Consider the following 202149-nt stretch of genomic DNA (forward strand, 5'->3'; position numbering starts at 1 on the left):
GCTAATATCTGTATGTTATATTTTAGAAATAAAGTACAAACTGATGCTCATGGGAATGTCATTAGTGTTGCAGGCATTTGGTCATAAACCAAACTATTGGACAAGTTTTGACCTAGATGGAAAGTGAAGGGACTACTTCACTTTTCAGTAACATTTTACAGTGGAGGAAAAGGTCAGATAAAAGACCTGCACACTGCGCTGATAGCTTATAACATTACACACTAACACTATAACATTTTAATCTAACAGAGATCTTCATCAGGCATTGTCAAATGTTTCTATGATGATTGTTTCCTGTGTGGATGATTGTGATTCATGCTTTATATGTGAATAGTTGATGTATTACATTTATTATGTTCTTGTATAACGTTTTTTCTATTTCTCTGTTAGATCAACACGTTGCTCTGTTAAATTGAATTTGCTGGGAGCCATCAGTGCAGTGTGCAGTTCTTTTATCTGTTTGTTTTTTGATCCAGGACCTGTGGTAGTTTTTTTTTTTGGTTGCCCTACATTCAGTTGGCACTGGAGGAAAAACCAGAGGATCATCAAACATAGTAGGATTCATCACCTGAAAACCATGAATGTCTGTATAAAATTTCATGGCAATCCATCCAATAGTTGTGAGACATATTTCAGACTGACTGACTAACATTGCCATCCCTAGATTTCAAAAAGTTACATGTGTGTCCATGACAGCGGGAAAAAGCAAAACACAATATGTTCCAGTCAAATCTGTACAACGTAAAGGGTCTCGTTTCTCAAACCTCGGAGCTTTTCCGTGGCTCGTGATGCAAATTGTTTGGTTGCTTATAATTAGCATACACACGTGTACTCCGTGGTTTTGCTTTGAAATGATTTGTCAGAGTCTTGCAACATCATAATAATCAAAAGGCATCCTCGTATTTGTTTTATTTGGTGGGATTTTTGTGATTTGTCTCTGTCTCTGGGATTTAATTCCTTGTGGTGTTGCTGCTGAACAATCCAGCCACTGTTTCCCTTCTTAGTTTATGGCTGATTGGGTGTCTAATTATGATCTCGCAAACTAAAAGGGGGATGGAAGCCCTGTGATCTCTTTGGTTTACGTTGATTAGGCGTCATGATGTTTCATTTCTGTGTAATAGAGTCAGAGTACATGTGTCAAATGTTTTGAACCTTACAGTAATGTTGCAAAGTTTACAATATCCCCTGAGGGTGGTGTGACAGAGCGAGAAGTTTATATGTTTTTACGACAGAACTTTTAAGGTCCCGACGCCCAGAGCTGACACACCGATTACACACCACACAGTCAGAATAAAGGAGCACAATCATACAGAAGAAGCACAAAGTCACTCTAAGAAAGAGCCAAAAAGCAAATCATTAGTCATAAAATTAAAGCCTTTTTGCTATTTGAGTTGAGTGATGGATATTTCCTTGCAGATGCCCAAATGTGTATGTAACTGTATATTCCTTGTTTATACTTCTGTATACATATCAAATTGATTGTTTTATTCTATTCTAATTTAAAATATTTTATATATTTTATATTGCATTGTCTATGTGTGAAGCATGGAGGGGGCTTTAACTACCACCTTAACCATAGCAGCTACTGTACTGTGTGTGGCCTCAATAGAGAGAAGTCTCAAAACAACAACAGTACCTTGCAAAATAACTCATATGAGCCGTTCTTATCGGTTTAAAGGTCTGATTAAAAGTGTTTCTCACCAAAACACATTGTGTTTATCCTTGAGGTCTAACAGTGTGTTGAGTGCATTCATTTACTCATATAACATTTGAAAGTTGGATTTTTTTCATTTAAATTGTGCATTGTTTACATCCAAGTTTGCTTGGTAGCAGTCTTCTTCTTCTTCACTGCTTTGTTTGTTGGTGCCACCTCTCGAGCAGAGGAAACGTGTAAAACAGACAGCAGGATGTGAAGTGCGTCGCCCGCATTGTCCCACATGAGCATGATAGAAACATAATGGGGACCCATTCAAAACATCGCTCTACAGCGCTACTAGGGGTCTAAAATTCCATAAGGTACCTTTAAGTTTGGTTAACTATAAAACTATCCGGCTGAAGTGGATCATCATAGTTCAAAGAAACCAATGTTAACCAGGTCTACTGGTCAAAAGCAAAGCCACATACACAACCAACCATCCACCATCATGACACTTGATGTTTAGATTTGGCAGTTAAGGTCAGAGATTTTGCATCAGTTATTCACCACAATAATTCTATCGGGTCATTTTAAGTGTTTCAAAACTTTTATGCCATTTTATTTGGGTGTATCAACAACCTACAGTAACTTATGTCAAAACATTAAACAGTAAAATGCCTCGCTGCTAACACGTCTACCTCTGCTGCTATTTTAAGGCTTTTATACGTTTTTGTACTTGTGTGCAGTTATATAATCCCTTTACTTTTTGTTTCTGAAGCTTCCTGAATAAATTTGGTAAGTATGTTTTTAATAATCTTATATTTTTAATAGTTAAGTTTGTTTAAATCATTTATTCTGCAAGTGCACTCTTTGGTCTTGGAAAACACTGGAATTTCATTTCAATGTATGCAAGTACTGAGAAATGATAATAAAGAAATCTGGACTCTTTATATACATTATATACATTTGAATTATTATTACTTTTGTCAGTTTGCTTCACTGGTAGTTTATACACAGAAATATCTAATCCAACTATGATCTGGCACAGATGTTATGATTGAGAGAAATCCAGAGGGAAGCCACTTAGAGAGCCCTATTTATCAGTCCCATTAGCAGAACCCACAGATGAAAACACAGACGCGTCCCGAGCACAATGGCGCAGTTGTTTTTTTGGGGGGGTAGGGGAGGATAATATAAAGTGCATTTAATATTCACATATATCTGTTACCAGTTTGGATTGCACGCTTCTCTTACTTTCCCGGAGAGCTCGTTTAGCGTCGAGCCCTGGGGGGAACAGGTGGATTTTAGGTGTGTTGTCTTGCTGCGTCTGCACAAACCCACACGCACCGGGAGACAACATTGCAGAATAGATGGCATAGTTCAAATGTTTTTAATTTGCTTGTAATAGTGCCTTTGTGTCCCAGATCTTTGTCATTTGCATACCTCATGAGTCGGAAAAGGGCGATTATGTTCCATCATGCCACCCATCAATGTTTTCTTTGGGCCTGCGATGCTATGTGTGCTTGGCAGGGGTGCCAGTCTCTGCATTTCAACAGAAAGCATTTTGTTTTAGTGCTAATTACATGGCAGGCAAAGGCAGATGGGCCCTGTTTCTTCCTCCCCTCTGTGGGTGACAGTTATTGACAATCGGCCCTGTCTAGCCATAATACGCCAGAGGCAGAGGAATCAACCACTTCCAACGTAAACATTGCAGGGAGAGGTGCTTCAAATGGGGCAGATTTTACCTTGACAACTGTAACTATGTTCAACAAATTAGTCTCAGAATCCCCAGGTGTTTACACTCATTGAAATAAAAGAGATTGCCTTTCTTCTGACTGACAGTAGGGATCCTTCAGATTTGGTGTTTTGTTTTCATTGCTGTGGATGACACCCACTCAAAGATGCCAGTCTGATTCTCCAGATCTCACGTGTGTGTGTGTGTGTGTGTGTCTGTAGGTGCACAAATGTGTGTGATTGCCAGAGGGTCAACATGTATTTGCAAATGATTCCTGGCATTTGTCTTAGCCTGTATCGCGTTCCAGACTCACTGCAGAACAAATCTGAACAATTGTTCAGACTGAGTGTGTCAGTCTGACTGTCAGTTACAGAAAATTACGTTAAAGTTTATCTTTCAGATAATTCACCTGTGAACATTTTAATCTCCTGACACTTTCTGGTGTGTGTGCGTCTTTAAGCCAGGATCAAAGATCAGCAGCACAGGAAGATTCACTCCATGTCTTCTCCCTCGTTGAGTGACTCTCTATCTTGTGTGAAAATGGTTGGAGGGGTCAGCGCCTGTGAGTGACCCTTAGCTATTTCCCTGCTGCCTTGATTGTCCCAAGTTTGCATCCAACACTTAGTCACACCAGCTTCAAAGGAGGCAACTCGTCACACCCCCGACATCAATAACACACCGTCAGCATCCACGCCAATCAAACTGTAGATGTTAGAGCTCGTTGTCCCAAATGGACCAGATGTGACATCACAATGTTTGTTGGTCTACTTGGGAATAGAACCAGCAGCCTTCCTGCTATAAACCAGCTATGTTCACATTGCTTTGATCTGTATTTACTCTCAGTCTGATTGACATGAAGAACAGTTCACAAGTTATTTAGATGAGAGACACAAAACACTTAAAATAATTCAGCTTTCACCTACTAGCTTATTTTGCTGCTAGCTTTCAACCACATCTAACAGATAGTGTTTGGTTTTAGGTTTTTACACACTTTCATTAAAAAAATACTTTGATTTTTTTTTTTTTATAGGAGCAGCTCAGTTTAAACTGATTTTGCATCCTTACGCACCCAAAAGTTGATATGTTTACTGGTGTAAGGGGACACTAATCACCACAGTTTACTGTAAACACGGTCCTCTCTATTGCCAGCTCAGAAAATGCTTCTGGTAATAGAAAGTGAAAAGTAAAACTGCAAATGAGTTGCTGATTATGCACCAGAGTAACACTGCAAATGCTATTTTAAAAATTCTGATATTCATTGTATTTTTGTAGATTTGTTTTAGCTTGAAAAGGAAAAGCAAAATCCCACACACTGTCCATCACTTGTACGAACTTTATTAACAATATTTCGGACATTTCAGGCATCAGGTCTTTATAAATTTTGCCTGACCAATGTTTGAGGACCAAAACGTCATTAATAAAGTTAATATGATATAATGGTCAGTATGCAGGATTCTTTGTTTCCTTTGCAAGTCAACAATTGTTGATCCTTTGCACCTGTTATTCAGACTTAATGGTGTGCAAGAACTTTGATAATATTGCAATCTGTAGCTTTTTTTTTTTTTTAGAAATCAAGGAAACTAAAACCGAATGTTAAAGCCAGTGTGGACCTACTGTCAGATGCAGCTACATTTTATATTATATTATGTTGCAGTGACACTGGAAAACCCCAAACTTCTCCCTGGAAATGTTCGTGTCTAAAAATGAGGGTCTGAATATTTAACTTCTCTTGTTCTACCGTCTGTGTTGTTGATGATAAAAGTATTGCAGAGGAGGAGAGGATTGATATTAAGGAGATGTTGATGCTTGGTTTGCATTCAATGAATATTCACTCCGTTTCCCATTCACTACTATTGAAGACTGTCTGACAGCATATGCTCATTTAGTCAATAGAAACACTGCTGCTGTGTATCATCACCATCTTTAGTAAATATCACACTACCAGACTGCAAACTGTAGCGTCACTCTCATATGCTGTTTATAGTTTGTGATCACTCTGATTTATTTATTACCTGCATCACAAATGTGACATCTCATCTCTTTTCGGGGCCGAGTGCAGGGGAAATTTCGGTGAACATGTGACAATTGGTGCCGGTTTAATCCACCACAGCTCCGCCTGGGCCTCTTCCCTGAACAACTTTGGATTTTCTGGCTCAGTCCATTTTGCCAGCCTGGTATCACTGAATGGTTTATGAATAACATGTGAATTTCTTAAGTCATTTAGTGTGACTACAATGACTATGAATTTTCTGCTTTTCTTGTGTCATTTCATGCCATTTAGGTCATAAATTAAGTAAGTACCAAAAACAACCTATAGTTACATTTTGAACGACAGCGGACGTGATGCATTTCAGGTGACATCAATATAATGTGACTTTCTTTTCTTTTATAAGGTGATTTGGCTTATTAGGGGGGAGGCTGGTTGGGTGGATGCCTAGATATTAAGTTGGCAAAAAGTTGCAAGAGCAGCAGGAGAGCGCTGTTTGAAACTGCTAACTGGACATTTTTTACCATCACGTTGGGCAGGCTCCCTCATGGGGTGGCATATAAATAGCATAGCACTTTTAAGGACATTTCGTGTTTCATGTCTACATATTTTAAGCTTTTTGTGTCATTTAATGCTGCATCTTTTTGCATGTTGGTTAGGATTAGGGAAAGATCATCGTTTGGGTTAAAATGATCATTCACCATTAAACCGGACATTTTTACTGTCATGTTGGGACATTTTTACCACATTTTACTGATCATTTTAACCCAAACCATGATCTTTCCCTAATCCTAACCAACACGTAAAAAGAGGCAGCGTTAAATGACACAAAAAGCTTAAAATACGTCAGACATGAAACACAAAATGTCCTTAAAAGTGCTATGCTATTTATACACCACCCCATGAGGGAGCCTGTCCTCCCAAGAAAAACTACCCTATAGGTCGTAAATTCAGTTGCCAAAAATGACCTATAGTGACGTTTGAGTGACAGACATCAACTAGCGACCGTAGTAATTTTGACCCGGAGTGACGCAGTTCAGATGACGTCTACATAAATTGACTTCCGTATTAGGAGGAGGCAGATTAGGTGGATAGCTAGAGAGTTAGTAAGATGGCAAAAAGTGGCAAAAAGTGGAATAAGGAGTAGGACACCGCTGTTCACTTCCCGTTTCCAACTGTCAGCCATAACGTGGTGTTTACTGTTGCCATGACGACAAATGTTGCCAAACTTTAAGGAAGCAGTGACCACGTTTCAAGTGAACATTTTAACACAAATCGTGATCTTTCACTAACCCTAACCAAGTGGTTCTTGTGCCTAAACATAACCAGACCTTAACCACAGCGTTGTCACATCACAAAACATCTTTACAAAACATCATAATGATTTGTAACAATTTTGGAAATCGGCATATTACGCTCTTATGGGTTGTTCTGGAGTGCAGGTACAAACGACCTATGTGGTCGTTTAATTTGGAGGACTTGTTGCTAGGGAGACCACATTGATTCTGCAATACAAGTGCTCCATTTACAACTACAGACTTGTTCTTCTACAGGTTATGGAAACAGATTTTTTTTTTCTTTAATTAAATATTGTGTTTTCTGAAGAAAAAAAAATCTGTTCCGTAAATTTGTTGTGTTTTGCCCCTCGGAGCCATTAAACATAAAACACATTGCTCAGCTCCTCTCCAGTGCACCGTGCTTTAGGGATTATATTTGTTCTTAAGGAAAAGGAATTTTTTTTTGAGAACTGGGAAATTATTCGACGTTAGCTCAAACCGCTGACTGACTTTGAAATGAGTTCATCCATGAATATAAAGAGATGGAAGAATTGTGCTGTGTAATGATGTGCTTTAATTCTTGCTGTGTGTTGGTCTCATAACACCTTATAAACAGTATCTTTTATTGTAAGGTAACACCGACATTATATAATGTGTATTCATATCAGTAAAGAATTTGGCAGAGATTCATGCCATAAATCATTCTGTGTTACAAATCCACATGAGGACTTTCAGCTTTCTCTTTAAACCCTTTATCTCTTATGTAATATGTCCCTTAAAGCCAAAAATACCCCCTTTTTAAAAAAAAGTGAGACAAAGATATAAGTAGGCAGAGATACTGAGAGGGAGACAGAGAGAGAGAGAAGAAACAGTGGCTCGATCCACAACCAGCTGCCTCAATTAAAGCATTGACAGCTTCCAATATAGATTCATCTTCCTTAGCACTGACAGCTGCTTTAAACCCTCTGAATACCCCCGGGCAAAGACACACACATGTACACCCAAACATACTGGAGGTGTCAGACTGTCAGAGGTGCACCGTGAGCTGTTATTGGCCTCAGATCTCACGCTTTAGTAGGCTAAAACACCGGTTTTCTGTCTTCGCTCTCAGGAGTTTGGAAGTCGCTCACATGAGCCGAAATGCAGGTGGTCCGATATTCTGCCAAAGTGATCTGAATCTGAATCTGTGTAAATTACAGCGTCTGAAAACCTCACTTTCACGACATGTTCAGACGAGGCTCGCGGTCCCAGATCAGTCTCTCTCTCTCTCTCTCTCTCTCTCTCTCTCTCTCTCTCTGCCTGTGTGTCTCATGCTCTCTTTGTTTCCCTCCTTTTTTTTTTGTCCCCTCTTCTTGTCTTTGTCTTCCTACTTTTGCAGTGTCCCACTGTGGCTGCTCTTTTAACCCCTACAATTCATACTGTTCATGTGTTTTGAATTTTTCTGTCTTTAGTACATTATTATCTCAAGATTTTTCCAAGTAACAGTGCCAGTTTTGTTTTTTTTTTTGCAAACATTTTGACCTGTTGCAAAACAAAAGCTTCAGGTTAATTGCTGCCAAACCTAATTTCCAGTGTATTTGACTGCATACTGTACAATAAAGCCAAATGCTTCATCAGACGTCAGACTGTTGAGTCACATCATTATTAGTTATAAAAACATTCTTTCCACACAAAAGAAATGTTGTCATAAAACCTTCTTTCCTCCTTGGAAAAAAAATTCCCATTTCTATTCACTTTTCCTCAAACTGATACACCAAAACCTCATTAAAATATATAAAAGTAATCTCACTTTATCCCACTATCTTTCTCATTTGATTTTCAATTTTTCAAAATCTGAGAGAAAATCAGAACTGCTTCATTTTGATTAAAAATATTAAGTTATTGACAATAAATAAAAAAATGTATACACAGCAGATACACTTAAACTGAAGAAAATCTATCTATCAACTTGTTTATTTTTCTGTCTGACTTGAAATGCTCGTTTTTGTCAGAATAGACACTAAAAGGAAGATTAATGTCTTTCCAGCCTTAAGTTTTTTTATTTCTCAGCATGTTATTTTCTTTTTCTCAAGTCATGTGTCCAACTTTGGCCCTTGAGATGTTTGGCAGTAACTTCTTTCCACAGATTTTTTTTTTTTTTTTAAAGTTCAGTTGTTTATTTAGGGATTAATTTTGATTCCTTCCAGGTAATTACAGACACATCCGGTTTTATTTATTTTATGAATGTGCTGTGAGACACGTTCTCTTTCTTTGTGGGAATGTGAGCAGCCAGTTCCAGTCTTGTGGGACTGTCGCACATTCTCACCCTGTTCTCTGGATGTACAAACAAACTGAGCGTTGTGCGCAGATGGGGACAAAAGGCAGGCTTATGGGCGAGGCGAGGAGGAGTCAGGTGGATCAAGGAGTGATGTGGGAAAGGTGGAATCTCCCGGCGATCCTCCTGGGACCACCAAAAGGAAGAGAAATGTCAGATTTACAGGATTCAGCGTTCTCCTGGGAAACATGGAGGCTTTGACGCACTCACATACAGTTAAAAACTCTCACACACATTAACTGGGAAAAATGGACTAGCTGACAGAAAGCAGATGCTTTTACACTTCTTACCATTCCTGAGAAAACAAACTGATGGATTTCACACACGTATAAACACACACACACTCAGGCATATTCAAACTTGTACAGTGACACATCTCATCAAAAATATGGCTGTAATACCTGACATACTGCACACACACGATTATGCAAATGCACAATCGCACACATTCACACCAGATTCACAAACAATGCCAGATTACAGGATTCACCCTTTGATGGGAAAATAGTCATAAACACACTGACGCACATATGCAGGTCATATTTAACATCATATATGCACATATATGGTTGAATTTTGTTAAATGCATGAACCGTATCAGATTGCTGCATTTGAAATTTTGACATTTTTGGACACAATTTTCTCATTTTTATTTTTATTTTAAAGATGTTTGTATTTCACAAACTGTTTTCAACTGCCGTACATGTGACAGAAAGAAGGAAATACAATAATTTTCATTATAAAAATGGCAAATATTACGTGTTCGCATATGAAACCTTGCACGTTTTCTCCTTTTTTAAAAACATAATTTAATTTTTTTCCATTTCTATTGTTTAAAAAGCCATATCCAAATAAAAGGGAACTTAGTGAGACAGTTTTTTATAAGGTCTTTACCTGAATATGTATCATCCTTCAGCTAAATATATATTACATAAATTAAAAGCACTATAATTATTTTTATGGGTTCCTACAGGGGGGAAAAAATCATACACACCTTTAAAAAGTGCCTGTATTTTCCAAACTGAAAATACAGACTGTCATGTGTTGCATATGACTTTGTAAGAAATATGAATGAGAACTGCAGGGTTGTGAAGATGGCAGGTCTGTGGGACCCTGGCCTGCAGTAAGAAGAGAGATTAGAGAGATTACAGTTAAAGAGTATCTCGTCCTGTGGAGCCCCTTCTAAACACCAGCTCCCATCAGATGGGCCTGGACTGATGGAGGAAACAGCAGAGATTATACCCGTTTAACAGTAATCCCCCTCTTCTGGAGCAACGCCAGAACACAGTAGAAGACCACCACTCGACTGGAGAGACAGACAAAGGTGGAAAATAGAGGAGTGTGCACGATTTTGACTTAATTTTTACACAAGGATTTCTATTTTTCCTGTCTGCATTACAGCATTTAAAAAGCAAAGCTGCACCAGGCAACATTACTGTCAGCTCCAACTGATACAAACATGAACTCCAACACATAAATATCCTGCAAAATGATGGATTTTATTCCTGAAATTTATCATTTCTGTCAACCTTTTACATGACACTGATAAAGGCTTGTTTTGTGGAGTTTTTCCATATCTTAATCAAGGGTCTGAGGATAGAGGAACCTGTATGTACCTGTACAGATTCATGGATGGATTACTGATTGGCCCTACTTAGCACTGGACCAGGGTCCCAGTGGGGCCCAAGCTTCTGTTTGAAGTGTCTGTTAACATGAAGTGAAAGTCACAGAGCTCATTTAAAAGTAGGGATGTCCTGATAAATATTGAGTAATTGCCAACCAAAGTCAATGTTTGTTTGTGTTTACTTTTTCCTTCATATTAAAGTAGCGCATCACACTGACGCTACAGTAACATTTCATTAAAATACAGTAAAATTAGCAGAACAGGAGAATAGTTCTGCTTTAGGAAGGTAAAAACCTGCATCTCAGACTTTCTGTGGTTGTTTCCTGTAATAATCTGTACGGTGTGCTGTAGGATTTCGTATAACATCTGTGAAGAGGAGTGTCAGAGTGGATCTGCTGTGGCAGGAAGCTTTGGACGGGTGTCAGACAGCCTCTCTTCTTGTGCCGTGAGAACAAATAACTGCAGTGCAGGTGGAGTTTTGAGCCAACAGCACCTGAGGAACATAAAATATCATTATTTTTTAAGAGTGATGTGTCACGGTTTTGGAAAGCGGTATATTATGCTCTTGAGGGCTATTGTCTTATAATCATCGCTGTACTGATTGTCCAAAAAGCCCTCTGGGAGAAACTTGTGATTTTGAGCTGTATAAATAAACCTAACATGGCCATACAAGCTCAGAGTTTCGTTTGGGCCAATCCGAGTCTAATGAGGTTGAGTTGGGTGTGATGAGAAGCTCTTTAATTCAATTGTTAATCCTTCATATTATCACTCACATGAAGAAATTGTTTCTTACTTCATGCATTGCTTCAAACCGAAGGTCAATTCAAGGGTAAAGTTTGTAGTTTTATATAAAACCTTTCATTGCGTTTCTGTTGGTGTTAATTACTACCACTGTTTTTGCAAATGCAGTTTTTTGTGTGTGTGTTGGCAGCTGTCATAATGATCGCTGAGCTAAGAGGTGATTTGTGATTTGTGAAGAGTGAAAAGTGATTTTTTTTTTTCACCTCAACACATCACATGAATGTTTGTGTATGACTAATGTGCCAGGTTTCTGTAAAACCACATTGACACATGAGGCTACACGTGAGTCATATTAAGTTGAATATGTTAAAATGTGTCTGCTTTAAAGGCCCGATCTGTGTATTTTTTGAACATTTAAATCAGAGGTATATTCACTATTGCAACCTTTGACTTGTAGATGAAAAATCGCCACGATGTACCTTTCACAGATGATAAATAATTGAAATTCTGTAATTACAAATATTACTGATCTAAATAAGCATTTAACAACATCGCTTTTAGATGTAGTAGTTGTTTAGCTTAAGTCCTTGTATGAAAAGGCCTGTTAACCAGTTTGGAAATGATAGCAGGTTCAAATCCTTTTTTTTGAATGTTGGTGTTGCGCAACCCTTATGTGTGCATTTGGATTACGGATAGACCTTTATAGAGATCTGACTGTGCTTTTAAAGTGTTTTTCAGCACAAGAGAGACCATAGTGAACTGTATATTTGTATTTATAATCTTCTTGGTTGTCTGTATGCTTTAAAATATGGTAAGTCAATAGTTAAAAAAAGCAAAGCTATAGGCTGAGAGCAATGAGCAAAAGAACAGATGGACAAACTGACTGAATAATGAAAAGACAGACCAACAGAGAGACTGAATGATTGATTGATGGATAGAAAGCCTCCCAGACAGAATGACAGGCTCGCTGACTCAGTGTCTGAGAATGAGAAGCAGGGGTTGGAATGAGCGAGTGAGGGACGAGAGACACACATAGAGACACACACACACACACAGAGAGAGAGAGAGAGAAAGAGAAAGAGAGTGTAATGAAACATTTAGAAAACATAAAGTGGAAAATGACTCTGTTAATTCACCTCTGATAACTGGTTCAGTGCCAGACCACACACATGGATGAACAGATATGGATGTCTACACACACACACACACACACACACACACATACACACACATGAACACATGCAACAGACACACATACGCACACACACACCGCATACCTGGCTGGGTGGGCTTGGTTGCTCAAGGCTACAGATGTAGCTGTAACTCCTCTCCATGGCAACAACAAAAACGCTCAGGTGACAATTGAAAGTCTGATGCAGCGCTATAGAGCAATCATGAGGGATTTTTAATAGATATAATATTAAAAATATCCCCAAAAAAATGCATAGTCAGAGTTTAAAATCTATGAAATGTCAAATATTCAAGTGAAGAAGTGAAGAAATGGCTTTGAAGGATGTTTTATGAATGACTCAGAGATGTTGATTTATGAATGACTCAGGGGTATTGTGTACTCTGTTTTACAGAAAATGTTTTTGTAGCTAAATTAACTCATCATCATCTAGGTGGATACAGATGTCTTTGTCAGTTTTAACCTGTAATTTCTAGTTATTATGTTCTTCCTGACGTGTAATTGTGAGTAGCTGAGTCACGAGTTAATTGTCGAGGAGCAGGAAAATCTTCAGGAAAAATCCTGCACACGTATTATTTCCCCACTTTTACAGTAATGATCATCGGCAGGTCAAATCCCTAAAGACATTAAGAAAGGAAACTCTTACCAAGCTTTCTTTTGTAATCTTAATTATCATAATGTGTCTATTTCTGGGAAATATTCATAATGACAAACAATTGGTATCCATGTCAATATAATAGACCTCAGTTCATTCACGTTTCAACATGACGGGACATTTGTTCATTTATGTTACTCTTTAACATATATTCAGTTTATATATTTTATTCATTCACATTCACAGTTTAGGTTACATTCAATTTCAAGGCAGCAAGTCATTTTTACAGGATGAAATGTTCCTATTGTCTTGTACTACATTGTTGGTACCTGCAGAGGGCAGTGCAGGTCTAAAATTATAGTGACTCAATTTCTTCAGAAAGGAGTCAAACCTGTACAGTCAAAGGCAAAACTCAAGACAGAAGACTTTAAGCTGATGTAGAAAAGAACATATAACTCACACAGTAATACAGTATATGTTGTCTGTGATCTGGAGTATGTGTACAACACAAAGATGATGTTGGTAAAGCTTTATTTTACTATAGTAAGTTTATATAGTAATTCCCTGTTAATTTCCTAGGAAGCTTCCTGTGTGATTTCCTATTAATGAATCCCAATTATAGTGTAACATAGAGAGCCAGACTTTAATATTAAGGTTTTCAATAATAAATGAAGAATGAAGGAGTATTTACTTGGGTTTAAATGGAGCAGTTCTCATATACAAACTGAAATCCTACCAGACCGAGGGTGATATTTCTCAACAGGATTATTCTGTCCAAACACCAGAGAATGTGAGTTTCCTCTGAACAAACATTTATCAGATCTGCTGCTGGAGGCAGAAATAAATTTATGGGTTGAGTTCTGTGCAACAAGTTCAAGCAGTTTGTCTGGACAAGTAACACCACGCCGATGCCAAGTTAAAAGACAAAAGGTAAATACAGGCGGAAATAAGGGTGTCGTTTTTATTTCAAGACATCTACTGGGAGCCGTTCATGACACTACAATTATGGTCTTCACCAACAAGAGTGCTTATTCATTTTCATTATACACTGCATAAAGACATATTAGCTGTTGTCTAATGTAAATTTGCTCAGAGGAAAATATTTTAGAAGAGGGAAATTATATATTTAAAGACTAAACTATCTTCTGAACCAGCTGAGCTAACAGGCTAACAGGATTTTTCCGAGTGGTATCAGCTCTCACACGGAGAACAAAGAGAGTCGAGTTCAGATAAACTGGATCATCTGAACATGGATTAAAATGCTGGCATGCTAACAATTTTAACTTTACTTAAGTTTTATCATTTGTCAGCGTGAAAATGACTTTTTACAGTTTTTTACACAACAAAGTGAATTTTCTGCAGATTCCTGCTTTAGCCTGATCATTTTTCTCTCACTGGCTTTACTCGTTCATTAGTGCTGAAGATGTAGATAATGTGGTAGCATCGCTCAGGAGAACACTGAGAAAGAACATGGTAAAGTGGGATTGAAATACTGAAGGGAAAAAAGGAGACACGTGGCAAAAAACAATTAACAAACACAGGTAGACGATGGAAAAACGTGTTTTTAATGCAAACAACAACTGGTCAAAACAGCAAACAAGACTAAAAATGAAATAAAATGAACTTAAAAAAAAGAAGAAAACACTGCAAACTGCACAATTACACATACCCTAATCTGCAACACTCTTCTTGTCACATTTTATTTATTCTCATCAGTGAGTCTGCTGAAGATACCTTCATATTTTAGCCTACAAAAAACAATTTGTCAGTGATGACTGATTAAAGTTTACGGAGGATGAAATGACGATACACAAATTAATAACTAAAGCTCAATTAATTACATGAATAAACCATTTCATTGAGACAGATCAACAAATTAACGAATAAATAATCCTGAGCAATGTGCATAAGTATTACTTAAATGCTGAAATAATAAATGCATATAAATAAATGGTGTGGTGCTGAAAGAAATCTGTTAAAAATGTCACTTGGAAGTTTCTTGGTTCTTGGTTGGATTATAAAAAAAAAAGCCATTTAGATTGATGTTAGTAATATATTTGTGTATATTAGGGATTTATGACAGATGGGCTGTGCGAGAGATGGATCATCTCCCACACAGAGAATACTTAGATATTATTGCGAAACAGGCTAATTTACATGTCAGTATCATGTTTGAAAAATTATCTAATCTGAATCTGTGTGTTCCTCGGTGCTTCAGGAGGAAAGATGTTCCAGGGGTCTTCAGTGTAATATGTTATCAATCTTTTGTCACCTTTCTAATGAAGTCTGGAGGTGGGGGGTGGGGAGGTGGGGAGGTCTGCTATGTGGTTCTGTTCATGTCTGGGCTTTCTTCTCTTTGTCAGACAGTGTTGAAGAACAAGACAGTGAGGAATTCCTTTACATACCCTCTTGCTCAGTATCTGTGCTCAGGTTCCTCTGCACTGGCTGACAGTGGAGGAGACTAGACAGACTGACATTTTAACTCCAACTTGTTCAAGTCACAGTCAGAATCAAATTTTTGATTGTGAGCCATGTAAGGCAGCACCTTAATACACACTATAGGATTTAGGATTAAGATTTTGAAAATCAAGTGTTCATATCGATGGCCAAAGCGTAAAACCTTCTATCTGCAGAATTTTCTGATTGGCAGATTTCACTTTGGATGATGAGAACAAGGAAGGTTTTGCTCATATTCAGTCTGTCTGCAAGATAATCCCGCCCTTCGTTGCGACAGAAAAGTCACACAAGGAAACAAAAACACAACGCAGAGTCCCTGGGTGTGTAGAGAGGCAACAGCACGAGTGTGTTACACAATCACTGAACATTCATTTCCAGCGGACAAGGAAGCGAATACACTGAATTTAAGGAATTTCACACTTAAGGAATTCTGACTGTAGTATACTACAATGTAGTAACTATTACATTTACTACATCTTATTACCTGAAAACAAACTTAATTTTATTTTTGATTTAATTTTAATTATTAACTTAATTTAGAGCATCGTTTTGTAGAACCTCTTCCAACTTGCACCAAGTGCAAAAGCTCCTATCTGCACTTTGCGAGGCATTAATATCTAGTCAGTATTGTTAACACATAATATGATAATATAGTCCAAAAACAGTGTATTATGTGTTGGGTATCCTTAACAAATAGCATTCTGCAAGAAAACAAGTTTTTTTTAGTTTTCTCAAAAAAGTGCATTTTTCAGATAGGAGGTTTTGCTCTTCAGCCATCGATATTGTCCTTTGCACAACTCCCTAACTGTTTTTCTACAAGTTACTCAGATGTTTGATCCGTTATTGATGATTTACATCTGCGTTTAACACTTATGTATTCCTTCTTTGAGATTCAAATTGTATTGTATTTACTGTAGATTGTATTCTTGCGATAAATTTCTGCAAAAAACATACTAATAAGAATAGTCTCAATCTGCATCAGCCTATATTTTGACATCACATTAAAGATTTCCAGTGTTATTCTATATTTTTCACTTTTGTGAAAGACATGCTGGATAATCTGACAGATTTTTAAGCCAACATTAAATTTACATCTTACGTCAAGTTAACTTGATAGTTTTCCCTGCTCTGGATTGGCTGTGTTTTATGTTTTCCTGCTGGAGTTACGGGAAAAAAAGAAGAAGACAGTGTCCTCTTCCTCCGTGTGTTGTGTTAAAGTGCATGAAGTCAGGAGGGGTTCATCCAAATCTCAGTATTATGTAACTTGAAATGTCTTACATGTGTGCGATAAATGTAAGCAATGTTGAAGCAATCAAGTACATATGTCCGTGGACGCTTTCCTTCTGTTTTTATGTAAAGACATGATTGCATTTGTTTGCTTCTGATCTAAACTTTGCTGCAAAAAACATACTAAATAACACAATTAAATGACAAGAAATATTTTGACATTAGAGTATTTTAAGGTAAAAAATAATACAAAAATACAAAACAAAATAAAAGATGTCAAAGTACATGTTATATGTTTTCCTGTTTTTCATTCTTGGAAACAAAGACAGGAGGATTGATGAACTCCCACCCGTGTCTTGCAACATATCTACTTGATTTATGTTTCCTGTCTTTAAAGTGGAAGCCTTTAAAAACACCAGAGATGCTGGTTTTGCTCAAGTTAAACCGACATCATGGTGTCAGAGAAAGAAGCGTTTGTGGCTGCTGCGGTTGTTGTTTTTGCCCTCATTTCACAGAGTGAGTTTGTTTATTTTCTAATATTTTATCTATTTTATCTACTATCCATTGGCATAGATTTTTTATTTTGTTTTATTATCAAATGCTCATGATTGTATTTTTTAACACTTAGCTGATTGCACTTACTGATTTTATGCTAAAATGCTCCATTATTATGAAACTACTTTGTTCCTTTTGGCATGTAATACTCTGTATATACTTTGCATGGTGTTATCATGTCGTCCATCCAGAAATGTTGAAAATAGCTCTTTGGATTTTTCAACATTTTCTCTCTGGTTGTGTGTTTTGATCGTTCAGCTGAGGGCATAATCGGTGGCAGAGAAGTAGTGCCACACTCTCGGCCCTACATGGCCTCCATTCAGATACCAGGAGAGACCATGAAACATGAATGTGGAGGGTTTGTGATCGCTGATCAGTGGGTGATGACTGCAGTTCACTGTATGCCAACAGGGTGAGGCTGCTGCCTTTTTCGAAGAATGATGAATGTAGTTTGTAACCTTGGGAAAAGAAAAAACAAGATGAAGAAAAATCTTGTATATTTCACTCCAGAGGACATGTTGTTGTTTGTGGGGTTTTGTGTAAATACTGTATAATCTTATGTATTTGTACTGTTTGTGAATGAATTTTTAAATTAACTTCAGTCAATCATTTTGTAGGAGAACGTGTAATTTTTTTTGTCAAGTGTATGCCCACATGTTGTGATTCTGATTAATATTTATGTAATAGAAAATGAGTATTGTGTTATTATGTATTTGTATGTTTTGAGGATTATTCAATAATGCAATAATGTAATGCTCTTTTTACAGGCCAAATGGAAGGAAAGTAGTGTTGGGTGTCCATTCTCTGAGTGAACCTGAGGACACAAAGCAAACCTTTGACATTTCGGAGCTTCATAATCACCCAGATTTTAACCCATCAAATTATGATAATGACATTGCTTTAATTAAAGTAAGTGTGTATTTTATGTCAGTTGTCAATGGCACAGTATTCTTGATGACTGAGCTGTTATGTTTTTGAAAAAGTGATGTGAAACAGTCATTTTTTGAACAATTTTCTTTGTTATTTTTGCAGTTGGATCGTCCATTTAACATCTCTGAAGCTGTTAAAACTGTGGAATACCTGCGAGCGGGCGGAACAAACCCTGATAAAGGTGCAGAGGTCGAAACAGCCGGCTGGGGATCCATCGACAACCTGGGGTTCAGACCTGACAAACTCAAAGAGGTGGTCATCGGGGTAGTCAGCTCTCTTCGGTGCAAACGCAGCGACTACTTTGGAAGAAAGTTCACCGTTAACATGATATGTGCACAAAAAGTATGCAATAACCCTTGTGATCAACCGTATAATGTCGAAGACAGTTGTGATGTAAGTTTTACTTCTTTCTCTTTTAGTAAATGTAAATATTGAAATTGTTCAGTTGTCAACAGTTGTGCCATGTAATCTTGAACTGTCTGTATTAGAAGTGGTACAAGCTCAGTTATGTTTTCAGTCTCCAAAAAGTATACAAATGGGTTTTTCTTATTTTCTGGCAAAACCAATTAATGTTGCTGTCAGCTATAAGCTTCAATAAATCAAGTATTTTTTGGAAATTCAAATGCTATTAAATAGCTCTGAATAAGATCTGAACCATTCCAGCTCACAGCGACACTGATAAAGGTTCAGTATAGAAATTAAACTTTATGGAAGTGTTATCATAATGTTAAGCTATCATAATGTTGTTATAATATTGGTCTGGTCCAGACTGGATTCTCTCAACAAGTCTTAGATGGAGTGTTATGACTTTTCATCTAGCACCTTAGCATGCTAACTTGCTAACATAAGACGGTGAACATGGTAAATGCTATCCCTGTTTAAAAGCATTGAAGCCTGGAAGCGTTGTCATGGTGATCCTGGTAGCATGCTGACGTTAAATACAGCCAGCTCACTCACTGACTCTTACATTCTTTGTATTGTTACCTGATATCTAGGTGTGTAAAGTTGTTTTCAGTAATCTCAATTACCTTTCACTTTCAGACACCTCTTGTTGACAACTGGAGTCAACATTGTACTTGTTGTCAGTTTTAAGTCATTTCCTGTTTAAGCCCCTTCTGCATGTCTTCTTATTCTCTTTCAGGGTGACTCTGGAGGTCCTCTTCTTTACAACGGCATTGCAGTGGGCATCACCTCCAATGGAGGAAAGAAATGTGGCCAAATTAAAAAGCCTGGGATTTACACTGTTATCTCGCACTACACTGAGTGGATTGATAACACCATGGGCCTGCAGACCGCTGAGTCAGACGAGAGCACCTAAACAGAAGTTACAGTTTTCATAAGCAGTCAAGTTTCCAACACAGTCCTGCTTACTAACTGCAGCTGAGTCACTCATAATTCAAGGATATGAGACTTTATATGTTGGAAATCTTACTATTATGCTATTATGGACAAAAGTATATCACATTTACAGCTAATGTTTGGCTTTAGAGACGGATCTCCTGTATGATGAATGTACAACAACCACCTGCACAAATAATCATAATAATGTATTTCACATGATTTTTTCATACCACTTTTTAGAAGAATCAATAAAAAAACTCATTATCACATCAAGTCAACATGTCTATCTTGATTTGTTTAGTATATTTCAACAGAAAACAAGTGTCAGATTCAGCATAACCAAAGAGAAAGAGAAAGACTGTAATGATCACAAAGATGAGCAGTCATATAGAGCAGAGTATCTGCAAATAACAGAGACTGTGATTTACGTGTTACATAACAAAACAGTGACGTATAGTGAGTCACAGACTGAACAGAAATAATGTAAGAATCACTGATTACAACAAGTAAAGCTCATAAAGTTGTCAGACAAGTCCTCGTGCCAAATGGGGAAGTCCAAAAGTAAATAAAATCTGCAGCTGTACTTTATCTTTTTCACCCTCCCTGCTCTGCTCTGATAAACACAGTCATGAATGATTTCTGCTGTGATCTCTTCTGTTTAGTTTGGGAAATCTTTACAGCACCACCATTATTTTACACTACGCAAAATCAAATAATAATTTGCTAATCGATGCTGACTGGCTGTGTTGAACATAAAGCTTAATTTTTAAAGGACCAGTGTGCAGGAATTAGTAGCATCTAGAGGACTGGACTTGGCAGAAATTTAATACAACATAAGTATGTTTTTTGCAAGTTTTGCAGCCACTGCAGGTTCTCCAACACACTTGGAAGGGGAAGTGGATGAGTTGCAAGTTGGTTGCAATCTGCAACCTCCCCACTAGATGTCACTGAATCTTACAGACTGGTCCTTAATGTTATTTGAATTTAATGAATCTATATACACTCTTTATATTATTTAAAATATATATAGAAAAATAGTTTCATTAAATTGCAAGGGTTTGAGATTTTGTGAAATGATAAATCTTTAAATCTCTGCTATTTAGCATCATAAGCAGATGGGATATAAACATTTAATAAATGGTTTAAAACACACTGTATTGTAGTTGTAAGCAGATATAAGTGTTTATAACCAGAGGATGGCATGTGAACAGATAAAGAATGACAATATTAAGTAGTAAAACAAAGCTGTAATAATATATAATAATATATAATAATAATATATATGTCTGACAAATGCTGTATATTAATAAACACTTAAAAATGTCCTTATATATGATTTAAACTATATTTATGGTATGTTATAAACAATTTATTAATGTTTATACACTGCTTAAAAATGCTCAATAGATATGACAGCATCTAAAAGCAATACATTTGCAGTGTTATATAATCCAGTACAAAATCCCTGCAGTTAAAGCTCATTCCAAATAGTTGTATCAACATTTCTCTAACACAGTCTCAACAAAATTAAACTTTGGAGAGGTTTTAGAGAAATAAAATGAATTGTAGGCTTATTATATTACAGGCCTGTTGGATTAGATTAGCAAAAGACCTGCAATTAAACATAATAAATGCAACCTGCATGAGAGTAAAGAAATCAAGCATCTCTCAGCAAGTAGTTTACTTCCCCCTCATTCCCCTCTTCAATCACTTTCTTCCTCTCCTGCAGCTCCTGCACAGTAAATCTCATTGAGTAGGAGCGTCCTCCATGTGAGGCAGCCAGTTTGTTGATTCCTGAGAGCAGGTCTTTCACCTGAGGATAGCTTAGGGCATTCTGGGACTTTGCAACATTCAGCTCATAATAACGGCTTCCACACTTGCGGATGAGATCCTGCAGGGTTGCATGGGCTCCCGCCACATAGTCATTGATCCTCTGAGACCTGTGCTGGTTGTCGTCAAAGCGAACGAACAGGACGATGGTGTGCTCTGCTAACTCTTGTCCGAAGATTTTCTGCAGGTGCCACAACATCTCACACTCGCCCTGGGTGAAGCGCCCCACCTGGAGCACCAGCAGGAAGACGTGGGGTCCTGGGAGAGACAGAGCCAGGCAGTCCTTCACCAGCTCCAGGTTCTCCACCTCGTCTTCGTCCCACAGCTCGGGGGTGTCCACCAGGATGAGTCGCCTCCCTGCTGCAAACACTTCTTTTCTCTCACAAGCCAAGGTTGGCTGAGGGGGTTCATGGCTGGACACATTAACTGGGTATTGATTACCTGCTCTCTCCAGAATGAGATTTAGAGCAGAAGATTTCCCGCTGCCAGACAGACCCAACAGGACGACTGACATCTTCTTCGTTTCATCGTCTAAAAGCCAAAAAAAGGGAAGGATTCTATCTGTTAGAGAGAATCCTGAAAAAATCTTAAAAAATAAAAGAATAAAATAAGAATACCCACTGACTTTAAAACCCATACCTGGCTCAAAAACATTTGTACTTTATTTATAACCTTTAATTTAACCATTGGTGATTTGCACTGTTGTGGGTTACAGCATGAATATTTTATGACCACAAACCAAACATTAGATTGTGCACACTGTACATTATGACCAGTGATGTCATTGTGTAACTGTATCACCCCCTAGTGGGAGAAGATGCTGCACCAGAATGTCTGAAAATGCTAAACTTCTCTCAAAAAGGACACTTTTCCAAACAAAGTTGAGGATCTTTTTCTAAAGCTTGATCTAAAAAAAATCATATGGTTCTGTTGTAGAAACCATTCTACTACACTATATGTTTGTATAGGTGTAAATGTGTGGAGTACAGGAAAAACAGGATCTGCTTTTTCCTTTATCTTGACCATTTCTGACTTGAAACTCTATGGGCAATTAAAAAAACTAATCTTCGGAAAATTAATTCCCAAAACATTTCAGTCTTACCATCATGAACATTCATCTGGTGCTGCAACATGGCTTTGTGGCTTATCACAGCCTCCTCCAGGCTCTCTCTTTTTGTCTCATATTTCTTTCTCTCAGCTGCCTCCTTCTGTCTTTCCTCAGCATGCTTCGCCTTCAGCTCCTCCATCTCTTTGGCTCTTCTCTCCTCTCGCTGATGGACCAGCTGCTTGAAGGCCTGCACCTTCTCTTCGGCCTCCTGCACCTTCTGTTTCAACATCTTCATGGCTGTGTCTTCTGTGTTCCTTTTCTTAGCTTCAGCCAGCATGGTTTCAGTGTAGCCAGTCACACTGTTTTCAGTCAGCGTGTAGTCGACCATCTCGAATAGTGCACCTAGCTTGTCACTTGCAGCAGATGATGTGACTCGGCAGTATCTTCCATTGCATGTGGTTATCAACTCCAGGAGTGCGTCGTCCAACATTTCAACAACGTTTCCATCTTCCAGAGAGAGAATTACCAGGTATTTTAAAGCTTCAGCTCCAAAGTGTGCCTGCAGTATCTCTATCATTCTCTTATCCTGTTTTGTATAATCTCCACCTTGGATCAACAGTAGAAATGTAATTATTCCATCTCTGCAGGACTTAAAGCTACCATCTATGGCCTGTCTGATTCCCTCTTCTGTCATGTCTTGTTTGAATTCTGCATAGTGCAAGCTAATCGAGCGGCCATCCACCGTCAAGTCACAGACTTGATTTGATCCCAGAGAACTAAAGGTAAACTGGTGACGTTTGTCCTCACGGCTACCCTGCAGCAGAGATTTCAAAGAGGACCATTCGTCCACCGTGGATATGACTACCATCATCTGCCTCGTGTTAGTTACACCGTCTGCCAAACAACAGAATAGTGACTTGTCAATGACTTGTAATCATTTTAATGCACAAACCAAGTAATCATGTGTACTGACTAAAATCCAATTGCATTCACTTCACAGGCCTTGCAGTTGTTAACATAAAATTGAAATGAACAATTAACTGCAAATGAAATTAATAGTGATTCAAAGAATTAAAATGTGGGAAAACTCAGATTTTCATATATAGAAAAGAAATACTTACTGTGCGACATTTTGCAGGTGCTCTGGCGAGTCTGTGCTCAGATCCTTGTCAGCTCAAGATAACACATGAAACTGGATTCTCTGGCTCTGAAACAAGCATTATGAGGGTAAAAAAAAAAGAAAATGCTTCCTGATTACAGCATTTCACGTGTCACTCGCTGTTTTGTTGACAAGGAAGTGCATTCCACAACACAACCTGGAATGTACAAGCTACTGGTCTAATGCATCTTCGTCATGCAGATTTTAAAATATCCTTGCTAGCCATAGCACACTCTCTTTTTTCTTTGTCATACAAACACACACAGATTCACTCACACAATGTTTTTGCTACTACAGTAGGAGGACAATGCATTGAATTAGATAAATCCCCAATGCACCCTTACTTTAACCATAGTCACTACAGGCCAAAACCTGAACCAAAAATCATAACCTTAAGCAAGAGCAAAGTCTTAACCCTAAACTTTAATTGTTTACCTCATGGAGACCAGCTTTGTCCTCCAATATAAAGTGAATCCCCATAATGTGACTGTGTGGGCAGATTTCAGTGCCCGATGTGATTACATTTTAAATATGCCAGAGTATTAAAAGTAATATTTGAGGTAAACATTTTTAATAAACCGATTTATGGGAATTTACAATCCCCTAATTAGTTGGCCTTTTTCACTTGTTCCGTTTCCCACCTGAATCTATGAAGTTAATGCCCACTGCATAACGAAGCCTGTCAGTGAGACATCTTATGATTTTCTTCTTTGCATTACTGATGAATCAGCCTTCACTTAGGCTACTTACTCAAAAGAGATGTAGTGCCTGATATGCAAGATAAAATGTGAGCCAAAGTCCCTGTGGGCATGCACATTAATGAGAACCAAAATGGAAATCACTTAGTCTGGTTGTTGACTTCAGCAGAATTGGCCCTAATTCAATTCTCACTTATGATGAAGAGGGAGGGACAGTAGAAACCATGGAATTAACATTGGATAGCCCATACATGTATTTTAATCTGGACATAGATATAGCTACAGTAGGCTATGAGCAGGAGTTCCCTCACATACAAGACACAATTACTGAGATTACTAAGGGATTGCACCATCGCCCTCAATGCTGCTGCTGTCAAACCTCCCAAAACAAGACAGTACTACAGCGTAAAATGGGGGACATCGCTTGGTGAATTCGGATACATCCATTTCTGTTAAACGCTTGATTTGACCGATACGAAATAAATTGCGATAGGTTACGAAAATAGTCGGCAATAATAATATCAATGGGGATATATTGTCAGGATTGCCCAAAAGTATGATTAAGATTAACCCTTGACATCCCTAGATGTCGAATGGTTCGCCCCGTTGCTACGCTAGTGTAGACATTCTCCAGGGTGATGGAGAAGATGTAGCTATTCGGCCTGAAAATACGAGACGTTGATCGATTTTAAACGTGAATTGTGTACACCGTGACAACAATTACAATGGCCGGTTTAAGGAGAGTTAACGGAAAATACTCGGGAGTCAACCCAGCTGTCAGGTAATGTTTATATCGAGTTGTGTTTACAGATAACGCTTCAGTGAAGCTGTCAAGCTAACCCCGGCTAACGTTAGCGCGAACAGCTGTCCGTTATTTGTCGACGTTCCGACGCCAGTTATCGCTGGATAATGTGATTAGCTGGCTTGATACCTCGATAAATTAACGATGGTTTAGCCTCATTTCCAATATTAGCATAATTAACCTAGTAAACAAGTGAACGTTACACATTTATTTTACTGTGCCATAACACCCATTCCTATTGGAATACCTGCTTCTTTGCTAACGCCAATGAATAGCTTAACAAAATAGTTATGTAGGATGTGTAACGTAAAAAGTAGTTTGACGTTTGTATTTGCATGAAAAAAAAGAAAATGAATTTACTGGTCAGGCTAATATGATTGATATATGAGTTATATAGGATAATTCATGATCATAAAGTCATCAAAGAGGTCATTTTACTGTATAGTTCTGGAGAAAATTAAAAAGGAAAAAAAATTGCAAAACAGAATATTTGTTCATGTGTAAACCCTTGCTGAAAATGTGAACTAAATCTTGTTAACAACGATCATTTTACAGTACAGTCAAGGAGAAAATTAAAGGGAAAAGTCACCTCAAAAGTTCCTAAAAATCTATACAAAATATAGTTTCCTAAGTGGTTTTCTGAAAATTTCAATGGAAGCCAATGGAAAGAAGAGTGACTCCCAACTAAGACCATATGAAGTTTTAGGTCATTTTACTGTACAGTTTTTTATTATTATAAAAGTTATATTGTAAGTATAATAACATTGATGATTATTAGATGTTTAATATCTCATAATCATGTCAGTGATTTTGGAGTAAATAGTATGAAGATGTACAGCTGAAACAATTAACTAGCTAGTCCATCAAACAACAATTTCTAATTGATTAGGGTAATTATCAGTCACTTTGTCATTGCTTCTCAAATATGGTTTTCTGAGTTTCAGTGTTAGTGATGGGTTTTGTTAATCGAACAAAACAACGAAACAATGATCCTTTTTCACAATTTTCTGACATTTTATAGGCTAAATGATTAATTGATTAATTAAGAAAATAATCAGATTAACCAGTAATGATAATAATTGTTTGTTGCAGGCTTGCATACTTATCAGACATTTCTTATAATTGAGGAGCTGCTAAGTCATTATGAGATGTGGAGATCATAATTTTGAGATAATTTTCTGTTCATAATTTACTCCCTTACTGCCATTATTATATATATTTATTTATTTTTGTTTTTTTTTCTATTCAGTTGCTGTCGCCTGCGTCAGGTTCAGTCTCTGCTCTCTGATGGCGGCGCTGCCACTCCGGATGGCATCCTGTGCTCTCTTGGTATGTGATGCTGCAAATTTTTTATCTTGATCCTTTACTTCTTTTGGCATTTGTACCCGAACTGATATGTTTATAGTAAATACTTGGCTTCAGAGCACATGGAATATAAGACATTTTATATGATCATTCCAAAGCATATAATAAACATTAATGGTTGTTTATGTGTGTTGTATTTCAGGAATTGACAGCAGATATAATGAAGGCTGCACTGAGCTTGCCAAATACCTGTTCTATGGATTATATGGAAGAAATCAGCTGAATCTGGAACATTTGCTTGAGGAATTTTCTGAGGAAATGCTGGATGGTGAGTTTCTCGAGTGCTGTTCACTATATTTTAATCATGTTTTAGTTTTTACCTACTCTGAACTCTTGCTCATCTCCTCGCCAGATGTAATCCTTCTGATCAAGGCGGAGTGTGTTCATCTGTACTGCAACCCAATGAACTACAGTTACCTGTTGCCCTACGTGTCTCACTGGAGAAACCTGCATCTCTACTGCATGACAGAGGCAGAGGTGAAAACGCCTTCTTCCTCCCCTAAAGGCCTATTAGTCCTGTTAATTATATACTTCCTGTATGCACTGGCTATTTGTAGGAGTAATATATTGAGCGTTAACCTTATTACGAGTGTTAAGCCATGTTAATGTGTCCACTTTGCAGCAGTTTAAACCCTTGCAGCATACCTGTAATGCACTTCCCTTTTAGATTAGTGATCTTAAATGTTACACCTCGTCTACAGTGGCTGTGCAGCAAAAGCAGCATATCTGTTTTCATCTATGACGCAGTGTATTCTAGGTTTACCTGCACTTTCTGCACAGTTGACTTGTCCTCTTTGGAGCTGTTAGTTGCTTCTAAAAAACTAAATGAACCACCTTTGTTTTGATTTTTTTACTGTGATTGATATTACAGAGATCCTAAGTTCTTTTCCTTTTTTGTCTTCTCATGTATTTTTCATCCTCCACACACAGTATGAAGATGAAGAAGCAGCAGAAGAGTTCAAAATCTCCAGTTTTGTCACAATGGTGCAGGACTGCCATCGTATCGGAGTACCTTACAGTTCACAGGGTACAAATCAACACAATTTAACCTCCACATTAATTTACTACATATGTGTTGAAGACAAATTGTATTGCATGACACTGTGAGCCAGTAAATAGATGAATACAATGTAGTTTCACAGCTTGTATTTACTGTGTAATTACAACAACGCAGGTATTTATACTTGCTCTACTGTTATTTTTAGGACACATCCAGAAGTTTGATATGTTTATGGTGGAAAAATGGCCCCTCATTCAAGCATTTGCACTGGAAGGCATCGGCAGAGGAAGCTTTTTCACCATGAAGTACAAGGTACCTTCAAATTTACAAACTAAAGACATTTGTTCGGCTCTTAAGTGCAGCAAATCGAACAACATTTGTAGCACTACTGTACATTGTGCTCGTGCTCCTTTACTTCTTGTTTCAGCTTGTTTTTGTTTATGAATTCTCATTTTTCTTTTCCAGCTAATGGACATGAGTGAGAGGCTGTGGCAGGTGTACAACAGACTCGACCCAGTGTCCCTGGATAATCTACTAAGCGAGGTAACACTGAGGTTCTTTATTCACTGACCTTTCTAACCTTATTCTGTCACAAATAACCCCCAGGCCTTCGTCTAATATATTCATGGCCACACATCTAATGTGTTTTTTTTAGAATGATCAATAATTTGTTGGTTTTGATCACCAAGAAGTTAGGTTAGTTAAAAGTTACACCATAGTATCTGATAAATTAAGGTGCATGAGTCCATATTTGGTAATAATTTATGTCTTATGTCTTATTTTATGTCTAACTTATGTCATTAATACTTTTTTAGCTGTTGGTCAAGTATACAGTAGGGATTGTAAGGCATCTATTTAGGATCTGGTAGTTTTTCATAAATATTTTACGTTTTATAGATGAAATTATGAATTAAACTGATTCAAAAAACAACTAAATCTACTGTAAAAACTGAGTATTTGCTACACCTAGTGGTAAAATGATGATAGTTGTTTATTCATATTTGGTATATGAAGGTTTGAACATGAGCGGTCAATACGATGCTGTACTCTAACCTGGCTATTGTTTGGTTTAGGACTTGGTTAACTTTGAGAAGCAGTGGACCAGCTTTTTCTCCAGCATGGACCTGGAGAGCCATCTGTCCATCTTGGAGCTGTCTGAAGCTCAGGCAGGAGAAGTAAGTGAATAGTCCTAAAAGAACAGAATCCTCTGGACGTTAATTTAATGTTACTGTTTACTACCTTTAGTAATTTTGTTTTTGTTTTTGGTTTTATATCTGGTCTCAGTTTTCAGGTTAGTGCATTAAGCGTATTCTCATTAATCTACAGGCATTCCGCACGTATTACTCCCATGGACTGATCTCAAGCAACATCACTGATAAAAGGTTTACATCATATTCAATGTCAAAATACTAAAATTACATTCAGTTGTGGTGTAGTAGTTTGTAGAATAAAAAAAAACACTCAGGTGATTATTTCTTTGATTTCAGTAAAAGTCAGCAGCCCTTTGTGTTGTTTGGGAGGCATTCCTCCTCAGAGGATCTGGAGAGCTACTCCTTCAACTTTCCCTCTGAGAGTCATCAGGTTCGCAACACAGGACCTCGAGCCTCCACAGCCAGACACATGGTAAGAAGCAGCAGCTGAGTACAAGCAGACATTCTCTGCTGATGCTCCAATATAAAACACTATAATATGGAAAAATCATATAGCGAACACTGTAAACTATGATCCGCCACTGTAAAAACCTGCACATTCTTCTGCTGTCATCATTTTATTATGTTAATTAAATGTGTGCAATCAACATTTAATACATTAATTAAGCTAAAGAGAAACACTGGCATGCAGCACCACCTGGTGAAGGAATTTAGAATAACAAGTGGTCAGTGAGTGTTATTTAAATGTTTAAATGTTTAAAAGTGATGACTCATCAAGTTGATTTAGGTCATTTTACACCATTTTTGTCTGTCATTTGTGAAATGGGGATATTTGCCATTATCGTATGTTTCAAAACAAACACTTTTTTGTCCTTTAGATCTTGCAGTGTGTGGCTCCCAAAGGACCGTTAGCCTGCACTCGAACCTATTTCTTTGGGACCACCCACACCCCATACCTTGGTGAGGTTATATTGTATGACTTTGCTATCTTTTATTTTCCAATGCAGCTATACACTGTACATATAGACTACCTGAGATGTAGCCAACAGCTCTGTATGACTGTTACACAATGTCTATGCAGGATCTGTCATAGACTCTATGTAATATAGGCTGTAAGTATATAATACATATTATACAGTCAATAAGAATATAATAATATATATAATACAGTCTATGGGATGTGTAGTGAAAGCAGCTTCATCAGTGTCTATACAGGATACATACAGGCATTTTGGCATCACACACAGCCCAACACATGATCACTGTGTCACACGATCACGCGAAAAACAGACTTGAAGTATAAAAATATGCTTTGGGTCACAGTTACACACATATAGCATGAGCCATTACACAGCCTGTGTAGACAGCTGTATGGATTAAAATAAGATCATATCTGTTCCATCATGTGTGACACGGATGACTGAAAAATGCAGCTGAAACGCCTCCTGTGTGGTTAAGCCATCAGTATTAACAGTTGAAGAAAAAAATATATCAATTGCCTGTATGTGAAGTTTTAAGAAATCTTTTTTTTCACATTTTACATTATTGTCTGTAGGATTACATTTTGGGTAAATGCTTTGAGTTAAATGCAGAGTCCTGAAGGGGCTCAGCTGGCCCGGGGTTAGCTGTAATATGAGAAGCCCTTATTTGTATCGTTAGTCTATAATTTGTTTACACTCGCTGTATTTCACCCACAGGAAATCAAAATACACAGCAAAAGAAAACAGAAGTCTTGTAAGTAATTGTACTTTTCATAATCAGTATTTTCCTACTAAGTTACTGTATGATCGTTGTTAAATGTTTCAGAATATTTGACGGATTTGTTTTCTTGTTTATTTTTTTCAGACTTTTGTCACAGATTTATTCAGCTGCTGTTCAAGCAGTTCTTTCAGGAATCAAATGCTACTCCTGTTCCTCCAGTCCCACCAAGGTAAAAAAAACAACAACAACAATCTGTCTGTTTTAACATTTATCTTACATGCAGCATGCACAGTTGCTCATAAAGAAATACTTTTTTTAGGCAAAAGATGTAGCAGAGCAAACCTTTCTGATGACTTTGGACTCGTTGAATTTAAGTCAGTACCGCAGCGCTCTCAGGTAAAAACTGGTTGTTATTCATTTTTTATCTCTTGTCCACTGTTAGTGCAATAGGCTGTTTTTTTAGTGTCCAGGTGTTTACTTAAGTTGTTCAGTAATTAAATGATATCCATCATTGCCATCGAAACTTTCAGCCAAGCATGAAATGAAATGTATTGTTTGAATCTCTGTTTGATTCGGTGTTTTCCCTCTTAAGGTCCAAATGTGACTTCAACATTCAAGCAGTGAACAAGCAAGGAAGGTGAGAGTTATCTCGTCCTCATGAGTCATTTATTTGTCTTAAAAGTTGTTTTTCATAAATATTCTTCTGCAAACATTTCCATAATGTTAACTGCATACAGCATTGCATCTACAATACATTAATTTGACAGAAGCTTTTGTCCAAAGCGACTTACAATTAGTGCATTCAGTGTTTTCAGTGCTACAGTACAATACTTATAGATTTCTATATTAATTAATGCTTTCTTATGAACGTTTCTATTAATATGTGATTTCACTTCTAAAGAGCCTTTCTTGTTTTGTCTAATCTACAGGATCATTCCCTTGTCTGAAGACGAAAGCCGTTACATGATAAAAACAGTAAGTAAGAGTATCAGTATTCTTTTTTTCTCAACAATAAACAGTTAACAGTTTTCCACAGAAAATGTTTATTATTCCACTTCTTGTCTCCCAAAGGCCTCCATGACCGTCCATGACATCCCAGACCTGCAGTGGGATGGGGGGGATCTGGGCTCTGTGGTCTTCTCTGAATCTTTCTTGGAGTCCAGCATCAACATTCAACAGAAAGGTAGAATATTGATTACATCAAGTCTAATTAGTACGGACTGCTGATTGATTTCACACAGGAAATTAGATTTACATAAACAGGACAAATCCACAGGTCAGCATCAACAGAAAAAGGAGATTTCATTTGAAGACTAGTCTAAAAATGGACAGTTTTCTGCACCGAGGATCATATTTGTGATTCATCTTCCATGTTTGTCATTCTTTGGTTTTGTTATTTATCCTCCATGTCAGACAAGTCTGTTTCCTCTCCTGCAGATGGCACTGTGTCCTCAGATAGCTGCTACACCATCCTCACTACAACGGTGCCTCGCTACGCCTGCTGGCTGGTATGTGTGGGGCTGAAATTCACATTTCACATTTCACATTTCACATGAATGTTAACCAAACATTGAGTTACTTAGTCTTGGTTTTGTTACAATTAAAGTTTACTAATGCAGACATTTTCAGTCTTTATCTAGAAGTAGTAGAGAGTAGTTGAATATTTGTTTTTAGCATCCTTGTTTGTCATGATGGTCATGTTGTTTTCAGATGGAATCTGATGTGAAGCAATCTGAGCAAGCTCAAAATCTTACAAAGGTAAGTTCAGAGGCTTCATGTACCCACTGCACTACATGTTTACAGGCTTATATACAGTATGTATGTTTATATGACCTCATATGTGTTTTAAACCGAAGGAGGAAGGTACATGTTTGGGAACTGCTCTGACTGTAGCAGATGCTGCTTACGTCTTCTCCAGCAGCCAGCTCTCCACACCTGAAGAAGGTAACACTCTCACTAAAGATGTGGGTCATCTTGTAACCTGTGTTGTATTATATTTGGGCCGATATTGTACCTTATGTGACAAAGAGTTGTGATTTGGTATCATTTTTTTTACTATTTATGCAAATATTATCAGGGAAAATCATCTTCTTCTCTGGGGGACTCCTGTTTATCCATTCTCAATATGGAAGCATCACCGTCTCCAAGGATCACATCAGCAACATCAAGTTCTATGATCCGGTATGCATATTAATGACATGACTGGAAAAATATGAAATATTTACAATTTTATCATGTGATTTGAAGTTCAATCGTTGCATTGCATCACGCATATATTTTTGTAAACAAGATTTGTTTTGTTATTGATTTCTAAAACATAGTAATGCGTATGCTGTTTAATTCCTGCTATCAGCTTGTGTGATTCAGCATGCATCCTCTTATCAACAGGACTCCGGTGCTGTAGCTTCTCTCATTTTGGAGTATGAGAGCACCCTGCTCCCCCACCTCCCGTTCCCTCTCCAAAGCTCTGACCAGTGTCTGGTCTTTGCTCTTCAGCCCAGGTCTAAGAGCCACAGGGCCTTCTATTCCAAGGTAAGACCTTGAGACAGTGACTTCTGACTTGACTCGAGATGGAAGATACACGGCGCTATCTGAGTACGGCTGACTCAGAATATCAGTCTCTCATCATGCCTGTGGGCAATTCAACAAGGATGTCTTTAACTCACACTAGGACTGAAAATATTTAGTTTGAGAGATCTATGAGTCATAGATTAAAGGCAGGAAAGGATTTGGGTTTGTGTTGGTTCCAGGATAATCCATCACTGAAAAATATGTTTTTTTAATCCCACTTCCTCTTCATTTTATGCTCATCAAAGATACAAAATGAACCTTTTCACTCTTGGTTTCAGGTTTTGTCAGTGTGGAAAAACTCTGAATCTGGACTCTCTCTACAAATGGTGGAACAAGAACACCTGACCTGGAGCCAGAGAAACATGTAAGATAACTGCATGTGTTTTACTGATATTCGTTTTTTTGTATCCTAGATTCTGGAGGATGGAGTATTGATATAGACACTTGTATCACTTGTATTTGATCAAATAAGATAAATTAGGACACAGTCATTTGAATTTTCCCAGTGCTCAGTTATCAGTATGTCAATTTGAATTATTTTAGTCCCTTTCTCACCATATCATCAGATTTTGATAGTTCTTAAAACTGTTTGATACTTACTGTCATGCTGAATAAATTGTAATAACTCTTTTCTCTCAGGCACACCAGACTGCAGAAGCTGCACGACAGTCAGGAGCCACCAGTCGCCAAACGCAGAGGCAGCCTGAAGACTTCATACTCCCAGCTGCCAGAGCAGGACATGTTAGTATAAACACCCGGATCAATGAACGCCTGCGCACCTGACTCCAAACCACAAATTTATTTTAATAGACAACGTTTCGATCCCAGTTGGATCTTTATCCGGTCACGCTCCAATTACTCAGTAAAGTGCTTCAGAGTTGGACCAAACAAATAATAAAACCTGATGCTAGGTACTGTTTAATCAGGACTATGTCCTCCTAAAATAGAATTTAAGGCCGTCTTTCTCGGTGCAGAGTATTCAGTGGTGGGCATCCACGCTGGAAAGGTCTTTTCTGCTGCAAGAAAATCTATAAAATAATGTAGATTCATGATCTGGCACAAAAACACACATTTTATTCCTGCCATTATTGCTAAAACAAAGAGCACCCGCGTTTCCTGTCTCTCTGTCTCTCTCTCTGTCTCTCTCTTATGACTATAAAATAAAAGCAAAAAATGATAAATACATTTTTGCACGATTTGTCCAAATAAGTCAGTTCATATTAGGTGTATTCAACATTATCAGTCAGAAAATTGACTTTATATAGACTTTTGTCTATTTTATCCTTAGAAATACATGGTTTTAGTCACAAGATATGTTGTTTTTACATCTAGACATGCCGATCAGTTGTGAACCCATTACTATCTACTGATTGCTGTATTCTGGTCTATGCCAGGTTTCTGCAGCACTTTTCTCTGAGTAGTATTGGTCAGGAGCCCATTCTGTATGACCACCTGGGGACGCTCTTTCCCTCCTCAGACTTGAGGAACCCGGTCAGCAGCCAGGGAGACAAGGTGAGCACATAGACTAGGATTCAGTGCATCTCCCTCATTTCAAAAATGTAGACAAGGTAAATATTTTTTCTAGTTCCTTTAAAGGAATGTTATGGATATGGTAAAGCTGATACTATGCAAATCTGATGTGGACCTTTTAATGTGTGAAAAGGTTGTCATAACCATCATCACTGGGCTGCCAGGAAGCCATAAGAAGAGACTCTGCAACTTCCTGGTCCAGCTGAACAAGGAATGCGGAAGGTGAGAGAGATTTAATCTAATAAGGTTTCTTTGGTTTGCTTTTTGTTCTATTTTTTCTGTTATTCCTTTTTAATCTGACATATGTTGTAGTTATTTCATTATGATAATAATAATTAGAAGAGCACAAACGAAAATAATACAAATTGATTTGCATTCCACCTGCAGGTGGGTGGTGTACGAGCCTGCTCCTGACAGCCGTGACAGCTTCTCAGCCTCTCACCTCCAGCAGTATTTGTCCAGCTTCCTGGAGAGCCAGAGAGGCCCAGGAGGCAAACCCCGTCTGTTGGTTCTCTCACCTGGGTAAGAAAGGCTGCTGATCAGCTTGATATAGCAAAGAACTGAGAAGTCAAGAATAATACAGAAGAGCAGAACTCAGGTTCATGGATGCGTTTCATTACAACAAAAAAACAACAACAATGTGAAAATATTAACTGATGTTCATCATTTAATCATTTAAAACCCAGATAATCTCATCATGATTCATAAAATAGATCTTAGTATCTAAACCTTTTCAGCATTCAGAGTGTCTGTTGTTAAAAGAAGATTGTATATGAAGTTGTATATGTATTCAAATCCAGCGTTCACCAGAGTGGATTAATTTACCTTTCTCTATCAGCTTGTGGGGACTTTAACATTTGTAAATGTTCCTTCCAACATATACAGATACACTGATGTCCTGGATATAGTCCAGGCCGTGCTTTTCCACCCTGACCCAGTTGTCCAAGCCTGTTTCACCATCGGCGCTGTCACCGCCTGTGTGGATCCACTCGCCTCCTGCATGGAGCACAGGTGAACCTTCTGTCTGCTGTTGTTAAAAAGAAACACAAAAAAAACAGTCTTTCACTGCCATAAAGAGATATGTATATTTCAGATGAATTCATATCCACTGACATTAAACCGCACACAAAGTTGCTGAGTGAGTGAATTTCATACAGACCAGAAACTAGGGGACGTGTGTTGGATGACAGTGAGTTGAGACCAAATATAGACGTCAGTGTACAATTTCATGTTGTCTCCCTTTGTGCATGCTGAAGAAAAAATTCTAAAATTGTTTTGTGTTTACTGAGTAACCTAAAATAAAATAAAATCACTTCCAGCTTACTAATCATCAACCTCAGTGCTGGATAATAATATATTATATGACCCTATTTGATAGTAACTCTGTTCTGATTTGAAGACACGTAAGTTAGTGACATAGTCAGTAACACCCAGCACCTGCTTCATGCTAATGCTTTTATCAGATTCCCAGGGGCTGGAAGGCTTTTACTTTGAAGCAGCTGCATGGGTTCAAGTATGTATCATCATCATCATCATCTTAAAGGAATCCTACACTGAAGATCTAATGTGTCAGAAATACTCTCTCTATCTCTGGGCTTGAGTGTTGGCTCTAAAAAGAGGATAGTTTGCTCCTTTGCAGAGGACTGCAGGTGTAGTTTAATGCAGTTTCACTACAAAAACACTCCTGAAGCACCACCCGTCCCTATTATTAATATGTTATAAAAACTTTTCATTTGTTGCGAGTACAGTTAGCTGTTTAAGACAACATAAGCAAACGTAGTTGGATGCAACAAACCAGAGAGATAACTTGAAATTCAAGTTGAGGATTCTACTCATTTCTGTTTTCAAGTAACATACGGACAGACCAGGCGATGACAGACAGGGCTGGATGTTGATAAATGGTTGAAGTACCGGAGGTTTCCAGGACGAGGTTACATGACACTTTTAGCTATTAAAACTCAAGGCTAGGTCTTTTACAGAGAGGATCAGTCCTACATTTAATCTCACTCTCCTTTTGTTACAGGCTTTAGATGTAGCTTACAGAGCTTCTCACTGTCATAGATTGACTGAGCTGATCCACACAATATGACATACCACTCCGGTTAATAGGCTGTTTTCCACTGCACAGCCATGCTGGGCCTGCCAGTGATACTGGCATACAGATGAGATCAGTGTAGAGGGTCTAGTTTTTACAACATGCGTGGAGAATTACTGCTGCCATTTTTCATTATCCCCAAGAAATTTCATTAAAAGCCAGGAGGTGTTATGTAATAAAAAATAATAATAATACATACATACATTCAATTTGCACCACACTTTTCATTCATAGTGAAACTCAAAGTGCTACAGTATTAAAAACATATGTTCAGTTTGGTTCTGCACAATAAGATTCTTATATGATATATATTTGCATACATGCTCTATAAATACGTTGAGATGACCCTCCAGTCCGACTCAGACCTACTTGCCTGAGTAGTGGAAAGATGTGCAGCAATGTGGTTAGCGCTGACTTTTCCATTTGAGGCATCTTCAGAAAGCCCCTGTCACTGTCTGTTGCCATAGATTGTATGGAGGTCTATGGACCCCCACTATGGTGCTAATTGGGTGTGGTTAGCCCAGCTTAGACCTGACCTCCCCGTCACCTCCCTCAGCATAGCCCTCTAATCCCCCAGATCCACATGTGCGACCAGCACCCCCTCCTCAGCGAAGCTCATCAGTCAGTCATGATCCATTCTTTGTGATGGATGTAGACAGTTCATTACATCAGGACAGAAAAGATAAATGCCTTTCAAATTGCTGATTCCCCCCCCCCCTTCAGCCTGTAGGCTCTTCAAGAGCTTCAGGCTGTGGGGGAGCGAATGGTTATTCAGAGAGGGATGTATAACGCTGATCGATTTGACAACACAGGATAAATTATGTTAAGATTAAATGAAATTACAGAAAGCTTTTACATTGGTCAGTTGCCAGTCACAGTCATGATATCATCCTATGAAAAATGCTTTGCAGGATGGATAACCTGATTGCAAACCAAGGACCATAACATGGAATTAGCCTGTTTGTTGCTACACAACTTTGGCAAACACCCGTTGTGGAACACAGCATGGGTTAAAATAAAGAAGACTCTTAAGCTAAATACATTCAGACTCAGTTCTTGTATGTGTGTGACTCAAATACATGAAGCTTATTTTCAATATGTTTAAAGTACTGGTCGCAGTAGCTGTTGATCCCAAACGGAATAAGTAATGAATACGTTTACATTGTCACAGATGAAGAAAAGTTCATCTTCAAAACGATGATTACAATTTATTTCCGGCATAATCTCTATACAGTAGTTGGTTTAGCAATTAATCAGCACCCATAACACCAAACAGTCATCTGGTTGTCTTTGAAACGCTGCTGAGGGTGTTCTCAAACATGCTTGATACATGTCTGAAAAGGCTAAGAAACAGAATCTATCCTCAACACTAAATTTGCATCGCTTTCCTTTGTCTTTCATTCTAGGTTTGCTTTTCCTAAGCTGTTGGAGCAGTGTAGTCAAGGTAAGTCCTGTCTGATACAATCTACTACCCTTCTGTCCCCCAACAACAAAATCAAGATAAACATTTTTTTCATGGCATACTGAGGAAACATCAAATTGATATTAATTGATATTGACGTGAAGCTCTTTTGGAAGCTGTGTAAAGAAGCCATTTTATACATCATGCTGCTTGGTTGTAGAGAATAAACATTCCCAAACAGTCGTAAAAGGTCAAGAGTGTATTATTTTTCAAACTGTCAAACTAGATTTAGTAGCAATGAGAAAAAAGAACCAACAAAAACACCTAGTGAAGAAATAAATCTGCAGAAGCCTTTGTTTTTAGCATTTATGACTTGTGAAATGTTCCCTGCCATCTCCCCTCCTCCCCTGACCATTTGAAAATGTGACACTGGCACTTATTATCAACATATTACACAAACATATGACAATTATTATGTTGTATTGAACAGTAAAGCTCTTAGTAATCATTTAAATGCCATTCATTTCATGTAAATTAACATCCCACATCCTGCAGCTATACTGGCTACATGTATACAGTGCATGTTTCATGTTTTATGTGGGTTTACACCATCATTGCCATCTTTGTTACTGGAACCAGATCCAGTTTGGGTAGCGTGGGGGAAGTCTAGCTGGGTGCAGCTGTCATCGCATGAGCGAGGGGCAACCACCGTAGTTGAATGTGGCATCTAATAACTTGTTATTCCTTTTGTATCTTACTGGAGGATTTGAAGGAATCAAACTGTTAATTTCCATATAAATCCAGCTCACAGGTAGAAAAACGCTGCAGCTGCAGTAGTAATGCCAGTAAATCAAACCGAGTGTATATGTATTTCTGCAGTGGCTTGAATGGTTTTGTATTTTCAGCAAAGTGAGTCAGTTTCTCCTGGAATTCATATTCCCTTTTTTGTGCCTCATTGTATGTCAGGTATTGTGAGTACAGTGGTGTTCACCGGGCTGACAGCAGAGCAGAAGCACCCTCTCATGCAGCATGTTCAGCAGTTGGTACGCTCTGCCAACCCCACCGCAGCCTTCATACTGGGAGAGAGAGGAGCTGTCACCAGGTAGGCGCCCACAGAATCATGATCAATGCCGCAAACAGTCATTTAACTGCTTTTATCTTTACTTAAAATATTCTCTTTAGGCTACATTTTATTCTGCTTTTTTTAAAATCAGTTGGGTCAGAGCACTGCTCATTTACCACAGGAATGTCTCCCCAGTGCATTCTGTACTGAAAGAATGTTTCATTGTTGTGATTAGAAGCCCATTATGCATTAAAGATGTTTTCAAGTACTTACATGGTATGCATATGTTGTATTTTCATATGGATTTAAACATTTATGTAGACCATTGCAAGGTTTAGTGTTACCATAAGTTTTTTTTTCTCCTTCAACAGGAATGAAGATGTGAATCTGATATTGTCTGAAAGCAGCTTCAATGAGCCACAGATGCTGAGAGCACGTTATGTCCTCTACCCCGGCTGGTAAGACCCTTGTCCTATGTCCCACTCTACTAGTTGTGACCCCCCGTATGTCCTCCTGTGTCCACACTTAACCTTTCGGGCGCTGAGCAAAACATCGGCGTTGATTCCTGCCTCGGCGTTCCGCAGTCCTGCCTCGTCTTGCCTCCCCGCGGTTTAATTGCCACTCGGATGCAGTGGTGGGGGTATCGGCTGCTGATTGCTGTAAAGCCCCTCAGGGCATCTTGTGTTCTATCACCAGCTGCCTTCTGGCAGCCCAGTAACAAGCTGTTGGCCATACAGTTGCCATGTACACAAAGGGGGTCTCCTTCCCTTTGGACCTGGTCCATCTAGCCCTCATGCCTCAGTGGTCAGTCTAATATGAACCTCTACTAAATCCTCAGATTATACACTGGATATCTAGCAAGTCTGTCCCTTTTGATTTACTCATCTCCGAGCTTTTCATTTGTGCGTGTGTGTGTGTGGGATGATTCTTACACTTCCTCAGCTCTTTACCAGGACAGGAAACTGGTGAGAGTATCTGCATTTACAGATTTATTATCCGCTTCCACAGTTATACCAATAAATCACATGCACTGGCCTCTTTCCTGTGGGCAGCTGGTAGAGTAAACAACTTTCCAGCCAAAGACAAAATGTAGCACAAACATTTGGCTTGCTCGACACTTAACTTTCTCACCATTTGTGCAATGTGCACGTGTTCTGTGTTTCAGGTGCAAAGGGCGCTTCTTCTCTGGTTCCGGGTCTCTGGTTCTCACCCAGCAGCGCATGGCTTTCAACCGGCCCCTAGAGAGGCCTCTATTTGTCGCCCGCTGTAAAGGTGAGATGGAAAGAAAGCCCATCCTACCCCCCTTTTTTCTACTCTTACACGTGACAGAAGCTTCAGATATGAGCTGGCAGGGTTTGATGATGATTACATAAGCTGCCTTTCCCTCCAAATATGGAAACAACTGATGTCTCAAAGTAATTATCAGTGGTTGCTGTGAAATAATCTGTTTTCCAAAAGGATTCATCCTACAACTACATTATGGCTTTGTGATAGTAAATGCACTTGTTACACCTTGCAGCGAATTGTGCAAATGTGTGTGTGTATGTATATATATTTATATATAACAGTTTGTTTCACAGTGCTGTCATAATTCTCTACTTTCTTCTGTAGCATTGAAGTCATCACTAAGGCCAAGCCCCTTCCAAGGAAATGTGTACAATGTTGCGGGAAAAGTCAGATTTTCTGGTAGGATTTATGTTTTTTCCATTTTATAACTCATGTAAAATACATACTAATTCTGTTTTGACTAATATTTCTCATTTTCAGACCAGGTTTAGAAGTAAAAGAGAGTTTGCCTTTTGTGAAGCGATACTAAACAAATGTCATTTCTTTCTTTGGTAAATATTTGACCTGCATTTGTATTTCCCAGTTTTGGGAATTGTTAGAGAAATGGCAGGCAAAAGAAGCCCCTGACGGTAGGAATACTGCTCGGTTGTTGCTCTGGTGTCTGGTGTTCTGAATTCAGCCCATAGTTCACTGGTTTGGTTTCCTCCACATAGTTTTTTCTCACTCTTTGTTAAGACCTGTGTAGAGTTGTTGCATGAGGAGAGAGTGCAGGTGGCTGTGAGGAGATGTGCAAAGAGTGTTCATACATTTGTAGAGAGTTGGGAGGATACAGTGGTATGGAACGAGTGTGGAGACCGTGTGATCCTTATATTATTATTCACATTCCCTTAGTGTCAAGTGTCTCTCTCAGTCACTGTCTGTAGGCTAGTGTATCATTTACATCACTTTCTATTTAGTCATTTATTTTATTTTTTATATTTAGCTGTTTTACATTCAATACATATTTTACATTCAGTTGGGACATATTTGACATGTTTAAATTTGTTTTGTACTACACATGTGAGTTCTGTGAGCCATTTTGGGAACAGAGAGATTGTATGGATGTTAAAACATTAGCGCCCCAGCGACAGCATTGCTGCTGTAGCAGGTGCTACGCTAGGTGTGAACTGTATGTGTGTGTTGGATGTGAGTGCCTTCAACTCTGGAACCTCCAGACTCAGACCAAATGATGGAGGTGAGCTACAACACAGCGAGCGGGAACCTGAGCGTCGTCCCAGACCGGAGCGACCCACTGACCCCGGGCCTCCAAAAGAACAACGCCTCCTGCTTCCTGATCTTTGACGGTGTTGGTCTCACTGAGGACGGACTGAAAGACTGGCTCAGACTGTGTGCCAAGCAGGTAGACATTTGAATATCCCCACTTTTTTACTGGTAATATACACTGAAAAAAATAATGATAAAGGATGACAATAACAAATTAATTGCTTGTCGTTTGCCCCTCAAAAATCTGTAGTAGCAATATTTAGATGCATATAAAAGCACCCACTCAGTGCAATATCAATTAATCTTTGAAATGATTGTCCTGCATCTGCCTGCATCCTATATTACAACCAAACTGGTATCTGAAAAGAGTGTAAAATGGACATGGAACTAAAAAAAACTTGACAATGGTGACCATGAAAAAAGTCTGGCTGAATCTTCAACCTATTCATCTATCATCATCATAAGACAATATACTGTAACCACAAGGTTGTTTTTGTTTACAGAGGCAGACAAAGAAGCCTAAGAAGACTAAAAATACCCTTTCACCACAGGAAATCAAGAACATACATGTGAGTGTTTTTTAGTTTTATATTTGAACGTTGGTGGAATTTGTGTGCACACGACAGCATTAAAGGAACCCTGTGATGTTTTGACCTCTAGTGGTGTAATGGAGTCTCTGCTTTGTTTGTATCTGTATTGAAGTAACAGCACTAATGCAACACACATATGTGCTCATGAGTACAATGGTGACACCAAGCACATGCCCGCCAATAGTTTCATGCTAGTTCACTGACTGACAGGTGGTGACTGCAACATGCCAAGAGATTTAGTGATGTGCTAGCCAAAAGATGTTGGAGGAATGCATTGAGCATCTTTGTTAGGCTTTAAGGATACATGGATATATGTTGGATGCAAACAAAGCAACTTTTTCAGGTTTTTCATATCTTCTAAGAGGGAATGGGATGGGTGGGGAAACCTTTACTCATGTGGGCATGTGTGTATTTTTCTGTTTAGCTGCGGAGGCACTTGGACCCACTACCACCAGGCTACTTCTACAATGGTTATCAATATGTTGACATCTTTGGAGAAAAAAGAAACTGCCATCCCAGTATCCTTTTCAGTGTTCATGGAAGTTACTGTCTATTTTTTTAAATATATCGTCTCAACTTCATCTAATCTGTTATTCAGCCTTGGAGAAAGAACTGGAGATGTTCCATATTTCAAAAGCTAAAACGAAAACAGGCACACATAAATCAGCTGTTTAAAGGGAAGTATTTCAGTATTTTTCAACCTGGACCCTATTTTCCCATCTTTTTATGTCTAAGTGACTAATGAGTCAGTATTGAGCAAGAGCACTTCAGCCTCTAGCAGTGAAACGGGCTGCAGTGTAATCCTTTGGGGCAATAGCGTCCTGTCAGTGAACGTCCAGTAAAAGTGCTGGTTTTTGCCACTAACAGGCTCAGATTATTATAAGTTCCTGACAACATTATGGAAAGGATGATGTTGGAGTACAGAACGTGTAGCTTAGTTTTATTTAAAAGATTTTCAAAGTCATGGCTGAATATTTAGCTGAGTTCAACAACAACTCAGCTCTTCAGAATGAGACTTATGACTACACAAGACTTGGTTAGACACAATAACAAACAGATGGGATCAAGCGAAAGGTAAAGAAAAACGTTTTATTTCCCTGTAGGGATTATTTCCATAATGTTGTCAGACACTTAAAATTACAATCTGAGCCTGTCAGTGACAAAAACAAGAACTTTTAGTGGATGTACATTGACGGGGCCCCAAAGCATCACATTGTGGCCTGTTTCACGGCTGCAGGCTGAAGCGCTCTCGCTCAATACTGGACTAATTTCAAAAATTGTCGTCCCCATTTGTCACTTTAGACACAAAACGATCGAAAAATAGGATCCAGGTTGAAAAATACCAAAGTTTCCCTTTAACTGACAGGTAAGATACAGTAGATCTGAGTCAGTTAATGTAATGAAAATCAAGCCCTGTGTTTGAAAAGTCATGGAAAATTACTACTATTTAAGAGTTTTTATTGAAGTGTGCGTATTTTACTGCTGTTTCCCTTACATCGCTGTTACTGCAGACATGGATGAGTTTATTAAGGAGTACATCGCTGAGGCCAACAAAGAGATCGAGCTGTTCAACCGCCAGCTGGAGCTGCAGGGTCAGCCTGACCTGTTTGATCCATGATAGAATCTGTGTGTACGTCCACTGCCTCCATCTGTATCATTTCACTCTAAGGGAACCACTATGGGAGGGACAGGGAGGGCACGGGGGGTTATGTACTGAACACTCCACTCAAATGGTCAATGTGTGATCACATCACATGCAACTGCAGAAGCTGCTGCTGCCAGACGTCCATTCATTATCTTTAAACTATGTCACTTTGTTTTCTTTTTGGTGGCATGGAAAAGTTGAGTGCAGGTGAGGTTTTGATGGGTGACGTCACCCATCAAAAGCCAGTTATGTCATGGCATTGGTGTAGGCTTTACTTCCTCTGCAACACAACTGACTGTACAGTTAGCACTTGGCTCGGTTACGTATCACATTCATCAACTGAAAGTGGCAAATTGATGTGGTCGCTTGTGTGAACGCAAATTAAAACAGTTCCTCACAACTGCAGACAAATCTGAAACATAACGCAACACAAGACTCCATCTTTAAACCAATGTGATTACGCCACTAAGCCTGCAAGCTATGAGACTTGCACAATTGAAGGGAATTTCCATCTGCACACTCCTACGCCTTGTGCGTTTCTGTTTATCACAGTTGGCAAATTAATGCCTCTATTTCTGGACAGGCATGGATAGCCGTGTGATTCTGGTGGGCTCCCTGGTGGGGTTTCTCAAGAATCGCTCCTCCTCTGTTGTCACCCAATCCATAGCCCACCTGTTAGCTTGTCTGCGTGCCACGCTGCAGCAGAGGGAACGCTTGGCCGTAGAGCTGTAAACATTGGACAGCCTGTTGGCTGCAGCCAACTGATGAATGATGCCATTAATCACACAGCTATACGCCATCCCAGTGCTTTATTTTAAGACTCCTAAAGTGAATCTAATGAAAGTGCAATAAAGCAGACTTCACTCCCTGCAGCAACGTCTTGTAGTTACAAAACAGCTGAGGCCATCAAGAAACTCATTGAATAACTGAGGTTGCATGTCACCAGAAACTTTTCTACACAGAACTGCATTCTGTTTATTACAATGCTGCTAGTTAACCGTAAGGGCGTTTTCACACCTATAGTTCATTTGCTTTGGTCCCTATCAGTGGATGAGTTGCTACTTTGTTACATTTTCCCTTCGGTTCAGTTCGGTTTGGTTCGGTTTGGTTGTAGGAGCTGGCACTCCATTCATTGGTCAGAAATCTTGTGGGGTTGGCGAGCGGAGAAATGAGTTTGTTTTTCAGAAACGGCAGATAGACTACTACAACATTTATAAAGAACTTGATTTTCCTTCTCGCATTTGTAAAACAGAATAAAACCAATGTGTGAACCGTAATACTCAGGGAAACAAAGGTGTACTTGTTCCACACAGAAAGGTGGATTAGTAAAATTGTCTGTGAAAATATTTTCTATCAGCAATAAAGTGTACTATGATTATTACTGAGATAAACTGCGTCTCTCTCTCTCTCTCTCTCTCTCTCTCTCTCTCTCTCTCTCTCTCTCTCTCTCTCTCTCTCTCTCTCTCTACGCCTCCGTGGTGCTGAAACTACTTTTCAACTGGTTTCTTAATCTTATTCTTATTAATAAGAATAATGATAATTAAAATCTAAATTAAAGTGCTTTATAAATGGTGTATCTGCCGTTTCTGAACACAAAAACTATTTACGTCTTTCATATTTTTCACGTTGGTGCTGCCCAGTACGGCAAGTTGACTGGTGCTCCCAGGCACTCGCCTGATCCGTTATATGAATAATCCGGTCCAGTCATTTGGGCCATATACCGAGCCAAAATATGCAAGCAGAATGTTAGAACGCACTTCAATGCAACATCTAGAGAACAATGTGTTGCACGAAGAAGACATGCTGCCTTCAGTCAGCTGCAGAGAAGGCAGCCTTAATGCACAGTGCAGCTACAGGAGCTGGTTTAATCCAAAAAATGCTTCCTACAGTTGGGTCTGATCACGTTCATTCCACAAACAAACTGTACCAGCATACGTACTGTAAGCAGACTAAGACCTCCTTTTCAACAAGGTCTTGGTCCAGTTGTTTTGGTCTGCAGCCGAGTGTGATTGCTGTATTCACAAACGCCCAAACGAATTGCACCAAGGGGGGAAAACGAACCAGAGTTCAATTCAACCGAACTAAACAAGGCAGGTGTGAAAGCACCCTAAGAAACCAGGTAGACACAGATGATAAGCTAAGCCTCACTGCAGCCAGCTGTGGATCACTCAATTCACCATTTTGGTCAAAATGTTCATTTGTTCTTGCATTTGTGAAACATGAACATTCCCGTGCTTTTTTTGTTAATCTTTTGGGTCACTTAGGTTTGGTTAGAACAAGGGTTAAATGTCATAATGTGGGGAAAAGCCAGTTAATTGTCTGGTTAGGTTTGGATAACAGGGGTAGAGCCTTTAGAGTACGGTATAAAGACTTTGTATCAGTCGTGATGTTGCAGAGAATCAGACTATATGTGCTGTCGAAATGAGTAGTTACGCTACTGTTTGCTCTGCGATCGTGTGCGTCACACTAATGTTCTATGCATGTCTTCCTCTTACAAGGGTTCCTACACAGGATTTGAAATACTCTACCTTGAAGGTAAAATGTATTTCATAATTCCTCAGCTGCGGAAAACACATCTTGTCATGTGTACAACTACATATTATAAATTGTGACATCTAACCAAAACAAAATTTCCAAGCAGAAGCATGGAAAAGACATGCAATTCACAAGCTGAAAATGTGAAGGAACCCTGCTACAGTCTCTGGAGATTTAATGGCTTTCATTCATTATGGGGTCAGCAGTGTAACATGCAGACTAATTAACAATCTTTAGTGAACTGATACTGAGTTGTTGATACTGCTGCTGCTACAACACAACAATTGGCCTTTACATACTGTGCCCAAACATTGCCGGTATGCCATGATGAATATGATTTTCACCATGTCAGATAAGAGATGATGGGTGTTTCTGGTAAGAGCATATTCGAACTCCATAATCTAATTCCTCAGTTGAGGGGGGGAAATGCCTGCTAGTGAGGTGAACACTTATTCACTGTTGTTTGATTCTTATCCAAACAGATATTTTTAGATCATGGGTTACCTCAGTGTATTTTGGGGTCGCCATTCACATCGCTGACTATGTCATGTCTTACATGTCTGTCTGTCAACGCTGTTAACAGCCAGTAAAACCGAAAGAATCAATAATTTTAGTTTTCAATTGGCAGACAATCAGAGAGTGATAGAATTGTTAGCAAGTTCTCCCCCCCCCCTCCAGATGATCGATGTGTCTCTGCACAGGTTCAAATAATCCTGAACCTGATCTCACCCCGACACTGCTGGCCCCATCCGTCCTCTCAGTAGAATCTACTTAGATCTAAACAAGCCATATCATCCTATGCTAGATGTGCCACTGTCTTTTTAGAAGAATAACAAAATGCATAGATTAGCACGTAACATAGCAACAAAGTATGCCTCTAACATGTATTACCCTGGCATGTTCCAGATAGCCAGCAAAAAGAGGGGTCAACGCGGAGAGGAGCAGACCCCAAGTTACTCATTCCATTAACTCCTCTCGTACAGTCCTTCTCCTTTACTCTATAAAAGAAGTGCAATTGTACCTTGTGTTTTTATATATTCTACTTACAGTACTCTCAAATATCTCTTTAAGGACGAAACAAAGCAAACAAATGAGCTGCTAAATTCTCAGTCTCTCACAGCTTGTGTTCTGTGGTCTGCTGGATTCTGGCTTTGAGTGCTTGTAGCTCACATAACACCATAAAGGGTCTTAAAAAGAAGTCAAGGGTTTTGTTACAAAATGAGACACCACTCGAAAAGAGCAATAACGTCCACTCACAAACTCAACCATAAGTGCAGCCAAATGACTGATAAATGTAATGCAAACAGATTACACTGCTTTTTTTAAAAAGTGGAGCAGGATAATATGTAACTTAAATCCTTTGTTGACAAAATGATGACCCCCCCCCCTCCGTATAAGCCGGATCCTCCGTTTAACGTTTAAGAGATGCACTCTATCAAAGCCGTCTGTTTTCAAGCAACTGTTGCTGTCGTTCTGTAGTTATGTAATACTGCAGAGAGTTACCTTGACGGACAGTGAAATAGTTGCGAGGCTGATGTATGGGAGACTGAAGGCGCCACAACTTTGAAACCAGCTACACATGTCAAAGCAGTGGAACTGAAACCTTAATTGGCCAAGAGATCAAATAGTAGTCCTTAAAGAGTTGAGGGTTATGTAAGATGTTTGTGATATTGAAATCAAATTACCACTAACACACACACACATACACACACATATATACACGATTATTACTACAAGTATGTCTACACTATTTTGCATGTGTTGAGATGTCATGTGAATATGATACCGCATATATGCTGACAAAATTGCCTTTCACCAAACTGGTACAACAAAAGAGAAAATAATCACATTTATTTTACATATCTGCTAAGAATTTGAATTACCTCGAAACGACAAAAAAATTATTTTTGTAAGACTGTGAATTGAACGATTCTAGATGCAAACAAAACGTCTCCTCTCGCACAAGCTACACAAAGCAAAAGCAGATGCAACTTTTTTCTTTTTTTTTAAATTCAAAAAAAAAAAAAAAAGAAAAAACTCGAAGAGAATCTGATCAGTTGTGAGACGTCAGGTTTCTCTGATCCAGCAGTGCCTTGGCTACGGCTAAGAAAAGCAGAGATTAAAGCTGCATTCAGAGCTCCATCTCTCTCCCTGTCAGAGGGGGGGGGGGAGGAGGAGGAGGAGGTGTTGTCAGGCGAAGATCCGTCCTTCAACAGTATTGGTGAAAGGAATCCATGGAGTTGTTCTTTTAAAGCAATGTGTTTTTACTAAAGCCAGAGGGTAAAGTAGGCGAGGTCACACATGGGGAGGCCACTGGAGGGCTCAGGACGATTCAGGTATTCTTGCAAACTAACCAAATAAATGTTGGAATACGGGCTGGATACATTTTATTTACATTTATAGTGGTATAACTCTTGGTAGCTTAGGATTTCTTTAAAATGTAAATACACTAGAAGTTGTATTTTTTTTACTGAAGCTAACAATTTATGTTCAGGTTCCGTTAAAATCCATAACCGCATCAAAATAATAGGAAATGCTTGTCTTCTGTCGATGCCCAGCCCTAGTTGGGATTCAAAACCTTGACGTTTTGAATCAGTAAGTAGAGATGTAAAATGAGGATTTAAGTTTGTGACTAAAGTTGGGTGACCCCTACTTATTGCACATTGGGGGGCCCAAAGAGCCCTCCACAAGCCTCTCAGTGTGACAGCTACGCAGCTCTCTGGCAGACTGAGCACCCTGGTGTCTTCATGCTGTTTGTGGAGGCTAGCCATTTTGTAGCTGAAGTTATAGGACAAAAACAAAGTTTGGTGTTAATTGGTTTTATAAAGGTGGGGGGGCGGGAGGACTGTGATATTCTTGTACTGCAATGTGATAACACGATGTGAGAGGTTTTTGTTCTTTTCTAGTTTTGAAGATTGGCTCCAATGTTGAAAAGGGCCAACGATGTGGACTTGTATGCACTTCCTGAAGAAGTGGATATTTTTATGTAATCTGTGCTTATTGGAGAAAGGCGGCTTGGAAATGGATTTTTAACTGACCAAATATTTCATAGGCCTCAGGGGATTGTTGATACTAATTGTTCGGGCTGTTCTGTCTTATCAAGGTTAAAAGGGAATCACAGGCTCTTCACCTCACAGTCTTCACAGACAGCGAGAGGAATCTGCTCAGGTATTATTTCCATACCTGAGATTACATATTTGCCCTATCACACTAAAGTGTTATAGAAGAAGATGGGGGTGAAATTGTGGTTAATATCTTCTGTCTGTAGAAACATACTGGCTGTACGGAACAGCCATGTACGAACTAGGGCGTCGTTATTCATGTCAAGGAACAGTAACGATTCAAGTTGGGAGGTGTTTGATGTCATGATGGCAAAATTAGATCTGGGAAAAAGTAAAGGGCTCATTTCTTCTCCCCTGTCTGCAAGCCGTCTAAAATAAAAGGAAAAAAAAAAAAACTTCATATGGTCTCTATTGTGACAAGTAGAGGAGAAAAAAAAACTACTTCAAAAGTGCCAAACTGACTTCCACATTTTGTTTTGAGGGTGTTCACAGAAAGTGAGCAAAACTGAATTGCATTTGCACAAAACTACTGTAACTTTTGTTTTTTTCCTGTGACTGATGCTTTTATAATCTAACTGTTGTATTTATTGCACCGCGTAATCCATTAAATATTTATATGGTTGATCGGTGTTTGCTCATTTCTCACTAAACCCGATATTTACAGGCCTACATTCTGTTGCTGCACTTTGTATTAACTGTTATACTGTCTCAGATGTCAGGAGCCACACAAGCAGCCAGTTCAGCATAGTAGTGGATTTGTCACTTGCTGATACAACATGTGCATCCAAACCCTGTAACAGCAACAACTAAGGCGAGGAGCTCTCTGTTGCGAGGCCCGGTAGGGGCAGACTAAATAAAAGTGTCTAAGGAGTGTGTGTGTAAATTCTCATGTGAGTGTGTTGCGGCTCAGACATTAACACACTTCATTAAAGAGAAATGGCAGCTGAAATAGTGCTGAGAGAATGTGAGGAATCCTGCCCCACATAGCACAGTTTTAGCCCTCCATTTCCTTATGTTGTGTGTGTGTGTGTGTGTGTGTTTGTGTTTAAAAGAAAGGAAGAGTCTGTGTGTGTGTGTGTGTGTCCTTGTATTGTTGCCAGGCAGATACAGTCCTCCACATGGCTAACCTCTGACATCAGCGTTTCCTCGCCTCTCTCCTGCCACCATTGCGCCGCCAGTTTCTCCCCAGCGACTCAAGGCAAGATCCCCCCCGCCCAGATACACTTAGCACACTTAAAACACACTTGTGCCATATCGCTTCAACCATTAACCACCCTTTTTCTCCTCCCCGCCCCTCTATTGTTGTATTTTTACTGAGGCTATTTGTGGGCTATTATGACAGCCACATGTAAACACTCATCACTCTCGCTGGCGTCTGCCAAAGCCTGCTGAGTGGACCCAGGTCAGTGCAACAATGCTGCACTGTACTCTGTTGTATTTGTTCAAATTTAACAAGCAAGGCTATGGGGCAAGTAGTTTTTCCTTAAAACTGAGGCCGATAAGGAGATATGTTGCGTGTTTTGGTGGGTTGGAAAGGAAGGTGTCATCGGCCTTGACCCCCAACTTTTAAGTGTCCCCTGGGTGCAAATGTTTCCGGCTGCATGGGACAACAAGTTTGAGAATTTGTGTTGTTTCTCTATGATGTGTTACTGTTCAGTCAGGTATTTTCCAAAGTAGTGATAAAGTATTCATTTGAAGTTTTAAGTTGTGTCCCAATACCATACAAGATACTAATTCCAAGCACTAGAAAAGTGACAAAATTAAAGGGACAGCCCACCAATTTTACACATTAAAATCAGTTTACTACCTGACCTAGCAGTAGATTTTTTTCCTGGTATTTTTGTTAACTTTTTAAAAAATTATCCCACTTTTTACATCCCATAACATCTCTAAGTTACACTAAAAGAAATGTTTTAGAAGTCCCAGATAATTGAGAGTAAAATCGCAGTGTTGTTGCACAGCAGTGACTGTTTGGAGGGGAAACAAAGTCGTCCATCTGTTGTTTTCACAGTTTATTTTTATTTCACATCTTTTTTTTACAAACATCATTTCATAATGCAGATTTACATTTTCTCAACACAGTATTTATGCACAAATGCACTCATGAAAGTATGATGACATGGCTGAGCACCACAGCTGAGCACCGTTGTGAATCTTGAAAAAAAAAAAAAAATTGTACTGAATCACTACCTGGATCAAAAAATAGCTTTCAAATAATACAAAGAAACTGCCAGGTGAGTTTTGTATTGTATACATATTGCAACAGTTTATTCACAGAAACATTATTTAAAATTAAATTCTCATACTCTATTACTGGCACTAAACTGGCTTCATCTGTATTACATTGATGCAGTTAAACCTGAAAGGTTATGGCTCACAGTTTGAATTATTTGTACAGTCTGATTTGCATCAGACCAAATTAATCCCTTCGTTAGCAGTTATTAGTTGTTTTCAGAAAACTATCCATCTGGTTTTTGCCAGCCTTTTGATTTCATACTTCTCTCTCCGACTGCTTGATGTCAAAGGTCATCAAAACAGCCATGTCACTGGATTCCCCAAATGAGGCGGCCAATTTAAGTTGTTGGAGACCGTTCCCGCTGAAAACCTCCCCCTCCCAGACTCTGCTCTTATTCATTTTCATATCAGTTCGCGTTTCTCCCACCACGCTCACCTTCTGGGCCCCAGGGATCCTCACCCTGAAGCGGACCCAGGAGAGGGGCTCCAGCAGGCCCACGCGGGGCTCAAAGAGCACACAGCCTTTCCTCCAAGCTGAGTAGACGCAGGGGAACGGAGGTCCCGGCTGATTGCTGCTGTTCCTCAGAACAAAGTCACACATGGGGTTGAAATCGCCACCAGGGGTGATCTTGGCGTACAGGCCCAGCCGATACACCCCAGCATCAGGTAGGCTGACGCTCACTGTCACCTTGCTGTCTGTGTACGTGCAGAAGAGGTGGCGTGAAAGCGGGATAGCTTCTGTTTTGTTCTCCTCTCTGCTGATCACAGTGTGAAGCTCAAGGTCCTGCTGGTTGTGGAAGGTGATGTTACACTTGCCTTGCTGCGTACTCACCAGTGCCGCCGTATGGCTGAATTTGGACAGCCCGGCCTCCAATGTTCGGGTCCCCGGCCCACATGCTGAGCCCAGGTTAGGAGGGAACAGCTCATCTGGACCGATCACCTTCCCTTTGCAGTGCAGCAAGAAGTTTGCAGCATTGTTGAATTTAACTTCTGTTTTCTCATAGTCCCGCACAAACACTGACAGGCGGTAGAAACCTCGTAATGGGCAGAGGACGTGGCAGGTCAGGAGGTTTGGTTGAATCTGAGTAGCCAGGCAGCGCTTGGCTACAGTAGCTTCCAGTTCTGGGTGGACAAGTTCACAAAGCACCATAAGGGGCCTGGATGTCTTCAATGACAACTCAAAGATGCCTTCTTCCACCTCGGCAACCTCACTGCCCTGACTGCTGCCTGCGACGCCCAGAGATCCTGCACTAGGCTGCAGGCCCCAGGACAGGAAGGGGTTCTCTGGGATCTCCTCCATGGCTCTTGGTGTCGGACACTCCACTGTGAAGGAGCAGACCCAAATCAGAGCAGTGGTGGCCGTTTCAGGTCTGGCAAACACCTTCACGTCGTACGTGCCAGTTGCAGGTGGCAGCAGCTGCAGGTTCATGCTCCTGTGGTTGACTGTTAGGAGTCCGAATGAGGAGTTGTTGGACTCTTTCTGCTCTGAGGCTCCACAGTGGAGGAGATCTTGATGCTGTGTGATCTCATAGGTAAAAGTTACAGGCCTGGAGAAGCCAAGGGACATGTTTGCCTCACCATCATCTAAGGAGGAAATCAAAAGTGGATTTTTTAAAATAGTTTGTAGACCAGTTGAAGGCAAAATTCAAATTTAATAACCTGAGTTCACAAAATCTTTCTAAGTCTCAGACAAAAACTAAATTATATATACAGTAAATATAATATAATAAAAACTCAAAAGATTTTGAAGGGTCAAAAGTTGTGAAAAATGTAAAAACAGGAGCATTAATACATCTGCACTCCTTTGTAAAATCAATAGAACTAACTGGTCGACCTGTGACAATGTGGAAGTGATGAGGCTGAATCAGTCTGAGCCCTATGGCGAAGAAGGCCGAGGTCTTGAAGACCCTCCTCTCGAACTCCTCCAGGGGGATGGGCGTGTCCAGGAGCTGCCATTTCTCCTCATCAGGGAAGTGTGAATCGATGAACTCCTCCGGGTCCGTGAGGAAATAGAAATCATCGAACCTTGGAGGCAACAGATGGGAGACAGCAGACTGGTTTGAGACTCAACTCGCTGCTGGTTTTTGGGTTTATGAAAATAAAGGAGCAAACTGGCAAACATGTCACCATTGCATTGCTGTGGTGCTTTTATGCAATGGTTGGCAGAAAGACAAAACAGCTAATCGCTTGGATTGGCTTAAAATTCCCCGTTTGGACTTTTTTTGCAGAAAAAACTCCTCCTAAAACTACATCACCACTGAATGATGAATGTGGTGGAATCATCCTTTAATCCCTCTTCCCTCCACAAACCTTTTGACGAAGCTTTCGTGTTCCATGTCTACTCGTCCTGCTCCCCAACAGGCATCCAATAGGAACCACTGTCCTCCCAGAAGCACAGCGTTCCACAGGTGATCAGATTTCACATTCTTGAGGCTCTGGCCCTGACGGTACCCGATGCCCTTACTGTGGCCTGGCACTTCTTGACACTCGATGCCAACCTCTCTGTAAATACAAACCAAACAGTGCACGCTCAATGCCCTTTGTTTTATATCGTGTGTCCTTAATCTGTAGTTCAAGGTTGTTTCTGCTGTCGGCCTTAAATCAGTCGATTCAGAGCGTGTTATTTATATATCCAAAGTGGCTAGCTTGAATTCAGAAGGGATCAAGGATGCAATATGCAGCACAATACTGAATGAATGGATGTAAGAATGGGAACAGAAAGCGTACTCACTGTGTTTGAGTGCAAACTGACATCTAGATGAATGACACACTTTTAAAAAATCTATTATAATATTTAATAAGTGAATTATTTTGTACACTATGTCCTTCATTTTGTGAATGTATTCATATTTTTCCAGCAGACCTCTCCTGAACAAAATTATGAAAATTTCAATGAGGCATAAAAGGCATAACAGCGCAGCAAATATCAATATTTTCCGAAGGATTTTCAATGTGTTATTTTCCAGGCTTCGCTTTTGAATACATTTTTATATCATCAGTGGTCACAGCACAACTATGTGTGCTGTGAATGAGGTTGCTTGTAGTGATGAACCCAAAATTATCACCAAACTACAGAGCATTTTCAGCCCTTTTTAGCTCATTGTTTTGGTTTTCTGGTCCACAAACTGTTCTTATTAATCCTGTTTCCACTGCGACAGGCAGCTGTTTACAGCAAAAAAAGAAGTCTGATAAACCAACTGTGCATTACCTATCCAGCATCAATCAGCTGACACAAAAAGTTAGCGGCTAGAACATAGTGGAGCATTTAAGAGGTTGATCGGAGACCAAAACAGAGCTAAAAAGAAAGTGATTATCATATCTATATTTGCAACTATATATTTATGGCAAGAAACATGACTCCAAAGTAAAAGTAATGTAGCTCCATGTCTGCTGGATGTATAAATAAGCGTTCACCATAAAAACTTAATATGATGACAGTTAATAATGATAGGTGATAATCTGTCAATGTTGTGTTTACAACTTGCTCCACTGTTAAAGTGCAGCTTTAACTTGAAGAGATTATGGATATTCTTCTTCAGTTTCCAACAACTGTAACTGTTCATGCAGTAGTACAATGGGAGGTACTAATAGCACAATTCACTTATATGGTTTGGAAACAGTTAGCAGGAATTATACTTTATTTGTAAGACAGATAAAAAATGCAAAAATACTGATCCTGGTCTTTTATAGACATTACAAATTAACAAGTGGTGTACTCATGTATGAGTCTACAGCTTTTCCTCAGTGTCTCAGAGGATTTTAAGTTTTGCTGTGTTCACCTGCACATTTCAGTACACAGGCTGGAGTAGCCACAGCAAACTCCCCGACCAGCCGCTATCACCTCCTCCGGGGAGCTCAGCTTCTCCGAGTGGCCCAGGTACCCGCTTACATCATACTCTGTGAAGAATGACAGTGGTGCTCATTCATTTTAGTCTAAAACAATATGACATTTTGATGATTACCAATCCTACAATCCAAAATGTATATAAAGATATGGATTGCAAGGAACATGTGCACTTAAGACAGAGACACACCTTGACAAATCTTAATTTTAAACAAAATCTATGATGTAAATTGTTATAACCATATGTGCTATATTACATGATGCTATAAAGTATGTGCAGTTCAGTAAAATACCCACCAATGTTGTGACAGAGCCAGACCCAGATGGCACGAAGTCTCTCCAGCTCATTTCTGGCTCCCTGTGTGATACTCTGCACTATTGTCTTCACATCATACACACACTTTTCCTTCAGCTGCAACACACACACACACACACACACACATATCCACTGTTAGATTTTAAAGTATTCAAACATTATTACATGTAGTCAAACTCACGCTTCAAAACATGCATTCAAACCAATGCCGCTGTTTTATTTTTTTCCTCACTCTTACAACATCATCCTATTTTCTAGCTTCTTTCAGTGTCATCCAGTGTATTGAACAAGCCAGTTTACCATCCACGCTCAGGGGTGTGAGTGCTGCCTGAGAGCTGCTGTTCTCGTTATGCTTTTATTGCAGTAGATATTATCGTCCCTCAATGCTTTTCCTGCAGAGCTCAGGAACACAAAGACTCATCTCTGCTGTGCTTTTGTTTTTGGGGGTGGGGGTGGGGTTTGGCCATCACTGCTCTTATTTGGCTGTGGTTTTGTTTTATCCTGCTGTGTGATCTTTGCTATGGATGGAAGTGAAGGAGTTACTGACTATAAAAGAGTAGTTTTAGGTAATGAAGCATGGACCACGATTAGTCACGATTTTTCTAAATGAGAAGTGAATGGCAGATAAATTTGCACTCTGGCCAGCAATTTTAAAAATGTTTGCGCTATGCATCTCATGTTGTAATAAACTAGAATGTGCAGGTGCTCCCACCTCTGCTCCAGCCATGATGACATGTGAATCAACCCTGTGGAAAACCTCTGAGTTGGTGAAGAGGTCTTTTCGACGCCTCCTCTTCCCTGCTGCCGCAGTGCGCAGCGCCACCCTCTGTCCCAGGTGTGCTTTCGGTTTCAGGTGCCTCAGTTCCTCGGCCTCCTTCCTCACCGCGCTCTTTTTCACCACAGTGATGGTCCTTGCCGCGCTCTCGGAGGACAGCTGCCTCTTCGTCGCAGGACGCTGATCTTCGCTTTCCACCATCAGGTTCTCAAACACGCTCCTCCTGGAGAGCACAGCACTCTGGGAGGCCTCACTGCAAACCAGGACCTGGGGAGATGCCATGTCTCCCCCAGGTGGAGGCTTTAGATTCTCCTGAGCCTGATTCTCATTATGGACTAAAGCTCCTATAACTGTAACAGCACTCGGTTTGCTTAAGATAGTGTTCTCCTGAAGATCATGAAGCTCCAGGGTCTTCACTTGTATGCATTTCTTCGGGGTCACCTCATCTTGCTGAGGATGGAGTGCAGTGCAGGAGAAGGGGAAGGAGAATTTCTGAATCGCAACCTCAGCTGACATTATGCTGGAAGCATGGCGTCCTAACCAGAGAGAAGGTAGATATTTTCAAAAGACAGTAGCCATTATCTTTGAGCTATTTTTAGCTTAATCTGATTCATATCTTCTTCATCTTGCACTATGTTTATTGTTAGGCATTATCAGACCAAAGCAAATTCCTTGTATGTGAAAACCTACTTGGTAATAAACCTGTTTCTGACTCAGGACCTTGCTCAATAGCTTAATATCAGACACATGGGTCTTCACAAAAGAGTCCATAACACTACCGCACATGCTGTACTGGCTGAGACAGAAAGTACTTTATATTCTATATGGTATATTCCGTGTAAGACAGTGATGAATTGGCAATTATATCATGTCTATTCATGACCATAAATGATCGCAAAGGTTGGAATCATTAGTCACTGTCCCAGCTAAAAGCCCAAAGAGAGTCAAATCTTTCACCAGATTAGCATGAACTTATATCCTCCAGTATCTGAAAAACCTGCAGATTCATGACTGTGCTTAACATCTTAAAAATAAGCAAGCTGAGATTTTAGTTGAAACTTAGTAATATGTCGGAGAAAAAAAAAAGTATTCCTTTACAGGGGCAGCAGGCTCGCATAGTTGTTAGAAAGACCAGCTGTCCTTCAACCTGATGACCCAGGCTCAGGACCTGTGTTGGCAAGTGCCCTCCCAGCTTAAGTGTCCTTCAGGCAGCATGTCACTTTCAGCTCTGCGGGCACAGTGCTGTGGCTGTCCCTGACCTCTGACCTTCCTTGAGAGCAACTGAAGTGAAGGTCCCAAAGAGTATCGTAAGGTATCATCCTGTATGCAAACTCCTTAAGATAATTCATGCTACATTTTTTCAGAATACTATTAACTTACTAAAAACAAGATCATACAACATTTTTTATATTACTTCCTTAACTGTTCATGATAACTCTTAAAAATGCGGATTTACCTCAGATTTAAACTCACAAAAGAGAAGGTCCCCAGTCTCAGAAACCTAGTCCTGGTCAGTTAAACTGTCGCTACATCCCTAAAAGTCACTGAGGCTCTTACTTACCCTGAGAGGATTTAAAATGCCTGCTGGATGTTTGGTGTGTCGGGCAGAGATGTTTCCACTGTGTGTTCTCAGTGGTCCCCAGTTGCAGGGGGAGGCTTATATACTCTCCCGGTGGCCTGCCAGGACAGGCCCCAGAATAACAGGCCTAAAAATACTACAAAGCAGTTAAGACCAGCCAATAGAGTAAGCCCCAACTGAGGACTGTGACGTCTGTGTCTGTATGTGTGTGTGTATGTGTGTGTGCGGCTTACAGATGTATGCTCTGATGTGCTGGTGTGTGTTCAGTACATGCATTCACCAATCAGTACATACACACTACAACGTATCTGGACACACAAGTGAGTGTGAATTTGTGAATGTGTGGTCGTGCATGTCAGCGTTTGTCCATATATGTATTGTGAATGCGTGCATTTGTGTGGCGTTGATGGGCGGGTGGAGGGGTTGAGCGGGCAGGTGGGGAGGTTGGCGGGTGAACACGTGTCGGGTCCGACGGAGGGTTTGGATTCGACGAAGAGTTGGCCGTTCAAAGAAAGAGATAGAAGGGTTTATGGAGGGCTTGGCATACAGTGACACCTACATCAGCATCAAACACACACACACATCTCAGCTGCACTTTGCAAGACACCTTCACTGGTGACATACAGATTAGTTTTATTAGATCAGAGATATACAAGGCAGATCTTGTGAGGTTAGTGGCTGCACATTCAGATAGAAGGTCAAATCAAAAAGGCTTTTTGTTGAGCAGGCTGGTGTATGTCTCGGTGTGTTTTACAGGCTCACATTTACGGTTCCTAAAACAGTCAATGTTCACTAAATAGGCAAGGAAAAAGTAAGAAGAAAACAATCAAAAGAGCAAAACATTTTATACAAATGATAGACAAAAACTTTGAGAGAGGCTTTTCAAAGAAAGATCCTCCTCCTCAGACAGCTGGCTGTTAAACAGGAGCTGTGAATGAGGTAAAAAGAAACAAAAAATGTACATAAAGGTGTAACAGTTTCTAAAGACAAAGGGTTTTTAATCTGACAAGAAACATAAAAAAATCTATAGAAGTACAAATTTTTGGGTATTATAGGGATTTAAATCCTGGATCTACTTTTCTTCTGAATGCAGTGAAGTGGAGGTAAAGGTATTGTATGTAACTCCCTATAGAACCACAAATTATTATTTTTACATTTCAGTTTTTATATGAATTTAATAAAAGAGAAATATATTAATTTGTGAGCTTTAGAGTCGCTGGTGCTGATGCTGGAATTTTTTTTTTTACCTTTTAACGCAGCCAGGCTAGCTGTTTCCCCCTGTTTCTAGCAAAGCTAAGCTAATCACCTGTGGCTCTTACTTCACATTTAGTGCACGCCAAGCCACCAAGAATAGCACCGGGCTTTGAAGCCAATTCGACAGAGTGGCCAAACTTTGTAATTACAATTTATTGTGTCTTGTCATGTGATGCACACTGGCCCAAAAAGACTTTTTCCCATAGATTTACACATCGTGAAAGAGGCGGCTGTAAATCAGCGGATACATTTTTTTGAGTGTCACAACCCCCACGAAATGACTCCTTTCACTATCAGAATTTGATCTATTCAGTCCGATCAGATTCCCCCCCCCCCACCCCCGCCATCTTTAAGCCCGATGAGAGACAGAGACAGATGAAGATTAAAATGTAAAATTTAAGAAGATGTAAACAGAGGTAGGTAGCAAGGCACCCCATATAAACACGCAATAACAAAATGTAGACACAGGTAGTAAGACACATAATATAAACACAATATAAATGTAATATAAACATACATATGCAACATATAAAAATATGAATATAATATAAACAACCTATACTAAATTTACCTTAGGCAAAAAAAAAATGTCTGTGCCTTCCAAGTAGTCTATTTCCTCAGGCTATTTCATGCAGAGGGAGCTGAGAGCATCAAGGTTTTATCACCTTTACCTTCAACTTAACGCTGAATTTTCATCTCTTTAACGCATGTCTATATGTTATAAATACTGTAGGATCATTGAAGGAAAGCAAGTCCTAGAAAACTGCTTTTGAACCTCCATAAAAAACGAGAGAGAAGAGAGATATGAGGAGAACTTGTTGGGTGATCGCCATAACATATCATCCAACAGATACAGTATTACATAACACTGCCATATGTTGGTGTTGATGTTGAAATGTGGGCACTGCGGAAGGACTGCCACCTCCGCCGGTGGTGGATCCTCAGCCAGCTGACTGTGAAACCGCGTGGAGTAATAATGCCATCTGGAACAACTGTCAGCCAAGGAATCTCACTCTGGCTTATTAGGGAAAGCAGAGGAGCAGGGGGGGATTCTCTCCAACTTAAGGAGAGGTGAAACACACAGAGGGGAGATGTGAAGTACTGACATGGCAGAGAAATGAAAAGGAAATCACTGCAGGCTAAAAATGAGTGGCGTTAATCTGCTTCCAGGCACTAGTGAATTTCTTATAGTGAGAAAATATGGATCCCATTTCCCTTTCATGAGCTTTAGATGTCAGATTTTTTTCTTCTTCTCCTGATTTATCTCTTAATCCACCAACCACTAACACTATTTAACCTGCCAAGGTGGTGTCGAAATTTTGGCCAAGAAATTTGAAGGTGTCTTGCCTCTAAAGTGGTTATTAAATACACATATAGAGTGTTATATATAGCAGTAGTAATGTTATTTATGCTTATTGTTTTGAGTCTGCACCTCAGAACAACCTAAATCTTGGTAAAATGGTTTGACAAAAGAAAAAATCTTAACTGAAGGTCTACTTATTAGCCTAACCCTAACCCCCTAACCCTAACCCCCTAACCCTAACCCCCTAACCCTAACCCCCTAATCCTAACCCTAACCCTAACCCTCTAACCTTAACCCCCTAATCCTAACCCTAACCCTAACCCTAACCCTAACCCTTTTTTAAGAACTTTCAACCACATCTCATGATCCTCCTTAGCTGTTATCATTTGACCAAAGTTCAATACTTAGCTCAGTTATCATGATGTGACCTACTGTATCTTCATGACAACGGAGCAAACTCCATCGTTTGAGGAAGACCTTGAGATGCAGTTGAAAGCACCAGCAAGTGGATCTTGAGTTTAAAAAAAATGTCAAACTGCTGTTTTCAAGGTTGAGAATGAGCTTTCACACTGAACTCACACACTTAAAATGCTGTACATAAACCTTACAGCATTAATTAGAAATTATTTTACATTTTTAAGCAAATGAAATAAAAGTGCAGCGGATAAAATTAACATGCACTGTGGACTTGGCAAAAGTTGGGCCATGTTAAGCTCGCCAGGTGGTTCCAGCTGTGTGTGGTACTGTGGCTAAATGCAGCTTCACTATATTTACTTCTTACTGGAGGCATCACAAGCTGTTTCCTTAAGATCTGAGGGAGCTACTGGGTGTGTATTCGTCAAACATATCAGAAACATATTTTGGCTCTAGGCTGTTATGTGATTTATAAACTAGCCAGGGTACCTTAAAATCTATTCACTAACTAACCAACTAACTCACTGGGAGTCAGTGTGGAGATTTAGGAATCAGAGCAATGTGTTCACTTGTCTTAGATCTTTTTTTATTGTAGCAGCAGCAGCAGTCTGAATGCGTTGCGGTTGTCTTTTTAGTCAGATCAGACACGACACCATTGCACTCTGCTGGAGATGAAGGCATGAATGAGTTTCTCTAAATCCCACGTGAGCATGAGACCTCTGATTCTTGCTATTTTTAGATGATCAAAAGTCATTACTGTGGCTGTGCTGTGCAGCTGGAACTACAATCTGAGTCCATTAAAACAAAAGATTTTCTAACTTGGACGCTGTGAGGAAAAACCTTGAGAGCGTGACAGAGTAACTGCTATGATCAGAGGTTTGACTTCCTCCCACAGATCTCTGGGACCAAACCTTTAAAGTCTGCTAATAAGTATGTGCCGTACAATATAGAGCACACCTACCTAATGAAATAATTAAGTAACTCCAGTGAGTATACAAGCATACCTGCCACAGTCTCAGAAGTATCAGTACTAAGCTTATTGCAGTTCTCCCCCCTACTTTTTAACAGCTGGTGTATGTGGCTTAAAAAAGCATAATCTGGACAGCTGGCCTCTAAAAATAAAAATTCAATAATGGATGGGTTGTTTATGCACTGCAATTTTTGACTGTTAACTCTAAAAAACACCCAGTGACAAAGCCCAACATGTCCTGGAATGAAAACACTACTGAAGCTACAGTAGGCCAGCATACTTACAGTATCCAAAGTAAACTCACAGCCTGGTTCCAGACCTCTGAATCACCACCCAGGTCTCCGATATCTTTAGTGATCCAAATATGAATAAATAGAATATTTTATAAGGTATATGTTCCACAGTAACCCACAACTTTATCAGAAGCTTATGGCCAAAAATTTCCACCATTATTCTTGTAGACTGTAGTATCAGTTTCCCACACTGTGGATAACACATGAAAAGGAGCTGAAAGAAGGCGTCATCTTTATGACGGTAGTTTAGCAATATGTTTCAGCAAAGTCATATAAAACCTTATTTTACCATTTCAAGGCAGCAGACTAAAGGAGACAGTTTTTTCTGTCAGGGCACCATTATTATGGAATGACCTGCCTGAGAATCTCTGACTTATCTTCTCTTAACTCACTTCTAAAAACTCACTTTTATCATGAGACTTTCTTATAGTGTTTATTTATTGATTGATTTATATTTATCTTTTATTATGTATCTGTGGGAATGTTCTTTTATGTCTGCCTTGTAAAGCACTTTGTGATTGCTGGTTTTGATAAGTGCAATATAAATAAACTTTATAATAATAATAATAATAATAATAATAATTATTATTATTATTATTATTATTATTAGTAGTAGTAGTAGTAGTAATAGTAGTAGTCGTAGTAGTAGTATCTCAAATAATTCATATTTATGTAGCCTAACTGTTAAGTCACATTGCTGCAATAACCTCATGGAATATATAAAGCACTTTTACTACTTTTAACAGATATAAGCTACTAATGATGTTGCATTAGCTTTTTGGAATATTTGCCTGAAATGAATTCAAAATGCCTCATCAGTAAATGTTTTACCATGTAAATTAGAGGTACGGTATATGCATAATTACAGACTATGACTTGATCTTGTTTCTTATTTGTTTTCTGAGTGGTTAGGTCAGTGGATCCCGGCCAGTGGTCGGACAAATGTAAGGTCATGAGATGATTGACAGGATAGGAAAGTAGAAAAAAAAACACCTCTGTTACATCAAAGTATCTATTTCAGACCTTTCTCTAGGTAGCTTTGCATCTGAAATTATTCAAATACCATAAAGGGGAAAAAAGACTGTGTTTGATCTGGTCATAAGTGGTGGACATACTTTACACAACCGATAATGAGGGTTTGCAAGTAAGTTGGGAAACACTGGGATAAGCCACAGAAAACTTTCCATAAAGTTTTATTTCTGATAATGCATCTATGTAAATAACACTTAGTTTCTTATCTAATTTCTAAACTAACTTTAAAAATGAACCAACTAATTTTGTGTGTTTCTCAGCTTGAAGGAGAGTAATTATATGCACATCTTGTAGGTTCAAGGCTATCAGAAAACAGCATAGATGAAAAAAGGTAACGCCTGCACATCTACTCCAACAGTTTAGTTTAATAATTACAACATTTTGATAATAATTGGATCTTTGTCAGGTTAGAATGTTTAAAAAATGGAAACCACATCTTTATGCTTATCATGCACACCAATAGACTGACAAGCTCTATGATGGCAGGTGTGGTTAACCTCAGGGTGATAAACATCCCAAAATAATTAATAATTCAATAAAGTACATAGAAAAAAACAGCAATACAAAAGCCACAGAACAATACATTACATTCATAATGCCATACATCAGAATCAACATCAACTACGTTCACAAATATATTGTAATAAGTAAGAATTTATAAAATGTGTGTGTGTCAGAGTCTAGAAATATACAACATATGCAGTATATATATTTATATATAGAGAGAGAGAGTTTACAAGCTTTACCTTTAAGATAAAGTTAGTCGTTTTTTTAACTATTTTCTAATTAGTCTGTATATTAAAAGACTTGCCAATAAGGTTTCAATCATATGTTTTGAATTTGGTGAATTTGGCTGTATGTTTATCTACAGTAGACCTATATGTACTGTACTTTTATATATGACTGCTGCAGTATATTACTGCATCTGAGCAGGTGTTACACTGCATTTGGTGACCCATCAGATTCTGTGACCTGCAGTGTTGGAAGTAGTAGTACTCAGATCCTTTACTTAAGTAAAAGTATCAATACCAAAATGTAAAAACAAGAAAAATCCTACATTTAAAATCCTACTTAAGTAAAAGTATAGAGGTTTTATCAGCTAAATTTACTTAAGTGATTAATACTTTTACTTCAATACTGTAAGTAGGATTTTAAATGCAGTACAGTGAGTACTTCCTACACTGCAGGTCACATAATCTGATTGGTGACCAAACACGGTGTAACACCTGCTCAGATGCAGCGTTTCTCTCTCTCTCGGACATGAAACTAATAACTACTAGCTGAGCTTCTCTTGTCGTTGTCATGTCGGATCATCTGTGACAGTCCCAACAAATGAACCGAGCTGTCTCGCGCCTGCAGCGGTGGGCGGGGTCGTTGCTGGTTCAGGCGCTCGGCGGGCGCGTGCTGTCATCCACACCTGGTGATGACCGTTGATTACTTCATGACACCGTCGTTACTTTTTTTTTTTTTTTTTTTTTTTTAAATGTAGCCACTGAAAAAAACTAAGTCGACACACGTCTTTTTGTACTTTTGGACCAAAAAAAAGAAAACGGAAAACCCGGTGAGAGAAGATATTTCGACGTTATTTGGAAACCGGGAACAGTATGAAAACCGTTAAGGACGATGGAGAGGTGACCGGCTTGTCGGTGAATCGATTTACTGGAGGTAAGATGCATTTTATAACTGCCTGCTAACGGTTTTTCTTGCACAGGTATACAGCCGTGACAGGTATGCATTTTTTTTTAGGTTTTCTCAACTCCGTCTAAAATAATTTAGTAATGCAAACTACTCTTAAGTTACTGACTAGCTACTTGTCATCTACAACAAGAGGTGTGTTAGCTAAGAGTTGACAGTTGCTAACTTACAGTGTTAGCTTGTTAAACTGCAGCCTGTGTGTGATGGAGAGAAATGGAGAGAAAAGAGACAGACTCCTTAATTAAATGGGACACACAAACTGCACCACAGGAGGGCTAATTTACTTAAAAGGAAAATTAGACAGTGTGGGAACAAGACTTCATCCCTGAGTAACAGCCTCCATCATGTAGTTTTGACTGGTTACTATTTGTCAGCTGTTACAGTAATTTAGTATTTAAAGTGGGCATAGGACACCAGCTGCACAATACAAACCTGAGAATTCAGAGTTTACTATGAGAGAAAAGTAACTGGCGACTGTTTTGATAATTGATTAATCGTTTTGAGTGATTTTTAAAGTCCCCCTCCACTTAAAAATGTGTTTTTTCTATCTTGTTACTTGACTTAGACGTTATAGCTTCACTGTGCAGGATGATGTATGTGCAGGTTTTGACACTAGAAGGCTGTTTTCACATTGATCTGCTGAAGGGGGGAAAGTTTCTCTGTGCTCTGACCTTAAGGTGCGTACCTACCTGCATGATCTGTGGCATCACAGGTAGTTTGGAGCCAATCGTGGTCCAGACCAGTATGATGTGGAAACTTCTCAGTGAAGTAGGAGGCATCTTGTGTCCAGCAGTTAAACTGTATCCTATAAACTATACTAAAATATATTTGCACAGTCATAGATTGTATATTTTTTAAATAAGGGAGAAGGAGAAGATGCAATTTTCAGAATTTTTAACTAGTTAACTGAACTTTTTTGTGGAAAAACAATATCAGACACAAATTATTCATCAAAACAGAGTATTTTTATAAATCATTTTATCATTGTTTATAAAACATGTCTGGAGGGGATCTTCAAGAACAAAACCTAGAAATCTTGGTTTGAGCCTCTTAAATGTGGGGTTTTTTTCTGGTTTCTTTTGTCCTCTGTGATAATAAACTGCATATTTTTGGGTTGTGAATCGTTTGGCGGAGCAAAACAAGACAATTTAGGTTGCATTTTGGGCGTTTGGAAACTGTGTAGGTTTGCAATGATTAGTCAGTTATGAGAATAGTCTATTGACAGAAATGTAATTGTTAATTATTTTGATCATCGTTGAAGAAGAAATGTCCAAATGTCCAAATTCTCTGGGTTCAGTTTCTCTTTTCTGGTTTCTTCAGGCTTCTGTGACAGTAAACTGAATACCTTTGGGTTGTAGACTGTTGGTCGGGACAAAACAAGACATTTGAGAACGTCACCTTGGGTGTGATTGATATTTTTCCACAATATTTTGACATTTTATCAACCAAACAACTAATCAAATAATCAAGAAAATGATCAGATTAATCGATAATGAAAACAACTGTAGTTGCAGCCCTAGCACTGTATCAGATATTAGATTAGAGAGACAAAATACAAAATAAAATGCTCTTTCTTGCATACCCTGTAGTGGATTCACATATAAGTCTTAAAATATTGCATCCCAAGACATGCCATGGTATTTGGCAGATATGCGAGGAATACATCAGAACTAATTATATATGGATAGAAGAAAAATGTTGAGCATACAAGCAGAATAAACAGTGTCATCAGTGCCAACACACATGTAAACAAGCAGCTTTAAATTGAACAAACAGTGAAATGTGGCATCTTGAAAGCTTCATGCTTTCCAACATTGTTCTGGGTCTTACAGTGTATTTACAGAGAACATGCAACTAGGGCTGCAACTATTTTCATCATAGATTAATCTGGTAAGATTCTTTTGTGATGAATCAATTACAGTAGTCGTTTTGTCTATGAAATGTCAGAGAACAGTGAAAAATGCTCTTCATATTTTCCCACAGCCCAAGTTGATGCATTCACATGTCTTGTTTTGTCCGACCATAAGTCCAAAACCCAAAGAGATACAGTTTATCTTCACAGAAGACAAAAAAATCCTCATTTGGAGAAGCTAGCAAATATTTGGCATTTTTGCTGCAGCGCTACATGCAACTGGAGAAAATGCTTTACCTCCTAGATTTCACTGCAATGGCCAAAGCTACAGATACAGTGACAAAAATACTGTATTTATGACAGTTTAGTTAAATTAGTAGAGAGATGTTGGAAGAGAAGATACAATTCAGGGATCAAACGGGTCAAAGAGGTAGGTACAGAAAATCAGAAAAAACAAAGTAAAAAGTAAAAGTACCAAACGATAATCTTTAGGTCAAATTGATAAGTCCATTGACAAAAAATGAATATACTGTTCTGATAATCAGTTTTCAAGTGAAAAATGTAAAACATTTGCTGGTTGCAGCTTCTCAAATGTGAGGATTTGCTGCTTTTCTTTGTCTTACATGATGAATTTAATATCCTTGGATTTATTGACTGTTGGTCAGACAAAACAAGCAGTTTAAATATGTAACTTTGGGCTCTAGGAAACTGTGATCAGGATTTTTCACAATGTACTCACATTTTATTGACCGAACAAATATTTGATCAATCAAATTTACAGCTTAATCAATCCTATAATCCTTAGTTGTTGTTGCCCTACCACAGAAAAAATAGTGTAAATATGTTCAAAAGCATTAGTGCAGTTCCAAATATCCCTAAGCAGAAGGACATTGTGACTTGTGATGTAGCGCTGATGCAACATTTATGATGTAATAGATGTACAGTGTAGTAGTAATCTAATAAGCATGAAAGTGAAGAAATGTAAAAATGTAAATGATCAGAAACAGGATTTGGGAGGGGGGGGGGGGGGGGGAATCACAGAATACTTTTCCTTCATACTTAAGTCTTTTTTGTCTTTTTCTACTCATTTCGTACATCATACTTGTATAAAAACAGTTCATAGAAAGACACAGTATTAACCTTTTGAACCTTCCTTTGCCTTATCTTGTAATTTTAATTGGTCTTTTGTAGAACTGAGTCTTAAGCTTTATAGTGCTGAATACTTGCAAAGTTCACAGCCTTGTTTAAAAGAATTCTGTTTACCTGTGACCTTGAATTTTCTCCAACAAGCACTTTTTTCCCTCACATCATCCAGTGTGTATTGTGTAACTGCCTGTCTGAACTAGGATTAGCTCTTTTTTTTTATGTGCCATTTGGCTGGCACTTTCATCCTGAGCTCCTCGTGGACTTGAGAGTGCATACATGTTGTTTTGTTCCAGTGAGAGTCAAGCCTCTATCTCTGACGCTGTTAACGCCATGTTGACCTACTCGGGGAATACACCCTGTTAGTACTGTACTTTACACGTTAAGAAAAACCATGTAGTGTCAGACTATATAGGTGTTTTATGGTTGATTTATATTTTTAAATTGAATTCGGTGACAGCTGATATTCTGTACAGGATGCACAACTGTACAGTATTTTAAAATCTAACAATTATTACAGTGTATACTGTATATCAATACTTTTTATCAGTTCCCCTGGTACAAAGACCTGACTTGTGTGCAGATACTCTGACTTCTGAATATGTGAAAAAAAGGGCAAATAGTCAGTGTTTCAACTATAGAAGAAAAACCTCTGTGATAGGATTTTTCTCTGGAATTTTGAGAAACTATTATGGATAAAATTACCAAATGGGAATCATCAATTTATGGCTAATTCAGTGAGTTTGTCAATGAAAAATAAAGGTACTTCATCACATTGATGCAATAATCCTGCAAATCCAGTATCGCCATAAAGAAGTTCATTAACTTGCAACAATGCCTGCAGAGACCTAACAGAGCGAGAGATATTATTAAAGTTATAGCGTCCTCTGTATTAAGGGTAGGACTTAATACATGGTTGAATACACATATTTACACTACACAGTTGTTTGGAATCTGCCAACATTAGAGGTAAGGTACTAGTAATTTTGATCAATTACACAATCGATCAGACAGCCTTTACCATTATTTTTAATGATACATTGTTAGTTGAACTTTTTAAGCCAATATTAGCAGTCTGCACAATCCACTGAGTTAAAGACGACCTTCTATTCCAAACTAAGATAATAAAGATTCACAAAATCTACTTTAAAAATAAAATAATGTATCTGTCCAAAAGTATTTTTCTATCCAGAAATCACAATTGGATATTAGTCAGTAGCTAACCCTAGGTCTTCCAATATATTCAGCTTTTAATAATTTGTTTGTTTTTTGTTTGTTTTTTTGGAGCAAATATTATGTAAAAATGTTCAGAGTACATCTACAGTGTTTTGCTGTACTGTCTACCAGGGACATGTTTCACCAAATTTGCAATTCGCGAGCAGCGACTTGCAACTTGAGATCATCTCGGGTCATGTTCATTTCAACACTAATCAGAAGAAGCACCATACTTGCATGTGCATGCGAGAGGACTCTAGGAATTGCAAATTTACTTATTTGTGAGTGACAAATCATTTGTGAAACAGGCCCCAGGACCTCCCCTTCTCTCCCTCCTCTGTCAGCCTTAAACAGCAGTGTCAGTGGTGTGTTCATGGACGCATGGGAATTTGGTTCACAGTGTTAATTGTTTGTTAAGTGTCATTCATTAACTGCTGTCTGGCAGGACTGCAGTGAAATCAAGTAGCTACTGGTAAAGCCATTAATCAATCAGCTCCGATACAGCGACTGTGGACAGTTACTTCACTTCCAGCTCCTTCAGTCACCTTTTTGAAGCACTTTACTTGCCAAGTTGAATAAGTACAACCGTTTGTTTGTGTTAAACTGGTATTGGCTTAATAGAAAAACATGGTACAGTATAAGGACAACAGGATTTTTTTTTACGTAAAATGTAAAACATCTGGATACTTTTTCATTCTTGTTTCATCTTTATTATTTCTCAGCTCATTAATCTACTTCAGTCTATAAATTGTCCAAAATAATGATAAATCCTCATTACAAGTTATCAAAGCTCTAAGTCATGTCAATTAATTGTTTTGCTGTCTGAGTCCAGAAATGAAAATGTAATCAGTTTACAATGAAATGAAAACAAAGAAGAGCCAGCATCAGCTCACATTTAAAGCTGTTATGAGCAAATATTTGGCATTTATACTTGATAAAGGACCTAAACAATGAATCACCTTAATGAAATGAATCACTTTCTTCTAGCTACAGCAACCGCTAACATCAGACTAAAATACAATAGGATTTACTTCACTCATACTTTTTGCAACATTTGTAACCTGTTATTTTATCAGCGTAATGGCTATCCAATTTCTGGCTTATAAATTACTGCAGAGTTAGACGAACAAAAGATAACCAAACAAACAGAATTTATATGAAACCTAGACACCTAAACCTGTTGTTTTCATATTAATATTGTTTTAAACTTTTTTAAATTTTAAGCCAAAACAAACTTATCGTAAAGCTACATTAAGTCATTTTTGACCTCAAGGGATTAAAACAAATTCACAGAAACACAGATATAATATAATATTAGATTATTCATTTTTCATGGATAATGTGTTCACAAATAATTGCCCACCTAGACATCCAGCAGAAAAAGAGCAACGGTATCCTATTGGAGTCTTGTGTTAAATCCAGTATTCTGTCTGCTGGTATCCACCGACTCCTGAGAACAATATCTGGCTCTTTATTTATGTCACGCACACCAGCGTGCACCCTCGCAGCCATGCAGACGCGGAAAGCATGAATTGGCCTTTGGTTTGCAAGATGCTCCTCTTTCATACCAGCCAGGTAGCATACACTCATTTCGTCTGAGCTTTCTTTCTGGAAACTACAACAATTGTTTTATGTTGGAGGATTATCAAGAGTGGTGTGACTTAACCATAAAGTCTGTGTGTAACAGTGAGCTAAAAGAGGCTAACAGCTGCACAAAGCTGTGGAATTAGGTGTTAATTTTCACTGGGTTCACAGCTGAATTTTCACATTGCAGTCATTTGATAATGTAGGAATATCACTTCATGCATGTTTGTTTTGACACATTTGTCTGTATATGTACTGCCATTTTCTCTATATTATAACTGCATATTCAGTTAAATTATTATGAAATTATTTGGCAGTATCATACAAACCTATTGTTCTGTTCATCCAAGTGTGACTAATTCAGTACAAGTATTTTGTCTTGGTTGATGTGCTGCAGTACATAAGACATAGACATAAATGATCTGAAGAGCAAGTATCATGAGGTGTCAACTCAGGTCACCTTGGCCTTAAAAGGGATTGTCAACTTTTTCATAAAGAAAATCAGGCACCAGTCTATTGCAACAGGAGAAATTACCCTTAAATTTATGATGTCACCAGGATAAAAGAAAATCAGCCGCTTAATGAACAGTGAGCTTGTTGATAGAAAAATATTTTTGTGCAAACCTGTGTACAAAAATGTAATTTAAATTATCTCTACCTCTTGCTCCACAAAGACAGACGTCCATTGATTCTTCAAGGAAAAGTTGAAAATTTTACATCCCAGTGACAATACACTTCACTATGATTACTTGCTAGTTTACACACACTGATTAAACTGTCATGAGACTCAGGGTTAAAACATGTGGATTCTCTCTGAAAATGCATTTCATATTGTAAGATTGACTTATTTTACTCTTGATTTGGATATTTGCAGGCCAACATCTAGCGTAGGTTAAATCTGAGCTTTATTTAGGAACCTGACAGAAGCTAGGACCTACTGTCAATCTTTACATTGAGATTTAGTCAATTTAATTAATTTAGCCCTGTTAAACCTAGTCTATTGATCAGCAAATCTCTATCCTTCCTGGGGGGTCCTGTAACAATAATTTGGGAGAATATTGCAGGAACTTGGATTTATTTTTAATATTTATTGGTGCTTACTGTAAGGCAGCATTGTCAGACAATTTTCCAGACACATACATTCAACCTTTTTTTTTTTTTTGGAATGTTTTTTTCCACAGACTTGAGTGAGTCATAAGTGTAAAAATAGTAAGAATGAATGTATAAATAATCACGAGGGAAACATAAGTTAATGATACCGGTGCAGTGCTAAATCATTTGGGACCATATCCAGAGTGTGTGCGTGAGTGGGACTGCATGCATTTTGTTTGAATATGTCTGTGCGTGCGTGTTTGTTTGTGTGCGGTTTCATGACAGACGCATTTTGTTATTCTCCTTGGCAAGCTGCACTTGGCCAGCATCTGAAAACGGACAATGTAAGGCAGGAGTCAGTCAGGAGGAGAGGAAATCCCACCCTGTGTTTGTCCACTAACTGTGTCTTTGCTGTCTTCCTGCTTGGAGCACAATACAACAAGGTGCCCTTCGCAGTTTATTGCAGTGGTTTAATGTGTTCTGTAGGTGCACAGAATTTTAAAGCATTCAGCAGAGAGACTTTTTTTTTTTTCTCTCAAAAGCAGGTCTACACAAGCAAAGAGAGAGGCTTCTTTTCAAAATGAGATGGCTTAATCTATTTTGATAATAGTGACATGCACTCATGCAGAAATATTAATAGCACAAAGTAGCAGCCTTTAGTCTTGGCTGATAAAATGAAACACTTCTGTAGACTGGATTCTGAATGACGAACATCAGGAAATTATAATTTTCCACAAAAGAGATGGGTAGTGATTTCAAAATTAATTATTTAAGCACACATCAGATAAAGTAAGTACCACATACAGTATTATTGGATTTACCATGACTATTAATCTACAATAATTTTGACATTTTATTATGGATAAAGTGAAATATGAACCAACCCAACAATTGCTGCTGTCCACAAGGCTGTTACACAGTTTTTGTTCAAATTAATATTGTCATGACTCAAGTAGTGCACTGTTTGACTAGAAAAAAAGAAAAACACCAATAAATATGAAAAATAAAGTTTTAGAGCACTTAACAACCGCATTTATCATCAGATAGCAACATCTTGAAAATTTGTAAAATGACATAAATAAATAAACAATGTTAGTGCACACAGTAGCACCCGGCAGCATTTCTTTATGTTTCGTCCCAATGAACATTTATTTAACACAACATCTGCCCGTGGAGTGGCGAACTTGACGCAAGGGGTCAACAATGTTGTTCCACAGCAGCCACACCAACAAGGCTGCCTGCAGATGTGTCAGGAGGGCCAGCCCTATAAACGCCAACGTCCCTGACTGACCGACTGATGAAGGTGCGCCATTGGTCAGCCAATTGCCATGTGACTGAGTGAAGGTACACCATTGGTTGGCCGAAAGTCGCCGCTTCTGTGTCCGTTTCAAATTAAATTCCTCACATTCCAGCCATATACAAGGTTTTGACCTGCCGATTATCTCAAAATGCCAGATACTGGCCTGATTAATCAGCCAACTGATTAATGTTAAATTAATTAAATGTGAATTCAAACACAAACTCAGCAGACAGAAGCAGACACCACCATCATGAATGTTAAATTAGTATTTTATCCAGGTGCTCTTGTAAGAGATTGTGATTTACAGTGAGGGCAGGGGGGGGCACGATGATCCACGTTGCTGATTTGACCATTTCACTCACTCACTTGAAAGTTAAAAGTGTCTGTGTCAGCATTGCTTCCCCATAAGGGCTTTTGGAAATGTAAAGACAACAAACATTTCCTGTAGAGGGTGTGCATGTGTGTGTAGAGGCCATCAGACCTGCGTGCCACACTGCAGGAGGAAAATATGTAAGGGAAGCTGGATGTCAAAGGACATGGCCACTATCTTCAATTTAATGCCACTTCTATGCTCTGCAAATTTTTGTATCTGACCGATCCAAGATTAGTCAAAGCTCCATTGAGATTGAAGTCACCTGTCTGTGTTTCTTTATGCTGTACACTATACTTAATATTTGAAAAGATGAAAAGATGTAGAACAAAATCTTACTACTCTGCTGAAGGCATTTTTCTAAAAATGGAACCACAGAACAAACAGAATAGAAAAGATAAACCTACAGTAGTGTTCCTGTTTTTAGCATCTGTAGTTTCCAGCAGAGGGCAGTGTGTATGTGTCTCTGTGTCAATGGACAACATAATTTGTCCTGTTGAGTGGTCTTATGTTATTCAAGATCTTTTGCTCAGAAATCCCTTGTCACTGGGATGATTTAGTCTTCATTTGCATAAATAGAATTATGTTATATAACTGGTAGCCATATATTAATCTGTCTGTAGTTATCAACACATACGGTTACTGTGCATTTTGTCTGCACAAGCCTGAGAATTATTGATCACGTCTGTAAATCTGTAGGCTTTATATCACTCACTGGTCTACAATCTGTAAATTCTACTTTATCAATTATGGAGAAACCTTGCATTTGCATCAAAGAGACATTCATCCTGTAATGTCAGATTTTATTTGTCATTTATTACCTTTTTCTCTGCTGCTGACTTTATCTCCCCTCGGGCAATGATAAAGATCATCCTTATCACATTTTTATTTGGACATTATGAGGAATATTTATTGGGGCAGTCGTAGCCTCGAGGTTGAGGAGGTGTGTTTGTGACCAGAGGGTTGCTGGTTCAAATCTGAGAGGCTCCGCCAAGAATTAGACAGGGGAAGTCAATAGACAACAGTCACATGCCTTTGAGCGAGCAAGTGTTGCACTTTGCAGGGGCACATGGCTGTTATTGGACACATGCGAGGATTGATTCTGTCAAACTCTAGGCAACCTTGGCATCCATTATTTGGCTGCCAAACAAAACACACATGTAGTTTGTGATGAGATGTAACCACTCTGGTGCTAGTAAAGCAACTGTGCTGGGACTGTTGGAGTGAGTGGTAGTCTGCAGCGGGTAGGTGTTGGAGTGATGACTGAAATGTGTTTGTAGGACAGACAGAGTTAAATAATACCTTTTTTTTTCTTCTCTGTTTTCTTGTGGATTTGTGGTGGATAATTTATGTTTAACATTACAAAAATGACATGTTTACAGTAAATAAAGGGGACAAAAGAATGGACCCATGTTTGGTTAGGTTATGTAATAATAATAATAATACCTTAACCTTAAACATTACTTAACAAGTTACAGTAAAAACAAAGAATAAGAAGTAAATAATATCCAAAACATAAGAGATGAAACAAGATAAAGTAATTAAAAACAATAACAGATTCCATCAGTTAAGAAAAAGCCGTGAGATAAAAAACATTTTAAGAAGGAAGGATGTTAATTAATAGACTGTAACAGCTTGAGAGGCTGAAAGATTTGTACTGAATATACTTTTATGCTACGTTCTGCTTGCCAGTCAGTATGGACTGTGTGCTGGTTCTGGTTTGTAAAGGATTGCCAATAGATTAATCAGGCTGAATGATAATCAAAAGACATTAGAAAGCATTGTTTCTCTTTGAGGCAGCCAGGTCAAGACTACAATTAAAGTTAGGTTAAAGCTATCAGTAAAGTTCATTTGTGTTCAGCAGCAACAAAAACAGGATGATAGGAAGTTGCCAATAATGATTCTGTCTTTGACCAAATTGTTTGTGAAAGTGAGCTTCAGTCTGAGCATGCTTCCTGTTTTCTGAGTGTGTGTGTGTGTTGCTGCACTGAACCAGCCGACTTCAGGACAATAGAAGGTCAAAGAGCACATCTGTCAGCAGGAACGCTGTCACCAAACTTCCAAAAACATAAAATACAAAACTGTTTGGGGGGGGGGGGTTAAACTGTTTTCTGGATGCACTGAACAAAACTCAGGAGACTCAGCGGCCACACATTTCTCTGTTCTCTTTTTAGCATCATCAGGTTTGGCTAACCCATTGTTGCTAACTTTGGAGCTTCCCCCTTCACTTTTCCAGCAGTTGGGGAAACAATATACGTGACTTTCTTTGTCCTGAGAAGCTGCAGCATTTATTAACTGACACACTGTAGCCTGTACTCTATATTTACTACCAGATTGACAACTTACTGCTAATCTTTACCTCTGCTCCGCTCGCATTCACTGTCACTTTTCTGCTGCTCGCTCTCTTGCTTAAATGCTATTGATTTCTGAATGAATGGATATTTGGCGTTATTTTTGGCATCAAAAAAATCTTTTTTTGACCTGGTGGGGGTCTTCGTTGGCCTGGCAGCCCGCCAGACCTGTACAATTATAAGGGAAACACTGCACCACGGTTTTATAGTTGCAACAGTAGCAACGCAGTAGGCTACGGCTGAGCCTATGACATAAGCACGTGTCGACAGTGTTTTTGTAATTACTCTCACTGCCAGAAGGGGGAGACAAAAGTCCTGCACTCCAGCTTTAAATCATGAAATTCACAGTTTGGTATTTTCTTTAAAGGTTGGAGCATCTTATGAAGTAATTATTATTTATGATGTTTCAAATAGACTGGCAATCAATCAGCCGATCAACTGAAAATTAATCACCAATCGTTTTGAGTCATTTTTCAAGAAATTAATTCCAAATTCTTTGACTGCAGGTTCTCAATTTTTAAAAAAAAATAGTCTTCTATGATTGTAAACTAAATATCTTTTGGTTATGGACTGTTGTTCAGGACAAAAGAAGACATTTGAGGACGTCACCTTTGGCTTTTATAGACCAAAAAATTAATCGAGATTCGACAGATTAATCAATAATGAAAATAACTGTAGTTGGTTTCAAATAAAATGAAATATCAACTATCAAAGAAAATGACATTTTACTCTTATAAAAATTCCGGTAATACTGGATTTGTTTGTTTGAGTCTGGACCACAGTTGAGTTGTTTGCCCTCCCACTCACCCTGCTAGTTTTCTTTCATATGAATTACAAGAACACAACAAATTATACAACACAACCACAGAGAGCACAACCACCCTTATGCACCTTTAATGAGGTGAAAAACAAGCACTTCTCTTTCACAACCCTAAAAGGAAAAAAATGTTATCAAGTCAGCCTTGAATTTTATTCTCTGCTCATTTGTCAGTGAAACATTTCAAGCTTTAATTTTCTTGCCAAGTGTCACTAATGATGATATCGTGACACGAGCAGGAGAATTTTCTTCCTGTACCAGTGAAGTTTTGGTCCGCACCCAGGTTCAGAAATAGAGTCCATATTACCACAGTTTTTAAGTAAACTGCTCTCAGATTCATACTAAACCGCCGGTGTGAAAGTATACGTGGATAAAAGGTCTACCAAACATGCACACAGCGCTGGATGTTGAATTGCGTGTGTAATTACATCCCTGCGCTGATATGTGTGTTCACCTGTGTGTCATCCCAGTTACATTTCCCTGAGACGTTTTTGCCTGAGAGAACATAATCAAGTTGTTCTTCTCCAAATTAAATCTGTAGCTAGTTTGTGACCTGAAATATGCCCTCATCCCCTTGGCAATACTTACAGCTTGGTACTGAACGCTGTTACACACACACACACACACACACACACATACACACCCCCACCCATACAGAGGGAATTGCGGGAGGCTACATTCTGATAGCTCCTGCAGTGATGTGTGTGGGCACCAGAGTAACAAAACCAGCTGCTCCCCTCATCCTCCTTCTCTACCCCCTTCTCCTCCTCTTCATCATCTTCCTCATCTCCTCCTCCTCCTGTTTCCTTCATCTCTCTTCCCTCCTTTTATTCCCGAGTGTTATTATGATTATCACTGTGCCGCTCTCTTCCTGTGCCAGCGTACAGCATAAACAACAACAACAACAACAAAGACGACGCTGACGGGGAAAAAAAAAAAAAAAAACAGACCTCCCCCATTGCGTGCACGCATACACACATGCACATGCACACACATGCACATGTTAAAAAAAAAAACTGACAGGCACACAGGCTTACAGACACACACATAAAACAGAAAGACAAAATAGACGCCTACACATCGACAGAAAGACAAGATAGATGCCTACACATGCAGACACTGAGGTGTAGTTAAAATACATGCACGCACATATACAGTAGACACACACACTTGGCTGCTAATGAAGGTTGTTCCCAGTCAAAAGGTGGGAGCAGGATTCCCTCACTGATTGATGACTCATTGAGGCAATAGCTGTCGCTGTTTGTGCACCATTACTTGCTATGCTGTATTACCCTTATTCCTACACTGCTGCAGACACAGCTACCTTAGGAGTCCCGTGGCTTATCAAAACAGGGTCGTCAGGCTTTAAAATCACCAAGTGAAAAATCTTAACGCTGGTGCAGAGACGCGTTGGCATCCTAATGAGTTGTACACCACATCCTGGCATCTGGCACAAGGACAAAAGGACACCACATACACAGCAGCAGCACAGTCCTGTACAATACTAGACTACAAATCAGTTAAATCACATCATTTCTGCAAGCATATATTCATAATGGCTGTATATCGTGTTTTTTAGAATAGGTAGCTGATGTTACATTCTTGTTTACTAGTGTATATTTACAGAAAGGACTATGCTCTCCTAACTGATAACTTACTGTTGAGGATTTTTGTTTTTTTTATTTTGACATAGACTGTAGAGGGAAATTGTTTCACCCTGTAGGTCTAGTGTGAAAACAAATCTGAGTCTACAGCCATGCCAGCAGGTGTGCGAGTCTGTATTTAGTCACAGTGGTGTTTTGAGATAAACGCTTACATCAGCATGCTAACATGGTTCATAATGACAATGCAAACTTGCCTGATGTTAAGAAGGAATAATGTTTAGCATGGTCACCATTTTAGTTTAGCTTGTTAGCATTAGCTTATCAGCAATGAAGTACAGCTACAGCTGATGGTAATGTCATTTCTTTTCCAGATATTTGATCATAATCCAAACTATTGGATAATAATAATTATGTACTGTACAGGATTTATCTTTCAGTCCTCTGCTCTTCAGGCTGTCCAGCTCACATGACAGGTTTCTGCTTAGAGCACTCAGTATGTTGACCCACTCTACAGTTTTATTTGCACTGTGGGACTGTCAGTGTTAAGCTCCGGCTCTGTTGCTTAGAAAAGGTACACACTGCAGCTTGTTGGATCATCTCAATGATTGTTGAGTGTTGACTTTGAGGTGAGATCTCATCAAGATGTCTTAAAAAGGCATTTTGTATCTATCCATTCCTGTAGGGTTGGTCTGAATGATTCAAGTAAAATCCTGGGAAAATGGTCACATTATTTGTACCTTTTTATCATGCTGTTCTGTTTCCTCTGCTGCATTGTATATCTCCTCTGATTAATTTTGTTTGCTTATAGTATTGCCAATGTTTTGTGATTGATGGTTGATTAGTAAGGTCTAAGATGTTCTGTGTTTCTTCTCTAGTGATGAAGGAACGCAGAAATGACTTGACGTAACTGAGTCTCCTGAGTGCAGGTCAAACTTTTAAATGCCCCATGGGCCTTGTGAGTGTTACACCCTATCACATATAAACCCTCACTTTATTTTTTGTGGCTTTCTTGCTTTCTTGCTTTTTCTTATTAAAACAGCAGGAGGTCTGAGGGAGAGAGAGAGAGAGACACTCACACCATATAGAAGATTCTGGCAGGATTCAATCCCAGGCCAGCGGGGCGGTACATGTGGTTCCAGAGGCGGGGGTCCTAACTGCTAAACTCTCTCGGTGCACCTTATTGCTTTTTAGTGGTTAAGGCAGTTCACAAGTGGTGATTCATCACTCACTAACACACACACACGAAGCTGTAAGCTTCCTGGAGGCCATTCCCACCTCCAGCCTCATAGCAGCCGCTGATGCCTAGCCACAGAGTAACTGCAGGGTCATTCCAGATGCCTCCCTTTGCACACAGTATCATCTGAAACTGGAATTTTATCTTTGTTTTTTTACACACAGAGACCTCCCACTCCAGGCATGTGATGGAACTACCTTTTGATGCCAATTAGCTGGCAAGAGCGAGCTACAGTTTTTACTAGATGTGTCGCTCTGAGCAGAAACAAGAAGCAGACTTGGCTTCAAGCCTTCAGCTGGAGTCTGAGGCACACTGGGATTTTCTTTTAGAGAGAGAGGGAGGCTGACAGCAGCCTCTGTCAGACTATAAGAGTACATATATACTATATATACTGTGTCTGTCTGGACAAAATAATATAAACTCATCCAATAAAATTACAAATAATACATGCCAAACATCATTATATTAATATTTATAATAAATAAAAACGAACCCAGCTGAGTCAAAAGAAATAAATGCAAACTCATGCTGCTCTGCACTGCGTACTGTACACCTACCTACGCAACATTACAATTTTAGCATTTAATCAATTCTGTGTTTACGTGGCTATTTGAACTTTATATCGGTCAAAAGAAGGAAAACACTTACTTTTGTTGTGTTGTGTGGCATGCACTTCCTCTGAAGCTTGGCATGGTGCTGCTATTTTAGGAATGTAGTAAACTATTGGAAATTGGCACTTTATTAACATAGACTCACGAAGCTTTAAGCTATCACCTTAACCCAAACAAGGCAGACATCAGTCCAAATCGCTGCTGAACTGCATAACAACAGGGCACTGTGGCATTCCTGAACCCTACAAATTATATAAACTATTTGCCAAGAGCACCTGCCCCATGTATATTTGTGGACAGCATAGCTCTGAGGTAGGACATGTTTTACACATTTTACAAAATAATAAGCACCCAGAGCCCAAGGTGATGTGTAACTGTGTGAGGGCAAAGTTCTTCATGAGAATCTCGTTCCTGTTATCAAACAATAAGGCAACAGTATTTTTTTGTATCTTTTGTGTGCACCAAAAGAAAACTGGCAGTTGATCAAATAAGACGCTGCATGTTGCAGTTGCACAAATGGGGCCTGCCAGGTGGAACTTTGTTGTTATGCATGGCAGGGAAGCAGCCTAAAAAGCACTTACTGTACATTCCCTAAGCACAAAACATTGTTAAAAGCATTGGAAAAGAAGAAACAGGGCAAAACAAACAACACATATACTGTAGTGAATAAATGAAAATTAGGATTTAAACCTTCAGTGTTGGCTCTAAGTCCACAGTGACTTAAAGTAAGTAGACAGTAAACGTCCAGTGTGAGGGACAGTTGAACACAGCATATGGCTGTGGCAGGTTATGTGATGCCACTTGTGCCCTCCAGTTCTGCCTGTTGCCAACTGATTGCATAGACAACAGTCAAAAATAAGCCTAAAAGGTCTAACTCCAGTATCTAGAGCCACAACTTGTATATGCTCTCTATGACCCAGTAGGCTGTATCTCCCTTAAGTTTGGGTGTAATTGAAATGAAGAGTACTAGATAAGGTAATGGAAGCCTAATGTTGTACAAACATGGAAGCTGTTTTGTTTTTAACAGCAGCTCTGTACTGGACTCTTCTTTCTGGCCACAAGGTCAGCTACAACTAGTGTACAAAATTAGTTAAATATTTCTGTTTACATGACTCTGTCTCCCTGCTTGTGATATTATGATAGTGAGTGCCAACACTCCTCCATGATGAATCATTTAAGTATATTTTAAGCAAATATGCTTAAAAAGCTTCACAAATGTAAATATTTGATGTTGTTTTTCGTCTTCTATTATGTTAAACTAAATATGTTAGGGATTTGTTAGGACATAACAAGAGATTTATAGAAGCCAGGTCACTCAGTGTCAAGTCAAAAATCTTGCTAAGCACCATGCTATCAGCTAGTCATCTTAACAGACACTTGAGGCTGACACAGTTGGCTTGTCCTTTTTAGTAGTGTCATCTACATAGTTTTATTTTCTTCAGTGGCAGAAGTTCTGCATAATTAGTGATATAAAACATACCTGCACGTGTAATGTTGTCAGTGACCTCGCTGATGAAGGCAAAGAAAAGCTACCGGACAGTTAACAGCTGTGGAGAATCTGCAGCCTGCAAACCAGTTACACAAGTTGCTTCACATCTTAAATTCCGTGTAAAGCAATAATAAATATGTTCTTAGTTTGTCACACTACCCAGCCAAATTTGAATGATTAAAAAAAATGCCAAGTATTTAAAATTAGGCTTCAAAATTGTGGAAAAATAAGCAGTCTTCTCTGCTCTGAAACGCTGGGGGTGTGTATGCTGAATGCACTGAAAGCATGGACCAACTGAACAGCCTCTGAGTTAGCAATGCTTGTACCAAACTCCTGTACAAAAATACACAATTAAAAATAGGCATTGTTTGTAGGTGTAAGACAAGCAACATGGATGATATTTTAAAAATAAAGTATTGTTAGGAGCCACGGTTTAATTTTGCACCTATTTTGTGGGTAAATGTGGACTTATTTCAGTAAAAATGTAACTTAAATGACTAGTTAACAAGCGATCCATCACAAATCATCGTTATGTTAAATTGTCGGTTTTTTCAATGGAGTTCAGTTCACTTAACGTTACTCACTTCTCTGCCAAAAAGTCCTTGGTAGCTTCAATGTGGCTATCATCCTTGGAGCAACTACCTCTCGTGCCGTGCTTTTTGGTGAAGTGCTGCCCGTCAAATACTCCTCCTCTGCCCGGAGATCTCCCAGACAAACAGCTGGTGCTGAAGCTGAAGCTGTGGGCTGCAGCTGGTGTCGGTCGCTGCTGGCGCCGCTTCCATTGACCCTACCCGTCCTTGCGGCCGAACACCTGGTGCTGAAGCTGAAGCCGCTGGTGGCTCCACCCTTCAACAGACACTTCAGCCGGGTTTGAAATAACTCCTTGAGAGCTCACGTTAACTGAAAATGGCGCTGTTCACCAGTAACAGTGGAATATCCAACATGAATCCCAATTGTCTGATGAATGTTTGTAAAACTACTCGGTGTAAAAATAGTAGTAACTATGAGTATGTGCGCTCTAGTGTTTATATAGTAGGGGAGCGGTCATGCTAGTAACCCCTCTACGTCATTAAGCCATCGTTTCAGGCCTGCCCAAAAAATCCTGAACACAGAAATGGTGAAAAACAGTTAAATGCTCAAATTCCACAGTTTAGTACTACATAGTTCAGTCTTTTCATGTTTCCAGCAATTATTTTCTAACATGTATAATGTGTTGGAATTACATGGACATTAAGAAAAAACAAATAACAAGAATTAACAAGAAACAAGAAAATGTAAGTTCTTGTATAGTCAGTTATTCAGGTCCTCTGAGTAGAACCGTACAAGCTGACAAGTGAACATTTTGGGAGTAGGGGTTTCAGTTCAGTTTACGTTATTTACTCATCTTCTTAACACATATATGCTTTCCTAAATTTACTAGCCAATAGCAGTTCTTCAACTACAAGCAGCAACCATTGTGAAAACAGGAGTACTGGTAGGGCAGGTCTGACATGACACCAAGCAAGTAACCTCTGTCAGTCACTTGCTAGGTGGCCTGTAGGCACCAAGTGGATCCTCCACTTTAACCTGTCAAGACCGAAAGCAAAAACATTCGATGTGAGAACAGAAATTTAAGAACAGAGAATGTCGTTTTAAGGGAAATGAAAAAGGAAGCAAATAAAATCAAGGATTACTGATTACATGAATGCGCCCCACAGCTTTGTTCTTAACAGACTGTTTTTTATTCATGGCATTTTTTCGCATACAGATGGTTATGGGGGTTTTTCTGTTGTTGTTGTTTGTTTTGTTTTGTTTTTTAACATTGTGCTTAACTTGACACCACCTTAGGTGCACTGATGATCCACCATATTGATGAGATTTGAATTATTTGGCATCAGTAAATGAGAAAAATGGAAGAAAGTGTAAATCCAACCTCAAGGCTTCATTGATAATGTCACAGACAACTTGTTTTTCCAGTCCGTCAACTACTACACTCTCCTTACTCACTGCTCTTTATTGACATATACCAAGACATGGTATTGTAACGTAACCATGCCGCTTGGTGTTAACTAGAGTATGCCCATCGTGACACCTAGGTTGCAGGTTGATGGTGGGTGAGAACACTTGAATTATCCTCCGGGGAGAATGCACCCTGGCTCACTCAGTGACGCATTTGCCCTCAAAGCGTGTAACAGTTCTTATGCAAAACAGACCCACTGGCCATACCACACACAGTGATGTTATATTTGCAGGCTTATGCAAATGACTGACCTTTCACAGAGCATTTACATCAGGGTGGGAAATTAACTTTTTGATCCTGTAGCCTCTGTGTCTGCTGGATTTATATTATATTATCATTAATCAACCAAAACTGCTCATTACAAATCTAACTATATACAAGCATTTTTGCCAAATAAAGATATTAGACATTTTAAATAACTGGAAAGAGTTTAAATTAACAGTGTCAACAATGACACATTAATGATCAATAAAATGTTAATGTTAAATGGTAGTAAATAACGTGCATGATTTCCCTCATGAAAGCTTTATTTAAGCTAAGAATTTGTTTGGTAGTACTAGTAAATACTGTGTAGCACTTAATATAAACATTCATATTATTTGATATTAATACTAAGCACAGATACATAAATATACATACATTTTTTTCTGCCCATTAAAAAATTCAGCTCTGGCTCCCTTTCTGCTTTTCATTATTTAACAAATGGCGCCCCTAGAAAATTCCAACTTTAAATCATTCAGTGGAGCTTAGCAGCTTCAGCAAAACACGCAGAGTGTTGGAAACAAAGCTCGACTCCCTTTTTCAGTAGATCATTGATAAGAGCTGCATCCTACGACAGCAAACGCCTCTGTTGTAGAGAGAAGTAGAGGAATTAATATGCAATTTCAATCTACTTACAGTAGTCATTTTTATTTTGAGTTAGTTTATCAGGATCATGGGCCTAACTATAGTACATGGTCAGGTGCGGCAACTTTTAGATATTGCAAAGGAGGAGTGATAGAAGAATCAGCAACACTAGTGAGTTGCTAAGATGAAGAGCAACAAGTGACAAGCACTAATTGTTTTAGTGGCAGTAGGGTTGACACCTTCTGGTCGGTTGCTTGATTAGTTGGTAGATATACTCTTGTCTGACCAAATTCTCATTAGTAGTACCATTGCTGGTTGCTGGGTTAGGTTTCAGTCCTATATATTTTGTATATTATATCAGGATGAAACAGATCTATGTCTGTGCTGACTTTAACTAAGAGCTAGCTCAGGCCTGCAGGCTAACAGTTTGTTAGTGTGCTAATAAATTGCTTAACAGACTTCCAGAGCTGCAGGTTGCTTTCAGGCATCTCAGCAGAGAGTCACTGCTCTGCTGCCCGTTGACAAGCAGTTTTTTCCCAGAGAAACGGAACATCCCGGTGTTTATGTTGATCTGCGCTGTTAGCCGGTTAGCTTCTTGGGTGGATCTTCGCTCTCTTGTGATCTAGGCATCACATGAGGGTATGATAAGTAGGTGTAACGGTACTCGCAAGAAGAAAAACTAGGCTCACTTAGTAGTAAGAGCAAAAATACTATAGATGTATAGTGCTTTACTATGTTGCACTTCATGATTGTGTTTGAATAAAACACCAAATAGTACCTACACTGTTGTTGTAACAGTAGGTAGGGATAATAGTAGTTTTTTTTTATTATTGTTTATATGTTGGAACAGTTCAGAGGAAAGGGTAGAGCTGTTATCATACCTCTGATTGTATTACCTCTGAGTTACTCATCTGTGTTCTCCTTTTGTGTGATGCAACATTTATTAAATCCAACATGAAATTTCCAAATTATGCTTGTGTCATGACAATCCTAACAAGCCTCGGGGTCAACATGTAGAACATCACGATGTCGAGGTTTGTGATGATGCCTCTTTGGTAACAGCATATATGATCAGAGGGCTTTATTTCAGTGCCTGTGGGTCATCCTAGGGAGCCCTGTTAAATGTTTTCCAGGGATGTAACCTTTCACGTCAAATCACTTTGCTCTGAAGTTACAGTAAATTGCTAGTACAATGCCTGATAGGGGTCATAGGAAGGATAACTGCATACCAGATGCAAATATCAGACAGTGCAAAACATCTTTGTGTGAGCTCATTTGATAAATGGTCATCCAGCATGTGATGATTATTACCATGTTTGGGCAAACTGCTCATTCACTTAATTTATATTTATTACTGAGAAAGGATCATTTCTAATAACAGTAGATTTTCTAAAATGTCTTTTTAAAATATGGAAATGACCAGAGGGAGGTGTGTTTGTGTATTTGAATTTCAACCTAATAATGGGATCACCCTTGCAGTTTGTGGTCCTTAGTACAAATCACAATTAATTGATTGGATTTGTGTATTTGGCTGATATGAGCTCACAATGAATGCACTCAATCAGGACTTGAAAGCTGAAACCACACGCTCTCAGCAGTGGTTTGTGTTCTGGACCTGCCATTATGCGAGGCTGGAGATTTTGGCAAGTTAATGCGGAAGTGTCAGCACAAATCTGATCTCAGTCACTGTCACTTCAGTTAGGTATGATGGATTCGTCTGTGCTCTTTGCCATATTTTACCCTCTATAATGCCAGTTGGAAACATGGAAATGAATAGCTGAAATTAGCAACAGTTCTGAATGTAGTTTACCCTTGATTTATGTTGTTCTGCTTTACTTTATTTGACTGTAATGCAATGAACAGCAATAAATGTTTGTCATCCTCTTCTTGCATCAGTGCAGGGTTGTTAGTTTTGATCAGGGCTGAAACTAACAGCTGTTTTAATTATCCATTAATCTGATTATTTTTGCTGTTAATCAACTAATGATATCTGTATATAACTTCTTTTGTCCAATCATCAGTTCAAAATCAAACATACCATGACAAGAAAATAATAAAATAATAATATTTTGATTTTGTAAGCTTTATTTTTTGCTAGTTTGTCCATGTGAGTGTTTTATAATTTGTCTTTTCAGAGGTTACAGATTTATAGCTTTTGTTTGTGTGTGTGTGTGTGTGATTGTTTGATGACTAGAAGAGAGCTACAGTCTGTCTTTTACGTATTAATATTTATAGCCGTTCAATAGTTCTCTCATCATGATGTTGAATTATTGAAAACTTTTAGCAGCAGACTAGACCTAAGACTATGAACAGCACACCAGAGTCTGTCTGTAGCTACGTGTGTGAGTGAAAGGGAGATGTAAAAAAAAAAAAAAAAGAGAGTGAGTCATTTCAATCTTTTAATCTTTTGAGCAGTTTGTGAACCGAAACTTTTTGTCAGCTGTCGGGCTTGGTTTGGGGCTCGGTTGTGTTTCTGTTTTTTTTTTTTTTGTAAACTGACACAAGCTAGTATAAGTGCACAAGTATAAATGTATACGAATGAGATCATGGAGAGAGATTAGTTCACACTCATGGTCAAACTAGTTTAGTCAGTTTAAGCCTTGTAACAAAGCATAATGGCGACCAGGTGAGTAGATATGGCTGACAAGAGGATGACATGTTGCATGTAGGGTTTGCTGTGTTTAGAGAAGTGTGTTGGGGAGGTGTGTCTTGACATGAGGTTTGCCTTGTTGCATGCTGGCCAGCCATAGGCTGCTGAGTGGTGGGCTGGGATAAAGGAGCAGAGGAAGAAAAGTGAAGGCACTAGGACCCAGCGGCAAAACCGTGAGTAGGCAGGCAGAGTGGGGCTGAGTCACTGCATGTGTCTGAGAGGCAGTCAGAAACAGAGCAGAGCAAGGGAGCAGAGGTGATCTCACACTCATCAGCACAGGATAACACAACCATGATGGGTTGACTTGGGGGGGAGGTGGTTGGAGAGAGGAAGTGTGCATTCGCCACCACTTGCTCAGCTATGGAGACCAACAAAGTTCTTCATTTCGTGCCTTCGGGTAAGTGGATCAAAGCTCTCAGAGCTGCTCCTGAGCTGTGCACGACACGGCGTTCACTGGGAGAACCTTGGGGTTCCCTACCTAGTGAAACCTGAGAACCCCCCGTGCAAAATGTGCAACCCACCTCTACTTCCACGCTCAGACACGGCAGATGTTTGGGTGTGCATGTGTTCTACTGTAAATACTTGGTGGTTTTTTTTTTTGTGCTTGATCTTTCTTTGTACTTGGAACTGTGGTAATGTTCAGTTTGTGATAGAAAATCCTGTTTTTAAATTTTTTTTTCAGGGGAGGTGGGGTTTTAGAAGCCTTGTTGTGCTTAGAAATGCAGATGTTTTTGTGCATTTTTGTGTGAGTATGCGCTTGCCGTTTTTCTTTATTTTTTTCTTGTTTATGTCTGGTATGCGACAGGAGAGGTTCCTGCGTCGTAATTCTTCAGTTCAGGAACTGAACCTTGAGAAACGATTGCATTGCAAACCCTCTTAGAGAAAGGCAGTATACCTGTCGAGCAGGGACAGCTGGAATGCAGAGGAAGCCTGGGCTTATAATGCACTTTCTCATGTGTTGCACTGACAGGGCTCATGCATGTGCGCATGCATGAGAAATCTACACAGCGCAACACGGAGAGAAATCTACACAGCACAAGAAACAATTTGTGTGAACGTGCACATGTATTTGTGTGTACTGTATGTGTGTGTCTGTAGATGTTTCTGTGCATAGGAAACGGGGAGAAAAAAAAAGATGTGTACATTCATACATTGGTGTGTGTTTGTACTGGCTAGAGATGTGTGTGTGTGTGTGTGTGTGTGAGAAATAGAGATAGAGAAAGACAGACAGATTAGTGTTGGTGACAGCCACAGGAGAGCAGCGAGTTCTCCCCTCGCTGAAAGTCCTCTGAGAACCCAGAGCCCATTTGGAGGTGTGATGCGGCTGCCTCCTCACTTTCATTTTGTCTGGGAAGGCAGAGCGGGATACTGCGTCTGAGTGTGTATGTGTGTTTGTGTGTGTATGTGTGTGTGTGTGTGTGTGTGTGTGTGTGATGAGGACGTTTTGTGGGATAATGCGAGTGCGAGAATATTATTTGAGCGTGTGTGTGTCTGTGTGCGTGTGAGTGCACAACTGTAGCGTGTGGGATAACGTGCGGGAATATCTTTGTGTTTGTGTGCATTTTTGTGTGTATGTGTTTTTCAGAGTTCAGTCGTGCTCTGGTGTGTTGTGTGAGAATGTGTATGTGTGTGTGTCTGTGCGTGAGCGTCATGCACTGTGCACACTAACTACATCTCTGAGTGTGTGTCGGGGCGTGATGGACACTGCTGTGGCTCGTCCTCTGAAGAGTAATTTGCATTCATTTGCTTAGGAGCTGATTAGAAGCGAAGAGGGCATGTTTGATCCTTGCAGCAGAACAATTTGGTTGTGCGAGCAGGAAGGTATTCAAAAGATTTGTTACCACTTACAGAAAAGGTTGAGGCAGAGGTTTAAAACAGGGTTGGTAGTGATAGGAGAAATGTCTGATCCAGTAATGTCTAATCCATTTAATTACAGTCGTTCTCAATTTTTTGTGTCATGTAATTAGACCTGGGATTTAGATATGCATATTAAGATTTTACTGCCCAATAGAAGAAAATGACCAAAATATTATATGCAGGATGGTGTTATTGATCAACACCAGCGACTCAACAAATACTTTGCCAGAGGATTAGATTCCCCCTCGCTTTCCAAACTCACTTTACTGCTGTCTGGATTATCAAATAAGGCAGAGCGAGCTTTTCTGCGTAGCACCTCTCATCACATATAACAAGAACATGTTGTCCGTCAGAAGGCTCAAATGAAGCTGCCCATACAGATTACAGGAAATGTTTTTTATTGGTGTTGTCATCAGGAACATTACCGACCCCTCATTGCAGCATATTGCGAGTAATCTTCCAGATCGTGTCATTATCAGTGGGAACCTGTCGACAGGTGAAGGAGCAGCTGGGAGCCGTGGGAGGAGGTCAGGAGATGTGGGATTCACTTTATGGAGTTGTAAATTACCAGAGAACTTACACATGTAATTACACAAGGTGATAATATTGCAGTGAATTGCTGATTTAATGCTGTGGTGTAGAGTGATTTACCTTTTTGTTACGTTTGTTATAGTAAAGAGGTTTTGTTCTCAAAATGCCCAGAATCAACAAAACACTGCTCCTGAGAATAGTTGTTTTTTTTATTATTGATTAATCTGTCAAATATTTTTTAGAGTAATTGTCATTAATCACAAGTTCTCTGAGCCCAAGATGACAGCTTGTTTTGTCAGTCCAAAACACAAAGATGTTCAATCTACAATTACATAAATCAGACAAAAGCAGCACAACCTAACATTTGAGGAGCTGAAACCAGCAATTGTTTGGCATTTTTGCTTGATAAACGAGTTCAATGAATAAGTATTTATCAAGCTTATCTTTCTGTCAGTTGACAAATCAATTAATCTATTAATTGTTGTAGCACTATTAACAATGCTTTATGAGAACGTACTTACAGAATGGCTAAATTATAACAGCTGTGATGTTGAGGATGAACTTTTATATTTTTTCCCTTTGGCTGATATCTTGATTCATCACATTACATAAAAGTAATATTCGAATTAGGGATTGACACTAATTGAGTAGTTTTGTTGTTTATGACGTTCAGTGAACTGCAATATTATAGTTATCATTTTATAAAGTTCTGTTGTCCAAATTAATGATTCAAAGTAACTTTCAACTGAAAGCTAACAAAATATGTTACAGAATTTTTGTTCTACATGTGTGATAACTGCTACTATTACTACTCTCTGATGTTATGTAAAACAATGAAAAACAAGTTTTTTGCGCTGGTCATCAAGCGGATTATTTTGTGTAAATTTGCCATATCATGATGTTTTTGTAAATTTCAGAAAAATTCATAATGTCAATGTATATTATTTAGAGCTGCAACAATTAGTTGATTAATCGAGTATCAAATCGATTGTCAGAAAATTATGCAGCAACTACTCTGATAATTATCGAATCGTTTGTCATTTTTCAAGCAAAAATACCAAAAATTCACCGGTTTCTGCTTCTCAGATGTGAAGATTTGCTGCTTTTCTTTGTCATATATGAAAGGAAAGTGAATATCTTTGGGTTTTGGACAAGATATTTGAATAAATAACCTTGAGCTTTGGGAAATTATAATAAGGATTTTCTCTTTTTTCTGAAAATTCATAGACTAAATGATTAATCGATTAATTGAGAAAATAGAGATTAATCGATGATGAAAACAATGATTAGTTGCACCCCTAATTATTAACATTAATGTTATTGTTATTAATAGTAATATTCATTTTAACCATATCATCCAGGCCAAACTACTTAACTAAAATGACATAACTGAAATACAGTATCTGTCTTTGATCTTGTTTTATAATTAGCGTCTTTCAGTATAATTCCAACTCCAAAGTGTCGACTGAAGATACAAAGATCTGGTTCTGCAAAATCTGAAAAAACTGTAAATCCAGCCACTCAAGACAGATTTCAACCGTCTTTTTTTAAACAGGTCTGATTAAATATCATAATCACAACATAAAACTGAAATCTCACAGTGTCGTCGTGCTTCGTACTAGCAGGGGTGTCAATCTTCAGGTGTGACAGACAGCCTGATAATCAGTGTTGCAGCCGTGACCTGCAGAGCCAGAAAATATCAGCATGTAGGACACATAGTGGCTGTGTGAATTAGTAGTTCGGCCATGTGGAAGTGGAGGTGTGTGTGACTGAAGACGGATGACGTGTGCGTGTGTGCATGCGTGTGTGTGTTTGTGTGCTGTAGATGTGACAGTGATCTCTGATCAGTATTCACCGCTGGCAACAGATCTCAGAAGCTCCAGCCTCTGAGCACAGCCATCTGGGCAGAGGAGAAACACACATCGACACACACATACAAATTATTATACAGTACCACACACACACACACACACACATACACACACACACATACGCAAATACACGCCAGCACTGAAATATCACAAAAACACATCCATGCAAGACACGACAAGACAGCCACACATGCACAAGTGTATTTGCATGTAAGCATTTGTTTGAGAATTCACACGCACACCTATATGCGCACACACAAAAATACACACTCGCACCGCCGGTGTGACAGATATTGTCCATACACACCTCTCATAATTATATACACAATTCATTCTATCTACATAATTTGTTGGTTTACACACACAAAACAATTATGTAGATGTGTCAACACAGACACTCATCCTGCACAGTTCAAAGAACACAGAATGAAGACCACACATTCATTACAGTTACAACACACACACACACACACACACACATATATGCACACACTCCTGATTGTCCTTATATCTCTGTCTTACTATATCTTTATTTTTCTCCCACTCACACATTTACATAAATGCACACTCTTATCTGGATCCACAAAATACACACACGCGCGCGCACACACACAGTGCCGTACCATGGACCAGTGCATATTTTTGGAAAAAGGTAGAACAGGCGAAAGATAGTGCTTTAGAAGTGTGGGGTTTTTTTTTTAACATCTAGGCCTGCAGTAGTGAAACTGTGATGAAAACATTTCCTGTCATCAGTAAGGGGTCTTGTAGCCACTGTGAGACTGGTGTTTTTGTTATGACGTATTAGGCTTTATCATAATCAGAAGCTATTTAATCACCGAGGTTAGCAAATGTACAGCGATTCGTCAAGGTGACAAATTCCTGACAGATATTGTGTGGCATTAGTGAGCCCTGACTTTTATTTACTGTTTAGTCAGGTTCTGAATGTCATGCACTCTTATGTGAACAGTGTCTAATTTGCGCTGTAGCTTCTGACACTTTCAGTGATATACGATTTTCTCACTACGGCATCAATGAGGGGCAAGTACCACAACAACTACTGTTGCTACTATAAAAAAAATATAAAAGGATTTAATCTATATATATTCAATATGCTCTATACAGTGTTCAGTATTGGAATACCACATTCATGTCATTGTAAATGTTTTTGAAGTGAGAGACTCAGGATGGCAAATGACAAAGGCAGGAAAATTGCAAAAACATTTAGATTTTTGTACGGAGGCACACAATGGAAAGCGCTGCTGTGCCTATTTTGTATTTTTGCGGCTACAAAGGCTGGGTTTTTTGCACAGTCTGCCACCTGCCTGTTCAGACCAGGGCAGCAGCACAATATGCATAGTCAGTAGCGAACTGTGACTCTTAAACCTTGGCCCTCAGACCCCACTTCCCTCATCTGGGGAAAAAATTATTATAGTACTGCAAAAAGTTACCTATAACAATTCCAGCTCTGAAACAAAAATTTAGACACTAGTCCAGCCTTAGCAATGCAACGAGCAAACAGCACGGAGAGAGTGAGAGTTATCACCAAAGCAAAAAACAGATAATTTCTTAAGCAAAATCCTCCTTACAAATAATGGCATCATAACACAAGCTGACAGCCGACCCCTCCTACCACACAAAACCAACAAAATTACATGTAAACCTACACATCATGCCAGTGCACACACAGCCAAGCAACCATTAGCGACAGACACCTCAGAGCCGTGAACAGTGAACAGCGATCATGGTATTTTAGAACCCACCACCACAAAAAAGCAATATTATTAAATAATATCAATATTATTAGATTGGTACAGCGGCCCATTAAACATATATATGTACGGTTTATTTGGGAAAACTGTCATTGTGCATAATGACCACTGAGCTGGTAAATTTACAGATTGACCGCTAATTCTGCATAATGACCTTAACATATTCAAAACTGTGGCAGTAGCGGCTGGCAGAATAAAATCAGTTGGCACAGCAGCCTATTAGATTTTAAATAACTTACCCTTTGATGATTGCATTAACTCCAACTTTTTATTAAAAGTTAATCTTGAAAAGAGCGAGGATAATAAATTTGCAACGATGTCCTCCTCACTAGCGGTAACATTACTTGCGGCTTCCATTGTGAACCAACAGGCTAGCTAGCTAGTTTATCTGTGTTTTTTTTCCTGCTAGCTTGTGATTTGTGTCCAACACAGCGGGCAGAACTTGTCATAAAGTTAGTGATAACAAAGCCCACCCATTTAGAGGGAAGATATGATTGGTCGACTTGAAATTAGTCTCTCATTTCATTACTATTGTTCAGCCCTTTGTAAATTTACAATTGGACCACCAATCACAGAGCTGAAAGCATAGCATTTTCTTCCCAGCAACTGCAGAGGCAGCAAAATTCTGATAGGGAGACAAAGGGGCTCCTTTCATTTAACCCTTCACATTCCAACAAAAACTGAATAGGCGGGTTTGAAAGTTTTATTTCCTCAGAAACATTTTGTTTAGATTTATGCATTGATAAAATAAAATGAAAACTGATGACTTTTTAAAATATTGTTTTTTAGATTATCTTGGTTCCTCAGAGAGCTCCCGTCTATACAGTGCATCCATGTTCTGTGCAGTTTAATGCCTCCGCGCCGGTGACAGCCCTGGCCAGAGGCATTATGTTTTTGGGTTGGCTGTCCATCCCATTCTCGTGAGAATGGCTTGAGGGAATTTCTTCAAATTTGGCACAAATGTCCACTTGGACTCAAGGATGAACTGATTAGGATTTGGTCGTTAAAGGTCAAGGTCACTCTGACCTCACAAAACACGTTTTTGGCCATAACTCAAGAATTCACACGCTAATAATGACAAAGTTTTGCAAAAATATCTAATAGGATAAAATGATGAAGTGATGACATTTTATATACAGAAGTTCGAAGGTCAACTTCACTGTGACATCATAATTTTCTGCAAAGACACTTTTCTGGCCATTATTCAACACCATAACTCAGGAACAGAAGGAGAGATTGTGACCATATTTCACACTAAAATTGGGTGCCCACCTTGAAACTGCGGTGATTGTATAGATCTTCTGTGCTGCCAGGTTGAAGATGTATGTGAAGCATCCATGCTTTATAATTTGTAGCTTCTTTGCAGCAACATCCATATCTGAAACATTGTCTACTGTCATGGCTACAACTTTGTGTGAACACATACAAGAAAAATACATTTAATACCTTTTTTAATGAAATTCCTTCAGAGTCTTCACAACAATATTATATGAATCTGGACAGACATGGGTGTAAAATACAACTTGACTGCTTGGTGGAGGCACACAACTGTGAGGTATTTCTAGTTTAGCCTTATGTTGATGATGGGACACCCAAATAGACCCCTGTTGTGTATTCACACTTGCATCTCTGCATGTTCTAGATTAATTTCCTCTTTGGAAAATCTGATCTGGCCTCCATGTCATTACCAGCTGTCAGCACATTGAAAGAAAGAAGCTGATGTACTGTAATTGGCCAGAATTGTCACCAGCCCCTAAAGGACCAGATATACTTTGGACACCAGACGTGCACGTGATAATCTGTACGCCACCATGGGTGTCTGCAAACACACGTGCTCACACATGTGTGTTGGCATGTACAATCCGTGTAATCATACATTTTGGGCTGCACATGAACAGTCTATGTGGATCCTCACAAACATGGGCATATTTACACCATGCACAATGTTGTTGCTATGTGGATGTGGGAAGTATAAATTGGTCCATATTCCATTGAGTTTCTAAGTACGCTCCAGGTGCACTTTGCACCTCGGCACACTGGTCACAGCACACCGGAATGCACCTAAAACCATAATTTAATAACTAATTTAATAATGTCTTCTTCTGTATGTTGACTAAAGATCAGGCTTTTAGTTTTTTTACCAGTTTTTCACAACAAATACTCATATTTTTTAAAAAGAAGCAGAAAGATTTATATTGAATTTCATTTCAATTTTATGTCCCCACTCATCTAAAAGATGTTTTTGTTGCAAGAAGACACTTTTTACTACAGTGTGCATTAAACATGGTGCTGTTGGTGCAGGGAATACCTTTTCAAGGACAAGACTAAATTGCCAATGCCTGAGTAGTTCTTTAAGCAGAAGCAAGATGTTGAAGTATTAACACAAGCTCTGCAGTGTTCCCTTCAACCAGGGCCTTGGCCAGGACATATTTTAAATTAACTGAATAACTAACAAGTAACAGCCAAACGCTGCAATCATAGCTGTCTGACAGACAACCAGAGGCAACATAAAAAATGAAAAAAAGTCTTAAAACCGTGGCATTCACAGGAGGCTCAGTTTGCAAACACTGCCATACTGGTTGCTATGGTAACTGAGTGCTCAGTGCCCCAGTCCGTTCAGTTCAGACAACTGAATGAAAAGTTTTCAGATTGTCTTTAACAATAGATGCTGTTTTTATCCGTGAAATAACATTAGCTAACACTTACAGATACATTAGCTAACACTGCAGCAGATTTCAGTGGTTTTGTTCTGCATGTTGATAAGTTAAATGGACTGCATTCATATAGCGCCTTTTGAGTCTTATCAAGCACTCAAAGCTCTTTACAATACATGCCAACATTCACCCATTCACACACACATTCATACACTGATGGCAGAGGCTGCCAGGCAAGGTGCTAACCCGCCCATCAGGAACGATACAGCGCTTCCTATTCAAAGCACCCCACAATGTTCTGTGCTCAGTGTGTCTGTGAATGGGTGCCCAAGGACACTTCGACATGCAGACTGGAGGAGCCGGGGCTCAAACCACCGACCTTGTGATTAGTGGGCAACCCGCTCCACCTCCCCACAAGTTTAATTGTGGTTTAAATATGGCTGGTGATTGCTAGTTAATGTGAGCCTAAATAACTGTTGGAGAAAATACTGTTGTCCTAAATATTTATGTACATTATGAAGGCCTCTAAGAAATTACACAAATACCTAAAGTTACTCACTCATATTGATTTTATGTCTTCCAACCTTCCCATGTCACTGACAGCATCCCAGGGAGGTGTGCATCTTAACTGGAAGACTTGATAGACTATTCATAGGGGTACTGAAATTGATGTTGCTTAAACAACAAATATTTTTTCACCTTTATTCACAAAAACAACCAAACAAAGTGTAGCCTGGGGTAAAAGTTACAGAGATCCAGACATCGGGGACGTACTTACAGTGGTGCCTTCAAGTCAAGTCATTTTTATTATATACCACCAAATCACAACAGAAGTTATATCAGGGCACTTTTAAAATAGAGCAGGTCTAGACCATACTCTTTAATTTACAGAGACCCAACATTCCCTCATGAGCAAGCACTTGGTGATAGGGGCGAGGAAAAACTCCCTTTTAATGAGAGAGAGAGAGACACAGAGAAGCACAGCAACAGCGATAATCACAATAACACCAATAATAATAATCAAAATATTACTAATAATAATAGCAATAGCAGCGGGTAAAAATGACTACTACTACTACTACTACTAATAATAATAATAGCAGCAGCAGCAGCGATGAGGTGTCAAGCTGGACAGCAGTTGGTCTCCTGCGAGACGAGAAAGCACAAAACTATGAGGTGGATACCAAGTTAGTAACATGCATTAATAGTACATAAATGCATACAGAGGGAGAAGGGGAGGAGGAGAGAGGAGCTCAGTGCATCATGGGAAGTCCCCCAGCAGTCTAGGCTTATAACAGCATAACTAGGGGCTGGTCCGAGGCAAACCTGGGCCGCCCCTACCTATAAGCTTTATCAATAAGGGAAGTTTAAGCCTTAAATGTAGAAAGAGGGTGTCTGCTGCCTGGAACCAAACTGGTATTCAACATCCAAATTACTTCCATCACAAACTATACTGCTGTGTATTTGGTATATATTTTTACATAGACAGGAAAAAGCCAAGTAATAAATTAAGGACCCATGCCCAGAGCTAAATTGCGGTGAACAGAGTTGATTGTCAACAAAATGCTCCATTTAGATCGCTCCATAACATTTTCATTGTATTTTAGTCCTCTGAGTTGGCCAAATATGCATCATGAATGTTTTTCGAAAATTACTAAATTCTATTCTGAATTCCACCCTAATGTGGAATTTACAAGCTATTTAAACAGCCTATCCCCATTAACATCATGTGTAAAAATAGCCCTGTAGTCCCAACATGGTATTTAATGTGTTACTCTGGCAAACCATTTAATTCCACACGTCCCCATTGCTTTATAGCCCCTCCAGATGTGACTGTATAAAAAGCATCTATTGTTGGGAGGATGCTAGCAAAACTTTTGTCCTCTTTTTCATCTTCCAGATAAAATTGGGTTTAACTACTAGTGTGCTGCATCATTTGAAGAACAACCAGTAGTCATAAATCAAGAGTGAATCCAGTTACACCAGTTGTACAGTTAGTTATTTTTAACCCTTATGACAAAAGCAGAGAGTCAGACAGTCATTATTAGATTGCTCCTTTTTATTCACAACATTGGATGTCGTGTTTTTAGCAACAGATCAATTTGAATTTATGAGTATTTAAAACGTTTTCATTGGGTGAAAGTGGAAGATGAAAAACTGATGTTTGGGGCGCTTTAGTGTAGATTTGATCCACTTTAATAATCTCATCTCATTCAAAATACAATCGATGCTTTTAACTCAGAAATAAGGTAGATTGTCAGCAGCCATTTCCCCCAAATTTAAAGCAAAATATCATTCGCTGAGTCACACATACATACATTAAGATTAAGTTGATGTTGCTATTTTTACATACATAAACACACATATATGCGTATGTGAAGAAAATGCAAAAAAACCACACACAGTGTTGGTGGTCCCCTCCCTTCTTTGGTCATGACATCCCGCCCTGGTTTGCCGTTGTGTAATTAGGCTAGTTTACCGCTACCCTCTCACATATGCACACCCATACACTGCAGATGAAAGCTTTCTCCACAGGTTACAGCGCAGGAAGCAGTACCGTGCACAGGCGAGGTATTTGTTTCAGTTCCTATTTAATATTGCTCTTGTACAGTCTACCAAGGCTGCACAACATTGCCAGCACAGAACAATTTGTACTGTGCCGGCTACTTCTGCTTTGCAGTGAATTTAATTTAAAACCAACAAACAGATCGCAACAGAGCGGTAGACATGGTGCTCTGCTGCTGCCTTCCCCTCGATATATACCCCCCTCCTCAATGTAATAATTATTCCAAGATGTCTGAGAATGCCGGTGTCGATGAATTCCCAAACCTTGATTGGAAGGTTGCCTTGTCCATGTGCCTGATCGAAAATATCCATGTGCTAAATAGAGTGTAGCACTATGCATAGCAGACATAACACACTCTCACGAGGGTGTTGGCACACACACACTCACACACACGCATTTTATCATAATCTCACTGACACACATGCATGAGTGTGCAGGGACACGCACACACACACGCACACTTGTCCTATCATGTATGACCCACGCAACTCAAACAATGCATTTTGAACTGCAGAAACAAGTTGCATCATGTTGTACGATGAGTCCTGCAGATATTTACTCCTTCCTGCTCACACTGTTATTTATGTCATGCTGCTGTTTTCATACAACTGTTGAATGTTGATTTTGTACACATCGACTGGTATGTGTGGTCTCGGTCCATAAGAGATGCTTTTCCACTGTTCCATTAATGTGTGCCTGATGCTCTTTTTGTCCTTGTGCCATGTTTTGCCGGTGTAGTTTACATTGTCAGTATACCGCAGAGCTAAAATTGCATCCTGACTCCAGCACATTTAATGTAGTTGATTTTGTAGTTACAATGTGACTCGGTAGCACTGGTGCATAGACATTTTGGCATAGCAGCACACTGAGTGACATACAAGGGCAAAAGGATCTCACCAGCAGTGTAAATAGAGGGTTCAAGACATAAATTAGACAGAAGACTAGAAAAACCACTCTCCACCCAGTGTCAGGTGGAGGATTAAACAAGACGGTCAGCAGTAAGACCTACTGTAGGACGATAAGCTGGAGAACAGTAGCCAAGGTTGCTTAATTTAAATTCTGTCCGCGTGGTACGGGATATAACTAAGCTAAGTAAAGAGACAGCTACTGAACAGAGCAGGGCAGAGCACTGACACGGCTGAGGTTAGCGGTTTGAGTCTCACGCGGGCCCTGCATGATATAAAAAAAAAAAACTCAGCTGCAAGGCTCCTTTGATTAAAATGGACATTAAACTTTATATTTTATCTATTACTGGAAAGCATTATGTAGTCGGAGCAATGTCAGAATCCAAATCACTTATTCCACGTTTTATGTAAGGTAGAATTTTCCATCTTTTTATATAAGGTGGAAATGGACAGTCTGACACATGTATAGTAGACCGGACTTTGTGTCGGCATTTTCTCTCCCGCTGTCTTACATCGATTCAGCTGAAACTGCGTCTGTGTAGTTCTATGGGGGGACACCATAAATGAAAAGCAGTGAGATATGCTGTCGGATGGCGGGCAGGGTGGAGCAGCATACAGTAGAAGGCTGTGTGGAGAACAGCAGACTTGAAAGGGAGATGGTGGCCTGGCTTTAATCGAGCCAGAGGAAGAGGGGAATGTGCAAGCAATTAGTAGGAATCCCCTAGCACTGGCTTTTTTTTTTGTTTTTTTTCCTTTTTTCTTCTTCTTCTTCTTCTTCTTCACCCCCTTCTATGAAAATCGGAGCAGCCAATTTCTGTAGCAAGCGGTTGGCTTGTGTGTGTGTGTGTGTGTGTAGTGACACAACACCTTCACTCACTCATGCACTCACTCACTCACACACTCACTCACTCACTCGCTAGCTCATTCACTCCCTGGCTCGCTCACTGTGAAGACAAACACACACGCACACACACACACACGCACAGCAGAGAGTCCCTGCTGCAGCACCTGAGAATAATCCGATACCTGTGTTTGACTGTTAGAGAATGAGAGAAGACAGACAAACAGGAGAAAATGAAGAGAGGAAAGTGAATGAGACGGAAAGATGTGAAAATTGGAAAAGGACATACGCAAATAGATGGAAAGAGTACCGAAAAGCAGCAGGAAAAGAACAAAAGAGGAAAGGGAACAGAGGGGGAAATATGTGAAAAATAGAATATGTGATACACAACTACATGGAGAGATGACAGAAGGGATATGAAAAAGGATGAAAAACACGGTTGGAGGGCTTTAAATTGGAGCGTGTTCCTGCGCTAACCTCAGTCACGATGCCTCGTCTCGCCACGCCACAGACAGGGCCGGATTCATCTGTGAACTCACAGTAGCCAGCTCACTATAACTATCAATCCCTCTCAGGTGAAAGGACCAGAGGATTACCGCAGAGCTTTTCAGTCCACAGACCTGATGCCAAGAGACAGATCTTAAATTCTTGGAAAAACCAGAAATGCTGCAGGACTGAATTTTTAAGCATATGTAAATTCACAATTAGACAGTTACTCAAAATGAATTACATTGAGAGCAACAGTGGCGGCATTAATTCCTTTCTTCAGGGAGAGTCCTATTGCTTAACGGCCTGTCTGTCACAGTATGAAATATTTTTGTATTCATTCTTGCATTCCAAAAAGTAATTTAATCAAATTTGCGGTCTTGTTTTAACTGGCTTGGTCAGGTTTGCTTGTGGCTCTGTCCGTCTGAACACTTGCGCTTTGCTGTGTCTTAGCCCGAAGCAACTGTCATGTTCTTTGACAAATTTGCACATGCATACATACACAAACCACACACACACACTTTAAAACTCATCTTCTCTGATACACACACACACACACACATTCAGATGAGGAAACACCTGTAGATTCTCAAACCCTTGCAGGAAAAAAAATATGCACATTCATGCAGGGCTGTATGAAGATTGTGGGAACACATATAAACACACTCTCTAATACACACATCAGCAGCATATGGCTGAGTACACACAAACACACTCACACACATGTCCAGCATCAGTCCACCTGCTTGCCAGACAACTCAGTCGTAGCCAGACTCGTGGTCAAGGCTCTGCTGTGACATCATCAACGTCAGACGCCCGCCCGGGGACACAGCTGTCTGTAGCTGAGCCAGCAGCTCTTCTTCTTGTTCAAACAAAATCATACTTTTTTAAATATTTGTACTTAAAGAAGCTCAGCCAGTATCTCTTGTATGAGAATAGCAAGATGGTTACAACTGACACTGAGTGAACATTTCCAACATCAGTGCAGAAAAATGTCATGGATAAACAATCCGTGATGAAAACTAGCGCTAGCAGAACATATCCTGCAGAACAAGATTCCCAATTTAATTGTGATATTTTGACATTTTGAGTTTTAATTATTTTTTTTTTCACCAGTCACTTGTCACAATGCGAAGTTGCAAACTTAAATTTCTCTGCATTTCCTTGTTAATGATGTACTGTAAGCATCCGTCATTGGAAACGCAGGCAGAGCCGGCTGCAAACTTGTGGTTCATTATACCCTTGAGTTTGAATAAGGATTTCTACCAATCTGTTTCAAGGAAACTGAAGGACAAAAGTAGTTTTTTTTTTTTCCTGCAGATGTGATTTATTGTACTTCAAGGTTCTTTGGATAAAAGCATCTATCAAATAATGTGATGTTTACTTTGGATGCCCTGCTGGAGGACAGTACAGTCTTGTTGAATTTTCTAATGATTTAATTGGCCAAATATTGATAACCTACATTGCATATTGAGAAGCTCTCAAATAGGCAAAAAGAAAATAAGACATCACACACGAGACAATTAGTAAATCATTTTTGAGATTTAAAAAAGTGACCTATTGATACAGAAACTTGGAATTAAGTCCCTTACAATAGTGCAGAATAAAGGATAGTTGGGGATAGGTCCTCTACTAATGATTATTTTTATTAGTAATTTATTTATTTAGTAATCTGCTGATTATTTTCTTGATTAATCAATTAATTATGTAGTGTATGCAATGATAGAAAATACTGAGAAATAGCCATCACAAATGACTTAAGTCCAAGTTGACGTCTCCATGTGTTTTGTTTCGTGAAAGGTCAAAAACCCAAAGATAATCAATTTTGTGTTGCACAAGACAGGAAAATGCAGTAAGTACTCATGATGGAGAGGCTGGAATGCTTGAGAAATGACTCAAATGATTAATAAATCATCTAATTAGTTACTTTCTGTGAATCGACTAATCAATAAATTGACTAATTCTTTCAGTGAAGGGATTTATGTTAGCTGCTCTGTAATATGGATTAGTTCACCCAGAGAATATTAGCGCCTCGCGTCTTATAAATGCATTTTGTAGACTGTGTAATGTTTTGTATAATATTGACCCTGTCAGTGTGTACTATTGATATAATATTTAAAAATGCAGGCTCACATCTACAATAAACGTGTCACCTCTGGACAAGAAAATTTTTCTTGACTGCTTGCTCCTGAGATTGAAATCGGTGGGTCTAGGTTTCAATTTTTGGCTGCTGTAGTTTGGGATTCAATATGAATTAACATCAGAGTATGAAAAGTAATAAAGCTAAGAAGGCTTTTGTTGACAGGTGGAGTTTCTGGCTAAGTAGCAAATTGCAGTGAAAATGTGAGCCTGTGAATCTGACGAGAGACCAGCAAAGACTTGTCCTGATGGAGCTGGGACATGTGACTGTGACCTTGTGGGGTTATGACGAGTCTAAGAATCAAGTCGAATCATGTTTCTTCACATATCACATCATCCAAACCAGATCTGGCTTGAAACCACACCTCGCTGGTTGCCTTTCAATAGCTCAGTGGGCACAGCATGGCACAAATACTCCTTGTAGGATTCTGGGGTGGCTTCCAACATCAGCAATCAGTTTATCCATTCTTGGTCGCTTATCAGGTCCAAGATTATGGAAGAGTGGCCTTTTTCACCACTTCCTTGTGGATCCCCAGTCTTTCCCAGACAAGCGTGATCTGGCCTTGCCGTCACCTGGAGATGGAAAGGATAAGATTGCAAATACAAGCAGCTGCAGTTTTCTTAGTAGGGTGTCTAGGAGCATCCTTACAGACAGGGTGATTTAAATAAGCTAACGTTTCCTAACAAGTTCGCCATATCATCTTTAGAGGGTGATAATATGTTAGTGTTGTGTTTACAGCTGGTTTTCGCAGCTCCAAGTGGCCAATGGCTAATGCAGGTTTAAAGTGGTGGTCTAATGCTTACGACAGCTAATATCTCCATCATTATTTGAACTGTGAATTTGAAGCTCACAGTCACATGTTTAAAGCAATTTATTTTAAATCAGAGCTTTTGCTGTTGTAGTTTGTTTAGCTGGGTATGAACAATATCATGGAAACTTAAAAATAATGTACGACAAGGACTGCAGAGTCTTAAGTTGATCATGTAAATATATGTAACCTGTTAGCAGCAGCCAGTACCAGGTCAAATTAGCTATGAACTAATATGAATAATGAATTAATGAAATACAGAAATGTCTCAAAGTAAATTGTAAATTGTTTTTAGTATGGTTCAGGCCTGAGAAAACAATGTATAGGTGGGTTTGCATACTGTACTAAAGCCCTCTTCCCTAACTTTAAGCTAGAGCATGCCCCTGCACCTCTTGGGAAATACCATAAGAAGATGTACTGTAAATTGCTATTTACAATGTGTGTGTAATTAGCATGCTGACTGAAGTTCTTTAAAATTCCTTGGGAATAAAAACAAGACGAATAAAGGCCAAATGTGGGCCTGCTGTTTAAAATGTGTATACGAGCAAACAGACTAGCCCGCAGAGCATCGGGAGGAATTCCCTCTCCGCCTGGGCTCTCTCAACAACCACAGCTCCGGAGAGGACGGGTGCCAAGAGAGCCTTTGGGCACAATTAGCCAACAAAAGGCCCAGCCTCCTCCTTGTTGCTGGCCCAACCCTCGTAGATTCCCCTACAAACGCAGCAGGGGCACCTTTTAATCTCTTACCCTCCTCACTTCAGACTCTCAGCCTCACCTCTCCCGTAAATTCCAGGGTTTGTCCCTCCTGGGGGTTCTGGCATCTGTTTTGCATGTACCTGCAGCGCACTGCCCTGCAATAGAGCGGCCTGCATGGAGAGGAAGGTTGGCTCGGTTTCAACCCGGCTGTTTTATATACACACCAAGGGTCATATAAGTTGACTTCCTGTTGTCTTGAAACATTGGAATACACATCAAACACTTTTTTTTGATGCATTTAAGGCAGAGTCTGTACTCTGTTAGAATAATGAGTGATTCTTACCAATAAAGTCATCCACAACTGCTTGTGAATGTTTAAGGTCCTCCCCTTTCACTTGATTAAATACCTGCAGCCATCAAACAGCAGCAGGTATGTTCGATGCGTTTCATCTGCAGTCTCTAATTTAAGCAACACACAGCGTAATTACACAGGGGTCAAAGAGCGTTGGTACCGTTTTAATTAATACCTTTTTATGAATTTATCTTATACCAGCAAAATATACAATTGTCTACGCATATGCATGTACACACCATTTCCAAATGTATTGACTTTAAATTAAATAGAGGAGGCAACCCGAGTACCATTAAAATAATATTTTCTGTCATGTTTTTATTTATTAATTATGGGGAGTTCTCAGTTTCTGCCATCATGCGGTTGGTATATTAGTTTTGTCACAGTATTAACATCACCATTATGCACCACGTGTACTCTAAAGATGTACCCAGATATAGAAAAATATGTAGTGAAAGTGGAAGCCTGCAAGCTAAATCAGCCAATCTCTTCTCACTGCAACACACTGTATATCTAACACACCCTTTCTGTTATGGCAGTTTACTTAAGTCATCAGCGTTCTTAACAATCACCTGCTGTGCTGTCTTTTGTTAACACTGCTGCCACTGCAGCTGCTGTTCATATAGCAACCTCACCTCCTACCCAGCATCCACCTGTAGGCTCTGAGTCTACATACGTTCCCCAGGGGCAAAGTTATTGTTGTCACTCTCCTGCTCCCTGCTGAGCTTGGTGTTTTCTTGTAGGGAGTCACTAGTGCCAAATATCAATGCAGTTGGCTGACTGAACTAAAAACCTTTTAACTTAAGTAAACAATATAGGCAATGGAAAGTAGTAATCCAAACACATTTTAGTTTACTACAAGTTACTAGCTCATTAGCTGTAGCACTGATATAATTGTTTTTATTTAAAAAAAACAAAAAACAATGTGCTCATCCTGACACACAGACATGAATTTATGTGTCTCTGGAAATGTTTTTGGATTGCACCATATTAGTATTTGGTAATGTACATTTGTTTCTTGCTGCTCTCAAAACTACTAAACCATCTGCTGCTTTTAAAGGGGATTAGAGGTGACAGCCATTATTTAAGCTCCTCCCAAACTTCACCCAAACGGCTTCTTTTCCAGATCGTGCCACCCTGCACTAGGATTGTGCTTGTTCCTCTGGTCACCAAAAATTGCAAGAACTAGTTCCATCCACATGCTTTTTCACCATTATCTTCTTTAACTGAGTGAAGAGCATTTAAAGTCCTTCAACGATAATGCTACCTTGGCTTTGTCTGCTGAAACAAGCTGCCTGTAAATAGTTTTGTTGGACTGTGCCATACCAGGTAGAAGGGCAGGCTCTCCTGTAATTTTTAGCCGTAATGGTGCTCTCTGCCTCTGTAAGAGAGGTGGTAAATCATGTTAAATGTGGGCACTCGCGTACACCTACGGGGCCACATCTTAATCTTTGCCTGCGGTGTTTAAATCACTAAAACTATCCCTGAATGTATTTTGTTCAAATGTTTTTTTTTTTTTCTTCTTAAGGACTGTGGGAAGTCATGCTCCCCTTGCTCACATTTTTTTTCTCTTTTAAGAACACAGGGATCAAAAAAGGGATTCAAAGATGCAGAGGGAAGGGTCGGCTGATGTTTGATTCTCAGCCCTGGTGCAGCTCGGGTAACCTTTTCACTGCTTAAATTTTGTGTCTGTCAGCTTTTCCTTGCTGTGTCACTAGTCCTCAAACTGATGCAAAAACCACAATCGCTGCAGAGGCAACAAGCAGCTGCCTGCCATCTTTTTAGCAGATAGCTCGTATCAGACGAAGGTTTGGGTTTATCAGGAAGAAGGACTTTGTCATGCGGCATGTACTGACACTACATCAAGTGATGAGCAGAGCAGATGTTGCCTTGCTTGTGGGTTTGTGACATGTAAACTCGGCTGACTGACAGATATTTCCCTCATGTATATGTTCTGCAATGATAAAAGGACTGCCTCTAAGTCAGAGACTCACATGCATAAACACCCACACACACACACACACACACACACACACAGCAGATCAGTATAAGTGATGAGACATATGTGTGATATGGTTCAACCACCTCTGACTTCCTGCTTGCAAATAGACTTCCTCTTTTCTGCAGAAAGTTATCATACATCCTTTTTTGCATGAAGTGTTCTTCATAATCTTCTTATTCTGGCAGAGCTCTCTTGCCACTGTCTTCGGTTTAACCATTTGTATTTATTTAATCATAAAATGATTGAGTATTAGATAACTGATTGTGCAGGATTCATAACCTCAAGAAGCTTATAAAACCAACCACATGAGGAAATATAAACACAGACCAATGAGAAGTAAAGGGAGATTTCCTCTTTATATCATTTTTCAAATTTGTTGAGAGCAACTGAACCCATTTTTAAAAAAATATGTTTTATTGAGTTTTCCATTATCCATTTAACAAACGAAAGACAGAAAAGGATAACAACAATCTAAAATTTAGAATGTAACACTGTACCACTCAGCACATACAATAAAAGAAAACAAAAAAACCCCCAAAAAGGCACAATGGTCAAACAATGCATGTCATTTTGAGTCAGCTATCACAATATCACAACAACAACCACCACAAAGTTGAATCTTAGCATCTCTGCTTCATATAAAAGCTCTAGATAAAATGGCAGATACATTCACATTTAAATATTCAAGAAAATTATTTCACATTTTGGTGAAGTTAGCTGTCTTGGAGTGTATTAGACAAGTGAGCGAGGTCAAGCGGAATATGCTCCATTATTATCTATGCCAACCAGAGATTGTGGGAGCCCTACAGGAAATCCACTGAAGTAATTTGTTTTTCCTTGCACAGAATGTCAGAGCATTAAACAGTTTTCTATGATGAACGTTAGTAATGTGCAAACTGGGAAGACCAAGGTGAAGTGATATTGGATCCAGTTAAAGCTCAGTTCCCAACATGTTCTGCATTTCATACAGAACAGTTTCCCAGTATTTTTGTAATTTGGGGCAAGACAAAAGACAATGTGTAAGACTGGCAATATTTGATTTGCATTTAAGGAACAATGGGGAGGTGGTGGGCTTAAATTTGGAGAGATGATGAATGCACTGTAATTTTTGAGTTGTAATGCCCTGGTTGGGTTACAGATATCAGTTATATATCCTCCCACATATCTCCAGTAATCTCTACATGCAGTTCCCTCTCCCAGGCCAGTCCCAGCTCCTGAAAACCAACGGCAGAATAATTCCTCAGAATGTTATATAAGACACTAATTGATGTATCTCTTAGAGTACAAAAAATGCTTTTCAATGTCAGATACATTAAAATCAGTTATAAGAAAGTTTTTTTCTTTATATAATCTATTATCTGAAAGATATGAAAGAGGTAATTTCTGGATACATAATATTTCTGCACTATCTGATTAAAGGTCATGAGGACTCCATCCTCAAAGAGGTCCACGGAGGAAGAGATACCCTTCAAATCCCAATGTTTGAAACCTGAATCTAAGAAACCTGGCAGAAAGTTAGGGTTATTATTATCTTTGACATATTTCTGACATTTATTTTATACCCAGAGAAAGCACTAAATTGGGTGATATTTTATGTAAGGGGGTGAACTGATGCAGCAGGGTTAGACAGAGAGAATAAAATATCATCAGCATATAAAGCAATTTTATATGATTCCTGGCCAACAACCAGCCCAGATATTGCAGGGTTACACTGAATTGCCTCTGCTAAAGGCTCAATTACCAACGCAAATAGCAGTGGGGACAGTGGACACCCCTGTCTTCTCCCTCTCAGGACCCCAAAGTTTCCTGATCTGACCTCATTGGTTATGACTGCTGCCAAACCGTCACCCAGTTAATGAAATTACTGCCTAGACCAAATTGCTTCAGGGTAAAGAACATATAAGGCCATTGGACATGGTCAAAGGCCTTCTCTGCATCTAAGGAGACCACAAGACCATCTATTGCTCGCTGCTTTTTTTTTTTTTAATAGTGCAATACAAGTGACCAACATGAAAACAAGGACAGCTGGGTCAGGACAGAATTTTGTATTTATTTCCCCTTCCTTTCTCTCCTTTCTTTTTATTTTGGTTTGCTTGTTTTATCCTTTTTTATTCAGAATTTTTAGCTCTTGTCTCTTCTCCTCTTCCTTGCTTTCTTTGCTGTCTCCTGCTTTAGGCCATCACCAGGCCCATAGGAGGTGGTTGGCCTGTTGTGTGTCAGATCCCCTTTAGAACAGCCCCCACCCCTACAGGAGGGGTCTGTTCAACTGGTTCTGAGGAGCAGCTTTCTATTTGAGCAGGGATCAGATCCTCTGACTCCAAGCTGTCCCAAACTAGCCCAGTCTCCCCCCCCCCCCAACACACAATAATGTTCCATTATCTTCACTTTGCTCAGATTGGTACACATTATTGTAAAAATCACTGCAGGGTTAGTGGTACGGTTCCCTGTTCCACCCATAACTGAGGCAGTAGTGTGAAAAACGATTTACTTTTTTGTTAAACATGCTAAATATTTGCCTTCTTTATCTCTATGTTCAAACAGCTTTCACTTTGCGAATTTTAATTTGTCTGTGGCAGTTTGTGTTTAATGGCAGTGAGTTTAATGTGCAGGGAAGGGCCATGATTTCTTTAAATTTGGACCCTTTGGGGTTTCCTAATATATTCCTTCTCTGCTGTAGTAAGTGTCGCCTCTAACACCTTCTGTTGCTCTGCAGTTTTATGTCTCTTGCTGGCTATGTAGGGAATTATTAACATCCTTGTAGAGTCCTTAGACGTTTCCCAGAGCAAAGATGGGCTACTGGCTGAAGGAGAATTAATAGAAAGAAAGGCTTTGAATTCTGATGTAAAATAATCTACAAACTTGTGATCTTTCAACCTACCCTAACATTTTTAGGTTTAATATCTAAACACACAGCTGCATGATCGGATATGACAATATTTCTAATTTTGGAGAAGACAGCTGATATCAGCATGGTTTTGGGGGCAAAAAAATAGTCAGTTCTCAAATAGCACTTATGTGGGTTATAGAAAAAAAAGTGTATTCTTTATCTGCAGGGTGAAATGTTCTGCACACATCCATATAACCCAATTCTTCGCAAAGACCGGCAATACGTTTTGTCTGTGATGAGGCAGACAAAGGACCACTGGGAAATCTATTGATCAACGGGTTCATAAGGCAATTAAAATCACCTCCCATAATAATACCCTCCGTCGGTAAATCAGCCAACTTCAACATTGCATGTGAGAAAGTTATGGGGGTGACCTGGAGGGTAATACACATTTAGCATACCAAATTCCTCTCCATGAATAACAATTTTGATAAGCACAAATCGCCCATAGTTGTCCTTAATACAATCTATCAGTTTAAAAGATAGGCTCTTCCTCACTGAGATAGCGGTTCCCCTGCTCTTAATAATGAACAAGGAAAAATACACATTCAAAGCCACACAGTTGCAGTTTTAGGTGTTCTATATCTGTTGAATGTGTGCTTCATCAAAATTTCCCTTTTTCGAAGCAAATAGAGTAACAATGGAATATTAAGGGAAGTCACTCACCATTTAACAGCACCTTTTTTCCCTCTTAAATGGTGAGTGACTTCCCTTAATATTCCATGTACACAGTCTCAGTATGTTACCAACCATAATATCTTATTGTAGTCATGAAATCTCCCAAAAGATGCAGCCTTGTTGTTGATAGTGTGCCTGAAGAGATTGTAGCTGAGCGACAGAGAACAAGGGAACTATAATACAAATAACAAGCACTAACAGCACTTTTCAAAGGGGCTTCCCCATTTATCAACCGGGGGACTACTCTTTTTCTAAATATACTGTCCTTTGCCTCTCCGTTACATAAACAATAAAAACACAGACAAAAGAAAAGGGAGAGGCACTTCTTCTCTTTCCACATAGAAAAGTTCTTATATTTCCTTCTTGGTATGAGCTGAAGCTGCACCGCTTAACAGTACCATAATTACTCTCACACATCCCACTGTCCCGCTGTCGGTCAGCGGAGATGGCACAGAGCTGAAGTGAGCCAATGGTCGCCAAGTCAAGTAGCCGGTGTTCTCTTGCCAAACCATCCACAAAGACCTTGTGAAAACCTTGGCACTTTCATCATGGGTAATCCTTAATGTGGCCGGGGAGAGTAGGGAGTACGGGGCACTGATCTCTCTCAGCCTCTTCTTCACGTTGTTGAAACCTTTGTGTTTACATACGACTGCAGCTGATAAGTCTTGAAAAAACATAACTTTAGATCCCTCGTCAGTCCCGCTGCGTCTGGAAGCCTTCTGTTTGTCCCCGTAGTTATGGAATCTGATGAGGATTGGTCGGGGTCTGCAGATGGGCTCAGTCAGAAGCCTCCTCCACTCCCGAAATTCTTTCCTCAGCCTCTTTGACTCTCTTTCCAAAGTTTTGCTCCAGTGCCTGAGCCTTTAGTGTCTGGGATAGAGGGCCCAACCTTTCATCGATGATTTTTGAGATATTATGTAATTTCTTGAATAGCTTGGCAAAGGGCAGGGTCGAGTGCGCCGGTCAGGAGCTGCTAGCTCTTCTGCACCCGGTGGGAGGCTAGGCAAGCTCACAGTGCATTTGCTCCTGCTTGATTTCTTGGCATTTTTCGACGGCATGGTGTCAGAGCAACTCAAAAAGTATTCATTGATGCTCATATAATTATATCCGATGCAAAAACACTAGACTGATACTACCTAGCGTGCGAAAATATTTGAAACTATCAATGTTGTGGCGCAGCATGTATTTCATCAGATGAATTTTAGAGCTGTGTGTACACATGGTTCTGTTTTATAAACCTTAATGATTGTGAAACACACAGGCCTGATTTCCACTTCAACAGTTAGTCAAATGGATGTACTGTAGACACACCTTTAATCAATTATTTGCATATCAATACTTCTGCCTGCCACTCAATGAAAATAATGGCACCTTTGATTTTACAGATCTCTGCATGTGCATGAGATACATATATTCTCACCAACGTTTTTTTAGCCACACTAGCGGCATTGTTCTTGGGATGGCAGTGGCAGTCTGCTTTGACTGAAATATCTCAACCCAACTATCTGATGGGTTGCAATGAAATTTTGCACAGATGTTTATGATAGAGAATGATTTTTGGTGATTTCCTGACTTTTCCTCTAGCTCCACCATGAGTTTGACATTTTTGTTTTTAAGTGAAATATCTCAACCGCTATTAATTGGATTGCAATTAGCGTTTTGGTAAAGACATTCATGCTCATGCTGTTAGCATTTAGCTCAAAGCACCACTGCGACAAGGAACAGCCTTTCAGAGCTGCTAGCATGGCTGCAGACTGTTAGTCTTGTTAGAACTATTAGTTTATTTTGGAAATGACCTATGCATGGTTTGTGTGCATACACATAGTCTATTTTTAACTTTGAGAACGCACACACAGCGAGATGCAGACCAGTGTGAGCTTCAGTGCAAGCCAACTTGAAACACATCGTACAACTCGTCTCCAGCACACCGTGTCTTATTCACCCAGTTATTCAAGACAAGAATGATGGATTATGAATTTGTTATAAAGCATTTACCCTCTTTTATTCTGTTATTAAGTCTGCATGGTTTTGTTACCTCTTTCTTTCTTTACAACCTGCTCTTCCTATAAAGAAAGGTTCCAAATGGTTCATTGATTGATATTTAATTAGACAATACAATTAGTTACGTATTACTAAAATCTTATAAATAAATGATTAATTGTTCAATAACTAGGTCAATATAAGAAGAGGTTTAAAATTAATGACATGTAAGAAATGATAAACAAGTCAGTGACCTGGAAGCAAACAGCTGATTAAAAGAAAACAAATCATTTCACGCCATAAAACTTTGAAGATGGCCACCAGGAATCAAATGTGGAGTGACACTATAAACACCATCATTTCATATGCTTAATACAACTGTGCAGTTGTTGCAATTAAGCTTAAAGTATGGGGGAGAGAGTTTGGGAAAAGTTGCAGAAGGAAACTACATGTTACTTTTGTTAGTAAGTATCTCAGCGTTTGCTTCTATTGTGATGTTGCTGATGCTCGTGCATGGATCTGCTGTTTTATAATTTTATTTGGCAAAGACAATTTAAAATTACAATAATCAAATGAATGAATTACAACAGACAAATGAATACAAATGTCAGTATGTCTCAATGCGCACAATGTTGGAGAATCTGCTTTTGATTTCACAACAGAATAGCCTTCATGACTGCTAATGAACCTGTCTCTAAACAACTATCAGAGCATGAAGTATGTAAAGGCCCTTAATCAGCTCTAACAATTATCTGCATGTGTGTGCAGCCTGTTACAGCAGGCAAAGACAGAATGTATTAATTCAAACACAAAACAAATAGTGCAGTTCATTCAGCTTTGGCTGCACTCTCTGTCCTGAATGACTTGAAAAAATTATTTTTGGTTAAAAGGATGTACGAAGTTACTTAAACTCCTTTTGAAAAGCGGTAGTTTTTCTGCCATTTCACTTGAGTTAGTTTTACTTATTTGGACGCTTAAATTAGAAACAAATCTCAACAAAGTAAGAGTCTCGCTGTATTTATTTATTTTTTTATACTTTATTTTATTGCTTTTCCATTACAGAAAGATCAAATACACACAAAAACATAATAAAAAGAACAAACCAACAAACCAAAAAAAAAAAAAAAAAAAAGGGGGTCGGGGATCTGGATTGCCATAAAACCTATTTATTCTTGTGACATGTTCAGTAATTCGTTCTCTTATCTTGTCATTGACATGTAAACATCGGCTATTTCTCCATTTCTCTCGACATCGTTCCTACCTTATCCTATGAGTTTCAACATTTCCATATCGTATATCTCAATCACAATTTTCAGCCGTTCCTCTAGTGTTGGTGTTTCCACCTTGTACCATCTCTTCGTAATAGACTTTTTACAAGCTGCCAACAAAACTTTAAGCAAATATCTGTCTTCTCTTAACACAAGATCTCCTGTCATACTACCAAAGTACAGTACTATACATGACCTGGTGTATCATAGCCCAGAATTTTGATAATAGCCATATGAACGTTTTCTCAAAACTGCACAATTTCAGGACAAAGCCAAAATACACGGGAATGATCTACATGTATTGCCCCTCATTGTCTCCAACATGGTTGTGCTATAGACAAGTATATGCTCTTAATTGTAAGTGTAAAAAATAATCTAATTACATTCTTCCAACAGTGTTCTCTCCAAGTTTGTGAGGACGTTGTAGACTGTCGTGTTCTCCAAATATACAGCCCGTCATCTCCTGCAATATTCACACCTAGTTCTTTTTTTCATTTCAGCTTCACATATAGTGTTGTGTTTCCTCTTTTCTCCATTAGGTGCTGATATAATGTAGATATTATTCTATATCTGGCTGTATTTTCATTGATCTGGTAAAGCCAGTACACGGATAACGTGCATTCTCTTTCAATCCTTCTGAATCTCTTTATGCATCCGTCGGTGCCAAACAGCTCAACATAAGCAGAGCACATGAATCTTCATGATGCTGCCCCTGATCACAGCACTCAGAGTAAGACGCAGTTCAGAGACACGCGGCATCCACAGGAAGCTGGCATGATGTGCCACATAAATAAATGAGCAACTCATAGAAGAAACTCCTCCAGGATACAGGAAAAAAAAAAGATTTCTAAACATCAGTCTGTACCGAAATTATTGTTTTAAACATTGTTTTTCTTTAATAATAATGTTTATAATAATATAAAGTCATTTTCAGACATCGAGTACATAACATTACTGCCTTCAACTATCTAAGTTATGACTTTTGGTCGCTCAAGCATAGGTGACTTACATTATGACCATCGTTAGCGCAATCAACACTTTTTTCCACAGGGAATCCACTAACACATCTCCCATCAATACCATTATTTATTATTGCCTGTTACATAAAGTCCAACAATGCATATGCATAAGTTGTGACTCATGTTTGCTACAGTAATATGCTGTAAAGTGTTTCCTGGATATTCATAATTTCATCCATGCAGGTGGCAGCAATGAAAATGTAAAATATAGTTACTGAGTGTTGGTCTGATTATTACTGTGGTTGTTTCTCTACATGGAGAAAATCATTTTATAGATTGATCTGACATGAAAAGAATCTTAAAACTGTCTCATTTCATATTTCCTGGTTTATTTAATTTGATTTCTCTCTGCGTTCATGTTTGACATTGTACATTGTAAGATTGCTGTTGTGACTTTAAGTGACTGGCACTTAGACTGACATGTAAAATTGACATCACATTTACTTAATAAAGTATAAAACTGAAAGGGACGTAATAATCATAATAACTATATTAATAATGTTATTATCTTCATCGCAGTTGAGAAAGGTATGTGTGTGTCAACACAACGAGGAAAAGAAAAAAAAGTTGGACTAGAACACACTATGATGCAACAAGACTGGCTGAGCCTCAGGCTAGTGAGCTGTGAGCATGACTCTGTTTATTTTAGTTTCTTAAGTTGCACATATAAAAACGACTAAACAGACAATAGAAAAACATTTTGCAGATAAAATAAAAACAAGGTCTGCAATGAACAAACGGTATATGTTGCTGAATATCCCTCATGCTCATAGTCTAGCTGAGTGTTTGCGCTATGAAAGATATGTTTAATGCAGTAGCTGCAGGTAAGCAGACTGCATAGCAGAGCTGTGATCGACCTGTGTGTTGCATAGGGAGGTTTGTGTTAACACGGCAACTCAGATGAGGGAACACATTTGTATTTTGATATTTCAGGACGCCACGTTGGGGGGGAAAAAAAACTCTGGGGAGTTTTGTTTGACGATGTGCTGTTGTCATTATGTTCCTTGAGAAAACAAAAGAGACAATTCAAACTCACCTGGAGGGATTTCCTCTAGGTTTTTTAAAAAAAATTTTTTTTAGAAAGAATTGGTTGCACTGTAAACCAGCCATTTTGTGAGAATAATGTTATTGTAGATGTTGTATCTTATAATGTGACAGATGTGAGGTATCACCAAGGTTCAGGTGAAAAACGACCAGCTAAACTAAGAACATCCAGGCGTTTACTTCATGAGAGGTCCACTGTAAAGGTCTTTGACATTTGAAACTGGTTCTCCATTAGTAGCCAGTCACAACGCTGGTCTTGAAGGTCATCAGGCTACAGAAATCAATTTATTCCATTTCGGTTCAAGTCAGGGACAAGGTGTGTTTCGCTGCTTAGAAGGACGTCACAAACTCCGTCATACAACCAACAACATAGCAGCAACAATTAAACTGTATGAAATAACTTTAATTATGCAAAGCTTTCCTTTACTCTCGAGGAGGGGCGCACGGGGAGACTGAAAATTTAAAAAATGTGACTCGACGTGTAAATATTACCCCTTAGATCATGGTTACACGATTAAAGTGTGAGCGAAACGCAAGCCTGTGCAGACATGAGTGAGACGGATGACCGAATATTGCAGCTGAATTGCCTCCTCTGTAGACACAACATAAGAAAAAAGAACCAGATATTGCTTTATCTAACCAGAGACATTACACCCAGAAATCATGTAATACCATTCAAGTGAATTTGGTAAGCTGTCAATTCACTGAAGAATACTTCAACACTTTGGGAAATATGCTTTCTTGCAGAGAGTTAGATAAGAAGATTGATACCACATTCATGAGTAAAAAATCATCCTAGTAAGTTGAAAGGTCACTTAGCTCCGCCTCTTCCTGCCAGCTAAAGCAAGCTCTGCAAAAACTACGAGTAGTGGGTAACAGGGAGTCTTCACTCGCAAAAAAGTGAAGGATGTCCGTTTGTGCCAGCAGTTTCCCTTTACCTGGGATGTCATATGCTTGTTGTCAGGTCTACCAGCTCCGCCCCGCTAATTTGCATATTTATATCTGATCACAATGTGGGCACAGCTGAGAAAACGGGAACACATTTTAATAGCAGGTGTAAATGCATAGACCCATTGCCAGTGTCAGATTATTTCTTGGCCACAAACTGTGACTTCCTGAAAGTCTGGTTGTCACTGTGAGGCCTTTTTACACCTTTTGGTTTTTTACACACATAGAACAAAAGAGATGTAACGTGTGAATTATTCATTTTGGCAAGAAAGCGAATACATGTATCTCACACACTTTCAACTTTTCCTTTTTTAAAATTGTCTTTTATTCCTCAGGGAAGATTCGGTTTGCAGACCAGGTTTAAAAATACATGAAAAAAAAACAACACAATCATCAACAATGCCAACAAGAGTTAAAGTGGCAGAGAGGGAGACCAGTAGAAAAATGCAAATATCCATTATAGATCCGAGCAGCTATGATACATCATTACCTGTGTAGATTAAACAGACTAATTGTTGTGGGGATAACTGAATCCCTGCTCCTTTTACTCAAGTTTTTTTTTACACCGTGTACCCAACCCCAAGAGTAAAATAATACTTAGTGTAATTAAAATGGTATACTGTATTTGTGTGCAACAGGCTTTATCATATGAAAAACATCAGGATGTCCTCCAGGAAGGATTTTATCTATTTCACATAGTTGCAGAGGACATTCAATTCAATTTCAACATGAAGGCTTTCAATTTTTTTTTCATTAATCTCACGTCTGACATGTAACAGAAATTGTTGTATTAAGGTATGTACAGGTTTGTGTCTCTTTGTCTGTGATTTTAGTAATCAAGTCAGGGAAATACCCAAAAGACTTGTCTTTGCTTATAGGATAAATATATAAACATATTGGTTTAATGCTCAAGAAAAGCCTCACTAAAGTCTGGAAGTGCAGCACCCCCCCCCCCCCCCACCCCCCCCCCCCCCCACCCCCCCCCACCCCCCACCCCTCCTTCTCCCCTCCCTTTCCTCCAGCATGAGCACACAATGTCTCAATAACCTTCAAAGTATCCCCGCTCCGTATCTGCCTCGTCTTTCTGTGCCATCCGCATGCTGCACACATCCACGGGGCCGCGTGACAAACACTCTGAAATCTTGTACTTTAAATTCCTTCTCTGTGCATTTGTAGTGGAGCTCTTCACCAGATTAAGTTTAATTCCAAATTGAGATATCCACCATTTTAAAAAACGCCGCACCCCACCATTGCAAAACGATTGCTTGCCTGGAAGCAAAACTCACTATGGATTATCACTGAATGTATTAACAAAGTCAAGACCTTTTGCTGATGAAAAGAGTGTGTTTTGAATGTAATCATCGCCTGTTAACATTTTTTTTCTACCTAATGAACATGTTAGAAATGAAGCCTTTACATTTTTCTGATAACATCTTTAATCCCTAATGGGAAATTTCCTTCTCGCTTTCTGGTTTGAACTACAGTTTTTGCTGTTTACCAAATAGTTTTTCTCTGTGTTGACAAATCTCCACAAATCTCTGTTGAGGTGATCAGACTTTGAGAAAAGCCAGATCTCTCTCTTCTTGAAGTTAATCGCATGTGAAGCCGTCGAGTCTTTGCATTTTAAATGTTCAGATTAATCAGAACAACAAGTTGTACACACAACTGCTTTAGGTTAGCTGGAAAATAGTGACATATAGGTTTGACCATTGACACGAACATCTGGTGCTAAAACGATTAGTTCAATTAGTCGATTGACAGAAAAATAATCAGCAACAATTTTCAATGTTTCTTAATCATTTAAATAATTTTTAAGAAAAGGAGTTGCTTTTTTCCCTCCATATTATATCATAGTAAATTAAATATCTTTGGGTTTTAGATTGTTAGTCGGACAAAACAAACAATTTGAAGACGTTGCTGTGGGCTCCAGGAAATTATAAGCATTTTTCATTATTATCTGACATTTTGCCATCGTTCCACACAACTGATGACAAAAGGTGACGAGGTCAAAATAAAAAAATAAAAAAAAAATCCTATCCATCCTTGGAATTTCAATGAGGAATTTTAATGAGTCAGGCTGGGGATACTATAGTGTACATTATTGATGTCTACTGTAGGACCATTAAGACCCAGAACAACATGATATGAAGGAATGTTGTGTCTCAATGTCCCAAGAAAAACAACAGCATACGTTGTGAGGTTACAGATTGCAACCAACTAAATCTCCCCCCTCCCCTTCCAAACATGTAGGAGAACCTACAGTAGTCAAGAAACTCACAAACAGGCCTCTCTAGAGCCAGTTGGTTCGTCCATTCTGGTTTATTGTAGAAACATGGCGGTGCAACATGGTGGGCTCCGTGGAAGAGGACCCGCTCATTCTAAGATAATGAAAACACAACGATTCTTATTTTCATGGAATTAATTACACTAATTAAAACATACTTATGAATATTATATTCCATTTCTGTCCAGCCCGTTCCACCAGATGCCACTAAATTTTACACACTGATCCTTTAAGTGATAAAGACCTCTAGCGGCCGCAGGAATTACGACTCTTGTCCATCTGGAGCAAAAGTCAGTAGAGGGAAGAGGTCAAGGAGGTTGTATGGGGCAAAAGATTGTCAGACTTTCCAATTGACAATGAACTTTGGTTTCTTGTAACCATGACTACAATTTTTTTTACTTAACAGCACTAACAAAAACACAGAGATATTTATCAAGCCTGACACAAATTACACCACTGCGAATTTTAACATTTCAAATAACTTAGAAAGACCGATGAGGTAGAATTAAGTAATTTTACAGCACAAGAGGGCTCCGACCAACATCCCTAAGATCATTTCTCTTGTTTTCCATAATACCAGCTCTTTATAATACATATTGTATAAGCCTGAACATTCCTTCCATTTTACTAGTGCAAAATCTCAGTGACCCTTTTCCTAAATGAGGAGAAACCCAATTCTGCTGTTAAGTGATCGTAAATCCTTGGTAGAAACCCCCCCAAATGTCAAACAGGAAACTCTCTGCATGCCTTAGCAGAATTACATAATTCAGTGTGTTATTAGTTGACCTTGCTATGTCTCCTAAGGCCCATGAGAGGGCAGATACTTTGATAGAGAGCATGTGAATGAATGAACAGTATTTGAGTGAGTTACTTTCTGGATCCTTGATGCGTGTTCTCTCGAACACCAGAATTAAAATACCTAACAAAAGTCTAATAATAATTCATGCAAGCATCTCTCATACCACCAATTACAGTGTAAAAATAACAATAAATAATAGATATTTCAAAATGAAGATTGCTCCCTGCAGGGTTTGTTACTGTTGCCCAGACTCACCTCAGTGATCACTATCTTTCTGTTTTCCTCTCTCCTGCAGAGGCGCCTCCCTCTGGGATGTCCAAGAATGGATACTTTTTTCAAGAAATGGGTGAGTGTGAGCCACCACCAGGATATGATGAATGCACACAGTACATTACATTTTCTACATTAGCCAATTTCCCACAGCGTATTAAAAATAGAAAACAAAACAACTGATAATAAAAAAACCATGAGCCACAGCGTGAACACAAGTATGATTGTTGAATCATCACGATGAGAAAAGGGTTGGAGGGATTTTTTTCTTAAACGAACGCCGCCAACAATGTGTGCCGTTACAGTATATCCATAGTGAAAGATGGGACTTAAAGATTAGAGCTGCAGCACAGACACAGAAAAGTCTCCCAGCTCTCACACTCCGCTGCATTTGGATATAAATAATGAACTTTGCTCAGGCTGTTATGATAACAGTAGTTTCATTACCTTCAAGCCAAGGAGAGGCACCCAATTAGTATGTGCAGCACAAGCAGTCAGGACAGAATATGCTTGCATCGGATCTCCCTGTCTCCCCCAGCCAATTATTCCCCCCCTCCTGCAACACACCGATTCACTCAGCAGATTCACAGAAGGCCCACCGCTGCAACTGAACATCACCGTCTTTATTAGGCAACCTGTTATCAGGATAGAAATACAATTACATTATTGTTGGCAAGTAAGAATTATCCACTATTGTCATCTCATTGGTCCGTTAGTGAAGGTTGGTCCGGAAGCTGAATGCATCTGGTGACCAAAAATTGTGAAGAGGGTGACATGAAAAATATTTGTTGTACGTCTTGCACAAGTAAAACATGAAATTTGTGCGTTATAGGAATTCACAAATTTGAAGTAACAAAATATAAACAAAATTGTTGTGGAAATAATTAGTAGTAATAATTAGCAATATACAATTTACCTCTGTGATTGCGGTGGGAGCTTGAGGGATGCATTGATGAATTTTCTTAGACTTCATAGTTTCCTCATTTGCGTTTTGTTGCGACTTAAAAGGTTTTATTACTAAATTTGTGGATTTTAGGATCTAATTTAACTGTCATCTTTGTTCTTAAAGTTCCACACAATAGAAGACGACCCATTTTTTGCTACCAAGTAGGGCTGCGACTAACGATTATTTTCATCACGGATTCATCTTCAAATTATTTTCTTGATGAATCAAAGATTTGTTTTCCAAAGGTAGTGAAAAATGACAATTATAGTTCTCAGAGCCCAAGGCGATGCACTCAAATTAAAGCTGGAAGCAGAGAATTTTTTGGTATTTTTGCTTGAAAATTTTGTGAAATAATTGACTAATGTTCATGTCATGGATATATACATTTCTAGTTAATGTTAGCGTCTCCAAATTTGCCTCTTTTTTGTTTTTTTTTTGGTTGCCTCATATTGCAGTAAACAACAAAAACATAAAAGTGTTTTTTTTTTTTATTGGTTTATTTTTTGCAGAAATATTGTGGTGAAGCGAATGTCTTGTTTCAAAGCTTTAAACCTCGTTATCAATATGAAATTTATGCTTTAAAAAAATTGTCATTTTATCTAATAAGTGAAAATTTATTGGAAACATCTTTTGATGACCATTAATCATCATCAGTAGTGAAAACTGTTTATTACAATTTCCTATAGCCCAATTATAAGTCATCATTTTTTCTCCTAAACCTAAAAATACTGAATTTACTATCAAATAATACAAACAGAAGCAGAAAATACTCACATTTGAGAAGTTAAGCGAGAGAATGTTTGGCATTAATCAATATAGTTACAGTTTATTTTCTTGTCTAATCGTTTAATCAACGGATCATTTCAGCTCTATTTTGAACTGCTGGTCTGACAAAACAAGCAACTTGTCACTTGTACTCTGGTATTTTATAGATAAATTAACCAAAACAATAATCGACAGAATAATCTATAATGAAAGTAATGGTTTATTGCAGTCCTAGATGGCTCTACAATGACTGCAGTTATGTCTTGAGTAATTATCAGAACACAAAGCACAAATTTTTAAAACATTTGTAATGATGCTCCTGCGTGTGTGTTTGTAACAGTGTGGTGTTTCTGTATGTCACAGCTCCAAACACACTTCAAAGGCTGCTGCAGAACACTGCACACCGTTTTTGAAGGAAACACATCGATTCAGTGTTTCCATATCAAGAATCCCCCTCGTCCCTCATCCCTCGCCCCTTCTACATGTTGCATTCTTGTATGTACTGGTCACAGTTACTGAGAGGGAGCTTTGGTTGATGCACATCTCATCTAAATTTAAACGCTGCAAAATCTATGGTGTTTATTATTCGAATCACATCGTGAAAAGAATCCACATTGTGATTTTTGATACACTCAGCCCAAATTTTAAACAGTGAATTGCGTATTCAGTTTAATAATAAAAACATGAGTTAACGATTGCTTGATAAGTAAAAATCAGTCAGAATAGAATATTTTTAAAACAGTAATAAGTAATAAACATTTAAGAACTTCTTCTAAAATTGATACCGTTGCGTTTTTTTGAGCGAAGCCGTCGATTTCTTCCTGCGGTTCAGCAGCGGCTGCTCTCTCCCAAGGTGATTTGAAAGTCAGAGCCCAGCCGGTGAGTCTGAGGCACAGAGGGATGCAGGCAGGGCGACGACACAGCGAGGTTCAAATAATGTCAAGTGCTGAGGGATGATCCTGATGCAAGACAAACTGAATGAACTGAAATTGGGGCCTCCTCAGGGATAAGGTCAGCAGATAAAGAGCACGAGTATGAGATATTGTTCTCATCGCATCAAGGCGATCACTGGATGATATTTGGGAGCCCACTAGTTACTGCTGTAGGATTGGATTTAAGGGGGCTGCTGTTTCAGGAAGAGAGATTGGGATGAGTCATACAAACAGGCTCTAGGCTGGGTCCTGCGCCACTCCATACGAAATCCTGACACCGAAAAAAAAACCCCTGCTAACACCCTTCACATACCTGCTGATTCATTTTCAGACTTGTCTTCATACCAAAATACGGACTAACTCAATTTCTGCAGTTTTCTTTGATAATTTGTGCCATTTTTTAGAGATTACCATGTGTAGAGATCTGTTGCTGCTTACACTGTCTATTAGTCAGAGGGTTGGTGGTTTGATCCCTGGCTCATCCAGCCCACATGTCAAAGTGTCCTTGGGCAAGATACTAAACCCAAAATTGCTCCTGATGGCTGCACCATTGGTATGTGAGTGTGTGTGTGTGTGTGTGTGTGTGTGTGAATGGGTGAGTGAGCACTAGAAACATTATAAAGTGCTATATCGCTCCTGATGAGTAGTTTGCCACCTTGCATGGCAGCCCCTGCCATCAGTGTATGAACGTATGTGTGTGTGTGTGAATGGGTGAATGTCGGCATGTGTTGTAAACCGCTTTGAGTGGCTGATCGATTCTAAGATGCATCCCGATATGGATGTGCAAATTCTGCATCGATTTTACAAATGTCAAAAAGCGATTTTCTAAATGTTAGTTGATAACGTGATGTTGACAGAACGAAAAGGCGAAACTGAACTGTGAGGGCAGTGCAGCTGCAGCACCCGGACAGTCTGCAGCACGCACACACTAGAGTTCATCTTCACAAAAGGCAGCGGTTGCAAGCATTTTTTGATTTAATGAGTAAATAATTAGTTTTGCGAGACCAGCGTGATGTATATTGTGAACTTTCTGCGCCGTCACACAGAGACTAACGTTAGCAGAGCGGAGCAGCGAACTCCAGCAGTAACAAACGAGACGGGCTGACCAACACACACTCTAGCATAAACAACTCAAACCAAGATGAGGTGAAGAAAATAACTCGGTGCTCAGTCTGCTTCACCTCAAAGACCCTGCGGCCGCTCAGCGTCTTGGACAGTGATGGCTTTCCCTGGAGCTAACGGTGCAGCGGAGAGGCTGCTCTCCACTGCTGGAGACATGATGTTAATAACAACTCAGTGGAGCTCTCCACCTCCCCCTCATTGTTATTCTTATACAGGCAGAAGACTGTAAGATGCTTTCACATTAATTCATTAATTCATTCATTAATGCAGTTAACTTTTTAAAATAAAAAGGCTGCGGACCATTTATCTTATCTGCCAATTATGTTTCATATTGTATTTCAGTGGACTAAGGACACCAGTGAATGGTTTGGCACACAGTATACTGGAACAAGAGACTGAAAATGGTCTCTTTCTGTCTCTATGAAAACATAGCAAGCTACATCTTTGCTCATTGTCTGACTAACTCTTGGCTCTTAAAATCTTTTGTTGTCCACCCAGGAAGCCCAGCTCAAACCCAAACAATTCAAAGCCATTAGTGTTAGAGACTAATTTAAGATCCAAATTGGACCGAAAATGTATTTGCAACTTAAATATTCTATTATAATTATTAAAAATCTAAAAATATATTTTAAGCAAAAATTGCAAAAAATCACTGGTTCCATGGGAAGGTTTTCTTAGTGATTTATGATAGTAAATTGAATATCTTTGGGCACTGGACTGTTGGTCAGACAAAACAAGACACTTAAAGATGTCACCATAGACTCAGGGAACATGTGACATTTAATAGACCAAATAAATAGTTGATTAATCAAGAAAGTAATTGGTATATCAATTGATAATGAAAATAGTGGTTAGTTCCCATATCTGCAAATATATAAAATAAAGCCTGTTTTCAGCTATAATCTGTAGTTAAAACCTTTACAACCTCAATAGATTGCAGCTGTCATACTTACCCTTTGTGGAATGACATAAAAAGAAAAGCTGGAGTGAAATCTGGGTGCATATTTAACAAGTGAGCTTCTTTGTGATATATTTCAGGTGACGCTAACACTAAAAGTATTTTCATATAATTCTCAGGGTTTTTTTGTTTACCTGATGTTGTCCTCTAATTGGAAATTCTACATTTGGCTAAAATGGCATTGGCATGGTTTGTTGATCCACCACTTTGGTACAGACTGAACTATCTACTAGATGGGTCGCCATGAAATTTGAAAACATTTATGTCACCTTAAGGACGAATTTTAATAACTTTCCCCCAACTTTTCCAACACTAGTATATGACCAAATACCTGCAAAACTAATGATATTCCCATCAGCCTCAGCTGTACTTGTTTAGTGCTAATTAACAAACGTTAGCATTCTAAACTAAGATGCTAATACCTGCTAAACATAAGCATGTTAACGTTGTGAACATGTTAGCATGCTAATGTTTATCTCAAACCACCACTAGAGACGCTAGCATGACTCCTAGTCTTGATGTATCACTAAATCACACATTTATTCATATTTTAGCTACTAAAAATTACTGATATATGTATTCAATTTGGATTACTTTTATTGGTGGACAAATTACAACATGATTCAGCTTGAAAGTTTAACTTTCCACATACTGATGGGATTATGAGCACTGGACAAAAAATTCAAATTCAAATTACAGGACAGAATTTATTCATTGTAATTTGCTATGTGGCAGGAATGGAGAGTTAGACACCAGAAAAACACTGGTAAATATGGATGCTTTCCTTCAAAGCTGGTTTCTTGTTGGGCTGAATTAACGAATTTGAAGCATCACTTCACGGTCTTTCATCCTTAAAGTCTAGCTGTCTGGTAAAATAATAAACCTGTTGAATTTTGGGACTTAAAAGCTACTTTTGGATGAGGATAATAATAATAAAAGTGAGTTTGCTGCCCTGCCTAGTAGCTGGTGAGGTTCAGGAGGTGACCCTGTGCTGTTGTGTCCCCAGAGCAGCGGGAGGCAGAGCAGGAGGAGGGCAGCGAGGGCCGAGAGGAGGGACAGGACTCGCCAATCGCCTGCGGAGATGACATCCACCTCTATGACAACCAGATCAGCCCTGGGCCAGGTCAGTACATAAAAAGAGGGAATAAGAGAGAGGGAGAGAGAGGGCAGCCACGGTAAGAGTGTGCAGTGGGGATAAGGAGGGAGGAGAAAAACTGGATACAGAGACTGAGGAAGAAGGAGTTTGAGAGAGAAGAAAAGAAGGGGCGAGAGAGACGGAAAGGGGAAACTGTGCTAAAGCAATGATTAAAAGAGAGTAGACGAGGCAGAAAATGTGGGAGAACGAGGAAGATTAAGAGAAAAATAGTAAGGGTGATGAAGAGCGGATAAGGACAGAGGAGAAAGAAAGGTTAACATTTTATAAAAAAAACTTTGTCTGTCTTAAAAATGCACATGTACCTCAAAGTTTTTCAACTTTAAAGCACCTGAAACTTTCAAATCTTGTTCTGTACAGTACGAGATATTAGTCGAGAAATAATGAACAATTAAAGTTAAAGACTAACTTAAATCTTTTTTTTCCAAATATGTGAAGGGGAATGCTCAAGCTAAAACAGGGTGTTAAAGGGTAAGGCTGGCAATAGTCTATATTTTTCTTATTGTCACCAAATCTCTTGAAAAGACTTTGAAATAGGACACAAATAATATGGTTTCATTTTTTGAAAAATCTCAGTAGTTTCCTAAATCATCTGGGCACTGTAGTTTTTTGATAACATTACTCTAACAGGGATGTATATTAGATTTGTCAGGGAATATTTTTCAGTCAGCAATTAATACACATTTGGTGCTCTTGTGAGCGGCTGTAGTTTATTTTCAACTGAAAATAAACTACAGTGGTAATGAGGGAACATGTCACCCAGTGCAATGGAATGGCCCATTGATGTGTTTTAATAGCTGCTCTTTGAAGTTAGAAAAAAAATCTTCAGTGGTTTTATATTAATAAAAGACTCAAAAACATCTTTCAGACATGTAGTAGTGTGTTTTTGTATATCCTCCTCACTTATAGTAAGAAATTGATAAGGACAATTTGTATATGTAACTAAACATTTAACTTACATGGATGTTGTGCTCATTTAAAGTCATGTATGTCAGAATCAGCTCTCCCAGACATAAAAAAGGTTAAAAAACTGAATAGTTGCCTCTCTGAATATGTGTCTGCCAGTCAATAATCTCCTTTGCTGTTCAACTGTGTGATCAATATCATCAGTTGATTTTTTTTTTTTTTCACCACTCACTTCAGCCTTTTTGGAGATGTTTTATTTCAGAACATGAAACACATTCTTCAAAGGGAGTGTGTGTCTGCAGTCATGGCAGATCTCCAAAGCATCATTCAAGAAGAAAGAAAAAGAAAAATACCCAGAAAATCCTCAAAACAACTTTAAACTAATTTCTGTGCTGTGGAGGTCTGTTAGGGGTCTGAGTCCATCCAGAGCCTGATAGCAGGTGTTGACTTGTCAGACAGCTCCTCAGCTGCAGGTGGAGATGATTTTGACCCCATCACCAGAAACCTCATGGGTCAACAGGTTACCGTTGCCATGGTAACAGTCACAGGTGCACCACGGAGAGAGGGAGAGAGAGAGATATGCCTGTTCCCTTTGAACGTGACAGACGACCATGTCAGTTGGGCTGATTCTCCATACATAGTAACACTTAAGGCATCTGACAAGAGAGCTGGAGTGGTGCACACTGGGAACAAGTTGGAGGAAGAAAACTAAATGTTATAACTTCTGTTCCTTGAAGAAGAGGAACGAGGTACAACACAACTGTATAGTATGGGATATAATGCCCCCACGAGCCCTGACTGAAGACACCTTTTCACGCCTTTAAGGTAGATTATCTGTGGCGATGTACAGTATGTGAGGCCCCGCCTGCACACATATACATCCATCAGCATGGTCATCCCTCAGTTTTTATAGCCCCTCTTCACTGAGCCAAGTTGCGCAGCGGGGCCACAAAGTGTTGTACCTCATTCCTCTTCTTCAGGGAACCGAAGTTATAGTCATAACATTTCGTTCCCTTTCAGTCGATTCACTTGATACAACACATAGTGTGGGACATGCCCCACAGAGCAGCCACCGAACCAGAGTCAATCCTCCAGCACTCTGGGGCATCAAAGACCCAGCAGAAAGGACAGAATGAGCCACTGAAAGGGCTGTCACATCCAAGCGATAAAACCAAATAAAAGTGTGTGGTGATGACCAACTGGCTGCAGCACAGATATCACTCACAGATATTCCTGTGAAAGTCCATGATTTTGACATGCCACTGATCGAATGTTCCTTCACACCGTGAGGCAACAGAAAACCTGTGATGTTGTAAGTCATTGTTGTTTCCCACTGGAGCCACTGCAATCCAGTGGGAAAGCTGCTGTATAGACAAGGCTTTTCCCCTGGCTGGATTAGCAGACAAACAACTGGTCACATAAACGCAAAGCTGCAAAGATAATCTTATGCAAATACGCCGCATTTGGGCGCAATGTAACCTTGGAGCCATCTCAAGTGACATGAGTACAAGAGGGATGCACAGATAAAGCATGAAGGTCGCCCAAAGTGAGAAGCAGTGCAGTCTTGTATGAAAGAAATTTCATATCTGCAGACTCAGTGGGCTCAAATGGGGAACCGCAATGAGCCTTAAGCACCAAAGCTGCATCTTGATATGTCTTAATCATAGTGACGGAGCTCAGTGCACGTGGTCGGTAAATCTTCTCCAGCTGAGATGCGGAGAACCTGTAGTGCTTGGATGGGAGGGCTGTAGGGCTGCCCACACCATGGTCGTGGGATTGGGCCAAATAAGCTGCCAAGGGTTGCTCAATAGGCAGAGGATTGACCAAACCAACTTTATTCGGCTCCATCCAGATCCAAATACTGTCCATTGCCGGCTACTGTGATGCAGGTAGACAACGGTTTGTTCCATGTTGAAGATAACTCCAAGACAAAGTTCGGGAATGGGTTCCCGAGTCGGTGGAGGAGAGGGACACTCCACCTCCAGCTGCAGCTCTCAGCTGCACAGCGGTACAGTGAGAGGGAGGATGTATTGTCTTAGCCAATTGATGCAGCAGAGGTGGTATACTGGCCTAGTGATAAAGCCTCCTGTTCATCCTCTGATAAACCATGCATGTCCAGGCTGATGTCCAGCACCTCATTGTTATCATGGCAAGTGTCCAGCCCAAGCTGCGGCTGGGTAGCTCTGTTGGAGCGCTCCATCTCAAACTCGGCTAACCCCTCTACATACTCCATGTGGTCAGCCCAGTTACCAGCGGGGACTTGCCATTGGACTCAGATGAAGCTGGGTCCCTCGACTCGGAGAGGAGGGAGTCATGCCTTTCTCCACAAACGTGACCCACCTTTGCAGGGTTGAGCACTGGAGCTGGCAACAAAACTCACAGGACTTTGGCTTTGTCCACAAAGCTTGTAGACAAAACAAACTCAAAATTAGCGCTCTGTAGGTAGCCACACTCATCAACTGAAGCAGCAGTGGCTAACACCAACAGGGGCCGTTAAGCTAACATCTAGCTGGTACTACTCTACTGAGGAAACAGAACTAACTAGCTGTAGCTAGCTAGCCCGACTCGGCAGAGGTGTTCTTCGTGAGATTAAGAGCGTGAGAACTGAGGTGACTGTGGTGATGGATGTATATATGTGCGGGTGGGGTCTCACATACATTACCACAGATCATCTGCCTTAAAGGCGTGAATAGACGTGTCTTCAGTCAGGCCATGTGGGGGTAATATCCCATACTATGTGTTGTACTGAGTCAATCAACTGAAAGGGAACAACAGTTAAAACTTTCTCCCTCAAGTTGGACAGGTGCTATGAATTATGGCGTAAACTTGTAAGGCTCCTATACTGGAGTAGCATAGTGTAAACTGATGAGGCAGAACAGTTTATGTTCAGCAAAGAATGTTTCATATTCCCACCCCTTTTGTGAAAACACTAAATGAATCTATACCGTTTTTCCCTTCTTTTCAGTTTTTGTACCAGTGTGACATATGGTTGGTGTTTGGATCTTTGGGCTAGCATTTTGAACCATATCATTAAACCAAAAAATGTAACTTACAACTTCTGAAATGAATTCAATGATACTATCAGCATCTTTATTTTCAAACCTGATTGTTGTTTCCTCATTGAGGTTTAGGTAGTGCTTGAGCTGTAAAACCAGCTGGAATTGCTTTGGTCACAGTTGAATGCAGGCTTTACCCCGTTGATTGTAGTAGCATCACTAGCTAAATACTAAACACTAGCTAAACGTGTCATGCATAGATTATACACCCAATCACTTAAATTCATGGCAACTTGTTTGTCATTATGCATCAGTTTACTTAAAGAAATAAACAAATACCCATCCATTTTTTAAAATTTCTGATAGACATACCTCTAAATTTAGGAGTTGGGAAAGGTCATTTCGCTTTGCAGGTACATATAGCTGTGTGTCGTCAGCGTAGCAATGAAAATTATCACCATATTTGAAAATGATGTCAACCAAGGGAAAGCATGTAGATGAAAAAAAGAATAGGGCCAAGGACCGATTCCTTGGGTACACCAAACTTTACTTCGGAAAATTGGATACCAGTATGCTTCTCCAAGTGACTTGAAAGTATGAAGTGGTCCATGATGTCAAAAGCTGCAAGTCAAGAAGCAGCAATAATGATGTTAAGTCAGAATCAACAGTAATTAGTACATCATTGAGAACTCTGGTCAAGGCAGTTTCAGTAGACTGACGGGGCTGAAAGCCAGATTGAAATTTATCAAAAAGATTGTTGTTGGATAAATGGGCAGTAAGTTGATCAGCGACAGCCCTCTCAAGTAATTTCGACATGAAAGGAAGATTGGAAATTGGTCTATAATTGTTCAAAATTTGCAGATCAATATTATGTGTTTTTAAGCAGCAATTTAATAATGGCAGTTTTAAAAGCTGAGGGCACAGACCCCATGGAAAACGACTTATTGATAATATCAACAATAGGACCATTTAAAACAGGAAACAGATCCTTAAAAAGATGAGCTATACAGGGTCTAATGTGCAGGTTGTAGGTTTGGAAGCAGTTACCAGGCTGGTAAAGGCCTCAGGGGAAATTATTTCAAACTGTGAAGGAGTGCCGAGTCACAGTGCCTGCATCCATCAAAGTATTGGAGAGTTCATAGCCATCATTGTGAGAGGAGGTTGGCCCAGTGACTTTATCTCCAGCTGAGTCAATCTTATTTGTCAAGAATTTCAGAAAATCATCAGCATTGAATGAAGAGCTATTGGCGGGTATTCTGTGTGAGTTTAGCAATAGTATCAAACAGAAACTGTGGAATATTCTTTATTAATGTTAATCAAGTGAGAGAAATATGCTGTCCTAGCAGCTGAAAGTGAACGTTTACTTCTTAAAACTCTCGACCCAGGCAAGGCGGAAAATCTCTTGTTTTGTCATACACCACCTGCGCACAAGCTTTCTACGAATCTGTTTGAGTGTCTGGGTGTCATCTGAAAATGATTTAATCCGAGTGCATTTTCTGGTTGTAAGAGGAGCGACAGAGTCAAGCATTTTGAGCAATCATATTGTCCGTGAGATTATTAGGGGAATCAGAATTTGCACTACAGGAGTAAAATATATCAGCTAAACACTCAGCCAGTATGGACCTAGCAGTGATATCAACACAGCAATTAGTATATGTATCAGGCTCTGAACACTACTTGGAGTACAGAGAGAAACACCGAAAAAGACTCAGGATAGTGATATTATATCATAATATTTAGTGAAATAACAGAAACTTTATTGTTTGCTCCTAATTTTAGAATTATATGTATTTATTTATTTATTCATAAAAAAATATTTTAAAAACAGTTTAAAAAGGAAACAGTTTCTGAAATCAAATCAAATTGAGAAAGAAAAAAAACAGTCTTAAGTGGAATCACCAATATCACGAGTAGGGGTGGGCAATGTGGATAAAATCTATGACAGAATATGTAATTTTATATCACAAAATTGATGAATATCATGATATACTGCCTTTTATTAGAAAATGAATTGAAAACCTTTTATGGAAGAAATATCTGTTTGAAGTGGCTGAATTAAGTACCTGTCAAATCAAAAAACTACATCACATAATGCAAAAATCCACTGTTGCCCACAATGATTTGCAACACTGCCCACAATGACCTAATACAACCAGAAATAGCTGTCACAGTTTTAACAGTATGGTAGATACCTTTTATATTGTCTCACTGTATGTAATCATCATATTGCCCACTCCTAATCACAAGCCATTGACTCATATCCCGTGCTTTAGTAAGAACACTCCCAATGAGAGCTGAACCCCCCCAAACCACACTCCTCTCACTCTATACAGCTGTAATATGTTGAATTCTCAATGCTGTCATCAGGAAAAATTCTCACCCCCAGGTGCAGAATGTTTGTCATGCCCAACAGTGTCTGTTCTCAGACTTTCAGTGCATTATTCATTGACAGCACAGCTGAATGTTGATTAGTACGTTTTGTTTTGATTCAAGGCTTTCCCCCCCCTAAGTCTAGTTGTCAGATATATTTGATCCCAGATCCCAGTGTCATTAGCTGTTTGTGTGCCTGTTTCTGCTTTTAATTTATGACACAAATTAAAACGTTATTGTATTATTCCACATCAGCAGGCCGCTGTGGAATATGTCCACCATGTCAAATCAATGTAAGACTCTGAACAGGACTTTTAATCGCGTCCTGTCTGGCTAAATAAGCAGTGGTTTGGAAAAGCAAATAGTGGAGTGATTACATCAGACCCAGAGACAGCAGCTCCTACCTAAATCTAATTTCAAAAACATCTATCAGTTATAATTAAGTCATTTCTCTCACTATATTTAACAGTAGCTTCTTACATGAGAAAATGTAGTCACGCTTTGGATGCTTTTATAATTCTGGTCTCTTGCCAGCCTGGTTTCTGGGACAGTATTCAATCTTGACCTTTATGATATTGTGCCTGTTGGATATTTAACTGCACCATAAGATACATTTTATAATGGCTTCCAACATTTGAGTCCTTTAAAGAGCATTTTTGATTTAATATCCCAAATACGAACTCAGCTTCCAAAGCGCTGCAGTAGTCTTCTTTTTACTACTGTACATCATCATCTGTAGGAAATCAGTATTCATCTTAGAAGCACTGAATTGTTCTTCCTTGTGTTTGATTTAAAATCCCTCTCAGTTGCTACAGAAAGAGGAAGAAACGATTCTTTACTAATCACAATGTTCTCTATAGAGTCAATGTGAAAAGATAATATTTTTTTACACTTTTTACCTCCCACAAACTTGTGTACTTACAAAGATATGTATAGACACAGAATCTGAGTTTCACCATGGAAACAAGACAAGCAGTGATACATTTAAGTGATAAAGTGGACGATAAATTTGTCTCTCAAAACACAACAAAACACAAACATGTGGCAGAAGATGAGACAACCTTTGTCTCATACAGGAAAGATTGTGACAGCTTCAATAAGATGAGACAGGAAATGTGAATCGTAACATCAGCTGTAAATGATGAGTAAAACACTGTTAAAAACAACTATTGGCAGTGTACCATGCATTTCTAGATACATTTTGTTTATTCTACTTAGCACAGTTAAAATGTTCAAAAATAAAATCTGAAGTTCTCTAAAAGTGCTAAATGTCAACTTTTGATGGCAGAATGATTAAGAAAGGGGTTTATCTGTAGACTGGGATTTTCTTTTACTGATATTCAACAATATTTCAAGAGGAAATTCATTATAGAACAAGATAAAAGACTCCAGTTTTACCCCAGCAGGTCCATAAAGCACTGTACCTGCAACCTAATTTAGTTTTTGTGTGTAGTTTTTTTGAAAACCTCTTGCTCTGTTGTGTCTGTCACTTTCTTAACTACATTTAACACCCACTCCTCTACAGCTGATATCAAAATGCATGCAAGAAAGTGTCTAAAACCACAAATTTAAGTTCATATAGATGAAACAGGTTCACCTTCATAGGTTTATTTAGCAATATTTTGCCTGGTCTTCTTCATCAAGCCTGTTGGGAGTGAGTAGTTTGATCAGAGCAAAGTGAGAGTGAGTGGTCAAGGCTGCATTCAAATTGAGCTGATCATTTCTCATAAACTATGCATCAGTGTTAGGCTAAAGAACTCACCTCGGGGATTATTGCTTTATGAATCTGTTGGGAGGATATCTGGCTGTAGTGATGGCAATGTCGGTCCATCACTTTGGGCAAAGTGCCACTTTGCCTAAGTACAACCTCACAAACTCACTAGTTTATGTACATTGCCTTGATTTTTTTTTTAAATTTTATCTTCTGGATGTGTGATTTTTTTTCTTTTTATTGATAGACCACACTCTTTTCACACATACACAGATACTGGAGGTAGCAACACTACTGCAGAACACTCACCATCCTCATTTAAGAACCTAAAAATCAGTAACACATTCTGTTTGGTATGTAACATCAGGCAAAGATCAAACAAAGTGATTGATGGCAGTTATTCAACTAAATGTTTAAAATTAGAAATTGAAGAGCTGTTGTCATCTGGTAATACAAGGAAGTTGTTTGTTTGTTGTCTCCCTTTGTTTTTTTATCGTTTTGACATGATCTTATCCATTATTCTCTCTTCAGAGAACTTTGTCATAAAGCTGTCAAATGCTCTCCATAAATAGAATTGATTTCATGATTATATTTCTGCCAGGGCTTGGCTCAGTTCCATTTCAGTTCAATCAATTTGGCAGAATGCTGAAGTAGAAAAGTCATGAGGAAGGATATGTCTGTCACGCTGGAATTTTGAGTTTGACCAAGGTCATTACCTTGGTTCATGGACATACAGTATACCAACTGTAGATCATTTAAAAAAAGAGGCCCTGTTTTGAACAAATGGACGGACCAAGACTATTTCCCTTTTTAAAAAAAATTATTTAGTTTAATCAGTTACCATTGAAGGATTTCACTATTTGAGGATGAGAAATCTGCAGTAAATGAAAAAGAGAAAGGTTTGTGTGTTTGTTAGTATTAGTCTGATCCTAAAGTTTTGTATGCGTAATGATCATCCCATGTTTATTTTACATTTTATACCTTTTGTGGCAATGACATTGTCATTCAGAACGACTTATAGTAACTGAGAAGGCAATAGTCTGCTGTGCTTAAGACAAGGATGGGGAAAGTATATCAAAGTGTTTTGTTACACAAAATACTTTCTGGGGGTGATAAACAGCCTGAGAGGAAGAGCTGCCTGAGACGCTGACTTCAGGAGAAAGAACATTCTTAAAATATTAACATATTTTCAAGGACGTATGTTTGCTGAGGTCAAGTTTGTTTTTATTTCACAAGGACTTGTAATTATGCCTTTGAATCAAATTATTTTGTGCAGGACAATGTGGTTTTACTGTAGGTACAATTTACAAGAACTCTGCCCGGGATTCTCACCTTGTAAGGCAGCTGGATTCTCAAGAATTCATCAAAATAATACAATACTCCACTCTGAGATTGTAGGGGTTTTCTTCAATTGCGATAATTGTAAAGACAAAGAACACTGAACCCACTTGAGTTCAACCCAAGAATTTATTACAGCCGGGAAGCAGAACAGTATGTTGAATAGTCTCTTTGAATATTCTGAAATACACGGTTCATTTTTATAGGATTCTTAAATTCCTCCCTACATCCCCTTACAAACATGTTTCACTAATCCAAATTTACCCTTTCCTCATGTTTCTTATGTCCATGACAACACGAACATATACCGAGAGGGTCGTATAGGGTTGAGGCTATGGAAAGAATCCATTACATGGTCAGTACATTCATACAGTATAGAATTCCCTCACATGGTCAATACAATACATGCAAACAATATAACCATCAACATTACATAACCGCTTGTGCCTGATTAAATATAATGAACAGTTATAGTGTCATGTTGATCAAATAAGGAACCAAGTAGGGAAACAAGCCTGTGTCACATTTTAACATTTCCTCTCCCTAATCCCTAAACCCTTAAATTCTCCTGGATTACTTTAAGACACACAGTATATTGAGACATACAGAGGCTATTAGAAGGAGGTGATCACTGGGGACGAGGTAATCTTATATGAATATATGAATATCTCCTTACGGCTGCAGCCTGACAGCAATTAGAGCAGCAGCTCCTTCTCCCCTCTGGGAGCGGATCAGCCGAGCGGTGTGCTTTTTGATTGTGAGGCTTTGATGAACCAAATCCACTGCACACGACACGTGCCCCCTGCCATACTCTTGTCATAGAGGTAGAGGCTGGAGCTGTCTTTCTTCTCTCACTGCCTGCAGGGTTTTATGACGGCAAGGTGTTTGGTGTGGCGATCAAAGCCCCCCCCCTTTTTTTGCAGACTCACACTCAAACCTGTTCACTTGTGGCTGGATTATTGATATTATGATATCCTGGCGGTTTCCTAAGGCTTATTGGCTTGTAAAAGGGGGGTTTTCTTGCTTTTCCATAGCTGGAGGGAGGAGTTAAGCACTGATTGATTTCCAGACGGAGCTGGCACAGTGCATCACGCGGAGCAGAGGAGGAAAGCCCATGGTAACCTAATAACGTCCTCCCCACAGTAAACTGCAATAACTGCGTTATGTAATGGCGGTGGCGGACTGTTTTATGAGAGTCAGCAGGGTACCGAGTCTGCTAGTTAAGGGACTGAAGTGTGCTGAAAACCCCATTCTCTCGGTTTGTCCCCGTATTGTTTTCCAACATAAAAGGTTTTTCCTCCTCTTCCCTTTTTTTCAACACTGGAAAATCCAGACCTTTGTACTTTATCTGAGCACTCCCCTCGGCTCCACAGACGTGTGTATTAAAGCCTTATCAGCAAAGAACTTCCAATCCCTGTTCAATGAGAGCATTTAGAGACTTGCCTCTTGACATTTTCATCACTATTAGAAAAAGGATCTCAGGTTCCTTTTCTTTACTGGCTGAGTGGTTGTTACTTGTGATCTTTATTCCAGAATTTGCACCATCAATAATGCATGCGCTGATGGTGGAATGCAAATACAGCACATTAAGATTACCATGTTACTATAGATTTGCATTAAAGTGTTTTGAATTTTAACGTGTGCATCATTCTGATTCAACAAAAGCAAACGCTGGAGTGTTGTTTAGAAATTGTAGCAACACTAGTAATTATGTGTGTAAGGGCAAGACATACATTTTTAGAAATAGACAGTGTTGGGAGGGAATATGTGGGTATGGGCTTTACTTTTTTGTTTATCTGTGGGTTTCTTTTAGCATTCATCACCAGTTTGTTGAAACCTGTTCTGATTTGTTACTCTGATTTGAGTGAAAATTACACACATGTACCTTTGTATTGACTACACTAGCCTTCTAACGTCTTCTCCAATAAAAAGATTTGTGAAAAAAAAAAAAGAAAAAAGAAATGGTTGCCAGGCTGCCAACTGGGTATTGTCTTTTGCTTGTCAAATTTGACAAAATGGTTGGCACTTTAGTTACTTAGAGATGGATTAGTATAATTGCATAGCATAATTATACGACATTGCATTCATTAAAAAGTGATACAAGCTGAATCTAGAATGGTTCGACATATTTTGCACAGATTTTTTTCTTTTGATCTCTCTCTCCCTCGAAGACATACCAACACAGGTACACATGAAAAAAAGTGGCTCATATTTGCCAATAATACAAAATTAACTGTGATAAAATAACATCAAATAAATGTAAACATTCTGTAAACCAAATCATATCTGTAGGCTGTCCTGATGATTACATTTTGTACAAATGTAATGTGAAATATTTTGCTAGGATAGCCTGATACTGTATATGGTGATTGGTGTATTTTGTTTCACACTTTGCTCTCAATTTTCATCAACTACATACTCACATTTTGGCTGCCTCTTTACAAGACTACTGTTGTTGTTCTCTAATGTTGAAAGATCAGAGATTACCTTTTTTGGGCACTCAGTTTCTCTTGTTTTGCCATTTTCATTTCAGTGTAACCACCACGCTCATTTGCTTTGACAGGTGATTCTGCATCAGCTCATAGAAAAACAGGAATAATGGTTTCAAACAGGGGCAACCCAATGGTCCACACCACATTTGTAAGCCCTGATGTGAGCAGAATCACATGAATGTTGGTTGTTAATAAGTATGGTCCAATTTCAAACGTGCTCCAATGTTACCTTTTCCTGCTGTATGCACACACTACAGCTACATCAGTATGACACAGGTATGAAATGTGCAGCAGAATATATTCACTGCAGACATGCAGTATACGATGGTGTTTTATTACACTGCAAACACTTTGTCAACTTGTATCTCTTGTTGTGTTCTTCCTCAGATGCTGATGACTCTGGTTGTGTGTTACTGAACACATCAAGAAGGGTAAGCATCAGTTTTCATTGAATCGGATGTAATACAATATTACAGATGAAATGAAATGATTTTTGGCAGTCAAGGTTATTGGGACGTTGCTTATAATGAGTGCAGCCGTTTATCTGTTGCTCAATTAAAATCTTAATTTCTCTGTAAATTAAATTTCATTTAGTGACAAGATTTAAACTGTAACTCAAATCTGGAACAACAGATCATAAAAAAGAAATTACAAAAGAGTGTGAAGCATCAAATCAAAACAAACATTAGTTCTAACTTTGGTGTGGACTTCATTTGAACCTGTTGAAGTGAAGAACCCCATAAAGTAGTGATCGCTACACTTGGTATCAAAATTGAGCCTTGTTATCGATCAGCACCAACTTCAGCAAGTGGAATGAACAGCTGATTGAGGGGATGAAGACTAAATTGACTTGTGGTCGTTCCCAAAGTAGATAAGACAAGTTGTTCAGATTCTCAAGTTTACTTAAATGTATGATGCACACCAAAGAGAGGCTGCCTTATAAATATGTTTAAATTGATTGGACAGGGCAAACTAGAGACATATTTTTGAGGAAAATAGATTTTGAAAGGTATAGGCTTAACTGATAGGATGGGACTCAGCCGTGAATGAAAAAGTAGAGTAGATGGGATGTTTTTGTAAGTAACGTAGTCTTCCTGACTCAATTTATCTTGATTAAAGACATTTAGTATTGAATAACATCCGACACAAAGTCCAAGCCTACTACTTTTATTTTCTTACATACTATAAATAACCTGCACATCCAAAGTGCACACTTTAATTACACTAAGGTTTGCAAAACCAATCAAATGTAAATGGTATATCATAAATGGACTGAAATGGCATCAAGCTACCATGTAAGGTGTTGACCTGACCATTGGGAGCAACTTGGGGTTCAGCGTCATCCGAAAAAGTTAAAATTGTCCAATAAAAATGCAAACAATCTGAAATAAATCCACTTTGATGCCAGCAGGCATTTCTCAGTGTAATTTCTTTAAATTTAGAAGAAATACTATCAGATTTCTGTGTGTGCGACAAGCGATCTCTTGCACTGGAGATAAACTGATGTTTCTCCATCTCTGCAGTTCAAGGAGTTTAAAGCAGCACCCAGGGGCATTAGTTTAAACTGGTGACCAAAGCTGTCAAGAGTTAGACTTCCTCTGTGTAAGCCTGTCACAGATTTCAGCTTGTTGTGCCTCGTTCCTGCCAACAGCTTGCCTGGTTCTTCTCACTAATCTGCCGTTCTGTATTACAGTTCTGTTTGTTTGCTCTCTCCTTTTGTTTTTTATCAATTTCACATGGTCACATCCACAATTCTCCGCCAAGAATTTTATTATGGATCTATTTGTTTGCAGTGGGCTATAAATAGAATTAATTTTGATATAGTTATGTTTCTGCAACAGCTGCATGTTTTTCACTTTCTTATTAACAATTCAGAAAATCTCCTCAGAATTGAAATTTGGTCCAATGCCCCGTTCTACACAGATGAGCTAGAAGACCACACATTCTGCACAGTGCATATGATTAGAAATAACTCTTAAAATAATTCCAAATGAATTGCAGTTTATTCTTAACCTTTAAAATCATTTGACCAGAGGCGAAAAAGAAACCCCAGACCCGAGCCCTGAAAGATAAACCATACAAACAAAATCAAATGTATTTACGGAGGCTATTTTATAGAGACACAGACTATAGACATGGACTTTCTTGTCTGTGCTTGTTTTATTTTCAAAAAGAACAGCAGGGAATCCACTCATCTTCAGAATTTCTGTCAATCACACAATCAATGAAATCGAGTGGGTGTCCGGGCTCTTAATCGAGCTGTGCTCGTCTTTCTGTCCATTCGTCTGTCTTTCAGGTGATTCTCACACACCACTGGTCCAGTTTTGACTTATTTATATATTATATTATTATATACACTTTGGAGGGGTGAAAACTCTGTACTGTGTTCTGCTATTGGAAAAAGTTCACTATTTGGCTTAGTGGGAGTCGTGTGTGGTGATACTTTAAGTTCAAAACTTTAAGGTGCTGTCACACTTGATGTATAGAAGGACCAGTCCATGAGTGGTTTGGTTTGTGTAAAGGTTTGGTAACATAAATGCTTTTACCTCAGCCTGGGTGCAGAGAAACCACCACCTGAGCGAGGTGGTCATAAGATTCAGTTTCAGTTGAACTGCACTACCACATGAAAAAACCTCAAACCTCAAAATTTAAATCATATTTACCAGTTAGCTAGTGTCAGGAACGATGCCCAGTGATCAACAGAAAAACTGTAAATGAACAAGACTTGGATCAGGAAGCTAATTTGCAGAATTAGAATTTAGCAAATGCAAACTCACAGAAATCACAGCCATATAAATATCTTCGCCTCTTGGGGATAGTACAGTTTTTAGCTTAGAAATACATCTGAGACAAACTGTCTTGGTGGAGCCAACACCGGCAGAGATACAACCATATAAAATTGCACTTATGATGAGGGTCCAATTCTGCTGAAAATTATAGGTTAGAGGCGTTTTGACAATGTGTTTGATTCTTTAAAATGACATTTAATGGCATGATCAGCATAGAAATGTGAAGCAAAAAAAAAAACTCTGAAAGAATACAACATTTTCTGCAGTATGTGAAGCTGATGAACTTTGAGGAGGAGATTCGTGCACACCGGGACCTGGATGGCTTCCTGGCGAGGGCCAGCATCCTGCTAGACGAGACCGCTGCATCCCTGGACGACGTTCTGAAGAGAATGTTGCACCATGTGGGCCAGGACAGCAATGCATCTGAGCCCAGCTGCAACTTCGAGGAGGTGATGAGCATGCTTTTCACAGATGCAGGAGCCCAGGAGGTCAACGGTAAGCAAGGAACCTGTCGACATGCATGTGTAAACCAGAGTGTGGAAAAATGTGTGAAAATACACATCACACAAGTATACAGTCTCAGACACACAAAACACAATATGACAGAGAATATCTATGTCCGCCTACAATCACACCAAGACCCTTTACATGTGACACGTGACCTAAAAAACATCTGACGTCTGCACAAGTCAACACCTACCTGTAAAATAGCTTCCCCTCAGGCTCAGGAGCAGAATCGTCAGACAGACTTGAGAGTGGTTCAGATAGCCTTTAAGACCTAAAGGAAAGTTTGTGATGTTTGAACCAAGGCTGTCCATTTGCCCTGCAGCTTTTTCACTGGACACAAATGGAGCTCAATGAGGTGAGTCTTGTAGGCAACCATTTACATGTGTAGACATCAAAGGTTTCCAAGGAAAACCGTCTACTGGTACCAACATACATATACAAACTCAAACTAACAAAATCCTGCTGAATGCGTGTGTCCCAATACTTTAATTCATGACTGAGCAGTTGTTAAATATTTTCTATATAATTATTGAAAATGTTTCTTGAAATGTTGTGGTTTATTCCTTTCACCAACCAGGTGCCTTTTAAAGCCTGTTGCTTTTTTTCTTGTGACTGCCCTGCTCAAGTTAAACATTTTAATTTCAGATTTTGTTAAAGAGAGAAGATGAAGGGTTTAATTTCAGAATGGAAAATTAATAGACTTTAGAAGTTTGCCAAAAGCTAAAATGATATATATACCTGTGCTAGCACACACATGCATACACAGTAATCTTCCTATTTGGACCTGAAAAGTATAGTTTAATTGTACCTAAGAGTGTGTAAGATGTGCTTAGACTTTTAAGCACACTCTGTAATTCATATATTCATTTCTGAAATATGCTGTAGTTTCTCCAGGTTTGGTGCTTTTTTTCGTGGGCTTACAGATCCCTGTCATATTAGTTCAGTCCCTTCAGCACAGGTCGTTTTGGCTGAGTAGCAAAGCCTCTTGGTTAAGGCGAATCTCCTCAGCCCATTAGAGCAGGAGAAATCCGCCCTCTTACATAATAGTATGGAGCCATTGTTGAAACCCCGCTCTCTGCCGCAAGCTGTACTGAACGCTGCATTCACAAAAGCAATTGTTTGGAAAATCAAACTTTGCTTTTATTCTAGTAGATGTCACAAGAATCATTTTTTTTTTCAGTACATTAATTTTGTCTGGCTATAAAAATGAGATTCCTTGCAGATGCAAGAAAAACATGTGAGGGATTTTCTACGACGGTTAACACTGTAAGAGTATTATATAAGAGATTATATAATTATATAAGAGAGTAGTCATATACTCTGTGTCCAGTGTTTTCCTGTCTGGCCGAGCTGGTGTCCACAGTTGTTGATGGTTAGTCAGAGGTGGGTGGTGTGTGACGCTCACCCCGCACAGCCGCCTCTGACAGATCCGTGAGGTGATAATTGACTTCTGTCATCGATCACTCACTTAGCTTTTCAAATGGCTCTCTGAGACTCTCAAGCCGCGGTGGCTGCTGCTACTTGACTGTTTCTCTTTCGTAATAAGCAACAAAGAGGTTACGGAAGAGGCTTTTTTTTTTTCCTTTTATGGCTGCCATCTTAACAAAAAGGTTTCCTGTGCAGTTCTGTGATGTCTAGAAACGTTTGGAAAATCAATTTGAGCATTGTGGGGTTTCACTGATTTTGGTAATTGCATAAAAAGTAGAAAAATAAGGACAATGTGTTGTATTCCAGTGATAATTAGAAAGAAGAACATAGAGCCAGAAATAGTTATAATTGCCTCCACAAAACCCAATATCTGCATCAAAGTATAGCATTTTAAAAGGAATATTAGCACAACAAAATATGGTTTTGCTTTGAATATAAATTTTGAACAATTTAAGATGTCTTAAATATTAACACATATTCTGCTGACATGCCAGCAGTCAGTGGTTACGTGTGCAGACTGAAAGTTAACTAACTGAAGATACTTACAAACGAGATATAATCAAGATTTTTTTTCTATGCTTTGCAATGAAAAGAACCTTTTTTTCGATAAGTTGAAACTTTATTCATCCGCCTGGGGAAACATATCAGTTGCTGTAGAAGGAATAGGATAATTAGAGATGATAATTAATTGTAGTGAGGATGATGTAACACTTCCAAAATTATGCAACAAATAAAGATTACAAAGATTTACAGTCTGAAACATGCAAATGAGCAGCAGGACTGTACAGAAGCTTAAGAAGTTTAATTATATCTACAGATGGATGTAGCACAGAGAAACGTCGACAGAAAAATACCAAATTCAGATACATTCACATCACAAAAAATGTCTGTTTTTCTTTGTTTTTGATTGGGTATTATCAGTTATTCAATGATAATTTGCACCACTTCAAACACACTACATTGTTGGTATGATCCCCTAAATTAAAATCATGAGCATTCACATGTGGAACAGTCATGTCAGTACTGAGGGGGGGTAAAAAAAACCTCCGGGGGAGGAACAAAGGCTCCTCCCGGGGGAATACGTTCATATTGCACATAAGTATGTTATCAATGAGACATATCTCCTCAGGTATTAATTTCTGTCATATCTACGTTCACTCTCCCACAGTGGGGTGATACGGCTGGCGAGCGGACCAGCTCATTTGGAGTGTAATACTGTACAGCTGTGAGATAAAGAGAACGGGGCGAGATTATAACAGGCGCAGAAAGAACAGAAAATTACAGAAATGAAGAAGATGAAAGCCCACAGAGATAATTAGTCCTGCTCCAACAACTTGTACAGAGGAGTCGATTTTTAGAGGCCAACTTGTACTGTGTGTGTTTTTTTTTTTTTTGGCTCACTTTTGTCTTGGGATTCAGCAAAGGAACACAATACACACACATTGTGCAGAGGAATAATGAACACCATTGCTGATGATGCAATGCATTGATAATAGTATTACTTCAGCCACTACTATACACACTAAATCCACTTTTATTCATTAAAAAATAACACATCCTCCTTTAAGATGCTCAGAGTGTTTTAAACCAATAATGCTGCAAACGATTATAGTAAAAGTGATGACAAGGCTCACAATAGTGATGAGTGGCTGCTACAGAATAACTAATTGTCAATATTTTGAGTGATGATGTATTGTATAATTGTATTTTCCTCTCCCCTGTGATGGTGTTAGCAGCTACGTTGCTCAGTGCTATATGCGTTGCTGATTGTGTGCCCTATTTGCGATGACTGTACCATAATTTCTCCCTAAATTGCTGTCACCTTTGATCGATCTCGCCGGCTCTCCACTTCGCCTCGATTTGCATAATCCTCCAGTGTGTGTTTTTTATGGGGTTTTTTTTTTTTTTTCAGCTTAAATCAAACTGCAAAACAGCCACGTATTATTTTAAATCTGCAAGAGTTGGGAGGTGGAGGAAGGGGATTTCTTTCTTAAAACAAGGTGCTCATACATGCAGAAAATTAACGCATTTGTACAATCTGTGAGTCTTGTGACCCACAGGCCTTTGAAACCCGATACAACCTGTTTAACAGTTTCAAAAATACATGAGCATCTGTTAAACCAGGAGGATTATTACTTATCTGTGTTTCTGTATTTCTGAAGGAACCTACTTTGTGCAGATCCATGTTCTCTTTTCCTGACAGCAGCTACAGTACTGTAAATATTCCGGAAATAATTAGCTCTGTTCAACAGGAAAGTTGCTGTGTATTTTTGAATTACCCGACTATGCCTCACTGTTATAATAATATATCTTTGCCAGGCCGGCGGCATGACTTTTCACTGTGAAAATCTCTCTGTAACATTCTGCGGGAATGATCAGAATACTAAATTGAAACCATTAATTCAAGCTCTTTACTGCATGAAAAATGGTGGCCACATGTGTCATTTTTCTCATCTTGATCTCTTCATTGACGTCTTTGGGTTTCTTTGCACTAGCTGAACACATAACTGCTATCAGTGATAAAATCCAATTTTTGGTAATAGCCTGTAGACGGTAATCAAGATAAGATCTCTCTGCACCCAACAAAGACGAGACATTGAGGGATTTTCTCTGGAAAATGATATTTAATATGCATGAGGTAAAGGAGAGCAGGAAATGAAGCTTCTGTTCAGCAGAGATATTTATGTGTGTGCCTGTTAACCAGAAAGTGTGTCTATATATATGTGTGTGTGTGTTAAGGGGGGGTGCACAGTGTATATTATATTTGCGTATGTTTGTATAAAATCTAAGACACTTGTTCGCCTGTTGATCAGAAACGGTGATTGAACTGACTCTCTGGTCTCTCCTCTTGGTTTTTTCCCCTTCCTTTTCCCCATGCAGACAAATCTCAAAGTTTTGTTTTCTTTGATGACGGTAAGCTGTGCTAATTGGATGAAAATGTCAGCATCAGCCGCCGTGAGGCTGCAATCAGTGGTTTGCTTCTGTACCAATCACCATCAGTATGCTGTTTGTGTTCCTCTTCATGCTCGGGACTGGGTCGATCCATAGAGTCATCAAATGATTACAGACACCAGCAATCCGTCCTGTGTCATAGATATCGATGCCTCTTCAGCTGCCCCTCAAATCAACGCCCTCTTCGTCCAGCGGACTCATTGTCCAATAATGTTATTAGTTCTTTTTTGTAAAGCCCAGCGAAAGAACTGCTGCTTCTATGTGAACACTTTGAGCTCAAAGTGACAAAATTAATAAATCCATTTGATTGAGATTGAAATGATAAAAATAAAATAATTTAATGGGCATTTTAGACAAAATGGATTCTCTATGTATTGGAGATCTGACAGAAGACTTCAGATAATCTGGTTATACAATTGGAATTTAGCTTGTCATATATACAGGACTTGACATTGAGACACGTATGGTGTTGATTTATTTACCATTAATGTAATTTCTAAGTAGAAGATTAGAATTGACAACCTCTCTAGATAACAAAGTTTTACCATTGACCCAGTCCTAGTGGCCCTCTCATCACCATGTGACATTATAGTGTTTGTACGCTGCATGGTGATTGGCTATGATGGATACCTAATATACAGTAAGTGTGTCATCTGCCACTGCTGTATAGAGCCATCCTGTATTTTAATCACCTCCTTCAAAGTGCCCTCCACAATCCACGCTTTGAAGGAAACCAATCATTTCCCTTCCTGCGTGTGTGTGTTTATGTGCGTGCATGTTTTCACTGGCAGGTCTACCAGTGGTTGAGATCACTTAATCTTTTAGGCAGCATAAGATCGAGGGGTTTTATTGAGGTCACCTCTGAGCATAATATAAGGAGTCTCCTTGCCAAAAGGACTTGTGGCCCTTTCACACACTGACAGAAAAAACATGAATCTATGTTTTTTTTTTTTTGTACATGCACGTCTCTGTAGGTTTTCTCCTGTTGATGTTAGAGTGGCACTTCCACCAGAGGAAGTATTAACATCACTGTTTTTTTTTGACTGGTTTAGCATATTTATTGATTCGTCTCTCCCTTATTTGTGACAGACTGCATTATCCTCATGTGATTTACAGAAATTGCAATCTGTTTTTCTCCCTCAAACCAAGCCATGTGGATAATGTAGTTAAAGAATTCACCAAGAATCCCGAAAGATCAAAGGGGAGCAATACAGCCATCCAGTCTTGCCTCCTTCATATTTTTTCATCACTTTCCATTGAAGTTTGTCACATTTGATATGCTGCGTGTGAGCATCTGTGATTTTTTGTGTGTGGAAACAGCAGTGTTTGCATAGCAAAAGCTGACGAAACTGTGCAGAAATCTTCACATAACTGACAAGTATCAAATGTGTATGTCTTAATTAGTCTCCCACTTGATCACACCAGCAACTGCATTCACTCGCACACACTTCCTTTCCTCTAACATCCAAGTCAGGTTTGTTCACTCCAGCTGGTGATGTAACACACGGTATGTTCCCATGTTCATTACATGAGAAGAACAGAGCTGCTACTGTATTTAAAGGGACAGGAACAAAAAGAAGACAAAGTTCTCGTTTTAGGTACAGATTGAAAGCTGGGTTGTGCATTTATATCAATCATGTCCCCTAAAAATGACAGATAATTTGCATTGGCCAGTACGTTTTGGGAGAAAATGAACCACTACATGTATTAGGTCTTTTTTTTATCAACATATTGACCAAGATTCAAATATCTGAAGAAAGTCCACTTGCCTTTGACTTGGCATTTCTAGAAATATCAGCAAACATTAAAAAAATTGAACCTATCTGCAAAAAAGGCACTCTGTTTTTTCCTATAGTACTCACTCTTGCCAGCTAAAGCATGATTAATGTTTTTTATGGTTATGTTTAGGCAACTTAAGCTTAGTTAAGGTTATTGAAAGATGTTGGTCTTGGTTGAATATTTAAAAGAAGATGGAACACATTGACTTTTTCACCATCCGTATTCAATTTTATTCATATTTCACCAAGACCGCCATCTTCACCAAACCTTAACCAAGAGTTTTAGTGACCTTACTACACTACATCTGTGACACAAGCTCCCTGGGGAATGTGAAAAGGTTACCTCCTTCCTGCTTTGGGGTCAAACTGTTGCCAGATGGCATCATATTTCCTTCAAAATATTTGCAATTTGCAATGCAAATCAATTGTATACACACTTAATTTGTAGGACACAAGATTCTGTATAGCTATCCTATGAGAACAAAGAAGTTGTAAGCTGGCAGACCTTTGTATGTTAGTCTCATGTGCAAGATCGTGGATGGACTTGGCAGAAATGGAATATAATATGAAGTATATATATATATGAATAAAAGTATATTTTAATTAGTGTATAATCTCATGAAAATAAGAATTGTTGTGTTTTTATTACCTTAGAATGAGCCCTTTATATCTACATAAAGAGTGGGTCCTCTTACACGGAGCCTGCCATGTTGCACTGCCATGTTTCTACAGTAGCCCAGAATGGACAAACCAAACACTGGCTCTAGAGAGGGCCTTTGATTTTTTTCGCGAGTTTTGCAGCCACCGTAGGTTCTTCTACACGCTCGGAAGAAGAGGGGGAGGGGAGGGCTAATCAGTATGTTGCAATCTGCAATCTCATCAATAGATGCCAGTAAATCTTACACACTGGTATTAAGGTGAGTTCAGAATGCGAAGCAAAATTAGCGTGAATTTGAACACTAAGCTGTATCCATCAGCTAGCTATTGGTGCACACACTTTCTGTGTAGGTATTTGTGACTCAGCTCAGACTCTAAATGATTTTAAAACTTGCTAAGAATTCAATCTTTCTATTTTTTCTAGCAATTTTTCGTCCTCTTTTTCCCCTCTGTATGTTAAACACGTGGAGTTCTGCAGCTTCAGGATAAGCACAAATTTTTTCCTCAAGTTGAAATGTTATCAACTCATGTTCTCTTTAATTCATGCACCTAAAGAAAATCCACATCTGTTTGCATCCAACTCTGTCTGACGTGTGCAATTTGGCTGCTGCAAAAAATTCACTTAGTGGTCAGTCTGAACACACCTTCAGCAAACACACACGATCAACTTATTCACCCGCAGCATCTTGATTTTAGATTTAGTTTAGTAATGAAAAATGTCATTTCAGGAAGAGAGGAAAATCTCATAAGCATAAACATTCATGACAAGTAAGGGAAGTAAAATGCATTTAAAGTCAGAGAGTGCAGCTAGTATGAATCACAACTCTACAGATCATATCACTTTTAGTTGTATTTTAACCCTGAACACTGAGCTGTGCTCTGGCTGTTGAACTGCTCTCAACATTAAAATATTGTCTCTCACATATAAAAGACATTTGTCATGAAAAACACTGAAGTGGGTGTAATTTGCGTCGGCGTTGTGTTTGTCCGTCAGAAGCTCAGTCATAAATTGACATTTTTATCTGGTTTTAAGCCACATTTTTACACTGATCTTTTAGATCACCTATATGTTTTAACAAGGTAAAATATCTAAGTTATCAGATGTTTCAGATCTTAAGTTATTATACATTAATGGACACGGCTTTGTCTAACTGTGAGAGAAACTATAACAGCACACTAACTGGGAGAGAAACTACACCAGCACAAACCTACTGAAGCCTGATCTTCGCAGCAGGTTCAGTTTTTGGGTCCGTATTGGTAGGTTCTGACCCCTGGAATCTATTTTGAGATTATTGTTGTACACTGTGTCCGAGTCTTTTCATCACGGTGGGCTCCTGAACGGAGTCCTCACATGTAAGTGCTAACCTGGCTGCCTCCATTTGAGCCAAAAGATTGTGGAACTTGAAGGCAGAATTTCCAACCTCTATTAAATAAAAGAGGGCAAAGATCTTGTCGACTCCCTTTTCCTGGCGGCGACCTCCCATGCAGCTGAGATGGACTGCACTGGATGCACTGACCACCCCGGCCACCCTTTTAAAACCTTGCATGCGGTTCATTTTAAGCGTTCATTTGCCCTAAACAATTTTGTTTTTACCTCCATCTACCTCTGTTAAGCTCGGTCTTTTTAATGGTTGAGCTCTTTCTAGCAAGAATTTTATTGTAAATGATTTTTATCTTTTCTAATCAGCTTGATTTTATATGTTTAACAGAGACATGATTGCAATCTGGGGATGACTGCCAGATTGGTGAACTGTGTCCCCCATTTTATGATTGTTTCAGTCAGCCCGGATTAAATGGTGCAGGTTTAGCTGCAGTGTTTCACAAAAGATTCAAATGCAACCCCATAAAAGTGACTGATGTTTGTACTTTGAGGTGCTTGTTTTTAAAATTCTATTTGCAACCTGCACCCTCTGTGTAATCATCTATCGTCCTCCTAGACCTACATCAGATTTTTTACCTGAATTCTCAGATTCTTTTTTATCATCCATTGTTCTACTTGATTTTAATATCCATGTTGACAACCCTTTTGATTTATTTGTCACAGAGTATCTTAATATAGTCAATTAATTTGGTCTACAGCAAAATGGGCTTACACATAACCACAAGCATACTTTTGACCTGGTGTTTACCTATGATATGAGTATTGGCCCCATATTGGTATTTCGTTGACTTGTACACATCTGATCACTTATGTGTTTTATTTTGATAGTATTTTCCAAAGTGACACGGTAAACAAGACTCAAACAATATGCTTATGTACTTTTAATGAGGAAACTTTCAAAATTTTCATCCATTTTTCCTGAAAGCAATAGTATACCCAGTTTTTCAAACACAGACAAGCTGATGAATGACTCTCCTTTGTACATCCACTTTAGATTCTGTTGCACCTTTTAAGACAAGAATTGAGTATTGTATAAGATTGGATTAATAATGACATTCACACTCATAAAAGAGAAAGTGGAAGTGTGGAATGGAGGTGGAGGAAGACGAGAGTTCAGGTACATTATCAACAAATGAAAGAGTTGATGATTTCTTTTAATGAGCGGGTTAGGAATGTGAGGGCCAACTATTTTTAGTTTTAATTCATACTAATAAGCACAGCCCCATAGCTCTTTTTAACATTGTGGACTGTCTTTTAAATCCTGTACGTTTTAATCAGTATAAGTCATCTAGTGAGGAATGTCTTAGATTTTTAACCTTTTTTAATGATAAATTAAATTATTAGTTTATTGATGCCCCCTCCCCCAACCATACTATTTCATCAAGTTTCATCCCTGTCTCTCTAAATGAACTTATGATCACTGTGTTACATCTCAAACACTCCACAAGCCCTGTAGATATAATGACCCCTAAATTTCTCAGTGATGTACTGGATGTGACTGCCCCTTGGTTGGTCTCAATAATTAACAGTTCTTTATCCTCTGGCTGCATCCCAGTATATTTGAAGATGACTTGTGTGCAACCACTCATTAAAATAATCTGACCTCGATCCATCAGAATGTAGCAGTTACAGACCAATTTCAAAATTACCTTTTATTGCAAAACTCCTTGAGAAGACAGGTCTCCCTACAACTCCTCGAAGCGTTGAGACAAAACATTTTTGAAAAATTTCAGTCAGGTGTTCGACAGCATTACAGTACTGAGACTGCGCTTATTAGATTGACAAATGATATTTTGAGAACGGCTGATACTGGTGAATGTTCCATTCTTGTACTGCTAGACTTAAATACAGCTTTTAATACAGTTGACCACAAAATTCTGATTGAGTAGCTATAACACTTGGTTGGAATATCTGGCACAGCTTTGAAGTGGTTTTGTTCTTATTTGACAAATTACATTTTTTTTTGTTTCTATCGGTCATGTCTCCCCTCAATCTTAAGTAAATTGTGGAGTTCCTCAGGTGTCGGCAGTATATGCTCCCAATTGGCCACATTATATATAAAGATAAACATACATAAACATAAAATTTCATTCCACTGCTATGCTGATGACATGCAGCTATATCTCCCAGTAAAGCCGACCGAGATTTCAAAGCTCTCCAGTCTTACAAATTATCTAGCAGATATTAAAAATGGATTTCAGCAAATTTTCTTAAAATAAACTAAGATAAAACCGAGATCCTTATCATTGGTCCTGATAATCTGCATCCCAGTATCCAGTCCTCTCTTGGTCATTTAACAATTAACGTTAAGTCAACTGTCAGGTACCTGGATATGCTCTTTGACACTAACCTCACTTTTGAGAACCACATTAACAAGGTTAGCCAGTCAAGCTCCTACCATCTGAGGAATATTGCTAGGATAAGATCAATGCTGAATTTTAATGACACTAAAAATTGTCATTCACGACTCCAAGTTGTGCAAAATACGGCAGCAAGACTCCTATCAAAAACCAAGAAAAGAGAACACATTACTCCAAGTTTAATGACCTTGCACTGGCTGCCCATTTATTTTAGGATTGATTTTAAGATTTTACTTATTACTTTTAAAGCCCTTCATGGCCTGGCCCCAGAATATATATATCTGAACTGCTGTGTGAGATCCTCAAACAGTAATGTGCTGACTGTTCCCACCTCACATTTAAAGACTAAAGGGCGTTTGAGCGTTTGCTGTTAGGGCTCCTTGGCTGTGGAACGGCCTGCCTGAGGAACTCCGTCTTGCCACATCAGTATTTTCTATTAAATCACTTCATTTTTATTGAAAGGCTTCCTAATTCATTTTATGTTTATTTTTACTCTTAAAGGGGACATATTATGCTCATTTCCTGCTCTATATTTTTTTACTCTTGGACTCCACAAGAGTAGCTTTGCACGATTCACAGTTCAAAAAAACTCTTTTATCTTATATTGGCCCTTTATGCAGCCCCTCAGTTCAGCCTTTGTATCTTAACAGGCAAGCTAAGCTCCTGTCTCTTTAAGGCCCCCCTCCTGATGAGCCCACTGATTGGCCAGCTTTGTCAAAGCCTGCCAAAAGGCAGCCACATCAGTCGTGTTAAGTTACTGCTGATGAAAACCCAATATTTCCCACTTTACTGCTTCATAGTAAAACTTTTAAATGACTAAATAACGGGAGACTTTTATTGTGAAGAATTTACAGGAAATGAAATGTGTTCCTCCCCAAATTAGCAGAGCTTCATTAGCAGCGCTAAAAACCAAGGGACACAACAACATATGAACATATTTAGAGTTATTGGTTCAGCAGATCAGTTAGAAATAAGACAGGGAGGAATAGTACAAGCGGAAACAGCCACAGTGATGATGATGTTTGATGAAGAGCTGTAGATGACCAGCACAGGTCTTCCAACAGGTAAACTACTTATTTTACTTTGCTCTGCTGTGTAATTGAAAAACACTTGCAGCGTGCCAGCTCAACTTCAGTCATGGCTCGGCGCGACTACCCCCCAAAAATCAGAAAAATCCGTCATGAGCCAGCATCGGAAGAAAACGTTGGAAACCTAACATTCAGAGCAGTCTGAAGCTGGTGCTTGTTTCTCACAGGGATTACTTCTACATACGTTTACCTCTTTATTTGACACTTTGGCCACGTTTAATATGAACATCTGACACTGTAACGTTATATATATATGACTGAAAATAAGGAAAAGCATAAAAGGTCCCCTTTAACTATTGTATTATACTGTACTTTATTATTGACCTTGCACTGCTCTATTTTCAATTTTAATTCACCCATTCTTTTTACATTTTATCCTTTGTGTTTTATCAACTATTGTCTTTAAGTTTTATTCCTCTTGGAACAAAAAAGACAGAACTCAACTGCGACAGCGATGTCTTTACCCGGAGGTAACGGTGCAGCAGAGAGGCTGCTCTCCACTGCTGGATATATGACGTTAATAACAACACCGCGGAACGCTCTGCCTCCCCCTCAGTTTGTTATTCTCATACAGGCAGAAGACTGTAAGACGCTTTCAAATTAATTCATTAATTAATTAAAGCAGTTAACACTTTTAAATGAAAAGACTGCAGACTATTTATCTCATCTGCCAGTTATGTTTCACATTATATTTCAGTGGGCTAAGGACACCAGTGAATGGTTTTGCACACAGTATACTGGAGCAACAGACTGAAAGTAGTGCCGCCTTTTCTTTGCATTCAGTTGAGAATCGGTTTTGAATTGAGAATCAATTCTGAATCGAATTGTCACCCAATTCGATTCAGAATCAATAGTATGGAATTGAGAGATAAGTATAGATACATACATACGATATATATAGTATATATATAATTATACATATATGTATAAGATAAGTATATCTCTTGGTATAAAATTTAAATCCCTATGAACACTCTTGTCTGTCAAATCGTGATTTTTTTCACTTCACAAAGATGCGCAACTGCGTGCACAAACTGTGTACGCCACACCACGCACGTTCTCCAGCCTTTGCCACCTTTGTCTGAAAAAATCCAGCGAAAACCCTGTTGTGCATACATGCATACATGTGTATTTTATTGTTGTGTTTTATGTGTTCATTGTAAAGCACTTTGTAACGCTGGTTTTGATAATTGCAATACAAATAAACTTTATAATTATTATTATTATTTGGAGGCTCGTGGCCAACAGTGTCAGCAGCCAGCTTCTCTGATGGTCGTCTGATTTTGGCCACCGATGCTGTTAGTATGGAGGACTATGGATATCGCTGCCGTACACATTGTCCACCTCTCTCTCTCTGTCTGTGTCTTTCCTGTCTTCGCTTTGCTCTTCTGTAACCGCTGTCTCCCTCTGTTTCATCCTCTTTCCCTCCTCTGTTTATCTTTTAATCTTTCTTTGTTCTGTTTACATCTCTCTCTTTCTATTACTTTCTCTCTCCCCTCTTCTCTTTCCTGACGTCAATGAGAATTTGGATGGTTTTTGATTATTACATGGCTGTCAGGCTTACTGCTATTAATTGAATTGAATCCCAGTCCATCTCCTTCACCCTTTACTTTTCTATCCCTTCCCTCCTTCTCTCTCTCTCTCTCTTTCTCTCTCTCTGTCTGTCTTTCTCTCTCTCTCTCTCTTCTTTTCATCTTGTCTCACTCTCATTTTCCTTCTTGTTTGTCACATTCTTGGTGTTTTTTGTTTTTTTTTGTATGATTTTTTTCATTCCCTTGGTCCTTCTGTGGCCCTGTTTCTGTTGCTTGCATTTTTCCTTTCTGTTTCAGTCTTCCTCTCTGCATGTCTCCTCCTCCTCGATCTCCTCCTTGGTCTTCTTGCCTCTCTCTTTTATTTTTCTCTCCCCGTGTCTCCCTCGTTTCCCTTTTTTTCCCGCCTCTCTCACTCTCTTTCACACCACGTGCCATATTTTTTTCTTCCTTGTCATTCTTTCTCTAAAGGCTTCTTTTCATCCTTTCTTTACCTCTTACTCTTTATCTACATGCTCTCTCTCTCTCTCTCTCTCTCTCTCTCTCTCTCTCTCTCTCTCTCTTATTTCTCTGTCTCTCACTCCTTGAGCACTGTGATACTGTTGTCATGGTGACGCCCATCATTTTCTGGCATGAATGGAGGATACTTTATTGATGAGACGGCATGGCAGAGAGAGAGAGAGAGAAAGGGAGAGTGATGGAGAGAAAGACAAAGACAGACAGAAAGAAAGAGAGAAACCACTGGCAGGGAAAATCAGAGTGATATGGAAATGATCGTCCCCGCTGCTTACGATACTAAACATTTCCACCCTGTAATTTGCTCAGTGCTGATGAGTCAAAGAGGACGTTGCAAGCCGAAGCACGCTGAATCTCCTTGAGGGGTTTGGGATAGTCGGGGCTGCTGAAGAATACCCCCCAAAACACTGTTATTCATCACTCTCAGCGTGAGAAGTCGAAAGGGAGATTCCTCTTATTAGGAAGCAACGAGCTAGCTTCAGCAGCGCCACCAGTCGCCCATCTTTAATGATTTATTCTGTGTAAACATGGAGGCATAATAAAATGTGTTTTTTTTTTTTAATTGTCTAGCATAAGCATTGGTGTTTTCAGGGGTCGGATGGACATCGTTATCAGCTTGTCGTGGTGTGATGTTTGCACACAGTGCAGACTGGCATCACTATCTAAAGCAGAAGGCGAGCTCGTTAGACACTTCTGATGTAGACATCATATTGAGAGGCTTGGCACAGCAGATAAGGTTCTTGTTTTATATTGAACCTTTTAGGTATTTGGCCGACATCATTACGCTAGATATAGAAATCAGCGCCAGGGTTGATTTTTAAATACATATAATGCAGAAATATTGAGATATAAGAGATGCTCTTAAATGTGATAATGAACATAAAACTATAATTTTTATCATTTTCAGCTGCAATAAAGGGTTGACATGCATTGCTGGTGCTATTAAGGTCCACACAGACAAGAGGTAGCTCAAGACTGTGTAGTAGGAAATGATAGAGTGTGTGTGTGAGAGGGTCAAACTGGATGTGAGGTCGATTTCAGCTAACTTGTATTTGACCTCTGACCTTTGCCCCGCAGTCCACCTGCTGTCAGAGACGATCCAGGGAGTGACAGCCACCGCCACCGGGGTCCAGTACCAGCAGTCCTGGCTCTGCATCCTGTAAGCTGAAGTGTGTGTGTGAGAGGGATAGAGGTTTAGAGCTGAAACAATTAGTCAATTAATCAATTAGTACATCAACAAGGAGTTATTTGACAGCTATTGATTTGTATTCATTTATCAAGTAAAAATACAAAAGACATCGTAGCCTCTCAAATGTTAGAATTTTCTACCTTTCTCTGTTTTATATTTTTGTAAATTGAATGTCTTTGGGCTTTAAATTGTAAAACAACCATTTTGAGGACATTTTTTTATTTTTTTTACTATTTTCTGACTTTTTATAAACTAAATTTATGGTTTAATGGAAAAAATAATCAACAGATTGATGATGAAAGTTGTAGAGCTCACACTTGAAATAAAGGACAAGCAAATAACAACAATAATAAATAAGATAAGCAAGTATTAATCTGAATCATCATCATCACTAAACATGTACGACTAAAATAAAATATTTGATTAAAGCTGTACATACTGTTCTGTGACAACCATATCTCCAAAACCCCTGTTTTCAGCTTTGTGACATTACATTTTTCAGATACTCTAATGGGTCTTAAAATGATTTATTTGTGTGTGTGTTTATTAGTGGCAGTGTTTTTGATATGATATTTAAATTTTGTGTAAATTGCACTTAAATCCAACTATAGAACTACAGTACAGGAATTTATATGTGAGTGTGTCTGCAGCATATTTGTGTGCAGACTTATATACTGTACATGGATGTGTGTGTGTGTGTGTGTGTGTGTGTGTGTGTGTGTGTGTGTGTGTGTGTGTGTGTGTGTGTGTGTGTGTGTGTGTGTGTGTGTGTGTGTGTGTGTGTGTGTGTGTGTATGCTCACCCAGGACATTTGAATACTGTCCAACTGTTGCTGCAGACAAAGAGGTTAATCTATGGAAATGAAGGGCACTGCTGGTGAGGTGAGGTGTTGACATTTATAAAAACCTCCTCCTTCTCTCCTCTTTGCTCCAGCTGCAACGTGAAGCATCTCCAGAGGCGTCACGTGTGCATCTCTCGCCTGGAGAGGCCGCAAAACTGGGGGGAGAACTGCTGCGAGGTCCGCTATGTCATCCTGATACTGGCCCCGCTCAAAATGGTAACCGCTGCACCCAGAGGGAGTAAAATGATACGCGTGATTTATCTGTCTTACTGGATTACTGTGGCATTTGTTCATCCACTTTATTATTTGATTATTTGGTTTATTAATTTATTTTATTATCTATCCTTCATTTCATCATTTATTTGTGCTCTTTTGTAGCTGGCTGTTAAATTGTTGCTATGCTTATCCAGCTTAAATATTACCTCCTTATTCATTTGTCAATTCGTTCCATCAGTTATTCACTAATAATGTGCTTAGAGGATCATTTTGAGGAAATGATACAGTCCAATTGTAGAGTCGTTTGAGTCAGTCATTTGGCTTTTTTTTATCATTCATCTTTGCCTGAAAGTAGAAGTTCTATAAGGTGAGTTAGCTGCAGGTTTATGGATTAGTAAAACTGAATTCACCATATGATCAATGGAAGCGTCCTGCTGCTACGACTGGAGTAGCTGATCATTTGCATACCCTGCGGCTCTGCTTTCAGATACTGTATGTAAAAGGTGACGTATATTCAGTTCAACGCTTGAAACTTTTTAAGAAAGTAGTCTGTTCATGAAAATTCAGTAAAAGTCGGCCATCTGCTATGAGTCCATTTTATTGAATAAATAAGGGTGATCATTTTCTGTTTTTACATACAGTATTCTTACCAGTAAATACTCAGATATGTTACAACAGATTTTCTGCAGGATTGCGTGTTCCCACGTTTCCAAACAGCTGTTATGTTTCCTGCTGCAAGAAGCTGTTGATCAGCACATGTTACAGTAACCAAGGTCCTGTTGGAAAAGGACAGGCCAAAAAATATAGTTTGATGATGATTCTGTAATTTAATATAAAAAAACCAATTGGGGAAAAAACACGAATTAGCTGCTGATTATGTGCTACAGTAATTTAAGTAATAAAACATGAATAAACTACAGATTTTTTTGGATTGCTTTTAAAATATGATTTCTACTATGATTTTTTTCTACTCTGATGTTCTCACCTCGGACTTTAATTTATTTAAAAATGTAGGCTGACAGCAGGATTTAAAGGAAATATCCGTTATATTTCTCCATACTCAGAATATTGATTTTTCCTTTTAAGATAATTTTCTACCAATTTTCTCCTTGTTTTTACTATATCTAAAATACCAGTGGTACAGCTGCAGTGCTGCCAAATCTCTGCTGAACTGAATTTAATCCAAAGGCCTCTCAGTATCTTGTGTGGGCATGAGTGTCCTGTTGGCTGAACCTTCCGGGTCACTGTTGTGTGCAGGATTGCTGTTTTCTTCAGCTCTGAAGAGCTTGCTGTAGCCGGTGGAGAGTGCCACATATCCTGTAATACCCTTCCCTTCCATCAAACATGAACTCTTTCTACTTCGCATCAAGCCACTCAACCCTCCTGTCCTCCACTGCTTCATCCTGAGCTTTCAACTCCACCCCCCCCCACCCACCCACACATACACACACACACACACACACACACATCACTCTCCTGTCTTCAGATGGCTCTGATTGTTGCTCCACTCCAGATGGAGCCCTAATCCTCTAATCCTCAGCCCCGTTTCTGCTGTAAAAAAAGGGAATTCTTCATGCTGCCCACACTTTTAGCATGGTATCCCTCCACCTTCCTATCCAGCCACAAAAGCACACCATGTTCACTAACCCACCATCAAACTGGAACCACCATGTGGGGATTGGAATGACCCTGGCAATCAGCAATGCCTCAGCTAACTGCATCATGTTTTCTGTTTGTCTGTTTGTTTGTTTGGATTCTATCTCTTTTTTCCCATGAACCGTCCTTTGTGTTTGTGCCTATCCGCAATGCTTCGAGTGCCCTCCTTGCCAGTCTTACAGGCAGCAATCACAACCACTAATGGCATTCTCAGAGGCATTAATCTAAGCCCCAAGTAAACATAAAGCACTATTATGTCTCAATTATCCTTGATGGTGACTGCCTCTGCGAGAAAAATCTTTGAAGGGGCATGATGATAATGATAATAGGAATTCCTTTGGTTCCATCACCCACCATTTAGAGAGCTTTACAGCATTTGTGGCTTTTTTTCTTGTCCTTTTCTTTACCCAAAGTGAATGTGCTGAATAGGCATGACCTTTCTTAAAAAATGCTCCGTTTCTTATTCACTCGATTAAACAAACTCATACCTGAAAGCTCATATCATCACATTTATTTGCTGTTGCCTTCAAATAAACTGTGTTGAAAATTGATGTGTTACTCACTTTCTGCACCCGCATTTTCCCAGTCCGCCTGGTTAATCAAACTAGTGACCAAACTTTCAAAACTTAAATAATCCCTCCATTGAAAATCCCATCTTTTGAGTGTGACACACTCACTCCTTGTAGGCTTTAAAGGTGGCTCACTGCTTTCTTGAGGATGGCAGCTGTAGTTAACTTGACCCAGAGTCACGGGAAGACATATCAAGATAGCTTCTGCAGCATAATCCACTTCTCTGCCATTAGTTTCACTATGACCTGACTGAAAACGCTACCTCTGTGTCACGCTATTACCTCCTCATAGCTCTAGCAACCTTATGCTACAGGAGTAGTTTGAGAAGTTTCTATGGGTGCTGTGATACTTTTCAGCTTTGTGAGCGGCGTGGTTCCATGGATATCTCAACAACTATTCAATGGATTTCCATGAAATTTTGTGCATTCGTCGTGTCCAGAGTATGAAGCCACCAGCAGATCAAATTCTTTACTTATCCAGTGAAATATCTCAATATGTTCACATCTACAAGATACATTGGCAGTTTACAGTAATTATTGATTGTACATATAGTATTTATGATTCTCAGATGATGTATCCTAATGACTTTGGTGATCCCCTGATCTTTCCTTTTAGTGCCGTCATGAGGTTTTGTGGTTTTGAGTGAAATGTCTTGACAACTATTGGATAGATTGCTATGAAATTTAGTGCAGACATTCATCTTGAGGGCATCCCGATGGCCTAACAGTCAAGGCACATGCCACATAACCACAACGCCCACGGTTTGACTCCTGGCCGCGGGTCCCTTGTTGTGTGTCATACGTCTGACTCTCTCTCCCTGTGTTTCCTGTCTCTCTCTCCACTGACTCTCAAATAAAGGCAACATGCCAAAAAATAATAGTAATAAAAAAAAAGACATTCATGTGGATGAATTAATAACTTTGGTGATACTGACTTCTCATCTTGCACCATCATCAGGTCAAAATTTTAATTTGTCTGATTTATTTGTAAAATACATGGAAAACTAACGGCGTTCCCATCAGCCTCAGAGGTATTTTTGTGTTAAGTGTTAATTAGCAAATGTTGGCATGATAACACACTAAACCAAGATGGTGAACATTAAAACAAAATTAAAAAATGACCAGCTAAACATCAACATGTATTGTCATTGTGAGTGTGTTTGCATCCTGGCAGCTAATACGGAGGCTTTTTTTTTCTGCTGCAACTGTGGGTTTCCATTGGAATCCAGTGTAACTGCTGAGATTTGATACTTATCAGTTAGATTTTAGATGAAGTTTGCTTCTCAAACCTGTTGTCTGACTGTAGGTAGGGTATCCCATGCCTTGACATAGAAAGAGAGCCTTAAAAAAAGTCAAGGTCTGTTCTTTCAACTCTTTCAGCTCTGGTTGAAATTCAATTACCGCTGTGAGAAAGCTTAAGGGCTTTACTTATTCTATTTGCTGCAGCTGCTGCTGTATGCATTGAGCCCAGCTATGTTAGTATCATCACCACCTGGCTAACAAGGCTTCCGTGACACCATGTGATCGCAGAGCCTGCCAGCACAATATTACCATCACTCTGTCACAATTTGTGACTTGTGATAGAATTATTTGTAACAGATGTGGGATTATTGTCCTCCAAAACACTCAACTCCAAACTGCCACCTACCCAACCTACCTGGGAAGTATTAATATTAAGATATACAGACCAGATTTATAGCTCTATTTAGCAGCTAAGCAGGAAGTTTTGGTGCATTTTGTAAAAGATTTTTGGCAACTGAGAGACATTTGATGAAAACAGCACCATTTTAAGTTGTGATTAATTATTTAAGAAACACGTTATACATCAGTTGACCTGATGACCAGATGATGTCTACTTTTGGCTAATCCAGTGAATTAAATACCTGACAGATCAAGGTATTTCATCACATTGATTAAAAAAAACAACTTCTAAATCTAATTGTTACAGTAGACAAATCTCACTGTATACATTGTCATCAGTGCTAAAAGCATTTGAATATTATTTGTAGAGAAAATCATGTATGATTTTGAAATACTGATATTTATAAACTTCAATTTTACGTATTTATTTATTTTTTTACATATTAAAACATTTTGGGATGAAAGCTGCTTTAATCAATCTCTTTTTCAATATTGTGGTTATGTGATATATGTGGTATTTTAATCAGTACCTACCTGGGTGCCCAATAGTTTTGTATTAAAATGGTTTGATGTGAAAGGGTTTTTTAAAACCCACAAGAGCGTTCCAGCTCATTGTTTTGGTTTTATTGCCCGCAACTTTACTGATTCATTTTTCAGTCCCACCGCTCTCATCAGCACAGTTTCCTGCTGCAACAGGCAGCTGGTTTGCAAGAGGAACTCATAAAAATACGACTGTACACTATCCGCCCAGTACCAAATGGCAGACAGACAGTTATTGACAGTGAGACATTCAGCAGCTCAACCTCTTCCATTCTCCCTCCCTACCATAGACCCATTTTTGTCTTTTTTAGGGGGCAGAGGATTTTTAGGGGGCGATAGCAGATGAACAGTATCTGCCACATATAAGTGGTCTACATCATCTGAAAGCTGGGAACCTGAAGATTAATTTGAGATGCTCAGGACTGTGTGTCAAGTTTTTTTTGTCAGAAATCTGTAATAAACATTTTTTGCCGAGGCACCTATTCAAATTTTGAAAGTTTAGAGTCTGTAAGGGCTTAGAACATTATGATGGAAGTACATGATGGCCATTCCCATCCTCAATTATGTCTCATAAGCAGCAATTTTTGGGTTTATACCATTTGTTACACAGATTTGGTGCAAAATTTAACCATTTTGACCACTCAAGAATTGACAAAAATGGTCAAAAATCCCTCCAAAATACCACATTAAGAAAATTGATGCTGTGATTTGGTATAAAAAACATTTGACATTTGGAGATTTCTGCAACAATTGCTTTTTTTGGCGATTGGATGGTGAGCACTTCTGAAACCTCAGAAACCCCTTATTGTCAATATACCTAGAAACGCCATACAATTCTGAATGCCCTCGGCCTCTAGTTTGTGGTTTTAAAGTTTCATGAGGCTGTGATTATCCTAGAGGTCACAATAGGTCATTTTACACAGTGAGGTCAAGTTTCAAAAAATGGTACACTACGTTGAAATCGCTACTGTGGGGACTAACATCATCACAAATGAATACAGTTGTGCTCATTGAATCCACAAGAGCTTTCCAGTCAGACCCAATTTATGCAATTCTAAGACTGTTTAGGGACCTCATATGCAGAAATATTCAAATTCACCATTTATAGAATAGGTGAAAATAACACATTTAAATTGCATGCGAAAACTGCATGGGATTAATGTAAAGTGGCCATGTCTGTAAAGGGGAGACTTGTGGGTAACCATAAAACCCATTTTCATTCAGATGTCTTGAGGTGAAAGGTCAAGGGATCCCTTTGAAAATGACCATGCCAGTTTTTCCTTCGCCAAAATTTAGCCTAACTTCGGAGTGTTATTTAGTCCCCTTCCCGACAAGCTAGCATGACATGGATGGTATCAATGGATGCCTTAGGTCATCTAATTTTATACGGTATGATACCAGAATCTTCATCTAGCTTTAAAACTGAGCCCGCTACAGCCTCTGAAAGACAGTAATGTTAATATTTAGTAAGTAATATTTATATAAAATAGAAGCACTGAAATCCACCACATTTCCACTGCACCCAGTTGGCCAAAAAATCAGTGAATGCAGATTCTTTCATTATTTTAATGTATAACCACTTTAATTTCCTCTCCCACAGAAAAGCACCAAGACAGCGATGGAGCTGGGCAGGACGTTCGCCACCATGTTCTCTGACATCTCCTTCAGGCAGAAGCTGCTGGAAACAAAGACGCAGGAGGAGTTTAAGGAGGCACTGGTGTTCCAGAGGCACCAGCTGACAGCAGCCAACCAGCAGCCCACCGCTCTGGGGAAAGAGGAGACTGACCCCCGCAGTCACAAACCTCTCAAGGTGGGCAGCAGCATGTGTGTGTGTGTTTGCAGGAGCTATATATCCCGTATGTACCACCTTTTAGTGTCAGGCTTTTAGCCACATTTCCACACATTTTAAAGCAGCATGTATTCATATGATGACATTATGAGTCACTCTCAGCGCCCTGAGCACTCCCTACCTAATTTTCCTCCATGTGTTAGAGTTGGGGTATTATCCGAAATCTTCCCATCCTCAACTTCCTTCCTCACCTTGCACTTACTCTCCCATCATCTCATTTCTTTACAGGGCTCTGTAGAGAAATGAGACTTATGCACATACATTTACACATTTCAACCTTTCTTTAAAATTCTCTTCAGTCTCCTTTTTCCACCCCTCCCCCCCACCTCCTCCTCCTCCTCCTCCTCTCCTCGCTCGGCTGGCTTGACTCTTCCATCTTTTCTCTCCCCCTAATCAATCAGCATCAACTCCTGCCAGGCCTCCTCAGTGGGTAAATGACCTTACATCTCTCACAGTCCTGTCAGAACTCCCCACCCCTTAGCTACATGTGCATCTACACACGCACAGACACACACACACACACACACATTCACGCACATAAACACACACCTCCAGAGGGGCTGTGCTCAATGCCACGGACCAACATCTCCTCCTAATGTTGCCGTTGACAGGCCAGGGCTCGCAGACATTTCCCCTTGTGTTTTTTTTTTTTTTTTTTTTTTTTTTTTTTTATAGCGGAGGATTTTGTTAGGTGTTTATCCCAGGGCTTGAAAGGCTCAGTGCCACTCAGTGAAAGAGGGATATATAGAGAGAGACAGATGGAGAGAAAGGGGGGAAAGAAGGGATGAGAGAGGGGGGGGTGGGGGAGAGAGCAGGGGAAATCGAGAGGGAATAGAAAATGATAAAATGAGAGAGAAAAGAACAGAGACAGAGAGACCACCCACCTTCTCCACCTTCTTTCACATCCGAAATTGACATTGGACCACCTGCAACATCACACCAATTTCCTAAACTTGAAGTAACAAGGCCATATTGTTGTTGTGTTTTTATGGTTTTACCTTCCTGTTGCCTCACTCTATCGACCATTCAGAGCGAATGGCAAACGGGTGGACGGTAATTCCTCTCTGAGACTTTTGTTTATCGAACCTGAGCCAAAAGCTTGTGATCACCACACACACACACACAAACACACACAAACACAATACACTCACCAGCTCCCTTGTAATAATAAATGATTCCATGATGTATAGGGATTTAATGGATGAATAGTGCTGGTTGAACAAGCATGCGTGGCTTCATAAAACTAGCCAGCTCGCTCAAGGAGAAAAAAAAGAAAATGCTGATGCTGTTGTTTGTTTTGATGTTGTTTACATTGAAGTAAATTGCTTTGTTCTGCCAAAAACCGTCAAAACTTTTTAAGATGACAAATGAGGCAGGAATGATTTTCCCAAGGGCTTTTCCTACTCATACATCCCTCCGCCCCCACCTTGTCAAGTGCTCCATTTAACTGTGTAATGTTATGTTCAACAAGAAAATGAAACATTGGGTAATTGGATAATTTGCTTAATAAGCTCAGTCAGGACTGCACTTTACTCCCTATCTTCTGTAACCTGAAAGCTCATCTTTTTAAGAAGCACTTCATGTCTCCGTTTGGATCATGTGGTGGTTCTTTTCCATCTCCTGACATCTCTAAAAATACACAATCTTCTGTCCCTCGCTGTTTCTGTCATCTCTGTCATTCTTTATCATTCTAGGGACACTGGGATCTTAAGTAAATGTACATCTAAATGTGACCGTGCCGCTCTGCTGACATTGTTTTGGATTATTCGAGCTTTTCTAGGACTACTTTGTTGAATTTGATGATTCAAATCATCTATCAGAGAGCTCTCTGTGGATTTCAGTGTCTTAGCTGAATCATCAATTGGGCAGTTTTTTTTTAATCTTAATGTGTCACTGTCCAGAGCAGAGTAATGCATAAAAGATAAAGTTGGGTACAGCCTCAGGCCTTACATGCTGTGGCATTTTTTTTTGGAAGTCACCATGGATAACACAACCTAAATTGCCTAAAACCAAAATATTAAATTTTCAAAAACATTGTACATTATTAAGGATTAAATTGAAATGCGTATAGTTTTTTTTTTGTAGCAAAGCACCTCACAGTACCGGCTTGTTATTCACTCACAAACTCATTTACATTAAGCTGGTTGCAGATTCTCTACAAGGGGGAGCTTTTCAGTCATTGTACCTTTTCATACCAACATACACCACTGAAAGGCACTTTGGTGTTGCCGCCTACAGACAAGGAGTAAAATGTTTAGCAATTTTTAAACTTTCGCCAGCAGGCATTGAGTGTTTTTCAGGTATGTTTGTTTTTGAGGTTTTATATTTCTTACTTTTTTCCACCTGTTAGATAAAACACTTGTCCATCTGGTAAACATACATGTTATTTGTCTGGAAACTATTTTACCAATAAACAACAGATATGATCAATTATTAATATCCAAGTTTCAGTATAAGACAGAATTTAGTTAACCTACATCACTCATTTTTATTTTTCTTCAGGCCTCAGCAACCCCGTTTTCCCATTTGAACACCTTCACTCTCCAAAGTAACCAGGATAATAGTCCTGGAAGACAAAGAACACATGACGACACTCTTTCTAGTATTCAGCAGAATAAACTGAAATGTACAGTATAATTTGTTAAACATACACACAAACAGATATCTTGCAGGTGGCAGAAATGTCAAAATTGCAGCAGCTGTTACTTTCCTTGCAAACCGCTGCTGCTGTTACTTATATCAGCTATAGGTGGCCAGGTTGGTCCTGGTTCAGTTACTTTGCATCAGCGAGTCCGTGTGTCCTTGTTAAAAATCTAACCTTTTCCCATCTGTCCACAGTGTAAAGATTTCTTCAAAGCTGGCCGGGGGATTTATGAGGACTTGTGCCGCAGACTGCCTCTCTACGCCTCTGACTTCACAGATGGTAGGCAGGACCTGGACTTGTAGTGAAAGTGAATCATCTTCCTTATTATGCCACACCGGGGTGCCTCTGGCAGCTCCTCATTTGTCTGTCACCGTTTGCCTCAAATACATCTGTGCTGCATCTGTGTCACATCTAGGGTCGTCTCTTGCTAAAATGACTCAGATGTCTTACTGTTCCCTTATGTTCCCGTATGTCCAATATTATTGTAATTTCCCAAGTCATCAGACAAGGACATTGCCTTATATATTCCCATTGCAATCTCAGCAGGTTGGTGGTTTTATTGACTCATCAAATCATACTCTTTATCAAGAAATGTGTTTTAAGCTTTCTGCAACACCACTGCCCCCTCTCCAATAAATGTGCACATACAACAAAGAACAAAAAAACAAAAAGGCTGACTGAGACTACCTGAGGTGCATTTAAGCAGAACAAAGTTGTTAAACTGGATTCTCCTCCTCAGCTGCTCTTTTTTCAGTCCTGTCCTCATTTCATAAAAATCCAAACACATTCATTGTGCTGTAACAAAATCACGATATTTCTGTCTTGTGAGTGTCATCAGATAATGATCATCTGATGAAGGTCACAGGACCAAAATCATTGTGATCACATTAGGGCCCAATTAAAGTGTTTTATTCCAAAATGAGTTATCCATCATTTGGATAAAAGGGATAACTGCTTTTACAAAATGATGGATAGCACAAAACTGAAACAAATTACTCATATTTTTTTGTAAGGACAGTAGGTAGTGTAAGCCCTTGCAGAATAGTTTTACTGTACGTACTGGATGGTCCATATTGTAGAGGCACTGAATGATGAACTCTGTTAATGTTTTTGTCATTTTTGAAATGAAAGTGTTGAGCCTCCTCCGCTCCATTATGAGGTGAATATGACTCATGTGTTTGCATTTGTCTCCCCTCAGGTATAGTTGGCAGTAATAAAACCCTACTGAAGTACATGACCACAGCCATCTTCCTCTACATCGCCATCCTCCTCCCCGCCATCGCTTTCGGCTCCCTCAATGACGAGAGCACACGTGGTGAAATTGGTACGAGGACATACTCGAAAATACCCACCTGAACACCTTTTTCTCAGCAGCTGTGCTTACTGGTTATTTTCTGCACAGACAAATCCTCACACAGAGTTTGAAGTTTGGATCTAACAAACTACTATTTTTAACAACATATTCTAATCAATAATGTTTTTGGAGGAGATAGACTACATATCCCATACAGCTTAATGAGCAAGGTCATTAACTCCCTTTACATCAGCAGTTAGCTCAATATAACAATACAATAATAATCACTGACTTAAAGTTATGGGTTGTGCAGTATTTAGGAATTAAACATTATTAGTTGCCAACAGAGTTGATGTTAGATAAGAGGCTGGTGGTGTCATACTATCGCTGTTTATGATTTTATAATCTATTATTTAGTGTAGCTTAAAGCTGCATCAGTTGATTTTTGGCCACTAGAGGGCAGAAGAATCCCCAAAAACTGGCAGAGTATGTTAGCAAACAGTTCACTATTTCATTTATCCGACAGATGAGGAACAACATCATGCCTGTGACACTTACCTACTACCTGAATAGCACATGTGCAATAATAGAATACTTTATGTAATTTCACTATAAATTTTGTTTATATTTAGTTTATATAGAAAACAGGTTAATAAACATGCTCAATTGTGAAAAATAAATAATAATATGTGAGGTGAAAGCAGCTTTCTTTCTGATGGGCATGGTGACGTCTGGTTGGGGGATACTTCTGTCAACTACAAACACTCCTCACACAGGACAGGGTTTTTTTAATTGATTGTATTGATTATTCTGCCAGTTAAACCCCCCCGCTGTCACTACTCCAAGTGAAGAAAATCCCTCCAGACAACACCAAGTTCCCCAAACGAGCCAAACACAATCTGACAAACAAATCTCCAAACTAACTGTCAGGAGGGAAACTGACAACAAATAAGGAAAACAACAACACCAAAATCTCTGTCTGGAAGCAGGTGAAACAGGCAGGAGTCCCGGTTTGAACTAATATCACAGAAAGCGAGCAGTGATAAGTCCCTCGTTTTGCTTATTGATACATCACTTGGATGTTTTACCTTCACTTTGCTGAAAGATGTATGTGCAGTTTGTTTTCACATTCGTCTGCTGAAGTAGTAAAACTTCTCTCTTCTCATTTTAAATCTCCGTTTAACGTGTTCTTACCAGCAGGATTTGTGACAACACAACTTGTTTGGATGACAGTCTTCGTCCAGTATGCAACTTTCACAATTGTGATGTGGAAACTTGAAGCCTCCAGTGTACAAACACTGTCAATAAAGTGAAGTAGGAAACATCTTGCATCCAGCAGATAAACTTTTGAAATCCCCCTGGATTTTTTTAAAGAGGAAGAAGTAGATGTAATTTTAAGTTTCTCCTCAGAAAACCATATCAGACACAAATTATTATTCAAAACACAGTACTTTTATATGTCTTAAACATGTCCAAAGGGGATCTGAGAAAATCTTTTGCCTTGTAATAACATTCCCTGTTTAAAAATGATTTGGTAAATTTCTCCAGTTTTCTGTTCAGCTCTAGAGAAGAACATTAATCAGAACATGTGAATATTTCCTTCCTGTTTTATCTGTGTGTGTTCTTCTCTTTCCAGATGTCCGGAAGACCATCATCGGTCAGAGCATTGGTGGGGTCATCTACTCGTTGTTCGCCGGTTCTCCTCTAGTCATCCCTCTAACCACAGCTCCCCTTGCTATCTTCATCAGCGGTAGGCTTTCCCTCTTTCATTCAACCCAGCTCAGCCAAAACACACTTATCTTTTCACAGTTCCTGCCAACGGCCAATTTGAAAAGGAGGCTTGGGGTAGGTGGAGTACTAAGAAGATTATGTCAGAAATCAAGAGGAGGAGGCACCCAACCGTGTAGAACAGCAGCTAGAAACTCTTGCATCCTCATCTGCTCTTTTTACCAGAAAACAGCAATGTTGGAGTCATTTAGCTGTTTGTTCACACATTTGCCCTTAATGAGTGTTCCCAGTGAGGTCGAACAATAAGAACATATCTCCAAAAATGTGTGTTTTTTAGGAATGAAAGAAAATAACTTCTTTTTTTTTTTTCCCTTCTTACGTAATGGTTTGTTCCAGAGGCCTACGGGTCAGGAAGCTCGCTCATTGCATACACGAACATGTAAACTTTATATTCAGTTCAGAGAGACAACAGCACATAAACTGTTATGTTTTTTTACCCAACAGCAATGTTTTGTAGTTTGGAATTTAAACAATCTTGACGGCTGGAAGTTGCAGAATCGGGCAGTGATGAGGAAAAGCAGTGACTTCGATGCCAAGATGTATTTTTAATACCAAAGCTGTTTGTGGGGTTTGTGGCGTGATGATCTTTGAAGTAAATGGGTTAGAATTATGCTAAGCACATTCTCATGGGAATAATTGTCTGAGCAGAACAATGGCTTGTTTGTAAAGTTGTAACTCATCTTTGCACAAATCTGCTCAACATTACAAGTAAATTGTTTTGGTTTTAAAGTGGCAATCTTGAACATCTCCGTTTCGTTCTCTTTGGTGGCACCATATGGCGTTAATCAGTAATTGCAGGTCTGGTTTTTGGACCTCACTCGACCTCACTCCCAGAGATCCAAACAGTGTCGCTGTTGTGTTATGTCACGCTAGCACAAGCGAATTGAAGAGCAAGTCTGTTGTGTTAGGTTCACCTAGCCTCTCTGGCGGATTAACCACCAGGTGATAGAAAACATGTAAAACACGTAACGCATGGCGGGAAAGTCACCACAGACACCTGGTTGGTAATAATCATAATACTGCAAATGCAAGCGCTTTCATCAGTGAGCCATAGACTGAATCACCATTGTGTAAACATGGTGATTCAGTCTTAATCGCTATTTATTTAAATGAAAATCTTAACATTTATTTTATCTTTGAATGAAATGTGTGAAAATCAACATCTGCTCAAGCTTATGCAGAAATCTCTAATACGGTTCTTCCTCAGATTCTTCATGAATAGCAGCAAAAACAGTCCTTCTGTTGTTTTATCTTTTTTTTTTAAGCATATGTGTATTTACAGAGTACAAAAAGATGATCAATACTGTTCCTTTCCATTGTTTTTTTATTTATTGATTGAATTGATGGTCTCCTTCTGTTGGCTCTTTGTTCATCACATACAATATCTCAAACATCATAGATTTAATTTAGATGAAACTTGAAGGAATAATGCATTTCTTGACTTTCTTTGTATCGTATGGAAACTGATTAGGCCAACAACCATGCTTCAGTGTCCATACGCATTACAAACAAGGTGACATATGAGTTAGTGTTTATTTGCATCGTTTTGGGGGGTATACATGATTACTGCTCCCTCATATTTGCATTAGCAAAAGAAGCAGAGCAGCTGCACATGAACTGTGCTTTATTTGTGAGTGCATGTTGGTAACAAGGATTAATAATAAACTTGCAGTGATCCGAGGAATCTGTGATGACTACAACCTGGACTTCCCGGCATTCTACGCTTGCATTGGTCTGTGGAACTGCCTCTTCCTCATCCTGGGAGGGATCTTCAATGTCAGCCTTGTCATGAAGCTCTTCAAAAGGTCTTACTACACACACACACACACACACACACACTTTTAATTAAACTCACCTTAATTCATTTTATTTGAGTACAATCCAATTTATTTAATTAATTCTTAAATTTTCTGTTGGTGTGCTTCCTTCTCTTCTCTTTTAAAAAGTTTTAGATTTTTTACTCTGTTTAAACAAATTTTACTTTTACTTTGAATTTATGTCATGAGTTTGTGTTTTTGTTTCACTGCTGCACAACTAATTCACACTTTAGGCACAAATAAAGTGATAGATTTTTATTGGGTTCGAATAAGGTCGACTGAAACCGCAGGATCATTTTCAGATATAAAAAAACATAAGCCTGCAAACTGTAATTTCACATTACAATTTTTATATAAATTTTGAGTTTAATATTAGTCTCCGCTGCTTGTTTAGAAGTTTTACTGTGTGTATCTGAGTTGGACTGGGTGCTTGGACACCAGACACCTGTATGTCTGCCTGCAGGTGTAGTTTTATGTCTTAGAGGTATAATAATTTTGTGTATGTATCACAACATGTATAGATTATGAAACAAACAATATTTCATACTTCAGTGATGTTTTCTAATTTAATTCAGTAACAATAACAATCAAATATTTACTGAAGACTCATTTTCTTTTCACCAATATTTTGAAATTGTACGGATGTTAGTTTTAATTATTATTTCATTATGTTATTCTCTTTTCTTTTATTAGTTTTTAGTTTTATTTCAGTTCATTTAACACTTTGCAGTTTTTTAACACCTTGTTTTTTACATACTATGCTATAACCGATTTGATTGTCACTTCTATAATGTGATGTTGCTGTGTTTTTCCAGGTCAACGGAGGAGGTCATCGCCTTGTTCATTTCCATCGCATTTGTAGTCGATGCAGTCAAAGGCACAGTCAAAAGTAAGTTTTCATTTGTTGTTGTCATTTTCATTTCAATTTTATTTACATTGTGCCAAATCAAAACAGAAGTTATCTTGGCCAGGGCACGTTTCACACAGAGCAGGTCTAGACAGTACTCTTTAATTTATAGAGACCCGACATTCCCCCAATGAGCAAGCACTTGGCGATGGCGGCGAGGAAAAACTCCCCTTTTAATGGGAATCAACCTTGAACAGAACCGGGCTCTAGGTGGGCGGCCATCTGCCTTGACCGGTTGGATTGAGAGAGAAAGGAATGGGAGAGGGGAGGGAGAGACACAGGGAAGCATAATAACAATAATAATAAACAATAATGATAATAATAAGAATATGACTATTATAATAATAAAAGCAGGCGTTGGCATCAAGCAGGACCACAGCAGCACGAGGTCCACAGCCACAGTCCATGGAAGCCCACAATCCATCACTAGGCGATCCATGACCATGATCCATAGCAACCTGTGAGACAGGAAAGCACAAAAACTCCAGGGAAGAAGCCAAGTTACTGACACACATGACAGATGTCTTTCTTCTTTGTTTTCACAGCTCAGCCTGCAGCTTGTCTGTGTATTTCTTCCTGCCACATCACAGGAATTTTGGCCGTGCAAATCAAGAGCTTGTCGTCAGCTCTGACTAATCAGAACCAACGCTAACGCTAGCATCATACCTGCTGTCACATCCACCACCAGACCTGGCTTACAAGAAGTGTCAGGCTGGCAAGGAATTACAAGCTAATGTCTGATTTTTAAACAGCTAATTTCCAAAGTATCTTAATTTACAGTGTACAATAGCTGAATTTTAGAGGGTTTTTTTTTTTTTTTTTAGGTGAGCAGCTAATTAATATTCCTGTCCTCGACTAAGGAATCCTTTGTTGACTCATAGTCATAAGATCTCTTCAACTCATCATTAAGTAAATTTAATTAGAATCTGTCAAATAGCTTTTCCCCGTATTATTGTTCTGCAGATGAATTAAGTCTTACAGAAAGAACTCACCATATTTCTTTATATTAGTATGATGCCAGATATAATTTTTATTATTTAAGTAGATTTTCTGAAAATAGACTATAAAAGACAACAACAACAACAAAAATCAGACCTTAACAACTGATTAACTAACTATTTAATTAATTAACTTTTTATTAGTTTACTTATGTAATGTAATGAGATTCTTATTAGGGATTTGACCTGTGGTGGATTTGATTAAGTGAGCATTTGGTGAAACACAGAGCCCTCTACGGTGTTTAGTGGTGAGGAGAGAGAAATAAACCCATAATGTCCTGTGTTACTCTGGTGGGTCATCATACTGAGAGGCTGAGAGAAATACGATGCACTAAATGAATCAATCCAGATTTTGAACCCAGCCTGCAGTCATATTTCACCACCCCTGCCTTTACTGCGCCTCATCTTAGTATATCATAAATATTTTACACAATTTAATTTTCCAAAAAATGAGATGACGATAGCAGAATGTAATTTATTTTGAATGCGATGTTGTCCTGTTTGGAGATTGCCGGTGCAGTAGTTCAATTTTCAGAAACCATTTGTAAAATACGCTCCGAGCTCATATGCCATTACCATAATATTAACCTATGCCATTTTGTAGGCACTTTTCATCCAAAATATTTCCCAGGAACATGAATGAATACATTTTGGGTTGTTATCCAGTCTCCCCTGTAGAACTTTGCTTGCCCCATAACTTTCTTCTGGTTTTATGAAAAGGCCTGCAGAGGGAGCTGCATGCAGGTTGTGTCACATGCTCTTCAATGACGATAGAGATGATTTCTACCTGTCTGGGGCTCTTATAGACAAGGTTGTGTCCTCCTTCTTATTTAAAATGGAAGAAGAACCATCGCTCTGCAGAATTTAAGATTACAGCCTTCTATGAAATTATTACTAAAGAGGCAGACACACATTGCGATTTTGAGGTTGATTTAAGTTCTGACATGGTTGTCTGGACTGATCAGGCCATGTCAGGAGATAAAATCAAGGATCAAAGTTTAAGGATTCTTATTGTTGGCACCATATACAGACAGGTGACAAATAAAAGGAAAAAACCTGAATAAATGAGTGGAGAAACATGACAAACGCAGATGCTTCCACACAGGTGCACTGCATGGTACAATTAAGCAATTAACATCCAATCATGCTCTGTGGCATGTATAAAAATGCTGAGCAGGCCCAGGTGATTCTTATTTTGTGTCAAGCTGGCAAGAGGAAAAGATCCAAGTGACTTTGAAAGAGGGTTCATCGCTGGGGCACGGATGGCAGGAGCTTCAGTCACAAAGGCTGCTCAGCTGGTGTTTCAATAGGAACAGTGACTCAAGTGACATCTGCATTCACATCTATGGGAGAGACTTCAGTAAATAGGGTTTGAAATTATGGTCAACAACGCACATTTGATGGCTGTAATGCTTGCACATAAGTGCAATGTGAAGGGAAAAACAGAAGAGCAACTCTTCCTCAGGTGACTGAGAATGCAAATGCAGGACGTGATCAGACTGTGTCAAGCAAGAACAATCTGTCAACAGTTACATAGAGAGGGATATTATAGTAGGATTGTACTGCATAAACCCCTCATTACAAAGATGAATGCACATTTGAGAGTTCAGTGGTGCAAAAACCATAGGCGCTGGTCTACAGAGATGTGGAACAAGTGATATGGTCAGATGAGTCATCCTTCACCATATTCTCAACGAGTGGGCGAGTGCATGTGCGGTGTACACCAAGAGAGCAGTACAGGCCTGAGTGGTTGACGCCTACAGTGAGGGGATCCGGTCTGTTATGCTGTGGGGGGGCATTTCGCTAACATGGTTTGGGTCCACTCGTCCCCTTAGAGGGAAGGGTCACTGCAAATCAATACAAAGTTGTTCTGAGTGATCGCCTTTATCTTATGATGAAACATTTCTATCCTGATGGGAGTGGTCTCTTCCAGGATGACAATGCCCCCATCTATAGGGCGCACAGGGTCACTGAATGGTTTGAGGAGTGTGAGGATGATGTGAATCATACGCTATGGCCTTCACAGTCACCAGATCTCAACCTAATTGAACACGTATAGGTGATTTTGGACTGACGTGTTAGACGGTGCTCTCCACCACCATCATCAAAACACCAAATGAGGGAATATCTTTTGTAAGAGTGGTGTTCATCCCTCTAGTAGGGCTCTAGAGACATGTAGAATCAATGCCAAGTCACATTGACGCTGTTCTGGCGGCACGTGGTGGCCCAACACCTTGATGTTGTTTTTTGTGCCTCTGCAATGACGGCAGCCGTGACGGGAGGCGTTATGTTTTCGGGTTGTCCATCCCGTTTTCATGAACATTATATCTCAGGAACGCCTTGAGGGAATTTCTTCAAATCTGGCACAGACATCCACTTGGACTCAAGGATGAACTGATTAGATTTTGGTGGTCAAAGGTCAAGGTCATTGTGACCTCACGTCTGTCCCATTCTCATGAAAGCGATATCTCAGGAATGCCCAGAGAGAATTTCATTAGTTTCTGGCCATAACTCAAGAATTCATATGCTAATTGTGACACAGTTTCACACAAATGTCTAATAGGAATAAATGATGAAGTGATGACATTTTATATCCAAAAGGTCAAAGATCAACTTCATGGTGACATCATAATGTTCTGCAAAAACACTTTTCTGGCCATTATTCAACGCCATAACTCAGGAACAGAAGGAGAGATTGTGACCATATTTCACATTTGGTCAGATACTGGATTGGTGACACAAATCCTGCCCTCAGAAAGATTTGTTGATAGGTTGCATAGATCATCCGTTGTTGGTGCGAGCTGGCAGATTAGCATACTAGCCACAGTCTTGTTCCTGTGATTTGTCACCCATCTGTGTGTGTGTGTGTGTGTGTGTGTGTGTGTGTGTGTGTATGTATGTGTGTGTATATATATAGCTGTCATTAGCATTAAGATTATTTAAAAATATATTAAATTCCTGCAACAGGAATCTGAGAATACAGAAGTATTAATTTATTTAACAGTTGAATATGAGACAGCAGAATAGTGCTGTACACCATGAGTGAGTATTTAATGATCAAGTTGATCAGGTGCAAAGCTGCAGCTCTCCTCTTTCAGCGTAACAGTCTTTGTTGCTGACGTGTTTGCCTTTTCCATGTTCATTGCAGCATAACCACTGCAAACTGTTTTTGGGGGATATTTATTGCTGGTTTGATACAGTTATATACAAGATTTCTTGCATATTTTTAGGGTTTTCCAAGTCAAGTCGATTTTTATTTGTATAGCCCAATGTCACAAATTACAAATTTGCCTTAGAGGGCTTCATAATCTGTACAGCAATACGACATCCTCTAACCTTAAACTCTTGATTTGGATAAGGAAAACCTTCCTAAAAAAACGGGAAAATGGAAGAAACCTCAGAAAAGCAACAGTAGAGGAATCCCTCTCGTCCAGGACTGACAGACATGCAACAGATGTTGTATGAACAGAATGAACTAAGAAAGAAAAATTACAGAAATACAGCATGGAAGAATTGGATGACAAAATTATAGATAGATTGATAACATATATAGGGCTCCAACTAAAGATTATTTTCATTATCGATTAATCTGTTGATTATTTTCTCAATTAGTCTGCATGTATGACACAGAAAAGCTTCAAATCCTCACATTTGATAAGCTGAAACCAGCAAATAAATGACAAAAAAAGATTATTCAGTTAAGATGATCAACTAATTGTTGTGGCTTTAAATATATATGAAGAATGTGATCAGCAGGAGGTAAAGCAACTTGTCTTGTGCCATGTGACCTCACCGCTGGTGACAAGACTAATCATAGTTTTACCTGTCATGTGGTGATTTCCTCTGGATTTATTATTATTATTAAGTATTGCTGTGCTAATTTCTGACTGTGAAACTGACTAGTGAAAGTAGTTATGTGTGGGGCATCTAACCGTGTTGGGTTCAATCATTTTTAAAAGTATATTTGGGGCATTTTGCCTTTATTAGATAGAAGACAATAGATGATAGGAAAAGTGGGGTGAGAGATGCGGGATGACATGCAACAAAGGTCCCTGGCTGGACTCCAACCAGGAAGGTTGCAAGTACATGGTCAGCATCTTTAACACCAAGGCTACCATGCCCCCTCACCCCTGTTTCAATAATCTATATTACTATCTATTCCCAGCTGAACTGAATACTGTGGTGATGTGATTTCAGTCTTTCAGAGGTACTACCACGCACCGACACTGGCCAACAGAAGCATAGAGGACTTACCCCGGGGTGGAGACCTGCTGGGGGGAAACAGAAGTGAGGTGGCGGCGGGCTTGGTGCTCAACACCCTCCCTGAATCCTTCATCCAATGCACTCGAGAAAGGCCTGTCCTCTGCCTCCTGCTGATGATGGGAACATTATGGATGGGTTACACCCTCTACCAGTTCAAAAGGAGGTACGCGCAGCACTGCAGCGCTGCAGCACTCTTAAGATAAATCACTGGAGAAGTTTAAATTGTGTTTGGATGGAAGCACTGCTGGCCAGATGAATACTGCTGAGTAGGGCCTTGACTCTAAAGACTGTCAGGAGTGACAGAGCTTGCGAGAACTTTCCAGACAGGCTCTTACAAAGCTCCCTTTTCTGTTGAGGCTTCTGTTCTTCCCTGTGATTTAATAAGCATTAATATTCTACTTCTGATTGCTCCCAGTAATCAAATCAACCTCAAAGCTGGATTCAATTGTGTAAGCAAAAGGAAGACCAAGGTACTTAAACAGTGTCAGGATTGCAGCCATTGTCCTTGTCTTGTCCATAGTAATTGTATTCCTCTATTATTTGTCTCTCCCCACTCTCTCCTCTCTCTCTCTCTTTGTTTCTCTCTGTCTCTCTCTCTCTCTCTCTCTCTCTCTCTCTCAGTCCATTCCTGCATGCCAAAGTGAGGGAGGTGCTGTCAGACTGCGCCCTGCCGATTTCAGTGCTCATGTTCTCCTTCATCGGCTCCTACCTGTTCAGTGATATTGAGCGTTAGTATCATTTATTGCTTCCCTGGACAGTTTTTCATGTACAGGATCATCAGTGTGTGTATCGGCCTGCAACACATGTGGCCAATATTATACCTTTGTGTTGTTTATTTGTTTTGTTTTGTTTTAGCATAATTGTGATTCAGCTTTAAGACCTCAAAGAGGTTGTGAAACACTCTGACATCAGAATTCTTTACTTCAACTGTGGGCTAAAAATCATGTCAATTTTGTTAAATAAGCCACTTAATCTCCCTAGCATTACAACAGTGGATATGTTCCATTCTAAAATTTAGACATTAAAGAGGACCTATTATGCTCATTTCCAGCTCTATATTTTTATTCTGGGACTCCACTAAAGTAGCTTTGCATGATTCACAGTTCAAAAAGCTTCTTATTTATCTAATACTGGCCCTTTATGCAGCCCTTCAGTTCAGCCTCTGTCTCTTAACAGGCAGTCTTAGCTCCTGTCTCCCCCCTCCCAATGAGCCCACTCTGTTCTTATTTGGTCAGCTTTAGGATGCCTAGCGAAGGGCAGCACATATCAGAGTCGTGTTAAGTTACTGCTGATGAAAACCCTACTTTCTAATCATGCCAAAAGCTTTTAAGTGACTAAATAACAGGATATTTTTATTATAGAATTTATAGTAAATGAAACATATTCATTACCTTATTAGCAGAGCTTCATTAGCAGACATTGTTCTTCAATAAAAAACAGTTCTACACAACAAGATATGGAGATATTTGGGGCAGTTTGTTAAGCGGATCAGTTAGAAATAATGCAGGGAGGAATAGTACAAGCAGAAACAACCACAGTGGTGATGATGTATGATGAAGAGTCCACGGAGGCTTCCATGTTGCACTCCCATGTTTCTACAGTAACCCAGAGCGGACAAACCAAACACTGGCTCTAGAGATGGCCTTTCATGTTTTTTACAAGTTTCACAGCCACCGTAGGTTCTTGGAAGGGGAGGGTGAGGAGAGGGGTATTCATTTGGTTGCAATCTGCAACCTCAACACTAGATGCCACTAAATCCTACACACTGGTCTTTTAAAAGCAAGGAAAACAGCAACAAGAAGAATAAAGATTTTGAAAAATAAAGTGCTATGGAATCAAGAGGCAGTTCATAATGCATTAGAATTAGCACTTATTTCACATGTGATCAATGAAAACTTTGGGATAAATTTCTACCTTTGACTTTAAATCAAAGAGCCAGATATTTTCTAACACAGTTGCTCATCTTTTGTACCGATGATTCATCCAGGATAGTTTCATGCCCATCCGAGCCTCGTAAGTGCTCAAAACGTCACCAAAATTGTCCATGCAGAAAATGAACAGAACTTTTACTTCCCTGGATGTCTTAGATCACTCCTCCTACTTCACAACTCGATGCAACATGCACAGGCAAATATGTTTTCTCACAGCCTTTTAATTAATGATGAAGTTATTAGCAGTTGTGTTTCTGTGGTGTTAACTGGGGCAAACGGGACTGAGGGAATAAAAAGTTTATTTCTGACATCTGCAATATTAATGTCAACATTGTTATCGGAGGTTGGTTTATTGTGAGAAATAGGCTTGTGATTTGTCTCTTTGCTCTAAAAAAGGTGTACTTTAAATCGGCTGAAAGTGTTTGGTAAAAAAAAATGTACATCTATGTGTAAAATGAAGGAAAGCAATTGTAAAAAAAGCTGTTAGTTTTTTATAATTTTGTGACAACACAATGCTGTTTTGGATATATTTATATTTTAGGCATTTTGATTCTGGCCCTAACCTGCTGAGGACTCACACTTAAGGCCTGTTTACATAAAAGACAGGCTTTCTAACTGCAAGGCTGCCCTTATCTGGTGCCTTTATTGTCTTTTTATCTTCCTTAATCAAGGCATAGGCCAAAACATAATGGAGATTCTCAGTTTTTATCTTCTATTGTTTAGCATTATTTTGAGTCTCCATTCATTGTTGCCAAGGCAGCAGCTGTTCTCCAAGGGTCGACACAGAAAGCCAGAGATGAGCGCCAAACCCTCAAGCGAATTTAAATTTTAAGTGCCTGGACAATTTTCTGTTCCTTTACCTCCGGAGACAATAAGTCATAAGATAATAGACCCATTATTGTATTGTCATTTCTTCCTAAATTTAACCAACTGCAGTTAATTCAACAGCATTTTGAGGGAGGGAGGGGGGAGGGGGGGTGTATATAGTCCAAAATTAGATATCCAGTATCAGAAAAAAATTACACACAAGTAGATAATGATTGTTGTTGGGAAAACATAACAGTTATGTTTTTGAAGATTCTTTTCAAAATAGTTTTCCCATCAACAATAAAAGTCCACCAGAGAAACTTTTCTTTTTTATGACTTTGATATTACAGAGATATAATCAAGTAGGTCATGTTGTTTTCTCTGTGATTGTTTTATCATTTTCTCTATAGAACATCATAAAATAGAATATAAAATGTCCATCATTATTTCCCAGAAACAAAAATGGCACCTTCATATTGCTTGGTAACAACACTCCAAACCCCAAAGATATCAAATTTGATACACGACAAAGAAAATCAGCAAATTCTCACACTTGAGAAGATGGAACCAGCAAATGTTTGACATTTTTACATTAAAAATGGCTAGAACGATCAATCAATCGCAAAATAGTTGCCCTTTATTTGCTGATAATCAAGTAATCAGTTAATCAACTAATCGTTTAAGCTCTAGTTGTAATTCTTCTTCTTCTTTGATCAGTTCCAGTCTTTAAAGTTCATGACCGGCCCATCTTCAACGTGGCTCCGTTCGAGCGGCTCTCGGCCATGAACGTTGTCAGCGCCATGGGCCTCGGCTTCCTCTTGGCCCTCCTCATCTTCATCGACCAGAACATCGTCGTCTCGCTGACAAACGCACCAGAGAACAGGTAAAGATTTGCTTCCGAGATTATCAGAAAGACTTCCTCATGACTGTGTCATCCTCATCTCATGATCTGTTTCATCTTAACGTACAAGACTTGGAGTAATTTGCAGGTATTTAATGGTTAATTTTTAGTGCATTTTACAGAGAGGCTGGTGCAATTTGGTACAAAATACAAGAAAAAAATGGAAAAAGTGGGGTTTTTTTGTGAGTGCTGACTCGTATTTTGGTTCACTACATAGTTGTTAGTTTGCAAAAGACTTATTTTTCATTATATCTAAACAAAATAGTCCAGACAGAATGATAATAATGAGGGTGAAACCTGAGATCAGAATAATAATTCTTATGTATCTTGTCAGTGTTTCGGTTCTAGCAACTGACTTAAACTCTTCCCTCGACTCTTCAAAAAGCCACCAAGGACCTTTGGGGATCTACTGACCCTACTTAGGGATCTGCTGCGACCAGATATTTTTCCGGTCTGTTAGGGAGACCACATTAACTGAGCCAGAAACTTGACCTCTGAGTCAAATCTTCGCAGTCAGGGAGCTCTGAAGAAGCCTCAGAGCCAAAATACAATGTTGAGCTTTTACCCTCTTATTCAAAATTTGCATTAGACAGACTAATTTAGAGCTCATCCATCCCCCATAGATGTACCATCAACCAGCCCTGCAGTAAAAATCTATGATGAGGGGATTTCAAACCTTATCTTCAACATTTTTTGGGCAGAAATTAATTGGATCTAAATGTCTGTTGCAAACAATGAAGAATTCACTGGAGGGCAAAACAATGACTAGCATAGCATAATAGAGTGCTTTTTGAGTATCGATGTGTCCAAGTAAAATTAAATTACATTCAAAGACTGTAAGTGGTGACAGTAATACCAATAAAAGGTCAGTAAACACAATTTGCTTTGTTTCACCTGAACTTCATCCTTTGTGTGTCAGTAACAACAGGGCAAAAAGCTAGAAACAGTCGTGGCTATTTCTGTTCTTTCTTTCATCCAGCACATTTCTTTGTTTGCCTGACATATTGATTTTTCTTTTGTCTTGAAGTTAGTTTTCTTTTTTTTTTTTTTTAACCATTTGGATTTTTTTTTTCCACCTGCACAGATCTTTAATAGCATTTCTTGTTTGTTTTCTGTCATCATTTATTTATTTAAAATATCTGTCATCATTCTGTGAAGAAACATAGACTGAACAAACCTTTAATCTAATACTTGCTGATACTTTTCCACTAAAGGAAAATAGGTGAAAATAAACCTTGATGACAAATAAAACCTGCTTTTACTTACTTAGATTCATGCTTAATGCATTTAAGTTTTTATCCAGAGTGATTTAAATTGTTCTGGTTTCAATGTCATGCTCAAGGACACGTCAACAGCGGTTCCTAAATTGGGGGTCAGAGCCTCCTCCAAGGGTGTTACAAGATAAATTTAAGAATTCATGAGATAATTGACAAGGTAGGAAAGAAGAAAAAAACATTTGCTGCACAAAATGACAATTATTTTTCTTTTCTCGTGGAATACTGGATAATAGTGTCTGTTACGGTACAATAATTACTTTGTTGTAGGTACTGCTTTATTTTTAAGGGTTATACATAAACCATAAAGGTTTTGAACCACTAGTCTAGATAAGAACATGGTGTGTTTTAGGGTGACCCCAACCTTGAACACACAAACACACATACACGCACACACGCAAAACCCGCTTACAAAGTCTATTGAAAAAGCAGGGACGATGCACAAAAATGTTGCGTGGCATCATAAAAGTGGCAGCTCCTTTGATGTAAAGTTACAGTAACGTCATGCTGGATCTCTTATGTCATCATCAGTGACATATCGATTTATACTTTACTTCCTATAAAGACACGAGAGGACACACGATACATGACTTTGTATCTAGAACGAGAAGAATTAGTGAAACATAGGAGTGAGTTGAAGGGCATCATTAACCTCAGGAGAATGATGCCCTTTGTGTATATGTGTGTGTGTGGATGGATTACTACTGTGCGATCACTTCTATATAATACTGTATGCAAATTTGTGTCTTTTTAAATCTGTGTGTTTATGTTCACATGTACAACGTGTGTGTTTATTCGTGTGCTTTAAACGAGTTGTTGCTGTGGTTTTACCCCGTTGTTGTGGTGCACTATGTCGTGCGTAACAGTTGTGTTGCTCCTCAGGTTGCTGAAGGGCAAGGCGTATCACTGGGACCTGATGCTCTCTGGGCTCATTAACATCCTGATGTCGGTGCTGGGGTTGCCCTGGATGCACGCAGCCTTCCCTCACTCCACCCTCCATGTGCGCCAGCTGGCTTTCGTGGAGCAGCGCGTGGAGGGAGGGCACCTCTACGAGACGTGAGTTACCCGCCCTCTCACCGCCGGCGCTAATCAGACGCTCAATTAAAGGTCGTCTTCAGAGCGTGTGGTGACTGTAATTTTGTGTCGCAGGCTACTGTATCCTGCCCTTCTCTGATTGCATGATTACTATGTAACCTATGTAACTAACCATTTTCTCTTTGGGTGGAAGAGGTGAGGGAGTTTTCAAGAGATGAGAGGATTAAGTTCATCATTCCAGAAATATGCAAAATTATATAGTTAGCTTACAGTCAGGATTACTTAAGTAGTTAAGTGTGATAAATGGGGAAAAGGGGACAATCTTACATAAGAACAGGAGATCTAATTAGACATACTGGGTTTTCAGGCTTCTTGAAAGTATTTAAACGTCTTGAACTAATATTCCAAATTTCCAAATCTGAGTATTTATATTATATTTGACTATATTTAAAGGCATGTAGTGGTAAAACTATCCAAGAAAAGGAAAAGGATAGATATGAGGAGCAACAAAAATGGTCTAAAAAAGACAAGTGGACATTAAATAAGATGATAGAAACTATATAAGCATCATATACAAAGAGCGAGAGCAGCCATACGTCCAATCAGAAGACGTTCACATCAGAACAAGTGAAGTAAGTTTTTTCCTTGTGTGGGAGGAAGGTCAATTACAATCTCTGTCTTCTATGTATTGAGTTTAAAGAAGAAACGAGGCCAGTTGATGGTGTGTCTTAACAAAAACTCACTCATACAACAATCAGGATATAGATTTCTTTGGATTATTATAGTCCTACACGGAGGAAAATATATGTTCTCCTCAAACTCTGACAATTTGGAAAATTCTCAAGTTATCAAATGGAAAATGTGCAGGAACACTGATAAGAAAATCCTTGAAAAAAATATTGTCTGTTGCATTGTATGAGGCAATTGTGCGCTTTCCAGTGACCATTCATTTATGTGTGTAATAGTGTGTGTGTGTGTGTTTGTGCCTCCTCAGTATCGTCCAGGTGAAGGAGACCCGGCTGACGTCTCTGGCTGCCAACATTTTCATCGGCGTGTCGGTGCTGCTGCTGCCCGTCCCACTGCAGTGGATCCCCAAACCTGTCCTCTATGGCCTATTCCTTTACATCGCCCTCACCTCCATCGATGGAAACCAGATGTGCGACCGCATGGCTCTCCTCCTCAAGGAGCAGGTGTGTGTGTATGTGTGTGTGTGTGTGTGTGTGTAAGAGAGTGAGATAATAAATGAGTGTGTTTGTGACCATATGTCGATCGCAGGGCTCTGCAGATCAAACGGTTGACTGGCTGCCCGGTGCTGGAGGACCAAACCTGAGTCAAATAATATTTGCAAATATAATTTTTTGTCTTTGTTTTAATCTACTCAGAATACCAGGTGGGTGGGGATTAGTGAGATTAGGACAGATCAGCTAGGAAATAAACATCATTATAGTGTTGCCACATCAGCCACATGTCTTATTGTTTTTCATGAACACGTTTATATGGTCAGGCAGATTAAAAACATTCAATCACATATGTGCAAACACTACTTTTCCCAGCGATAGAAAATACTAGAATCTCTCTCTTGAGTCTCTTCTTCTCAGTGTCCGATTTCACCTTCTCCACTGTCTCAAGAAGAGATGCAGCAAGACATTTTCCTCTAAACTGTACTTGGTAACTTCACACAATGGTGCCTCCAAATGGTAGTGAGAGGTAACTGTTCAAAAAAAAAAAAATGTTTACTTCAGTGCCCAGAGATCCTGTTGGCAGTGAACTCCAGACAATATGATCTGGGCTCATATTTATCAAACTTACAAGAGTTGCAGTGAAGAATGTTCTTAGGAGTGAAAATGTTATTTGCTGAGGGTGAGCAACAACAAAACATTTATCATAAAGTGTAAGACTTTCATTCAAGAGCCAACATCTGCCAATCCTTACATTTTACTCCGTGATGTTTTAATAAAAGTTCCTTCTATTTGTGTGAAATCCTTAATATCTCCAGTAGAAATTAACATGTGAAATTAACAAAAATGTAATGTATTCATAATGTATAAATATATACATATGGATGAAACTGGCTGAAATGGAAACAAAAAGAACCAAACTAGACTAGGAAAGAAATTGTGCTGCTGGTAGATGAGCTATATCCAAAAAATCATAGAATAAGGAGAATTTAGTAGCACATTGATAAGTTTATACAATGAAAATACATAGTGAGCTTTATTCTTCTTATTTGCACCATTATGATAAATGTATAAATGGTGTAACATCTAATCAAACACAAATAAAAGCTAAAATTACCCATTTCCATTTTAAGTATCGCCACAGCTAACAGATTATTCATTAAGACCAATTATATTTTTGTATGTATATGTTTTGTCTGTTCTGCAGCCATCTGGATCTGCTCTGAACTTCTTGAGATAGACCTCAAAATTCCCTTTAAAGACATTTGATCAATAGTTTTGATTCTTGTATTCTAAAAGTTTGCAGTGAAGGATTTCACTCAGCAGTCTGATAAATGTGGGCCCTGGTCTACCGGTACAGATTAAAAAAAAAAAAAAAGATGAGAGATACAGGAAAGAGTTAACAATGAAGAAGAAAGACTAGGACAGCACTCCAAATTGAAGGGCGTCCTGCTCGAAACGTCTGTGTGGTAATTAAAAAGTCAATTTGGAGTGCTGTCCTAGTCTTTCTTCTTCATTATTAACTAATTTGAGGATCCAGCAGCCAGTGTTCATGGTATTATCGTGAGTAGAGAGCGTTGTATCTTCTTTTTTTAGATACAAGAAAGAATCCATCTCTTTCTGGATAGATCAGTTATTTCTGTATTTCACCTTTTATTTACCTTTCAATAAAAATCACAATATTCAACATGAATGTAAGGAAATATTTAGAAAACGTAAACATTTCAGCTTTCACAAGTACAGTCTCCTTCTTGCATTGACAAGAAGTTTTGTCACAGTTTGAAGTTTCTTTTGTTTGATGAGAGATTTTCAGGCTTCAAGCAACAAAGATGGAGATTTGTTGAGTCTCGTTGTTGTATTTTCCAGATAAGTCATGTTTCCAAAACGGTTGCAGGTATTGTTTGCAGGATCGTGAAATGGTTTTCTTTGCATGGGTATCTTGTAAATTTTGATTTATCAGCTCATGAAAGCTTGTGAGCTTTTAAAAGGTTCAGACCTGATACTAAATTAGATGGAGGAGAGTTTGTTTGTTGCAGCTACACACAGATTGATAGGAAGACAGGTGCATGTTTACATAAAAATCTTATCAAATGTAGGTTTAAAATAATATCAGCAACTTATCTCCTGTGTCTGGTCTCACCCATCCACACAGGGAACCCTCATGCTTTAAATACTCTTATAAGAAAGCATCCGTCGAAAGCTAAATGTTATATACGCTTTAAAATCCAGTCTTCTTAGAGGTGTGTGGGCCGTCCACTTCCCTTAGTCATTTCTTTAAGACAGTTGGAGACCTGAGGATAGTGAGGAAAAGAACCTCAGGGGAGATTGTATTTTAATCTGTCCTGATCCTCTCACCTCCTGCAGACGTCTTACCCGCCCACCCACTACATCCGCAAAGTGCCCCAGAGGAAGATCCACTATTTCACCTTCCTGCAGATGATGCAGCTGCTGGTGCTGTGTACGTTTGGCATGTACCCCATACCGTACATGAAGATGATCTTCCCTCTGGTCATGATCCTGCTGATCCCAATCAGGTACGTCCGCGGCCATTTTGTCGCCGAAAAATGATTTTCTAAAGTGCTTTAAACCGGAATGACATCCAGCAGCACACAGTTAACGAGCGCCGCGTCTGACCTGAATCCGCCCTCAGGATGAAAACAACATGATATCTCTAAAGAACACAAGGCGATTCTAGTTTTATTCATCAATTCATCTAAATTCTATGAAACAGTTTAATGTGTTTCAGCTGGAAACATCTGGCAGCAGCTCACATTTTGACATGCAAATGTTTTGTACTGCAGTTCACCTGTTCAGTCTTGTGAAAACAGTGACTGCAGCACTAACAGCAGATGTGTGTGGTGCATTTTATATGATATTCATACTCACTACAACTCTCCTGGACTTCTTTTGGTGCATCAAACTAGTTTTCAATAACGAATAATGGTTTGAAATAGTTCATTTCACCTCTAAAGAATTATTTATATATTACTTTTCATGGTTTTAAAAGGAGGTATTTTTAATTTTTTGTACCATTTGCTATAATTATTGTGTCCATGAGTCACCATAACCAATTCTGCTGAAACACACTGTTTGAGGTTCATTAGCGTCTAAGTAGCAGCGATATTAATTAGAGCTGCAACAGTTAGTTGATTTTTGAGTCAAATAATCATTTAAATAATTTTAAGCAAAAATTGTAAAAATTCACAGGTTCCATCTTAGAAAACATGAATATTTTCTGTTGTTTTATACTGGTCAGACGACACAAGACACATTTTTCACATTTTACTGACATTTTACAGACCACACGAGTAATCGATAATCAATAATGAGAATAACTGATAGTTGTTGCAGGCCTAATATTAATGATCCATTACATTCATTTGGTTACAGTCTTGCTAGTTACACCTTCCCCTTTACAGTGCATCTAAACACCAGTAGTAGAAAGTAACAAAGTATAATAAAGAGTAGACTGAGTACTTTTACTTTTGATACCTTGAATGACGTCTGGCAGTCTACAAACCTGCTGCTAAATATGATCAGTTTGTCTGATGTAACATCACACTGATCATCATTTCAAATTGACTTGTTCAATTATGTAATTTCATCATGTTAGAGAGTTTGTGAAGCTTTAGCAGACCTTATCAGACTTGGCTCAAGTTACACTACTTCTGTTTATCATTTAACTCAGCAGATATGTCACATACAGTTGATGTTCATGGCTTCCTGTTGCAGCCTCAACAGCTGCATTTCGCCGCATTGGAAGAAAAAGAAAAGTCACACAATGTCTGCGAAGTTAAAGATGTAATGTTTTTTTACGGTCGCTTTCCCACCCAGATCTCCGCATACTTGTACATCAGCCACCACAGTATCGTAGACTCGCTCTCTCGTTCGCTGTTACTACTGAGAAGGAAGTGATAAATCTTGTGTGATAAGATCTGACATTTCAATGGTTTTGCTTTTTTCCGAATGTTTTCCGTCTCATTTCTGGCCTAACAAGTAACAACTGAGATAAATTCTGTCTGCTCTGCTCTGTGTTTAGGAACAACGTGCTTCCTCATATCATTGAGGCCAAATACTTGGACATAATGGATGCCCAACACATGTAGCCACAGATGGAGACAAGCTCTGTGTCCACAAAAAAGACGTCTGGAATGGAAAAAAAACACAAAAAAAACACAAAAAAAAAGAAATGAGGGATGAAAAAAAAACATATTTTTCAATGCAAAACTGTATGGAAGCAAAAAGGAGAAATACCGACTGTTTTGATTTTTGTATCAGATAAGAACATTCTTACAGGTGAAGCACTGGAAATGTGGGGAAGTCGTGTTGAAGAAGAGAGACGAGAGCCGTGGGAAATGTTTTCCAAACGTGGACAGACAGAATCTCTCTGAGGAAAAAGCTCTACCAATAAACGGGACCGTCCAGAACTCCCTGTTTCACCTCCGTTTTGACCCTGTCAGATCGCTCAGTGCCATATACCTCCATGTTCTCCTCTCACACCTTTTACTTTGTATGGTAACACTTTACTATATCGTTATTGCAGTGTATTCATCTGTGTTTTAACCTGTGGGGTAAGTACTTGAAGTACTCACTAATACTGTGTAAGTAATAAAAATGCTGCCCAGTGTATATTGTATAGTACTTAGAAAGGTGTAATGGCACAATGTAAGTATGAACAATATCTTTTTTGACACTTTGCACTCACATTGTGTTTTTTACACTGTCATATATAAGTAAATTTTACATACTTACACCGTGTTGATAAGTACTTAAATACTTTTCCATGGGTGAATTAACTGGTAAGAACACTGCATTTAGGCCACTGTACATCTTTACCTTTTGTATTTCTATCATTGTGCAGTGTTAAAACCTTTACATTCCTGAACCTTTTAGCTGTGATTCCCCCAGTTTTTTCTATAAAGGACACTTGTGCCCGCACATATTTAGTTTCTAAGTCATTCCAGCAAACGCCAGTGTTCATTAAGGAGAGGAAAAAGAGTGTGTGTGTGTGTGTGTATGTGTGTGTGTGTGTCATGGACACATAGCTAATCTGTCCTTCATCTAGCTTTCTGTCAGCTCTTTAGAAAAACCTAATTTTTAAGGTGGAATTTAAGTGCTCAACCGAATAAAAAACACATTCCACAGGTATATGTTATATGTAATTATTTAGAACGACAGCACAAACCAAAACATATAGTTAAATCTTTATCAAAATCCTGAATATATTAGAATATATTATGGCAATATACGAAGAAAAAAAAATATTTTAGGTTTAAATTGAAATAGAATATTTATTTATCATGATGACAGTTTATCTTTTAAGTACAAAATTATAATATTGTGTGTTTACCCCGAACTGGAAGGAGATCTTTGATTCTCTCTGCTCCTTTACATTCCACAGTTGCTGATTCTTGTATTTTGAGTGTTTGTCTTACATTCGGCTTCGTCGCAGTGTTTACATATCAAAGTCCCTTCCAGCTCCATGTCAAGGTCCAACACAGTTCTGGTGCATTGCTAGTAAAGAAGAGAGGAAGTACTGGTGAAAAAAAATATAAATAAATAAAAGCTTGTTGGGTTTTTTGGGTTCAACGAAAATGCATCCTTTTTTTATTTTTTATTTTTGTGGACAAGTGTTCAAAGATGAGTTTTAGAATAATCCGGTCTTGTTTTCTATTTAGATGTTATGATTAGATCAATGCTTGCAAACGTTGTCATGTAATAATCCAGACGTCTGGAAAGATTATCTTGTTATCTACAAATGGAAAAAAAAAAAACATTTCTAAGCACTGGTTTGCTTAAAGCATGTCTCATCTGGGTTTTTTGATACAATGTGATGCCAATGGACATGTATCCTACACACACAGAGAAAAAAAAAGAAAAAAAAAAAGAGTAGCAAGTCAAACAGTAACTTCTCAATAAACCGAATGCAATGCTCAATATTCAGCAATACTGTGTATAAAAACAGAACTTCACTGGTGAGATGCTGGTTTTACATCAAACGCGGACCCATCAGTGAAGCAACAACAGGCCAGCTGTATTTTTAAAGACGGCAACTTTTCAGTCCATCGTCATGGTACACACACACAAAAAAAAACAAACTCTGCTCTGTGCTGATTCAATTATTGCACACATCAAGAAGAAGAAGAAGAAGAAAAAAAAAAAGAAAAAGTTTGCCTGTCAACGAGGCATTCACAGTGCCGGATTTTATTACGGTTTAGTTGCTTTCCCAATATCCAAATGGCAGCTCCCTCATGCGGTTCTGTTCAACTTTGTCTTACAGATGTGAGAAAGATGTCGAATTTAAGCAGATGTCTCATACCGAGATAGCAAGGCATGAAGGGAAGCTTGGGAGCATTTGCATAATCCTTGGACTAAGCCTTAAGACAGCACTGGTGAGAGAAGAGATTGTGAGGTATGAAGTAATATGTACAGTTTGCAATGCAAAGTTTAGTTTTTATCAACTATTCATTATAATCCATGGCAAGGTATTAGTTTCTAACTTTGGACCGAGTACAGAGATTTAACCATTCTTCTACTTATGTGACAGTATTGTTGATGTTCCTTGATATCTTCTCTGTACTGATGATTTTTGGAATAGCAGCAAACTTCTCTCAGAGGACTTAACATTGGATTCAGAGTGAAAGACATATTACTCTGTTTGTGAAACCTTGACTCCACCTCCCCCCCTCCCCCTCGCCCCCTCCCTCCCCCTTCACACTCTTCCTAATTGGATTTGTTTGAAATTGCGTACTGTGGTGTTTTGTTTTGTTCTTTCTTTTCCCGATTTCATATAGCCTACTTTTTCTATTCATGAATGTAAGATGTGTGGATTTTTATATAGCATACTAATTTAGGTGTCAAACAGAATCTGTAATTTTGTCAAAAAGATCAGCTATATTTGTAAGCTGTAATATGTAAAAATGAGAAAAAAATGGTTATCAAACAGAATGTGTTGGTTTATTATAGTATATATATACTGTACACTGAAAAAGAGAGACTATCTCAAGCTGTTTGCCAAATAAAAAGTAGTAGTGATGTAAATATTCATGTGCGCTTTGTGTTTATTGAAGGTAAACAAGCAACATACCCCAAAAAGTGTTGCATCAACCCTTTTTGTTTGACCGTTTCTCTAGAGCCAGCCTTTTTGGTTCATGACAGGGTATCACAAAAGGTCAGGATGTCATGTTAAGGGTTACACATGCAGTAGTACATGCAGTGTGTTTTCAGTACAGGGGTTTATCTGTTGTGTAGTTACTCAACAAGACAATCTATCCATGTGAATCGACTCAATGATAACTAGTGCTGGGAATTCGACCTTTTGAAAGGTGTAAGTGCTGAACAGTGGGGTCAAATGTCTGGTCAAATATGTTACCTTACTCGCCTATTTTCTGACCATAGTTACAGATTAAGTTAAAAGTTTCATCAAAACTTAATCCAAAATTGTTAAATTGTCAGATATTGTTATATCAGTTCTTTTTTGTTTGTTTACTGTTGGCACATTTCAGATTTTTAGTTTAAGTGTTGACAAAATGTGACATTTAAGAACTTTGGATTCTTCAAATAAAAAGTATAAAAAAGTAGTTTTGGTCTCAGCACTGAAAGTTGACACCCAATCCTAAAGTTAACAGTCAAAATATGAGAATATAACACTGAAATGAGGATAACAGAGAGCAGGATGTATACAGAGATTGAAGGTTTACTGAGATAATAGAACTTCCTCCTCATTTCCCATCAAAAACACATCACAGTCATAATTATGCTTTTTGTTTTTGCACAAAGGAAATTTCAAAATCTAAAGAGCAGATTGACTGTGATGAAATTTATTGAGTAAATTTCCTGTTCCCTAAAGAAAATAATCAACGTTTTCCTCTTGCACCACTCACAAACCTAAATGTTAACTAACTTATTTATAGGGCGCAGTGCACATTTATCAATATTGACATTTTAACAACATCCATGTAAATGTTCTGGCGTTAACAGCTCATTTATACCCGACTCAACTTAAAATTGACAAATGGATAAAACGCTTCATACACAGCAGAATTGCAATCAAAATAAGAGGAAGAAAAAAATAAAAATGTTAAAGATCCCCTCCAGACATCTATTAAGACATAAAAATACTCTGCTCAGAACAGTAATGTGTGTAAAATTTCAAATAAGCACAGAGGAACTTTCCACTTCCAGCAGATGAATGTGAAAACAGGCTTTTAATGTGAAACTCTGCACATACAGTACTGTGTAAAAGCTTTAGACACTTTAGATGTTTAGATTATTATCCATAATGCAACACCATCGTGGAGATGTCTGATCGGTCCAAATGTTATTCTGCAGCCTGACGATAACCCCAAAACATACAGCCGGAGTCATAAAGAACTATGTTCATCAACAAGAAGAACGAGGAGTCCTGCAGCAGATGGTTTGGCCCCTGATCTCAACATCATGGAGTCAGTTTGGGATCACATGAAGAGACAGAAGCAGCTTAGACTTTAGGTTTCTTCTGTTTACTGAACTTTGCATGAAATTAATTGATGAATAAAACCCATTCTTGCCTAAAACTTTTGCACAGTTCTGTACATCTTTCTGCACAGTGAAGCTCAAACATCCAACTGAAGTTACAAGAAGAAAAGCATATTTTTGAGGTGAGGGGGACTTTAAAAATGTTAAACAAACAACCAGATAAGAAAACGCTACAAACAAGTTAGAGTTAATAAATAAAAAACATGTGGAGCAAATTACAGAGCACATTCCTGCTCCCAAGGGGATAAACCCTTTATATCTGAATAACCACATAGATTTTCCTGTGGCGCCATCCTCAGGTGAAACTTTCAATTAATAACCAGACTGAAGCTGTATGAAAAAACATCAGTGGTGTTTTTTTGTCTATATTTATTTTATAAATACATAATATTCAAAATCAATCCCCCCAACAGTTATTTTCCAGTGTCATGTAGCTAATAAACAGGTGAGTCTGTCTGGATGCAGCTGCTCCCGGTTGTGCAGCCCGCTGCTTTGCGCATGCGCAGATTAACCGCAGATCTCCAAGCCATATGAGAGCAGACAGGACGGGAGGAGGAGCTCTCAGCTAGTCGGGGCAATTTTCACAGCTCCTGCTTTACTTGTGCGGAGGGTGAAAACCTGTCTGTGCGTGTGTGTGGGGGCCGGGTCATGAGACTCCCGGGGTGGGTCCTCTTCAGTAAACTCGTCCCTCGTTTTCTCTCAGCATCCTGGAGTCAGAAACACGCGTGTTTTCTCAGTCAGGCTGCAGCTAACATGGCAGAGGAGGCGAAGAAACTGGCCGCCTACGCCGCGGTGGATAACCACGTCCAGGTACAGTAGTGAACTGTCCACACTAGTGTCAGATAGTGAGTTATGTCCACATGTGTCCACAGCCAGCTGCTGCCTTCAGGTTCGCTTTAAAAAACATTAATTTAACCTAAAAGCTACGTGCTCTGCTGCTGCAAAGCTAGCAGAGTTAGCTAATGTTTAACCACGCAAGGAGAAGGCAACGTAACCCGTCTTACTAACTCTTTAACGTTGTCTAACATGCACACTTTGACAGGGAATTAGCTCGGTGTTATGCATGCTTGTCCCGGGATAACTTTATCAGGTGTTTAGGTGCTAAATATACTAACCTTATGTGGTGTTACAGCAGGTGTTAGCTGCTCGTCAGGAGGTCAGTTTAAATGAAATATAAGCTAATATGTTGTGCATGATTTAAACGTGCAGCCTAAAATTAGAAACTGGAGAGAAAAAGAGCTTCATACTGCTATTGTAATACGTGTTATAAGGAAAAATAAAGTAGCAGCTTGTTCTTTTTATACTATATAATAAGTATGTGGTGGAATTTAACTAAGTACATTTACTCAAGTACTGTACTTAAAGGACAGGTACACAAATTTTCAAATCTGTCTTAAAACAACGGTCAGGAACCCAAATGATGATTGAAATAGTTTTTTCTTGCTGTAATCATTCCTGCTGTTCATACTGACCATCAGAAGATCCCTTCATAATGTACTTAAAATGGAAGTGATGGGGGATAAAATCCACAGTCAAAAGTTTATCTGAAGCTAATATGAAGCTTCAGCGTCCAAATAAGTCAAATCAAGTAGATACCTTTCAAAGTTACAGTCTTTTTAGTGCCAGAGTTCCTCTTTTTGTTACTATACTTCCATCACAGCTCAACAGGGAAACACTAGTTCTTTTTACTACATTTATTTCACAGCTGTAGTTACTAGTTACTTTTCAGATCAATATTTTATACATAAAACATGTGATCAGTTAATAAAATATGCATATATTGTTATAGATTAGACTATTCAACAGCTCTACTTTGACAGTATTAAAGTGCTGATGTGTATGTACTGTCATGTCCCTGCTCTTAACCCCTTTAAGACCTGGTGTGAAATGTAGCATAGTTGCATCATTCTGGTTTCTTCTGCCTGTCACAGAACAACCAGGTGGTCGGAGTGGGCAGCGGCTCAACCATCGTCTATGCTGTGGACAGATTAGGTGAGTGAAACCATTATGAGTCTTTTAAATGTAATTTGTGATGATCACCTTATTGACAGACTTTAGTTTTTTAGACAACAACTTGTCCACAGTACTTAAAGTTAAACTAACAGATCATTAATTGACGTCTATGTAGTCTATTTAAGTGTATATAGGGCTGCAACTAACAATTCATTTCATTGTTGCTTAGTTGTTTGTCTATAAAATGTCAGTAAATGGTAAAAAAGGGTCCTTCAAATGTCTTAGTTTGTCTGATTAACAGTTCAAACCCGCAAAATATCCAGTGTATTATAATGTATGATGACAGACAAGCTACAAATCTTCACATTTGAGAAGCTGCAACCAGCAAATCTGGAATTCTTGCTCTTAAAAAAAGACTAAAATGATTATTTGATTGTCAAAACATCAATTAATCCATTTATCGTTGCAGCTGTAAGTGTGTGTTGGATATAGAGTGCAAAAAAGCTTTGTTTTGAACTATGACTTTGAGGTGCAGTGCATATTTTTCTAGAACATTTGGGTTTTTATTTCCAATATAAATGCACTCATGAGACATGTGTGTTGTTTATTCCAGCGGAGAGAGTTCGTCAGGAGAAACTTAACATCGTGTGTGTGCCCACCTCCTTCCAGGTTAGTTTGATCGTTGGAGACACTTAAATCTGATTTAAAGACCAACATGATTATTTTCACTTACCAAGTAGTCGACAAAGGCCTGTAACATTGTGGTTTTTAATGTAATTCATTGCAGCACGTCTTCTCCTTTTGTTTAAAAATGTAACCAACACATTTATTCAGAGCGACAGCGAGAGAAGAAGCTCCTAATGTGAAAAATGCCTAAAAGTAATCAGTGGAAATGGTCTCCCAGCTTGTCCTTGGCTTTTCTTGTCTCCTGTTGTTTTTGCGGTCGTCACATTCCCCGCCGTCTCTCCTCTCTTCCTCCCACAGGCTCGTCAGCTGATTCTGCAGCACGGCCTCACGCTGTCGGATCTGGACAGGCACCCAGAGGTATGATGAGCTTGTTACAAATGAATGTGAAAGCCGTGGAATCGAGAGCGGGTCCCAATATGTCGGCTTTCAAAACCCCTGTCAGCTCGAATCGGAGCGTTGCGAAAGTTCAGGCCTGTGCAGTTGCAAAAAAAAAAAAAAAACCTGACTGTTGCAATGCAAGAGTCTGTTAGTTGTATCTGTGCTTCATTCAGTCTTTGTGTAATAAAGTGGTTTGTTTCTGTGTTCTCACCACACAGCTGGATGTGGCGATCGACGGGGCAGACGAAGTGGACGCAGATCTTACGTTGATCAAAGGTGGAGGGTGAGTAGAGAGACTGCAGATCTTCAGCTGTGTCTCCTCTGACTTCTTCTCTCTCACACTCTTCCTCTCCGTCTCCGTCTCTCAGCGGCTGCTTGACTCAGGAGAAGATCGTCGCCGGCTGCGCCAAACATTTCATCGTCATCGCCGATTACAGGTTTGTGTTTACCTCAGAACATTTTCGCCAGTCCTTAAGGGTAAAATGAACCTTTTGTTGTGGTTTTGGTGTTGAAGATCAGTAAAGTGAACATGTGTTACCGGTTTAGATGCTGCTTTCCTCTCTTACGTCGATGGTGCGAGACACATTAACTCAGCGTCTCTATCAGACTGCATTAGCAAAGTTTTGAAAAGCAAATGATTTATTTAACTAAGCCTTTCAAAAGCAGCAGTCAGCAGCATTAGAAGAAACATTTTTAGATAAAAATAATAGAAGGATTAAGTTTTTTTTGTTGACTGTCCAGATGTAGTGTGTGCGTCATAGTTTTCCCTCATAATCTGCTGTTTTTAAAATATTTATAATTCTCTACCAACTCAAATCCAACATTAAAGACCTTTGACCTTAGATGATATAATTGAGATGTTATGAAATACAAGTGTGTAACAATCTGCATCTCTGTTTGGAACTGTATAAAACATTTTTATGTCTATAAGTGCTTATTGGCCTTTCCTCCTCTCAGGAAGGACTCCAAGGCTCTGGGCCAGCAGTGGAAGAAGGGGATTCCCATCGAGGTTATCCCCATGGCGTACGTCCCCGTCTCCAGGACGATAGCCAAACGCTTCGGAGGAGAAGCCAACTTGCGAATGGCCGTCAGTAAAGCAGTAAGTGGATGATTGGCTTATCGCACCTCCCTGCACTCTGCACTTCTTCTGTTCTGATTTCCTCCATCGTGGCTCTCTGTTCATTCATCTTTTTGCTCCTGCTTGTATTTCTGAATTTTTGCTCCCATATGGTACCAGTTCACGTTTAAGGGCTTCTGGTAGTCCTGAGGTTCATTTTAAGAATAAAAAAAATCTCAACATATTTCATAAGCCTGTTTTATGCTGTATAGTTCTTACTGTGTCTTTCTTGTGGAGGTAATGAAATCAGTTTATCAGCAGGCAGAACATTCCTACTGTAATTTTAAGGTCACATGGTTTGTCCTTAGATCAGCCCCAGTGTCTAAGAAGAAGAACCTTTATCTGCTCACTCATCACAGTCAACAGTGTCGGTCTAAATGTACAACTCTCTAAACATGTGTGAGCTAAAGGAAGGGTTTGAGACACTGAAAACAAATGATTAAAATGACACCTACACAATATAAACATTCATACTGTGAGAGTTTAACTCTCACTTACTGCAACATACAGAATATCTGCATCATTAACAGTCTGTAGAATTTAGATAATTTACCTCCAACTCAGTTCAAGCATCCAGCAGCAGACAGGAGGGTTCATGTTTGTTCTGGTTCTCAGTGTTTTTATAGTTTTTGACTGTTGAGCCTGGAAGCAGTTTGAGTGAACTGAAGGTCTCTGTTTGTTTATGCAGAAAGTCCTGATGATCACAAACGTGTTTGTTTTTTTGTCCTCAACACTTGCCTTATAATAACACATGATTACTTCATCATAATTACAGATTCTGGGCGACTTTGAAACTTTTTTTTTGTATTTTTAAAGGAAAGCCTTTGTTTAGCAGAGCTGCTGCTGTCATGTTAGGGTAAATTAATGTGTCTGTTCTGCTTGTAAAGACAGAATTACTAATGATTTAACTAATTATTTTAACTACTAATTACTATTACTTCATTTAGTTCTGCACCTGAAAAAGATCCTGAAAAATGAAAACTGTCAAATTATTTTGGTTATTTTCAGCCAAGTCAAAGACATTATTTCAACACGATGATGCTCACTGTAGTCTCAGGTCTTTGTGATTGAGTTAGCGCTATGGAGAAGTTTTTATGAGTGGGCCCGTTTCGTTTGTCTCATAACTTGCACACAGGTGGCGTCATACAGTCCTACCAGTCGTTTCACATTATTCCACTCATCTACAGGTGGCAGTAATGCACCCAGAAACACAGCAACGTGCCAGCAAAGGCAGAGAAGAAGACTGTAAGCCAGTAAACATGGTTGTAAACAATAGAGGATTTACAATACTTTTTTTAAAAAAAAAATCAGTTTTGCACATTTTCTGTGAGGAAGGAAATTAATTCAACACATTTGTTAGATCATCAGGATGGTGCTGAATGTAAATATAACTGTTGTTTGTTTACAGGAAAACTCCACATTCACATTTTAAAAGTGTTAACAGATCTTATGCCGGCAGCCCTTTGGTTTTTTTTGTGATTAGCATTTAAAGAACCTTTATGTATGATGTCATTGTCTGGCTCTCAGGGTCCAGTGGTCACTGACAACAGCAACTTCATCCTGGACTGGAAGTTTGAGCACGCTCAGAACTGGAAGCAAGTCAACACTGCGATCAAGATGATTCCAGGTAAGGAGATGCTGTCAGGTGTGGTGAGGTTTGGGTGACAGAGAACATCCTGCCACTAACATCACCATCACCGTGTGTGTGTGTGTGTGTGTCCTCTTCAGGCGTTGTGGACACGGGACTCTTTGTGGGCATGGCTGAACGGGCTTACTTTGGGATGGAGGATGGAAGAGTGCAGATTCGGGATCCTCCGATCAACTGAGCAGCGGTTTGCCGTGATCACCGTCTCTCACTTCCTCTCGAATGACCTCACTTCTCCCGCAAGTGCCGTGTTCATGATTGACACCTGGACTCAGACTGCGTTTTGGACAGAACTGCATCTCCTGCAGAACTGGACAAATCTGTAGCAGGGAAGTTTTCACACCTCATCTCTGAAAAAACCAGATAAGATTCAGACTCACTTGATTTTTCTGATCCTCCATGTGGTGCTTCTGATTCTGTGAGTTTTAAAGTGCCTGATGAGTAAAATCAAGTGCATCTGATAACGTTCTTTTCTTTTCATTAAGTAGTTTTGCTCAGTTTCTGGTCAGACTGGGAATGTTGGCTCTTCCTCTAATTAGCTGGTTTGACTGAATGTCTGCAAGGCTGTGATTCTTTAACCACTACAGTGAATCACTGCAGTATTAAACTAAGGTGTGCCTTGAGATTGTAGTTACAGTCTTATTAAAAATGACGCTATATCAGTTGCATTTAATAAGCTTATAATGATACATCAGACTACTGTATTGTGGAACGCTGCAGTTAGCAAAAGTCCACCAACACCACCAACAGTCAGAAAGCTGATATGCCTTGAAGTCTTGTTCTCTTAATTGATTTTTTTTTTTTTTAATAACAGATGGGGGTGTAATATGACCTCTGTATACTAAAACACAAAGGAGTTATACTTAATTCAAGAACATCATTTTCCTAATTAATATGCTAATTTAAACAGCAAGAAGCTGCAAAAATTAATGAGATTATTGATAATTTCAGGGGACCCTGTGGTGCAGGTATGAAGTTTCCATTCTTTAAGTTTTTGTATTCAGAAAACACGTGACATTGTGATGCATGTAGCACAGAGGTGGACAAATATGGTGTGTGTTCTGGCAATAAAACAGACGACACATAGGTAAAAAAATGAAACACAGAACAAGAACAGAGTGAAAAAGAACCGTGCAGAAAACAATGATCAGTGTTAAACGTGCAGCAGGAACATTGAGAACCTCGGATCTAAAGGACAAGGTGAAATCATGTTGTCACTGTGAGAGCGCTTTTCCTGTTGCTGAAACATCTTCTGACAATGTGACAACAGCGACTTCAACTCTCCTTTTGTGTCTCAGTGTAACCGAAGCTTCAGGTTCTGTTTTCTTGTCTACCGTCACTCTGTGTCGTATGGCAGAGCGGCAGTACGTTTTGTATCGTTTCATGACAACGCAGTGATAAATATCATCGTCTCAGCCACATTCGCCAACAAGTTTACTTGTTTCATACTAGAAATGGTAGTTTATGAACTGTTCTGGACTGTTTGCATTCGGAGATTTTAACAACAAGTGAGATTCTTTAAAGGTGCCCTGTTGAGTTTTCTTGTAAACAAAGTTCCTGTTGACTTTCAGTGTTTACTCACTAAAGCACACTGTGTACATCCTGAAGGTCCAACAGACGTGAAACCTGCGTTGTTTACATCCGTGTTTACTCGCTAGCAGGCGCATGATTGCATTTCTTGGTGCATTACTGCCCCCTGTAGATCAGTGAAATACTGTGTAAACATTGACAGGAATGTGTATTGTGTGCACGTGCACCCTTGTGCATGTGCACAAGAACAAACAAGATGGGGACTCATGTAAAATATTGCTCCATAGTGCTGCTAGTGGTCAATAAATTCACAGGGTACATTTTTAAAGTCATGGTTATCAGAGTTGGCTGACATATTTTGGCTGAAGGTTTAAAATTGTTCTGTTTTGTTTTCCAGCCACTGGACAAATTACCTGGTTTCATGTTCTTCTAGCTCGGTTTCATGAGTGAAGAACCTTTTGTGGTTTCCTCTTACTTTCAACAGCAGTTCCTGTGTTGTTATACTAGTCAGTTAGTGGTGTTAAAACCCTCAACTTCACACTGTTTAACAAAAATAACCCAAACCACTGAATGTGTGTACTTGCATGCATGTATCCATATACCTCCTTCCGCTGTATTGGTTATTTTCCGTGCCTGTAAGTTGCATGACAGTTTCCCTCGTTCAGAGTCACAGGACATCTTGTGCCAAACACATAATTCTACATGTAGTGACACAACCGTTTTAAAGGTAATAAAATGGGCAGTTGAGCTTATAAAATGGTCATAATACTTCTCGTATTTTTGCATAATGGTGAACTGATGTAGCTCAGATTTTAACTAACAACAGCACAAGTACATTTTATGTGCCTTGGCGTGCCAAAGCACCAGGACACCCTTTCTGATTCAAATGTAGCAAAAATGGATAATGCAAAAAGCCATATTGTTAGAACAACCCATCAGCATCACTGCTACATGTTGTTAAAAGCTGCACCGTCAGGTTTTAGGAAAGAAACACCCTGAACATCACATTTGAAATGTCATTGATAACTGTGCAGCTTTAAATGTATATGATCTTATATCCAATGAGATTTGAGCAGATTTTAAAGAGATAATGAACCTCATGTCTACACAATGCTCTTGTTACTTGGAGTTCATTTCCAAAAACACTATGACACTGCTTCCCTCAAAAAGTAATCATCTTATTATTTTCAAAGATACAAACAATCCAGTTTGTCTCTACTGTCCACAGCAAACATCAGCTGTTTGAAAATTGTGATTGTTTCTTATTTTCAAATGGTGAATATGTTGTTTTTTGTCTTCTTCTAATAACACTCTTCACTCTGCTTTTGGCTCCATGTCACAATGCCTTATGACTGTATTTTTTTTTCTTTTTTTTGTATGTTTTTCATGTTTTCATACATATAGCTCTGACAGACTCAGGACAACATCAAGGCTGATAAATTTAACATAATCAAGCAAATGCAGACGGCTAACAATTTTGTCTTCCACCTGCTGCTCTTTGGTACGATCAGTCTGATTCTGTGTAGCTCTGCTCTCCGAAATCTACTTCAGTCGCCTGTAAAAGTTAACAAAAACGGGCCCAGTTTTGGTCCGTTTATACACCACGTTGAATATTTTTGCACCAGCATTTCTCTCTTTCTGTACCAGTATGACTGTGATTATAATTTTGCTGTGAAGGTACTGTTTTTTCTCTTTGTCAAAACAATACAGGACCAAAACAATAACCGTATGCCTCCTTGTTTTATTTCTGATGATTCAGTGAAAAGTAAACTCTCATCATTCTGTCGGGTACTCGATGTGGTGGAACACAGGGTCAAAGAGTTGGTGGTAAAAACTAGATAGAAGAGCTATACTAGAGTAAATTTACTGGTTCTAGATTTGCAAATGTGTATATTTGCTGGTATCTTAGACTTTTATGATAGTTTGGTTTTGCATCGTGACTAAGACAAAGCAAACAACTTAAATCAGCCAACTTGAAAATTGTGATGGATGTTTTCATTATTTTCTGACATTTTATATGTAAACTGATTGACAATGAAATTAATGGTTAATTGCACCCCTCTGGATAACTCTAGAAGTAAGTGAGAAGTGATTGATTTGGGTGTTTGGTGAACCAGGCTTCTGTTGTTTTTTCAATACAGCATATTGCATGTATTCATGTCAAAGACAGTAGAATACAGACTTCCAAAAATGACCTAAAAGATGTCAGTTAACAGTAAAATCCTGCATGGTAGTTCTCTTGTATCTCCACATGGGCGCGCTAGAAATGCAAACAGCTTTTATTCTGCTGCAAGGTGTTAACTGAGCAGAGAAAACTGTGCTTATAATGACCTTAAATACCACCTCAATACTGCCTAAATCATCAAGAAATACTGTATGTCCT

The 202149-nt window shown here is 39.0% G+C and overlaps 6 protein-coding genes across 17 annotated transcripts; 4 read left to right on the forward strand and 2 right to left on the reverse strand.

Annotated features, from left to right (window-relative positions):
* Positions 1 to 17195: 17195 nt before the first annotated feature.
* Positions 17196 to 19881, forward strand: cfd (complement factor D (adipsin)). Its single transcript, XM_042388626.1, has 5 exons — positions 17196 to 17298; positions 17596 to 17749; positions 18105 to 18246; positions 18370 to 18660; positions 19409 to 19881. Exons 1-5 carry the CDS (start codon positions 17235 to 17237, stop codon positions 19583 to 19585), a joined length of 828 nt encoding a protein of 275 aa, XP_042244560.1. The 5' UTR covers positions 17196 to 17234; the 3' UTR covers positions 19586 to 19881.
* Positions 19882 to 20938: 1057 nt separating this feature from the next.
* On the reverse strand, positions 20939 to 25698 carry LOC121880703. 4 transcript variants are annotated; one of them, XM_042388157.1, is made up of 5 exons: positions 25184 to 25698; positions 24287 to 24413; positions 23608 to 23693; positions 22541 to 23380; positions 20939 to 21969 (listed from the first exon to the last, which is right to left on the reverse strand). In XM_042388157.1, the coding sequence occupies exons 3-5, from the start codon at positions 23615 to 23617 to the stop codon at positions 21266 to 21268; spliced, it is 1554 nt and encodes a 517-aa protein (XP_042244091.1). In that variant the 5' UTR covers positions 23618 to 23693; positions 24287 to 24413; positions 25184 to 25698; the 3' UTR covers positions 20939 to 21265. The 4 variants fall into 4 exon arrangements, with proteins under 4 accessions (XP_042244091.1, XP_042244090.1, XP_042244092.1 ...); XM_042388156.1 differs by lacking the exon at positions 25184 to 25698 and adding an exon at positions 24488 to 24847; XM_042388158.1 differs by lacking the exon at positions 25184 to 25698 and adding an exon at positions 24655 to 24690.
* dnaaf9 (dynein axonemal assembly factor 9) lies at positions 24964 to 50027 on the forward strand. Of its 3 annotated transcripts, none has more exons than XM_042388154.1 (38): positions 24964 to 25124; positions 26395 to 26474; positions 26653 to 26778; positions 26863 to 26987; positions 27441 to 27537; positions 27716 to 27822; positions 27976 to 28053; positions 28584 to 28685; positions 28837 to 28892; positions 28998 to 29133; positions 29540 to 29621; positions 30359 to 30395; positions 30507 to 30591; positions 30682 to 30758; positions 30955 to 30999; positions 31292 to 31337; positions 31434 to 31545; positions 31800 to 31870; positions 32073 to 32120; positions 32219 to 32306; positions 32440 to 32543; positions 32751 to 32894; positions 33212 to 33297; positions 33573 to 33674; positions 34328 to 34445; positions 34597 to 34685; positions 34851 to 34985; positions 35349 to 35474; positions 37965 to 38002; positions 38927 to 39062; positions 39395 to 39481; positions 40189 to 40295; positions 40635 to 40709; positions 41525 to 41709; positions 42077 to 42142; positions 42588 to 42681; positions 43675 to 43793; positions 47250 to 50027. In XM_042388154.1, exons 1-37 carry the CDS (start codon positions 25069 to 25071, stop codon positions 43779 to 43781), a joined length of 3453 nt encoding a protein of 1150 aa, XP_042244088.1. In that variant the 5' UTR covers positions 24964 to 25068; the 3' UTR covers positions 43782 to 43793; positions 47250 to 50027. The 3 variants fall into 3 exon arrangements, with proteins under 3 accessions (XP_042244088.1, XP_042244087.1, XP_042244086.1); XM_042388153.1 differs by having other exon boundaries at positions 47254 to 50027; XM_042388152.1 differs by having other exon boundaries at positions 43675 to 50027.
* Positions 50028 to 51421: 1394 nt separating this feature from the next.
* On the reverse strand, positions 51422 to 59182 carry ky (kyphoscoliosis peptidase). The gene is made up of 7 exons (XM_042388769.1): positions 58137 to 59182; positions 56513 to 57111; positions 55782 to 55896; positions 55420 to 55537; positions 53951 to 54142; positions 53475 to 53665; positions 51422 to 53224 (listed from the first exon to the last, which is right to left on the reverse strand). Exons 2-7 carry the CDS (start codon positions 57089 to 57091, stop codon positions 51897 to 51899), a joined length of 2523 nt encoding a protein of 840 aa, XP_042244703.1. The 5' UTR covers positions 57092 to 57111; positions 58137 to 59182; the 3' UTR covers positions 51422 to 51896.
* A 5483-nt stretch (positions 59183 to 64665) lies between these two features.
* Positions 64666 to 190980, forward strand: slc4a11 (solute carrier family 4 member 11). Of its 7 annotated transcripts, XM_042388104.1 has the most exons (21): positions 64666 to 65085; positions 79319 to 79398; positions 119953 to 120003; positions 125662 to 125773; positions 138004 to 138047; positions 140672 to 140900; positions 155679 to 155760; positions 156724 to 156847; positions 162854 to 163063; positions 165941 to 166025; positions 166945 to 167070; positions 168677 to 168790; positions 170501 to 170633; positions 171461 to 171534; positions 176748 to 176976; positions 177435 to 177541; positions 180269 to 180434; positions 182609 to 182782; positions 183756 to 183951; positions 186304 to 186473; positions 190220 to 190980. In XM_042388104.1, exons 2-21 carry the CDS (start codon positions 79390 to 79392, stop codon positions 190461 to 190463), a joined length of 2679 nt encoding a protein of 892 aa, XP_042244038.1. In that variant the 5' UTR covers positions 64666 to 65085; positions 79319 to 79389; the 3' UTR covers positions 190464 to 190980. The 7 variants fall into 7 exon arrangements, with proteins under 7 accessions (XP_042244038.1, XP_042244035.1, XP_042244039.1 ...); XM_042388101.1 differs by lacking the exon at positions 79319 to 79398 and having other exon boundaries at positions 125657 to 125773; XM_042388105.1 differs by lacking the exon at positions 79319 to 79398 and having other exon boundaries at positions 64667 to 65085.
* A 2002-nt stretch (positions 190981 to 192982) lies between these two features.
* Positions 192983 to 201490, forward strand: rpia (ribose 5-phosphate isomerase A (ribose 5-phosphate epimerase)). Its single transcript, XM_042387944.1, has 9 exons — positions 192983 to 193266; positions 194388 to 194448; positions 195023 to 195078; positions 195394 to 195453; positions 195693 to 195757; positions 195843 to 195911; positions 196432 to 196573; positions 198119 to 198218; positions 198320 to 201490. The coding sequence occupies exons 1-9, from the start codon at positions 193105 to 193107 to the stop codon at positions 198415 to 198417; spliced, it is 813 nt and encodes a 270-aa protein (XP_042243878.1). The 5' UTR covers positions 192983 to 193104; the 3' UTR covers positions 198418 to 201490.
* Positions 201491 to 202149: the final 659 nt, after the last annotated feature.

This window comes from Thunnus maccoyii, chromosome 16 (genome assembly GCF_910596095.1).
Source record: "Thunnus maccoyii chromosome 16, fThuMac1.1, whole genome shotgun sequence".
NCBI lineage: Eukaryota > Metazoa > Chordata > Actinopteri > Scombriformes > Scombridae > Thunnus > Thunnus maccoyii.

What these genes read in the sequence shown, in the direction of transcription:
- cfd (XM_042388626.1), top strand. Translation starts at nt 17,235, where the DNA reads ATGGTGTCAGAGAAAGAAGCGTTTGTGGCTGCTGCGGTTGTTGTTTTT. An exon ending in GTTCACTGTATGCCAACAGG is followed by an intron (nt 17,750 to 18,104) that starts GTGAGGCTGCTG and finishes CTCTTTTTACAG; the next exon opens with GCCAAATGGAAGGAAAGTAG. An exon ending in ATGACATTGCTTTAATTAAA is followed by an intron (nt 18,247 to 18,369) that starts GTAAGTGTGTAT and finishes TTATTTTTGCAG; the next exon opens with TTGGATCGTCCATTTAACAT.
- ky (XM_042388769.1), bottom strand. Translation starts at nt 57,091, where the DNA reads ATGTCAGCTGAGGTTGCGATTCAGAAATTCTCCTTCCCCTTCTCCTGC. An exon ending in CTGTGTACTGAAATGTGCAG is followed by an intron (nt 54,143 to 55,419) that starts GTGAACACAGCA and finishes TTGTATTTACAG; the next exon opens with AGAGGTTGGCATCGAGTGTC. An exon ending in TCACTTCCACATTGTCACAG is followed by an intron (nt 53,225 to 53,474) that starts GTCGACCAGTTA and finishes TTTCCTCCTTAG; the next exon opens with ATGATGGTGAGGCAAACATG.
- rpia (XM_042387944.1), top strand. Translation starts at nt 193,105, where the DNA reads ATGAGACTCCCGGGGTGGGTCCTCTTCAGTAAACTCGTCCCTCGTTTT. An exon ending in ACGTTGATCAAAGGTGGAGG is followed by an intron (nt 195,758 to 195,842) that starts GTGAGTAGAGAG and finishes TCCGTCTCTCAG; the next exon opens with CGGCTGCTTGACTCAGGAGA. An exon ending in ATCGTCATCGCCGATTACAG is followed by an intron (nt 195,912 to 196,431) that starts GTTTGTGTTTAC and finishes TCCTCCTCTCAG; the next exon opens with GAAGGACTCCAAGGCTCTGG.
- dnaaf9 (XM_042388152.1), top strand. Translation starts at nt 25,069, where the DNA reads ATGGCCGGTTTAAGGAGAGTTAACGGAAAATACTCGGGAGTCAACCCA. An exon ending in AGCAACATCACTGATAAAAG is followed by an intron (nt 28,893 to 28,997) that starts GTTTACATCATA and finishes CTTTGATTTCAG; the next exon opens with TAAAAGTCAGCAGCCCTTTG. An exon ending in TATGTCCTCTACCCCGGCTG is followed by an intron (nt 39,482 to 40,188) that starts GTAAGACCCTTG and finishes TCTGTGTTTCAG; the next exon opens with GTGCAAAGGGCGCTTCTTCT.
- LOC121880703 (XM_042388157.1), bottom strand. An exon ending in CCAGATGAATGTTCATGATG is followed by an intron (nt 21,970 to 22,540) that starts GTAAGACTGAAA and finishes TTTGGCTTTTAG; the next exon opens with ACGATGAAACGAAGAAGATG.
- slc4a11 (XM_042388101.1), top strand. Translation starts at nt 65,025, where the DNA reads ATGAAAACCGTTAAGGACGATGGAGAGGTGACCGGCTTGTCGGTGAAT. An exon ending in ATACTTTTTTCAAGAAATGG is followed by an intron (nt 120,004 to 125,656) that starts GTGAGTGTGAGC and finishes TTGTGTCCCCAG; the next exon opens with AGCAGCGGGAGGCAGAGCAG. An exon ending in GGAGGGCACCTCTACGAGAC is followed by an intron (nt 182,783 to 183,755) that starts GTGAGTTACCCG and finishes GTGCCTCCTCAG; the next exon opens with TATCGTCCAGGTGAAGGAGA.